Source organism: Phoca vitulina, unplaced genomic scaffold (genome assembly GCF_004348235.1).
Source record: "Phoca vitulina isolate PV1807 unplaced genomic scaffold, GSC_HSeal_1.0 scaffold40, whole genome shotgun sequence".
Classification (NCBI taxonomy): domain Eukaryota; kingdom Metazoa; phylum Chordata; class Mammalia; order Carnivora; family Phocidae; genus Phoca; species Phoca vitulina.
Window position 1 is genome coordinate 13,030,272 of NW_022589743.1, and position 288,358 is coordinate 13,318,629.

Sequence of the window (288,358 nt, forward strand, 5' to 3'; positions counted from 1 at the left end):
AAAGCTGTCATCATCAGGACAGTATGGTACTGGCACAAAAACAGACACAGAGATCAATGGAACAGAATAGAGAGCCCAGAAATGGACCCTCAACTCTATGGTCAACTAATCTTCGACAAAGCAGGAAAGAATGTCCAATGGAAAAAAGTCACTCACTTCAACAAATGGTGTTGGGAAAATTGATCTGCTGATCATAGACTGAGATGTATCTGCATGTTGTTTCTCCATTAATGATTACAGGATCATAAACTAGAGTTGGAAGAGATCTTAAAAAATCACTTAGTTCACATCCCCTTTCTCCTCTCATTCACCCCTCAAAACAGTCTTTGATTTCTCTTCATTCTTCCCCTGTGAAATGATCATCCAGGGAGATTAAATTGTTAAACCACTCTCAGTCTTAATTTCCCCACAGTTATAAAATAGAGACTATTACCTACCTCAGAGAATTAAATCAGATAATAGATATAAAATACTAGTGCCTAGCAACTGTTCAATAAATGTTCTTATTAAATATCTGCTTAAAAATGACAATTTACAATTTGTAAGTCTCTTGACTGTGAAATCAATTTTAGTGTGTAGTGACCAGCAATTAAAAAAAATTTTTTTTAGGCGCGCCTGGGTGGCTCAGTTGGTTAAGCATCTGCCTTGGGCTCAGGTCATGATCCCAGGGTCCTGGGATCTAGATGATGATCCCAGGGTCCTGGGATCTAGCCCTGTGTTGGGCTCCCTGCTCAGCCCTGTGTTGGGGAGTCTGCTTCTCCCTCTCCCTCTGCCTCTCCCTCTGCTCATGCTCTCTCAGTCACTCTCTCTCAGATAAATAAAATCTTAAAAAGAAATAGAACATGTAACATGTAGTATGTGTATTATTTCATAAAAATTTTGTTCCATTTAAATGTGGGTATAGGGGTGCCTCAGTTGGTGAAGCATGCAACTCTTGACCTCGGGATTGTGAGTTCAGACCCCATGTTGGGTGTAGAGATTACTTAAGAAAATAAAATCTTGGGGCACCTGGGTGGCTCAGGTCATGATCCGGGGGGTCCTGGGATCGAGCCCCACATCGGGCTCCCTGTTTGGCAGGAAGCCTGCTTCTCCTGCTTGGGTTCCCTCTCTCGCTGTGTCTCTCTCTGTCAAATAAATAAATAAAATCTTAAAAAAAATAAAATCTTTAAAAAAATGTGGTTATATATGTACATGTGTGTCCTGGGTCACAATGTGAAATGTATTACTGCAGGTCAGGTGGAAAAAAGTTTGAGAAACACTGCAACACACATTATTAATTCTTTTCTTCCTTTGCTGATTCATTTTTAATGTTGAAAGCAGACTTTATTAGGAGATTATCACTCTATGCAAGCCTTGGAAACTATATAGTATGAAGTTGCAGCTCTGTAAAATATTTTTGCTTCCAGCTTGTAGCACAATAGCTGGTAAAGAGAAGGTGCTAAATGCACACTGATTGTACCAGGAATTAGAAATAGTATGAAAATATATAGAGATTAGTAGTTCTTAATCTTTTCTGGATGCTTAGACTCCCTTTGAGAGGTTGTTGAAAGTTTTGGACCCTCTTTCCAGAAGTGCCAAGCACTCACAATTTTGCAGATTCTAGGCAATTCCTGAAACTCCATCCATCACCACTTTCTAAGGATCTATGGACCCTAAGTTTTTGGTTTTTGTTTTTAAATTGAAGTAAAGTTGACATATAATGTTACATTAGTTTCAGGTGTACAATATAGTGATTGGACAACTCTAAGTTATGCTATATGCTCACAAGTGTAGGTACCATCTATTACAATACCACTGACTATAATTTCTATGTTGTGAGGGTGTTACTCATCCCATAGCCTGTACCTTCCACTCCCCCCTCACCCATTTTTCCCATCCCCTAACCCTTGACCATAAAGTACAGAACCCTGAAAGTAAGATGTTTAACTCCCGACCTTGAGGGTGTGAGGTCAAGAGCGGAAGTAAGCTCAGGAAAAGATTAGATTTTAAATTCACCTACAAATCCTAGGATTCTAGAACTTTGCTGCTAGGAGGGCAGAGCCCAGAGATGGAGAGAAGAGTACTGTCTGATTCCGTTAGTGTTCCGGTCAAAGAATAGTGGAAACAACTTTAACATTTCTTCCACACACGTTACTTCATTCAAGTGCCACAAAAATCCTGTGACGATGAAACTGTAGCTCGGAGAGGCTTAAGGACTTAACCAAAAAGGACACAGGTAGTAAGTACCCTTCGGAGAAACCCCATTCTAAACCTCCGGCTCGAGGGTGGGGTAGTTAGGCGGGGCCACTGCGCGGAGGAAGGGGTGGGGCCGCGCACGCGCACCGTCGCATCAACGCCGCCGTCTCTGGGTTTCCTTTCGCAGCCAGCCGTCCTCTCAGTTCAGTACGGTGGCCGACGGGAGCCAGACGCTGGGGATGAATGAAGGTGCTGGGTGCAGGTTGAAACAGCCCCCTCCGCTTTCCCCTCCCTTCAGCGCGGGTTCTTCCTTTGTGCTTGTGCGGTGTCCCCATACAGTCTATCGCACTGCCAACCCCATTGGTCCCGGCGTCTAGGTTTTCGGTGCCTGGGACGACTCAAGGCACAGCTAGGGTTGGCGAATCGGGATTTTTCGCGTAGGCCCAACTTCGGATCGCGCTCTAGATTTCTACCGCGTCCCGCCTCTAGGGCGCGGAATCCGTGCTACACGGGTCCCGGGAGGTTGGAGGGCGAATCTTAAGGTATGAAGCTTCCGCCTCTCAGGCTTTAGCGCGTTTCCCGGTGCACGTCGGTCACTGGCCTTACGTTCCTCTGCCAGGGACTGGTTGGTTCTCGTTAGGCTGAGGGCGAAATCTGTGCCTCCGCTCCCTCAGCCTGCCCCTCTGTTAAAAGGCCAGCGCCTCTTGCTTAAAAAACAAAGTAACGTTTCTGCCCACGACTCTGTTAACCCACGATTTTGCTAGTCTGTGGGTTTTTGAGGGGATGGCTTTGCCACCTACTCCCTGCCTTTTTTTTTGGAGGGGGGGTGGCTTCTGATTACTAGTGAAGACAGAAATGCCCAAGTGGAACTCATCTTTCTCCCATAGCTAATTGCACCTCCACAGCTGTTTTTCTTTTCCCCCAAGCAACACAAGGGACATTAGGATAGTGTTATGGCCTCCAGAACGTTGATTCTGGCATTGCTTTTGGTTAGTGAGGAGATTTCGCTTCCATTGACTCGTGGAGGGTGCGAAAGAGAAGCCTAACAGTTCTTTACATTTGTTGAGTAGGCATAAAAAACTAAAGAGGTGCGGAAGAGGAACATTCTTTACTACTCATTTTTATTTGCATTGTGGTGCTCAGATGACTGATGCAGTGGAGAAAGTCTTAGACTGAGATTAAGCAGATGGGGATTCAGCGTTGGATTTTGCCACTAGCTGGTCATCACTATATACCTCTTATTTAATCTCTCTGAGCTTCATATTTCTTTGCAAAATAAGTATTAGAATAGAAGATCCCTAGGGCTGGAGGAGATATTAATGTACTCCGTTTTCTTTCTCAATTTTTAGGTGGGAGTAAAAACATAGGGAGCCTTTAATTGTGCCAGAAACCTAGCTAGCATAGGGGCCTATTAAAGATAGACCACATTTCTCTGGGTTTTTAAAAAGAGGGGCATTCATACATGTAGGAATTATACCTGCTTTCTTTTTTTTTATCATTAGGATCAACAGTGATAATGGCTGAGTGTACAAGTCTTCAGTTTGTCAGCCCTTTTGCTTTTGAGGCAATGCAGAAGGTGGATGTTGTTCGGTTAGCATCTTTAAGTGATCCGGAATTAAGACTTCTCCTGCCCTGCTTGGTGCGGATGGCGCTCTGTGCTCCTGCTGACCAGAGCCAGAGCTGGGCTCAGGATAAAAAACTGATCCTTCGTCTTCTCTCTGGAGTGGAAGCTGTCAATTCCATTGTTGCGTTGTTGTCTGTGGACTTTCATGCTTTAGAACAGGATGCCAGCAAAGAACAGCAGCTTAGGTAATGTTGTGTTATATAATATGTGGATTGGGATTTACTTAGATTTATCAAAGAACAGGGAATCAAATATTTCTTTGGAGCTTTTAGGACTTTTTATTGGATGCACTCTCCCAGAAAAGATTGAGAATCTAAACTTTGGAGAGCATTTTACCTAGTTCTTTTCTATTTATAGTTAAAATTCTAGGATCTTTTGAGTTCTATATTCTAAAATGTGTAGAGAGAAGTTTGGCTACATATACTGTTGCATTCATGCTAAACTGATTAGATGAATTATTCTCAGTGGGAAGCGGGTAGGGTAAATTCCCCTAGAATAGAAGTATTTATTGGAATCACCCGGCAGGCTTTTTGAGCTTACATTGATTTCCCAAAAATCTGGGCAGTTGTTTGGTTCTTCCCTACCCATTGTGAATCCCAATAGCGAGCCATTGTTGTTCATCAAAGTAGGTGTTAACTATTAGTTGGAGTCTTTATATAGGTTGTGAATCCCTGAAATAGGCAAACTAAATAGTATTTCAGAAGTATTACATTCATGAAATGTATGAAAAGAATTCACACATTCTTTTGTAGATTATTTCAACAAAAGATAATTTTATGTTATTTCTGTGTCAGTGTTCTCATGATTGTTGTTTTACACATTTGTACTTTCTTAGGCATAAACTTGGAGGAGGCAGTGGAGAGAGCATCCTGGTATCACAGCTTCAGCATGGATTGACGTTGGAGTTTGAACACAGTGATTCGCCTCGTCGATTGCGTCTTGTGCTTAGTGAACTGCTGGCAATTATGAACAAGGTGCATTTATTTTAATCACACATCAGAATATGCATGATTTGATGTCTACACATAGAAAGTAGAAATAGAGGGGACGCCTGGGTGGCTCAGTCGGTTAAGCACTTGCCTTCGCCTCAGGTCATGATCCCAGGGAGCTGGGATCGAGTTCTGCATGGGACTCCTTACTCAGCGGGGAGCCTGCTTCTCTCTCTGCCTGCCACTCCCCCTGCTTGTCCTCTCTCTCTCTGACAAATAAATAAATAAAATCTTAAGAAAAAAAAAAGAAACAGGCTAGAAGGCAGGCAAGTTGCATCCTCCTTTACACGTATTTCTATTTGTTTTGAAAGTGTTTTCTGTGAAAGGCTTAAAAGGCTATTAAATGCCTACCTTTCTTTCTCTACTATTTTCTCTCATTTATACCTATTCTGCATTTTCTACTGTAGAGATTTTTTTTCTGCATGGACTCCATACAATGGCTTTTTGATATATAGAAGGGTACATAGCTCAAGACTTCTACAAATTACCAAATTTGATAATATCTTTATAGGGTATGATTTCCTTCATAAAATATTATAAAACATAACTGAAAAATGTATGTGATTCCTTTAGACACTGAATGAGCATTCATTATCTCACATAATCAGTGAATAGGGAATATCAAAGCTGAATTGGATGTAGGATCATTGGCTAGGCTTACTCACTATATGACTGAATTGCAGCTATACACTATTGAAAGCTATTCAACTTTGAATGTCAGCAAAATGATAGATTATGTAGTTCATGGACCTTTGGGTAATTATGATTAATTGAAACTCTGAATTTTAAATTTGTGCATGTCAGGGTTCTACTATAAAAATAATTAAGCTGGATCTTCATATTAAGATGGCTTATATATTAAGCCCAGAGTTTCAGAGGCAAAAATTATTTACTGTTAGAATTTCAAGGTCAGTTACTTTATAATAAATAAAGTTTAGTTTTATAAACTGTGGACCGAACAACTCTAAATTCTGTTTCCAAGGAAAATACTGGTGGTGGTTGGGGGGTGCAGTTAGTGCAGTCTTTAAGATATATTAGAAATCTTTATTTTTAAAAATTTATTTATTTATTTATTTATTTTAAAGATTTTATATTTTTATTTGACAGAGAGAGAGACAGCGAGAGAGGGAACACAAGCAGGGGTAGTGGGAGAGGGAGACGCAGGCTTCCTGCTGAGCAGGGAGCCCGATGCAGGGCATGATCCGAGCTGAAGGCAGTCGCTTAACCGACTGAGCCACCCAGTCGCCCCTATTTATTTGTTTTTTTAATTCAAATATATATGTTACATATCTTTTAAAAAATGTTTTTGTATTACAAACAGTTATTTCTTTCTACTCTTTTCTACTGTACTGATAGCCTTAATTTCAATCAATATTTTTCCTACACCTTTTTCTTAATATCTAACTTGATGGATCTTGTAAAATAAGTGACCTTTCTCCCCTGGGAGGTTTCCAGTATTTCAGCTCAGAACTCTTCAAATGGGAAGTGTGATGAAGCTACTGTAGGAAATTTTTTAAAAAGTTAGTAGCTACTTCTGTTGATATACATGTTTATTTTTTGTTTTTCCTACAGTTCATTTGCAATTGAACATAATTTATATCTGTTATACTGCTTTAAGTTTACCATTTCTTGACTTTTTTTGAGCTATAATTTAAAAAAAATTTTTTTAAAAGATTTTAATTTCTTTATTTGAGAGAGAGAGAGATAGAGAGAGTACAAACAAAGGGGGGGAGCAGGGAGAGGGAGAAGCAGACTCCTCGCTGAGCAGGGAGCCTGATGTGGGACTTGATCCCAGGACCCTGAGATTATGACCTGAGCCGAAGACAGACGCTTAACCGACTGAGCCACCCAGGTATCCCGAGCTATAACTTTTGTAGGTAGCATTCCTGGTTCATTTGTTTGGTTTGTCTTATTTTTAATTCCAGATGTCTCCAAATATTTATATAGAAATAAATTATTGAGACCTGAATAATAATTAATGTGAATGTGATTAAAGCGGCTCATATTTGTCAAATACTGCATATTCTGCTGCAGTATATTAATAACATATTTAGAAACATGGTCTGTAAGCTCAATAAATAATTATAAAAATAGTAAGGGATTTAGTACATTATCTGAAATTAATAGAGTTCATCATTTCTTTTTTCTTTTTCTTTTTTTCTTTTTTAAGGTGTCTGAGTCCAGTGGAGAATTTTTTTTTAAGTCATCTGAGCTGTTTGAGAGTCCAGTGTATTTGGAGGAAGCTGCAGATGTACTTTGTATTTTACAAGCAGGTACTGTAATGACTGCTAAGGTACATTACGTTCATAATTTCTTGTTAAATGGTACCGTGTAACTTCTTAACTTGGAAATTGTGTTATTTTATGTAAATATTTTATATATTTTATAAAAATGCACCTTAAAATGTTAAGACAAAAGTGGCTAGTAGTAGGACAATGATTAAGTGAATTATATTATTTCCATAGTATGGCATGTTAAATAGCCATTAACATAGTGTGTTTGAAGGAATTTAATGATCTTTTGGAAAATGGTCGTAATCTGTAAGTGAAAAAAACAAAGGGTAAAATGATAAGTAGAATATAATCCCAATTTTGTTTAAAGTTAAGACAAAACCTGTGGGGGGATTGAAATATTTCAAATTATTAACTTTGAATGATTGGATTAGAAAGATAGAGGACATAAAAATGCAAAGATTTTCATGAAAATCCCTCTTGCCCACACTGCCCAGTGTCGCAGTGGCAGTGATGCGTGTTGTGCTTTCCAGTGCAGTGGCCCCCAGCCACATGTGCTTACAGATTACTCGAAATATGGCTAGTGGGACTATTTTTTTTAAATTTAATTTGAATTAATTTAAAGATTTTATTTTTTAAATTTTATTTATTTATTTTTAAAGATTTTATTTATTTATTCATGAGAGACAGAGAGAGAGAGAAGCAGAGGGAGAAGCAGGCTCCCTGCCCAGTGGGAAGCCTGCTTCTCCCTCCCTCTCCCACTCCCCCTGCTTGTGTTCCCTCTCTCGCTGTCTCTCTCTCTCTGTCAAATAAATTAAAAAAAAAAATCTTTAAGTGATCTCTCCACCCAGGGTGGGGCTTGAATTTGAATTTACAACCCTTAAGACCAGGAGTTGCATGCTCCATCCACTGTGCCAACCAGGCACCCCAATTAGTTTAAATAGCCTCATGTGGCTGGTGGCTATCCTACTGGACAATTCAGCTCTAGACCATTAATTGGTTTTAAATGACATCTGTGAAATGTCAAAAATGCTTATGTATAATACAATGAACTATCACCCCTTAATAGTAACACTGACTTTGTTTTCTTGTAGAGCTCCCTTCCCTGCTTCCTATAGTGGATGTAGCTGAAGCCTTGCTACATGTTAGAAATGGTGCCTGGTTCTTATGTCTGTTGGTGGCCAATGTTCCTGATAGTTTTAATGAAGGTAAATATTATTTTAAAATAGGATATTGAAGAGATTTTTTTGGGCAAATACAGGACCTGCTTTTTGAGCTAAGAAGAAATATTTATGTGCTTTCATTTGAGATTTTATCTTTGGAAAGTTTATTAGCGAGTATTCATTGTAGAAACGTTGAGAAGATTTCAAAATTGTTTTGAGATTACAAATTTACGGTGAGTGTGCAAGAAAATTTTTTTGTCACTAGACACCATTGCTATAATAGGACAGTAAAAATACTAAAGAACTAGAAGCTATAATCCTATGCTCATGGAGCAAAGGGAAGAAGACATATATCTGTGAAACATCCAGAGTGCAGTGCAAGATAACATGTAATCAGAAATAGCAGCAATCAAACCCTTTGTGTTTTAGCCTTATTGCTGTCAGTTTGCAGAAAAGTTGAAATTGAGAAAAATCAACTGAAATTTCACCTCTATTTCAAACTCCTACTGATTGGAGATTGTTGTTTGGGTCTGTGTGATACAAAAATAAAAACATTTTTGAGCAAGGTTGTGAATTGGGAGCCAAAGAGGAAAAAAATACTGGATGTGGCAGTCATAATTTCTCGTTTTGTCACTCATTTTTTGGGTAATCATCAAGATACTTATCATCTATAAAATGAGATATTAATAATAACATCTCCCTTACATTTCTAAGAGATTTATTGAATATCACAAGATATATAAAAGTCTTTTGTAAAAACTGTGCTAGTGCTGATTTTCTGTCTATGTGTTCTGTCAGTTACTGAGAGAGGAGTGCTGATGTCTCCAAACAGTTTCCTCCAAACAAAATCTCCTTTCATTTTGTCAGTTTTTGCTTCATTAATTTTGAAGCTGTGTTTGGGTCCATGTACATTTAGGATTGTTATATCTTTATGATGAGTTGAGCCTTTTTCTTTTTCATTATGATATGTCCTTCTTTATCCCTGGTAATATACCTTCTTTTGAAGTCTGCTTTATTAATACAGCTGTAGCAGCTTACAATTGGTGTTTGCATGGTATATATCCATCTTTTTGAAAAGTCTGTATCTTTTAGGTGGGTTTCTTGTAGACAAGTATAGTTGAATCTTGTTTTTTTAAAAAAATTTAGTTATGGTCTCTGCTTTTTAACTGGAGAGTTTAGGCCATTTACATAGACCATTTAATGTGATTATTGTGGTGGTTGGATTTAAGTGTATCATATTGCTATTTGTTTTCTGTTTGTTTCCTTTTCCTTTCTTCATTTGGATTGAAATTTTTAGGATTCCATTTTATCTCCACTATTGTCATATTAGCTATACGTCTTTGCTTAATTTTTTTCTTTTCATTTTTATTTCTTCATTTGTTGTTGTCAGGTTTAAAGTCTGCATCTTTGGGGCACCTGGGTGGCTCAGTCAGTTAAGTGTCCGACCTTTTTTTTTTTTTTAAGATTATTTATTTGAGAGAGAGAGTGTGAGTGGGGAGAGGAACAGAGGGAGAGGGACAAGCAGACTCTGAGCTGAGTGTGGAGCCCAAGGTGGGGCTTGATCCCACAACCCTGAGATCATGCCTGAGCTGAAATCAAGAGCCGGTCACTCAATTGACTGAGCCACCCAGGTGCCCCAAGCAACCGACTCTTGACCTCAGTTCAGGTCTTGATCTCAGGGTCATGAGTTTAAGCCTTGTGTTAAGCTCCATGCTGGATATGGAGCCTACTTAAGAAAAAATAAATAAACAAAAAAAAAATAAAGTATGCATCTTTAATTTATGGCAGTCTACTTTCAATGATTTTCTACCTCTTTACATATAATATAATATACTTCTATTTCCTCCTCCTGTCCTTTATGCTACTGTTGTCATAGATTTTTACTTCAACATGTGTTACAAAACTCAGAATACATTGTTACTACTTTTGCTTTAAACGGTTAATTATATATATATATATATATATATATGTATAAAATTTTATTTTAGAGTGAGAGTGTGAGTGAGGGGAAAAGGGCAGAGGGAGAGGGAGAGAGAGAATCCTAAGCAGCCTCAGCGCTCAACGAGGAACCTGACATGGGGCTCAGTGTCATGACCCTGAGATCATGAACTGAGCCAAAATCAGGTCTGACGCTTCATAGACTGAGCCACCCAAGTGCCCCACTTCATTCCTTTTTGTAGCTCCACATTTCCATCTGGTATAATTTCCCTTTAACATGTCTTGCAGTTCAGGTTTGTTGGCAACAGATTTTTCCAGCTTTTAAAATTTTATTTATTTTTATTTTTTAAAAGATTTTATTTTTAAGTAATCTCTACACCCAATGAGGGGCTCGAACCTAACCTGGAAATTGAGAGTCACATGCTTTACTGATTGAGCCAGCCAGGTGCTGCTTTCCAGTTTTTTTTTAATCTGAAAACAAAACAAAACAAACAAACCTGATTTTGTCTTCATTCTTCAAAGATATTTTTCACTGGGTATAAAATTTTAGGTTGACATTTTCTTTAAGCTCTTTAAAGATGTCATTCTGTTGTCTGCGGTGGTTTTGATTTCTGTTCCTTTGTGTATAATGTTTGTTTTTTTCTCTGGCTGCTTTTATTTACTTTTTCTTTCTGGCTACTTTTAAGATTTTCTCTTTTCCACTGATTTTCAGAAATTTGATTATGATGGGTCTCGATATGATTTTCTTTGTATTTATCCTGCTTGAGCTTCTGTGATTATAGTTTTCATCAAATTTGAAAAAAAATTTCTTCAAGTATATTTTTGTCTTCCATTTTCTTTTTCTTTGAGAATGTAATTATATTTGACTACTTGATATTGCCCCACAGGTCACTGTTCATTTTTTAAGTCTCTTTTCATTCTGTGCTTTATTTTAACCAGTTTCTATTGCTGTGCTTTCAAATTCCCTGATCATTTTCTTCTATAGTGTCTATTCCACATAAATGATTAATTCAAAGGTGAAGAAATTGTTTCTAACATCTTACTTGAAAGCTTAAAGTAATAGTGGCTATTAAATGTTCAGTTTGCAGGGGTCTGATAAAAAATGGAGAACGACAAGATGAAGAAAGTCTTGGAGGAAGGCGCAGGACAGATGCACTACGCTTCTTATGTAAAATGAATCCTTCTCAGGCCCTCAAAGTTCGAGGGATGGTGGTAGGAGATCTTATTATTTTTATGAGACAAAAGCCTTTGTATTATGATCAGAAACTTTCCCAAGGTGGTTTTAGAATCTTGCAGCAATTTGGAATTATAATTATATACTGGATATATTATTACTGTCCTTTCTGGGTTTTTATGTTTTGGGATATGTCTTCTTCTAAACTTTAGAAGCTTTAAAGCATCTAAACACTGAAGTGTCTTGGCCCTTTTCCTTATGATTCTCAGTTCAGTTTGTTTTCTTTGCTGTGTTAGGTGGAAGAATGTCACTTGCCAGGGCTTGGAGTGGCTTTGACGTTGGATCATACTAAAAATGAAGCTACTGAAGATGGAGTGAGTGACTTGGTTTGTTTTGTTAGCGGTTTGCTTCTTGGAACAAATGCGAAAGTCCGGACTTGGTTTGGAACTTTTATCCGAAATGGACAGCAGGTGAGGGTTTAAAGATCTTATAGGCTAAGAATCAGGATATTTTGGCAACTAGTAAAACACAAAGAAACACTTCTAGAATGATGTCATTAGACCAGTTGTTCTCAATATTTTAGTCTCAGGAACTCCTGACTTTTTAAATCCTGGGGGTTACTAAAGAGCTTTTGTTTATATGCTTTTATCTGTTGATATTTGACATATTAGAAAAGAAAACTGAGGGCGCCTGGGTGGCTCAGTCATTAGGCATCTGCCTTCAGCTCGGGTCATGGTCCCAGGGTCCTGGGATCAAGCCCCACATGGGGCTCCCTGCTTGGCGGGAAGCCTGCTTCTCCCTCTCCCACTCCCCCTGCTTGTGTTCCCTCTCTCACTGTGTCTCTGTCAAATAAATAAATAAAAATCTTAAAAAAAAAAAAAAGAATATTGAAAACTTTGAAATATTTACTTAATTCATTTACTTTTATTTTTTTATTTTTAAAGATTTTATTTATTTATTTGAAAGAGAGAGAGAATGAGAAGGAGCAGGGAGGAGGGAGAGGGAGAAGCAGACTCTCTGCTGAGCAGGGAGCCCGATGTGGGGCTCGACCCCAGGACTCCGGGATCATGACCTGAGCCAAAGGCAGACACTTAACCAACTGAACCACCCAGGCACCTCTACTTAATTCATTTAAAAATAATAATAACTGTATTAAATATGAACATATTTTTAATGAAAAATAACCATATTTTCCAAAAATTTAGTGAGAAGAGTAGTATTGTTTTACATTCTTGCAAATCTCTTTAATGTCTGGCTTAATAGAACCTTTGGAAAGCTATATTGTACGCTTGTGAGAAAATGAGAATAGAAGTGGCCAATAATGTTTAAGGAAATGTTTTTGACCTCTGGACCCTCTGAAAGAGTTTTGGGAATCTCTAGGGTTCTGGGTTAGATTTGTCATCAAAATAAGTTATTATAGTCTGTAATTTTAATATATATTTTTTATTGTGGTAAAATACACATGACATGAAATTTACTGTTTTAATCCTTTTTAGTGTATAGTTCAGTGGCATTCACAGTATTTTGCAACCATCATCACTGTTCATTTTCAGAACTTTTTCATCATCTCAAACAGAAACTCTGTATCCATTAAATAATAATTCTGCATTCCTCCTTCCTTCCAGGCCCTGGTAACTTTTTTCTACTTTCTATCTCTATGAATTTGACTGTTCTAGGTACCTCATATAAGTGGAATCACACAGTATTTCTCTTTTTGAGTTTGACTTGTTTTAGTTATCATAATGTTTTCATTTTTTTTTTTTTAAGTTTTATTTATTTATTTGACAGAGAGAGACACAGTGAGAAAGGGAACACAAGCAGGGGAGTGGGAGAGGGAGAAGCATGCTTCCCTGCAGAGCAGGGAGCCCCATGCGGGGCTCGATCCCAGGACCCTGGGATCATGACCTGAGCTGAGGGCAGACGCTTAACCGACTGAGCCACCCAGGCACCCTATCATAATGTTTTCAAAGTCCATGCATGTTGTAGCATATATCAGAATTTCTTTCTTTTTCAAGGCTGAATATTATTCCATTGTATGTATATACAAATACTATTTGTTTATTCATCTATTGATGAATATGTATTACATTTTGCAACAGTTTTTAAGTTATAAAATATTTTACTTTTTCAAAGAACATTTCGTGGTGGAGCACCTGGGTGGCTCAGTCAGTTAAGCATCTGCCTTTGGCTCAGGTCATGATCTCAGGGTCCTAGGATCGAGCCCCGCATTGGACTCCCAGCTTAGCAGGGTGTCCGCTTCTCCGTCTTCCTCTGTCCCTCTGTCTCTCTCTCAAAATAAATAAAATCTTTAAAAAAAAAAAAAAGAACATTTCATGGTAACTCTGTAAGTAGAGTTCGTATGAAGGACTCTGTGCAGAATGATTTTTATCTTGTTGAAATCAGTGAATTAGACAGTACTGCCTGGTCCTCCAGTCATTTTTTATTCTACTGGCTCACCATACTTTTCTATATCCAAATTCTACTTTATTTCTAGCCCATTTGAGAACTAATTTTTTTTTTTTTGAGAACTAATTTAAGCTTTGCTTTTTAAGGGAACTGAACATTTATTGTATGCTTTGTATATGTCAGGCACTGTGTTAAGCACTTTGGTATGTTCATCTTGTTTGTATTGTCCTTTGTGTGAGTAAATTTCTCTTATTTATACCTAATGCTATTAAAAATGCAGACATCATATTTTACTTAGAAACATTCTAAAAATGACTAGTGTTTGCCTGGTTTTTTACAGTTTAGAACTGCTTTCATACGTATTTTTTTTGTTCATTCATCTGTATAAAACATACTGAGTGCTTGCTATATGTAAGGCACAGTGGTAGACCCTGCCAGGTAATAGATGACCGGACGTGATCCTTGCCTGAAGAACTGTGAGGGTGATGGATAGATTTGTGAACTAATTACAACACCCTTGGGAGTTAAATATTATTAATAAAATACTCACTTCCTTGTCATTAAGGAAAGTGGGGTTCAGAGAGGTAACGTACATAATCAATGGCTAAGTTATTGTTTAAACCCAAGATGTTCTGTCTCCAAAATCTGAGCACTTTCTACTGTATCAGAGATGACTCCTTTAGTCATTATGTATTTGAAAGTTTAATGTTTAACCATTTAAATGATAGTTCACAGTTCAAATTGTCATTAATTTAGTGTTTTCTGGCCAGCCAATCCAGATTAAGGTGAGTAGAGTATTCTTCAAAGGAATCAGTGAATTTTGAGTTTGCTCATTTAGTTAAAATGAGATTCTGCAGTTCTGACAGCCTCTTCAAATGGGTCAGTTTTAAATGTTTAACGGGGGAGTTTCGTTTGAGCATCCTTAAGTGCTCCATGCTTCCTTCCTTTTGTGGTCCATATTTTTTACAGAGAAAAAGAGAGACCAGTAGTTCTGTCCTTTGGCAAATGAGAAGGCAGCTTCTTCTGGAGTTGATGGGCATTCTTCCCACAGTAAGAAGTACCCGCATTGTGGAGGAAGCTGATGTGGAGATGGAGCCCAATGTGTCTGTGTATTCGGGGCTGAAAGAAGAGCATGTTGTGAAAGCCAGTGCACTCTTACGTCTGTACTGTGCTTTGATGGGGATCGCTGGACTCAAGTATTCAATAATTTGATATTTTACCTTTTTATCATTTTACTTTCTTGTTTCTAATCCCAAGAAAGTGAGCCAAAGGCCTTTTATTCTGAGGATTTGGGTTTTCTGTTGGGCTTAGGCAGTGGGCTGGCCTATATTAAGAATAAAGTCCTAAGGCAGAAACGTTCCCAGGTGGGATGTATCCATCTATTTTTGTCAGATTGTAAATAGAATTATGTGAATATGGGAGGGGCCAGAGCAGTTTAAGAAAACCTGTGACTTTACCACAGCTTGACATGACTAGAGTGAATGATCTGTGAGTGATACTTTATTGAGCCCATGCAGCTAGTTGAAGTAAATCTCTTCTGTTTCCTTTCACAACTGAGATCACAGATTATTTAAAATTGATATGTAGTGATTATTAAGCACAGGGTTTCTTACGGAGTCACTGCACTACATCCTTTTGAATAATGTCCTCAACCGTTATACATACGGTCCTCACTTTGCATGTCTCTGAATTTCACTAACCTCAGCTTAGCCTTGGCTTAGTTAAATAACACTCTTCCCTCAACAGCTAATGTATCAGTTACCATGATACATTGACCAAATGATTGTATGAAATACAAATTTTGCCCAGAGCTCTTCAAGCCACAAGACACTCTGTGAATAGCAGATGCACCTCATTTCTTTTAAAGTTGTTGGGGACCAGTCACTGCGAATCTATTACTCAGTTGGTGAACAGACAGGAAAGTGCAGAGTTGTACTGTTGCCTTGTCTCAGTGATAGACCCATGTGTCACTTGACAAAAATAATTGAAAGAAGGAATTGGCCAAGAAAGATGAATGTGTAGCAAAGAAATGAAGGTGGGAAGACTGGAAGTGGCGTTTGAACCAAACATAAATGGAATAGCTGATCATGACAATGTCGCAGCTGCCATTTGAGAAACCCTAGATATGTAGCAGAAGAACTTAGTGAAGGTGCCCTTGTCAACATGATTGAGGAAAGTCATTGTGGAAAAAAGGATGAAGTCCCAGAGGAGGTGATTCTGGCAAAAATCTTCACATTAAAGGAACTCGTAGATATTTCATGACTGAACATAACAAAGGATAAAATGTTGGAATTAGATCTGAACTTAGAAAGGGAGATGACAGTTCATCAAGGTGTAAGAAAGAGGTTCACTCCACATTATAAGATATACAATGAGAACAAAGCAAGGGCTTTTCAAACTATTCTTGATAAGTTTTTTTTTTACAAAGAAAACACTTTAATTCCCAGTGTTTGTAATATTTTCAACTATAGAGCACTATATAAATATTTGCTTTTTTAAAGAAGAAGATAGCAGGAGGGGAAGAATGAAGGGGGGAAATTGGAGGGGGAGACGAACCATGAGAGACGATGGACTCTGAAAAACAAACTGAGGGTTCTAGAGGGGAGGGGGCTGGGAGGATGGGTTAGCCTGGTGATGGGTATTAAAGAGGGCACGTTCTGCATGGAGCACTGGGTGTTATGCACAAACAATGAATCATGGAACACTACATCAAAAATTAATGATGTAATGTATGGTGATTAACATAACAATAAAAAATTAAAAAAAAGAAACTAGTAAAAAAAATGCTTGCTTTTTTTTTCACTTCCCTATGCATTATGACTGACAAAAGCTTTTGACGTTTTGGCAAATTTTAAAGGTCATGAACATTTAACTTTCCCCATTGGTTATTTCAATCAAGATGCATAGTTTCAGCTTGCATGGTTATTTTTATGGTCCCACACTACTGTGCCAAGTGAGGATTGTGTGTATTTGTGTCTGAGGAAAAACCGTTGTTGTAAGCTCAACAGTTCTGCTTTTAATGATTTAAGATGTTAAAGATTTTATAAATAGGAAGGTATCATTATAAAGCTCAGAATTTATATCTGAAAAGTTAAACTCTTGGGAAGTTCCTTTTTCTCCCTTCCTCTCTCAACTAACAAAAGTAAAGCCTAATAATATATCCCTTTTTTAGACCAACTGAGGAAGAAGCTGAGCAATTGCTGCAGTTGATGACAAGCCGCCCTCCTGCTACACCAGCTGGAGTTCGCTTCGTTTCGCTTTCCTTTTGTATGCTGCTGGCCTTTTCTACACTTGTCAGGTACCTTCCTATATAGGTTGCTCTGTTTTCTGAAGGTCTGCTTTTGTTTATTTATTGAAATGCACGTATAGCATTAATTGGGAGCTTACTAGAAAAATTGGTCTAGGAATGGAAGGTGGTATTATCTTTTTCTTTTTTTAACAACATCTATACTAACTTTTTTTTTTTTTTAAAGATTTTATTTATTTATTTGACAGAGAGAGAGATAGCGAGAGCAGGAACACAAGCAGGGGGAGTGGGAGAGGGAGAAGCAGGCCTCCCGCCGAGGAGGGAGCCCGATGGGGGACTCCATCCCAGGGCCCTGGGATCATGACCTGAGCCGAAGGCAGACGCTTAACGACTGAGCCACCCAGGCACCTGGTGGTGTTATCTTTTAGTAAATGGTCTCAGTAGCATCTGCTGTATGCCAGTTGAAGGAGTCATTCTAGTTCTTCAAGATTTGGTAATGCAAATAGCAGTCCCTATTCCCTTCCGTCCTGTTTCCCTTCCCTCAAGGGACTTCTTTCAACTTTCTTCAGTTCTTTTAGCTGATTCTTTTGGTTTTTATTTCCACATCTTTAAATAACATGTTCGTATTTGCTATATTTTTGATTTTTCAATTTTAGGAGTAATCGTTGATTTCCTACAATGAAAGATGAGGAATTAGTTGTCTCCTTCTTGTCTTCCCCCCAGAGTATCTACATATCCTTCCCATCTTCCCATTGTCCCAGTACGGTTATATTGCAAGTTTGCTTTGACAAATATATAATTGTTCATATTGTCTCTACTGGGGGCTCAGCCACATAGTAGATGATAACTTTTCTTCTGCAAAACTTGTTTTTAGTCTTAATAATTATCCTGTGTTTTGTTTGTTTGTTTTTCATTTGCTCTTTGTTCTATGTACTTATGTTAATGCAACTTCAAGCTCTGCCAATCTGAACCTCCTCTCAAGATATTCAGGCTCCTTATTCTTTTTTTTTTAAGGTTTTTTTTATTTATTTGACAGAGAGAGACAAAGCGAGAGAGGGAACACAAGCAGTGGGAGTGGGAGAGGGAGAAGCAGGGTTCCCGCCGATCAGGGAGCCCGATGCGGGGCTGGATCCCAGGACCCTGGGATCATGACCTGAGCCGAAGGCAGATGCTTAACGACTGAGCCACCCAGGCACCCCCAGACTCTTTATTCTGTCAATTTCATTTTCTTAAGGAAGTCTCTCCTGATTCTCTGAACTAGTTATGTCTGCATCTGGTATACAGCTCTCATCCTGGAATTGCTCTTCACTATTATTTTCAGGACTTGCTTCATGTCTCCTTTGTTGGATCTCCTGCTTCCTGCCTCTCATATATATATATATATTTTTTAAGATTTTATTTTTATTTATTTATTTAATTGAGAGAGAGTGAGAGTAAGAGAGCACAAGCAGGGAGAGCAGCAGAGGGAGAGGGAGAATGGGACTCAATCCCAGAACCCTGGGACCATGACCTGAGCCAAGGGCAGATGCTAAACCAGCTGAGCCACCGGGGTGCCCCAGGATTTTATTTTTTAAAGTAATCTGTACACCCAACGTGGGGCTTGAACCTACAATCCCAAGATCAAGAGTTGCATGCTCTACTGACTGAGCTGGCCAGGCACCCCAACATATTTCCTTTTTTAATTGCTTTCTCATGTTGCTTTTTTAGCATGAGTATGTGGGAGGTCAACTTTTTTGAGACTGGCTGTTTCTGAAAATGTCTTTATTCTGCTTTGGCACTTGATTGAGTTTCATAGGGTTTAGAATTGGAAGTTGAAAATAATTTCCTTTGAGAATTTTGAAAGTCTTGCTGCATTGTCTTCTGACTTCCAGTGTTGCTGTTGAGAAGTCTGATGACATTCTGATTCTTGGTTTTTTGTGTAGCCTGTTTTTTTTTGTGGTTTTTTTTTTAATATGGAGACATGTAGGATTAGCATTTTGTCCCTTGGGTTTTGAAATTTTTGGATGATATGCCTGCTTTTATCTATTGTCCTAGGTATTTAGTAAACCGTTTCAACCTGGGAACTCATGTCCTTCAGTTCTAGGAAATTTTCTTAAACTCATTTGTTGGTTATGTTCCACATGGGTTTTTTATCTTTCCGAAACCATCTCTTATTTGGATATTGGACTTTCTGAAATGATTATCTTATTTTCTTACCCTTTCCTGTTTTCCTTATCTTTGTCTTGGTCTGCTTTTTAAGAAACAGCTTAGTTGAGAGACCATTTACATACCATAAAATTTGCCCATTTTAAAATGTACAATTCAATAGTTTTAAGTGGATTTACAAAGTTGTACAACCATTACCACAATCTGATTTTAGAACATTTTTATCACTGAAAAGATACTGCTCATTCTACCTTCGAGGATTTGTTTTCAACTTCTAATCCTCTGTCACTCCTGATATCTAAGAGCTCTTTTTTGTTTTCTGGTTATTTCTTCTGTACGGTAGCTGTTGGTTCAAGGTGGCATGATTTTTCTGATATTAATCATGATGACTGAAGAAGCTTTATTAGTTGGTTTTCTCTAAGTTTTTTTTTTTCCTGCTTTTTTTGGTCCCTATTTTTCAAGTTAGAAACTTTTTTTCAGGGCTTTGATCATTCTTGATTGTTTATATTTAAGAGTAGGAGGGGTGCCTTGGTGGCTCAGGCAGTTGAGTGTCTTGATTTCGGCTCAGGTCATGATCTCAGGGTTGTGAGATCCAGCCTCACATCGGGCTCTGCACTCAGCAGGGAGTCAGCTTGAGATTCTTTCCCCCTGCCCCACCCCCCCTTTCCTGTGTGCTTTCTCTCTCTCTCTCTCTCTCTCTCAAATAAATAAATAAATCTTAAAAAAAAAGAGTAAGGAACTAAAAAGCAGAATGAATCTTTTAATGCATAGGTGGCTCTTTCAGAAACTCTTGGGCTTATCAGATTCTTAGAGAAGACTTTTGTCTTGCCTGGAGAGTAAAGACCTGAGAAGAAACCCATAAGCAAAGTTAAAAGTGAGGGTTAAGGCCTAGGAGATCTAAACCAGCAGTATAATCATTCACTTAATTCTACTTTTAGAATGGTGTCCCAGATATCCCTGGTTGATCCTCAGTTCAGAGACTTCCTCTTTCAGCATCTCCAGAGCACAAATCTCCAGTATTCTCTCTGCTGGGGGATGGGGATTCATCTAATTGTGTCGAATGGAGGAGGTGATCTGGAGATCTACTACCTATATAGACTGTTGATCTTTTTAATTTAGTCTGTTTTCACTCTCCCTCCCAGAAATGCCTGGAGCTGTCAGTTCCTGAGCTCTTTGGGGATTCTGTGGTATAAAGTGGATTGGCTTTTCCCTCATGTTAGTTTAGTATTCTGCTTTCTTGAGTCTGCTGAGTTAGTTACCACTCTTCAAAATGTGCTCTCGCTTCCAGTAGTTTGTGTTGTCGTCCCTCAGTATCATCTTATGCATTTATGCCTTTTAGGAAAATCCCTTTAATGTAGTTTGGAGTTTTAGGAGGGTGTGAAATTAGGTAATAGAATCAAGTGCTTTCCTTTCTCTTTACCTGAAGTAATTGCTAAACATTATCTCTAATCTTTATTACTTCTAGAAGGTGGGTATTTCTATCTGTATTTTTGGATAGGAGAGTTAAAGTTTAGAAGGATCATTTAAATTTCTTGTTTGAGATCACATTACCAGTAATTAATAGAGTTAGGATTCCTCCTGAGCTCTGCCATGCTCTAAAGGCTGTTATCTTTCTACTATGTAATGCTGTCTTTTATTAGTGGAATGGTTTAGCTATAGTTGAGAATGACCGTTTAAATTTTCTTAGCATGGGATAGCAGGCTTTTCAGTTGCTTTTTGTTTTACCCATTTACACTGCGATGAAGTGGAAGAAAATCAAAATTATTTTCACAAGTCAAAGTTGACTTGTACCTTTTAATGTAAGTCTAGGAATTCCCTTTAAAAACATTGTTGGTATGTTTTTATAATCATTTTTTATGTCTCATGAACCCATAGCTCTTTTTTCTTTTTCTTTGAATAGTGATCACTTATTTCTCTATAATTTTGAGTTCTGCTCAAAATGTTTCTGTAAGGGGCTCCTTGGTGGCTCAGTTGTTAAGCATCTGCCTTCGGCTCAGGTCATGATCCCAGGGTCCTGGGATCAAGCCCCGCATCGGGCTCCCCGCTCGGGGGGAAGCCTACTTCTCCCTCTCCCACTCCCCCTACTTGGGTTCCCCCTCCCACTGTGTCTCTCTCTGTCAAATAAATTAAAAAAAAAAAAAAAATCTTAAAAAAAAGTTTCTGTAAATTAAATTTTATTTTCCTTGGGCGCCTGGGTGGCTCAGATGGTTAAGCCTCTGCCTTTGGCTCAGGTCATGATCCCAGGGTCCTGGGATCAAGTCCCACATCCGGCTCCTTTCTCAGCAGAGAGCCTGCTTCTCCCTCTCCCTCTGCAACTCCCCCTGCTCATGCTCTCTCTTTCTCTCTCTCTCTGTATCTCTCTGTCTCAAATGATTAAATAAAAAAAAACTTAAAAAAATTAAAAAAAAATTTTATTTTCCTTGGAACTGCTCTACTACTCAGTTTGTGACTTCTTTTTTTAAAAATTTTTTAAAAGATTTTATTTATTTATTTGACAGAGAGAGACACAGCGAGAGAGGGAACATGAGCAGGGGGAGTGGGAGAGGGAGAAGCAGGCTTCCCGCTGAGCAGGGAGCCCGATGCGGGGCTGGATCCCAGGATCCTGGGGTCATGACCTGAGCCGAAGGCAGATGCTTAATGACTGAGCCACCTAGGCGCCCCAGTTTGTGACTTCTTGATGACTGCTTTAACTCTAGATTTTTTCCATATGAAATATTAACTGTTAATACAGTTCTTCTACCATTTTAATTCCAGAAGGTCTTTGCTTTTCTAAAAAATGAGAGGAATTTCACTCTCTCCAACTTGCAAATGCAGTAATTAAGTCTTTGAGAGGGTTTGACTGTTCACATTCATAAAGAAAAGCAAAAGGCCCTTATTCTTCATCTCTGGAACTACTTCATATTTCAATGACAGTTAATGGCCACTTCAACAAGCAATTAATTTGAATTGATATTTCAAAATAGGAAGGAAAAAATAATTTCTGCTAAAAATAATTCCAGAATGTTTTCTCATTCTTATGGTAGTATATCTGGTTTAAGCCAGTGACTTTCTTGTATGTTTTATATAGTACACCTGAACAGGAGCAGCTAATGGTAGTGTGGCTAAGTTGGATGATAAAAGAAGAAGCTTATTTTGAAAGGTAAGATGACTTAATTTGTTGCAGTTAGTGTTTCTTATCCTCTCTTTGGAAATTCATATTTTCTTTTTTGTTTCAACAGTACTTCTGGTGTCTCTGCTTCTTTTGGGGAGATGTTGTTATTGGTCGCTATGTACTTTCATAGCAACCAACTTAGTGCTATCATTGACTTGGTCTGTTCCACTCTGGGGATGAAGGTAATTTTCTTTTATTTTCTTTCTAAGGAAGGTAGTTCTAAGCTGGGTGTTTTTTTTGTAGTGTACAGTATGTTTTGTTTCCATTTTGAAGTAATTTTAGTTTAATAGTTTAAAATTTTATCAGGAGCTCTTAGAAAAAATATATATTATGAAAACATTTATTTACAAGAATAAAAGATGTTCAATATAGAAAGTTGGGAAAACCCAAAATATAGAAAGCTTGGATAACACAAAAGAAAGGAAGAATATTATTTCATTGTTCATTGTTCAAGATATCAAGTATACTACTGTTAACATTCTTCTGTCTGTTCTTTCTTTACACTGATATATATATTTTGTATATATTTAAAGAACATAACTAATACATGATGACATTTCCTCAATAAATGTTCTTTAAAGATTTTTATTTATTTGAGAAAGAGAGCAAGAGAGAGAGAGCACGAGCAGGGTGAGGGGCAGAGGGAGAAGCAGACTCAGCACTGAGCAGGGAGTCTGATTAAATGTTCTAATACAATATAATTCTCATTGATTGTATCGTAGTCCATCTTATGCACCAATCATGACTTTCTTAATGGATCCTGCCTTATTTGCTATGTAAATTTTCTAGTTTTTGAATGGTGCTTTTAGATGGTTATCCTTATTTACGTAAATATATACAGAGGCACTCACATATGTTTATCTTTTTTTTTTTTTTTTTAAGTAATCTCTACACCCAACGTAGGCCTTGAACTCAGGACCCCGAGATCAAGAGTTGCATGCTCTACCAACTGAGCCAGGCAGGCGCTTCCTTTAAACAGTTTTTGGATTAGCTCCTTAGGAAAAAGTTCTAGAAGGCAGTTACTAAGTAAAAAAAAATATAATGATGTTAAGGTGTTTAATGAGTATTGCCACATTACCTTTAAGCAAGATTATACTAGTTTAACTGTTCTCATCAGTGAATGAGAGTGCCAATTAACTGGACTCTCACCATCACTGGGCATTACCGTTCTTTTTAATCTTTACAATTTTGATTCATGAAAGATGATCTCACTTATTTTGCATTTCATCCATTACTAATGAAACTGTAGTTTTAATTATTATTCTTTTTTAGTTATAGTTTATAGTGGGTTTTTTTTTTTTGGTAGTTTTAAAAATCAGTTTTGGCTGTTTTTTTTTTTTTAAGATTATTTATTTATTTATTTGAGAGAGAGAGAGAGCATGAGCAGGGGGAGGAGCAGAGGGAGAGGGAGAAGTAGAGTCCCCGCTGAGCAGGGAGCCCATTGCGGGGCTTGATCCCAGAACACCGAGATCGTGACTTGAGCCAAAGGCAGACGCTTAACCGACTGAGCCATCCAGGCACCCCTTGGCTGGTTCATTTCTTTTGTGAAGAGGCTTATCAATGTCCTAATTTTCCTATAGGGATTTTTATTGATTTATTTTTCCTCTCACTGATTCAAAGGGGCTCTTCATATATAAGTGATATGCCATTATGTCTTATATATCATATTTCATTGATTTCAAGACACACATTTTATCCAATATTGAAATGGGGCTTTATTTTATAGTTGACTTGTAATGTAATATGGTTGTATTCCCTCCCCCCGATTTTTTTTCTTGAAAAGTTACTATTTTTTTTTTTTTAAGATTTTATTTATTTATTTGAGAGAGAGCACGAGCGAGAGAGCATAAACAGGGGGAGCAGCAGACTTCCCACTGAGCAGGGAGCCTGATGTTGGGCTCGATCTCAGGACCCTGACTGAGATCATGACCTGAGCTGAAGGCAGCCGCTTAACCAACTGAGCCACCCAGGCGCCCCTTGAAATGTTACTATTAAATCAGCATATATTATAGTCCTTAGTGTCTTTAAAAGTGAGAAGTAGGGGCGCCTGGGTGGCTCAGTCGTTAAGTGTCTGCCTTCAGCTCAGGTCATGATCCCAGGGTCCTGGGATCGAGCCCCGCATCGGGCTCCCTGCTCAGCAGGAAGCCTGCTTCTCCCTCTCTCACTCCCCCTGCTTGTGTTCCCTCTCTCCCTGTGTCTCTCTGTCAAATAAATAAATCTTTAAAAAAAAAAAAAAGTGAAGTATACAAATGTTGCAGTTGATTCCTCTCAGTCTTTTTGGCCATGTGGAAATTATTTTTGTGTGTATGTATTTAGAATTTCCTTTATGGTTCCTACTTTGCTGTTACACTTAGAAATGTTTATCTTAAAAAAAAAGGGGCACCTGGCTGGCTCAGTTGGTAGAGCATATGACTCTGGATCTCAGGGTGGTGAGTTTGAGCCCCATGTTGGACGTAGAAATTACTTTTTTTTTTTTTTAAGATTTTATTTATTTATTTGACAGAGAGAGACACAGTGAGAGAGGGAACACAAGCAGGGGGAGTGGGAGAGAGAGAAGCAGGCTTCCCGCGGAGCAGGGAGCCCGATGCGGGACTGGATCCCAGGACCCTGGGATCATGACCTGAGCCGAAGGCAGACGCTTAATGACTGAGTCACCCAGGCACCCCTAGAGATTACTTTAAAAAAAAAAATTTTTTTTTTAAATGAAAAAAATGTTTTTCTTTAGGTTTAAAGAAACAGTTACCTATATTTTCTTCCAATGTTTTTGTGGATTCGTGTTTCACATTTAAATCTTTTTTTTTTTTTGAAGATTTTTTTATTTATTTGACAGAGAGAGACACAGAGAGAGAGGGAACACAAGCAGGGGGAGTGGGAGAGGGAGAAGCAGGCTTCCTGCTGAGCAGGGAGCCCGATGTGGGGCTCGATCCCAGGACCCTAGGATCATGACCTGAGCCGAAGGCAGGCGCCTAACGACTGAGCCACCCAGGCGCCCACATTTAAATCTTCAGTATGCTTAGAGTTCATTTTGGATATAGTATCATGTGTGCAGGTATATATATATATCTGTATGTATATATTTATTTATTCCCCAGAAAGGTAGCTCTTTCACCTTCATTTATTGAATAATCCACTTCTTCCCACTGACTTGAAAGGCTGATAGTAATATTTACTAAGTACTTTCGTATGTTGGTTCAGTGTCTGAGGAAAAACACACTTTAATGTTGGGTTTGAGGAGCTACTTTTGAAATAGAGTATTTGAACGTTAATGTTACATATCACAGTCCTGTTAGATAATACATTTATCAGAGAAAAATGTGCTTCATATGTTTTTACATGCTGTTAGAATTTTTTTGGTTGTTTTAGATTGTAATTAAGCCAAGCTCCTTGAGCAGGATGAAGACTATCTTCACACAGGAAATTTTTACTGAGCAGGTACTTCTTTTCACTTTATTCTTAGGTATTTCTTTAATTTTCTTTTACAACATTCTTTAGGGGAAAACTTTTATATCTCAGTTTAAGAGAATACTATGGTCTTTTTCTATTCCTTTTTAGTTTCCAGTGATGGTTTATTTAATCTTTATTTTTTATTAAATATTATTTTATTTTAAAGATTTTATTTACTTATCTGAGGGAGAGAGAGAGTGCCCAAGCAGAAGGAGAGGGACAAGGAGACTCCCCGCAGAGCAGGAAGCCTGATGTGGGGGGCCGATCCCAGGACTCTGAGATCATGACCTGAGCCCAAGGCAGACGTTTAACTGACTGAGCCACCCAGGCACCCCAGTTTATTTAATTTTCAAAATTTCTGTAAAGAATAATCCCATGTACTTACTACATACAAAAGCATGTTTTAAATTTATATATTTTGGAGATGTTAAGTAAATGCTTAAGAATATGGTCTTCAGTACTGATGGTAGGGATCTCACATGGGATAATCATTTGGGTTTGTCAGGAGAAAAATAAAATAGAGACCTGTTTAAACTTTTAGGCTGTAACATTCATTTCTAACTAAATTATAAGCTAGAGTCTAAATTCTTTATTCTTTAAAAAAATTTTTTTAAGTAGGCTGGGCATGGAGCCTAACCGGGGGCTTGAACTCATGACCCTGAGATCAAGACCTGAGCTGAGATCAAGAGTTGGATGCTTAACCGACTGAGCCACCTAGGCACCCCTAAATTCTGTATTCTTGTATTTACGTGTTCTTATTTGGTCTCAGCACTTTTGTCCATGGGTAAACCTAAGGATATTTTATTTTTTCAGCCAAAGAGACAATTCTGAAATTTAAGGTTAATTCCCAGATTAATTTGTCAATTTAAACTTAAGATTAAAAAAACAAATATTTCTGAAAAAATGAGATATTTGAAAATGCTCATGGATGCATAATTGTTGCTTCTTTTAGGATAATATTCTCATCCCTATACCAACCTCTCCTTTCTCCCCTCAATATACATACACTCCCGCAAAACAGACACAAATAGTACTTAGGAGACTCGTAAGTTATTTTTTATGTTTTTATTTGAACTCACTGGACAACTTTGGGGAGGGTCTTTGAAAACCATTAGAAGTCTATGCATGACACAATGAGAATAACAATAAAAATCCCTGTTTATGTGATCATTTCTATCACACCTGGAGAATTTATGTCATATAAAGATTTGATACTTTATAATTCACATATGTTTTTCAAACATGTTTTTCAATTTTTTTCCCCCTCACAAAAACCCTTTGAGGCAGGTAAGACTGTATTGTCCCATTTTATAAATGTGAAAATAAGCCCAGAAGATAAAGTGACTTATCTAAAATCACTGAGTCCAGATTTTATGATTCCAAATTTTATATTTTTTTTACCTTACTACATTACTGTCAACATATCTATGTTTAAAAAACAAATTTAAAAAATTAGAGTGTTTTACAAATCCCTAAATGTATGCTGCCTTATCATCTAGAAAAAATTAAATCATGTAATAATTAGTTTTTCTCATTCATTCCTAAGGACTACATTTGTATTAAGTATTGACACTACCTGCTCATCCTCTTTCTTTCAGAATAATTTTATATTTGGTTCTATCATATGTATTCATACTATTTTTCCCTTTCAGGTTGTCACAGCTCATGCTGTTCGGGTCCCTGTCACCAGCAACCTGAGTGCCAACATTACTGGATTTTTGCCTATTCATTGTATTTACCAGCTTCTCAGGAGTCGTTCCTTTACCAAGCACAAAGTGTCAATAAAAGTATGATCTTACATTTATATTTCAAGCTACAACCCAAGTTTATGTTTTGTTTTTTTTTTTTTTCTAGTTCTGTTTCAGTTTATAGGCTTCTACTATGGATTTTGTGTATGAAATATGTCTAATTACTAATCATTGATATATAGTAACTAGGACTATAATTAATTTCAGATTTTTTTAAACAATATAACTCTTAAGTTATTGACAAAATATACAGTATTACTAATCCATTTAAAATTCCAATAATATCATGTGGCTATTTCATTAAAACTTGGTAAGAAATTGCCATTTTTTATACTTTGGTTTTGTTCACCAAACTGAGAAAAGTTGCTTGTCAGCCATGACCAGTATTTGTACTTTTGTCACAAGGACAGCTAACACTTATATACATATTTTGACATATTTTCCCTTAGTTATAGTTGGCTATATCAAACAGTTAAAAGGCCTTCTAAAGAGAAAGATAAGTCCCAGAAGGTAAAGAAATCTGAGCCTTTTCTAGAGGCTCTTCTATTTATAAAGAACAATGAACAATATATGCATTGATATATCACCTTTAACTATCCTTGTTTTCATGATTTAGTGAAGTTATTTTCCAGGTAGATTGTATCTTCTACTTCTTTATATTTTTAGTAAGTGAAATAGATAAGAGTTAAGAGTCTGAATGCACACCCAATGTATCCACATGTCCTCTATCCATGTATAGTTAAGTGATGGTCTCCCATAAGAGGTTGCTAAGGCCACTTTCTTAATCTATCTGAGGATTTGCTGTGAAGAACTGTCCCTCTCCCTCAATTCCTATGTGCTGTGGGGTCTTCTACAACACAGATGGTGCTCTAAATAGAGATACAGTAGGGACTTAAAATATTTTTCCTACTCCTTAAAAACTAATAGATTAAAAACCCAAAGTCCAAATTCAAAACCCAAATTGATCATTACAGATTTATCTTCCACTGGACAATAGTCTTGATTAGAATATAAAAGTAATTCATATTTTTAGATCAAAGACAGTAGTGAAACAGGGTGATATATTTGTAGCGGCTAGAAGTTAATAGTTTCACTGATTCATAAATTATGTAAATTTTATGTTTTTACTAAATTTCACTTTTTCTTATTGCCATAATTGATTTAGTGCCTATAACTGTCTTTTTTAGGACTGGATTTATAGACAGCTGTGTGAGACCTCTACTCCACTTCATCCTCAATTACTTCCTCTGATTGATGTGTACATAAATTCCATACTTACTCCTGCATCTAAATCTAATCCAGAAGCCACAAATCAGCCAGTCACAGAACAGGAGATCCTCAGTATTTTCCAAGGAGTCATTGGGGTAAAATAGTAGTTCCTGTACATTTATTAGCTGATTTTTCTTTTATTCTTCTGACTTGTTCCATATTTTTTCTTTGATTATTAGAGGACTTCTAGGTGGTTCTGAATCTGAAATGGGATTACATTTCTTCAGATCACTTATGAAATTTACAAGTATGGTATTAGTTCCAAGTAGTTTGTTGAAGAGGCACTTTCTGAGGAATTCTTTAAAAGAGCTCCATTTTAAAATCTAAAGAGTGCCCCGGAGAGTGTGTGCTTAACAAAGGACTATGTGACATTTCAACACGGTCAGCAGAGGTTTGTTTAGCTTCTTGAGAATCTAAGATATACTTAGATTCAAATGGGAAATTTGAAGAAAATCTTTTTTTCTCCACCTTTTAAGAAAAAAAATGGTTGTATTTTTCACAAATGTATTCAAATGTACGCTATTTTTTTTAGGAGTTATTTTCTTCATTCCAGGTAATACTTGAGACTCCTGTAAACCTTTTTCAGAAGCAGCCTGATGGAATTGCTGTTAAGGAACAGCTGAAGTCTTTTTTTTAATCATAAGGACTGTTAAGCATGTTGCCTTTGATCTCCCATGCCATCTCAAATTTAAACTTCAAGTTGTCTCTTTGAGTTTAATGCAAACATGGCAGTGTTTCTCCCATTTTGTCTGAGCTTGGGAACAGAACAGTAACACTGAGTAGTCTATTTTAAATGCATTTACTATCAAGAAAGCACTCATGAAATTTAACAGTATTTTAAAGTATTTATAATATTACTTCCAGGGTGATAACATCCGCCTTAATCAACGGTTCAGTATCACAGCACAGCTTTTGGTGCTTTATTATATACTGTCTTATGAGGAAGCTCTCCTAGCAAACACAAAGACTTTAGGTAAGTTATACATATACATAGGGAAGCATTTCTAGTGATAGTTCATTTTATTTGTTTACATTTTGTTACTTTCCAAGCTGTCATGTGAGAAAATAAGGTCAGATATTCTAACAAGCTCCAGTATCATTCTGTAGTCTTTGTAGTATAGGCATTGTATACTCTGATGTGTAAATACATATATGTATGGGCACATAACCACCCCTTGAGGCTCAGCCCTTTTCTTAGCAGGCTAAATTAATAACTGAATTGTCTGTATTTTAATAATTTTAGGGACCTTACTAAGTGCTGATAAATTAAGAGATAAACCTGAAGGAAGTATAACTGAAAATTTTTTTGCTTGATTTCATTCTTTGCCCTGCCTCCCTTCCATTAGGTGAAGAATAACAATCTAGTCAAAAACAGTAGAAAAAAATAACAGAAGAGTTTCATTTTGACATTAAAATTATCATTGAACTGGGCTTTCATACATAGCTACTTTCTATAATATCAGAAGGTCATGGGGCGCCTGGGTGGCTCAGTCGTTAAGCGTCTGCCTTCGGCTCAGGTCATGATCCCAGGGTCCTGCTCAGCAGGGGCTCCCTGCTCGGCAGGAAGCCTGCTTCTCCCTCTCCCACTCCCCTGCTTGTGTTCCCTCTCTCACTGTGTCTCTGTCAAATAAATAAAATCTTTTAAAAATAATAAAAATAAAATGTAATATCAGAAGATCAGATTTAACATAGAAGATATCAGTATAAAGCAGTGTGTTTTTCTATATTTGAAAAAGAAAATTCACTTGTCTTTTAGGCTTGCTAAATGTATGCAGTTCCGTATTTGAACAAAAAATGTCATTAGAAAGCTGTAGGCACTGAGTATGTAACGCAGGAAAAATTCTTGTAAGGGTTGTTATTTTGCCACAGCTGAGTTATTTTACTTCTTGAAAGCTATAAATCAAAGTTACTTTTCAGTGTTTGGCAGATCAGTTTCTTTTATTTATCTGAAGTATTATGTTTTAAATACACTGTGAATTTCTCAGCTGCTTTCTTTTCTGACTGTAATTGTTAGAGTTATACAGATGATATCTCATAACTATAATTATAGTCTTTGTCGTATTAGCCAAAAGATGGGCTAATAATAAGCATTAGATAATAGTCTCTCACTTTTATCCACATGTAATGAATTCTGTTAAAGAATATGACACTTGCAATTTAATAGATAGTGGAAGAATAAATTACAAGGAGGTGTTCTGGGGAAGAATTCAGACCATTAATACTGTAGCAGGGACCAAGATACACCCTTATTTTTTACATACATGAATATCTAGCAAAATTTGTTTTTTAACACAGGAAAGTACAGAGAGTAGTATAGCCAACCCTTGTGTATATACCATGAGGAAATAACAAGTACTCAGAATTTTTTAGGACTGGAAGAATCTTTAAAGATTATGTTTTCCAGTCCCCAGTGACATGCTTAGTTCAACCCAGTGTTCCTGGTTGCTGCTGTTCTTTTTATTTTTTTAAGATTTTATTTATTTATTTGAGAGAGCGAGAGAGAGAGCGCATGAGCAGGTGGAGGGGCAGAGGCAGAGGGAGAAGCAGACTCCCCGCTGAGCAGGGAGCCTGCTGTGGGGACTTGATCCCAGGACCCTGAGGCCATGACCTGAGCTGAAGGCAGACCCTTAACTGACTGAGCCACCTGGGTGCCCCTCCTGTGAAGCTGCTGTTCTTTATGTAACAGTCTGATGGATCTCAGTGGGAAAGTTGAAGATTTTAGGTTAGGAGTACAACTCAGCCTAGATCGAATCTTGGGAAAAGAACTGGGGTGTTAGAGGAAGTAGTTAGTAGGTTTTTATAAGATTCTAGGTGAAAGGAGGTGGTGGTTTGCACTGGTAGCAGGGTAAATGCATTTTGAAGGTAGAGTTGAGAGGTTTTGCTAATGGATTCATGAGGTTTGAGAGGCATGAGCCAAGGTTGATGTGGAGGCTTTTGGCCTGAGCCTAAAGGACAGAATGGCTGTCAACTAAAATAGAAGAGCCTGGGGAAGGAGCAGACTTGTGGGGGATCAGGAGCTCAGTTTTGGACATGTTCAGTTTGAAATGTCTGAAAGACTTACAAGTGGCAATGTTAAGGAGACAGTTATATATATATATACACTGGTCTGGAATTCAGGGGAGATACCTGGACTGAAACTTTGATATTCTTTAGTATATATATATATATATATATATATATATATATATATATATTTAAAATAACAACGTTAAATAGGATCACCAAGGACAGGCGTTTGGGAGAATCAGTAGAAAATGATGTTTGGATGCCAAGGGAAGAAGAATGTTTCAGAGGATACAATGATCACCTATGTCAAATGATGTTGCTAGATGAGTTAACGTTAGGACTGAGGCTTAGCTGATGACTGCATATTGCTTGCTGGAGGTCATTTGACCTTTACAGTTTTACTAGTAAAGTGGTAGGAGAAAGCCCGATTGTAGTGAATTGAAAAGAAAATTAGAGGAGATATACTGAAGACAATGAGTAGAGACAGCTCTTTGGAGGAGTTGTAAAGAAAGGAAAGCAATGAATCTGGTAATCTGAGAGGAAAATGAGGTCAGGAGAGGACTTTTTTTTAAGTGAAATAGCTGAGAGAATATGTGTTGTTGGGAGTAATTTACTGGAGAGGTAAGGTTGATAATGCTTAGGGGAGAATCCCTGAACTGATGTCCTTGGGAGACAATGGGATGTAGAAGACAAATGGAGAGATTGGCCTTTCCCTGGAGAATTTTTTCCCCTTGTTGAGGAGACCTTTTCCTAGTGTAGTTTCTCATCCCCAAGGAGAATAAATGACTGCAGAATATGTCACAACATGAGAGAACTTTGCTCTTTCACAGTCAAAAAAGGTGATTATTCTGCCTCACATTTATTCTTACATGTGAAATTGTGTTGTAGTTTCGGTACATTGTTAACTATTCTGTGGTTTTGGCCTTAGAATAAAAATTATTAGCAGCCACCAGGTAGCTGTAGAAGCTCACATATGGAATTCTGAAATTTGAGTTAGAGCCAAGTATTAGAATGTCATAGTCATTTTAAAAAAAATGTGTGTGTGTGTATACATATATGTATTTTCATATGCATGTATGTTTTTGGTTTAAAAATACTTATATTTATTTATATTTATATTATGTCAATTTTAGTTAAATATTATATTGATCCAAAAGAATATAAGAAATAGAGTACTATAATAAATTCTAGTGTACTAATACCCAATTAAAACGTGAGCATTACCATTATATTTCCAGTGTTTAGACTTAAAAAGTGTTGCCTGTTTATTACATCTGAAGACTTTATTATTAGGTATAACAGTTTATTTTTAGATAGTTTTGAAGATAAAGACAGTAGTAATTAATATTGAACATAAGAGTAAACTATTTATCTGTTCCTAAAGGAGCCAATGGATTCTAAATGCAATCTCATTCTGAAATAGCTAAAAGTACTACTTGCTTAACTCTTTCCCTCAAGCTTAACTTCATTTAAAAACAGAGTTTGGCCTTTTTTTCCTGCTTTTGTCTGTTACATGTAAAATTTCCTAAATTTCCTTCTTGGTCACCTGTAGATGACACATCCCATGGTACTTGGGAAACTCTAATGTTCTCTGGCTTTAAATTCTTTGAACTTGATATTTTTCTTTGCACTTGATAGTTAATTATTTTCTTTCCAGAAGAAAGTTAACTCCATCTGCCTCTTCCAAAATGCAGTAACTTTTAAGCAAACAGTGACCAATATTATTTTTTGGCAGCTTCAAGTTTCAGAGCTTTAAAATAAAGTTTTGATGAAAAGCGATTCTAATAGTTATATGACCATATTTTAGAGTAGCAGTATAAGAATTTTAAAAACTTATTTCATTATTTACCTAATTATATCTTGCTTAATCCAAAGGAACTGATTTTTAAGATAAAAACATGTATTAGAAGGTGTGTTTACTGGAAAAATATCTAGGAAATGAGAAAAGTAAAAATATCAAAGTATAAACCACCCATAATTCTACTGCTAATCACCATTAGAATTTTGCTAGAAAACCCTTCAATCTTTGAACAGATAATAGCTTTTACAAAGTCAGAATCATAATACCTTTTTTTAAGATTTTATTTTTATTTTTTAAAAAGATTTATTTAATTATTTTAGAGATCGAGAGTGTGTGCGCTACCGGGGGAAGGGGCAGAGGGAGAGAATCTTCAAACAGACTCCCCACTGAGCGCTAGCCTGACACAGGGCTCGATCTTGTGACCAATGAGATCATGACCTAAGTGGAAACTAGGAGTCAGATGCTCAACGGAGTGAGTCACCCAGGTGCCCCAAGATTTTATTTTTAAGTAATCTCTACACCCAATGTGGGGTTCGAATTCACAACCCCGAGTTCAGGAGTCACCTGTTCTACCTACTGATCAAGCCAGGCTCCCCTAGAATACATGTTTTTAATCTACCCTTTCTCCTTAATAACACATTTTAAACATTTTAAACATTTGCCTATTATAGTAAATTTTTTTTTTTTTTAAAGATTTTATTTATTTATTTGACAGAGACACAGTGAGAGAGGGAACGCAAGCAGGGGGAGTGGGAGAGGGAGAAGCAGGCTTCCCGCTGAGCAGGGAGCCCGATGTGGGGCTCGATCCCAGGACCCTGGGATCATGACCTGAGCCGAAGGCAGACGCTTAACGACTGAGCCACCCAGGCGCCCCCTATTATAGTAAATTTTTAAAGATATCTCTAAATAGCTGTATAATATTTCTTTATAAATATGTCTACTTAACGTATTATGTCCTTATTGTTGGACATTTAAATTATTTCCAAATTTTCCTGTTATAAACAGTGGAGGAATGAATATCCTTAGAGCGAACTTTGTATATAGGTATGATTATTTCTGTCCTTAGGAGAGATTCCTGGATATAGAAATACTAAGTCTAAGATTTTGAAAAATTACAAGATTTAAAAAATGAATTGCTGCCGTATTGCTTTCCAGATAGGTTTTACCATTATAGACTCCCACATTTGTATAAGATGTGAGTGCCTTTTTATAATATTGAGTGTTACCATTTGTTTATGTTGTTTTTTAATTATAGAATTTTATGGGGAGGAAAATCTTCCAAAGCAAGGTACTAATGTTAATATAACTCATCACCTATATATTATTTTAGAACATTATTATTTTATTTTTAAAATTTAAGCATGCCTTTAATTTTGGTGTAAAGTATGGAGTACAGATCCAATTTTATTTTTTTATAATTGGTTATTTGTCAACATCACATAGTGAATAATCTATTATTTTCCTATTATTTTGGAAGGTTGCTTTGATGTATATTGAAGTTTTACTACAAACCTGTATCTGATTTTGGATTTTCTTTAAGTCAGACATTTCCAGTGCCTTCATCATAACCGATCTTATTCAGTATTTCTGTCTATTCTCATATATTTAATCTTTCATATGAACTTTATAATTTTGTCAAATTTCAAAGAAGATTATCAAATTTGGATTTTGATCAGAATTATGTTAAACTTAAAGATTTGGAGACAATTTAATCTTTATAATATTAAATCTTCCCATCTAGATAAATGAAATAATTTTTTAAAATTATTAAAATGTAAGATTTGGGGCATCTAGGTGGTGCAGTTGGTTGAACGTCTGGCTCTTGGTTTTAGCACTGGTCATGATCTCAGTAAATATTTTTTTTTGGCAATTATTGAGATGATTTTGTTTGGTCTATTTATATAATTAGTTATATAATTAATATCTTTATATTCCTGGAATGGGTCCTACTTGCTGAGCAGAGCCCCCTAGGGGACTCAGTCCCACGACCCTGAGATCATGACCCGAGCTGAAGCCAAGAGTCAGATGCTTAACCAACTGAGCCACCCAGGCACCCCTGCCTTTTCATTTTGTTGATGGTTTTCTTTCCAGTGCAGAAGCTTTTTAGTTTGATGTAGTCTCACTTGTTTATTTTTGCTTTTGTTTCTGGTGTCAGATTAAAAAAAAAAATCACTGCCAAGACCTAGTCAAGGAGTTACCATCTATGTTTTCTTTTAATAGTCATATGGTTTTAGGTCTTGTGTTCAAGTCTTTAATCCATTTTGAGTTAATCATTGTGTGTTGTGTTAGATAGTGGTTGAGTTTCATTCTTTTGCATGTGGCTGTCGAGTTTTTTCAACACTGTTGAAACTTTTTCAACACTGTCCTTTTACTCATTATATATTCTTGGCTCCTTTGTTGTGGGTCAGTCGACCATGCATGGGTTTATTTCTGGGCTTTCTCCTTTGTTCCATTGATGTGTCTGTTTTTATGTCAATACCATACTGTTTTAATCACTATAGCTTTGTATTATAGTTTGAAATCAGGGACCATAATGCCTCTAGCTTTGTTTTTCTTTCTCATGGTTGCTTTGGAGTCTTTTGTAGTTTCATACAAATTTTAGTATTATTTGTTCTAGTTCTGTGATAAATGCCATTGGATTTTTGATAGGGATTGCATTGAATCTGTAGATTGCTTTGGGTGGTATGGGCATTTTAACAATATTGATTCTAACAGTCCATGAACATGAAATATTATTTGTTTGTGTCCTCTTCAATTTCTTTCATTAATGTCTTATAGTTTTCAATATTCTGGTCTTTCACTTCCTTTGTTTAATTTATTCTTAGGTATTTTATTTTTGATGTAATTATAAATGGGATTGTTTTCTTAATTTCTCTTTCTCATAGTTTATAATTAGTATATATAAATGCAACAGGTTTTTGTGTATTGATTTTATATCCTGCATTTTTACTGAATTCGTTTATTCTAACAGTTTTTTGATGGAGTCTTTAGGGTTTTCTACATATGTCATCTGTAGAGAGTGACACTTTTACTTCTTCCTTTCCAATTTGGATGCCTTTTATTTCTTTTTCTTTCCTAATTACTCTAAGACTATTTCCCTCAGTAGTAAGTGTTGGAACCAGGATTTGACTATCATCGGAACCTATTTTGTTTAACTGCCTTCTGAAACATGTTCTTACGGAATTCATACAAAATTGGTGTGGAAAACTAGTATGCTAATTTATTAATTTTCAAGAGGGGGTTATGTTTAGTCAAAAGGTATATGGTCTGTGGGGCGCCTGGGTGGCTGTGTCATTTAATTCCCTGCCTTCGGCTCAGGTTATGATCCCAGGGTCCTGGGATCGAGCCCCATGTCAGGCTCCCTGCTTAGCAGAGAGTCTGCTTCTCCCCCTCCCTCTGCTCCTTCCCCCTGCTTGTGCTTGACTCTCACTCTCTCTCAAATAAATAAATCTTTAAAAAAAAGGTATATGGTCTGTATAGGCAATGATTCTCAACCTTTATTTATTTATTTATTTTAGTTTTATTTATTAGAGAGAGAGAGAGTGGGGGGAGGGGCAGAGGGAGAGGGAAAAGCAGACTCCTTGCTGAGCAGGGAGCCTGCCATGGGGCTCCATCCCAGGACCCTGAGATCATGACCTGAGCCGAAGGCAGATGCTTAACCGACTGAGCCACCCAGGCACCCCAATTCTCAACCTTTATTTTAACACTTACACTTATGTACTTCTTGTCTTCAACCAAAGAAAAAAAAATTGAGTTTCATTTTGTGGTTTGTATTTGAAGAAGAATAAGTATATTGCATATGCTTTTTCAAACTATGAACATCCTTTTTGAAATTCTCATATAGTCCTATGGTATACAAATAAAATACCTTGGAGTGAGATGAGGGTGCAACGCATATAGAATATGATGGAGGTGAGGGACTCCTAGGTGGCTCAGTTGGTTAAGCTTCTGCCTTTGTCTCAGGTCATGATTCCGGGGTCCTGGAAAAGAGTCCTGCATCGGGCTCCCTGCTCAGCGGAGAGCCTGCTTCTCCCTCTGCCTGTCGCTCCCCCTGCTTGTGCGCTCTCTCTCTCTCTGACAAATAAATAAAATCTTAAAGAAAAGAATATGATGGAGATGAGACAGAGAGAGATAGTGTTGATTGGCATCTACCTTTACTCTGTAGGATATAAGAATCCACTGAAGGTTTTTGAACATGAGGTTTTTTTTATTTTTAAGTAATCTCTACAGCCAATGTGGGGCTCAGACTCCTGAGATCAAGAGTTGCATGCTCCACCAACTGAGCCAGCCAGGCGCCCATAAGATGGACTTGTCTTTTTAAAAAAGGAATTGTTTGCTGGCTGAAGATGGAAGTTGTGAGAGAAGGGAGTCAAATTCATATTGCCCAACTTCCTTTAAAAAGAGTCACTACTATAACATATAATTAAATTAAGACTGTTGGAGTCATGAAGCTTTAAGCCATATGGTCATGACTGAATTTAGTCTTCTAATTAGATTTGGGAGAGTCTTGACTTACTTATCAGGGGTTTTGTTTCATTTTGTTTTGTTTGTTTTTGTGTTTTAGTATAGGGCACGTCTGCAGATGGCTTCTCTCACGATTTTTCTCCTCACTAGTTTCAATTTGGGGGCATTTTCCAGATCCTGCCTTTAGATATGTTCTTGCTCTTCCTGTGTATCCACTATTTCTTCATTTTTTTGTGAAGTATATTCACAGGTTAAATGAATTAAAAGTCACCTAATGTTGTTTTTGTTCCATTTAGGTTGAAGGTTAAGATTTCTGTTGTTCATTACCCTGTTCTTATCTTACACTTTGTATCTTTGACAGCCGCCATGCAAAGAAAGCCCAAGTCCTATTCGTCATCTTTAATGGATCAGATTCCTATCAAATTCCTTATTCGACAGGCTCAAGGGCTGCAGCAGGAGTTGGGAGGTATTTGTTTTCCTTGTTTTTTACTGCTAACGTTTATTGTTAAAAAATAACCTTACTGTTTATAGTGTTATGAAGTGTAATATGTGCTCAGTGGTTAAAAAAAAAAAAAATCAAACCATTCATTCAGGATTGAAATTCCTCTTTACCCCCCTCACTATCTTACTACTTGCATTCCTCCTTCCCCAAAACCCAGTTTTATTTTGGTATGGAATTTTAGACTTTTTTTCTATTAAGTTGAACCATATGAAATTGCAGGTATTCAACTTTTTTGGACCCACAAAAATATAGTTTCATATGGTTGAAGCTAATAGATACACACATGAGTAAAAAATTGTTTTTTTAAACTATGAATGGCATTATACCCTATCTCTTCTGAGACTTGTTTTTTCCTCTTCGAGTCTTAGAAATCTTTTTATGCCAGTACATGTAGATCTACCTTATTGCTTTTTTTTTTTTTTTAAAGATTTTATTTATTTGACAGAGACACAGCGAGAGAGGGAACATAAGCAGGGGGAGTGGGAGAGGGAGAAGCAGGCCTCCCGCAGAGCAGGGAGCCCGATGTGGGGCTCGATCCCAGGACCCCGGGATCACGACCCGAGCCGAAGGCAGACGCTCAACGACTGAGCCACCCAGGCGCCCCTACCTTATTGCTTTTAATTCCTCCACAATATTCCTTAGCATGGAATTACTATGTTTTTTACTGTAAAATTGTCAAATAGATATATAGTAATATTTTTTGAAATTCAATTTTTTTTTCTTAATTTGACAGCTCTTTTTATAATGTTTGAGTATGGGTTTTTTGTTTGTTTCTATGAAGTTTTCTTTTTCTTTTTCTTTCTTTCTTACGGTTGATTTCAAGCAGGAACAAAGATGACCTTCTTTGGTCACCTTTAACCGGATGTATGCATTTATTTACTTATATCTTTGCATAAACACGTTATATTTGGCAACGTTTGGCAACTAACATTTTATTGAAGAGATTATGAAATGTAGATTAGTTTTCACTATGGTAAGCAGTCATTTTGTGACTGTTTTGAGATAGTCTTAACTATACATGTAGTTGTGCATTTAGATATTTAAATGTTTAATACTACTTTTGATTGTTGCATTTTTTCAAACAGAAATATTAATTTTAATCAGTTTCTATGACAAAGGAAGCAGATACTCTCCCTACTGGGACTAAGTGGTATGATTTGATCTAAGTTGCATAATAAAGAGATTATTGGATGAAAAGTACTTTTATGACAACTAATACTGTTACTACTACTCTTACAACTCTGACGAGGATGGTAATATAGTAACAACAATATTTATTAGGTATTTATGTGCTAAACACTTAGCATAGTGGTACTTCATGTATCTAAGTAGACATTTTTTACAGAACCATTTATCATTAAAAATAATAGTCATGAATAGTCAAACTGTGCTAAAAGCAAAAGGTTAGAAAGAATACTTTGATTTAGTAAAAGGAAGTTTCCCATTCCTTTTGAGCTTCCTTAACTCTTCTTGAAGGAAGACAAATGCATTGTCTTGTAGGTAACATCCATACTTGCTTTGGTTGGCTGACATACTTAGCTGTGTGACTCTGGGAACTTTAATAAATGCCTTTCAGTCTGTTTCCTTGCAATAGAATGGAGACAATATTGCTTACCTTGAAGGGACGTTAGGGAGAAATGAAAAAATGTACATAGAGTGCCTGAGATCTTTTAGGCACTCAAGGTGGCAACTTTGATTTTACCCGTATGTAGCAGTGATTCTGAACTGGGTTGGAAGGGAACACGTGTTCTTTTGTAGAAGCCTATCAGAATTTCTGAGTAAGGCCTTTCTCAGACCATATATGATCTCCCTCAAATGGACATTCTTTTCTCCTTTTTTTCTTTCCTCCCCAGTCAACTCTTGAACTACTGCTATGTAAAACAACGTTTCCTGATTGGAGACTTTTATGTTGGGATAGGGTGGAAGAAAGCTTGAGAACTTCTTGTAAAACTAGTAGTTTCCATCTATTTGTGTATCAAATCATTTGGAGATCTTTATTTAAGCAGATTCTCTGGCTGAATTACCAAACAGAAATCCTCAAAGGGTAGTATGCATGCATAAGATGCACACATTCCTTTGGTTTGCTGTAAATGAAAGGGACAAGGGAGAGGGGAAGTGAGGAGAGAAGATTTTGGTATTTAAGAATGAAGAATCCACTTGACTTCTTGTAAATTTTCAAGGGCTGCATTCTGCTTTACTACGTCTCCTTGCAACTAATTACCCACATTTATGCATTGTGGATGATTGGATCTGTGAAGAAGAAATCACAGGAACTGATGCCCTGTTAAGGCGAATGCTACTGACTAATAATGCCAAAAACCACTCTCCTAAACAACTCCAAGAAGGTACAGTAAATTGGATACTCCTTTTACCCCTTTAGTAGTACAAAGAGATGTTAGGCTCATTGAAATCTTAAAAACGTGCAGAATTTTCCTGGGTATGTAACAATGTTTGGTCAATATATTGAAATCTTAAAATCATGCGGAATTTTCCTGGGTATATAACAGTGTTTGGTCAATATATTTTAAGTAATTTTCTTTGAGTTTAAGGAGTTTTAACCTTTTTTAAAAAAATTATTTGAGAGAGAAAGCGCATGTGTCGGGGGAGGAGCAGAGGGAGAGGGACAAGCAGACTATGCACTGAGGCAGGGGAAGGGAGCCCTACTCAGGGCTTGATCTCACGACCCTGAGATTGTGACCTGAGTGGAAATCAGGAGTTGGACACTTAACTGACTGAGCCACCCAGGTGCCCAGGAGTTTTAACCTTTTCTTTCTGACTTGCTTGTGTCTGTTTTATCATAGTTTCTGTGTTATATGGTCATGTGGTTTTAGGAAGGTCCTAAACTGATGAGAAATAAATGCTATGGAGTAGAGCAATGTACTTGCGCTAATGGATAAAGTTCAAGCACTGTCAATAGAAATATGATACGAGCCACACATAAAATTTTAAACTTTTTATAGCCACATTAAAAAAGTAAAAAACAGGGGCACCTGGGTGGCTCAGATGGTTGGGCATCTGCCTTCGGCTCAGGTCATGATCTCCAGGTCCTGGGATCGAGTCCCACGTCCAGCTCCCAGCTCAGTGGGGAGTCTGCTTTTCCCTCTCCCTCTGTCTCTGCCTCTCCCCCTGCTTGTACTCTTCTCTGTCTTATCTCTCTCAAATAAATAAATAAATCTTTAAAAAAAATTATAAAAAAAAGTAAAACACAGGCAAAAATAGTTTTAATAATTATTTTATTTAACCCAATGTATCAATATATTATCATTTCATCATGTAATTAATATAAAAAATATTAATGAGATATTTTATTGTTTTTCCACAGAAAGTCTTTGCAATCTGGTATATATTTTATCCTCACAGCACATCTCAGTTTGCACTAGCTACATTTCTTAAGTGTTCAGTAGCCAGATGTGGTTAGTGACTATTCTATTGAAAATCACAGTTCTAGAAATTTTTTACTAACAGCAGTCTGCTGGATACTTACATCCTATAAAGGGGGCCACCCAGACAGAAAATATCAAGAAGTTTGAATCTTATTGAATGTTACTACTAAAAGCACTACTTGGGTATATTTTCATGTTTCAGTCAATTTTTAAAATTAGTCTGAATCACCAAGGAAATGACATTTGTCTTTGGGTCACTAATGTGTTTTTTAAAATGGGATTTTTATAACTTTTATCTCTATGATTATTCTTATCTTTATGATATAAGTATACTTAACATGACTTTTTCTTAGGCCCTTATTTTAAGTGTGGCCAAAACTTGTGGCCAGGATTGAAAGTTTTACTCTTTTTCAGCAACAGTGTTTCCTTGATTTGTGTGGTATGTAGTCTGATAGGAAAGTATTACCAAATATTATTTGGTAAGTTGTATAGAATTTAGATCATGACTGCTAAGTTTTCCTTTTAGCATTTTCAGCCGTCCCAGTAAGTCACACACAAGTGATGCAGATTCTAGAACACTTGACTCTACTCTCTGCCAGTGAACTTATACCTTATGCGGAAGTATTAACATCCAATATGAACCAGCTATTGAATTCAGGGGTTCCACGGCGAATTCTTCAAACTGTCAATAAACTGTGGATGGTTCTTAATACTGTGATGCCTAGAAGGTAATTTCAGTGTATTGTTTCATGTAATAAATAAGCATATAGCAGTGATTGTATACAATAACCTAAACTTAAATGTTGAAAAAAATTGTTGATTATCTGACAATGTAAGTCCATTCTGAAGACCACTAATTAAAGAGCTGTTATAACTTTAAGGAAAAGAATAAACTTTATTTTAAGAAGCAGAGAAATCTTAAAAGTATTTCCAACTTGAGAAAGTTCTTTAAAAATGAATTCTCGCATATAGTCATTTGTGTCTAATTGTGACTTAGATCACCACGTGTCTTGCAATCCTTGCTGTGGCTTCTAATTTTGCTGCACATTAAAATCACCTGGAGAGCTTTTAGAACTCCTGATCTGCAAGTTGTAACCCATGCTAATTAAATCAGAATGTCTGTTGGTGGGAGTTAGCCATTAGTGTTTTTTTCTTTTTTTTTTTTTTTAAGGATTTCCTGAGTGATTCTAGCACACATAAAATTTAGAGAACACTGGGTTAATTATCTTGCCTTTAGGAAGATGAGTCTCTCCTGTTCCCATATATTGCATCAAAAACACCTGTTCTAAATAGGTGATGGGATTAAGGAGTATACTTGTGATGAGCACAGGGAGTTGTATGTAAGGGGTGATTCACTAAATTGTACACCTGAAACTAATATTACACAGTATGTTAACTAACTGGAATTTAAATAAAAACAACAAAAAAAACCCCTTTAAATAGAAAAACAAACAAAAAACACCTAGTCTGCTCTAAAAAAACCCAGAATACTGGGCTGGACTTAACTGAGATTTTGATTCAATAAGTCTGGGAATATTTATGCTTTTTATTTTTATTTAAAAAAATTTTTTTAAAGATTTTATTTATTTATTTGAGAGAGACAGAGAGAGCTGCACAAGGCGGGGAGGGGGAAAGGGGCAGAGGGAGAGGGAGAAGCAGACTTCCTGCTGAGCAGGGAGCCTGATGTGAGGCTCAATCCCAGGACCCTGGGATTATGACCTGAGCCGAAGACAGACCCTTAACCGACTGAGCCACCCAGGCATTCCATATTTATGCTTTTTAAATTTAATTTTTACTTATATCAAATAAATAAATGCACATAACTTAAGAACTTAAATAGTATATTCCTTTCCATTTTAAGATTGTTGCTCCCCAGAGACAGCTGTTTTCAGCTCTTTAACCTTTTTATTCTGGCATTTATATCCCCCCATCTATCTCAATAACATACCTATAATTACTATGATTTCCTGACTTTCCAATTTAGAAATTATCTGTGACTTTGCACTATACAAGATGAAGTGTTAGCCCTCTTACCTGTTTTCCTCCCTCGTGAGTCCCTCTTCCCCCAACACACACTTTCCCTTCCTCCCTTTCTCCCAACAGAGTAATACCAAAATTTTTGGTCAAAGCAGTATTCAGTGTGCCTATTATTATGACTACAACAGTGCTGTTTTTATAGTTGACACATGCAGTATCCTTTGATTACAATTTCTTTCTTATACAACTGCCTTCCTTCATACCTCACACACGAACCCTGAGTTCATACTTCCCTCTTCCATTTACTTTGGTGTTTTTTTTTTTTTTTTGTTCTGTTTTTGTGTTCATTTTGTATCAATAACTAATTCATCCCTAAACTCTGTTATTGAGGGGACATTTATGTTATAACACATCAGGTAATGTATCAGTAACGTTTTTTTCTTGGAAACATTCCTTTCATAGCTTTCCATCCTCATGTTTTAATTTGCGACATGCACAGTAGCCATCCTGGAATTGGTTTTGTCTCTCTTCTTTGTTGAATTCCATGTTTTTCTCTGTCTTGGTGTAGTTCCTCATTTTAGTGAGTGGAACTCACACTTAAGTTGCTTCCTGAGAAAGGGTGTTAAGGGAACTTACTTATTTGTCATTCTACTGAATGAATTGAGCTTCCCTTGTTGCTATTAATTAATCCAATGATATATTACTTCCCACTCCTTGGTATGTGACCATTGTTTTTTCTTTCTTAAATTGTAGGGTTTTTTCCTTTCACTGTTTTCTGGAATTTCATGATGATGTATTTTGGTGTGTTTTTTTTTTTATTCATAGTGTTGGGTGCTTGGCCTTTTTTTGGTCTGGGCACCAATGCCTTCAGTTCTGAGGACATTTTCTTATGTTTTTTTTTCCTTCAGTGATCTCTTTCCCTTTGTTTTCTGTAATTTTTTGTAATTTAGCTTTTAAACCTCTTATTTAAAAACCCCTGATTTTCCAGTTTTTTCTCTTCTTTTTAAATTTGTCTTTTGAATATACTTTGAGTATTCTTCAATGTTATCTTCTGATCTTTCTTTTGAATTTAAAAGTTTATTTTCTTAATCTCTACGAGTTCTTTCTTAACTGAATATTTTTAGTTTTCTTTTTTCTTTTTTTTAAATTTTATTTTATTTTATTTATTTATTTGAGAGAGAGAGAGAGCACAGAGGGAGAGTGAGAGGGAGAAGCAGATTCCCTGCTGGGCAGAGAGTCTGACGTGGGGCTCGATCCCAGGATCCTGAGATCATGACCTGAGCTGAAGGCAGATGCTGAACCGACGGAGCCACCCAGGCGCCCCATCTTTTTTTTTTTTTTTTTAAGTAGGCTCCATGCCAGCATGGAGCCCAACATGGGGCTTGAACTCATGACTCTGAGATCAAGAGTCAGACACTTAACTGACTGAGCTACCCAAGTCCCTTACCTGTATATTTTTAAATGCCTCCTGTGCTTGTTTCATATGTACAATATTCTGTCCTTTAAGGATATTAATTATAGGCTTTAAAAAGTTTCTCATCCCTACATTCTCTGTTTCTTTAAAGTTTCTTCCTATTTGCATATTTTAATCTTTTTCAAACTAGATGCTTTCCTTAAATGTCTGATGACTCTTGGCTGACCACTCATATTTAAAGAGTGGGCAAGCTCTGTGTGCAAGGTGGGGCTGATGGATTCCTGGGCTTCACTGTAAGAGGTCAGGTACCCTTACTGTTGGCATATCCCTTAGTAATTCTGATGTGCAGTCAGGTTAGTAATCACTTTTAGAGTTTATTGATGTCTAATCTCAAAGTGGCTTCTCACATTGGAGATTTTATGATGATAACAGATCCATGGCTTATTTATGGGGCCAGATACAGTTTCAAAGTGCTAAGGTTTTAATTCATACTTTTATTTTATATGCCATGATTATTCCATTACAACTGTGAGGATTTTTGAAACTGCTTTGTGTTTACGGTTTTATCTTCATTTGTTTTAGAGACATCATAATAAGTTAGATTTCTATAATTCTTAATTTCTCCAAGTTCATTCACACCTGTTTTTTTAATTTTTTCCTGAATATATCCTTCTGAGTTAGGACTGGATGGCTCCAGGTTTCAACTATAATATAGCTGTTTTTGAACATGTGATTATTTTCTTGTCAGGCTGTGGGTAATGACAGTTAATGCACTTCAGCCTTCAATAAAGTTTGTACGACAACAAAAGTATACTCAGAATGACCTGATGATAGATCCTCTCATTGTCCTAAGATGTGATCAGAGGGTACACAGGTATGTGTCATTTGAGTTTCATTTTTATTCTGGAGTTATACTTTGGAGAGTCAAAAGAAATGGAAGAAATTCAGTTTAAACATCTGTCTTAGTGTTCTTGCAGGTAATTGGCAGTGTGTGCTCTGAGGTTTTTTGTTTTTGTTTTGTCTACATCCAAGAACTATTCAGTTTAATATTTAATATGTGATTAGTAAAATCTAGCCTTGTTGCTAGCATTTTTTAAAAAGGCTTTTAAAAATTAGCTTATTATGAACCATTACATGCACTAAAACTGTGATCTTTTCCGCATCCTCAGTTGTGATATTAGCTTCATTGATTCCACATTTGTCTGTAATTCCTTGCCAATTGCTGAACTTAATCAATTGCTTTGAAGTGGCTTCACCTCAAGAGGCTGATTTAATTAATTCACATCATTAATATTTGAATTTCCTATTGCTGTGCTAAGTAATACCAATGATACATAGGTTAAAGTGATTATCACCTATATGGAGAAATAAGGCAAATACATGAAAAGTTAAATAATATGGTCACATGCAGATGAATGGTTTAGTAAGTGGATGCTATTAAAGGTTCAGGAAAGATGTAGAGGAAGTGGGGACCTGAGTAGTTTTTAAAGGATAGAAATGGGGTTTGGATGAACAGACACTATAATGATGGGGGTAAGGGGTTAAGGAAGGCATTGTGGGGGAAAAGGAACAGTGTGAGCAAAAGTATAGAAGCACAAATGAAAAAGGCTTGGAATGGAGGGATAATTTGTTGAGAGGAGCACACTTTAGAATTGGAATCTCAAGTTAGGGATCAGACTATGGAGGGCCTTGAATGTTAGGCTAAAGAGGTCATTTAGGTGGTAACTTAAGAGAAGCTTTGCATTAGATGGCTTAGGGGAGAAAGAAATTGGAATTAAAGAAGACTTAACTAGGATACACACTCTATGAATGTAGTCATCTGTCCTCAACCCAAGGGATGACATTCATGAAGTGACAAAATTTGCAGAATCAGCTATGTGTGGTTTGGTGAGATCAACGTCTCAGGAAATAGGAGTCAGGAGAATGAACAGTTTAAATGACATTAAGTATCTAATAAAAGAAAAATAGCATTAAATAACACTTCCAGAAAAGAGCAACTTCTAAAACAATTTATCAGTGTTAAAAATCCGTTTAAGTAAGTAACCTTCCACCTGAATTGCCTCCAGTTATTCAGGAAGTTGTTAAATTTTGCTATCATAATGTATATGTTTTCGTAGCCTGGATTTTCTCTTAACTTGCAAACTTTTCCCCACAGTAGTAGATATTCTGATATTAATTGGCTGCATATTATTCCACATAGATATGCTGTGCTTAACCCAATCCCTATTGTTGGACATTTTGTTTATTTCTGTTTTTTTGTTATTATCAGTAGTACTGTGGTGACTATTCTATGTACTATTTCCTTAGAGCAGATTCTTTTTTTTTTTTTTAATATTTTATTATTTTTAAAGTTTATTTATTGAAGTAATCTCTACACCCAATGTGGGGCTCGAACTCAGGACCCTGAAATCAAAAGTTGCATGCTCTTCCAGCTGAGCCAGCCAGGTGCCCCAGAGCAGATTCTTAAAAATGGAATTATGGGGGTAAAAGTAACATGCTCATTTTTAAGACTTTTGATTCATATTTTTCATATTCATATTTTGATTCATATTCATTTTTTCATTCTGCCATCTAGAAAGGCTGAACCAGTTTACATTCCCAAAGCAGTGTTTGATATTGTACTTCAGTACTTTATATAATATTTTCCAATTTGATAAGTGAAAATTTGATTCTCAGTTTAATTTGTATTTTAGATTGAATATTAATATGCTTATTGGCTATTGATATCTCTTTTTTGTATTTTAGTTTAGTTTTCTATTGAAGTGCTTATCTTTTTTGATTTGGAAAGAGTTCTTCATAAAGGATATTAGCTCTTTATATTACAGTTTTTTCCTTTGTTCTATTTTGCCTTTTAATTTTGTTAATTTTTTAAAATTTAGATTTTTTTACCAAGTGATCATCCACATGATTTTTAAAAATATCAAACAATATAAGAAGATATACACATATATAATGTTTAGGATTTGCTTTGATGGTGATGGGAAACCCATTGATGGTGATGGGAAAGTGGATGGGGGTGTAGGGGAAATGACTGGCCATGTGTCGATAACTGTTGAAGGTAGGTGATAATTTCTTGGAGATACAATATTGTATTTCCTTTGTTACGTATGTATTAAAGTTTTCATTATATACATTAGTAAGTGAACAAACAAGAAGATCAACAGTAAGAAAAAGGTGTACAGTGAAAAGTCTTGTTGTTCTCTCTCATATCTATCATGTTGCTATGGCTAAAGCAAAATTGCTCTTTGACCTCTTGACCAATCCCAGTTCCATCCCCAGAGGAAACTTTGTTGTCGTACTAGTGTGTATGTAGCTTTACTTTCTATGTATTTACAAATTTATAAGTAGAAATACTTTTTCTTTCAGTGGTTTAAAAAAACATAAGTAGTATTATATTGTAGGCATTATTATTATTTTTTTTTTTAAGATTTTATTTATTTGTTTGACAGAGAGAGACACAGCGAGAGAGGGAACACAAGCAGGGGGAGTGGGAGAGGAAGAAGCAGGCTTCCTGCTGAGCAGGGAGCCCGATGTGGGGCTCGATCCCAGGACCCTGGGATCATGATCTGAGCCGAAGGCAGACGCTTAACGACTGAGCCACCCAGGCGCCCCTATTTTGTTCTTTTTTAAAAAAACTTACTGTTGTTCATATGTTTTCCATATTGATATGCATAATTCTAACTCATTTTTTTTAACTGGTGCATAGTAACCCATATGTAAATTACTAGGCTTGTCATCCAGAGACTGATTCAGAATTTTGGAGTGGAGCTTGAGATTTTTGGAAACATTGCCAGTTTTTTAATACTGACACATTTTTTTTCACTATAAATATATAGATGTTTATCGTAGAAAATATGGACATTTCAGAAAAACCATTGATGAACATTTAAGCTGTTTCCATCGTTACATGGTTATAAACACAGCTATACTGCCTGTTTATGCATGCATGCTAGTTCCTTCTGTGATAGATTGAGACGTGGCATTATCAGGTTATTCTAAGGGCTTGGCTTTTTTTTTAAAGATTTTATTTATTTATTAGAGAGCGTGGGCGTGCACACACACGCAGAAGTTGAGGGAGGGGCAGAGGGAGAAACAGACTCCCCACTGAGCGCAGAGTGCAGTGGGGGCTGGATCCCAGGACTCCGAGAGCGTGACTTGAGTCAAAGGCAGATGCTTAAATGACTGAGCCACCCAGTTGCCCCAGGGCTTGGCTTTTTAAATATTAGTGGTTGCTAATTTACCATTTTTTTCCTTTTTGTATTTAATTCTTGTATTTGTTCTTATCTCATTTAATCTGTAACAATCTTTGAGCTATGAATAACTACTCTTTTTATAGATGAGGAAACTGAGGCTCAGTAAATAACTTATCCCAGGTCAAGTGGATGAAGCACTTTTGGAATAGCAAGTTGTCTTGCTCCAAAGAAGAAACAGGAGTAGAAAGAATAAATATTCTGTTCTAGTCTCCTTCATCTTATCAATAATAGATTATTTCTCTTCTTAGGACAGCTGCTTTGCAGGTTCCTATTTAAGAGACTTCCTGGTAGTGCCATTTTTTTGCAAAAACATCTTTTCTCTAGGGCATTCATTATATTTGGTTTTAGCTGATAAGATGAAATAGATAATATTTAATATATATTCAATATTCAATATAATCTTGAAAAACAGAGGATAAGACAAATATTAAACTTTTATTTTTAGAATAAATATTTTAGTGGAAGAGTGTTACTACTCTTAGGTTTTTCAGGTACTGTTCAGGACTGATTGATCATATTCTGACTAATTTATAAATATATATTCTTTCTCATGTATTTTTCTTCTTTCTGTGTTAGATGCCCCCCACTGATGGATATTACTCTACACATGTTGAATGGGTATCTTCTTGCATCCAAAGCCTACCTTAGTGCTCATCTGAAGGAAACGGCAGAGCAAGATAGGCCTTCCCAGAATAATACAATAGGTTTAGTTGGGCAAACTGATGGCCCAGAAGTTACCAGAGAAGAATTGAAAAATGCATTACTGGCTGCTCAGGTAATAAAATTTAGTCAAGAAATGCATGGGTTTCACTGTTAATATAATTAGTTAAATAGATGGCATATGATAGCCCTTTATGTACAACGGTGACATATTGTGCATCTTTCATTACAGAATGTATGATAATGCTGTTTCCTTTGCTTCTGAAGATCAGATGGACTATATTACTTAAATTAGGAATAATCTTCATGATATTAGTTTAATAGCCATTTAAATGAGATTTATATTTTAACAAAATATAAAACTTTTGTTTTTTAAAATCAAATGGTGGAAACAAACAGAACAAGAAGTGTACATAATAAGATGTCAGGTAGTGGTAAATAGTATGACAACATAAAGTGTTCAGTTTTATATTTAGAAAAGTTTTATAACAATGTAGAATTTTACTGAGGCCTTTAGTAATTTTTGAATAAGGCAGGAGATGTGAGATGATTAAATGTTAAGCAATTTGAGGTCTTCAAAGTAGAAATGTTTTCTTAATTTGAAATATACCTTCTGAAATATTTTCATTGGCAATAAGGGGAATTAGAGTAATTATATATAGCCACAATCCCTTATCTATGATACAGAGATCAAAAATTATGAAAACTGAAGCATTTTTTTGGTAATTCAGTTGGCAGAAAGACCTGACCTGATGTGATCTCATTTGTGACAAAACTTGACCTGAACTGATACGAAGCTATTTATGGCCTTATCCCACTTATTGTGAATGTTGTTTTGCTGCAGAAATGTGAATATGTTTGACTGCACTGTGTGCTACCCTAGTCTCTGCTGGAGATATTATATAATATTACATGAAAAAATAATTCTGAGTTCTAAATAAGTCTGGCCCTGAGAATTTCAGAAAAGGCATTGAGGATCATAATAGCTACCATTTATATAATGCTTACTATATGCCGAATGCTATTGTAAGTTCTTTATATATATTAACTCATTTATTCTTTATAGCCAACCTATGAGGTAGGGAGTATTATCATCTGTTTTTACAGATTAAGAAAATGAGACTTAGGGAGGTAAGTCACTTGCTCAAGGCTACACATTAATAAGTGGCAGAGCTAGTATTCAAGCCTGGGTAGCCTGGCGCCAGAGTCTACAAACAAAAACAACAAATCAACAACCCCAAACCAAAAACCCTTTGACCCAAGAATGATAATTATAAAATAAAGCTAACCTTACTTTATAATCAAATTCATCAAACAATTAGATGAAGTAATTGTTTTCTTCTATTCCAGGCAGTGGCTGTCTTCCAGAGATACATGTCATATATTCATTTTTTTGTTACCTTTTCCTGCTAGATAAGAGTGATTATAGCTCTCCTTTAAATGTAGGAGCTGCTACATTTAAAGATGGATCACCCCTCAGGAAATTACTGTTCTATGAAATGACACTCAAGCTTGTAGACTGAGCAACAATGAGTTGTACAGGTGGAATAGATGGTAAGGCAGAATTTTTCTTTGCAAAACCAGGGCTATAAAGAGCCCATCTTCAAATTAAAAGGGAAAAAAAGCTTTAGGAAGTGACGTTTAGGCATTAATTATTAACCACCATTTTCAGAGGAATTAATTAATTGGTGAGAAAAAAAAGCCAGGTGAGAAAAAGAGGGGAATACAGGATAGGATCTTGGGAGATGTAGGAAAGAAAGAAGAGATTCTGGTAGAAGTCATTTTTTTGCTTAGGCCCTGTTTAGGATGTCACTGAATCAGAATACTCTTCTAGTACATGATTTTAAACTGGATCTGCTTTAGTGATACGTGACTACCCTGAAATTATGCAATATATTTGTTTGCATGTTAATTTTTATATGGAGAAGGTATGTAGTTTTCTTCAGAGACTTAAAAGTTTTCATGACCCTAAACAAGGTGAGAACCACTGCCCTATAGATTGCTCACATTTGCTCTTAAAGGTACCTCCTTTTTTAAATTTAAGAAACAGTTATTTTACCACTTTTGTTCATGTGAGAACAAAATTAGATTTGGTTTTCAAACAAAATTCTCAGAAACTTCTTAAATTTACTGTTTTATTTGCTTGTAGGATAGTGCAGCTGTCCAGATTCTCTTGGAGATTTGCTTACCTACTGAAGAAGAGAAAGCAAAGGGTGTCAATCCAGACAGCTTGCTAAGGAATGTTCAAAGTGTTATTACTACCAGTGCTTCAAATAAGGGAATGGAGGAAGGAGAAGACAATTTGCTCTGTAACCTTCGAGAAGTTCAGTGCCTTATCTGTTGTCTGTTGCACCAGATGTACATTGCTGATCCTAACATTGCTAAACTTGTTCACTTTCAGGTGTGTTTTCAAAGAACAATGCTTATATGGTTGACCTTGATTTTTGAGGGGGGGAGTGCTTTGATTACTATATTAATGGGGATCAGTTAGCAATCAGAGATCACACAAATGATCATGGTCCTTTGCAATATGGCCCCAAATCCAGAGTTTTTAGATTTTATTTCACACTAATAGATTCAGATAATTTACTTTTATTCTGGTGCACCATAAAGGTGAAACGCCAGGAAACATGTAGGGCACTGTAACCTTCTGAGCAACTTTTACATGAAGGAAGAAAATCTCGGGGCACCTGGGTGGCTCAGTCGTTAAGCATCTGCCTTTCGGCTCAGGTCATGATCCCAGGGTTCTGGGATCGAGCCCCACATTGGGCTCTCTGCTCGGCGGGAAGCCTGCTTCTCCTTCTCCCACTCCCCCTGCTTGTATTCCCTCTCTCGCTGTCTCTCTCTCTGTCAAATAAATAAATAAAATCTTTAAAAAAAAAAAAAAAAGAAGGGGAAGAAAATCTCCCTGTGTATTTTTGTCTGTATTTGACTCATAGTTTTTTTTCTCTTTCCCCCTTTCTTGTTGAGATAGGGTTATCCATGTGAGCTTTTACCTCTGACCGTCGCAGGTATTCCGTCTATGCACATCTGTCTGGATTTCATACCTGAGCTTATTGCACAGCCAGAACTTGAAAAACAGGTAATGAGCATTTTGGGGGTTTAGGAAAATTTTAATCTCCCTCCAGTCTTGCTAGTTATCAAATATTTTTAAAAATTTAATACTTGAGGATTCAGAAACATGTAACATTTTGATTTTGTATTGCAGATATTTGCTATCCAGTTGCTTTCTCATTTGTGTATCCAGTATGCATTACCAAAGTCACTCAGTGTGGCTCGCTTAGCTGTGAATGTCATGGGAACTTTGCTAACAGGTGTGTAGCCAACCAACATCAGTAACAAAAACTTCTAACATAAAGTAGTACATATTTTTACTGAATTTAGGAGTATGATGTTTCTGTGTCACTAATAGTTTAATTTACACCATTTTTTCAATTATTCTTTTGAAAATTTTTTTATTACAAATGTGATTTATAGTGTAGAGATGAATAGGTAGGCAAATTATATCTTTCATTTTGTGACTAATTATATATAGATTTAAGTAAATATAATAAGCTTTCCAGGGGGGCTTGGATGGCTCAGTTGGTTAAGCATCCGACTCTTGACTTTGGCTCAGGTCAAGATATCATGGTTGTGGGATTGAGCCCCACATTGGGCTCTGTGCTCAGTGCAGAGTCTGCTCCGGATTCTCTCCCCCCCTGCCCCTTCCCCTGCTCGCACACGTGCATGCTTGCTCTCTCTCTAAATAAATAAATAAATAAAATTTTAAGAGAAAAAAAAAAGCTTTCCATATTTTACAAATGAAAATCAGATCTGCTTTCTAAATGTCATTAGGTCAGTAGAAGGCAAATTAAATTTATTACAAAGGCTTAGAGTTCCAGGAAGATATAATCATGCTGTGTAAATAAGAGATAAATATATTAGTTGTTTCCTCAAGTTCTAAAACATACCCTAATGTTTTTTTTTTTTTTTAAAGATTTTATTTATTTATTTGAGACAGAATGAGAGAGAGAGAGAGCACATGAGAGGGGGGAGGGTCAGAGGGAGAAGCAGGCTCCCTGCCGAGCAGGGAGCCCGATGCGGGACTCGATCCAGGGACTCCAGGATCATGACCTGAGCCGAAGGCAGTCGCTTAACCAACTGAGCCACCCAGGCGCCCTGAAACATACCCTAATGTTTTAATCGCTGTCTGGTTTATAGAGTAAAATAGTATGAAAAACTACTCTAAAAGATACGAAGTATAATTCATTCTTTTAAAGTTATGACTTACTAATTTCATATTCTTTCTTTGTGCTCCCATAATGCTTTGCTCATTTTTCTTTTCATCGTATTCACATCTTGTTATTATTTTTAGTGGTTAAGAGCTTTAACTGCCTGAGCTCAATCCCAACTCTACTACTAACTGGCTGTGTAGCCTTGAACAAGTTTCTTTCTTTCTTTCTTTCTTTTTTTTTTTAAAGATTTTATTTATTCATTTGAGAGAGAGAGAGAGAATGAGCGGGGCGGTGGAGAGAGAAAGGGAGAAACAGACTCCCCGCTGAGCAGGGAGCCCGATGCGCGACTCGATCCCAGGACCCTGGGATCATGTCCTGAACCAAAGGCAGACGCTTAACTGACTGAGCCACCCAGGTGCCCCCTTGAACAAGTTTCTTAATCTATGGTTTATTTAACAGTTTTTCTCCTGTATAAAAGAGGTGTCATAATAATACTTTCCTCATTTATAAAACTGTGAGAATTAATTAAATTAAATAATGCATGTAATACACTTATCACAGTGCTTCAGAATAAGCATTTATAGGTTGGATGATGGCTGACTATTAGATTGTAAACTCCTTGAAGGATATATCAGACAACTTAGTAATCTCAGCACAGAGCATGGTGCTTAGTATGTTTAATAGGCCATGTACGTTGAATTTATAGCTGTAAAGTAAAAAATTGTTTAACTTCTTTCCAACAGTTTTAACACAGGCTAAGCGGTATGCTTTTTTCATGCCAACTCTGCCGAGTTTGGTCTCTTTCTGTCGAGCGTTTCCTCCACTGTATGAGGATATTATGTCTTTGCTGATCCAGATCGGGCAAGTCTGTGCCTCTGATGTTGCTACTCAGACAAGAGACATCGATCCAATTATCACACGTAAGTAGGAACTGATTTTCAAAGTTGCTTTAATATCTCAAACATAAAGGCCAAACTCCTTTCCAGATTCCTTGCCTTAATTTATTTTTTTTCCTTACGTTTTTAGGTCTTCAACAAATAAAAGAGAAACCAAGTGGATGGTCTGGTATCTGTAAAGATCCATCTTATAAAAATGGATCTGGGGACACTGGAAGTACGGATCCTGATGTACAGCTCTGTCATTGTATTGAAAGCACAATAATTGAAATAATAAACATGAGTGTTAGTGGAATTTAAAAAAAAAAGTAAAATAAAAAAGTGAAGCTGTTTGCTGCATATACTCGATACGAATCTGCATCTTAAAACAACTCTAAACTGAATGGGAACAGTAACATCTTGGAATCATTAAACGATTCAGTTCAACATGAATAGAATTTAGAACTCTCTTTAAGAATTATGCTTGCTTGTATTTGATTGATAGTTCTTTGAATCTACTTTGCTGGTATGTTTATACTATAGCAGCGGAGCTTTTTTTTTCCCTATTGGGAGCACATTTAAGAAACTCATTACTAGAAAGTGAATTTGGCCTTGTATTTAGTTTTTGCAATGAAGAAACAGTGCCATGCTTTTAATTTCTTATAAAGATGAGTCTGTCGGTAGCCCTAGTGTTTAATGTCAGCTAGTAACAGTGTGACAATGAAGCAATGATGAGAGGGAGAAAAAGGGAAGGGAGAATTCAGGAAAAATTAAGAGTTTAAATACCCAATAGAAATCGCTAAAACTTGCAATGCAAGTAATAGTAATGCAAGATGGAATTCTGCTTCTCAAGAAATAGTATTGAGAAGGCAAGTAGCTTTTTGTAAATGATTTCCATGGAATTACAGGTGAGAATTTTAAGATTTTACATATTTGCTTCAATTTTTACTAATATGGAGACATGTTTAAAGAGATACTTGAATAATTTGGAATTTTAAGATATTAATTTAGAAGTGTTTACAGAAACATCTTTGTGCAGAGGAGAACCTGAAAGGAGATCTCATTTAGTTTTTTTTTTTTAAGATTTATTTTTATAATGTTTTACTGACTTACCTAATGGTCAGTGGAGGGAAATACATTGGTATCTAATTAAAGTTTAGAGCAGTGAAACACACCAGATTAAAGAGCCCTTGCTGTGCCATCAGGATTATAATTCACGTCATAATTTTAGAAGATCTCTGAGTAAGAAAATATATACAGTGTTTGGACCTCAGGAAAAATTAAAAAGCATAACATACCATGTTGCTGAAGGATTTTGCAGTCCTCTGTTAGTAACTTCCACTGATTAGGTAGATGCATTCAGGTAAACCATAGTCCTTATTTTTTCCTCTCAATTAAGTATCTAACATAGAAGTTACTTCTCCTTGCTTTCTGAGATATACCTGAATGACACACTCTTCCCAACCCCTTCAGTTCCTTGCCTTGAAACAGACCACTTGTAAAAGAAATTAGGTAGGCTAATAAGGAAGTGTGGTTTTTAAGAAAAGGAATTTTTCAATCTTCTCACTAGCATATAGGCACATGTCATTTTCCTCCTTTGTAAAATGGGATTACTACTGGCCCTACCTCATAAGGGTATTATATAAGAACTAATTTGTAGCTGTTTCAAATCATGAAGTACACAGTATCCTAGATGATAGAATATTTATAACTTTTATTAGATGCTTAATGTTCAATTAAGTAATTTTGATCCAAAAAGTAAAAACATCCACTTAAAAAATACCGTTAAGAATTTTCATATTTTTAAACAAGGCAGTTTTATAAGTCTTTTAAGATTAAATACAACTGCTCCTGTTTTGTTTTGTTTAGTTTTTAAACTGAGGCTTTGGAATATTTTGAGTGAGTAGGTAACCTCTAGGAAATCAGAAAAGGTTGAAATATGTTTTCTAATTACATGCGGTGCACATTCCTGGATCACTTTTCAAAGACTGGTCAAAACCTGCTGTGTTAAAATAACATACGCTGTTTTTCATGAGATTTGTTGATGATGTAAATAAAATGTGTAAATATATTAGTAAATGTTAATATTCATGTATTTTAAGTTAAGATTACAAGATTTGTCACAATGTGATTTTTTTTATTCAAGTGAAAACAGATGTGTGCAGCTATTTTGAATATTGGTTTATAAACATTCATATTCTTTATTCAAATGAACTTGTAGTTTTTTGTGTTTCATTTCACTGCTACTAACTTGAAAGGGACATTTCTAAGGACTGGTATCCAGGACTGGCTCCAGATTCTGTGTCCCTTTCTGTTATGCCACATACATCAAATGGCAATACAAGGTTAGAGTCAGTTGAGAGCCTTAGGAATTTAGGAGAGGAAAATCAGAATAGCTACCCTGGAGCAGTTACTTAAAAGATTAGATATTAAAAAAATTTATAAATGCAGAGTAACAATTTGAAGGTATTTTTGAGGACTTATTTTTATAAATTATCCTTCACTGTCTAAAAAATAAGTTACATTTTTAGTACTTTCTCTTCATCTTTGCTTGTGCACACATATTGTCACATAATGGAATTTATAGTACCAAGTTGGAGTCTTCTTTTTTCATTTAATTTTATATGAAATTGTTTTTTGCAAGTTGCTTTATTTTTATAATTATGGTTTATAGTAATTTATTTTTATAATTTTATTGGCTTCATGATGACTGAATTGATATAACCATCTCCCCTGTTACTATACTGGGAAGTTTTTTTTTTTTTCCAATATTAGGCACCGTTATAAATTGAGGTATTACTACTTTTTCTTTCTTTTAGATTACTTATTTAGGATAAATTTTTGAGTCCGAGATGAGTAAAGGGCAGAATTTATTTTCATGACTATGTTTTGTCATTTGGGGACAATGTAGTAAAATGAAAGTGAGGCAAACAAATCAGTTCCCCTCCTGCTGCACCCTCTTGCCGCAAACCTCTCTCCCAAACCAGTTTCTCGAATCTGAGAAAATGTCTCAGGACCCTAGTATTTTAGCCAAGTTTAGGTTATACGGAACTCTTTAAAAATGACAATTCAGAGAGATCACGATTAACCTAGTTTTGAGGAAATTTAAGTGTACTTCTTGGCAAAGAAGAATAAACCGGTCTCGGGAGGGACAGAGGTGGCTGAGCCTTAATAGAGGTAGAAGTCATCTGGTGCTGGAAGACCTCGCGAGCGTTTGTCTGGTTTAATTTGGTATCTGGGAAAGACTTAAATATTACGAGGTCCTGTAGACGGTTGTCATCGAACCTTTTCTCCTGGTTTGGCTCAGTCTGGCAATTCCCGCCTCAATCTTTTCGATAGCCCGGCTACTTGTAAGTTCGAATTTGAATTGAGTGGTACTGATGAATGCTCGGAGAACTCTGTTGGTCTACAGACTTTACGAATAGAGACTTCGAATTTCCAAGAAATCTATGCACGGGTTAAATAACCGGTTGCAAAAAGCCAAACGGAGAGAACTCTTTCCCTTTAAATCCGTAAGATTTGGACGAGTTGTTCCCTCTTCTGCTATTCGCCTTCCGGTGCCGCCAAGTACCTTGGGTCCATTCTTATTACGAAGGCTTCCATTGGGTGCCAGAGTGCTCGTCTCCTAGCCTTGCGCCAGAATTGGTTGCTTGATATCTAGTCCTGGCAGGTGATTGGCTGTCTGAGCTCGTCCGGCGATTGGATGCCGGGAGTCGAAGGGGTGGGAGGCGGGAATTTGTCCGGGAGAGCGTTGTTGAGAGGACTGATGAGAACTGGAGGAGGAAGGCTGAGCACCCCCGACCCTGCGACCAGGCCCGGGTAGTAGCAGCCCGCTGAGGAAGAGAGAGAGGCCTGTGACCCTCTTTGCCAGAGCTCCACTGTATTTGCTTGCGGATATCTGTTTCCTTTTCTCCTGTGATTCGGAGCCCAGTCCGCGGTGCTTCAGTTTTCTTCAGGACAGGCAAGTCTGTCTCCCCGGGGGAGAGCGCGAAGCCTGCGGGAAGAGTGCTTTCTGCTTTCGCCCAAACTCCCCGCTGGCCCCTCGGTGTGGACTGGATCGCTAGGGACTCTGGGATCTCCACGGGCTGAGGGAGGAAGGAAGTGTGAGGACGAAAACCTGGGGAGAAGGGAACCTGTTCTCCGCCCCCGGGAGCGGAGGCCTGTTAATATAGCCGGGGGCCTCGCGCTAACTCTTGGCAGCTGTGGGCGACGGCGGGAGGCAGATAATCCTGCTGTGTTTTTGTTTTTGTTTGCTTTATTCCATTGTATGGGGGAAGCTACCCCATTTTGAGATGCCTGTTGCCACAACTGGGGCTGGGGTTGGATTGACTTCCAGGTTATATCCGAGTAACTAGGCCAGCGTTGAGTTGTTGGTTCAGATTAAAGGGTTGGATTCCACCAAATCTCATTCTCAGAGCTTCACAGAATCACAAAATATTAGAACTGGAAAATACGTTAGAATAGTGTTTCTTTTGGAACACACAGGCTATGGTTAAGGTTCTTACTGGCTTTCTAATCAGTTGCATTGCTATTTCAACCATCCCTCCATCCCCAGATTGAGTTTACTATTTTTTCTCACTTTTGCAAAGTGATACCAGTGTATATCATTTACCCCCTCTCTTTTCAGTTATTTCTTTAGTGTATATTTCTGGGAATGAGAAATCTATGGACTCTCTTTTCAGAAGAATGCAGTCATGCACAGAAACTTCCACATGCAATAACAAGAGATCACAGTTGCTGAATTATATCTATGTATCTTAGGTTCAGAAAAGGTGGTTTAGAAGGGTGGGGGGATTAAAGTAGATCACTTCTGTTTTAGATACTGGAGTTTTGCGCACATTTCTGTACAGAGGGAGAAGCAGGCTCCCAGCTGAGCAAGGAGCCAGATATGGGGCTCCATCCCTGAGCCCTGGGATCATGGCCTGAGCTGAAGGCAGAATCTTAACCAACTGAGCCACCCAGGTGCCCCTCTACTTTATTGTTTTTTAAAGATTTTATTTATTAGACAGAGAGAACTAGCGTGGGGAGAGGCAGAGGGACAAGCAGACTCCCTGCTGAACGGGGAGCCCCTGTGGGGCTTGATCCCAGGACCCTGAGATCTTGACCTGTGGAGAAGTGAGAAGTTTTTTTTTTTTTAAGATTTCATTTATTTATTTGACAGAGAGAGACACAGCGAGAGAGGGAACACAAGCAGGGGGAGAGGGAGAAGCAGGCTTCCCGCCGAGCAGGGAGCCCGATGCGGGCTCGATCCCAGGACCCTGGGATCATGACCTGAGCGGAAAGCAGACGCCTAACGACTGAGCCACCCAGGCGCCCCCCCCCCCCACTGATTTTTAAGTAAGAATTATTGGGCACCTACTTAGTGCCAAGGCATTTTCTCCCTCATAACAGTTTTTAAGTTAGGGGTTATTACAGATAAGGATCTTAGTTTAGAGAAGTGAAGAGACATGATCAAGGTAACGTATATGAGTTGTTTTCAGAACCTGGTCTAGAGTTTATACTAACTCCTAGTCCACAGCTTTGGCACAGCAGGAATACAAATCCACATTTGTCAGATTCCAAGACATGCTGTCAACCACTGTGATTTATAAGACTAGGAAATTCTTTTACTTTCCCATTTGTTTTGCTTAAACACTTGTTCCAATTTTTATTTCCAGACATCTGTCCTAGTGTTGGATATCTGGTTTTCTTTGGTATTGTTTCAATATTGATTTTCATTTCTGTTGCAGTTAGGAATCTGAAGTAAATAGTAAAGCATTATGTCTTCAGTTTGGTCTGAATATACAATTGGTGGGGTGAAGATTACCTTTCCTTATAAAGCTTACCCATCACAGCTTGCTATGATGAATTCTGTAAGTATTTTTCAATAGTTATTTTAAGTCTTTATTAAGATACAGGTGCTTATAATTCATGAGACTACATTCATTTTTCCAGATAGTAAATGGATTGAAAATATTTGCCGGGTTCATTGAAGAACATCTAAACTTGGAAAAATAATACTGATCACTGCTAAACTGTATCTGTCCATTGTTATAATGGAGACAAAGGAGAACATTCTGAAAAATGTTCTCATCTCAGTTGGAACTTCTATTTACTTTGCAGAATTAGTGCTTTCTACAAAATATTTGCTATACATTACACAGAACAGTATATTTCTCACCATAATTTTTTTGAGATAGTTGTCATATAGAAAATTAATATACAAACTTAAGTAAACCAACTTTCCAACTTTGTTAAATCTGATTATTTTACCATATTTACTTTATATCTTGTTTGTGAGCAACAGTATTTATTTCACATGTTTTAAATGTTGCATAATGATATGATACTATACCTACCTGCTGAAGTTGACTTTTTTTTGCTTAACATTTTTAAGAGGCCTGTTGATTGTTAATCCATTTTACTTGCTATATAGTATTCCATTATCTGAATGTACCAGAATTTTTTTGTCCATTTTCTTTTGATAGACTTTTAAGTTGTTTACATTCTTTAGCAATTATAAACAATGCTGCTATGAACTTTCTTATACAGGCTTCCTTGTGTTCATGTGTGAAAAGTTTGGAGTATATACATAGGACTGGACTTGTTAGAGTTGGGGATCTTCAACTTTCCTAGGAATTGTTAATTTCTGTACTGAGTGGTTTTAACAGTTTACACTCCAATGAGCAGCAGTATCCTCCATTAAGTTTTCATCAAAGATATTGATGTGCTATATTCTAGTTTTACAGAAATGATTAAGGCATAAATTACTTTTTTTCATTTCTTTTTTGCTTGATATGCTTTGAAGGCCATAATAATTTTAGGGAGAGGTATAAAGGAATAAAGTTTAGGTTTTCTCCCTTCTGCTATTGCTGTGCTCCTGGAAGTGCAACCTTACTTCTCATTGTATTTGTACTTCTGATGGAGAGAGACCCTAATGAAGTAAATTGTTTATTGATATTTTTATTGTTTTTGTGTCCGTAGATTGTCAGAGGATTAAATAGTAAGCAACATTGTTTGTTGGAGAGCCCTACAGGAAGTGGGAAAAGCTTAGCCTTACTTTGTTCTGCTTTAGCATGGCAACAGTCTCTTAGTGGTAAGTAGTTGGTTGATACCTTCAGGTTCCTTAGTGGGACCAGAAAAAAATATTTTAATAAAGTACTTTTTATCCAAAATGACTCAACCATGTTCTAGCTAGCTAATTTAAGTACAGATTCTCTTTTAAGGTATTTCTTTATAAGTTGTATATCTTCCTTTTTTATTTTATATTATTTTATTTTATTTATTTATTTGAGAAAGAGCGAGTGAGCAAGGGAGCAGGGAGAAGAGCAGAGGGAGAGGGAGAAGCACAGGCTACCCGCTTGAACAGGGAGCCTGATGTGGGGCTTGATCTCAGGACCCTGAGATCATGACCTGAGCAGAAGGCAGATGCTTAACCAACGGAGTCATCCAGTTGCCCCAAGTTACAGAGCAAAATATGTTGTTAATTCTAAAACAGTTTTGAACATAATATAGTCCTTTATTTGATGATTCAGAATCTAATAAGAATCTTGGATGCTTAGTTATTATGAAAATGATTATGATATTTTGTATGTAAAAGATGTAAGAGATGGGCCTGTCATGATGCTATAACATACACAAATAATTGCTTTGAATAAATCCTTTAATGTATTTCCTTATCTGTCCCTTCTTTATAACATCAGACCATAGAATATATAAGGAAAATATTCTAATTGATTTTTCTACTTGTTTGGATGCCAGATAAGCAAAAGTTTATTATAATATTGTTTTCATAAATACATATTATTTTCTATTACTTTTACTTTATTTGCTAACAAAGGCCTAGTAACATTCACTTTTATGAAAGACTAGCTAACATACCTAATAAATCTGAAATACAGTATTGGATATATTTTAGTTACATAATTAGATGGATTTGACCTAAAGTATTAGGAGAATTTAAAGTTAACCATGAGTGTATGTAGGTATGTACATATGTATTTTTATGTGTGTGTGTGTGTATATATATGTTTTTTAAAAGGAAATGTGCTCCTGATAAGACTATTAAAGAGTAAATATTTTATAACTTTTGTTGTTCATTTTGAGTGTTAATGATGTTACTCTTTGGGGAAAAGTGAGATAATCTGTTAATAATTTAAAATTTTAATGGGAGACTGAAAAATAGAATTAGTAGTATTTATGTAGTACAGATGGGAAAATAATGTCAATACTGTTCATAGAAAATAGATTAATTATTCACCTTTTTTTAGTATCTGTGAACTGTGTATTTATACATGTAGGCCATTGCTTCTTGGCCTTTTGGCTAAGATCAAGGGTAGTATACATGTAGGCACACAATGTAGACCTCCGTTAAAGTTATGTATTCTATTTAAGTATTAAAAATTACCTGTTTTATTTGAATATTGGCCTTAAAATATATTTTGATACGTGTATCAGAATTGATACATCATGAAACATGTTTCTGTTTGAAATAGATACATAAAGTGGGAATGATTTAACCCTTATATATTTACATTATTTAATGTATTGAGCTTTGTTTCTTCAGGGAAATAGTAGTAATTAAGAATATACTTTAGGTCTTTATTTTAATCTTCCCTGCTTGATATTTTAATAAATCTCAATATAAATGAATACCCAAGTGGTTAACATTATTATTCTTTGACTATTACCAGATTTTTACAAATTATGTAAATTGATGATAACTTCTCTCTAAGTGTTTCTGGTGTAAGTGTTTCTCTCTTGTAATTTGTTGCGGGAGATAGGGTGACCGACTTGCTTATATCTGCCAGGTACTTTTCCAGTTTAGCACTGAAAATCTTGTATCTTAGGAAACCTCCCAATCTCGTGCAAACTGGGTGGTCGCTCACCGTAGTTACAGAGGAAGATTAATGTTTTTTAAAGAGAAATATTACAACTTGGGTTCTTTCATTTTTTTTAGGGAAGCCAGTGGATGAAAGCTTAAATAAAAAAGCTGAAGTACCATCATCATGTTGTTGTGTATGCCATTCAAAGAATTTTACAAACATTGACTTGAACCAAGGAACTTCACATCATTTCAACGGTCCAAGTACACCACCTTCTGAAAGAAATGACACTTCATCAACTTGTCAAGGTAGTTTATATTTAGCCTGGCTCTGTTGGTATCTGTAGTAGCCTTAATTATTGCTGTTGTGAGACTTAAATTTGTTTAGCATAATTGACTATTTATCTCCACCTAATTTCTCTGGAATTATTTTTAGATAACACATAGGTTAGTCAGATATCCTTGGACTGTTTTATTGGCTTGACTTTTAATTTATTCAGACATTTTGCTAGCTTAAATCATTTTTTGAAGAAGGCAATGCACAATAAATGATATTTAGAAATTGATCTTATTTGTAGGCAGTATTGTTAATTATGTGTTAGAATTTTTGGGGTTCCTGAATGGCTTAATCAGTTGGGCATCCAACTCTTGGTTTCCACTCAGGTGGTGATCTCGGGGTTGTGGGATTGAGCCCCTGGTTGGGCTCTGCACTAGGTGGGGGGACTGCTACCTGGGGAGACTGCTCGGAATTCGCTCTTTCCTCTCCCTCTGCTCCTCCCTCCATTTGCGTGCACCCGTGCCTCCCTCTGTCTCTCTCAAATAAATAAATAAAATCTTAAAAAAAAATTACATGTTAGAATTTTAAAAAACACACTGATTTGTTTTTTTTTTTTTAAAGATTTTATTTATTTATTTGACAGAGAGAGACACAGTGAGAAAGGGAACACAGCAGGGGGAGTGGGAGAAGCAGGCTTCCCGCCGAGCAAGGAGTCCGATGCAGGGGCTCGATCCCAGGACCCTGGGATCATGACCTGAGCGGAAGGCAGACGCTTAACGACTGAGCCACCCAGGCACCCCTAAAAAAACACTGATTTGTAAGACAAAATGCAATTAGCCTCATTTATTCATCCTTATGAGTTTGCCTGAACTTCTGAGGACAGTATATCTTATATGAGGCTTTTTTTTTTTAACATACATTAGTTTTTTTAATTGAAGTATAGTTGGCATACTATAATACATACATTAGTTTCAGGTGTACAACATAGTGATTCAACAAGTCTAGGTGTTATTCTGTGCTCACCACAAGTATGTCTACCATCCGTCACCTTATGCTATTACAGTGCCATTGACTGTATTCCCTATGCTGTACCTTTTATCCCTGTGACTTATTTATTCTGTAACTGGAAGCATGTATCTTCCATTTCTTTCTGGCAACCATCACTTTGTTCTCTGTATTTATGGGTCTATTTCTGCTTTTTGTTTGTTTATTCATTTGTTTTTTAGATTCCACATATAAGTGAAATCATATTGTATTTGTCTTTCTCTGACTTACTTCACTTAGCATAATACCCTCTAGGTCCATCCATGTTGTCACAAATGCCAATATTTCATCCTTTTTTATGGCTGAGTAGAGAATCAGGTATGTTTTAAATATGATCCTGAAACAGTTCTTACTAGATTTTTTAAAGAGAAGTATACAAAGAATATCACAAGATTATTAATTTTTAAAAATATTTCTTTGGCTTTGAGTATATGGAAAGGATTAACAACCATTATTTACCTAAGCCAAAAACTGAGGAGACATCCTATACACTTTGTTCTTCCTTATTTCTCCTCTATCTCCACTGATACCTCCTTAGTCCAAAGTGCCATCTCTTGGTTAGAGCATGTAATAACTTCTTTTCCTGCTTTTACTCATGCCATCCTTTAATCACTGGCAGGAAGAAAAGAGGTTGCCATGATTGACTTAAGTCTAAAGAGTATCCACGTCTTTTTTTTTTTTTTTTTTTTTTTTAGATTTTATTTATTTATTTGGTGGAGGGAGAGAGACAGAGGGAAGAGCAGAGGGAGAGGGAGAAAATCTCAAGCAGACTCCTGATAAGCACGGAGTCCCATGTGGGGCTCCATCTCATGACCCTGAGATCACGACCTGAGACGAAATCAAGAGTCAGGCACTTAACCAACTGAGCCACCCTGGTGCCCCTAAATAGTATCCACTTCTAAAACGAAGGATGGAGTTATCTTCCTCTAAAACACATGACCATGTGTGGAGGAGGGTAGCTGCTTGAACTAAAGTATGATTCTGTTAGGAATGAGGAAGAGGTGGTTGAATACATGCTGGAGAGGTGACCAATAGTGTTGCCTATACTGTTTTGACCCTTAGCCCTTTTGGCTTTCCGTTCCTTAAGAGGATCATGCTTTCGCCTGCCTCAGAGCCTTTGTTTATGTTAGTGTTTCTTCTGAGGAAAGTCCCATCTTCCATTTGTTATCCTGCATTTCCTTTAGGTCTCAGCTTAAATGTCATTTCCTTGAAGGAGCCATACTGACCTTTCTGTCAGACTAGATTTGGTTTCCCTGTTATATTCTGTCCTCTCACTGTGCCTCTCCTTCATAGCACTTGTCACAGTTGGCATTATCCATATGCCTGTGTACATCATTTATCAAGCTCTGCTTCCTGTAGCAGACTGTATACTCCTTGAGGTCCGGGACCGTGTCAGTTTGCTTATCATTGTATTTTTATTTTTTTTAAAGCATTTTTTTTTAAGATTTTATTTATTCATTTGAGACACAGAGATACAGAGAGAGAGAGCATGAGGAGGGGGAGAGGCAGAGGCAGAGGGAGAAGCAGGCTCCCTGCTGAGCCAGGAGCCCGATGTGGGGCTCGATCCCAGGACCCTGGGATCATGACCTGAGCCGAAGGCAGACATTTAACCATCTGGGCCACCCAGGCGCCCCTTATCATTGTATTTTTAGTACTTAGCAGAGTGCCTGGCATATGGTGGGTGCTAGATAAATATATGTTGTATGAATGAATGGAATTGACTTTGAGATAATTAAAGGAATTCTGGTTTATGTTTATATACAACCTGTTTTTTTTTAAGATTTTATTTATTTATTTGAAAGAGAGAGAGAGCACAAGCAGGGGGAGCAGCAGAGGAAGAGGGAGAAGCAGGCTCACCACCAAACAGGGACCCCAGCTGGGGGCCTGATCCCAGGACCCTGGGATCATGACCTGAGCCAAAGGCAGACGCTTAACTGACTAAGCCACCCAGGTGCCCCTACAACCTGTATTTTTTTTAAAACAGCCTTATTGAAATATACTTGATGTAACTATATATATAAATGGTACACTTTGATAAGTTTTGACATAGGTGTATCTCCATTAAAGTATCAGGATAGTGAACATGTCCATCACTTTCAAAAGTTTTCTCTTGCCCCTTTGTTATCTCCCTCCTTCCCAAGCCTCCATGACTCACTCTTTCCAAACAACCACTGATTTGCTTGTAGATTAGTTTGCATTTTTTTTAGAGTTTATTTACATGGAATCGTAGTTTGTACACTTATTTGTCTAGCTTCTTTCACTTAACATAATTCTTTTGTTGTGTTTGTTGTGAAACATAATTCTTTTGAAATTTATCCATGTTGCATGTATCGACAGTTTGCAGTTTGTTAATATTTATTGTTGAGTAATATTCTATCGTATGGATATACTACAAATTGTTTATCCAGTCACCTACTGATGTATATTTGAATTGTTTCTAGTTTTAAGCTATTACATATAAAGCTACTGTGAAAATCTCTGTATAAGTCTTTGTGATGGACATGTGCTTTCATTTTTTTAGAGTAAATACTAAAAATAACTGGATCACTTATGTTTAACTTTGTAAGAAACTTCCAAACTGTTTCCCAAAGTGGTTTTACCATTTTACATTCCCACCAACGGTGGTTGGGAGTTCCCATTTCTTTACATCCTTGTCAGTACTTTGTATGGTCAGTCTTTTTTACCATTCTGATAGGTATGTAGTGGTATCTCATTGTGGTTTTAATATGCATTTCCCTAGTCACTTACGACAGTTGAGCATCTTTTCATGTGCTTATTAGCCATCTGTATCTTTGATGAAATGTCTGTTCAAATCTTCTGCTTGTTTTTTGTTTTTTTTTCTTGCTGTTAAGTTTTGAGAGTTCTTTATATATTTTGAGTACAAATTTTTTTTTTATCAAATATGATTTTAGCTTTTACTTTTAGCTTGAGATCTATTTCTAGTTAATTTTGTAGATCGTGTGAGGTATAGATCCAAGTTCATTTATTTTGCATATGGATATTTAATTGTTTGGCACCATTTATTGAAAAAGCTATTTTATCCACTGCTTTGCCTTTGTGCCTTTGTAAAAAATCAGTTGTCAATATATATGCAACCTGCATTTTAATGTGACTGTGAGTTAAAGTTGTTTAGAATAGTCTCTTGAAGAATCAGATGGAATCAGGGTTATATTTTGATACTCTGTATTTTTAAGTAAGTTCTTTAATACGATATAACCTAATTACAGAAAAGTTCAGGGATTGTAAGTGTATAAGCTTGATGAATTTTCACAAAGTAAACAGTCATGTAACTACCACCTAGATAAAAAACATGGGACATAACCTCTACCGTAGAGGCCCTCCCTAATTGCTATCCTCCCTTCTGTCACCATTGATGATTTTTACCTCCAAAGAAATGGAATTACATGTGTACTCTTGCACATTGTGCTGCCTGTCTGCTTTTGCTTAACATTGTATTTTTGAGATTCATTGGTATTGTTGCATATAGTACTAGTTTTTGTATATTATTTTTACCGTTTATTAATCTGCTCTACAGCTGTTAGGCATTTGAGTGGTTTTTATTTTTGGTTATTAATGCTATTATCAACATTTTTTTGGGGGGATTATAGAGATTTTATTTTTTTTATTTATTTTTAAAATTTATTATTATGTTATATTAATCACCATACATTACATCATTAGTTTTTGATGTAGTGTTCCATGATTCATTGTTTGCGTATAACACCCAGTGCTCCATGCAGAACGTGCCCTCTTTAATACCCATCACCAGGCTAACCCATCCTCCCACCCCCCTCCCCTCTAGAACCCTCAGTTTGTTTCTCAGAGTTCATAGTCTCTCAGAGTCCATAGTCTCCCCCTCCGATTTCCCCCCCTTCATTCTTCCCCTCCTGCTATCTTCCTTTTTTTTTTTTTAACATATAATGTATTTGTTTCAGAGGTACAGGTCTGTGATTCAACAGTCTTACATTATCAACATTCTTGTTCATTCTAGTGCAAATGGATATTTTTTACTAGATATATACGTAGAAATGGAATTGCTGGTCATAGTGTGTGCTTATGTTCAGCTATAATAGATATTGCTAACATTTTCCAAAGTGGTTGAACCAATTTATTTACCCTTCTGCCCTACATCTAGCAGTATTTGGAAGTTACATTGTTCAATATTCCTGTTAACACTTAATATTTCCAGTTGTTTAAAATTTTAGCTGTTCTGGTGCATCTGTGGTGTTCTCCTGAATTTTTAATTTTTTTTTTTTTAAAGATTTTATTTATTTGAGAGAGAGAGAGAATGAGAGAGAGAGCATGAGAGGGGGGAGGGTCAGAGGGAGAAGCAGACTCCCCGGTGAGCAGGGAGCCCGATGCGGGACTCGATCCCGGGACTCCAGGATCGTGACCTGACCGAAGGCAGTCGCTTAACCAACTGAGCCACCCAGGAGCCCTCTCCTGAATTTTAATTGGTATTTCTCTGGTGACTGAGGTTGAGCATCTTTTTATATGTTTATTGGTTATTTGCATATCCCCTTTAGTGAATTGCCTATTTAAGTTGTTTGTCCATTTTTCTATTGGGTTGTTTCTTAACTAATTTCTAGGAGGTTTTTTTTTTTTAATATTCTAGATAGATCTTGTTTCTTTATATGTTATATTTTAAAGACTTTGATAAACTTCCTACAAACTCCCCTGCTATAAATATAAAGAACAAGAAGATAAGCCTTTTTTTATATGCATATAATGTGATTTTTAAAAAATGAGTTGGGGTTAATCTAATTTTGGCACATGGCAATTCAGTTTTTCTAAAACTAAATTATTGTTTTGGGTGGATATTTCCTACCCTTTAGTGGGCCCATACAAATTTGCCCCTTGATTTATTTGGAGCAGAGTTTCTCAACAAAGGCACTATTATATTTTGAATGGGATAATTCTTTGTTATGGGGGCTGTCCTATGCATTGTGGGATGTTTAGCAGCATCTCCTAGGTCTCAACCCACTAGATGCCAGTAGTATTCCTGTCTTTTTTGACAACTAGAAATGTCTATGCCCAATGTCCCCTGGGTTGGGACTTGGGGTATTAAAAGTGCCCCAGTTGAGAACCAAGATCTAGATTCATTTTGTGGGTATTTTACCAGTTTGACAAAAAAATCACAGAGCTCAAAATTATATGTCTTTTCTAAAATATATATGGAAACGCAAAGGACTAAGACATTCTTCAAGAACCAGGTCAAGGTGAGAGGACTTTATCTATGAGATATCCTGATTTTTTATATATAAAGCTATAGTAATTAGAACATTTTAATATTAGCACAGTGTTAGACCAGTGGAAAACAATAGAGAACCCAAATTCAGTTCCACATCTGTCTAGAAACTTGATTATTTATAGAAGTAATGTCTAGGGGTGCCCGGGTGGCTCAGTTGGGTAAGTGTCTGCATTGGGCTCCATGCTGGTGTGGAGCCTACTTTAAAAAAAAAAAAAAAAGGCATGTTTACAGAGCAGAGGACTAAGTAGGGACTTTTTTTTTTTATAAGCGGTACTTAGATATCCTTATGAAAAAATTTAAATTGGAGTCCTACTTTATGCCATACACAAAAATTCATTCCAGGCAGATTAAAGATTGAGGTATGAAAGGCCTTTTGTGGTTCCATACAAATTTTAGGATTGTTTGTTCTAGTTCTGTGAAAAATGCTGTTGGTATTTTGATAGGGATTGCATTAAATCTGTAGATTGCTTTCAGTAGTTTAGGCATTTTTAACAATCTTTGTTCTTCCAGCCCATGAGCATGGAATGTATTTGCATTTCTTTGAGTCGCCTAGAATTTCTTTCATCAGTGTTTTATAGTTTTCAGAGTACAGGTCTTTCACCTCTTTGGTTAAGTTTATTCCCAGGTATTTTATTGTTTTTGGTGCAGTTGTAAATGGGATCATTTTCTTAAGTTCTCTTTTTGCTGCTTCATTATAAGTGTATAGGAATGCAACAGATTTCTGTACATTGATATTGTATCCTGAAAATTTACCAAATTCATTTATCAGCTCTAGTAGTTTTTTGGGGGAGTGTTTAGGGTTTTCTGTATATAGTATTATGTCATCTACAAATAGGGAAAGTTTTACTTCTTCCTTACCAATTTGGATGCCTTTTATTTCTTTAGGTTGTCTAATCACTGTGACTAGGTCTTCCAGTACTATATTGATTAAAGTGATGAGAGTGGACATCCTTGTCTTGTTCCTGACCTTAGGCTCTCAGTTTTTCACCATTAAATATGATGTTCGTTGTGGGTTTTTCATATAAGGCCTTTATTATGTTGAGATATGGTCCCTTAGACCTGCATTGCAGAGGGTTTTTATCATGAATGGATGTTGTACTTTGTCAAATGCTTTTTTTGCATCTATTGAAATGATCATATGGCTTTTATCCTTTCTCTTATTGATGTGACATATGACTTTGATTGTTTTGCTTCAATAACCAAAGCAATCTTGAAAAAGAAAAACAAAACTAGAGGTACCACAATTCCACAGTTCAAATTACAGTGTAAAGCAGTAGTAATTAAAATAGTATGATACTGGCCAAAAATAGACCCACAGATCCACATATCAAGAAAACCCAGAAATAAACCCACAATTACATGGTCAATTAGTCTTTGACAAAGGAAGAAGGAGTATACAATGGAAAAGAGAGTCTCCTAAAAAAATGGTGTTGGGAAAACTGGACAGCCACATGCCAAAGAATGAAACTGGACCACTTTCTTTCACCATACATAAAAATAAACTCAAAATGGATCAAAGACCTAAATGTAAGACCTGAAACCATAAAAATCCTTGAAGAAAGGACAGGCAGTAATCTCTGACATTGGCTATAGCAACATTTTTCTAGATATGTCTCCTAAGGCAAGGGAAATAAAAGCAAAAACAAATTACTGGGACTACATCAAAATAAAAAGCTTCTGTGCAGCAAAGAAAGCAAGCAACACAACTAAAAGGCAACCTCCTGAATGGGAAAAGATATTTGCAAATGAAATATCTGAAAACGTTAGTATCCAAAATGTGTAAAGAACTGATACAACTCAATACCCAAAAAAATAATTCAATTAAAAAATGGATAGAAGACATGAGCAGATATTTCTCCGAAGAAGACATATAGATGGCCAACACACGTGAAAAGATGGTCAGCATCACTCATCATCAAGGAACTGCAAATCAAAACTACATGAGATACTACCTCATACCTGTTAGAATGGCTAAAATCAAAAACACAAGAAAACAAGTGTTGGTAAGGATGTGGAGATAAAGAAACCCTCTTGCACTGTTGGTGGGAATGCAAATTGGTGTAGCCACTGTAGAAAACAGTATGGAGGTTCCTCAAAAAATTAAACATAGGACTACCCTGGGGCACCTGGGTGACTCAGTCAGTTATGTGTTTGAGTTCAGCTCAGGTCATAATCTCGGGGTCCTGGGATCGAGCCCTGCATTGGGCTCCCTGCTCAGTGGGGGCTGCTTGTCCCTCTCCCTCTGCCCCTTCACCCCTGCTTATACTCTCTTTCTGTCTGTCAAATAAATAAAATCTTTAAAAACAAAGGAAGAAAAAAAACAGAACTACCCTACAATCTAGGAATTGCACTACTGGGTATTTACCCCCCAAAATACAAAAACACTAAATCAAAGGGATACATGGACTCTTATATTTATTGCAGCATTAATTGAATAGCCAAACTATGACTTTGTATCCATTGATAGCAGCCCAAGTATCCATTGATAGATGAATGGATAAGAAGATGTGGTATATATATATACAACGGAATATTATTCAGTCATAAAAAGAATGAAATCTTGTCATTTCCAACAACATAGAACTAGAAAGTATAATGTTAGGCCAGTCAGAGAAAGACAAATACCATATGATTTCACTCATGTATGGGATTTAAGAAACAAAACAAATGAGCCAAGGAAAAAAAAGCAGAGACAAACCAAGAAACAGACTCTTAAATATAGAGAACAAATTGATGGTTACCAGAGGCGAAGTGAGTGGGGGGTGGGGGATTTATAGGATGGGGATAAAAGAGTACACTTATGAAGATGAAAAAAAAATGATGAAAAAAAGAAAGTCATCCGGAAGGATTCATTCTGAAAGATAAGTAGTGATTAGTTCAGAGAGGAAGAATTAGAAATGAGCAAGTGGGGGAGGGAGGGAGGGAAGTGGATGGCATTTTACTATTTCTTTTTTTTTTTTTAAAGATTTTATTTATTTCACAGAGAGAGACATAGCGAGAGAGGGAACACAAGCAGGGGGAGTGGGAGAGGGAGAAGCAGGCTTCCTGCTGAGCAGGGAGCCCAATGTGGGGCTCGAACCCAGGACCCTGGGATCATGACCTGAGCCGAAGGCAGACACTTAACGACTGAGCCACCCAGGCGCCCCGGCATTTTACTATTTCTTATTTATACTTCTAATTTGCTTAAATCTTTTACAGTGAGCTTATATTAGTTGGTAACTTTTTAAAACTTCAAGCTATTGGGGGCACCTGTCTGGCTCAGTGGGTAGAGCATGGAACTCTTGGTCTCAGGGTTGTGAGTTCAAGCCCCATGTTGGGCATAGAGCTTACTTTAAAAAAAAAAAGTTAAAAAGGGGCATCTGTCTGGGTTAGTCAGTAGAGCATGTGATTCTTGATCTCTGGGTTGTGAGTTCTGGCCCTCTGTTTGGTGTAGAGATTACTTAAAAATAAAATCTTAAAAAAACAAAAAGGTTTTGGATTATGTCGGAAACAGGTTTGGAATCAATTCCATTGTTTACCTTGGGCACTTACTCCATCTTTCTATGTACTGTAAAATAATAATTGCTACTTCATGGGATGGTAGAAGGAGCTGATCTATGTAAAACTTTTAGCCCACTGCCTGATACTAATAAAATTGAATTGTATAGGTCAAAAAAAAAGAAAAAAAAAAAAACCTAAGTATGAAAGACAAGACCATTAAGATTTTAGAATATAGTGATATTTGTTTATTTATATATTTATTTAGAGCACTCAAGAGTGTGAGTGGTGGGTGGGGGGGGTGCAGAGTAGAGAGAGAATCTTTTTTTTTTTTTTTAAGATTTTATTTATTTGAGAGAGAGAGAGCATGAGTGGGTGAGGGGCAGAAGGAGAGGGAGAAGCAGACTCCTTGCTGAGCAGGGAGCTGGATGTGGGGCTCTGTTACAGGACCCTGGCACCATGACCTAAGCTGAAGACCGATGCTTAACTGACTGAGCCACCCAGGCACCCCTGAGAGAGAATCTTATGCAGGCTCCATGCCCAGCACAGAGCCTGATGCAGGTCTTGATCCCCATGACCCTGAGATCATGACCTGAGCTGAAATCAAGAGTCAGTCGCCCAACTGACTGAGTCACCCAGGTGCCCCTAGAATACAGTGGTATTTAAACTATGTTCCTAAGAGTCATAGGAAAAAAATATGGCCTGTTGGGGGGGGGGGGGCAATGAGTCAGGGAAGTTCTAGTTCCTTTATTCTACTTTGGAAATTTTAGGCGATATTTCTTTAAGATATATAGTCCTCTCGGAAAAAACTTGAAAATCAATGCTGTGTGGCATAGATTTACGTGTGTTTTTACAGACTCAAACTTGGCTTTTGAAAATAGTATTGGACCTGCTTTCAGGGCTTTCTTCTCTAATAGTCTGTAAATTTATTAAGGCCAGAGGCTGTTTCTTTTTTACTGTTTTCCATGATGTCTGGAATTGTATGGACTCAGTAAAAGCTTGTTAAATGAATTCAAGCCCTGGGAGTGGAGGGAATGTATAGAGAAGAGCTGAGAGGAAGGAAGGTACTTTTAAGAGCACTCACATTTAGGGAAAAGGAGAAACCAATGTATAGGAACAGTTAAGAAAAGTGTTACAGAAATTAAGGAAAAAGGAAATGTGTGTGTTGTATTTCAAGAAGACAGTGTTATGTTTGGCTGTATCCCTAGAAGTTATGCTGATGGATTTTGGAGTCAGACAGCAGGAGTCACTCATATCCATGCTCTGCCTCTTACTAGCTATATGATATTGGGCATATTAACTTGACTTCTTAAAAACCTAGTGTTCACATTTATTATGTGGGTTAATATTAGGTGATTAAGAGGTCATTGATGACCTTCAGGTTAGTGGGATTAAAGGACAGATTATAGGAGCTTGATTCTGCTGTATTTTGAAGCCTAAAGAACATATAGAAGCTTAGTGGGGAAGAACATTGAGACACTGTAAAGAAAGATTTTTATATAAATGAAATACATTTTCTTGTGAGACCCTTACAGTTATATTTTTTAAACCACATTATTGGGAGTCGTTTACAAAAACATAAACCTATTAAATCAGAATTGGACTTTCCTATTGAAAGCATATTTCTCAAAATGTTATATCTTTTTTAAGTAAACTCAGTGGTAAAGAAATGCTTTTAAATATGTTGAGCTTTTCATGTTTTAAAGTATGTTTTGAAATTTTGAGAAGTCTTAACATCTTGATTCTAATTTTTCCTAGAAAAATTGCCTAAGTATAAGTTTTTTATGCTAATTTTTTATGACTTCTTATATAAGACTCTCCTGAAAAAACTACGCTGGCTGCAAAGCTATCTGCCAAGAAACAGGCTTCCATAAAAAGAGATGAAAATGATGATTTTCAAGTAGAGAAGAAAAGAATTCGACCCTTAGAAACCACACAGCAGGTAAACAGTTTATTGGCAGTGAAATAATACCGTTATCGCTGTACACGGGAGTTAAGTATCAATCAAGTTTTCAGTGGCACTTGTACAGTTTAATTGGGTTATATCATAGAAATTAAATGGTAAATTATTGTAAGTTCATTTTGAATAGTTATTCATTACAAAGGAGTTTGTTATTATAGTAGATTACTCATAATAACATGTCTTTAAAGTGAAACAGCATGGTGCTTTTCTATATATGAAGAATTTGATGGTAAAATATTTATTTAAGGCATATATTGGTAATACAGATACTTTGTACTTTTTAAGTCCTCTGTTGTTTTTACCTAATGATGGCATTTTCTTTTGGCCAAAATATCTTTGATATGAATATTTTTGTTATTGATAGTTTTAGCATAATGACAAGGTTTATTCTTATTTATTGAGTTTTAATATCAATACATGATAAAATGTATCTTTTTTTTTTTTTAAGATTTTATTTATTCACTTGATAGCGAGAGAGGGAATACAAGCAGGGGGAGTAGGAAAGGAAGAAGCAGGCTTCCCACCGAGCAGGGAGCCCGATGCAGGGCTCAATCCCAGGACTCTGGGATCATGACCTGAGCTAAATGCAGACGATTAACGACTGAGCCACCCAGGCGCCTTGATAAAATGTTTATTTCTAAAAATTACTGAAAGACCTGAATTACTAAATATTTTATATGAAATGTGTTTTTCATACATGAATACAATGTTTTTGGTTTTTTTTTTAAGATTTTATTTATTATTTGACAGAGACACAGTGAGAGAGGGAACACAAGCAGGGGGGAGTGGGAGAGGGAGAAGCAGGCTTCTCACCGAGCAGGGGGCCCGATATGGGACTTGACCCCAGGACCCTGGGACCATGACCTGAGCTGAAGGCAGATGCTTAATGACTGAGCCACCCAGGCGCCCATGAATACAATGTTTTGTCATAGAGTTCATGGCAGTGAGGTAGGGAGATAGGCTGGGACTTTGATAGACTTAGTTACAAATAAAGAGATTATTATAATTAATTAGCATGGCCTTTGTAGATAATTATATATTTCTAATTGAATATACTCAAAATGTTTGTGTTCTTCTGTAGTTTATCTATTCTACTTATGATCTTTATTAACTTCCATAGTTAAACCTTGATTTTAGAAATAGAATGAACTAGTTTATTTTTGGAAAAGTAGTGATTACAAATGAAGTATGAATCTGTATAGATTTTCTTCTTCAAAATGTGTACATAGAGTTGGATGTTGTGTGATAGGGCTCAACAAATAACATTTATTCTCTGACTTAATTGACTCTCATTTCTTTTTTGGTAGGAATGGGATTATCAATAGAAATGCTTTTTTTTTTCCACTTCATAATTTAAGTAAATAGGTTTTTGGCAAGTAGGTAGGAAAAGGCATAGACAGTTTGGAAAGAAAACTTAGTGGTATTTATAGAAGAAATTTAGTCAAGTACAATTTGAATTATCAAATATCTAGTAAGTAATAATAATACTAATAGTCAAATAATTTATTTTATCATGTAGGAAATCATAACTCTTTACATTTAAAATTTTTATTCTGAGTTTTTAAAAATTATTTTTTAAAGATTTATTTAGTTGAGAAAGAGATAGAGTTTGGGGGTGGGGAAGGGTAAAGAGGGAGAGAGAGAATCCCAAGCAGGCCAGCGTGGAGCCCCACACAGGGCTCTATCCCACAACCCCGAGATCATGACCCAAGCCAAAACCAAGAGTTGGACACTCAACCGAATGAGCCCCCACCAGCCGCCCCTGAGTTTTTGTAATTTAGAATGAAGTTTTATTTTTATTTACTTTTACTTTCCAATTAGGTATGTAATTGAACTTTGCTATAATACTACACTTGATATCCGTATGGTAGGACTATTTATGGGAAGATTATTTTACAATACTATAGTTTTGACACATGACTAATTAAAGCTATTTTGGTTAGGATTTGAGAGATATAAGGTGCTCATTTGTGGGGCGCCTCGGTGGCTCAGTCGTTAAGCGACTGCCTTCGGCTCAGGTCTTGGTCCCAGGGTCCTGGGATCGAGCCCTGCATCAGGCTCTCTGCTCAGCGGGAAGCCTGCTTCTCCCTCTCCCACGCCCCCTGCTTGTGTTCCCTCTCTCACTGTGTCTTTCTCTGTCAAATAAATAAAATCTTAAAAAAAAAAAAAAAAAAAGGTGCTCATTTGTATTTTTAAAAATTGTTTGATTATTGCCAATTAGAAAAAGTCATCTTTTTTTTAATGCTGAAAACATACCGAAAACTATTTTGACTTTCAAGAATAACTGGCCTGCTCAGACTTTTGTTTACATTAAACTTCATTTTGGTTCTGTGTTTACAGATTAGAAAGCGTCATTGTTTTGAAAAGGAGGCACATCATTTGGATGCAAAAGTTGCTTCAGGAAAGACCACAAAACTCAACTCTCCATTAGGAAAGATAAACTCCTTTTCTCCACAAAATGTATGTATTTATGCCATTGTTCAGTTTAAAGAAGGAAAATGTGGAATTTGCTAAACTCATTAAAAAAAAAATGAATAGTATAATGCAAAGAATAGTAGAAAACAATTCAGAAGTCCTCTAAGTGCTATCACATCTCTGCTACTAATATGTGAGATGGGAAATGCTATTTTCTTTGAGCTCCAGTTTCCTCATTTATAAAATGAAAGAATTGGGCTAGAAAGAAATCTGAAATGTTTTTTCCTCTTGTACATTCTAATGTTGTGGACTCTACTTTCCTACAGTTCTTTTCAGTGTCCTTAGAGCAAATAGTTTTCAAGGAGTAGTCCAGGGAGCTCTAGAGATTACTGGTATTTTTTTCTCAGGCAAGTGTGTGTGCTCAAAAGTATTTATAGTAATAATAAGATGTTATTTGCCTTTTTAAAAACTGTCTTGACATTTTCACTGATGGTGCAAAAGCAACAATGGGTAAAATTGTCAGTGCCTTAGCACAATCAAGATAGTGGTACCGACCTGTTTTAATAGTGGTTTTCTTCACCATCATTAATGCACAGTTAAAAAAAGCCAGTTTCACTTAAGAATGTCCTTGATGAAGTAGTAAAAATTACTAATTTTATTAAATCTCAGCCCTTAAGCTGTTTTAACATTCTGTGTGAAGGAGTGAGTAGTACTCAAAATGTTTTGCATATACGAATAGGATGATTGTCTTGAGGAAAAACACTTGTAAGATAGTTTGGATTGTTAGCTGAACTAGCCACTTTTTTTCATGGAACATCATTTTTACTTGAAAGAATGACTGACAGATGAACTATGGTAATTCTTAAAGATAAAGTAAGCCTGATAAAATTTGAGTGAAAATCAGAATTTTGAAAAACTGTATATGCCACTGTGAGCTTGGCAGTTTTATGATACTTACAGACTTTCCTGACGATAGTGGTGGTGATATTATAGAATGTGACTTTTTTGATATTATATAATGAAATGTGTTAACATTTATAAGATCTGTAAAATCAGGGAACCAAATATTTTCTGAATGGCCTGTACATGATATTATAAGATAATGCCTGGAAAAGATCCATCCCAAGTGCCAGATAGACGAGTGGATTTTTTTTCTTTTGCCCTATCCCTCCATCCCCAGGCATCCTTAGACTTTTTTTTTCAGTCACTATAGATTAGTTTTCATTTCCATAGTTTTATATAAATGGAATCATGCCTGGTTTTTTTAAATTAAATTTCAGATGTGAATTTTAATTGCTGGGTGTTGAATGTTGTTGTATTTCTTTTTTTTTTTAAGATTTTATTTATTTATTTGAGAGGGAGAGTGAGAGAGGTAGTGAGAGCATGAGCTGGGGGAGGAGCAGAGGGAGAGGGAGAAGCAGACTCCCCGCTGAGCACGCAGCCTGATGCAAGGCTTGATCCCAAGACCCTGGAATCATGACCTGAGCCTAAGGCAGACTTAACCGACTGAGCCACCTAGGCACCCTGGATGTTATTATATTTCTATAAATACTCGAGTTTTGTTCTGAGATGCCGTTAACTTACTTGGAATCAACTTGATCTTTTTGGGTCTGCTTTTAGAATTTGTTAGATGGGACCTGAGCAGAATTTAGTTGTAGGTTATTTTAATAGAGGCTAACTCCTTCTGAGTCCTCTACCTAATGCTCTATGAATTGTTAGGTTTTCCAGTCTGGCTGGTGGGAACAGGCACTATTCCATGCCCTGTATGAGTGTCTTATCATCTCAGGTGGTTCTTTACATTATCTTGGATTGTTAACTCACATATGTTGATCAATACTCAGCTAGATATTTGAGAGGTCCCTCTACAGATCTATGAAATTCATTCTTTGTACAGCTCTTTCTACTTTCATATTCTTCCCTGTGACCTTTAGTCTTCTCCGACTTCCTGGACTGAAGAGCAATGTCTCTTCAGCTCAGGTTTGCTGGGCTATATCTGCGTCCCCCTTCCCCATGGCACAACCTAGAAACTCTCTTAAGACAGTAAGCCTAGGCAATCATAGGGCCTATCTCATTTATATCCTATCTTTCAGGGATCACTCTTACCTGATATCCTATATCTTAAAAACTATTGCTTCATATATTCTGTCTATACTTTTTCACAAGAATCTTTTTTTTTTTTTTAATTTTTTATTTATTTATTTGAGAGAGAGAATGAGAGACAGAGAGCATGAGAGGGAGGAGGGTCAGAGGGAGAAGCAGACTCCCTGCTGAGCAGGGAGCCCGATGCCGGGCTCGATCCTGGGACTCCAGGAGAGTGACCTGAGCCGAAGGCAGTGGCTTAACCAACTGAGCCACCCAGGCGCCCCTATTCTGTCTATACTTTTGAGTTTTTCAGGTGGGAGATGAACAAACTCATTGACTATGGGGACAATTGTTTATCTGTACAGTCATAATACCTTTATAAAATTACTGTTTTCTTTTGCCCTTTCTGCTCCTCCTCCCTCTTTTTTTTTTTTTTTTGATAAACTTCTGCTAATTCTTCAGAAAACCTTCCTTGACATCCCCAATTTTGAGTTAGATTCCCATCTGGAATGTTCCTTCTACTAGAATTTTAACACTTACCCTTATTATCTTCTCTGCAAGGCTCTTAAGTTCCATTAAGGAGACACCAGGTTCTCTAGTATATTGAGACCTCCTTGAAGGCTGTGACTGTTTTACTCAGCTTTATGTTCCAGGCACCTAGCATTGGGCTAGGAGCCTAGTAAAGGCTGAGTGAATGAAAACTATATTCCCTGCCCTCAAAGAGTCTTCCTTTAAATTCTTAAAAATGCTAAATGGGGGAAAAGTTGTTGGTTATCTTCACAGAAGGCATATAGTTGGAGAAGTCATTTTAGGAGCTTTTAATATTAAATTGTCATATATATGCTATATGTTTGCCTCTGCCAGTGTTTTCTCCCTCATTTTCCTTAGCAGTGCCTTATTTTAATAGCCCTTAGTATTTGAATTTATCTACCTTTTTATTATCTATCTGCTCTGTTAGAATAGAATGTCAGTCTTTTTCACATGTATCTCTAGTACCTAGAACAGCATATAGTGTATATTAGTTGCCCAATAAATATTTGTTAGTAGAATCTTCTTGAATTCTTACAATGACATAGGCAGGTCATATCGTTGTTCCCATTTTACAGATAAGGATACTGTGAGAAGTAAGTAATTTGCTTAAGGTCACAAAGCTGGCAAATATCAGAGCTAAATCCTACCTAAGTAGTATGATGCTCTGGCAAATGCTCTAATCACTTTATTGTACATTATCTCTAAAATGCCTCTCAGAAATCCTGGAGTCATCTAAGCAGGATTCTCATACCAACATAAAGGAAAGAAATACTATGTAGAAGCCTCCAGAATAAAGAAATCAAGCATAGGATAAGCTGTGATTAATAATAGCTAAAATAAGAGAAGTAGATTTTTGTTTTTAAATAAGTGGAACCCAGATAAATTTTATTTATTTATTTATTTATTTATTTATTTATTTATTTAGAGCGTGTGCATGTAAGCCAGTGGGTGGGGGGAGAGGCAGGGGGAGAGGGAGAGAGAGAAACCTAAGCAGGCTTCACCTGGGGCTTGATCTCATGACCGTGAGATTATGACCTGAGCCAAAATCAAGAGTCAGATGCTGAACTGACTGAGCCACCCAGGCGCCCCTAGAGAAGTGGATTTTTAAATTTTGTTTTGTTCTTATTGGTTAAGAGAATGAACTTGAATCAGAATGCCTGGGTTTTAATCACAGCTCTGCTCTTTACTACCTGTGTAACCTCGATGAAGTTTTTAAACTATTGCTACTTCAAGTTTCCCCATTTGTTAAATGGGGATAGTAATAGTACCTATCTCACAGGGCTGTTATGAGGATTAAGCAGGTTAATATTTATAAAGTGATTAGAGTATATCTGGCATATTTTAGGGCCTATTAAGTGGTAAGTGGTAGTAGAAGTAGCAGCAGTAGTGATAGGAGTAACAGCAAATGGTTACGTTTGTGTGCTAATAAAGATATTATATTAATATTGATTAATATTACATATATGTAGTTATCTTTAAATGCTGCTAAAATGTATTCTATAGTATTGATACTAATTTTGAGGAATTAGGTTTACAATTAAGTAAATTCTTTTAATATCTGTTAAGGATGTCTATGGCTGAACCTGTTTAGAGTCTAGACCACTTGTAAGCAGAGTTCCTTGCTAGGTACCTTAATTTTAAGCCAAGTGCTTTGATTGATTTCTCCTTTTGGTTATGTACTATGTTAATCATTTATTATGGTCTTCTTATTGGTTAGGTATAATTGTATTTATACCTGTATATCCATATCTTTATATCAGTTATATTTTTAAACCAGAATTTATAAGTTTTGTTTCCTTGGCTATAGGTGGTATAACTATATTGCTGTAGAAATGCAGTATTTGTCATAGGTGGGTGATTTATTATTTATAATATTAAAGGTATTGGTTTCTGATCATTTCCTCATAAGTTTGAAGATTGTTAAACTAAATTTCTCAATTCTAGTAACTCAAATGATAACATTTCACTAGTGTGACATAGAGCTTTTATTTATAAAAAGATGTAAGTGGTATATGCCATATTAATTCAACATATATAGAGTACATTTATCATCACCAAAGTATTTTTGCAATGACAGAAAAACCATATGGTTGAGCTCTAATATTTGTTCTTTTTTTTTTTTTTTTTTGTAGTCTGTAGTCAAAAACATGAATATATAAAGTACTTTTAGGTACTTTCTGAATGGTTAGGGAAAAACTTACAAATAGGTAAAGTGATGTGTATTTTCAATGTTATTTTTTTCTTCCATACCAAATTAGAATAAGCAGTTAAAATAGAAACATGATCAGTACAAAATAGAAAATTGTAGTTAATATTTTCATATTTTAGTAAATTGTTGGTAAATTTTAGTAAATTGTTAAGAAAACCTATAGATTTGTGTGTGTGTGTTTTAAAGATTTTATTTATTTATTTAAAGATTTAATTTATTTATTTGTCAGAGAGAGCGCGCACACACAAAAGCAGGGGGAGTGGCAGGCAGAGGGAGAAGCAGATTCTCTGCTGAGCGGGGAGACCGACGTGGGACTTGATCCCAGAACCTTGGAATCATGACCTGAGCTGAAGGCAGACGCTTAACGACGAAGCCGCCCAGGCATCCCAGATTTTATTTATTTATTTTAGAGAGAGAGCATGCTTGTGAGAGCAGGGGGAGGGGCAGAGGGAGATGGGGAGAGAGAATCCCAAGCAGACTCTAAGCTGAGCATGGAGCCTGATACGGGACTGTATCTTACGATCCTGAGATCATGACTGGAGTCGAAACCGAGAGTCAGACGTTTAACTGACTGAGCCATCTAGGTGCCCCAGTGTAAATTTGTGTGTTTTGACTGTCATCTTAATTTTAAAAGTGGATAGTGGCATTTTTAGTGTAAATCTCGTGGACATTTAGCACTAGATAATACCTCTAGTTTTTAAAAGAACCAGGACTGATCATTTCCATGGATATAAGAAAGAATAATGGGGATATGAGTAGAGGTAATTTATTTAAAGAAAGGAATCTTTGAGTATAGAAGTATTTTTTCCCCACTAGAAACTCACTTTGCTACTGGTATAACATTTTTCTTCTCTCTTTTTTTTTTTCTTTTGAATAGAGGTGTAATTGACATTTTCAAGTGTATAACATAATGATTTGATATTTGTATACATTTTGAAATGATCACCTTTTATAGTTACAGAGCTTTTTTTTCTTGTGGTGAGAACTTTCAAGATTTACTCCCTTAGCAACTTTCAAATATAAAATATAGTGTTAACTGTGGTCTCCATGCTGTGAATTACATCTTCATGACTTACTTATTTTATAACTGGAAGTTTGTGCCTTTCACTCCCTTCACCCATTTCTCCCACCCCACCCCCCTGCCTCAGGCAGCCACCAGTCTGTTCTCTATGAGCTTTTTTGTGTGTATGGTTTTGTTTTTTTAGATTTTACGTATAAGCAAGATCATGCCATATTTATCATTCTCTGTCAGACTTACTAACAGCATAATGTCCTTGAAGTCTATCTATACATGTTGTTGCAAATGGCAAGATTTCATTCTTACTTATGGCTGAATAATATTCCGTTGTGTATATATACATTTTCTTTGTCTATTCATCCATTGATGGACACTTAGATTGTTTCCATATCTCAGCTATTGTTATTTTATTTCATTTATTTGAGAGAGAGAGAGAGAGAGTGAACACGAGCAGGGGGAGTGGCAGAGGGACAAGGAGACTCCCTGCTGAGCACAGAGCCTGATGCAAGGCTCCATCCCAGGACCTGGGATCATAACCTAAGCTTTTTCTTTTTTTTTTTTTTTTTAAAGATCCTATTTATTTGACAGAGAGAACACAAGCAGGGGGTGCAGCAAGCAGAGGGAGAGGGAGAAACAGGCTCCCCGCTGAGCAGGGAGCCCGATGCAGGGCTTGATCCCAGAACCCTGGGATTATGACCTGAGCCAAAGGTAGTCACTTAACCGACTGAGCCCCCCAGCCACCCCTGTATTTTGGTTCTTATAAGATGATAGAGGGAAGACAGAATTTCTTTTTGGAAGAATAGTTATTTGGATTAATAAATTAATGGTTTAGTTCTCTTATCCCTACAAAAATACAAATGTTGCAATCTTTATACATTTAAAATCCATAGTTGTATTATTTCTTCTGAAAAACTTTCCTTCATAAAGGAAATGATAAATTAGTGTAATGATTTCTCTTTTCCTCTAAATTCAACATTACACTTTTTAGGTTTTTCTTTATAATTTTCTTAGTTTTCATTAAAATAATTTAGTTTCCAGCCTGTCAGTTGGAGAATCAGATAGTTGTCTTTTTACCATCCTATCATCTCGAGTGTTCTTGCTGTCTCTTCAAGTCAGAAAATTTTGTCAATACCTCCTCCTACCTAATTACCTTGCATCGTGCATGCTATTCTCTTTCTTTACATTTTAGATTCTCCTTTTCACTGATAATTCAAATGTCAAAGATCTAGTAAGGCATTAGTCTCCATGTCAAAATATAGTTAAGAGAAACATTGTTTTTTAATAGTGTTACCATTCTGATTTTACTTTGTTCCTCCATGCATAATCATTTTCTCTAGAATTTATTTCCATTCTTTTCACTCTTTAGTAAATCTTCAGAACAGTTGAGGTATTGTTACAGACTCATTCTTATGCTTATACCTCATTTTTATTTGTTCATTAGATAAGTGCTAACATTGACTATATACTTTTATAAAAGTAGTTCTATTTTTTGATTTAGTACAGCGGGAGCATTCATTACTTTTGCCTAGTGTGTAGAAGAGATGTGGGTCCAGTAGAGTGCGCTATTGACCTTCGATAAAGTGTTGATGTTGGGCAAACCTTGGGGTTTTTCTCCCTTTTCTTCCTCTTACATGCCCCTGTCTTTCTTTCTTTTCTTTGTCTTTCCTTCTCTCTCTTCCCCTTTCTTCCTCTCCCTCCCATCAATATTTAAGATGTTCTCTAGGATTTCAAGAGAAAATGATGAGTTTTCTCTGAAATTATTTTAGAAGTCATTTTCTCATAGTTTAATTTACTTTCATTTAATATTACTGCTTGTATAGTGATATGATGCTTACTATGTGCCAGAAACTCTTCTAAACATTCTAGAAACATTAATTCATCTGGTAGATACAGGTTCTTATGAGTTAACACCTATTCCAAGTTCTTTTAACTTTTCTGTGGATTTGACAGTTTTCCAAATAAAATGAAAGAATTTAACTCAATCCTATTACAGCCCTTTGAGAAAGGTATTAATATTTTCCCCAATGATATATGTGGAAATTGAGGCACAAGAATTTAAGTGGCTTGTTCATGTGACAAAACTGATAAGTAGAGGCTAGTTTAAAACCCAGGCAGTCTGGCTCTAGAATTGATTCTCTCAACCACCTCACTATTCTGCCTGTGAATAAACTCTTCCAGATGACCTTGGATGAAAGTTCTTTTTTGTACTGTTACAGGCCATATTATATTCAGTACCATATAGATAATTAAGATTCGTTCCTCTTTTAGCCTTTCTCTCAACACCCTGTTCTTTTCTTTACAATGCTTACCAAAGTTTATAATTATATATTTATTTGTAGGTTTAACTCTTGTTTGCCTCCTTGTCAGGCTGTCCATAAGGACAAGTGTTATGTCTCTCTTGTTGCCTTTTTTTTTTTTTAAGATTTTATTTATTTATTTGACAGAGAGATAGAGAGCACAAGTAGGCAGAGCGGCAGGCAGAGGGAGAGGGAGAAGCAGGCTCTCCGCTGAGCAGGGAGCCCGATGCGGGGCTTGATCTCAGGATCCCGGGATCATGACCTGAGCCACCCAGGGGCTCCTCTTGTTGCCTTTTTAATAACCAGCATCTGGCACAGGACCTGCACATAGTAGGTACCGACATATTTGTTTAATAAATGAATGAGAAAATGGCCAAAGTTGAGAAAATGCAGGATTTACTATTGTAGCTTACAACTTTTACTCAGATCCTTATACTAAAGGAGGTGTAACAGTACTGTTAAATAGAGGAGACTTAAAGCAGGTTTGAAATTTTTTTTCTTTTGCAGTACATTTTGGAAGTAGTTTTTTATTTGGTGGCACACAGAAATAAAATACCAAACAATGATTTCAGGGGGTAAGAGATAAATTGATGCTTAATATAAACAAAAGATTAGAAACAGCTTTTGATTTCTGTAGCCGCTATAGGAATAGGTTGTTAAATAATTTTACCAACTAATTGAAGTATAATTTATTCAAGGCAGCAAAATTTTTGAAGCCTGTTACATGCCAGACACTTAAAAACAATAACCTGTATTTCTTAAAGGGTTAATGATATGATGATAGCTTTTTAGAATATATACTTGTGCCAGGCAATTTATATGTTCTCTTATTTAATCCTTGTATCAGCACTGTGAAGAAAATTGAGTAGACTTTAGACTCATTTTACAAGTAAGAAAATTGAAGCCCAAAGATACTAGATTATTTGACTATGATCATACTACAAGTAAATAGTGGAACCACGATTTGAGCCTAGCTCTAAAATTGAGTGCATATAGATTCATGGATTATAAATGGGGAGAAAGGAGAGAAAGGAATGGCTGGGAAACTTTTTTTTTCTCTTGTTGGCTGGTGAGGAAAAAACCAAATGACTATGCTAGAGAAAATAGATTTTATTATTCAGTATGTCTGGCATTAAATAACTACTTTTATTTTATTTATTTTATTTTACTTATTTTTTTAATATCTACTTTTAAACAGTTAATGTGTAGTTGGGGAAAGATTAAATTATCTTAAACATTTTGTGTATTTTGTCTACTAAAGAGTTTTAAACTAAAATTTAAAAATTATGAGTAATACACATTGTTTGAAAAACCTTTAATAGTGTAAAAATGTACAGAGTAAAAATTAAAATATTCTCCCTTAAAACATTATTCCCATCCCCCTTTCTGCTTCCCAGAAGTAAACAAGATGAACACCTCCATGAGAATATTTCTGGATCCTTTTGTAGAAATTTGCAACAGATATTTTTCATAGTTCAGTATAGTTAAAAAAAATTTTTTTAAACATTTAACCCTTTTATTTAAAGGATTTATTTTAGTATATGTATGAGTTCAGGTTCTGATTGTATGCCTTTCCAAGTAGATAATCAGTTGTCCCAGTGTCAAAAAATAATTTTTCCTGATTTGAAGTTTTGCTCTTTTCATACACTAAATTGTTATATATATTTGGATTGGTTCCTAGACCGTTTATCTTTTTAAATTTTTATTATTTTCAAAGTATATATGTATATAGGCAGAGTCAGAGAATTCTACATGGCTTTGAACAAACATCAGTAGACCTTTGCCCTAGTTCCATTCTCCAATTCCTATTATCTGAAGTCAATAATTTTTAATCATTTTACTTACTTATTTTGGTATTTATTTATTCAGGAGTAACGTATACATATTGCTTTGCTCTTGAATTTTTGGTTTTATTTTTTTATTTTTAGTTTTTTAGATTTTATTTATTTGACAGAGAGAGACAGAGCGAGAACACAAGAAGGGGGAGTAGGAGAGGGAGAAGCAGGCTTCCCGCTGAGCAGGGGGCGCCTGATGCGGGGCTCGATCCCAGGACCCTGGGATCATGACCTGAGCCAGAGGCAGATGCTTAACTGACCGAGCCACCCAGGCATCCATTGAATTTTTGGTTTTAGATACCTTCTCTTGCCTTCCTAGTATCCTTTCTAATTGTCCCATTACTTCTCTGCCTTAAACATCACAACATTTGGTGTTTACATTATTGTAATTATATAAATATCATTAAAAACAGAGCTAAATATTCTATCATTATGTTCTTTCCTCAAACAAGGTTTTATTCGTTTTAGTTTTCTTTCTTTCTTTCTTTTTTTTTTTAGATTTTCTTTATTTATTTAAGAGAGAGAGAGAGCACGCATGTGAGTGGGGGAAGGGGCAGAAGGAGAGAGAATATCTTAAGTGGACTCCATGCTGAGTGAAGAGCCTGCCTTGGGGCTCAATCTCAGGACACTGGGATCATGACCTGAGCCAAAGTCAGTAGTCTTACACTCAACCAAATGAGCCATCTGGGCACCCCTGTTTAGTTTTCTGTATAACTGTAACTATCCTCAAACTTTGATAGAATGTGGAATCTTTCAGCTCATTCAAATGCATCAGGTCAAGAATGTCCATATTTTTAGACTCTCAGTATTTCACTAAAATAATGAAAAATACTTTTTGATATTGAATTATGTTATGTGTTTTTTAATGACGTTGAGTTTTTTTTTTTTTTTTAGAGATCTAGAGTATGCACAAGTGGGGGGAGGGGGAGAGGGAGAATCCCAAGCAGACTCCACACCCAGCGCAGAGCCTCATGTGGGGCTTGATCCCATAACCCCAAGATCATGACCTCAGCCGAAATCAAGAGTTGGATGTTCAACCGGCTGAGCCACCTAGGCGCCCTTGACATTGAATTTTTTTGGATACAAAGGCATTATCTGTCTCTTAGTGAAAATTTGGAAAGCACCAAAATGTGTACTTAAGTTATTAATATTAATCTTTAATTCAACTATTTTCCTTAGTATCAACCCTGATATTTTGCTTGCTATCTGTTCTTAACACACACACACACACACACACACACACACACACACACACACACTTACCCATTACTGTGTAACAAACCAACCATTTATTTAGCTTACTATTCTGGGGATCAGCAATTTAGGCTGGGCTCAGCTGGGCATTTCTTCTGCTGATCTCAGCTGGGCCACTCATGCGTCTATGGTCAGCTGTAGGTCAACAAAGCAGCTGTGTTTCAGGGGCTTGGTTGGCAATTGGCTGGGACTGGTGGGTATTTCTCATCATCTAATCCTAGCATATATATATATATAGTGACTGAGGGTTCAAGTAGCAACAAGAGAGCAGATCCCAATGTGCAAATACCTTTGAGCCTCTGATTGTGTCACATTTGCTAATGTCTTAGTCACCAAAGCAAGTCACATGGCCAAACCCAGATTCAAGTGTTAAAGGTCACTTTTTGGAGGAAGACCTACAAAATGACCTTGCAAAGGGGCTTACGTATAGAGATGGGAAGAATTTGTGGCCATATTTGTTATATCACATATATGTATAAAACACACATATAATATGTATTATGCATATCCTGCATTTTTAATTTTTGTTAAAAATTTGGATTATAGTGTATATAGCTTTTACTTTTCACCTAATATATAGTGGTCATAGAAAAGGCTTTTAAAAATCCAAATCATAACTGGTCTATTTTGATACATACTTTTTTTTTTTTAAAGAATTTATTTATTTATTTGACAGAGAGAGATATAGAAAGAGCGGGAACACAAGCAGGGGGAGTGGGAGAGAAAGAAGCAGGCTCACTGCTGAGCAGGGAGCCCGATGTGGGGCTCGATCCCAGGACCCTGGGATCATGACCTGAGCCGAAGACAGACACTTAATGACTGAGTCACCCAGGCCCCCCGATACATACTTTTTGATGCAACATTTTTTTCTATGCCAGGAATTGGCAAACTATAACTCATGGGCTGAATATGACCTGCTGCTTGTTTTTATAAATTTGGGGGAATGTAGTTTACATTCATTTACATATTGTCTGTGGCTGCTTTTTTGGTACAGCGTTAGAGTTGAGTAGTTGGACAGCAATCATATGGCTCATAAAACCTAAAATACCTACTCTCTGACCCTTCAAAGATAGTTTACTAACCCTTGTCCTATGCTATTTTAATCTTGGTAAGTGAGGCCAGAAGTTAGCGGAATTAGTGTGAATTTCTTGCTTTATCTGCAAATTTACCTACGGACAGGATGGTAGAATCGATTAGTAATTTCTTGAATGAGTTTCATTCAGCTCCAATAATTATGATTTTTTTGAACATTTATAGAAAACATTAAAACATAGTGACCTCTATAGTGGAAATACAACGAAAAGTCTCAAAAATTTCCAATCTTTTTTATCATGTTGAGTGAACTTGGTGCATGTTATAGAAAGATTGACAGTTATTTTTCTTGATATGTATAAATACTTAATGAAATATCTATACCAGTCCAGCCTACATGTGTATGTGTTTATTGACAATAGAATCTACGGTTGCCATACAGAAATTTTTCACTCGTGGATAGTGGGTATAGAAAGATTACTTTAGAACACTGCTTTGTTAATTGACATATTTTCTGGCCAGTAGATTTACTTATTTGTTTGTTTATTTTAGATTTTTAAGATTTGACATAGCCACAATATTATCCAAAAATTAGAAGTACAATACAAATAGATCTTTTTTTCCCTGGAACCATTTGCGAGTAAGTTGATGACCCTCATACTCCATCACTCTGGAATACTTATGTCTCTATTTTCTATAAGCAAAGACATTCTTCTATATAACTACAATAAAACCATAAAAATCAGGAAATTAAAACTAATTCATTTCTATTATCTAATACTCAGAACCAGGGCAAATTTTGTCAGTTATCTCAATAAAGCTTTTGTCGCAGGAGGATCCAGTTCAGAATCATGCATTGCATTTAGTTGTCATTTTGCTGTCTTCAGTCTGGAACAGTTCCTTAGTCTTTCCTTTACTTTCATGACCTTGATACTTCAGAAGATTACAGCCTTTGTAGAATGTCTGCCAATTTTGGGTTTTATCATAATTAGATTAAGGTTATATATCTTTGGCAGGAATGTCACAGAAGCAGTGCTTCCCATTCTATCATTCTACCCATTGCATTCTGTGAGGTGGCAAATAGTTTCATTTTGTTTCATTAGTGGTGATTACTTTGATAATTTGAATAATGTGATGACGTAGGCATCACTGTAAAGTTATTTTTTTCCTTTTATAATTAAAGAGGACTTTGTGGAGAGGAACTCTGAAACTTTATAAATAGCATGTCCTCACTAAACGTTCATTATTCGTATTATATCTTTATGGACTCATGATTTCCCATTTTATTCAGTGGGTGATAATCCATTATATGATTTGTTTACATATTCAAGTGGGAGTTTATTTAAGTTGCTTGTGTATTTCTGACACATACCCATTATTCTTGGAGCATTTCCTTACTTTCTGGCACAAGATGTTCCAGGCTTCTATTATCTTTTCTCTGCCCCTGTCCTGGATTCAGCCATTTTTCCAGAGAGCCCTGGTTCCTTTTGGCAAATAATATTTAGAAGCTAAGTTCTGGGTGTTAGTTTTGTTCATTGCTGTTGGGATTGCTGTTCCAGGCCCTTTCAGCCGATAGAGCTAGGAATTACATGTGTGTGTGTATGTGTGTGCAAATACACACTCATATGTATTTATATTTTTTTCTATCTGTATGTTGAAAATTACATATTCCTATCAATACATCTAATTCCATTTCAACACCAGAGGATTCATTCTAAGTTTCTCCCTTTTCATATTTTTAACTGAAAAACCTTGTTCCCGTTTTTCAAAAAGTTAAAAATGGAATTACCATATGTTCCAACAGTTTCATTTCTTGGTATATATCCAGCAGATACTGAAACATATACTTGTACACCAATATTCATAGCAGCATTATTCATAATAGCCAAATAGTAGAAACAACTTAGGTGTCCTTTGAGAGATGAATGGATAAACAAATGTGGTATATGCATACTATGGAATATTTAGCCTTAAAAAGGAAGGAAATTCTGACATGTGCTGCCACATAGATGAACCCTGAAGAGATTATGCTAAGAGAAACAAGCCAGACACAAAAGAACAAATCTTGTATGATTCCACTTTGAATTTTATTTTCCAGTTAACGTGTTTTTATTATAGAAATAGAGTTCATTTTTGTGTATTGACCATGTAACCTGCAACTTTGCTAAATGACTTTTTGGTTCTCCTTGATGTTGGAAATTTTGTGGGACTTTGTAAGTACACAGAATCGTACATTTATATTCTCTGGTAAATATTTTACTTCTTTTATAATGTTTGGCTCTTAATATATTTTCTTGCCTTACTGCAGTGGCTAGGATATATAGTACAAAGTTGAATTGGAGTATTGAGGGTGGATATCCTTGCCTCGTTCATATCTTGGAGCGAAAGCATTCATTCACTCTTTCACCATTAAATAGGACATTTGTCATCGATGTTTTATAAACGTCTTTTATCAGGTTAAGAAAGTTTTTTTCTATGGGCGCCTGGGTGGCTCAGTTGTTAAGCGTCTGCCTTCGGCTCAGGTCATGATCCCAGGGTCCTGGGATTGAGCCCTGCATTGGGCTCCCTGCTCGGTGGGAAGCCTGTTTCTCCCTCTCCCACTCCTCCTGCTTGTGTACCCTCTCTCGCTGTGTCTCTCTCTCTGTCAAATAAATAAAAAAATCTTTTATTTTAGAGAGCCAGGGAGAGAAGAGGAGTGGGGGTTGGGGGGAGGGGCAGAGGGAGAAGGAGAGAGAGAATCCTAAGCAGGCTCCACACTGAGCATGGAGCCTGAAGCAGAACTTGATCCCAAGACCCTGAGATCATGACCTGAGCTGAAATCAAGAGTCGGACACTTAACTGACTGAGCCACCCAGGCGCCCCTACACATTTAATTCTTAAAATAAATACTCAGATTTTCTCTTTCTTCTTGAATTGGTAATTAGTATTTTTCAAGAAATTTGTCCATTTCATTCAAGTTTTTAAATTTATTGGCATACTGCTCAAAATATTATCTTTAAAAAATGTTTGCAGGATCTGTAGTGATATGCCTCTTCTTTTCTGATATTCATAATTTGTTTTTCTCTTTTATGATCAACGTAGGCAGACATTATAAGTTTTATTATCTCTAAAAAACAACTTTGTCTTTTCCATTTTCTCTAATGTTTTTCCATTTTCTACTAGGTTGATTTCTGCTTTTATCTTTATTTCCTTTGTTTTATTTTGGATTTAGTTTGCCCTTTTTCTAATTTCTTGATGTTTAAGCTTAGATAATTGATTTTGGACCTTTTTTTTTTCCCTTCTAAGGCAGCCATTGAAAGTTATACATTTCCCTCTAAGCACTACTTTATCTGTATCACACAGATTTTGATGTTAGGTTACTTTTTTTTTTTTAGATTTTATTTATTTATTTGACAGAGAGACAGCAAGAGGGGGAACCCAAGCAGGGGGAGTGGGAGAGGGAAAAGCAGGCTTCCCGCTGAGCAGGGAGCCAGATGTGGGGCTCGATCCCAGGACCCTGAGATCATGACCTGAGCCGAAGGCAGTCGCTTAGCCAACTGAGCCACCCAGGTGCCCCAGGTTACTATTTTTTTTTCTAATTTTCCTTGTGATTTCTTCTCTGACCCAAGATTCATTTACAAGTCTAAATAAACATACTAAGTAGGTGTTTTTTCCACAGACATTTTTCTCTTACTGATTTCTAATTTAATTTTGTGAGTTTAGAGAACATATTCTATATGTTTTTAGTTTTAACGATCTATTGGTAAATGCTCTGAGTTCTTGGTGAGAATATGTATTCATTTATAGACTACTGCTCACTTATTGTAGTCGTCTATAAATGTCAGGTCAGTCTGGCTGATTATGTTTATGTCTTCTGTATTATTGATTTTTTGGGTCTATTTATAAATTAGAGAAGAGTGCTGAAGGCCTTATAATTGTGTATTTGCTGCTGCTTTCAATTCTATCAATTTTTATGTCTTAGATTTTAAGTTTTGTTATTAGTGGTGTATACATTTAAGATTATGTCTTCCTGGGGCGCCTTGGGTGGCTCAGTTGGTTAAGCGACTGCCTTCGGCTCAGGTCATGATCCTAGAATCCCTGAATCGAGTTCCGCATCAGGCTCCCTGCTTTGCAGGGAGTCTGCTTCTCCCTCTGACCCTCCACCCTCTCCTGTGCTCTCTCTCTCAAATAAATAAATAAAAATCTTAAAAAAAAAAAAAAAAAGATTATGTCTTCCTGATGAGTTAACCCATCTGTCATTAGGAAAGTCTGTTCTGAAATCTACTTTGTTTAATATTAATATAGCCACTCTAGCTTTTTTTTTTTTTTTTTTAAAGATTTTATTTATTTGACAGAGAGAGAGAGAGCGAGAGCAGGAACACAAGCCAGGGGAGTGGGAGAGGGAGAAGCAGGCTTCCTGCCAAGCAGGGAGCTCAGTGTGGGGCTTGATCCCAGGATCCTGGGATCATGACCTGAGCCGAAGGCAGATGCTTAACGACTGAGCCACCCAGGCGCCCTGCCACTCTAGCTTTTTATGCATAAGTATTTTTTCATCCTTCTATTTTTAACCCATGTGTGTCTTTACATTTAAAATGGATTTCTTATACATAGTTGAATCTTCCTTTTTTTCCCCAATTTGACAACCTCTGCCTTTTAATTGGAATGTTTACATGATTTACATTTAATGTAATTATCAGTATGGTTGCTGTATGTTTTCTCTTTGCCCCATCTGTTTTTTATTCTCCTTTTCTTTCTTTTCTGCTTTCTTTTTAACTAATTGAACATGTTTTAGGATTCCATCTTTTCTCCACCATTGCTTTCTTAACTATATCTGTTTTGGTGTTACTCTCAGGTTTATAATTTACATCTTAAATTTATCAATGTACTTTAAAATTTTTATTTCACATATGATGTATAAGAACCTTCTACCACTATACTTTCATTTCCACCCTCATCTTTTGTGCAACTTTTGTTATATATTTTACTTGAACCACACAGTATTTTATTACTTTTTTCAAATCATCAGTTATATTTTTTAAATATTTATTTATTAATTTGAGAGAGAGAGAGAGAGCATAAGCAGGAGGGGCAGAGGGAGAGGGAGAGAGAATCTCAAGCAGACTCCACACTGAGCACAGAGCCTGACATGGGGCTTGATTTCGCAACTCTGCGATCACAACCTGAGCTAAAACCAAGAGACGATGTTTAACTGACTGTGCTACCCAGGCACCCCCAGTTATATTTTTTAAATTTTAGTATTTTTATTGAGATTTTATTTTTGTAGGGCAGTTTAAGGATCACAGCAAAATTGAAGAGAAAGTACAGAGATTTCCCATATATGCCCTGCCCCTGCCAACATGCATGGCCACCCCATTATCAACATCCCCCACCAGAATGGTGCATTTATTACAGTTAATGAAACTACATCAGCACATCCTAATCACCTAAAGTCCATAGTTTATTTACAGTTCACTCTTGGTGTTGTATATTAAGTGGGTTTGGACAAGTGTATTCACACATGTATCCGTCATTATGAGGTCATACTGAGTATTTTTACAATCTTTTGTGGTCCACCTATTCATCACTTCCTATCTTCCTTGAAAACTCCTGGCAACCTCTGATCTTTTTCCTGTCTCCATAGTTTGACCTTTCCTAGAATGTTATATATAGTTGGAGTCATATAGTATGTAGCCTTTGGTTTGGCTTCTTCTTAGTAATATGCTTTTAAGGTTCCTCTTTTTTTTCATGGCTTGAAAGCTCAGTTCTTTTTAGTGCTGAATGATATTCCATTGTCTGGATGTACCACAGTTTGCTTATTCATTCACCTGCTGAAGGATATCTTGGTTGCTTCCAAGTTTTGTATGAATAAAGTGGCTATAAACATCTTTGTGCAGGTTTTGTGTGGACATGTTTTCAGCTCTTCCAGGTAAATACCAGGGAGTATGATGGCTGGATCTTATGGTAAGAGTATGTTTAGCTTTGTAAGAAATTGCCAAATTGTCTTCCATTGTGGCTATACCATTTTGTATTTCACCGGCAATAAATGAGAGTACCTGTTGCTCCACATTCTCATCAGCATTTGGTATTGGCAGTGTTCTGGATTTGGCCATTCTAATTATGTGTGTAGTGGTATCTCATTTTAATTTGCATTTCCCTGATATATGATGTCAAGCATATCTTCATATGCTTATTTTCCATCTGTATATTTTCTTTGGTGAAGTGTCTAATGAGGTCTAAAGGGTTAGGGGCACCTGGGTGACTCAGTCGGTTAAGCATCTGCCTTCTGTCTCAGGTTATAATCTTGGGGTCCTGGGATTTAGCCGCTCATCAGGCTCCCTGCTCAATGAGGAGTCTGCTTCTCCCTCTCCCTCTCCCACTGCCCCTCCCTTCTGCTTGTGCTCTCTCTCTCTCTCAAATAAATAAATAAAATCTTTAAAAAAAAATAAAAGGTTAAAAAAACTCATTTTTAATTGGGTTGTTTGCCTTTTTCTTAAGTTTTAAGAGTTCTTTGTATATTTTGACTAATAGTTGTTTATCAGATGTATCTTTTGCAAATATTTCTCCTAGTCCAGCTTATCAGTTATTTCTTTAATGGATTGTGCTGTTGGTGTTGTATCTAAAGCCTTACCCAAGAGATTGACAGAGGGGATCATAAAACTATATGTTGTGTACAAGAAGCTCAACTTTAAATATAAAGATACATATAGACTAAGGGTAAATGGATAGAGGAAAATATGCCATGCTAATAACTAATCAAAAGTAAGCAGGAGTAGCTATATTAGTATCAGACAAAGGAGACTTTAAAGAAAGGAAAGTTATCAGAGATAAAGAAGGGCATTGCATAGTGATAAAGCGGCCAGTTCTCCAAGAAGAAATAATAACATCAAACTATATGAGGCAAAAACTAATAGAATTGGAAGGAGAAATAGTGAATAATAATATAGTTGGAGACCATTCTCTTTGGTAGTCTCTCTGCTCAGTATTTATTTTCTTTTATGTGTATTTTTAAAAAATCTTTTTGTAAAAATGGTATTTATTCATTATAAACATTTCAAGAAACACCAGAGAGTATAAAGAAGCAAGGGAAAAAAAATCAGACTGCCATTATCATAGTCTAGTTGTTAATTAATAATATTTCTTCTGTTGCTGTCTTTTCTTTTCTTTTAAAGATTTTATTTATTTGACAGAGAGAGACACAGTGAGAGAGGGAACACAAGCAGGGGGAGTGGGAGAGGGAGAAGCAAGCTTCCCGCTGAGCAGGGAGCCTGATGCGGGGCTCGATCCCAGGGCCCTGAGATCATGACCTGAGCCGAAGGCAGATGCTTAATGACTGAGCCACCCAGGCGCCCCTGTCTTGTCTTTTTTTTATAATTTACTATTTTAAATGTTTACAGGGGAAGACATTTCATTCATCAAATTTTTTTCAGCTTTGTCAACTTTTTATTGATTATGGCTTCTGCCACTTAGTTCCTTTTTTTAGGCTATTGATTTTTTTTTTTTAATTTTTTTATTGTTATGTTAATCCCCATACATTACATCATTAGTTTTAGATATAGTGTTCCATGATTCATTGTTTGTGCATAACACCCAGTGCTCCATGCAGAACGTGCCCTCCTCAATACCCATCACCAGGCTAACCCATCCTCCCACCCCCCTCCCCTCTAGAACCCTCAGTTTGTTTTTCAGAGTCCATTGTCTCTCATGGTTCTTCTCCCCCTCCGATTTCCCCCCCTTCATAGGCTATTGATTTCTAACATATTCAGTATTTCTAGATGATGTTTCGCCAGTCATAATTTTGTCAAATAATTGGTTCTTTTCTTAATTTTTAGTCAATAGTAAGTTTTATCTTGTGCTGTTTTAGCCAGTGTGAGATTTTTTGTTGTTGTTGATTATTTCTACTAGTAATGATCATTAAGTCTTCATTCTCTGTTAAGAATGAAATGGTGATGTCAGTATATCCAACTTTATACGTAGTTTCAACATTATAGGGAGGAGGTGTGTCTGTAGTGCCAGAAGAAGACAATTTGGTATTTCAGTTTTTTAATTTACGTTTTATTTATCTATCCTTGAGACGTATATATGCTTATGGTATAAAATTGAAGAAGAACAAAAGGGTGTATATTTAAAAAGTCTCCCACACCCGATTTCTCAGCCATTTTGTTTCCCACCCCAGAGGCAATTGTTACTGTTTTTTTATGAATCCTACCAGAATACTAAAATCAAATATATATATGTATAAAATATATATTTTAGTATTCTAAAAGTATATATATTATATTTATGTAGTGTGTGTATATATATATATTATAAAGGTAAATTACACCTAATACTCATGCACACATGTATACATGTTAACCACTCTTGCAAATAAGTTATGAGTGAGGTTGAGTATCTTTTCAAATACCAAATTATTCCTTTTGTCAGTTAGGTTTTTCGTCTTTTTCTTACTATTTTACAGGGTTCTTCAATATTAAATTAGATCTTTGTGTTTTGAATTGCAAAGATCTTTTTTTTCTTTAGTAGTTATTGGTCTTTTGACTTTTTTATAATGATTTTTATCATGCAGGAAATTTTTATTTTATGTAGTTGAATTTATCAGTCTTTTATGGTCTTTGGGTTCTGGTCACACTTAGAAAGACCTTTCTCACTCAGGTGATTTAAACATTTTTCAAAAAAATATTGTTATATTTAAATCTGAAGTTTATTCTGGTGAATAGTATGAGATATGAACACAACTTTTTCTTTCCCTTGGATTGCTACCCAGTTATTCCAACATCATTTATTGATAGTTCTTTTCCCTACTAATTTGAAATGTAACTTTTATGACTTTATGATGTTCTAGATTCCTAATGTATCTGGTTCTGCTTCTGGACTTTATTTTCTTTTCCATCCCTCCACACTGTTTTGATTATTGTACTCATTAATATTTTATGTGTCTAGTTCCTCCTTATTACCTGTTTATCTATTCTTGTTTATATTTACAGATGTATTTTGGAATTAGACTGTCTAGCTAAAAATAAATTCTTGGTATATTTTATAGATTATTTGGAAGAGAGTTGTGTTCTTTATGATGTTGTCTTTCTATTTAAGACCATGCTCTGTATCCATTTGCTTTGTTGGTTTTTTTTTTTTTAATTTCCTTCAATAGTGTTTAAGGTTTTCTTAACTTTTTTTTTCAGGTTTAATGAGGTGTAATTGATAAATAAAATTCTAAGATAAAGTATACATCTTGATGATTTGATAAACATACAGGTTGTGAAAGGATTTGCCCCATCTAATTAATACATCCTGTTACTACTTCAATATATTTTTAAGTTGATTCCTGGGGACTTTATGTTTTATTTCTATATAATTGGGATTTTGTTCTTCAATTACATTTTCTAATTTGTTATGGTTTTATATGAAGATTACTGATTTCTTTCTTTTTACTGAACTACATTTACTATGTTTTTTTACCAAGCCACATCAATGAATTCTTTTATTTTAATAGTTGCAATAAATTTTCTCAGGTTTTCCAACTATATAATCATATTTTCTGTAAATAGTGATCATTTTATCTCCTTTGCAATTTTATATAATATTTCCAATGTTAAGTGTAATAGTAGTAACAGAAGAATCATATTTATTGTCCAGAATAGGACACTTTTGGGAATCAAGGTGGTGGGGGGCATTATTAATAATGAAGCTGAAACAACAGATAAAAACTGAGATTGTCCCAGGTACATTGGGAAGTAATGGTCATCATTGTCTTCTTTGAGACATTAATGGGAATGCTTCTAGGGTTTCTTCATTAAACATGAAAGTGGGTTTTAAAAAGTATATGTAAGTCATATCTGTAAATATATAAATATGTTAAATTATACAAGTTATATATTTATATGTAAATTATAGATTTAATTATATTTTAATTTTACATATAATTTTTGTCATAGTTGAGAAGAATCATTTTATTCAGCATTTTCATCAAGAATGAATATTAAGGGTCACCTGGGTGGCTCAGTGGGTTGGGTGGCTGCCTTCAGCTCAGGTCATGATCCCAGGGTCCTGGGATCGAGCCCTGCATCGGGCTCCCTGCTCAGCGGAGAGCCTGCTTCTCCCTCTCCCTCTGCCTGCCTCTCTGCCTACTTGTACTCTCTCTATCTCTCTGTCAAATAAATAAATAAAATCTTAAAAAAAAAAAGAATAAATATTAAACTATGGATACGAATATGATTTTTCACATTTTATTTTTTAATATGTTAACTACATTAATAGATCCTAACACTGAATTATCCTTTTGTTCTTGGCTTTTTGGTGTTTTGTGTGTGTGTGTGTGTGTGTGTGTGTGTGTGTGTGTGTGTATACACGTATAAGAATCCTATTTCCTATTACATTTAGAATTCATTGTTAACAATATTCATGTATCAGTGATCTTGATCTCTTCATATTTTTGGTTAGAAAAAGTTTATCCAGATTTGCTTTAGGATCAATGTTGTACTTGTTTTATAAAAAGGAATTTGTAGGGGCACTTGGGTGGCTCAGTCAGTTAAATGTCTGCCTTCGGCTCAGGTCATGATTCCAGGGTCCTGGGATTGAGCCCCGTGTCAGGCTCCCTGCTCAGCCTGGAGCCTGCTTCTCCCTCTCCCACTCCCCCTGCTCATGCTCTCTGTTGCTATCTCTCTCTCTCTCTCTCTCTCTCAAATAAATAAATAAAATCTTAAAAAAAGAAAAAGAATTTGTAAATTTTCCTTACTTTAAAAATATTAAGGAAATTTCATACACAAAGCAGAGAACCATATAATGAACCTCCTTGTGCACATTACTCAGCTTTTATAATTATTAATATTTTGCCATTTACCTCCCCTATTTGTTTTATTTACCCTTTGCCTTTTTTTTTTTTTTTTTTTTTTGAGAGGGATGAGAAGAGGAAAGAGTGAGGAACTGGAACTTTTTTTTTTAAAGTTTTATTTTTAAGTAATCTCTACATCTAACATGGGGCTTGAACTCACAACCCCAAGATCAAAAGTTGCATGCTCCACCAACTGAGCCAGCCAGGGGCCCCAAAAGGGGCTGCTTTTATTTTTTTTAAAAATTATTTATTTATTTATTTTTTTTTTTTTTTTTAAATTTTTTAAATTTAATTTTTAAAAATTTTATTATGTTACGTTAATCGCCATACATTACATCATTACTTTTTGATGTAGTGTTCCATGATTCATTGTTTGCGTATAACACCCAGTGCTCCATTCAATACGTCCCTCTTTAATACCCATCGCCAGGCTAACCCATCCCCCTACCCCCTTCCCCTCTAGAATCCTCAGTTTGTTTCTGAGTCCATAGTCTCTCATGGTTCGTCTCCCCCTCCAATTTCCCCCCCTTCATTTTTCCCTCCTGCTATCTTCTTTTTTTTTCTAAACATATAATGTATTATTTGTTTCAGAGGTACAGGTCTGTGATTCAACAGTCTTAAACAATTCACAGCGCTCACCATAGCACATGCCCTCCCCAATGTCTATCACCCAGCCACCCCATCCCTCCCACCCCCCACCACTCCAGCAACATTATTTTTAAAAATAATCTCTATACCCAATTTGGGGCTGAGGGACTGGAATATTTTAAAGCAACTATTAGACTTTACATATATTTACCCATGCATAATTTAGCATTTATTTCTAACAGCTATTGACTTTTAAAAATATAGCAATGACATTTTAAAGGTAATATTACTATGGTTTAGAAAATTAACAGTAATTGTTTGTCTAATACCCAGTCTGTTAACAGTTGTTTTTGATAGTTTAAAAAATGTTTTAGAATTGGCTTTTTAAAAATCAGATTCTAAACAAGGAAGTTGCATGACATTTCTTTTAAGACAGATGCCATTTATTTGTTGAAAAAAACTGCATCATTTGTCTTGTAGGATTTTTTATATTCAGGATTTGTTTGAATTTATCTTCATGGTATCGTTTAAGATAGTGCTTTATCCCCAGATTTCTAGTAATGGTAGTTAGATTTAGAGGTTGAATTAGATTCAGGTTTGATTTTGCCCTTGTATTTTGTTTTTCAAGACTAACACAAAGTGATATATGCTTACTGTTGCATCCTTCAGGAGACAAATAGTGTCCAATTATTTCTCTCTTTTTTAAAAGATTATTTATTTATTTAGGGAGAGAGAGAGTGCGCGAGTGTGTGTGTAGGAGGAGGGGCAGAAGAAGAGGGAGAGAGAGAGAATTCTCAAGGATACTCCCCACTTAATGCAGAGCCCGAAGTGGGGCTTGATCTCAGGACCCTGAGATCATGACCTGAGCCGAAACCAAGAGTCACTCACTTAACTGACTGAGTTACCCAGGCATCCCCAATTATCTTTCTTTATAATAATGGATCAGGATCATGTTTGCATGTCACTTAATATTCTTCTGCATCACTTTTAATGACTACATTGCATTTTGTGGAGTGGCTGTTCTATAATTTATGTTTATAGTCTGTGGTTGGATATTTAGGTGAGAGTCATTGTCTTTCACTATGCTAGTTATTTAGTGGGTTTTATTATATTGAAGACTCAGAGACTTCTTCAACTTAGGGAAAGTCTCATGTTATTACTTTGATCATTTCAACCGTCAATCAAGGATAATTTCTTTTGAGGGGCGCCTGGGTGGCTCAGTCGTTAAGCATCTGCCTTCGGCTCAGGTCATGATCCCGGGGTCCTGGGATCGAGCCCCACATCGGGCTCCCTGCTTGGTGGGAGGCCTGCTTCTCCCTCTCCCACTCCCCTGCTTGTGTTCCCTCTCTCTCTATCAAATAATAAATAAATAAAATCTTTAAAAAAAATAAAAAGAATGATTTCTTTTGAAGAAGTAGAAGCCCATTCAAAATAAGGTCAAGCAAGAAATACAGTTGCCCTTATTGGAACTCAAAAGTTTTTAGGTTCTCTTCGGGGCCTCAAGTTTGTCTTCTCTGCCTCTCTGCAGAATTCTCTCATTTTTTTTCTCTGTCATATGAATTAACCATGACATCTCAGAATGGAAACCTTGAAGTCTTATGAAATGTTCTTGTCTACTCTCTATAGTTAATCTAAATGCCCCAAATACAAGTTCTTGGAAAATGAATCTTACCGGTCTTGCTATGCATGGGAGTATTTTGGGTGTGGTCATGTGTTATTAGGTCCACCTTTTTAGCAGGGGCTATAGATGATAAACTCTTTTAAGAATATAGGGTTGGCTGGGCGCCTGGGTGGCTCAGTCGTTAAGCGTCTACCTTCAGCTCAGGTCATGATCCCAGGGCCCTGGGATCGAGTCCCACATCAGGCTCCCTGCTTGGCGGGAGGCCTGCTTCTCCCTCTCCCACTCCCGCTGCTTGTGTTCCTGCTCTCATTATCTCTGTCTCTGTCAAATAAATAAATAAAATCTTAAAAAAAAAAAGAATATAGGGTTGGGGCACCTGGGTGGCTCAGTTGATTAGGTGTCTGACTCCTAAGTGTCTGACTCTTGATTTCGGCTGGGGTTGTGAGATGTAGCCCCTTTCAGCTGTGCACTCAGTGCAGTCTGCCTGTCCCTCTCCCTCCCCCTGCTTGCCCTCTCTCTCTTTCAAATAAATAAATAAAATCTAAAAAAAGAAAAAAAAGAATATGGGGTTGGACACATGTCTAAAGAGGTGCCTAGCACAACATCTTTATCATGTATACTAAATTCTTACATATATAAAAATACCATTCTTCAGCATAATACCCTCCAGTTCCATCCATGTCGTTGCAAATGGCAAGATCTCATTCCTTTTGATGGCTGCATAATATTCCATTGTGTATATATACCACATCTTCTTTATCCATTCATCTGTCGATGGACATCTTGGCTCTTTCCACAGAGAAAGACATGTATCATATGACCTCACTGATATGAGGAATTCTTAATCTCAGGAAACAAACTGAGGGTTGCTGGAGTGGGGGGTGGGGTGGGAGGGATGGGGTGACTGGGTGATAGACACTGGGGAGGGTATGTGCTCTGGTAAGCGCTGTGAATTGTGCAAGACTGTTGAATCTCAGATCTGTACCTCTGAAACAAATAATGCAATATATGTTAAGAAAGAAAAAAAGAAGAAGAAGAATGTAGCAGGAGGGGAAGAATGAAGGGGGGGAAATCAGAGGGGGAGAAGAACCATGAGAGACGATGGACTCTGAAAAACAAACTGAGGGGTCTAGAGGGGAGGGGGTTGGGAGGATGGGTTAGCCTGGTGATGGGTATTGAGGAGGGCACGTTCTGCATGGAGCACTGGGTGTTATGCACAATGAATCATGGAACACTATATCTAAAACTAATGATGTAATGTATGGGGATTAACATAACAATAAAAAAATAATGCAATATATATTAAGGAAAAAAAAAAAGAAGAAGAAGATAGCAGGAGGGGAAGAATGAAGGGGGGGAAATTGGAGGGGGAGAAGAACCATAAGAGACTATGGACTCTGAAAAACAAACTGAGGGTTCTAGAGGGGAGGGGGTGGGAGGATGGGTTAGCCTTAGCCTGGTGATGGGTATTGAGGAGGGCACGTTCTGCATGGAGCACTGGGTGTTATGCACAAACAATGAATCATGGAACACTACATCTAAAACTAATGATGTAATGTATGGGGATTAACATAACAATAAAAAAATAAAAAAAAATACCATTCTTGCCTATCTTCCTTTCCAAATACTTTTTGGTTATTCTCACTAGTTTATTTTTCAGATTAAATTTAGAACCTGTTGTAGTATTTTAAATCTACATTGATATGGTAGCTGCTAGCCACATGTAACTATTTAAATTAATAAAAATGTAGTTCCTTAGTTGCACTAAGCACATTTCAAGTACTCACTAGCCCCATGTAGTAGTTAGTGGCAAGTGTACTGAATAGTGCAGATACAAAGCGTTCTATCATCACAGAAAATTCTATCGGGTACTGCTGCTTTAGAGGCTTGTACGTTGATAATAAGTTATCCTTTTTTTAATGCTCATGAAGGAGTCAAAAATCTCTATTTTGTGTAGGTTTTGCTTGTAACATTTTGGTCAATTATATAGGAGAAGGTGATGTCACAGGATAGCTTTGTTTTCTCATTTTAAAAAGTTCATTGAAGGAAGTTTGAAAAATACGTAAGTGTGCAGTTGGGTTAATTTTCACCAACCAAATAATACATCTTTTTACCACATTTCCTTTATTCCTGGGTTCTATTTGATTCATGTCTGATTATTTGGATTTCATAATCATGTAGTTTTGTTCAAGAAGAGCAGATAAGTATTTTTCTAATATCACATCAAGAGGTACATTGATGCCAGTTTGTCTGACCACTGTATCATTTGACCATTTGGTTAAACTGGTGTCCATGATAAAGGCACATTTTTCTTTTGCTGTTAATAAGTAATCTGTGGGGTGATATTTGGAGGATGTATGAATATCTTGTTCCCCAACAACTTTACACTCAATGATTTTAGCATCCATTTAGGTAGCTTTCAGGAATCAGTAATTACATTGAGAGTTGCAAAATGGTGATTTTAAAAATTCTGTTTACATACAATTTTTAGCTGATATTCTGTAAGGAAGAGCTTTCCCTTTTCCCCTCATACTCTTTGATTTATTTTTTCTTTTCTTTTTTTTGTTATAAACACCCCAGGTATGTCTCATGAAGTTGGCCAGTGTGACTTACTATACTTTGAGACTTGTTGCTATAGGCACTTCTGTGTAAAGTGCTGTTAAACCAAGAGAATTTTTGCTTTATAGGTTTGGTCATTTTTAACATGTGTTTATTCTTAAAATGAGAATTTTTATAGAATATAATTGTTATAAATTTAGGTAAAAAGTTTTACTGCTTTGGATCTTTTTTGATTAATTCTACTGAAACATAAACTTTTCAGAAACTGGGGCAACTGTGTTAAGGAATTCCCATTTACACCAGGCAAGAAAGTAAACAGTAAGTGGAGAGTAGGGTAACAAACACTTACGGTATCAAAAAACAACCGTGAAAAGGATCTGTCTTAATGTGCTAGCCCATTGCAGTTTAACATATTGCTTACAACCTTCACAATAGAATTTGAGTGACTTCAGTTACACATTCCAGGAGACTGGCAGTCTGTTACAATCAGAGTCTGAACTTTAGAGCAGGCTAATTTACAGCGATGGGATGAAGAAAGTTGTGGATTTGTATTACACACTCTCACCTGACACTGTATCTGATCCCTTACCTGCTGATTGACATCTTGAATGAGCTCTTTGAAGCAAGTTCCAGCTTAATTAAAACGTTTGCTTGGTTAGCAGTGATCTGTGAAAGCCTGTGATAAATATTGAATCAGGTTCACCTGCTGGTTGCTGTGAGTGGATAAACAGCTGCTTTGTGCAGTTTAATCATGAAACTGGCAGTAGAGTACTACTGTTTGAATTTTTTAAAAAGAACAGTTGAGAAGGTATAGTTATGTCACTTTTGCTATCTTACTAGAGTGTGTGCTTATGTGAGATTTTACACAACAGGCATTCAGTACCTGTTTGGATGGCTTAGACAACAGCAGTTGGTTGATAAAGATTAACAATAAACCCTCTTTTTTGTGTCTCAAAGATCATAGTATAATTCTACCTTCATTGGTTTTTTACCACTAGCTTTTTATGTGCATGGCATTCTGAAATTAAAAAGGGTAATATTTTGCTTTTTTGCCAAATTAAATGGTAGATGAAAATGAGCCTGTTAAACAATCTTTGTTTTGAGGTTTAAGTTTATGAATTCCAACTTTTCCACAAAGTTATCATGTATTTATAACAACTTGAGGAACTCTTTTAGATTTTATTTTTTTATCTGTAAAATGGAGTTAAAAATAAACAATGGCAATAAACTAGGTGTTTTAGAATTATGTTAATATTAGGTAATTAACAAACAAAAGATAAATGAATTTACAAGCAGTGGAGGAACCTTTGTAATATTGTCTTCTTTGGACTCTGAACTTGTTTATTCCTCTACAGAACAAATGTGTCTGGCCAAGTTGGTTGTAAAGAAAATGCTGTTTCCATTTGATTTTCATTATAAAATCAGACATAAATTCTGGAAGAAAGCCCTCACCCAGTAAGTCACAGTCCAGTCTTCTTGAGCACCTGAGGAAAGTTTGGACTTACTTTCTGGAAATGCACACAAAATTGTGTCTGTAGTTTCTGGGTGATCTCAAACCCTCTCTTCTGTAACAGTTCATCGACCCTAAATTAAGAACATATTTCCTAATAAATTAGGTTGAAACATTTTGGTCAAGAGGTATTAAGATGAAAGCTATCTGCTTTCATAAGCAGCTGAGGAAGAACCAGAATAGACTGTATTTGTTATGCTAGGTTTCTTTTGAAGTACTTTTTAGCATTTTTCAGATATATTGTCCACTACAATCATTAGCTCCAAAGATTATCTACTACAGTGGGGGTTCCTAATTCTGTACCTAAAGTTTTATAGTTTTATTCCTATCATCAGTTTGTTTGGAATTTTATGGGGAGAATAAAATTTTATTTAAGTTACACTCGTTCTGCTCAACATTGTTTTTTTGATGTTTATGTTGATGCATGCAACTCTGGTTTTTATTTTTTTCATTATGGGTAGTATTCTATTGATTGAGAAAAAACCCCACAATTTATTTATCCATTCTTTTTTTGATACATTTAGCTTGTTTTCCTCACTATTAAAACAATGCTGCAAAGAATATCCCTATTGTATCTGTCTTAATGTGCAAGAGTTTCTTTATAATGTATACTTTACAGAGTCATGCTGGGTCAGAATGTCTATGTATCTTTGATTCACTAGATCAACAGTTTCCTCTACAAAGTGGATGTGCCACTTTCTACTTGGGTCAGCAGTGTGTGAGAGTTGCTTCATATCTTCTCTAACACCCTATCTGATGGATGGGAAACAGAATTGAATTATGATTTTAATTTGCATTTTCCTACTTAGTAATGAGGTTGAGCATTAAATTATATGCTCGTTTCTCATGTTTATAATAATAAACATTTTTATTTTGAAGTAATGTTTATATAATAAACATTTCTGATGTTTATTGGCCTTTCAGCTTTTCTCTTCTGTGATTTTCTTGTTCTGGGCCATCTATTGGATTTGTCTTTTAAAATTGATTTGTTGGAATTCTTCATATGTTACAGATACTGGTCTTTGGTTATATGCTATCTTCACTTAGTCTGTGCTGCTGCCTTTTTCCCTTTTTTTTTTTTCTTTTTTAAATGAAGGGGAGTGCCATTTTAAATAGACATTTTACATCTTAACAAGATTGTGTTTTCAGTCATTGTGTTTTTGGTGTATTGTTTAAGAAATCCTTCCCCACATTGGGATCATAAACATATTTTCCTATACAGGGCCAGAGACCTTAATTTATCACAAAACATAAAATATTTACTTTCTGGCCCTTTACAGAAAAAGTTTGTTGATGTGTGCTTTAACAGTCTCTTAATTGAGAGTTTTGCGGTTTCTTTTTCTTGAGGAACATAATGTAAATCTTGTTAGAAAATATTTGATTTAAATATCAACTAATAATAAGTTAAAATAGTTTTTTTGAACTAAATTTTATACCTTATCTTTAGGAATATTTTGTAATTGCATTCAGTAAATAATGCACTTAGAGTACTAACTTTAAACAGTTCTGTAATTCATGAGTGAAACTGGTATTGATAAGCTCCAAAAACTGCTTTGTAGTACAAGAGTGAAGCATTGTCAATGAGATAAGGTGACACTTGTCATTATCTTCTGCTTGGCTTGATCTATTAGAAATTCTAATATTTCTTGAATGAATGAATGAGATAGAACATATAAAGTGTTTAGCACAGGGACAGTCTTAATAAATGATCACTATAATTAACAGTGACTATATCAGGATATATGTTTGTTGCTCACAACTATAAAGTGGCCCAGATATTAGCATAACAAGATGATTTTTCTTTTTGGCCTTGAAAATAACAGATTGCCCTGCACTTTTTCTTTTAAAAGCTAACCTTTTTATTTTGAAGTAACTTTTTGATATGTGAAGAACTTCAAATTAGGACATCAATTATGCATCTGTTGGATAAATACAGTGCTGTACATGTACAGTACTTGGCTTGGGGACATAAGTCACAGTCTTTCAATTAAAAAAAATTTAAGTTATAGTCATATGCAAAACACCATGTTTCTGAATGAGTTATATAAAGAAATGTAAGACATAGTTTCTGTCCTCAAGGAATTTGCAGTGTGGTTGAAAGACAATACATGCACATGTGGAAAGTTTTAGAAAAGTATGTAATTATTTCATGGACCTAGTTTTCCCTTTATTTCCTACAAATTAACTTCTTTTGGTCTTTTTTCCTCTTTACTTTTTTATATACTTATTTTTCACATAAATATACCCTTTTATGTCTGTGTTTATAATTCAATTCAGAGCCTCCTTTTAGAAGGTTACCTGATTTTTGACTTAGCAAAGTAACTTCTCTGACAATACAACAATATCCTTTGTTATTTTCCATTTTTAAATGTGTTTAGTCACCATGCTCATTTTTATTTTTCAACTATTTAGGCATAGTAATTTTTTTAATGTATTTTTTTAAGATTTTATTTATTTGAGAGAGTGAGCGAGTGAGTGAGAAAGAGAGAGAGCGCATGTGGGGTGAGGGGCACAGGGAGAAGCAGACTCCCTGCTGAGCAGGGAGCCTGATGGCAGGGCTCGATGCAGGGCTCGATTTCCGGACTCCAGGATCATGACCCGACCAGAAGGCAGACTCTTAACCGACTGAGCCATCCAGGCACCCCTAGGCATAGAAATTTTTATGTTGTTTTTGTGGGGAAAGGTTGGAGAAAACTATGAAACTTTAGACCTTGACATTGTATCTTATTCTACTTGAACTTACAACTTTCTGAAAGGAATAGTGACAAGGACTCAGAATTTGGTCTTTCTTTCAAGATCAAATCTTATAATCTTTCTTCCTTCTTTCAAAAATTTAGATATATATTTCTGTATCATAGGACAAGAGGGAGAATAGATAGAAATTGTTAGACATGAAGAGAATTTTCTAAAATCCTTGGTTGCTGACCTTCTAAGAACAGTTTGACTATTGTAGATGTGAAATGTATTTTAAACAATTGACTCCTACATATGGAAAGAATATAGTGTCACGCCCACATGCATCTCTTGTGTTTCTCCTTATGTATGTAGGCTCCATGCCCAACGTGGAGCTTGAACTCATGACCCTGAGATCGAGTCGCATGCTCCACTGATTGAACCAGCTAGGTGCCCTTATAGTTTTTGTTTGTTTGTTTGGTTTGTTTTTTCTCTTTAAATGATAATGGAATTTTGGTGTTATTTGGGTTGGTTTGGTGTTACTTCTTGTCTTTTGTTGAAGTAAAAGGACTCTAGACAGTTTCTATAGGAGAAGCAGCCATCTCTTAAAGGGCTTGGCTCTGCCACTCAGTGTAGCCACTTTCAGGTCTTAGAGATTACAGGTTTTGGGGAGCCTATATGTTTTATCTTTCTTGACATTCAGATACGTTGGATGAAAGTGAATACTTTTTAATTTATTCTCCATTTCCTCATGCAGTCTCTGTAAATTCAAAGGTCAAAATCAAAAGGAAAATATCCCTTTGAAAGACAAACCTGATAGCTTGTTAGCAGGAGAAATACTTAATGGAAGGTACAACATTATTTTATTTTGTTCATTTATTGTTTCAAGACGGCTAGGTCAAAGTGTTTTCAGAGAGAGGCCATAAAGTGTTAGCCTATTAATTGGATTGGAGGATATTATGACTTCCTGCCATGACTGTTTTTAGTGTTCTTTCTCTAGTTTTCTTACAGAATTGGAAGTAGGTGATTTTGGTACAAATAATTCTCTTTTGTTGCTAAATAAATGTCTTTTTGAAGCCTCTGTTTTCCTGCCACATTCAGTTTTTTTCTATATTTAATATGATTGTACCAAATCCATTAAATGGAAACTTCAATAGAAGATCACTTCTGAAGAAATAATTCTTCTTTAATATTGCAAAGGAAAAAGAATCAGCTTTCTTTCTTAATTTCCATCTTCTATAATACTTGCTCAGCCACCTACTGAAAAACCATATTCTTGAGTCAGCCTCAAATTCATAGATGATATAATTACTTCAGACCACTATAAAACATAACAAAAATATGTTTAATATAAAATTACCTATAGTTTATAATTCTATCAGTTATGGAGTGAAAAACAGATTTAAGGTACCTAAATAAAGCTGCTCTAATGGGAAAAGTTTTCTTTCTTTTTTTTTTAAAGATTTTATTTTATTTATTTATTTGAGAGAGAGAGAGAGACTGAGAGAGAGAGCACAAGAGGGGGTAGGGTCAGAGGGAGAAGCAGACTCCCTGCCGAGCAAGGAGCCTGATGTGGGACTTGATCCAGGGACTCCAGGATCATGACCTGAGCCGAAGGCAGTCACTTAACCAACTGAGCCACCCAGGCGCCTGGGAAAAGTTTTCTGAAACTAGTTCTCAATCTTTTATTTTTGTTAGTTACAGCTACTATCATAACATTTTAAGATAGGGAGATCCTTTTTTAAAATTATTAATGCCAAATTCATCCCTTTTAAAAAGTAAAAAGTTTTAATACAAAACAGCAAGTTATAAAACTATATAATAGCATCCCTTTTTATTTGAAAAAATATGGGAGATATATATGTATAAAGGTCTTTAAGTTATATATTAAATTATTTGTCATAGGTGGTTGACTTATTTTTATTTCAATATTGTTTGGACTTTTGGTTAGAAAAAAGTGGAATTAAAAGGTGTAGGTGATAAAGCTTTAACTGAAATTGATGTTGAAAGTGTTTCATCAAAAAGGAGGTTTTCTAAACCTTGAGAGAAGACCACTTTATTGGATTACTTTTATGCTTGGATATAATATAGCCATAAGGTATATAGCATTTCAGTATTCAATTTAATATTCAGTATTTAATTTATTGTATCAAAGGAAGAGAAATAGTATAATGAGTGAAAAGATTAAAGGTACAGAAAAGTAAACTAATTCTGCTACCTAGAGTTATCTTAATTCATTTACCAGGTTAATTAATTAATGTGATCATTGCAAAGGCCAAAACAGAATTCAGTCAGAAATACCATGATATAATTTGCATTCCATTTTCTGTGTGACCATAAATTCTTAGATATTGCAACATATGTAACATAAACCAAATGTCAGCTGTTTCCGCCTCACTGTTGACAAGAGCCCCATTCATAACTCTTCTTTTTATCCTTTCAGTGAATAAGTAATTATTCAATATAGAAGGCAGGATATTTGGAACTGGCTATTTAATGTGGCAGCACTCTGTAATGAAATCTGCTGCTACTGGCAACCTGAGAGGGGAATGTAACAATTCCAGCATGGCTGTAACTTTATCTGCTTTGACTGACTGTTTATTTGGCACATCAGTGAACCTTTTATCCCAGTGAGTGACAGCTCCAGAAGGGTCACATTTACATCCATTCTATCATGTATTGTAATATTTAATGGAGGACAAGGTTGAGCGAGACTGGGAGTAATTTGAACTTGCTTTTCCACTGAGTTGAGGCTAAAAGACAGCTTGATCCCCAGTATTGTGGTGTAACGTGCTATGACTTAGCATTTGTTTATGAAGGCTATTCTTACTGATTATAATTAAAAAAAAAAAAAACTTCAGTTAAAAGGTGTATTTGTTCTATTGAACAAATTCTCTTAAGCTACTGTGCTATTTAGCTTTTTTTCCCCATCAGTGACCACTTCTATAAACTAACGATTTCACGGGATTTCTCTTAAATGAGGCTGCATTTTGTCTCATTTGTATAGTAATTGAGGTTGAGGAGGGAATAGTTATTAAGAACTCATGGTTCTAATATATAGCAATGAACTTTTTATTTTATTTTTGAGTTTGGAAACAGAAGAGAAAAATCAGGTAAATAACAGACTATATTCCTGCTGTTCCATATGTTGCGTTTAGGAGACATTTATCTAATTATTTTAATTGTGGAAATGAATTATGAGTAAAATTGTCCAGAAAAAGCTATCCTGAAAAATTTTACTGATGGATTTGAATTCCATGACAGGTAATCGAATTTCAGATGTATTTGTTCCACACAAGCAACCTGCCTCATTATTAAATATTAATAATTTGCATTCATTTGCATCCCTTTGCTAGAGAATAGTTTTCTTGTTTTTAATGCTATTTTAGATTCAACTTGATATTTCTATTTTTTTGGTAAGCTATATTTAAAATGCTCTTTAAAGTGTTGGTATAGAATATTTGAATGGGCTACACTGTGAACAAAAATAGCACTATCAACTCTAAACTGTAGTATTACGAGTTCACTTGAAGCCTAAGCAAAAATGAAAATTGTCCTCCATTTTGTCTTATTTTTATAATTAGAATTAAAACCTCTTAAAACATTTAGAATTTGAGAGTCGGAATGATATGTTAGAAAACCATGCAAATATGGAAACATTGTAACTTTTAAGAGTGCAAGAAAAGCAATTTGAAATGGAATTTGTATTTTTTTTTTAATGGCAAGTTTTAGATGATGTAATATCTTGACATTTCTCTTTATTTGACAGTTGTGATTTATTACTTATAGATTCTGATTCTGTGAGGGGTTTAATAACATTTTTTGTGGTAACCAGGCATAAGTTGTCTTTTCTTTCCTTTGTTACAGCCCCCTGGTCACTGTTCCAGGTGTTGTTGTTCTACTAAACAAGGAAGCAGTCAAGATTCCTCAAATACCACTAAGAAGGATCATGGGGGGAAATCCAAGATACCCAAAATATATTTTGGGACACGCACACACAAACAGATAGCTCAAATTACTAGAGAGCTCCGGAGGACAGCGTACTCAGGGGTCCCAATGACTATTCTTTCCAGCAGGGATCATACTTGTGTCCATCCTGAAGTAGTAGGTAGCTTCAACAGAAAAGAAAAGTGCATGGAATTGCTGGATGGAAAAAACGTAAGTAAAGTTATTTTGTTTTAGAGAAAAAAATAAGGCTGAAAGATTCAATTTACTCAATTTTTTACATGTTCATTTTCTGTTTCATATGTGTATTTCCAGTGATAATCAAATAACTTATGAAAACCAAATGAATTGCTAGTATTGCTATTTTTTTTTTTTAAGATTTTATTTATTTATTTGACATAGAGAGAGACAGTGAGAGAGGGAACACAAGCAGGGGGAGTGGGAGAGGGAGAAGCAGGCTTCCCGTGGAGCAGGGAGCCCGATGCGGGGCTCGATCCCAGGACCCTGGGATCATGACCTGAGACAAAGGCAGACGCTTAACCACTGAGCCACCCAGGTGCCCCTAGTATTGCTATTTTTTGAAAAATAATTTTACCATAAGAAAATCTTTCTTCAAGTTTAAAATGATAGGTTTTGGTTCTAAAGCTTGGGGATATTTAATTCCTTGAAATTAATTTCCTAGTACCTCTTTGAAATCCCGCTACCAAAAATAGTCAAATATGGATGATGTCATAGGAGGAGATAAAAGTATTTAAATAATTTAGCCTAATTCGATCTAATTAATATATTTTATATATTTTAAAACTTCATGAGAAGATAGTTTATTTAGGCTCTCTCTTTGAGTAAATTTTTAAATGCTTTTTAATTGAATGAGAAATATAATGATTATCCTATCTTGTAATTCTGATAAGTACAAACTTCTCTTTCAAAAAAAGTTATATTAAATTATTAACTTTAAAGATATGTCGTTGGTGGTTTTGAAGTTTTCCAGGGAAATCTTGAATAATATGAATTTGGTCAAGGTGGAATTGAGAAGTCTTCTTTAGTAAAAACATAATAATTTTTTTGGCGGTATTAGTTTGGTAGTCTGTGTACAGTTTAATAACTCGTTTAGTCTGAAACTGAAGTTACAAGTCTGGAATATACTCAGAAATTATTCATGAACCATAAATTGATAGTCTATGAAATGACCAATGGTAAATTAATATATTTTGAAAGTTGTTCTATCTTTCACTAGTATTTTGTCGAACAGAGTTGGTTCTACACAAAAGGCTATGAGCCATAGACCCTAGAGTTTCATTTAATTGATATATCACCTTCTACCATGTAATGTGAATATATTATTTTATATTATGCATTTCTTTCTCATTGGTTATAAATAATTGAAGATACCTGCTTTTGGTTGCCTGGACCTAATTCTGCCTCAGAATGCTTAGCTCATAGCCATACATGAACATTCTTTTTCTTGTTCTCAAGTCCTTAGGGTAATTTGGTATTGTAATGATGGCCAATTACAAAGTCACTATAGGTGTCTATGTTTACTGTGGCTGAATTACCAAAGCGAAATGATAAATAGATAACTGACAGTTTGAGTGAAAAAGAGTTTAAAAGTGTGATAACACTTCAATTGACAGACTCCCCTCAGGGTTGTGTTACACAGCTAAAATGGATGAGCCATTCTAGTTTTGCTATCAGCCTGCACAGGAGTGTCATTCTAAGTGCCCTTAAAGTCTAAACTTTCCGATTTTTTGGCTTGATCCAAAGGCACATGTGTTTTTGTTCACTGTTTCTTTTACGATAGTACTCCTATACTGGAAAAGCAATGCACTTATCTGCTAAAAGTTAATTTTTGTTTCAAATAAGAAAAACTAATCTTAACTAGCCCTAGAAATAATTCTAAAAAATTATTTTAGATATGGAAGAATGTGTTTTTTGTGAAGATGAGATTTAACAGTTAATAATCATGTTCTCATTTTAATGTTGGGTCACATTTTAGAGATGTATCCATATGTACATATGTATAGAAGAAGTGTAAATGAAATACATCAAAATGTTACTAGTACATTCTTTCTGTGATAGAATTATAGATAATTTAGTGGGATTTTTGGTACTCCGTTGTATCTTCCAGATATTTTATAGTGAACACTCTTCTATTTTTTTCCCCTAAGACATACCTTTCTCCCTTTCTCCTTTCTTCCTTTCGTTTTACTTCTTTATATTTGATTAAGTAATACTGTCTCATGGCTCAAACTGAAAATGTACAGAAGTGTTTATAGAGCAAAATCTCTCTCACTCCTGTCCCCAAGTCACTTAGTTATCTTTGAAAGCAACCAGTGATACCATTGTTCTTGTGTATCCTTCAAGAAATATTTTTGCCTAATATCACTTTAATCAGAACAATGGCACAGCAAACATAATTCAAAACATTTTTTTCAGGTTAATTTAGAGTATCTAGAGCTATACTGAGTCAACTAATAGAGTTTCTTTAAAATGGTTGTGATTATGGTTATGGTATAATTTCTCTCCTGTAAAATCTTTGCCTTGTGGTTTTAATGATGTTCTGAAAATTCTGAGATAAACTTGTTTTATTCCTTTGTTGATTCACATTTCAGTAACGCATGTTTGTTTTTAGGGCAAATCCTGCTATTTTTATCATGGTGTACATAAAATTAGTGATCAACACACATTACAGACTCTTCAAGGAATGTGCAAAGCCTGGGATATAGAAGAACTTGTCAGCTTGGGGAAGAAACTAAAGGCATGTCCATATTACACAGCACGAGAACTAATAGAAGATGCTCACATAATATTTTGTCCTTACAACTATCTTCTAGATGCACAAATAAGGGAAAGTGTGAGTAACTATGTGAAAATTAGAACTTTTCTCCTACTTATTGGAATGTAAATGATCAATGTGAAAGCTTTTAGATGTTTTACTTTTTACTTTATTTTTTGCTTTATATTTAATTTATGTAAATGTATAAGATTAGAGTACTGAAAACATATACTGAGGTGTATTAAAAACTGAATTTTAGATCTTATCACCTTAATGTCCAAGGTAATTAATACTTTTAAGGACCTAGTACTGAGTGGGATTTTGATGGGGTTTTTTCAGCCTATAATAATGACATTTTGGGCTTGACGATTCTTTGTTGTGGTGATTTATCTTGTGTACTGTAGGATGCTGAGCAGCATCTCTGGTTTTATCCACTAGACACCAGTAGCACCCTTAACAGCTGTCACAATCAAAAATGTCTCCAGACATTGCCAAATATAACCTGGGGGTGCAAAATTACCCCCAGTTGAGACCTAGTAATAAGTATCACTCCTTCTACTTATGAATGGTCAGAATTATTTTAAAACATTCATCTGAAGAATCTATAGTTTGAAGAACTCTGTGGGGAGAATATGTATACTATGTAAATTATGCTTTGTGAGCTTTTGAGAAAGGAAGTTTGGATATAGCATTTGTGTTTATTTGCATGGTTCGTCTTAAAACCATCCAGTTGTTACAGCATAAGAGAAAAAGTGAATAACTTGGGGGAGCCTGGGTGGCTCATTCGGTTAGTCGTCCGACTCTTGATCTCCGCTCAGGTCTTGATCTCAGGGTTATGACTTTGGGCTCCATTTTGGGCTCCCCACTGGGTGTGGAGCTTACTTAAAAAAAAAAAAAGCGAGTAACTTGGTATATTCACCTGTTATTCCTCTCTTTAGATCTTACTGCACAACTCTCATTAGCTTTCTATTTAATCTTAAAATTAATAGGCATTATTATGTTTACTCTTTCTACTGTCCTACCTCTTATTTGGTTGCCTCTTAGCAAGGCCCCTTTCATTTGAGCCACTGTACATATTAATGCCAGGTCAGTCTTCCTAACATTATTTTTATTACAGCTTTCTTCTGCTTCAAAATCTATTGCACTCTTGGCTCATGGGATAAAATCCATATTTCTTCTTTATTTTATTTAATTTTTAAAATTTTTTAAAATTTAAATTCAATTAATTAACATAGTGTATTATTAATTTCAGAGGTAGGGTTCAGCGAATCACCGGTCTTATATAAAACCCAGTGCTCATTACATCACATGCTATCCTTAATGTGCTATCCTTAATGTCCATCACCCAGTTACCCCATCCGTCCCACTCCCCTCCCCTCCAGCAACCCTGTTTGTTTCCTATGACTGAGTCTCTTATGGTTTGTCACCCTCTCTGACTTCGTCTTCTTTTATTCTTCCCTCCCTTCCCACATGATCCTCTGTTCGGTCTCTTAAATTCCACATATGAGTGAGATCATATGATAATTGTCTTTTTCTGATTGGCTTATTTTGCTTAGTATAATACTCTCTAGTTCCATCCATGTCATTGCAAATGGCAAGATTTCATTTTTTTTTGATGGCTGAGTAGTATTCCATTGTGTATATATATACCACATCTTCTTTATCAATTCATCTGTCGATTAAAGTCCATGTCTCTTAAGCTTACTCTCAAGATGCTCAATAGTCTGGCTTGAATCTACCTTTTTGGACATCTCTGCTACAAACTCCCAACTTGGACCCTTCAAGAATTACAGTCCCCTGAGGATATCTTGTTCTTAACTGTATCTCTGCTTCTGATGATGCCTATATTGAAATGCCCCGACTCCCTTTGCTATCCAAATCCAAATTCTACTCACCTTTTATTTATTTATTTTGGGGGGAGGGCAGAGGGAGAGAGAGAGAGAATCTTAAGCAGGCTCCATGCCCTGTGGGGAGCCTGACGTGGGGCTTGATCTCACAACCCTGGGATCATGATCTGAGCTGAAATGAAGAGTTGGACGCTTAACTAAGCCACCCAGGCAACCCTCTATTCATCTTTTAAACCCCAATATATTTCGTATTCTTCCATGGTTCTTTTTCAGTCATTGTCAACTCTCTGTATATTTTTTCCTCAGAATAACTCACTGGCAGTTGCTTTGTAACATTACTTTGTATAAGCCAGGACTCTTTCAGTTGCAAGTGACAGAAACCCAGCTTCAGTAGAGCTTAAGAAAAAATACTTGGCTGACTTCAGTGTGATGGCTTTATTCTCAGGCAGTTTCTTTCCAGTGGGAACAAAGATAACCACAAGCAGCCACCTAACCTGGAAAAAAGAACATAATCTTATATTCAGCACCCAAATTTCTCTGATTGGCCTACCTTGAATCTCATCTCCATTCTTGAACCTGTGACCACAGAGGGATGGAATACTTTAACTGACAAGCCTGGGTTCTGAGTCTATGGTGTGAGAGTGGTGATGTCCCTTAATTAACAGATGAACAGCTGCGAAAGAACAGTTCTCAAAATGAAGGGTTGTAGGAACAACTAAAACGAAACAGATACATGCTGTATTTATATTAGTATTTTGAGAGTCTTTTGAATCTTGTATAATTATTTTAGTTTTAAAGTTTTTTTTTTTAACTCCTCTTTTAAAATTATGTTGGAGATTGCATAGTGAGATTTTTATACCCTTTTGTGTGGCCAGCTGTACCTTAATCCAGACTCCGTTAACTCATTTTGGTTGATAGATTCACAAAGTATTTTGAGAGTGAAAAATGGGAAACTATAATGTTGATATTTGTTAGCCTTAGTGCTTTAAAAGTTTTAGACCTAGAATCAGTTACTTAGATAATTATCCTTGCCATGTTGGCCTATAGTGTGAAGTTTTAAATGCAATATCTTGCCTACTGCTGTTAAGTCCATTTTACCGAATGTTTCACAGGAAAATTCTTTTGTCTTATAGATGGATATCAATCTAAAAGAACAGATTATCATTTTAGATGAAGCTCATAACATTGAAGACTGTGCTCGGGAGTCAGCAAGTTACAGTGTAACAGAAGTTCAGCTTCGGTTTGCTCGAGATGAACTAGATAGTATGGTCAATAATAATATAAGGAAGAAAGACCATGAACCTCTGCGAGCTGTGTGCTATAGCCTAATTAAGTAAGAACGTTTGTCTAACAGTGTCATTTGTGCTGCCTTTGTATTAAAAACATGTTTTTTTATGCCATAGTATTTTAATTAGTAAACTTTGATCAGGCAACTTAGGAAATGGATTATTCCTTGCCTGTTAAACTTTTAGAAATAGGCCAGTCCAAACTTTTGTCTTGTTCAAAAGAATATAATAAATAATTGATTTTTAAATTGGTAATTATGAATCTTATTTCTCATTTAACAGAATAATTTAACAGCCCATGTATGATGTGTATAGGACATTGGGCTGAACATAAACTAAAGATGATTTTAAGTAACATATTTTAAAATTTTAGATTATGGCTTTAACTTATTGCTTTATCTTTCAGTTTGAGTAGGATTCTGGTTTGATGAGTTTTAATCAAGATTTCACTACTTTAGTAGATTTAGTAATAGTTTTATTAAAGTTTACGTTGAATTCCTTTTTATTAGACATTAGGTTGTTGATCTAGAATCTCTTTATCTTAGATCTTGACCCTATATCCTATTCCATTTACTGCAGCAGTTTTGTTTCCTTCATAGTATAAAGTTTTTTTTGAATGTTATATAGTCACATGTTTGAACATAAAAGATATACAAATTTATGTTGTAAAAACTCCTTTCCACCCCATTCCCCATCTGCTTAGCCCCTCCTCCTGAATAAGTTTATCCTTCAGTGCATATTTATGAGCAATTCAGTGCATATATGAGCCAATATAGATACTTTCCCCTATTCCTCCTTTTTTACCCAAATGATGGCATACTATACTTTCATTTTTTTTGTCTTCTCCTTTTTTTTTTTTAAGATTTATTTTAGAGAGAGTGTGTATGCATGTGAGGGGTAAGGGCAGAAGGAGAGGGGGAGAGAGAATCTCTAGCAGACTCCCTGCTGAGCGCAGAACCTGACAATACAAGACTTGATCTCACAACCCTGAGATTATGACCTGAGTCAAAATCAAGAGTCAGACACTTAACTGACTGAGCCACCCAGGTGCCCCATTGTCATCTCTATTTTAAGCATAAAAATATGTTAGTTTTAAAGCCATTTTATTGAGGTATGATTGACATACACAAAGCTGTGAATATTTAATGTATAAAACTTGATGAGTTTGTGGCTAAGTATACATCCATGAAACTATCATCACAATCTATGCCATAAACATCACCTCTGAAAGTTTCCTTCTGCCCTCTATATTATTTTTTTATAAGAACACTTAATGTAAGATCTACCCTCTTTGCAAATTTTTAAGTATACTCTACAATATTGTTAATTATTGGCACTATACTTTTACCTACATTTTCCTGTATCTTGCCTTTTTTCACTTAATATATTTTGGAGATGTTTCCATATCAAGATTTAGAAAGCTTTCTCAGTTTTAAAAAATAGTTGCCTAGAATTCTGTTACATGGATGTACAATAATTTAACTAGCTTCTAATTAATAGGTATTGAGGTTTACAATCTTTTGCTGTTACATTGCTGTAATGAATAACTTTGAACATAAATTATTTCATATGTACGGGAGTATATAGGAAAATTCCTAGAAATGGGATTGTTTGATCTACCTGTAATTCTGACAAGTATTTCTAAAATTTACACAATAAGTGAGCAGGTGGAGGACTAATTTATACTCTTGTGAGCAATGTATGAGAGAATGAACGTTGTTTTTTTCTAGTCTGATGGGTGAAAAGTGGTATTCCAGTGCAGTTTTTACTTACATTTCTCTTAATATGATTGGTATTAAGCATTTTTTTAAAAGATTTATTTATTTTAGAGAGAGAGCGGGGTGGGCGGGGGGAGAGGCAGAAGGAGAGGGAGACAGAGTCCCAGGCAGACTCCGCACTGAGCGTGGAATCCAATGTGGGGCTCAGTCTCACAACCCTGAGATCACGACCTGAGCTGAAACCAAAGAGTAGGACACTTAACTGATTGGGCCACCCAAGTGCCCCAATATTAAGTATTTTAAAAGGCCACTTATATTTCCTTTTCTGTCAACTGTCTGTTGACATCTCTGTTGTTTTTTTGGTTTTGTTATGGTTCTTATTGATTTGTAGAAGCTCTTTGCAAATTAACCCTTTGCCTGTCTGTGATAAAAGTTGCAAATACATTTTCCCCTATTTTGCCATGTGCTTGTGTCTTTCGTTGTGGTATTTTTGTCATGTAGCAGTTTGTCATTTTTATTTCACAGCATAATTTGTTGAAAGAGTTGTCTATAGTTGCTAATTCTATTTTCTCACTTCTCAGTCTTTCCTCACTGATGTCAGTTGTGTTGTCTGCAGAATTCTACTAAAACTGTTCTTATCAAGGTCACCAATGATCCATATGTTGCCAAATCCAAAGGTTAATTTTCTGTTATCTTACTCAGCCTCTCAGCATGTTGTTTGGGTATTGTGGACTCCCACCTCTATGAAAAATGTTTTTGGCTTAACTTCTGTGAAATAATGGAAAATATATACACATTGCTCTCTGTCCCTGGTTCCTGGCACAGAGTTCCTAAAACCTTTGTAATTTCCTAAGTGATAAGAGCACTAAGAGCATGTTTGACTCCAGTTCCTGACAGAACTCCTAAATCCTTTGGGATTTCCTGGGTGCTAGGGCTGTCTTTTGTTCTAATGCAGTGGTGCTTAGTGGGCTCCTGGATGGGGGTGGTCACTAGAAAGACTAAACCATGATTAGAAGCTTAGAACTTTCAGGGGCGCCTGGGTGGCTCAGTCGTTAAGTGTCTGCCTTAGGCTCAGGTCATGATCCCGGGGTCCTGGGATCGAGCCCCACATTGGGCTCCCTGCTCCACGGGAAGCCTGCTTCTCACTCTCCCACTCCCCCTGCTTGTGTTCTCTCTCTCGCTGTCTCTCTCTGTCAAATAAATAAATAAATTCTTTAAAAAAAAAAAAGCTTAGAACTTTCAGCCCCCTGTTCCCTCTGGAAAGGGGAGAGGGAGTGGAGATTGAGTTGATAATAGATCATGCCTATGTGATGAAGCCAGGATTCAGAGAGCTTCCAGATTAGTGAACATATTTATGTGCTTGGAGCATCCCACCTTTCCAGGGGCAGAAGCTCCTGTGCTCAGACCCTTCCAGACCTCTCCCCATTTATCTCTTCATCTGGCTATTTATCTCTATCCTTTATTATATAATAAATTGGTAAACATAGGTGTTTCCTGGAGTTCTGTGCGTTGTTCTAGTAAATGATCACACCTGAGGAGAGGTCATGGAAACCTCTGATTTATAATTGCTTGGTCAGAAGCACAGATGACATTTTGGACTTAAATGCTGGCATCTGAGGTGAAGAGGTGGGGAGGGCAGTCTGGTGATAACTGAATGCTTAGCCTGTGGGGTTTATGCTAACTCCAGTTAGTGTCAGAATTGAATTGAATCATAGGACACCCAGCTAGTGTCTTGGAGAATTGCTTAGTGCAAGGAAAAAAGAATCCCACATACATTTAGTGACCAAATGTGTCAGAAGTGAACTAGTGAGACAAGAGGAGACATATAGGAGTACTTTTTCCTAGATAGCCTCTATGAGACCTGATTTTCCTCTTCCTCATAGTTCATTCTTTCTCAGTTTCTTTTGATAGTTCTTATTCTGTTTGATGTCTAAATGTTGAAGTGCCTCGGGACTTGGTCCTGGGACCTCATTTCTTCTCTATCTCTGTACTTTGCCTAAATTATGTAACCGAGTACCATAGTAGTACTAGTAAGGCCTGAATCTGTGTCTAGCCCAATCAATAATAAATCTAGATTCTAGTCTGTCTCTGGAATGCTATTTTCATATATCCAACTGTACTTTATTTATGTCTGTTTGGAATTTAATTTTCAACTTTACAAAACAAACTCCTTCCCTTTCCCTACCTACTCCCCCCAAATGCCCTGTCTTCCTTATCTAAGCAAACAGTACCAGCCAGTTCCTCAAATCAGAAATCTATTATCCTTGATTACTGCCTCACAGTGCCACCTGTATAGTATATCCCAAATCCTTTAATCTCATATCTATTATCCCAGAATCATCTCTCAACTAGAATTCTGTAACAGCCTCCAGCAGGTCTCTGCTTTCATTCTTGCCTTCTCCTATAATCCATTCTGGCTTAGAAACTGGAATCATCTTTTAACACTTAAAATAAATTTTCTCTCTCTTTTTAAGATTGTATTTATTTAGAGAGAGAGTGCACTAGTTGGGGAAAGGGTAGAGGGAGAGGAAGAGCGAGAATCTCAAACAGACTCTGTAAGCGCAGAGCCAGACCCCAGGGGTTGATCTCATGACCCTGAGGTCATGACCTGAGCTGAAATCAAGAGTCAAACGCTCAACGGACTTAGCCACCCAGGCGCCCCAGATTGTCTCTCTCTTATTTAAAATACTCCATTTAAGGGGTTCCTGGGTGGCTCAGTCAGTTAAGCATCTGACTCGACTTGGGCTCAGGTCATGATCTCAGGGTCATGGGATTGAGCCCCACATCAGGCTCTATGCTGGGTGTGGAGTCTGCTCAAGATTCTCTCTCCCTCTCCCTATGGTCCTCCCCACCCCCCTGCTCACAGGCTCACGTTCTCTTAATCAGTCCTCCATTTAAAACCTTCCCCTTTGCATTTTGAGTAGAATCCAGATTCCTTACCTTGGCTCAACATGATCTGATTCCTGCTTATCACTCTAACATTGTTCTAACATTGTTCATAATGTTATTCCTTATTGCCCATTGTGTTGCAACGACAGTGGCTTTCTTTCAGGTCTTTAAATAAGCAAAATTTGTTTACCACTTCAGAATCTTTGCACTAACTGTTGTTTCTGCTTGGAATTTTTTTTTTTTTTTCTGATCCTTTCATGACGGGGTACTTTTTGCATTCAATTGTTAGAATAAATGTCACCTCACAGAGAACTTCCTTGACATTCAAATTAAAATAGCAAGTAGACTACATTAAGCTAATTTATTTTCATTATATGACTTTTCATTACCTGATATTTTCTTGTTTCATTTATGTGTTTCTAAGTTTATTTTTCCCTTTAGTAGAATGTAATTTCCATGAGAATAAGGATCTTGCCTATTTTACTTATTGCTGTATTTCTAGTACCAAGTCCCAGTCCAGTGTCTGACATAATATAGGCATTTAAGTACTTACTGAATGTAAAAATGTGTATGTATACATAAAAATGAATATATTTTCTAGTAACTCTTTTTTGTCTTAATATGTAACACCTTAATTTCTTTATTAGATTGTTTTATATTTCCTTTATGCACATTTGGGATCAGCTCCTATACCTGGTTCTCAGTTGGAAAGATAAAGTAAAGCAGTGTGAATCTAAAAAAACACAACTGGGAAATCACATGCATGTTTCTCTTTTCTGAATAAAAGCTTACTTTTTAGCTATATAAGTGTTTATTATGTAATATGAAATGTGCATGCATTTTAAAAGATGTCTTAATTCACATTTGTATCCTAAGAGCTTCAAGGAATATGATCAATGTATCACAGTTCTCTTTGTTTTGTTGAAATAGTGCATGTAAGGATGATACTGGTTGATGGAATTGTTTTATTTTAGTTGGTTAGAAGCAAACTCTGAACATCTTATGGAAAGGGATTATGAATCATCCTGTAAAATATGGAGTGGAAGTGAAATGCTCTTAAATTTACACAAAATGGGCATCACCACTGCTACTTTTCCCATTTTGCAGGTAAGATTTTTTTTCTACCTGTGACATTTATTTAGTGAATTAGAGATGGTTTAACAGTGAATAAATTAATCCAGACTTAAAAAACGGCAATTTAATTATTTTAAAATTTTATTATCTAAGTTTGTAATCTTTAACTAATGGTGTAAATTATGGATTAAAAAAGTAGCATTATCTAGTTTGAAAGAAATATGGCTTAAAGGAATGAATTGTTTTGTTCAAATCTAAAAGAAGTAAATATTTTTAGGTTGTAAAATTATTTTGTTGGTTATAAAATTAAAAATTTGGAAGATAAAAAGATAAGTTCATTTTTTGTTCTCCTTAACTTAGAGGTTATAAACCTGGGTGGATAGAAATCATGAGTGGGCTGGAGGTTACTATGAATCTCATGAAATTGTATGTAAAATTTTATGAGTATGTACTTTTGTACCTTTTTCTGGATAGAGGCTTTCTGACTTATATTGTGAAAGGTTTTTTTTTTTCCTTCCTCCAGATGAATGTTTTTCTTTTCTTTTATTATTATTTTTTATTTAAATTCAATTAGCCAACATATAGTACATCATTAGTTTCAGATGTAGTGTTCAGTGATTCATCAGTTGCGTATAACACCTAGTGCTTATTACATCACATGCCCTCCTTAATGCCCATCACCCAGTTACCCCATCCCCCCACCCACCTCCCCTTCTGCAACCTTCATTTTGTTCCTCAGAGTCAAGAGTCTCTCATGGTTTGTCTCCCTCTCTGATTTCTTCCTATTCAGTTTTCCCTCCCTTCCCCTGATCCTCTTTGCTATTTCTTATATTTTACATATGAGTGAAACCGTATGATAATTGTCTTTTTCTGATTGACTTATTTCACTTAGCATAATACCCTCCAGTTCCATCCACATCGATGTAAATGGTAAGTATTCATTCTTTTTGATGGCTGAGTAATATTCCATAAGCCACATCTTCTTTATCCATTCATCTGTTGAAGGACATCTCAGCTCCTTCCACAATTTGGCTATTGTGGACATTGCTGCTATGAACACTGGGGCAGGTGTCCCTTCATTTCACCACATCTGTATCTTTGGGGTAAATACCCAGTAGTGTAATTGCTGAGTTATAGGGTAGCTCTATTTTTAACTTCTTGTGGAACCTCCAAACTGTTTTCCAGAGTGGCTATCCCAACTTGCATTCCCACCAGCAGTGTAAGAAGGGTTCCCCTTTCTCCATATCCTCGCCAACATTTGTTGTTTCTTGTCTTGTTAATTTTAGCCATTCTAACTGGTGTAAGTGGTTTCTCATTGTGGTATTGGTTTGTATTTCCCAGATGACAAGTGATGTGGAGCATTTTTTCATGTGTCTGTTGGCATTTGTACATCTTTGAAGAAATGTCTGTTCATGGCTTCTACCCATTTCTTGACTGGATTATTTGTTTTTTTGGGTGTTGAGTTTGATAAGTTCTTTATAGATCTTGGATACCAGTCCTTTCTCTGATATGTCATTTGCAAATATCTTCTCCCATTCCATAGGTTGCCTTTTAGTTTTGTTGACTGTTTCCTTTGCTGTGCAGAAGCTTTTTATCTTGATGAGGTCCCAATAGTTCATTTTTGATTTTGTTTCCCTTGCCTTTAGAGACGTGTCTTGCAAGAAGTTGCTGTGGCTGAGGTTGAAGAGGTTGCTGCCTGTGTTCTCCTCTAGGATTTTGATGGATTCCTGTCTCACATTTAGGTCTTTTGTCCATTTTGAGTTTATCTTGGTGTATGGTGTAAGAGAATGGTCCAGTTTCATTCTTCTGCATGTGTCTGTCCAGTTTTCCCAGCATCATTTATTGAAGAGACTGTTCTTTTTCCATTGGACATTCTTTCCTTCTTTGTCGAAGATTAGTTGACCATAGAGTTGAGGGTCCATTTCTGGGCTCTCTGTTCTGTTCCATTGATCTATGTGTCTGTTTTTATGCCAGTACCATGTCTTGATCACAGTTTGTAATGTAGCTTGAAATCAGGCATTGTGATGCCCCCAGCTTTGGTTTTCTTTTTCAACATTTTCTGGTGATTCAGGGTCTTTTCTGATTCCATACAAATTGTGGGATTATTTGTTTCAGCTCTGTGGAAAACGTCGATGGTATTTTGATAGGGATTACATTGAATGTGTAGATTGCTCTGGGAGGCATAGACATTTTAACAACATTTATTCTTATAATCTATGAGCATGGAATGTTTTTCCATCTCTTTGTGTCTTCCTCAATTTCTTTCATAAGTGTTCTGTAGTTTTTAGAGTACAGATCCTTTACGTCTTCGGTTAGGTTTATTCCTAGGTATCTTATAGTTTTTGGTGCAATTGTAAATGGGATCTACTCCTTAATTTCTCTTTATTCAGTCACATTGTTAGTGTATAGAAATGCAACTGATTTCTGTGCATTGATTTTGTATCCTGCCATATTGCTGAATTACTGTATGAGTTCTAGCAATTTTGGGGTGGAATCTTTTGGGTTTTTCACATAAAGTATCATGTTATCTGCGAAGAGTGAGAGTTTGACTTCTTCTTTGCCAATTTGAATGCCTTTTATTTCTTTTTGTTGTCTGATTGCTGAGGCTAGGACTTCTAGTACTGTGTTGAACAACAGTGGTGATAGTGAACATCCCTGCCGTGTTCCTGACCTTAGGGGGAAAGCTCTCAGTTTTTCCCCATTGAGAATGATATTCGCTGTGGGCTTTTCATAGATGGCTTTTATGATAGTGAGGTATGTTCCCTTTATCCCTACATTGTGAAGAGTTTTAATCAAGAAAAGATGCTATATTTTGTCAAATGCTTTTTCTGCATCAATTGAGAGGATCATATGGTTCTTCTCTTTTCTTTTATTAATGTGATCTATCACGTTGATTTATTTGCGAATGTTGAACCACCTTTGCAATCCAGGAATAAAACCCACTTGGTCGTGGTGAATAATCCTTTTAATGTACTGTTGGATCCTATTGGCTAGTATCTTGGTGAGTATTTGGCATCCATGTTCATCAAGGATATTGGTCTGTAATTCTCCTTTTTGATGGGGTCTTTGGTTTGGGGATCAAGGTAATGCTAGCCTCATAGAATGAGTTTGGAAGTTTTCCTTCCATTTCTATTTTTTGAAAGAGCTTCATCAGAATAGGTATTATTTCTCTTTTAAATGTTTAATAGCATTCCCTGGGAAACCATCTGGCCCTGCACTCTTGTTTTTTGGGAGGTTTTTGATTACTGTTTCAGTTTCCTTACTGGTTATTGGTCTGTTCAGATTTTCTGTTTCTTCCTGTTTCAATTTTGGTAGTTTATAAGTTTCCAGGAATGCATCCATTTCTTCCAGATTGCCTAATTTGTTGGCATATAGTTGCTCATAACATGTTCTTAAAATTGTCTGTATTTCCTTTGTGTTGGTCGTGATCTCTCCCCTTTCATTCATGACTTTATTAATTTGGGTCTTTTCTCTTTTCTTTTGGATAAGTCTGGCTAGTGGATTATCGATCTTATTAATTCTTTCAAAGAACCAGCTTCTAGTTTTCGTTGATCTCTTCTGCTCTTTTGGTTTCTGTTTCATTGATTTCTGCTCTAATCTCTATTATTTCTCTTCGCCTGCTGGGTTTAGGCTTTACTTGTTTTTCTTTCTCCAGCTCGTTTAGGTGTAAGGTTAGCTTGTATATTTGAGATTTTTCTAATTCTTTGAGAGAGGCTTGTATTGCAGTGTACTTCCCTCTGAGGACTGCCTTTGCTATATCCCAAAGGTTTTGAACAGATGTGTTTTCATTCTCATTAGTTCCATGAATTTTTAAAATTCTTCCTAAATTTCCTGGTTGACCCATTCATTCTTTAGTAGGATGCTCTTTAGCCTCCATGTATTTGAGTTCTTTCCGACTTTCCTCTTGTGATTGAGTTCTAGTTTCAAAGCATTGTGGTCTGAAAATAGGCAGGGAATCATCCCAGTCTTTTGGTACCGGTTGAGACCTGATTTGTGACCTAGGATGTGATCTATTCTGGAGAATGTTCCATGGGCGCTAGAGAAGAATGTGTATTCCATTGCTTTGGGATGGAATGTTCTGAATATATCCGTGAAGTCCATTTGGTCCAGTGTGTCATTTAAAGTCTTTATTTCCTTGTTGATCTTTTGCTTAGATGATCTGTCCATTTCACTGAGGGGGGTGTTAAAGTCCCCCGCTATTATTGTATTGTTGTCAATGTGTTTCTTTGCTTTTGTTATTAATTGCCTTATATAATTGGCTGCTCTCATGTTAGGGGCATAAATACTTACAATTGTTAGATCTCCTTGTTGGATAGACCCCTTAAGTAGGATATAGTGTCCTTCCTCATCTCTTATTACAGTCTTTGGTTTAAAATCTAATTTGTCTGATATAAGGATTGCCACCCCAGCTTTCTTTTGGTGTCCATTAGCATGGTAAATGGTTTTCCACCCCCTCACTTTCAGTCCGGGGGTGTCTTTGGGTCTAAAATGAGTCTCTTGCAGACAGTGTATCGATGGATCTTGTTTTTTAATCCAATCTGATAGCCTGTGTCTTTTGATTGGGGCATTTAGTCCATTCACATTCAGGGTAATTATTGAAAGATAGGAATTTAGTGCCATCGTATTGCCTGTAAGGTGACTGTTACTGTATATTGTCTGTGTTCCTTTCTGGTCTGTGTTGCTTTTAGGCTCTCTCTTTGCTTAGAGGACCCCTTTCAATATTTCTTGTAGGGCTGGTTTCGTGTTTGCAAATTCCTTTAGTTTTTGTTTGTCCTGGAAGCTTTTTATCTCTCCTTCTATTTTCAATGACAGCCTAGCTGGATATAGTATTCTTGGCTGCATATTTTTCTCGTTTAGTGCTCTGAATACATCATGCCAGTCGTTTCTGGCCTGCCAGGTCTCTGTGGATAGGTCTGTTGCCAATCTAATGTATCTACCATTGTAGGTTATATATCTCTTCTCCCGAGCCTCTTTCAGGATTTTCTCTTTGTCTCTGAGACTTGTAAGTTTTACTATTAGATGTTGGGGTGTTGACCTATTTTTATTGATTTTGAGAGGGGTTCTCTGTGCCTCCTGGATTTTGATGCCTGTTTCTTTCCCCAAATTAGGGAAGTTCTCTGCTATAATTTGCTCCAATATACCTTCTGCTCCTCTCTCTCTTTCTTCTTCTTCTGGGATCCCAATTATTCTAATGTTGTTTTGTCTTATCGTATCGCTTATCTCTCGAATTCTGCCCTCGTGATCCAGTAGTTGTTTATCTCTCTTTTTCTCAGCTTCTTTATTTTCCATCATTTGGTCTTCTATATCACTGATTCTCTCTTCTGCCTCATTTATCCTAGCAGTTAGCACCCCCATTTTTGATTGCACCTCATTAATAGCCTTTTTGATTTCGACTTGGTTAGATTTTAGTTCTTTTACTTCTCCAGAAAGGGTTTCTCTAATAACTTCCATGCTTTTTTCAAGCCCAGCTAGTATCTTTAAAGTCATGATTCTGAACTCTAGATCCGACATTGTACTAATGTCCATATTGAGTAGGTCCCTGGCAGTCGGTACTACCTCTTGTTCTTTTTGTTGAGGTGATTTTTTCCATCTTGTCATTTTGTCCAGAGGAGAATAGATGAATGAGAGAACAAAATGCTAACAGGATAACAATGTCCCCAGAAAATGTACTCTAAACAAATCAGAAAAGACCTGAAGCTGGGGGAAAAGAAAGGGAAAGAAAGAAAAAAGGAAAAAAAAAAAAAAGAAAAAGAAAAAGATAAAAACAAACAGAAACAGAACAAAACAAAAAAAACCAGAATATGATCAAATATGATCAGGCTGGTGCATAGATCAGTGCCACACACTAGATTTTGGGTGTATTTTGGTCTGTTAGAAGAAAGTGCCTCCCAAAATTTTAAAGAAAGAAAAACTTATATATGTACAAAAATAAGGGTTGATATGATGAAGGGATGGAATATGACTGTAAAGATGAAAATTATAAAAAATTTTATAAAAGGGATTGATAAGAAGTTGTTTGAAAAAAGAAAGGATTTTTAAAAAAAAGAAAAAAGAGAATGTGATCAGGCAGGAGAGTAGAACAAAGCCATACACTGGAGATTTAGGGTATATTTTGATCTGTTAGAAGAAACTGTATCTCAAAATTTTAAAGAGAGAACAACTTATATATATATGCCAAAAATAAGGGTAACTACTATGAAGGGATAGAATATGACTCTAAAAATGAAAAATAAAAATGTTTTTAAAAAAGGGATTGATAAGATGTTGGTTGAAAAAGGGAAAAAGAAAAATTCAAAAAAAAAAAAAAAAAGACGGTTAAAAAAAAAATTAACTTTGAAAGACTAAAGAATCATGGGAAAAAAAGCCATGGATTCTATGTGCAGTATTCCCCTAGCGCTGGAGTTCTGCCGTTCTCATTGATCGGTATACTTGGTCTTGGCTGGCTGTTCTTACTGATCTTCTGGGGGAGGGGCCTGTTGCCATGGTTCCCAAATGTCTTTGCTGGAGGTGGAATTGTCCCACCCTTGCCGGTCCGGGCTAAGTAATCTGCTCGGGTTTGCTCTCGGGAGCTTTTGTTCCCTGCAAGCCTTCGGTACAGCTTTGGAGGTCGAGAGTGAAAATGGCGCCCTCCCAATCTCCACCCCAGAGGAGCCGAGAACTCGGGCTCCGCTCCTCAGTGAGCCCCCAGAGAAAAGCAGTCAATCACTCCTGTCTCCCCGGTCTCCGGCCGCACTCCGTGCTCACCCGGCCTGTGACCGAGCGTTTCTATCTCTGGCACCCGACCCCCTGTGGAGTCTCCAAACCCAGCAGATCTCTGGTGCGCTCCCGTGCCGCTCCTCCCGGGGGAGGAAGGTGAGTCTCCCCGGATCTGCCGCTTGTTGGGTCCCCACTGGAGGAGCAGTGGCCCGACTGTGCTGCGGATCACAGTTTATGGCAACCCCGATCTGAGAGCCCGCGCCTCGTCTCTGTCTCTGCAGCCGGCTTCCCCGCTCCGATACCTGGGAGCTCTGCCGCACTCAGGCATCCCCGGTCTTTCTGTGACCCTGAGGGTCCTGAGACCACACTGTCCCACGAGGGTTCCACCCCCCGCTTAGCCACTGGAGTGATGTCCCTCAGCGGAGCCGACTTCTAAAAGTTCCGAGTTTGTGCTCCGCGGCTCTATCATTTGCCAGAAGCGGCCGTCGGAGGCCCCCTCCCCCACCGTCTATCCTCCCAAATATCGCCTCGGATTCACTTCTCCGCACGTCCTACCTTCCAGAAAGTGGTCGCCTTTCTGTTCAGAGAGTTGTTGCTATTCTTTTCTTCGATCTCCTGTTGAGTTTGTAGGTGTTCAGAATGGTTTGATCCCTATCCAGCTGAATGCCTGAGACCAGACGAAATCCAGGTCTCCTACTCCTCCACCATCTTGCTCCGCCCTCCCCTCATGATTTTTTATGGCTTGATGGCTTATTTCTTTTTACTGCTAAACAATATTCATTGTATGTATGCACACCATTTCTTTATCCTTTCACCTACTGTAGGACATACTGGTGGCTTCCATGTTTGGGCAGTTCTGAATAAATTTGTTATAAACATTTGTGTGCATATTTTTGTGTGGTTGTGCTTTCTTCTTATTTGGGTAAATACTTAGTACAATTACTGTATTGTATGGTAAGACTGTTTTTAGCTGTGCAAGAAACTGCTGTCTTCCAAAGTGGCTGTGCTGTTTTACATTCCCATCATCAGTGAATGAAGGTTCCTGTTATTATCCATCCTTGCCAACATTTGGAATTGTCAGGGTTTTGAATACCAGCCATTCTAATAGATATGTAGTAGTATCTTATTATTGTTTTAATTTACAATTCCCTGATGACATTGATGTGGAACATCTTTTCACAAGTTCTTTTGCCATCTATATATCTTATTTGTGAGATGTCTCTTCAAATCTTTTGCCTACTCTTCAGTTGGGTTCTTTGTCTTCCTGTTGTTGAGTTTTAAGTGTTCTCTGTATATTTGGCATACAAGTCCTTCATCAGATACGTGTTTGCAGATATATTCTTCCAGTCTGTGGCTTTTCTTTTCATTCTGTTAACAGTGTCTTTTATGGAACATAAGTTTTTAGTTTTGACAAAGTTCAGCTTACCAATTTTTTCTTCGATGGACCACTTTAGGTATTGTGTCTAAAAACTCACCACGAAACCTGAAGTCACTTAGATTTTCTTCTGTCTTTTCTTCTAAAAGTTTTAGAGTTTTCATTTTACATTTAGGTCTGTGGTCCATTTTTAGTTAATTTTTGTGAAAGATAGAAGGTCTGTATCCAGATTCATTTCTTTGCATGTAGATGTCCAATTATTCTATCACCATTTGTTGAAAAGACCGCCCTTCTCCATTGGATTGTCTTTGCTCCTTTGTTAAAGATAGTTGACTATATCCTTGTGGGTCCATTTTTAGGCTCTTTGTTCTTTTCCATTGATTGATTTTCCTGTTCCTTTACTAATACCACGCTATCTTGATTACTGTAGATTTATAGTAAGTCTTGAAGTCGGGTAGTATCAGTTCTCTGACTTTTTTCTGTATTGTGTTGATTATTCTGGTTTGTTTCTTTCCAAATTAACTTTAGACTCAGTTAGTCAATATCCACAAAGTAACTTTCTGGAATTTTGATTGAGATGGCATTAAATCTATAGATCAAACTAGGAAGAACTAACAACAACAAGAAGAATTTCTCAACAATATTGAATCTTCCTATCTATGAACAGAGAGTATCTCTCCATTTGTTTGGATCTTTGATTTCTTTTATCAGAGTTTTGTAATTTTCCTCATATGGACTTAAAGAGGTTTTTGAACCAAAACAGGAACTATGGCTACCATGATCACCACTAGCATTCTGGGCATATGAATATTGAAAATGTATTTTAATCAGATTATACTTATAATTTTTGCCCTGCATTTTTTAAAATGCAATGTAGTAATGTAAGTATTGTCCATATTATGACATCTTTCCATGATTTTTTACATAAACTTTACATTTTAAAGGTGAGCTGTATACTTACGACTAGTGCATTATATATATTATAATTTAATAAAAATGTACAAATAAATATATGTCAAAGGAAAAAACTTAGAAAATACGAAAGGCACAAAGGAAAAAGAAAACTCATCAACTTAAAGATGATCATTATTAACTTTTGGATTTATATCCACGTATTTTATTTTATGCATATATTTACCTGACATAGATTTCTGATATGCTGCATATTTCTTTGCAGCCTCTTTTCATTTAATGTTATGTTATGAGCACTGTTTTTTTTTTTTTTTAAGATTTATTTATTTCAGAGAGAGCGCATGTGCGAGCAGTGGGGAGGGAGAGAGTGAGGGAGAGAATTTCAGGCCTACTCCCCACGGATCATGGAGCCTGTCAGGGGCTTGGTCACAGGACCTGAGATCAAGAGTGGGGTGCTTAAATGACTAAACCACCCCGGTGCCCCTACAAGTACTATTTTAATAGATTCTTTCACATGATTTTTATTCTTTTAAATATTTATTTATTAGAGAGAATGGGGGCTTGGGGGGGGGAGAGAGCAGAGGGAGAAAGAATCTTAAGCAGATTCTGCACTGAGCGTGGAGCCCATGCAGGACTCCCAAATCACGACCCTGAGATCACAACCTGAGCCAAAACCAAGAATTGGAGCCTTAACAGGCCGAGCCACCCAGATGCCCCTTTCACATGCTTTTTAATTGCAGTGTAGCATTTTTGTGAGTACACATATTCTAAATTACTTGATTAATCTTGGCATTTGAAATGTAGGTTGTTGCCAGCTTTCCCAGAATAAGAAACAATTCTGTTATGAACATCCTTGAAAATATATCTTTGTATATTTCGCTATTTCCTTTATATATTCTAAATACTAATTCTTTGTTGCTTATTGCATTGCATGTATATTCTTGTGTCTTGTGGTTTATTTATGGAGTATTTTTCTGAAAGTTTATTTTAGTGAATTCAAATTTATTAGTGTTTTTTCTTTTATGAATTGTATTTGAGTTTAAGCAGTCTTTCCTTATCTTGTGCTACATTTTCTAAAAGTGTTATTTTTTCTTGATAAAATCAGCTGAAGATTCATTTTTGTTTACGTTGTGAGATTGGGAATCCATTTTATTTCCTGCATGGATCATCTTCTCAGCATCATTTACTAAATAGTTCATTTCTTTCTGATTTGTAATGACACTCCTGCCACATACCTGATTTTCATTTATTTTTGAATTTCTGGACTTTGTTCTGTGACCTAAACTCATATTTGTTAATTACTCTAGCATGAGAAAAATGCTGATACATGGTAGTGCATATTTCCTCACTTTGTTCTTTTCCTTTGGGATGATCTTGGCTGAATTTTAGAATTAGCTTGTAAATTTCCATGAAAAATTCTGTTGGAATTTTGGTTGGAATTTCACTGAATTTAGGAAGAATTGATGTATTTATAATACGGGAGTTTTCCCATTCACAAACAACATGTATAAAGTTCTTCATTTATTATATCCTATATCTGTCAATAAAATTTTATGATTTTATTTTTAAAAGTCTTAGGTGTTTTGGATAGATTTATTCCTAAGTTAAAGTTTCTGTTTCTTTTTCAAATGGTACCTTTAAAAAATTGCATTTTCTAGTTGTTATTGCTGTATAAAAACGGTAGTGGATTTTTATTTATCTTGTAACCAACCACTTTGCTGAACTATCTTATAGGTTTGTCTATGGATTCTTAAATTTTCTGTGTAATTATACTGTTTATAAGTAATGACTATTTTCTTTCTTTCCAACTCCATCACATTCTATTTATTTCTTTGTTGGCTTAAACTTCCAGTGCATTGTTTATCACAGGCAGTGAAATAGACATCCTGGTCTTATTGCTACTTAAAAGAGACTATATTACTAGTCTTGCATCATTTAGTAATGTCTGTTGTTTTAAAATTCTTTATTTTTTTAATTAACAGCTTGATTGAAATATAATTCACATGCCATAAAATTTACCCTCTTATAGTATACAATTCAGTAGTTTTTAGTATAGTCACAGAATTATGCAACTGTCACTGCTATCTGACTTCAGAACATTTATTAAAACTTACGAGCCACATGAAAACAAATGAGCCAGTTAGTATACATTTGTATTTAGCATGTATTGTTTCCTTGAGTCATTTAAAATTTTTTGCTTGTCATACAGTCATATTATTCTCATCATTGGAATACTACCTGGAAGTAATTCAGGCATTTAGGTGGCATATCAACCCTTGTAAGCTCTTTGGAAAAACCATTTGGTGCATTTTTATTTAGTCCTTTTGTTTGTTTGTTTTTAAAAGTAAGCTCCATGCCCAACATAGGGCTTGAACTCACAACCTTGAGATCAAAGGTTGCAAGCTGTACCAACTGAGCCAGCCAGGCGTGCCTAGTTCATTACTTTTGAAGGGCACTAAATAATACCCTGATTGCCTGAAGAAGTAATGAACCTCCTAAATGTATAACTTACTGTTAAAGTGTCTTTGACTCTGAAGAGAATTTGGGAATATATGGGAATTTGTCTATCTATCTGTCTATCTGTCTGTCTATCTATCATTTTTAACAAGTGATAATTTATTAAAAAGGTTGATTTAAGCATAAACACTAGGAAAAAGTAAATAAAAAGTAAATGTCACAAAAGAAAGGAAATACAGTATACTATATATAGGTTAGCTATAACAATGTATATATAATCACAATTTTGTTAAAAATATTGACTTAGTAAAAATTATGATATAACTATTGTGAGAATGGGTAAGTAAAATGTATGTTTGGTGGTTTAAGAGCCTTAAAGATGTACTTTTGTGTAGGGTGCTAGGGACTATGTGGGAATTTAAAACATAGTTAGCACTTGTATATTAATAGTGTTTGCCTAAAATTTCAGTGTATATTTCATTTGGGTTTTATAATTTTAAGAAGTTTGTTTTCCTCTTCTTCCCATTTCCTGCAATGTACTTAATAATGGTAATTTCTTATAGGGACATTTTTCTGCTGTCCTTCAAAAAGAAGAAAAAGCCTTACCAATGCATGGTAAAGAGGAGGCAAGATTAGTACCGATTATTAGTGCTTCAACTCAAATAATGCTCAAAGGACTTTTTATGGTGTTTGACTATCTTTTTAGGCAAAATAGCAGGTTAGTAAATATATATGATTTGTATTTTCCCTCTTAAAAATATTAGTTTTATTGGGTGCTACCATGTGTTTAAGTTGTGCAAGTACCTAGGCTCGTTGTAAAGAAGTGGTATAAATATTGTTCTTACTTGTTGGTACAGACTTAGATCTATTGGAATTAGTCTTTATTAATGAAAATGAGTATTAAAATAAAAAAAGTAGATATATTTTAAATACATTTTCTTAATGCAGCATTAAATTTGTATAAATTTATTTTTATAATTTATATTGTATAATTTATACAATGTATTATATATTATAATTATACATTAAACTGTATATGACTGAACTTAAACATTTAGGTTTTAAGGACAGTTTTAGATATGTTTCTTCCAGTGTCAGAAAGTCTCTTATTGCATAAAGCCTCTATTTAGTGAAACGTGGAAAATGAGAAACAGTTAACTCCCCTCACTCAATCCCTTATTAAATTATAGTACTATCTGGTTCCAATTTTTTTATGGTAAAACATACATACATAACATAAAATTTACTCTTTTAACCATTTTAAGTGTACATTTTAGTAGCATTAAGTATATTCACATCACTACTATCCATTCCCAGAACTTTTTCAGGACTTCTATACCCATGAAACAATAGTTCCCATTTCCCTCTTCTCATAACCTTTGGTAACCTCTTTTCTTTCATCTCCATGGATTTGCCCCTTTTAGGTTATCTCCTATAAAGTGGAATCTTATAATATTTGTTCTTTTGCATCTGGCTTATTTAACTTAGTACATTGTTTTCAAGGTTCATCCATGTGGTAACATATATCAGAATACCATTCTGTTTTATGGCTGAATATTATCAGATTCCATCATATGTATATACCATAGTTTGTTTATCCTTTGTTATGTTGATGGCCATTTGGATTATTTTCACCTTTTGTCTATTGTGAATAATGCTACAGTGAACATTGATAGACAAGTATTTGTTTGAGGGGCGCCTGGGTGGCTCAGTTGTTAAGTGTCTGCCTTCGGCTCAGGTCATGATCCCAGGGTCCTGGGATCGAGCCCCGCATCGGGCTCCCTCTTCGGCGGGAAGCCTGCTCTCCCTCTCCCACTCCCGCTGCTTGTGTTCCCTCTCTCGCTGTGGCTCTCTCTGTCAAATAAATAAAATCCTTTAAAAAACAAACAAACAAAAAAACCACAAGTATCTGTTTGAGTCCCTGCTTTCAATTCCTCCAGGTAAATACCTGGAGTGTGGAATTTCAGGGTCATATGGTAATTCTGTATTTAACTTTTTGAGGAATCAACATACTATTTTCCCATTTTAAATTCCCATAGTTATGCACAACATTTCTAGTCGCTCAACATCCTTGCCAGTACTTGTTTCTCACTTTTGGGATAATAGCCATCCTAATGGGTATAAAGTGGTATTTGCTTATAGTTTTTATTTACTCCACCCTCCACTAATGGCTAGTGATGTTGAGCATCTTTTCATGTTCTTATTGTCCATTTGCATGTCTTCATTGGAGTAATGTCTATTCACATCCTATGCCCATTTTTGAATTGGGTTATTTTTTGTTGTTGTTGAGTTGTAAAAGTTACCTATATATTCTGCATATTAATCCTATATCAGATATATGTTTTACACATATACCCCATTCTGTGGGTTGTCTTCTCACTCTCTGATAGTGTCCTTGGATGCACAAAAGTTTTTTAATTTTGATGAAGTCCAGTTTATTTTTTCTTTTGTTGCTTGTGCCTTTGGTATATACAAGAAATATGGCCAAATCTGGTATCATTAAGATTTTCCCCTATGTTTTCCTCTAAATGTTTTATAGTTTATAGCTCTCAGTACTTTTATAAAATTCTCTCCAAGGATTATAGGGTCCCTGACTTGAACTTTGAGATCTGATCTCTCTAGGTGTGAAATTAACAGTCAATATTATTGTGAGGACATGGTGGAGAATACCATATTTTATTCTCTTTAAGCTGAAGTGTGCATAGCCTTTTTTTTGTGTGTGTGCATAGCCTCTTATTGAAAGAAATTATAAGTTGGATGGGATCACAGAGATCAATACCTTCATTAAAAGTTAATGAAGACTGAAACCCATATTTTAAAGGAACTTAAAATTTATAATTAGTTTTCTAAACTTTTAAAACTTTCAGTAAAAATTCTTTCCATTTTCTCATGTAATAAAAAAGTATAATGCACTGTTTAGCTTCTTTAAGGAAAACTGTTATCTATTTTGTGACTGATAATGTAACACAGAGTGCAAAGAGCTCTAGACTAGGAGTTAGGAGACCTGGATTTTAATTCTGGTTTTGCCATGATTAATATATTGTTCGAACATAGGGATGGGAAATGGTAAGGGATGGATATTTAGATAATATCTAACCTCTGTAAGAAGAAGTTGATTGTAAGATTTAATGGCTCATTTTCTATCAGAATTACTGAATTTAATTAGCGGTGGGGGTTGTTGGTGGGGAAGATGGTATCTTTGAGTGAGAAGATACCAGGACTCTCGATTTAGTTTTAGTTTAATCAGTTTTTATATTGTATGTAGCTGGGATATTATGTGTTTCATAAAGTTTTGCCATTTAATTGCCATTTTATTTTCATCCAGATTTGCCGATGATTATAAAGTTGCTATTCAACAGACTTATTCTTGGATAAATCAGATTGATACTTCAGATAAAAATGGATTCTTTGCTCTGGCAAAAAATAAGAAACGTTCAAGACAGAAAATTGCAGTTCATGTGCTAAACTTTTGGTGCTTAAATCCAGCTGTGGTAAGCCTGTCATGTTGTAAATGAAAATTCTGTCATCTTGCTCAATACCAACAATTAAATATGTTTTACTCTTGTAAAGATGTATCTAATATTGTTTCCTTTTAGGCCTTTTCAGATATTAATGGCAAAGTTTGGACAATTGTTTTGACATCTGGGACATTATCACCAATGAAATCCTTCTCATCAGAACTTGGTGTTACATTCACTATCCAACTGGAGGCTAATCATGTCATTAATAACTCACAGGTTAGTATGTTTTTTTGAAGGCTCTCAGTCTTTTTACCTCAATATAATTTTATATGAAGAAAATTAGAAGGTACCTGAAATACTAACAGATCCTGATAGGAAATTCAACATTTTAGCTTTAGAATAAAAGAAAAATCTGTCAGCTGTTTGGCAGTGTCAACAAAAGGAAATACTGATAAATAGCATTCCTTCAGCTCATTGAGTAAAAATACACACTTTAGATGCAAAGTTTATATTGCAGTTTCTTCATTTAAGTATGTTTTAGGTTTTTAAAAATGAGAATTAAAAACAAAACAAAAATTTAATGTCTTTACCATAGTTCCTATTGCATAATTATTTGTTCATTTGTTTCTCTTTTCCAACAGACAGTGCTATATCCTTATTCTTCTTTTTATGTCCCCATTCTTCCAGTGCACCTGGATTAATACTGGGCATTAGTTAATTAGCAAGGGTTCAGCATGTGTTTGAATATCTGAAATGAATTAAAAGTACTCTCATGGGCGCCTGGATGGCTCAGTTGGTTAAGTGACTGCCTTCGGCTCAGGTCATGATCCTGGAGTCCCGGGATCAAGTCCTGCATCGGGCTCCCTGCTCAGAGGGAAGCCTGCTTTTCTCTCTGCTGCTCCCCTTGCTTGTGTGTACATGCTCTCTCTCTCTCTATCTCTCTGACAAATAAATAAAATCTTTAAAAAAATTAAAAATAAAAAAATAAAAGTACTCTCATGAGTCCTATAACTTAAGTTTTTAATGTTTTATAATAATACCATATAAATGTTATTTAATTTCCTAGGAACATTTGAATTGTCATTTGTCAATCTACCTTCTGCTTCTTTTTTTTTTTTTTTTTTAAAGATTTTTATTTATTCATTTATTTGAGAGAGAGAGAGAAAGAGAGCACATGAGAGGGGGGAGGGTCAGAGGGAGAAGCAGACTCCCTGCCGAGCAGGGAGCCCGATGCGGGACTCGATCCAGGGACTCCAGGATCATGACCTGAGCCGAAGGCAGTCGCTTAACCAACTGAGCCACCCAGGCGCCCCCTTCTGCTTCTTTTTATGAAGTAATTTAAAGTGGCTAGCTGCATACTTAACATCACCTGTGCACCTAACACAATTCTAGTTCTTTATAAAGCTGTTGTTTTCTTTTTCTTTTTTTAAAGATTTTATTTATTTATTTGAGAGAGAGCATGAATGGGGGAAGGGGCAGAGGGAGAGGGAGAGGGACAAGCTGACTCCCTGCTGAGCACAGAGCCTGATTCCAGGACCCTGAGATCATGACCTGAGCTGAAGTCAGATGCTCAACTGACTGGGCCACCCAGGCACCCCATAAAGCTGTTGTTTTCAACCAAGGTGTATGTGTAGGGACATTTTTAGTTTTCACAATTACTTGGGAGGAACTACTGATATTTAGTAGGTGGGGGCCTTGAATGTTAAGCTCCTATATAACTAAGAATTGTGCTTTCTATAGTGCCAGAGTGCTCCTGTTTAGAGACATTGCTATAAACAATAGTGAAGGAAAAATATATGTTCCACATTTTTAAAAAGTTTTTATTTAAATTCCATTTAGTTAACATGCAGTGTAATATTTGTTTCAGGTGTACAATTTAATGATTCAGGACTTAATAGAATACCTGGTGCTCACCACAAGTGCACTCTATGTTCTATAGTTTTAAGTTGCCTTTTTTAGAGGTTCAAATAAATATGGGAAGTTATTAATTTAACATATATTTTCTCATAAGAATGTTGTTATAGTCTCTATATTCTCAGTCTAGTACACAAAAGCCCATTTAACCTGTAATGCCAATGGATTATAATAGTAAAAATGCTGATTGTTCAGTTGAATTCTATTATAATATTTGCCCCCAACTTTAAAAATTTATTTTTTATTGTGAAGTGTTTTGTTATCTTTTTAACATCTGTGAGCTCTGTAGTCGTGTTCTTATCCCTACCTGATATTGTCAATTTGTATTTTCTGGTTTTGTGTTTTTTTTTTATCAGTGTCGGTTTGAGTTTATTGCTTTTATTAATCTTTTTAAAGAGTAAACTCTTGGCTTTTTTGAGTTTTTCTGTTATAAAAAAATATTTTTATTTTATTTTTTTTTAGAGAGGGAACGGGGAGGAGCAGAGGGAAAGGAAGAGAGAGAATCCCAAGCAGGCTTCCACACACCAGTGCGGTACCCGATGTGGGGCTTGCCTTGGGGATTCTTTCCCTCTCTCTCTGCCTCTCTGCCCCCACCTTTCTTAAATAAATAATCGTTTAAAAAAAGAACAAGTACATAATCCTACATAACTACAATACCATAATCATACCCAAGAAATGTAATATTGGTACAATAGTGTCAATATTTATATTTCTCCAGTTATTTCCAAAATGTCTTTATCCTGTTTATTTTTATTCTTTTTTTTTTTTTTTTAAAGATTTTATTTATTTATTTGACAGAGATAGAGACAGCGAGAGAGGGAACACAAGCAGGGGGAGTGGGAGAGGGAGAAGCAGGCTTCCCCGCAGAGCAGGGAGCCTGATGCGGGGCTCGATCCCAGGACCCTGGGATTATGACCTGAGCCGAAGGCAGACGCTTAACGACTGAGCCACCCAGGCGCCCCTGTTTATTTTTATTCTTGATCCAAGATCCAATCAAGTATTACATGTTACACTTGACTTTCATATTTCTAGTCTTAAAACTTTTTTTTGACTTATTTTTTTGTCTTTGTTTATCTTTCATGACATTTTTATAGAATTCAAGTCAGCAGTTATCTTGAGGAATGTCTTAGAATCTGGATTTTATATGATTGTTTCTTCTTGATAGATTCGGGTTAAACAGTTTGGTAACATTACTATATAGGTGATATTGTTACTTTCCATTGCCTCATGTCAGGAAACACTTAATATCAGTTTGTCTTATTACTAGTTAATCATTTAGTTAAAAGTTGGTTAAATTGGTGTCCATCAGATGTCATCTTGGAAAATGTACCTCAATCTCATATATCATTTGAAAATATAGGGCTATTACATTTTTCAACAATCTGAAGTCTTTATTGTCTTTAGATTACTAATAAAGTTTTTTCTTTCTCTTAGTCAAATTAAGTATACTAAAGCTAGGTCTGTATGAATGTAGAGCAATTGCAAATAACTAAAATTTGGTGGGTCTGATATTTTAGGACTATAGATCTTTGACCATCAGTGAATTTGTAAATTTGTTAAGTATATTCATATTGAATATACTTAGCTGTTGTCATAGTTGAGTCTCAGAGGCTTATCTACAGCAGATTGTATAAGCCTTCATCTCTAAGAGTTTGGAATCATTTCTGATTTACTCATTTCATTTGTTCACATCCCACAGAATTTTACTACATGTTTAATTTTGCAAAGCTATTGGTCTGCTTAAATTTCTATAAATTAGATTTATATATAATTAATTAATGATAATAGAAAAACACCACCAATTTAAAAATAAATTTCCTCTAAACTTGTTGCTTGATCTTCTTTTGACATACATATAATTAAGGTTCTCAACTAAATGCTAATTTGCCTGCGTAGTTTAGGCATGACTCTAATATGACATATTTATATTCTAGGTTTGGGTGGGCACCATTGGGTCAGGCCCCAAGGGTCGGAATCTCTGTGCTACCTTCCAGCACACAGAAACATTTGAGTTCCAGGATGAAGTGGGCGAACTTTTGTTATCTGTGTGTCAGACTGTGAGCCAAGGAATTTTGTGTTTCTTGCCATCTTACAAGGTAAGACAATATTTATTGTTTCTTTTGCCTTTAAAAAATCACATGGGATTACCGGGATAAGCTTCCAGAGTTCAGAAGCGACAGAGGAATTACAGTTTTCTAAACATCATATATAATTTTACTTATTTATTGATTAAGATATTGATTGTTCAATCACTGTTTTACTTGAAACTGTAAGAGATTAAAAGTCTTCAAGCAATGTTAGTTATATAAGAACTGTTAATGTGTACATTATTTTTATTCTTAGGGACAGCTTGATTTTTTCATAGTTGAAGGAAAACATTCTTCACTTTCATAAATTATACTTTTGAATGTTTCATTAATCTGAATCTAAAGTCAGACTTCCTTTGTTACTCATCTTTTTTACTTCATGTATTTGGCTAGATATTTTTCTTGCTTTTAAAGTCTTTCTGATTTTTAATAATATTTTCTTGTGTAAAATTGAGTTATATAGTGTATTTTAGTCCTAATATTCAAAGCATTAAAACCACATATAATTCCTGAGAGTAAAATCATACTTTATCAAAACCCAAGCTAAATTCCAATGTAGAGAAGTGGTATTCCCTTTTCTTTTCGCATAGGAAATTATATATGTAGCATAAATAAGTAATATATTTGAATGGCAATACTGATAACTTTTGGCTCTCCTACTGTCTTTTCATTTATATACATACTGCTGTGTATGAATGTGTCCTCCAAAATTTCATATGTTGAAATCCTAACCCCTAAAGATGGTGCTATTAGGAGTGGGGCCTTTGGGAGATGCTTATTAAGTCATGAGGTCAGAATTCTTATGAATAGGATTAATGTTTATAAAAGAGGACCTGAGAGAAGCCTTGCCTCTTCCACCATGTGAGGACGTAGAGAAAAGGTGCCAGCTATGAACCAGGAAGAGGGCCCTCATCAAATGTGACCACACTGGTGCCTTGATCTTGGATTTTCCAGCCTCCAGGACTGTATGTGATAAATTTCTTATGTTTAAAAGCTATCCAACTCGAGGTATTTTGATATAGCAGCCCGACAGGGACGAAGACATACTTTGTTAGCAGAGACAGTATATTAGTCTTCCTATAGATAAATTGGAAGAATTGCTTTCAGAAGAAATTTAATCAGATAAGTTTTTTTTTTTTTTCACAAGAACATCTGAAAATAAAATGGACCTAAACATCTTAAAAATTCTTTATAGAAAGCAATATTTATCCCAGAATGTGTACATTTACACCAAACAGCTATGTTAAGGAAAACTAATAATTAAGCTTGGAACTAAAGAAAAGCAAAATCTCAGTCACAATCCCAGAAAGTGAGCCAGCAATGTCCAGTTGAGTAAATGAAAAATTTCATATTTTGCTAAGCTTCAAAGACATGGTAAGAATGATTCTTTATATGCTAGGAAGCAATTTGGTATGTATTTTTTTGTTTCTGTTTTTTGTGTATATAGAGGAAAACCAAATCTAATATAAAGTTATTAAAATTGACAGTAATATAATTGCCATTGAAAAAGCTACAGTGAAAAAACAGACTGTTGAATAATGAACCATATTTTTTGGTACCAGTTTTCTCAAATAGTAAAATTTTCGTTAGCCGGTCTCAGTAGTTTAAAAATATGTTCTAATTCTTAATAAATTTAGGTGAAATATATCACTTGGTAGAAGAAAAGTAACTAAATGTAGAAGTAATATTACCTCCTAAATTTAATTTTTGGAATAGATTTAGCACAGTATTAATTTTATAGTTACTGAAACTGATGATTAATTATTGGGTGACTACGGAGACTAACATTTAAGTATACTTTTTAGCAGATTTATAAATTGGCTTAACAAATGGACTATTTTTCTTCTTCCTTTTCAACTAAAAAAGAATGGGAAGATACAGAAAATAATCTTTCAAAAGTATTTTGTTTCAGTTTTAGTTTATTTCTTTTATTAAGAGTGGGATTGATAGTTCTCTGGGGTTTTGCTTATTTCTTATTTTCTAATTTATTGTCTTTATACTGTATTTATCTTCTTTATTGATTTGTATGGACTTTGAATAGATCACGTGGATATTAATTCTCTATAAAACATATCAAAAAATTACCCAGTTTTTCATTTTTGAATTATTATAATTTTTTAAGCTTTAAAAATTTAATTTATCAATTCTTATACATAATTAAATAATAAAAAATGATTATAATGACAAACAGCAGTCCCCTGTCTCATTTCTCATTTTTCAGTTCTGTACCTCAGAGGCTTCTCAAACCTTTGACCTATTCCTCTGATATTTATTGTTATTTCTTTTTTAAAAATTGTGGTGAAACATGCATAACATAAAATTTATCATTTTAACCATATATTCACAATTTATGCAACCATAAACACTGTCCGTTTCTACAACTTTTGCATCATCCCGAACAGGAAATCTCTAAGTATGAAATAGTAACTCCCCAGATCCGCTCCCTGGTAATCTCTATTCTACTTTCTGTCTGTAAGAATTTGTCTGTCCTAGGTACCTCATGTAAATGGAATCATACAATATTTGTCCCAATATTTGTTATCAGAATTTTATTTTTTTTGCATGTGGATACCCAATTTTCCCAGCATCATTTGTTGAAAAGATTCTCTTTTCTTCATGGAATGGTCTTGGTACCCTTGTTGAAAACCCATTAACCACATATGCAAGGACTTATGTGTGGACTTTCTATTGTTTCCTTAGTCTATAAATCTATCCTTATGCCATTACTGTTGCAGTTACTTTAACTTTGCAGTAAGTTTTAAAATCAGGAAGTGTAGGTCCTCTAATTTTGTTCTTTTTCAAGATTGTTTTGGCTATTTGGAGTTCCTCAGGATTCCTAATGCATTTTAGGATGGATTTTTTTCTTTTTCTGCAAAAGAATGCTGTTGGGATTTTCATAGGGATTGCATTGAATCTGTTCTGGTAGTATTACTAATAATATTAATTCTTCCAACCTATGAACATGGGATGTCTTTCCATTTATTTATGTCTTTTTTAATTGTTTTCAGCAATGTTTAGTAGTTTCAGGGTACAACTCTTTAACCTTCTTGTTTAAATTTATTTCTAAGTATTTTTTTAATGCTGTTGCAAATGGATTGTTTTCTTAACTTCCTTTTCCAGTTGTTCATTGCTGCTGTATGGAAAGGGAACTGATTTTTCTGTATTGATTTTGTATCCTGAAACTTTTCTGAATTTATTTGCTTTATATTTGGTGGGGGTGCGGGGTGGGAAATCTTTCACTTTCTATTTAAAAAAGATCATGTCATCTGCAAACAGAGATCATTTTAGTTCTTCCTTCCAATTTGGATGTCTTTTATTTCCTTTTTTTGCCTGATTATTCTGGCTAAGAACTTAAACTACTATGTTGAATAGAAGTGGTACAAACTGGCATCCCTGACTTGTTCCATTGAGTGTGATATTAGCTGTGGGTTTTCCATATATTGCTTTATAATGTTGAAGAAGTTTCTTTTTATTTCTAGTTTATCGACTGTTTTTTGTCATTGATGCTTTTTCTGTATCAATTTAGAATAATCATGTGTTTTTTGGTCCTTCATTCTATTAATGCTGTGTATTACATTGATTGATTTTCTTTTTTTAAAGATTTTATTTATTTATCTGACAGAGAGCTATAGCGAGAGAGGGAACACAAGCAGGGGGAGTGGGAGAAGGAGAAGCAGGCCTCCCGCGGAGGAGGGAGCCCGATGTGGGGCTCGATCCCAGGACCCTGGAATCATGACCTGAGCGGAAGGCAGACGCTTAACGACTGAGCCACCCAGCTGCCCCACATTGATTGATTTTCATATGATGAACCACTCTTTAATTTTGGGAATAAATCCCACTTGGTCATGGTTTATAATCCTTTTAGTATATTGCTGAATTTGGTTTGCTTATATTTGTTGAAGATTCTTGCATGAATATTTGTAAGAGATATTTGTCTGTAGTTTCTTTTGCTTCTGTCTTTGTCTTTGCTCTCAGGATAATACTAGGCTCATAGAATAAGTTAGTAAATATTCTGTACTCTTCAGTTTTTTGGAAGAGTTTGAGTAGGATTGGTGTTAATTCATCTTTAAGTGATTTGTAATATTCACCAGTGAAGCCACTGGATTCAGGGATTTTCTTTGTTGGAAGGGTTTTGATTACTGATTCAGTCTCCTTACTAGTTTTAAGTCTATTCAGATTTTCTATTTCTTAATGATTCAGTATTTGTAGATTGTGTGTTCTTCAAATTTGCCCATTTTATCTAGGTTATCCAGTTCGGTGGCATACAGTTGTTTATAATATTCTTTTGTAATCCTCATTTCTGTAAAATTGGTAGTGATGTCCCCTCTTTTGTGGTTTTAGTAATTTGAGTCTTTTTTTTCCCCCAAAGTCAATCTAGCTAAATGTTTGTAAATTTTATTGATCTTTTCAAAGAACCAACTTTTGATTTACTGATTTTCTCTACTGTTTTCTATTCTCTATTTAATTTATCTCTCCTATAATCTTTATTATTTCCTTCCTTCTGCTAGTTTTGGATTTAGTATGCTCTTATTTTTCTGGTTCCTGAATGCATAAAATTAGATTACTAATTTGAGATCTTTTTATAAGTGTGTCATTAAAGCTATAAATTTCCCTCTTAGCACTGCTTTCTTTGCATCCTGTAAGTTTTGGTATGTTGTGTTTTCATTTTCATATTTCTCAAGGTATTTTCTAATTTCTCTTGTGATTTCTTCTTTGACCTATAGGTTGTTTAAAATATGTTGTTGTTTAATTTCCTTATATTTGTGAGTTTTCTAGTTTTCCTTCTTTTATTGATAGAAATTCTAGTTTTATTCTATTGTGACCAGAAAAGATATTATGTATGATTACAGTCTTTTTAAATTTATTAAGACTTGTGTTGTGGACTGACATGGTCTCTCTGGGAAATTGTTCCATGTCCATTTTGGAAAAATGTGTATTGTCTGTTGTGATTGAAATTTTATACATGCCTCTTAGGTCCAACAGGCTTATAGTGTTGTTACAGTTCTCTATTTCCTTTCTTATCTCTATCCAACTTCTATTCATTATTGAAAGTGGGTAACTGATATCTCCAACTATTGTATAGTTGTCTTTTCTCCCTTCAATTCTGCCATTGTTTGCTTAAAAGATTTTGGGACTCCGATTTTGGTGCATGTGTTTACAGTTGTTATATGTTTTTCATGAAATGACCTTTTTATCATCAATATATAGTATCCTTTGGCCCTTGTAACAGTTTTTGACTTAAAGTCTATTCTGTCTGATATTAGTTATGGCATCCTACCTCTCTTTTGGTTACCATTTGTGTGGAATAGCTTTTCCATCCTTTCACTTTCAGCCTTCATGTCTTTAGATCTAAAGTGAATCTCTTGTAGTCAATATATAGTTGAACCATCTTTTAAAATCCATTTTGCCATTTGTTATTTGTTTTCTGTATGTTTTACAAAACTTCTATGTTCCTCATTTTCTCCATCACCACCCTCTTTTTTGTTTAGTTGATTTCTTATAGTTATACATTTTGCTTTCTTGTTTTGTGTATATTTTATAGATACTTTTCTTTGTGCTTACAATGTGGATTACCTATTAGCATCCTAAAGTTATAACTATCTGATTTGAATTGTTATCAACTTAACTTCATTTATGTACAAAAACTTCACATTTAAACAGCTCCATCTCTCCTTTGTGTTATTGATGTCACAGAGTACTCCTTTATACATGTGTGTCCAACAACAAAGATTTATAATAAATTTTTATGCATTTACCTTTTAAATCCTGTAGAAAATTAAAAAGAGAGTCACAAACCAAAATTACAAAAATAGTGGCTTTATCTTTTTTCATGTTTTTACCTTTACTAGAGATCTTTATATCATTATACCATTTTAAGTTACTGTTTTAGATCCATTCATTTCAAAAGGCCTAATAAACTCTTTCAGCTTTTGTTTATTTGGATATGTCATAACTTCTCCCTCATTTTTGAAGGACAGTTTTGCCAGCTATAGAATTCCTGGCTGATAGTTTTTTCTTTAGCAGAGGCCACTGCTTTCTGGCCTCTCATAAGAGTTTTCTGATGAGAACTGAGCTTATGATCTTATTGAGAATCCTTTGATGAGATGAGTTGCTTCTCTCTTGCATCTGTTTATTCATTTATTTATTTATTTTGCTCTTCATCTTTTGACAGTTTAATTACAAAGTATCTTTATATAGGTCACTTTGGATTTATTCTGATTGAACTCGTTAGGTTTCATGGATTTGTAGATTCATTTCTTCCATTACATTTGGGAAAATTTCAGCCATTATTTCTTGAAATATTTGAATTGAGAGATAAGGGAAATACAAAACATCACAATTTATATAGTAGAGCTAAAGTTATACTTAGAGGGAAATTCATAGCTTTTAATGCTTATTAGAAAAAAGAGAAAGGTCTTAAAATCATAATCTGAATTTCTGAGGAAAATAAACACAAACTAAATAGAGGAAAGGAAATAATGAAGAACAAAAATCTATAAAATAGAAAACCAAGAAATAATAGAAATAAATCAATGAAACCAAGAGCTGTACTCATTATTAAAATGTTTTAATAAAGTTAATAAAACCTAGCAAAACTGGTCAAGATAAAAAAAGAAGGGAAATTACCAATATTAGGAATTAAGTGGGAATATCATTACAGATTTTGTTGAATTAAAAAGATAATAAAGGGATATTTTCAACTTTATGCCAAGCAGTTAAACAACTTACATGAAATGGATAGATTCCTTAAAAGACTCAGATTACCAAAATTGACTCAACAAGAATTAGATAATTCAAATAACATACCTGTTGAACAAATTGAAGTAGTAATTAAAAACTTTTGACAAAGAAAATTGTAGGCTCAGATGTCTTTATTGGTTAATTCTATCAAGAAAAATTACCAATACTACCCAAACTCAGAAAATAGAGGAAGAGGGAGCACTTCCCATGTCATCAGGCAAACATATCTCTGATACCAAAGCCAAATAAAAGGATATTACAAGAAAGTAAAACTATGGACCAACACAGGCCTAAGTAATTGGTATATATAATCCCTTAGTATAAAAAGTATCATATATCATGACCAAGTGAGATTCATCCTGGGAAGCTAATAATAGTTCAGTCTTCAAAAATCCACCAGTATAATTCAGTTCATGAATAGAATAAGTTAGAAAAATCACATGTTCATCTAAAGTTATAGATAAAGCATTTTACAAAATTTAATGCCAATTCATAATATAACCTTCAGGTAAATAAAGAACCATCTGATAAAGGGGAATCTGTAAAAAACTTATAGCTAACATCCTGCTTAATGTTCTAAGACTGACTGAATGCTTTTTTGCTCACTTTCAGGAACAAGGCACAGATGTCTGTTTTCTATTCTATTAAACATTGTACTGTATCTAGTACAGTAAGACAAAAACAGGAAATAAAATTACAAAGACTTCAAAAGAATAAGTAAAACTGGTTTTGCTCAGACATCGTGATTATGTACTTATAAAACACTAAGGAATCAAAAAAACTAGTAAAATTAATAACTGAATGCAGCAGATTCTCAGTCTAGAGAAAGTCAATGCAGGTGCCCCTCATCTCGGGTTTGAACTGCACAGGTCCACTTACATGTCAGTTTTTTTTTAAAATAAATACAGTGCAGTTCTATAAATGTATTTTCTCTTCTTTACGATTTTCTCTTTTAAAATTTTTTAAAAGATTTATTTATTTGTTTTAGACAGACTGTGCACAAACGGGAGGGGCAGAGGGAGAGAGAATTCCAAGCAGACCGGAGCCCAATGTGGGGCTCAATCTCATGATCCTGAGCTGAAACCAAGAGTCGGACACTCAACCAACTGCGCCACCCAGGCGCCCCTCTTCCTTATTATTATTTTTTTGAAGATTTTATTTATTTGTCAGAGAAAGAGAGAGAGAGAGAGCACAAGCAGGGGAAGTGGTAGGCAGAGGGAGAAGCAGGCTCCACACTGAGCAAAAAGCCAGATGTGGGACTTGATCCCAGGTCCCCAGGATCATGACCTGAGCTGAAGGCAGACGCTTAACTGACTGAGCCACCCAGGCATCCCCCTTATGATTTTCTTAATAATATTTTCTTTTCTCTAGCTTGCTTTATACAGTAAATAGTACATTTAACATACAAAATATGTATTAATCGACTATTTTTTGGTAAGTCTTCTGGTCAACAGCAGGCTAATAGTAGTTAAGTTTTGGGGGAGTCCGAAGTTATATGTGGCTTTTTGACTGGGCAAGGGTGTTGGTGCCCTTGACCCCTGTGTTGTTCAAGGGTTAACTGTATACATAAACAGATTGTATGTTTATAATAGTAACGAACTATTGGAAAATAAAATTTAAAACAATATCAGTTCAAATAACACTAAAAATTATGAAATTATGTGCACTAAAAAGTACATAACATTGCTGAGAGAAATTAAAGCCTGTATATATAAAATCTGTATCAATAGATACTATGTTCATGAGTTGGAAGTCTCAGCATTGGTGAAGTATCTATTATCCTGAAATTCATTTGTACATTCAAGTCAATCTTAGTGAAAATTTCAATAAGCCTTTTTTTAAAGACACTGATATGATTCTGTAATTCATATAAAAGTGCAAATAACTTAGAATATTTAAAAACTTAGAAAAATAAGTAAAAACAAAATTAGAAGTCTTAAGTAACTGGTTTCAAGATTTCCTGTAAAGCTACAGAAATATTGGGCGTAGGGATAGACATATATTATCAGCAGAACAGAGTAGAGTCCAGAAGTAGATTCACATGTATATTTATGGTCAGTTGGCTTTTGACAAAGTTGCCAAGGTAATTTATTGGACAAGTGGAAGTCTTTTCAGGAAATGGAACACTTGTATATCCATATGAGATAAAATGAATGCTGACACCTCATAACCTTATCTAAAAATTAACTCAAAATTGATCACATACCAAAACATAAAAACTAAAATCACCTCTTTAAGGACCTTATCTTTAAATATAGTCACATTCTGAGATACTGGGGATTAGGGCTTCAACATATAAATTTTGAGTGAGAAAAACTCAGTCCATAATGGCACAAAGGAACTTTTTGGGAAAATGTAAATGTTTCATATTTTGATGATGGTGGGAGTTTCTTGGGTATGTGCATTTCTTAAAACTCATTGAACTGTTTACTTGAAATGAATGTATTTTGTTATATGTAAATTATAGTCAATAAAATTGCTGTTTTAAACAGCAAAACAAAAAAATAGTTTTCGTTGAAAATTATATTAAAATACGTTTATCTGGAAAGGATAATATAAAATCTTCCCACATGGAAACATGGGTTGTCTTTATTATATAATGTTTTGGTATCCTTCAGGAAAATTAAGTGGTTAAACCAAGAATAAAACAGTGCCCTTAATACTTCCCCTTTAACCAACGTGCATAAACAGATATATTCTGCCTTTCATTAGGTCAACTGGTATGGCAATATAAATAGCTCCATGACACCCAGTGAGTAGCTTTTGAAATGAAAATCTGTATGTTCCAATATAGTTCAAATTCTTTTTTTTTTTTGCCTTTTTTTTTTGAAGATTTTATTAGAGACAGCAAGCATGAGCAGGGGGAGGGACAGAGGGAGAGGGCGAGGGAGAAGCAGACTCTCCACTGAGCAGGGAGCCTGACTTGGGCTTGATCCCAGAGACTATGACCTGACACTTAACCAGCTGAGCCATCCAGGCACCCCTCAAATTTAGTTTTTAAATGAATGTTTAGAATTGTTGTTTATACAAGTTGACATGTCATGAATTTTTAGGTAATTAATCTTATGTGTTAGTTTACATTTCCTGCAAGCTTCTACTACTTCACCTTAGTGAAGTCTAGAATATTTAATAATGTAAGTAAAGCGGCAGGCAAAAATTCAGCTAAAGCAAATTATCAGCCAGAAGAAAAAATAAAAGGGGGGAAAGATGTTTAAAGATTCAAAAATGGCAAACCAAATAATGAAATTTTGTTTTTAATTAATGAATAATATGTATATTGATGACAACTTTAAGATCAGGATGCTATTTTTTTTTAAAGATTTTATTTATTTATTTGACAGAGAGAGCCATAGTGAGAGAGGGAACACAAGCAGGGGGAGTGGGAGAGGGAGAAGCAGGCTTCCCGCGGAGCAGGGAGCCCGATGCGGGGTTCGATCCCAGGACCCTGGGATCATGACCTGAGCCAAAGGCAGATGCTTAATGACTGAGCCACCCAGGTGCCCCAAGATCAGGATGCTATTAACATCTAATATTAGATGCTATTTCTTAATTATGACATAATAGGCACAATTGATAAAATATTGTGTTACAGACCTATAATTCACAATTTAAAAACATATTTATTTATAATAACATTGTAAACAGTTTCCATAGAAAGATCTGTAACTATTATGATGAAACAACTAAGTTTATAGGCATTATCACTTTTCTCTTCATTGGCTACTTAGTCTTTGATAAGACACCAGGCACCAGGCCTTTATACATCTTAATGTAGACAGATTGGCGACATAAACACTAATGGTTTTTATCTTAATCTTATTTAAAAGCATCTTCTATTTCTAACTAATTTTTACTTTCTGATACTATGTGATACCCAGTGAGTATCAATCCTGATACTCATTTTCAGAAGTTATTTTTGCTGGCATTGCTATTAACTTTTACCAGAAATACTCTTGTTAGTGTATATTTATTCACTTTGTCTTTTAACAATAAAAGATATTAAAAAATGACAGTTGTATGGGGCGCCTGGGTGGCTCAGTTGTTAAGCGTCTGCCTTCGGCTCAGGTCATAATCCCAGGGTCCTGGGATCGAGCCCCGCATCAGGCTCCCTGCTCCGCGGGAAGCCTGCTTCTCCCTCTCCCACTCCCCCTGCTTGTGTTCCCTCTCTCGCTGTCTCTTTCTGTGTCAAATAAATAAATAAAATCTTTAAAAAAAAAATAAAAATGACAGTTGTAACATGGTTTCATAGTAAAAGTATATTTTCTAAATAAATGAAAATTTAAGTAAAATTTAAAAAGCATTGGTTTTAGGGCGCCTGGGTGGCTCAGTTGGTTAAGCGACTGCCTTCGGCTCAGGTCATGATCCTGGAGTCCCTGGATCGAGTCCCGCATCGGGCTCCCTGCTCGGCAGGGAGTCTGCTTCTCCCTCTGACCCTCCCCCCTCTCCTGTGCTTTCTCTCTCTCATTCTCTCTCTCTCAAATAAATAAATAAATAATCTTTAAAAAAAAAAAAGGCATTGGTTTTATTATAATAAAGATTACATACTTAAATGTTACGTTGGAATAGTTTTTATATCATATAATTATGCTATATGGATCTAAAAAGATACACAATATGTGGGTTACAGGGTTTTTTTTTTTTCTATGTAGAATGTATCATAATAAAAATTCATTCATCATGAAGCATATGAACTTAAAGACGAGATGTTTTCAAAATTTGAGAGCAATTCTTCACAATTAAAAAAAGTATGTTTAAAAAAGAAGGTTCTGAAGAATCAATATTCTAGCACAGAGGAGAAAAGTTTTCTTTATTCATAATTTTCAGCTAATTCTTATTACAATTACTCTAGTTACCAATTGATTCCTATTATAATTTTTCAAAATCTTGAATTTTTGAAAATTCGTAAGCCTAATTATTTTTTCTTTCTTTAACATGTTTTTTCTTAATATGAAGTTGGTCTCCTTCCTTTTTGTTTTTATAAAAAACTTTTTTTCAAGATATAATTAACATACCATATAATTCACCCTTTTAAAATATAGAATTCAGTAGTTTTGAGCATTTTTACAAAGTTGTACAGCCATCACCGCTAATGGTCTAATTCCAGAACATTTTCTTCACTTCAAAAAGAAACCTCTTATCCAGTAGTAGTCAATTCCCATTCTTACTTCCCCTTACCCCCTAGTAACCACCACTCTTTGTGTTTCTGTGGATTTGCCTTTCCTGGACATTCATATAAATGGAATCATATAATATGTGGCCTTTTGTGTGTGGCTCCTTCACTTAGCCTGTTTTCAAGGTTTATCTGTATCGTAGGATGAATCAATACTTTATTCCTTTTTATGATTAAATAATATTCCTTTTACTTTCAATATTTGTATCTCTGAACTTAAAGTGTATCTTTTTTTAGACAGCATATAGTTGAGTCATTTTTTAAAAACCCATTTTTTATTTCATTTACATTTAGTGTAATTATTGATAAGGTAGTTTTTATGTCTGCCACTTTGGTATTTGTTTTCTGTACGTCATCTTTTTCCCCCCTTCTTTTCCTCCATTACTGCCATTTAAATTTTTCTATTATGCCATTTTAATTCCCTTGGTGTTTCTTTTATTATATATTTTTTAGTTATTTTCTTAATGGTTGTCCTGGGAATTATAATAGCCATCTTAATTTATAACAATATAATTTGAATTGATAATTAATTTCAATAGTATATAAAAATTTTGATGCTAGATAGCTGTTTTATGTCCCGCTTTCCTTGTGCTTTTATTGTCATTGACATAAATATACATGTATGCCTATTAACACAGATTTATAATTACTGCATTTGTAGTTGTTTTTTAAATCAAATAGATAAAAAGTGTTACAAACAAAAATACATTTATACTGTCTCTTATACTTATGTTACTTAAGTTACTTTTATTAGTACCCTTTAATTCTTCATGTGGTTTTGAGTTATTGTCTAGTGTCCTTAAAAACTCATTCTTAGGGTCTGAGATTACAGCTCTCTCAGTTGTAATCCACTGTCATTATCCTGGAGCCCTGCCGATATGATGGTAAGGTATGGGGAAAGGGGAAGCATCCTCTAATTCTATGATTAAGTCTCAGTCTTTTAGTGTACTGTGTCCTTGGGCTGTGACTTTCACATATGTTTCCCAGCTCTTTATTCATCTCCTTAGACAGGAAATCTAGAGGGAGCTGGAGTTCAGGTAATGTTCCTTCCCCACACAGTTCAGAACCCTTACTGGGAGACTGGCCTTTGTTTTGGGGAATGCTTTGTTTATATTTCAAAATGGTTACTTTTCTCCTCCCCCTGTCAGAAAGCAGAAGGGATTTTTTTGCTCTTTACTGTGAGAACCTGGTGGGGTTCCTAAAGGTAATATATCCAGAAATGTGGGGGACCCCTAAGACTGCAGCCCTAGGAGTTTCTCACTTTTGCACTAGTATACACTGTGCCTCCAGCAATTCATCAAAATGATCATACCAGTTTATGGTTGTAGTGGCTTCTGCTGTAAGTAAGCAGATGTAGACTATGATTCTCCGTATTCACCTGTCTCTCCAGATTTTAGGGTAGCAATTTGCCTTTTGATCTCAATTCTCTATGTGTCCAAGAAAAGTGACTGATTTTCAGTTTGTTCCACTTTTATCTTGGTGTAAGGTGGGTATGATGACTCCCAAGTTCTTTACATGTTGGAGCTGAATGTGGAAGTTGTAACTTTATCTTTAAAAATGTACTTCAACTGTGTTTTACAATGTAGGTGTAATTTACTTAAAATATCAAACTAACACATTATAATCTTTTGTCAGTATTATTGTCAACTGTTGCACAGTACAATAACTGGAGTTACTAAATGTATCATATCATCTATTTTTCATTTTGAATGGGCTTGACATTGGACATGCAGAAGATGTGAGAGCTTACTTTAGAATTTATTTCAGGGGGATATTTGGGACCAAGATTGAAATATAGATAGAAGGGTTTTATTTTCTATTGTTGCATTGTAAATGCCACAAACTCAGCACCTTAAAACAACATACATTTATTATTTCAGTGGGTGAGGAGTCTGGGCATACCTTAGGTTTTTTTCCTCAGGATTTCACAGGGTTTTTCCCCAGGATCTCACAGGCCTATCAGGGGTCACTTGGTGCTGCAGTCTCCTTGGAGGCCTAATTAGGGAAAGATTAGCTTCCCAGTGCCCTCAGTTCATTGACAGATTTTATCTCCTTGTGGTTGTGAGACTGAGGCACCCAGTTTCTTATTGGCTTTTGGCTAGAGATGGCTCTTAACTCTTAGAGGCTGCCCTGAGGTCTAGCCATGTGGTTCTCTCAACCACATGTCAGCTTCTTCAAATCCAAAAAGTGTGTCTCTTTTCAGAATGGGGGTAATCTGTCTTTTAAGGATTTTACCTGATCAAATCTACCCAGGATAATCTCCCTTTTGTTTAACTCAGAACCAGTTGAGGTGGATTTTAATCACATCTGCAAAGTCCTTCCACCTTTGCAGCATAATATAACCTAATCATGAGAGTGAAACCTTATTATTTACATTTACCCCACTCACAGTCAAGGGGAGAAGTTTATACAGGGTGTGTACAGAGGACAGAAATCTTGGGAGCTTTCTTAGACTTCTTCCTACAGTGGTAAATCATCAGGGTAAGAAAAGGGTTAAGAAGAACAATTTGGATCAGGATTTGCTTCTTTGGCATATGCAGAGAAGATTGACTAAAGTGAAATGAGATTTGTGAAATGCAGTCAGGTAGCAAAGGCATCATGACTGGCACACAGTAAGTTCTCCATAGATGCTTGTTCAGTGAACACACAGATGGATGGGTATTAATTCTCCTTGGTTCAAGTCTTTCTTATTGTGTCTAATATCAGAGATATTTTAGAACTACAAGCTAACATCCCTGTGATTTGTACCATAGATCAATACATTCTAATCCCTGCATATTAACATTATTTCTATATTGAGAAGGAACTTTTAATATTTTTAATTAATTTTTTTAAAATACCAAAATTATTTACATTGAAAAACTTGCTCATATTACATTTAAGATCTTTCTGGGAAATCTAGTAACTTTATTCACATTTATTTTTATTGATCCATTGAGGAAATAATTACTGAATGTGTACTTCATGCAAAGGACTGTGCTAAGCCCTATTGAAGATTCAAAAATGAACAAGATCTCTTCCTCTCTAATCCCTTCAAGATGATTTCAGTTTCGGTAGTGGTATAAAATATGTTGTGTACAGATCTCTATGGTAGTTGACAAAGTCTTTAATCATTAGGAAGATAAAAGTGATATGGAGTTAAGAGTAGGAAGAGACCACATTTGATTGAATGAATTAGTGACGCTTCTTAGAGGAGATGCTATTTCAGTGGGTGTTAAAAAAAAGGTGGGTAGATTTGCAGTGGTAGATATGGGAGTGGGGATGAGATTTTAGACTGAGGGGATAGCATTAGCAAAGTCAGAAAAAAATAGTAGTTTTATGTTTTTAAATTTCTTTTTAGAAAATATTTGTATAATCATGATTTCAGCTTACCTGTGTGAAAGAATTTAATGGAAAGACTGCACACACAGGAAGTTACAAGTTTTCACAGAAGAAACATAGGATAGAAGTCTAAAGTTCTCAAACAACACATTTCAGTGGTAGTTTTTCCCAGTATGTCTGGATGATTAGGATGAGTGATTTACTCAAAACTTTACTCTTTCACTGGGAGAAATAAAACGAATTTCCTTTTGTTATAAACTGCAGGATGGATGAAAGTGAAGTTGTCATTCTACATCTTTTCCCCTGCATTTCTTTCAGTCTTCTCAAGTTACTAAAAATTGTAATAGTTTTGTGAAGAGTATCATTCCTCCAATAAGATAAATTTTATTTTTAACTATTGTCATTTAACTAGTAGCACCACTGCTTTAGGACTTCATGAGAGATCATTTTTATGGGTAAAAGACTTTCTAAACTTTTTTTTATGAATAGAAAAGTTTCCATTAAGTCATTTGGAAAAGAGATACTCTGGTGCAAAAGTAGCAACTTGAATCTTTTTATTCATTTCAGTCTGGTTTTCTTTTATATCTTTATGAGTAAAATGCATGAACCATTTTCCCTGAGGGAACATTTTTGCATTGACTACTGATTGTCAGATAAGGAATAAAATGCAAGTGTTTCTGTTCAGTCTCTAGTTATAATTTTTATAAGTATTACTTAAATTTGTATGTTGAGAGAAATTTACAATGCTGATAGTTTGATATTTTTTCTCATTTTTAAGCTATGTTGCATTTAATTTGAAGGAGAAACCAAATTGTCCCATTTAAAATTTTTTTTTTTCTTATTTAGACACTTGAAGTTTTTGTAGATTATGGGTTTGCCTTATTTTAAGTAATCAACTGAGCCTTTTTAAGGAACATTTCTTCCACAGTGTTAAGTAGAAGGAATCTTCATGGTGTTGAGGCCTTTAGGATTGTGAGAGGTTACGTGTAGTCCTTAAGAATTTCTCTTTTGGGGGTGCCTGGGTGGCTCAGTTGGTTAAGCATCTGCCTTCGGCTCAGGTCATGATCCCAGGGTCCTGGCTTCGAGTTCCTCATCAGGCTCCCTGCTCAGTGGGGAGTTGCTTCTCCCTCTCCCTTGCTTATTTTCTCTCTCTCTCTCAAAAATAAAATCTTTAAAAGAAAAGAATTTCTCTTTTTAATTAAACAATATTCCTTCGTTTGTTCATACCTTCATCGATTTTTTATTTAACAAACCTTTATTAGGCAAATACTATATTCTGAGTAGATGACTCAAATTACTTGGCCAAGGTCATATGTTTAATTAATGAAAGCACTTGCCCTAGGACTCTTGATTTTCTGGCCCAGTGCTATCTTCATAATAGCATTCTAGAGTTTGATATATGAAATAAAGCTGATCTGATAAACATTAATTTGATCTATTTTTATTTAGAATAATATGCAGGTTTATATGAATACATATTGGTATGTCAGTATTTATATTTGCTTTTCACATTTAGTTTTGCTTGTGAGGTAAACTGTTATCCTTGGAAAGTAGACAAAGAGCTACTCTGAAGGGGTATGCTGAAAAGTGTCTTTAATGAGTGAGTGATCAAATATTCTGAAAAAAGAAGAGATCATTTGGAAAGTAGCTACTTAAATAACCAGGTTTTTTGCTTTGTTTGTGTGTGTGTGTATGTGTATGCATGCATATAATCATTCATGCCATTTGTCTATAAATAATATGTGTACATTTGTGCCATGTCTGGCTTCAATAGACCTTTATAAAAATATATTGATTATAATTTTTTAAGTGAAAAATCTAGGGAAAGTAAGAGTAAGGAAGTTAAGTTTAATTAGAGTCAAGGATGGCCAGATAACCTAGGTCGAAGAGGCAAGGGTCAAGCAATAAATCTAGAAGCTGCATTCATTCTAACTGCTTGTGCATCCCCCACTCTCTAACCTTGGTTCTAAACTATATTTTCCATGGATAAAAGCATAGATATAGAAAGCACTTTTGGGGAAATGATGGCAAATTGGTTAAGTTTAATTCATGATTAATTTACTATACATGTCCATATTAAGTGATTTTTTTGCATTTGATATGGGCTAGAAAAACTTGGAGGCTGCAGGCATTTGTCTTGGTTATAATCTTTAATATCCATCTACAGGTAATCTTCATAATAGTAACCATTGGATTTTTCTTTTTGGCTGACAGTTTCAGATTGGTAGCTTTTGAATTTAGATGATTTGGGTGTTGACAGGTAGGAAATTACCTTGATGCAATGGTAGCCCCCAAATACTGCCTATGAGGCAGGCTGTCCCAGGGGGAATGGGACAGAGAAGCTGACAGACCACATTAAAATGCTTAAATCACATAGTTTATTAAACAAATTTAAAACCACAGTTAGAAGCAAGGGGAAAGAGTTGAGGGTTAGTTAATACATTTAGGATAAAGTACAAGTGGATGGAAGGACTACATTACCTAAATCCTGGGTTATACAGTGTTCATATGTCTTGACTTTCTCTCTCTGCTATTTCAGCTTTCCTTACAGATGGTATGGTTACAAAGACTAGAGATGAGGTTTGAGCAAGGTGCCACAATAATGGAAAGCACTCAAAGCTAATGCTCACGCTTATTTATTAGAGAAAAGTAGGGGTGAGTGCACTTGGCCATAGCTGTAGTCCACCAATTAGCCTGCTGAGCAACTCTGTATTTTATTTACCTTTCTTGGGCAGAAGATATGTGCGGCCAGGATGGGTGTCAACAGTGGATGGCTGAATTAAGAGTTCTTGAATATTGACTGTTTCATATGACTCAGATATATTTAGTATATTTGGAATATTTAGTATCTAATTGATCCATCCATCCCTTTCCATCTGTGTTCACACACATATGCTATGCTTATCTGTTTAATGTGTTTTACAGGTTTCCAGCTTCTATCTATGGCTTAAACATCTTGTGAATTTCACCCATCCCTTTGGTTTCTTGCCTTTTGTATTAGAATTGAATATTCTCAAGTAATGAAACAAATGCAAACTACAGATGTGAATTCTCTCGGTCTCTTGACTTCAATTTTAAGGTGCCAGATACTCAAGGGTTACCACATTTTAAAACTCTTTCAAAAGACATGGCACTTTCTACAGGACATGGTGAATGAATGGTTAGAATTCATACCAGTGCATTGGTATTTACCTTGGAACAAATGACTATTTCTGAGTTTTTTGAAATACAATTTGCCTCACTTGCCTGGCTTAGATAACATTAGCTTAAAGGTGGTATAACTAGAATGTCATGGTATCATGACAGATTTTGAAGTGAAAAATATCCAAAAAAAGATGGAACAGATAGCAGCTCAATGTAGAAAAGTCTGTAGGTCATGTAATCTTTTTTTTTCTTTTTAATAGATTTTATTTTTTTTAAAGCAGTTCACAGCAAAACTGAGTGGAGAGTGCAGAGAGCTCCTATTCCCACACATGCATAGCCTCCAGTGTTATTAACATCCCTCAGCAGAGTGGTACATTTATCATACTTGATGAATGTATATTGACACATAATTATGCAAAGTTCATAGTGTACGTTAGTGTCTTCTTGGTATTATACATTCTATGAGTTTTTATAAATATATAATGATATGTATTTACCATTATAATATGCATAGTAGTTTCATTGCCCTAAAAATCCTCTGTGTTCCACCTATTCATTCCTCCCTCTCCAATCCTTAGCAACCATTGATTTCTTTATCTTCATAATTTTACCTTTTCCAGACTGTCCTATAGTTGGAATCATATAATATGTAGCCTGTTTCACTTACTAATAGGCATTTAAGTTTCCTCCATGTCTTATCATGCCTTGCCAGCTCATTTCTTTTTGGCATTTAATACTATTCATTGTCTGGATGTACCAGTTTATCCAGTTACCTACTGAAGGACATCTTGGTTGCTTCCATGTTTTTGGCAATTATAAAGAAAGCTGCTGTAAACATCGGTATGCAGGTTTTTGTGTGGACATAAGTTTTCAATTCATTTGGGTAAATACCAAGGAGTACAATTGCTAGATTATATTTACTTTTGTAAGAAACTGCCAGATTATCTTTCAAAGTGGCTGTACCATTTCCTGTTCATACCATATCCTTGTCAGCATTTGGTGTTGTCAGTGTTTTGGATTTTGGCCATTCTTATAGGAGTTTAGTGGTATCTTGTTTTGATTCGCAGTTCCCTGATGTCATAAGATGTGAAGTGTCTTTTCATATGCTCATTGGCCATCTGTATATTTTCTTTGGCGAAATGAGCGTTCCAGTCTTTGGCCCATTTTTTAATTGGGTTGTTTTCTTATTGTTGAATTCTGGTAGTTCTTTGTATGTTTTGGATAATAGTCCTTTATCAGATGTGTCTTTTGCAAATATTTTCTCCCGGTTTGTGGCTGTCTTCCCGTTCATTTATTGAATGTTACAATATTTCCACTGTCACTGTGTTAGTTTGATCCTCATCTCTAAACTCAATTATTGTTAAGTGGTCTTTCTCCCTTCAGTCTTTCATTCATCAGTTTTTCTCCACACTAATCATGTTACTCTCTTGTTTAACCCTCAATATACCAAGAAAAGTAGTTATAGCTTTTTAATTTTTTAATTATTATTACTATTTTTTTGGTTTAAAAAGGGTGGGAGCAAAGAGAGCTTTAGTATAACTATATTTAATATAATTCACTGTATGTACTGTGTCCATTATAGTTTATATACAGCATGAACAAGGTCAACTTCATATATTTATCTTTTTTTTTCTTCTGCAGATTGCACACAAGGGAAGGAGGCTTCTTGGTTTTATAGGCCACTTTTCTGGATATGCTCTCCTTTGATGTTTTATATATATATTTTAAGTCATTGTAGGAATAATTTATAGAAGAATAAAGGAATAGTTAAAAATTATTAGGGACTTTAACAAGAGTATAGATATAACAAAATCTCTGTTTCAAGTAAATTTTGGTTACAAATATAATGTCATATGTGTTTTCAGCAACAATGGGATGGGAAGGGATGGTCATTGTTGTTGTCACAAAATATTGTGTGATTAAGTCCTTCCTGCCGAGTAATTAACTTGGTGAGAATACCATGATTCCTTCTTGTCCTCGGATATATGTTGATCACACATTAATTCTTGAATTTAAGAACTTTTATCTAGGATATTGTTATCTGAAGAGTCATAGAGATTTTACTTACACCATCTAATTTCATCATTGTCATTAGAGTTGGGGTGCTGCTCTCTGTCTCTTCATTCATTTTCTGCTCATCTAGTAATTATGAAACATCTTCCTTTGTTAATTTCCTTCTTTTTTGCCATTTTGGGCAGAAAATGAAAAATTTTTGGTTTTCAACACTGTTCAATGAAAGCTAAAAACAACTACAAATACTCAATTTTCTTTTATACTCTCTGAAAAGATGATGCAATACTTTGAGCAACACAGTAAGAAGAATGACAGTTTATTTTATTATTGCATCATCCTACATGATACTGTCATTATTCTATTTTTTTATTTTAGTTGTTTTTTAACATTACTAGGAATAATTGATGAGTAATAATGGGTAGTGATGGGATAATTTGCAGGATAATGAAATAGCTTAATGTTTCAAGATGTAGGAAAAATCATATCAGTAAGATCCCATAATATATCTTAGAATTATAAAAGAGTTCAGTTAACCCATATAGTAATTGCCAGATACAGTTATTTTTTTTTATTTTTATTTTTTAGAAACCTTTGCTCTATTTATTTGTAGGGTTATAGTAATCACTAAGTATATGTCAGCTTTTTTTCTTTATTAGAATTTTTCTTTTTTTTTTTATTTTATTATGTTATGTTAATCACCATACATTACATCATTAGTTTTTGATGTAGTGTTCCATGATTCATTGTTTTTTAAGTAAATTTTCTTTTGGTAGTCCTCTAAGAAAAAATAGTGATGAAATTGATTATTTGAAATTTATTATCTTACAAATAGTTAGAAATGTTCAGAAATGAAAAATGGGCCCATTGGACCATAATAGTATACCAAGGCTTAAAAAACCTTTAGTAATTCCCTATTTTCTGAAAGATAAAGCCTAAAATCCTTTGCATTACCTAGAAGCCTTGGCTATTTTTCAGCCTTGCTCCTCCACTCCCCCATCCTATATATACCTTTTTTTGGGTTACGTTGTATTATTAGAAGTGCCTTCAGCTGCCATGCATTTTCATACCTACCTATATGTGGTAGGCAGAATTCTAAAATAGTCCCATTAAGATTCCTGGCTCCTAATGTGCATACTCCTCCCGTTTATTCAATGAAATACTAATCTAGGTACTGGTGTGAAGAGATTTGCATATGAAATCAGTAGACCTTAAGATAGGGAGATTATCTAGATGGCCCTTATCTAATCATACAAGCCTTCTAAAAACAGTTTTCTGCAACTGGTTGCGGACAAGGAAGTCAGAGAGACCTGATCTAGCCTGGAAGAAAGCAGACACGCATGTTGTAAACTGATTGGCGGGAGGGGTGGGGCATATGGCAAAGTATGGCCTCTAGCTGCTGAGAGACATCCTGGCCCATAACTAGCAGGAAAATGGGAACAGTAGTCTTATAGCCTGTAGGAAATGAATTCTGCTAACAACTAGTGACCTTGGAAGAAAACCCAAGTTTCAGATGAGAACTGCAGGCCTGGTGGACACCTTAGTTTTAACCTAGTGAGACCCTAAGCAAGAATCTGGTTGTACTGTGATTTGTACTGTGCTTGGACTTCTTCTTCTTCTTCTTTTTTTTTTTTTTAAAGATTTTATTTATTTGAGAGAGAGAGAGTGAGAGAGAGAGCACACCAGCAGGGGAAGAGGGAGGGGAGAAGCAGACTCCCCACTGAGCAGGGAGCCTGATGCGGGACTCAATCTCAGGACCCTTGGATCATGACCTGAGCTGAAGGCAGACGCTTAACTGAATGATCCACCTAGGCATCCCACTGGACTTCTGATTTACAGAAACTGAGATAATAAATGATGGTGTTTTTGGGGCACCTGGGTGGCTCAGTCGTTAAGCGTCTGCCTTCGGCTCAGGTCATGATCCCAGAGTCCTGGGATCGAGCCCCGCATCGGGCTCCCCGCTCAGTGGGAAGCCTGCTTCTCCCTCTCCCACTCCCCCTGCTTGTGTTCCCTCTCTCACTGTGTCTCTCTCTGTCAAATAAATAAATAAAATCTTAAAAAAAAAAAAAAAAAAGATGGTGTTTTTATGCTACAACATGAATGAAACTGGAACACATTATGCCAAGTAAAGTAAGGCAATCACAAAAAGACAAATACTGTATGATTCCCTTTATATGAAGTACCTAGAGTAGTCAAATTTATAGAGACAGAAAGTAGAAGCATAGTTGCCAGGGGCTGGGGGAGGAAGGGGAAGTGGGGAATGAGGAGTTGTTTAAGGGGTATAGTTTCAGTTTTGCAGGGTAAGTAGAATTTTGGAGATTGGTTGTACAATAATGTGAATGTACTTAACACTACTGAACGATACACTTAAAAATGGTTAAGATGGTAAATTTTATGTACATTTTACCACAATTTAAAGAATTATTTTAAAAAGTGGGTATTGTTTTAAGTCACTAAGTTTGTGAGTAATTTGTTATGCAGCAGTTGTGTTCATAGTTTTGTGCCTGTTTGAAATCCACTCTCTGGCTTTTTTATTATCCAGAGACGTTATGCTCTATATCCACCTCAAAGGTTTACTCTATTAAACCATCCTTAACCCTCAGGCAAAGTTAGTTACTCTTTCCTCTGCTTTGCCACATATACGTATAATAGCACTTACCACATGATATTTTAAGCACTAGAGGAGGGGGGGTTCTCCACTAGATTGTGAGGTAGTGTTTTTTTCCAGAGCATTTCATCTTCAGATTTTACAGCAACAGGTTTACAGCAGATTCAGGTTGGCAGTACCTGAAAGGACTTAGTAGTGGTTGCTTCTTAACTCACTTTTTTCTCTCAGCCTAGATTCTACCAAGATTCTAGTAGTACAAGTGCACTGACCACATTATCGTTTACTTTAATTATTAGCCTTTTAACAGAGGGATAGTCGTATTTCTCCCCGTCTAACCCACCCCCCCACCAGCCTTTTTAGCCTGAAGTTAATCTTGTCAGGTAAGGAGTGAAACATATAGATAAATATATTTATTCATTCTGATTTCAGCCAACACTAAGTCAATACTTCCTGACTCTAAAGTAGCAAAACTGGTCAAATATAAACATTTTAACCATGTGGTTATTTCAGACACTGATGAACCAACCATGTAGATCAGTCAACAGAAATTCAGAATTCATGTTTTAGAGCATTAGTAATTTGTTCCATAAATAAATAAATATTGTTTTCTTTTCAAGATATTTATATTTTTGGTTTTCTCATATTTTACATTTGAATACAGCAAGAATTAAGGATATGCCCATTTTTACTATAATTTTCAAGAGTTGTAAAAAACATTACCACTTTATTTTTCTTTTTTATTACTATTTAAAAGGAACTGTACTTTATTCCTAACATGTGCCACCTATAGATAGACACATATCAACTGACTAAAAGAAAATAAATATTTAACATCAGTACCTCATGAAATGAATAGTGAAGAATCATCTTCAGATGGAAAATATGACAGGTTTTACCTATGAAATAAATTATGTGAAAAAGATTACAAAAGATGGTAGTCTGTTTAGGCAAGCCTATTAAAAGCATTAAGACTTGAGTACTGGCTATTAAAGTGAGTAAATGGCAATATTATAAAGTTAAACACATGCCAAAAAACATTTTCCAGAGAACCAGGATTGTAACAATACCATTAATGAGGGCAAAGAGGTCTTAATGCAATTTTCACTTTCTAAAGTTTCAAAAAGAGACTTTGAGTTAGAGCATTATTAATGTACTGAACATCTGGAACTGTGTAAAAGCTATAGACCTTGAGCAAATGCAGAATTTCCCCACTAGGTTGCATTCTAACTTACTGCCTCCCTAGTGAGATACGGTTTTAAGAAGTTTGAAAAAGTAAAATAACAATATCCAGATAAAGCATAAATATTCCAAAGTGTCTTTTAATTTGTGAGATCTGACCAAAAAAAAGTATCTGAGGTTACCAAGTCCAAGTGATGTTAACTTCAATTAATAGATTAAATCATCTATATATTATTATATATGAGCTAGTTTCTGTGTATGTGGATAGTATTTGCTCTTTATGAGCTAAGTAAACTATTTTATAACAGGTTTACCTCACATTTTTCATGTACGTAAGTCTTAAAACTTGAGAGATGGCTCTATGTTAATGTACTTTCCTCTAAGGTATTTTGATTTTTAGGTGCCTAGTTGGGATACTTAAGAGAATTTAAAAAACGACTGAGTTATGTGTGTCTTTAATTATCTGTATGATTTCTCTGGCAAGGGGGGGTAGTAATTAAGATGTACAAATATGTAATTTGAGTGTCACCTGCAGTGAGAAAGGAAAAGCTGTATATCTGAATATTCTGTTAATCTAAAACTGAAAATTTGCTATAGACCATTTTCACCAAAATAATCAGTATGTTTCTGCTATAGAGCTATAGTCCAAATTTGCATAGCCACAGTATAATCTTTAACAGAAGGCTTTTAAGATACTTTTTTAAAACTTCCACTGAAGAGATTAAAATAAACACATTGTGTTCTGTGAAAATGTTGTCTCACAGTTACCAAATTCTCCCTTTTTCATAGTGTTCCTTGTACTTCCTTATCTGATTGAAATCTGCATATAACTAGAGGATATGTCATTTCTTCATTAACTCTTTCATGTTATGGCTGTTTTCTCTGTAGTAACTCAGGTTTGGTATCCTATTTACTCTTCAGTGCTCTTTCTAAACCTTTACCTCTCCATTTTTCCTGAAGGAGGGATGGGAAGGGAAGAAGGAGGGGAAGGGGGTTGGGCGAGAGAAAGAGAGAGAAAAAAAACTCACCAACAGAAGTTCTAGTCTCTGAGCTCATGTCTTTTAATTGATATGTGTCATCCTTTCCCCTTCATCTTTATTGACATCTTACAAATCACTTGAATACTCTTTTATTAAGGACTTTTGGTACCAATTGTACAAAAAATTTTCCCCCCTTCTTACTCTCCTCTCTGACCTTCCATTATTTTGGCCCTTCCTTTTTCATTCATTTATTAAATTCATTCAACAAATTATTTATTGAGTACTTGCTATGTGTCAGGTACTATTCTAGGTACTGGACAGTCAGCAGTGAGCAAAACAAAAAATCTTTGTCCTGGGGTGCCTGGGTAGCTCAGTTGGTTAAGTGTCTGCCTTTGGCTCAGGTCACAATCTCAGGGTCCTGGGCAGCAGGAAGTCTGCTTCTCACTCTCTCCCTCTGCCCCTCCCTCATGCTCATGTGCACTCTCTCTCTCTCAAATAAATAAAATCTTAAAAAAAAAAATCATTGTTCTTACAGAGGTTATATTCCAGGGATATGAGACAGAAAGAAAATAAACCAGACACATAGAAAGATAGTAGTATATTAGATGGTGTCATGGACTGGATGTTTGGGTCAATCCCCTCCAACTCCCACCCCCCAAATTCATATATTGAAGCCCTACCCTCCTGTATTTGGAGATAGGGTCTCTAAGGAAGTAATTAAGGTTAAATGAGGTCATAAGGGTGGGGCCCTGACCCAATAGTATTAGTGTTCTTATAAGAAGAGATACCAGAAATCTTGCTGTCTTCTGTGCAATGTGAGCACTGAGGAAGAGTGATGTGCTGACTCATTGAGAAGATGTCTGCCTGCGAGCCTAGAAGAGAGCCTCACCAGGAACTGTGTCAGGCAGCACCTTGATCTTGAACCTCCCAGCAACCAGAACTGAGAAATCAATTTCTCTTTTTTTTCCAATATTTTATTTATTTATTTAACAGAGAGAGAGAACATAAGCAGGGGGAGCAGGAGAGGGAGAGGGAAAAGCAGGCTCCCCACTGAGCAGGGAGCCCGACATTGGGCTCGATCCCAGGACCCTGAGATTATGACCTGAGCTGAAGGCAAACGCTTAACTGACTGAGCCACCCAGGCGCCCGAGAAATAAATTTCTGTTTAAGCCACCCTGTCTGTAGTATTTTTTTCTAGCTTTATTGAGATATTGTTGACATAACATGTAAATGTGATTTGATTCTACATATCTATTGCAGAATGATTATGTGGTATTTTCTTATAGTAGCCTGAGTGGACCAGTACGGATAATGGTAAGTGCTATGTAGAAAAATAATGCAAAGAGGGGCGCCTGGGTGGCTCAGTTGGTTAAGCGACTGCCTTCGGCTCAGGTCATGATCCTGGAGTCCCTGGATCGAGTCCCGCATCGGGCTCCCTGCTCGGCAGGGAGTCTGCTTCTCCCTCTGACCCTCCCCCCTCTCATGTACTCGCTCTCTCTCATTCTCTCTCTCAAAAAAAAAAAAAAAAAATCAAAAAAAAAAAAAAAAAAAGAAAAATAATGCAAAGAAGCGGGAGATGAGACTCCTAGGGGAGTGGGGGGAAATGGTTTAGAATTTTATTTTATTTTATTTATTTATTTTTAAGATTTTATTTGCTTATTTGATAGAGAGGTAGTGAGAGAGGGAACACAAGCAGGGGGAGTGTGAGAGGGAGAAACAGCCTTTCTGCTGAGCAGGGAGCCCGATGTGGGGCTCGATCCCAGGACCCTGGGATCATGACCTGAGCTGAAGGCAGACGCTTAACAACTGAGCCACCCAGGCGCCCCTGGTTTAGAATTTTAATTGGATGGTTCTGCATGGCCTGTCAGAGGTGACATCGAGTGAAGGCCTAAAAGGAGAGGAAGCAAACCATTGTGATCTGGGGGAAGAATGTTTAGACAGAGGGAACCTTGAGGTAGAGAACCCAGAAGGCTACTGTGGTTGAAGCAGAGTTGGGGTGAGGTGAGAGGAATAGTAGGATGAGGTTAGAGAAGTAGCTGCAGTAAAATCATGCCACAGTAAGGATTTAGGTTTTATTCTAAATGCAAATTCTTTCTCTACTCTAAAGCCATTGGAATAGGCTTTAGACTTAATTTTTAAAGGATTATACTGGCTGCTGTATAGAAAATGGCCTGTAGACAGCATAGGAAGAAGCAAGGTGGCTGTGTAGGAGTGTACTGTAATAACATATGAGGGATAGTGGCTTGGACCACTGTGGTAGCAGTGTTTGCAGTCTAGATATGATTGAAAGTAGTGCCAGCAGGATTTGCTGATGAATTGGATGTGCAGTATGATAGGGAGGGAGTAAGGTTTTCTTGCTGGGCTGTTTTCTTTATCTGCACTGTACTGCTAGTTAATCACATCTGTGTTCACTCTTCTAGTTACATCTGTTGTCTTGGTTTCCCAATTTCGCATTCAATTCAGTTTTCCTCTAAGTACCACACTCCAAAGAAAAAACTTCTTGTGTGCCTCCTCTCAGAAATTTGCCACAATATACCTTTACTTCTGACACCAGATGTGTGGTTGTCCTATAGTTTAACTTAATACTGACACTGTCTGCCTAGAGATAGAGCATCAGATCCCACAGGTTAAAGGTTCAGTCCCACAAGATTGCCCCCATTCTGACACCAGTCTCAGGTCCAGATTGTTTACCTGTGTTTCTGAATGACTGGCTGTAAATTGGAGGTACCCACCACCCCCTCGTCAGGTTTGATTAATTTGCTAGAGTGGTTCACAGAACTCAGAGAAACATTTACTTAGGTTTACCAGTTTATTATAAAGGATACAGATGAATAGACAGATGAAAAGGTATATGAGGTGAGATCTAGAAAGGTCCGAAGCACAGGAGTGTCTGTTCGCATGGAACTGGGGTATACCACCCTGCAGCATGTGGATGCACTCACCAGCCTAGAATCTCTCTGAACTCTATCCCTTTGCGTTTTTATGCAGGCTTTATTAATATAGGCATGGTTGATTAAAAGATTCACTACTGGCAATTGATTCAACTTCTAGCCCCTTCCTGGAGGTTGGGTGTGTAGGCTGAAAGTACCAACCCTCTAATCACATGGTTGGTTCCCCTCGCAACCAGCCACCATCCTTAGGTTACCTGGGGGCTGTTCAAAAGTCACCTAATTAATATATACTCAGGTGTGGTTGAAGAGACTTGTTATGAATAAATAATTTTCACTTTTACAGCTCTGGAGCTATTTCAGGAACTGGAACAAAAGATGACCCTATAGTTCTTATTACTCAGGAAATTCCAAGGATTTCAGGAGCTCTGTGCCAGGAACAGGGATAAAGACCAAATGTATGTTTCTTATAAATCTTATAAATCACAACATCACACATACCATATCAATATGAGTATCTCAAAGGCAACAAACTTGTGATCTTTCCTCCCAATCTTGGTGCTTTTCCAGTGTTGCCATTATGAGTGAATGGTACCACAATCTGTATTTGGACTAATCATGTAATCGGGGTTATCTATGAACCTTTCTCCCTTCCCTGTCATATCTAATCTTATATTTCATTTAAAATTTTAAATATTCATTTTAAATCTTAAATATTTTTATTTTTATTCATTTTAAATTTTATTTATTTGAAAATTTAAATATTTTTATGATTTGCTCACTTTTCTTTTCTCTACAGTGTAATTTTCAAAAAGGTGAAATCATGCCTTAATGTAAATATAAAGTGAAAACCGATTGAGTTTATTCAATTTATTTTGATTAATGAAGGAATGAGTATGATGTTAGGCTGATTCAGAGAGCATTTAAGGAGCTATAAACGTATAGGCCATTTAATAAAGAATACTGCAGTTGATTTCAGTAAAGTGCATTTCCCTGTATAATCCTTGGCTGGGCCTTTGCCTTCACATGAAGTGTATAAAACTAATGTGCGCATCTTAAGTAATAAAATTGACATTGACATATCCACCACCAACTTAAGAAAGAGAACATTACTCTTACATTAGAAGAACCCACATACTCCTTCACAATCATATTCTTCCATCTTAAGAGATAATAGTTTTGCATTTTTAAATAGCATATATATGTGTATAAATATGCTTAAATAATATAGTTTTTGAACTTCATATGAATGAAATCATTTGTTATCTGTCTGATTTGTTTTTTATTATTTATTTTAGAGAGAGAGAGTGTGTATGTATGTGAGCAGGGGGAGGTGGTGAAGGGGAGAGGGAGAGAGAGAATCTCAAGCAGACTGCCTGTTAAGTGTGGAGCTGGATGTGGGGCTCAGTCTCACTACCCTGAGATCATGACCTGAGACAAAATCAAGAGTCAGACACTTAACCGACTGAGCCACCCAAGCAGCCCAGTAATTTGCTTTTTTAAACTCAACATCTATAGATTTATGTTCATCCTTGTTGACACGTGTTACAATTTATTCATTTACACTACTGTATAGTATTTGTTTTTGTGCGTGTGTGGGTTTATTTTTTTCAATTTTTAAAAGGGTAGTAAAAAACATAACATAAAATTTGCTGTTTAACCATTTTTAAAGTATACAATTCCATGTCATTAAGTACATATTACAGTATCGTACAGCTGTTACTACTATTTCCAAAATGTTTTCACCCCAAATCTAGAAATTCTGTATCTGTTAAACTATAACTCTTCATTTTCTTTTCTCCCCAGGCCCTGGCAAATCCTACTTACTTTCTCTATGAATTTGTCTATTCTGGGTATCTCATAAAAATGGAATCATAGGGGTGCCTGGGTGGCTCAGTTGGTTAACCATCTGCCTTCGGCTCAGGTCATGATCCCAGGGTCCTGGGATTGAGCTCCACATCAGGCTCCCTGCTCAGCAGGGGAGTCTGCTTCTCCCTCTGCCTCTGCCCCTTCCCCCTGCTCATGCTCTCTGTGTCTCTCTCTCTCTCTCTCAAATAAATAAAATCTTAAAAAAAAAAAAAGGAATCATTTGTCCTTTTGCATTTGCCTTATTTCACTTTCCATGTTTTCAAGGTTTATCTACATTGTAACATGTATCACAATTTCATTCCTTTTTATGACTGAATATTCCATTGCATATATATACTACTTTGTTCATCCATTCATCTATTGATGGGTGTTTGGGTTGTTTCCACCTTACAACTATTGTGAATAATGCTTCTATGAACATTGATGTACAACTGTCCATTTGAGTTTTTGCCTTCACTTCTTTTGGTGATATACTCAGGAGTGGAATTGCTGAATCATATGGTAATTTTATGTTTATAAGCTTTTTGAGGAACTGCCAAATTTTTCCACAGAGGTTGTATCACTTTACATTCCCACCAGTAATGTACAAAGATAACAGTTTCTCTGCAGCCTTGCCAACACCTATTTTCTGAGGTGTGTGTTTGTTTTATAGTAGCCATCCTAATGGATGTGAGGTAGTGTCTCATTGTAGTTCTGATTTGCATTTCCCTAATGATTAGTGAAGTTGCGCATCTTTTCATGGGCTTATTCGTCCTTTGTGTATTTTCTTTGGAGAAATGTCTATTCAAGTTCTTTGCCCACTTTTGAATTGGATTGTTTTAGAGTTGTAGGAGTTCTTTATATTGTCTGGATATTAATCTCATGAAATAAATGAATTGCAAATGTTTTCTCCTATTTGTGGATTACCTTTTCACTTTCTTGATGGTATCCTTTGATGCACGAAAGTTTTAAATTTAGAGAAGTTCAGTTCCTCTCCTGTTTTTCTTTTGTTACCTATGGTTTTGATGTCATATCTAAGAAATCATTGTTAAATCCAGTATCGGAAGATTTTGCCCTATGTTTTCATGTAATAGTTTTATAGTTTTAGGTCTTACATTTAGGTTTTTGGTAATTTTCAGTTACTTAAATGGTGTAGGCAAGTCCTAACTTCATTTTTTTGTATGTAGATATCCAGTTTTCCCATCATCATTTGTTGAGAAGACTGTCCATTCCCCTTTGAATGGTCTTAGTATCCTGATTGGAAATGAGTTGACAATGGTCTTAGTATCCTGATTGGAAAAAAAAAAAAAATCAATGCAAGGGCTTATTTCTGGGCTCTCTTTTCTATTCTATTGGTTTATATATCTGTCCTTAGGCCAGTATCACACTGTTTGATTGCTGTTGCTTTGTATTTAGTTTTGAAATTAGGAAATGTGAGTCCTCCATTGTTCTTTCCCCCCAACCCACCCAAGATTGTTTGGCTATCCAAGGCTCCTTCTGATTCCATATGAATTTTAGGATGGGTTTTTCTATTTCTGGAAAAAAAAAAGTAGTTAGGATTTTGGTAGGTATTGCACTGAATATAAATCATTTTGGGGGTAGTATTGTCATGTTAACAATATTAAGTCTTCCAATCCATGAACATGGCATGTTTTTTCATATATTTATGTTTCTTTAATTTCAGCAGTGTTTTGTAGTTTTCGGTATACAAGTCTTTCACCCTTTGGTTAAATTTATCCCTAAGTGTTTTATTCTTTTTGATGCTATTATGTATGTGTTGCTGAAGTGAGCACTCTTTCTGATACTATTGTGAATGGAATTATTTTCATCATTTCCTTTTATGGTTGTTTATTGCTAGTGTATAGAAATGAAACCAAATTTTGCATTTATATTGTGCAACTTTGCTCATTTCATTTATTAGCTGTAACAGGCCTTTTTTGGAGGAGGGAGTTGATGTGTATTCTTTCGGGTTTTCTAGATATAAGACCATGTTATCTGTGAACAAAGATAGTTTTACTTCTTTTTTTCCAATTTGAATACCTTTTCTTTCTTTTTCTTGCCTAATTGCTCTGTTTAATTGAAGTGGCAAAGTTGGACATCCTTATCTTGTTTCTGTTTTTAGGGGGAAAGCTTTGTGTTGTTCACCACTGAGTATCATGTTAGGTGTGAGCATTTCATAAAAGACCTTTAATATGCTTAGGAAATTTTCTTCCTTTCCTAGTTTGAGTGTTTTTATCACGAAAAGGTGTTAAATTTTGTCAAATGCTTTTCTGCCTCAATTGAGAAGATCATGTACCTTTTGTTCCTCCATTCTATTAGTGTAGTGAATTATATTGATTGATTTTTATGTGTTAAACAACTTGTGTTCCAGGGGTAAATCCCAATTGATCATGATATATAATACTTTTATCTTATTCTATTTTATTTTTTAAGAATTTTTTAAGTTTCTGTTAGAGAGAGAAAATGAGACAGAAAGCAAGAGCGGGGAGAGGGAAAAGCAGACTTCCCACTGAGTAGGGAGCTCGATCCCAGGACCCAGAGATCATGACCTGAGCTGAAGGCAGACACTTAACCTAATGAGCCACCGAGGTGCCTCTATAATACTTTTAGTATGTTGCTGAATTTTATTTGCTAGTATTTGTTGAGGATTTTTGCATCAATATTTATAAGGGATATTTGTCTGTAGCTGTCTTTGCTTGTGATATCTTTGTCTACCTTTGGTATCAAAGTAATGCTAGCCTCTAGAATGAGTTAGGAAGTGTTCTTTCCTCTTCACTTTTTTGGGAGAGTGAGGAGAATTGATATTCCTTTTTTTTATATATTAATTCTTCTTTAAATGGTGGAATTCACCAGTAAAGATGTCTGATCCAGAGCTTTTTTTTTGTTGGAGGTTTTTGATTATTGATTCAATCTCCTTACTTATTATAGGTTTATTTAGATTTTATTCATGGTTCAGTTTTTGTAGATTATGTGTTTTTAAACATTTATTCATTACATCCAGATTATCCAATTTGGTGGTATACAATTGTTCATAGTATTGTCTTATAATCCTTTTTATTTCCAGAGTTGGTAGTTATGTCTCCACTTTCTTTTGTGGTTTTAATCATTCATTGAGTCTTCATTTTTCCCTTAGTCAGTCTATCAAAGATTTGTCAATTTTATTGATCTTCAAAGAACTAACTTTCATTTCTCTATATTTTCTATTCTCTATTTTGTGTGTTTTTGCTCTATTCTTTATTTTTTCTTTCCTTCTGCTAGTTTTTGGTTTAATTTGCTATTTTCCAGTTTCTTAAGACGTACAGTTAAGATTAATTTGAGGGCGCCCGGGTGGCTCAGTCGTTAAGCGTCTGCCTTCAGCTCAGGTCATGATCCCAAGGTCCCGGGACTGAGTCCTGCACTGGCCTCCCTGCTCCTCGGGAAACCTGCTTCTCCCTCTCCCACTCCCCCTGCTTGTGTTCCCTCTCTTGCTGTGTCTCTCTCTGTCAAATAAATAAATAAAATCTTTAAAAAAAAAAAGATTAATTTGAGCTATTTTTAATGTATGCATTTATAGCTATAAATATCTTTTGTAGCACTGTTGCTATATCATAAGTTTTGATATGTTTGTATTTTTGTTTTCATGAGTCTGAAGATATTTTCTAATTTCCTTTGTGATTTCTAGTTTGATCTAGTGGTTGTTTAAGAGTGAATTATTCAGTGTCCACGTATGTGTGTATTTTTCAATTTCCTTCAGTTACTGATTTCTAGTTTCATTCCATGGTTGTCAGAAAAACTACTCAATCCTTTTAAAATTTATTATGACTTGTATTGTGGTCAGTCTATGGTCTATTCTAGAGGATGTTCCTTGTGTACTTGAGAAGAACGTGTTTTGTACTTTGTTGGGTTGAGTGTTCCATATATATCTGTTAGGTCAATTTGTTTATGGTGTTTTTCTTTTTCTTTTTTTTTAAGATTGATTTATTTTAGAGAGAGAGAATGTGCAGTGGGGAGGGGCAGAGGGAGAGGGAGAGCAAGAATCCCAAGCAGACTCCCCGCTGAGCACAGAACCCAATGTGGGGCTCAATCTCTCAAGGCTGAGATTGTGACCTGAGCCGAATTCAGGACTCAGATGTTTAACCTACTGAGCCACTCAGGCACCCGATAGTGTTTTTCAAATCATCTTTTTCTTTATTGAACTTCTGTATGGTTGTTTTGTTCATTATTGAAATTGGGGTATTGAAGTCTCTTACTGTTATTGTAGAACTGTTTATTTCTCTATTTTGTCCATTTTTGTTTCATATGTTTTGGGGCTCTCTTCTTAGATATTTATATGTTTATAATCACATCTTCATGAGTTAACACTTTTTTCAGTATATAATATCTTTGTCTCTTTAACAGTTATTCACTGAAAATTCATTTTTTATGGTTTTGTGTTGTTGTCTGCACCTTTATTTCAACTTGAAGGACTTCTCTTTAACATTTCTTATAAGGCAGGTCTAGTGGCAATGAACTCCCTCAGTTTTGCTTATTTTAGGGAAGTCTTTAGCTCACCTTCATTTTTTACTGAATATAGTGTTCTTGGTTGGTAGTTTTCTTTTCTTTCAGCACTTCATATATAGCATTCTACTGGCCTGCAAGATTTCTGCTGAGAAATTCACTCATCGTTTTATGGGGGTTCTTGCTTTGCTTTTGCTGCTTTCAAAATTCTTTTTGTCTTTGACTCTTGACACATTTATTTATAATGTGTATCAGTGTGACCTCCTTTGATTTCATCCTATTTGGTGTCTGTTGGCTTCTTAAAGCTGGGTGTCTGTTCTCCACCTCCACCTCTGATTTGGGAAGTTTTTGGCTATTCTTTATTTATTTTTTAAATTTTTAAAAAAGATTTTATTTATTTACTTGAAAGAGAGAAAGAGCACAAGCAGGGGGAGCAGCAGAAGGAGAGGGAGAAGCAGGCTTCTCGCTGAGCAGGGAGCCCGATGCGGGCGGGGCTTGATCCCAGGACCCTGGGTCATGACCTGAGCTGAAAGCAGACACTTAACCAACTGAGCCATCCAGGCGCCTGTTGGCTATTCTTTAAATAAACTTTGTGCCCCCTTCCCACTTTTTTCTCCTTCTGGGAGCCCCATATGTGTATCCTTATCTGCTTGATGGTGTCCTATAAATACGCTAGGCCTTATTCACTCTTTTTCATTCTTTTTCCTTTTTACTTCTCTGGATAATTTTTAATAACCTGTCTTCAAGTTCATGGATTCTTTATTTTGGTTAAGTCTGCTACTGAATCTCTTAAAGTGAATTTTTCAGTTCAGTTATTATTCAGCTCCAAAATTTCTGTTTGGTTCTCTTTTATATTTTCTCTCTCTTTTAAAATTCTCATTTTGCTTATGTTCATTTTCCTGAGCTTGTGGAATCTTTATGATGGTTATTTTGAATTCTTTGTCAGGTAATTCATATACCTCCATTTCTTTATAGTTGATTCTTGGGAGTTTATTTTGTTCCTTTTTATCTACCCATATTGAAAAAAAAAACAGTCTTTTATGGACTGGCTTTGTAGCTACAGATTCTGGGGACCTCCAAAACCTTTCCTGTGGATGTGTCTTCTCTAGACTCCTATGTGTAAATTCCTAATTAGAGGGATTTTCCAATTATTTTTTTTTTTTAAAGAGCTCGTAGTCACTTGATCCCTCTGGTTTTTGTCTGTGGTACTGCAGGTTCTCTGGAGTGCTATGAACCATCTAGCTCTCTTTTGTTTTCAGCAGCTCCCAGGCCTTTAGAGTATGTCAGGTCCCATCAACTCTCTGAGTCAGGCAAGACAGAAACCAGTCCCTCAGTCAGTGCCAAGCTGAATTTTGTTGTCCACTCTTCTCCCCATCCAGGGTAGAGACCACCAAGCTATATTGGTTTGTCTGCTATACCGCTAGTCCTCTGGAGTGGTACCAAGCTACCTAGCTGTCTTTTGTTCTCAGTGGCCCCCTGGCATCTAGGGTATGCCGGGTCTTGTCAGTGCTCTGAGACAGGTGACACAGAAACCACCAGTCCTTCAGGCAGCTTCCTGAAAAAGTGCAACATTGGATACACAGTCCAACAGTTTCCTTTCCCTGCAGAAATTGGGAGTTGGGGATTTTCTCCCCCTAATTAAGACCTGAGCCAGGGGGAAAGACTACGGTGAGTGAATGCATTCTAGTCTTAACTTTAGCCTTTGTGCTCAGTAGCCCCCATCTCAGCACCATTTCCTGTCAGTGCTTAGATTTAGGCAAGACAGAAACCAGTCTCCTAGGTACGTCCCCAAATAGTCTGTAGATTGGACGTATATTTCAGTCTTCTCTTTCCCTCCTCAGGGAAAAGCCAGGGGTTGGAAATTTTCCCTGAGTCACACACCATGCTGAGCTGGGGAGAGGGACTAAGGCAAGTGGTGCCACGACTTTTCCTGCCTTCTATGCAGCTGGTTTCATACTCATCTAGGGACAGGAGCCTCTTAACTGTTTTCCAGATTTCTCACAAAAGTAATTGCTCCATGTATTGTTGGTGAATCAGTGTTTCCATGAGGGAAAGAAGGGTTTGTTGATGCACACTTACTGAATTTTTTAAGTGGAGATGTGAGTGGATGATGTGGTAAAATTAGTGTTTCGAAAATATTCTCTGGCTGAAATGTAAAGATGTAAGAGTGATAGATGAGAAACAGGGAATCCAATTAGGAGATTATTGGAGTAGTTTTTCAAGAGATTTTAATAGCTTGGACTGGGGTGGTGGCTTTGGATATGGAAAGACAGTTGGAAAACAAAAATTAAGAGGGTTGGTAATAGATTGTACATGGGCAATGAGGGGGAGAGGGAATTGTTAAGGATGACTCAGTGTTCTTTTTTTTTTTTTTTTTTTTAAAGATTTTATTTATTTATTTGAGACAGAGAGAATGAGAGAGAGAGAGCACATGAGAGGGGGGAGGGTCAGAGGGAGAAGCAGGCTCCTTGCTGAGCAGGGAGCCCGATGCGGGACTCGATCCAGGGCCTCCAGGATCATGACCTGAGCCGAAGGCAGTCGCTTAACCAACTGAGCCACCCAGGCGCCCGGATGACTCAGTGTTCTAGCAAAGGCAACTCAGTGAATGGTGATATCCTTTATTGAAATAACGAACACTAGAATGTTATAAATTTGGTCTCATATGAGACATTTCAGGTGCCTTTAGATATCTAACTGGTGAATTTGACTAGGCTTACGAATATAGCACATAAAGGAGCAAACTGGGCTGTAGATACAAATTTTGGAGTTTTCAGGCCATATTTATTCTGCATCTTTAGGAATGTAATGTTCTCTCATTAGAATATAAGTGCCATGAAGGCAGCTGTCTTTTCTATGATGTTCCCTGCTTTATCCTTAGATTTTTTGATGTTTCTGGCACATTGTATGAGCTAAATATGTTTATTGTTGTTTTACTATCTCCACCCTCCATCCCCACTGCCCTGATATTACTAAAAACATTCAAAAGAAATATATCCTGTTCCATTTTCACAATCATTATGTAATATTTCATACTTACATAAGAGCACATGTAATATATATGTGAGTTATGAAGTATTAATATTAATAAACTAATAAAATGAAAACATCAAAACTGTCACTTAAGAACCAAATATTACTTTTAAAGCTACGTGGGTGGTGTTAATCATTGTCCTAAAGTCATTCATTTTTTAAAAAATTTACCATATGCCTACATATTCCCTAATACATAGATATTCCTAACATTGTTACTTGATTTTGCTTTTTTTTGAGTTTTTTAAAATGCCATGATATTGTATATCATTTTTTATCATTTGCTTTTTTTCAATAATCCATGGTAGAAGTTATTTTTATTGCTTATCATAATCCATTATATGAATATGAGACAATTGACATATTACCTTTAGTGAATATTTTTGGTTGTTTCTAGTCTTTTTATGTTCTGCTGTTTAAATAATGCTGCTATTGACATTTTTGTAGAAATTGAGATGCTGATTTAAAAGTTGTTTTTTTTTTTTTAAAGATTTTATTTATTTATCCGACAGAGAGAAACACAGCGAGAGCAGGATCACAAGCAGGGGGAGAAGGAGAGGGAGAAGCAGGCTTCCCACTGAGCAGGGAGCCCAACGCGGGGCTCAATCCCAGGATCCTGGGATCATCATGACCTGAGCCGAAGGCAGACGCCTAACGACTGAGCCACCCAGGTGCCCCGCTGATTTAAAATTTATACAGAAAAGAGGGATGCCTGGGTGGCTCAGTTGGTTAAGCAGCTGCCTTCAGCTCAGGTCATGATCTCAAGAGGGTCCTGGGATCAAGTCCCGCATCGGGCTCCTTGCTCAGCAGGGAGCCTGCTTCTCCCTTTGCCTGCCGCTCCCCCTGCTTGTGCTCTCTCTCTCTCTCTCGCTCTGACAAATAAATAAAGTCTTTTAAAAAAATAAAATTTATACAGAAAAAACCTAGCATGGCCAAAATGTTTTTAAGTAATTCTTTTCCATTTTATTTCCCTCTTGAACCTAGAAGTTGTTCCCAAAAAAATGGAAAATATTTTTCCTATTTCTGTGTAAATCTTTTTTGTTCTGGTATAGAAGGCCTTTCTGTTAATATTCATTTCCAATGAATCTGTATGATTCCAAACTTAAAAAATTTATTGATATGTTTTTATGTATATTTTTCCATATTTGAAAAGAATCATTATTTTCCATTCAACACCAAGTTCCCTACATATTAGAGCAAGGTTGATGATTTTTTTTTTTGAGAGAGAGAGCGAGCGAGCAGCAGAGGGGCAGATGGAGAGGGAGAGAGAAAATCTTGAGCTTCATCCCACAACCCTGAGATCATGACCTGAGCTGAAGTCACACACTTAACTGACTGAGCCACCCAGGTGCCCCTAGAGCAAGGTTGATGAACTTAGAAACGTCAATCTTCTTTATCCTTACTAATTTTGTCCAACTTATCTATAGATAGCTAAGAGAGGTACATCGAAATCCTCTGTAGTATTTAGGGAATTGATCAGTTTATCTTTGTATTTCTTGTCAGCTTTTCTTTTATATATTTTGAAACTATGTTTTATGCACAAAGATTCATGACTGTTACATCTTTTTAGTGGATGTACTTTTTAAGTATATGGAATATCTGTTTCTTATAAAACTTTTTGCTTTGAAGTCTATTTTTTATGACTGTGATATACCTGATTGCTTTTGGTATATGCCTTGCATTTCTTTTTTTATAAGTTCATTTTCAAGATTTCTGTGTGGTTTATAAGTGTCTCTATTGAACAACAACATATACATGATTATTTCTTTTTCTCTCCCCACCTCTTGCCTCCCTCCCTACCTCTCTTCCTTTTTATTCAAACAATCTGAGTGTCTCAATTTTAATAAATGAGTTAAATTCATTTGTATTTGCTTTAATTCTGGGCATATTTTGACTTATTTTCTACCACCTTATTTTGGGCTTTCTTTTACCTCTTTTCCCCTTTTGTTTGTCTTATTCAATTGATACGTGTTTTTGTCCTTTTTCCCTGTAGTGATTTGGTAGTTCTGTATCCCATTTATCATTTTCTCAATATAACATCTTTATTGTGATATAATTTGCATACAGCTCACTCATTTAAAGTGCAAATTCATTGGTTTTTATTTGATTCACAAAGTTCTGCAACTTTACTTGAACATTTTCATCACTCCATACCCATTAGAATCACTCCCCATCTTCCCCCTAACTTTCTCCCTTCCCCAGCCCTAGGCAACTTCTAATTTACTTTATGTCTGTATGCATTAGCCTAATCTGGAACTTACATATAAATGAAATTATACAATACGTGGTCTTTTGTGTCTGACTTCTTTTACTTGGTATAGTTGACCCTTAAAAAATGCACTAATCCCCTATGCAGTCAAAAGTGTGTGTGTGTAACTTTTGGCTCCCCCAAAACTTAACTACTAACAGCCTCCTGTTGACCAGAAGCCTTATTGATAACATAAACAGTTGATTAACATGTATTTCGTATGTTATATGTATTATATACTGCATTCTTAACAATAAGCTAGAGAAAATCATAAGGAGAAAATACATACATGGTTCTGTACTGTATTGAAAAAAGTCTGTTTATAAGTGGACCCACACAGTTAAAACCTGTGTTGCTCAAGGGTCAACTGTATATTGTTTTTGGGTTCATCCATGTTATAGCATGTATCAGTACTTGATTTTTATGACCAAATAATATTCCACTGCACAAATATACCATGTTTTACTTATCCATCAGTCAATTGAAAGATATTTGGATTGTTTCTACTTAGGGATATTATGAATAAGGCTGCTATGAACATTTATGTACAAGTTTTTGTATAGACATGTTTTCATTTCTCTTGGGTATTATGAGTGTAATTGCTGGGTCAAATGGTAGCTCTGTTTTTAACCTTTTAAAGAACTGTCTGACTTCTTTCCAAAGCACCTGCACCATTTTATATTTTCACTGCAGTATATGAGAGTTCCAATTCTCCGTATTCTTACCAACACTTATTAAAAATAGATAAAACTGAAGAGCCAATTTTTTTCTTTTTTTCTAATTTCTGACTAAGAGCTCTCCTAGTTATGATCAATTATTTGTCTCTTATCTGCCTCAGCACTTGGGTGGCTCAGTTGTTAAGCAACAACTCGATTTCAATTCAGGTCTTGTTCTCAGGTCGTGAGTTCAAGCCCCGTGTTGGGCTCCACGCTGGCATGTAGCCAATAAATGAATGACTGAATGAATGCTGGGCATGGAGCCTACTTATAAATGAATGAATGGTATGGTATGGCAATTTGGAAAGGCTGATAGGTGTCAAAGTGCATAAAATTTTTCTGGAGAAAATAGTTTAATACCTTCTTAGCTATGATTGGATAATTAAAATAATTCTTCCTTTTCAGTTAAAACAAATTTGAATGGTTTCTATTTAGGTAAAAAATTTTGTCCTAGTTATAAAATTTGCATTAACAATTAAGTTTTTCAGCTCTAAGGCAAACCTAGAAAAAAATACCCTGTCTTTTAGTGTCCCACCTTTATCCTTTTTGTTCTCTCCTGTTCTCTGAATTATAATCTTGTATGTAAATATTATATACTAGCCATTCAGTTTTTTTTTTTAAGATTTTATTTATCTATTTGTCAGAGAGAGAGCACAAGCAGGGGAAGCAGCAGGCAGAGGGAGAAGCAGGCTCCCCGCTGAGCAAGGAGCCCAAAGCGGGACTCGATCCCAAGACCCTGGGATCATGACCTGAGCCAAAGGCAACTGCTTAACCAAGCCACCCAAGCATCCCAACAATTCAGTTTTAAAAATTTAATAGAATTAAAGAGTTTTAGAGCTTAAAGTTCCTTCAGATATATCAACAAACTTTAACAGCCTTATTTTGCAGATTATTTTTTTTAATTTCTATTTTTTTGTTTTAATCTTTTTTATTCAGTAAACATCATATACTTATTGAGTACAAATAGACATAAATTAGTACATTTGAATTCATTAGGGTTTATTGTGATTCTAATCACAATAATTATTGATCTTGGCTCATTTTTTTGGTTGTTGTTGCAGATAATTTTTTAAAGACCTATTAATATATGACAGTTTGTTTTGTATTTGCCGTAAGAGTTGCCTGAAGTGATTGATATAATGCATATTCTACTTTTTAATTGTAATAGTCATGATTTATTTACAAATCTGTGGCTGTTTTCATTGTCCATAAGTTTTTGAAGTTCTTAGAATTTAAAAAGTCAGTAGATAGACTGACTGAATTCTTTTCTATATAATGAGAATTTCTTTGAGGGTAAGTGTATGTTGAACCAATTTCTTTGTTATTTCTCAAACTTGCCTTCTTAAATAGATTTTATGGAATATATTTTAGAATGACCAACTTAATGCTCTTCCTCAAGTAAAGTGAGAGGTATCCATCCAGATTTTTTTAAAAGATTTTATTTATTTATTTGAGAGAGAATGAGAGAGAGTATTAAGGGGGGGAGGGTCAGAGAGAGAAGCAGGCTTCCCACTGAGCAGGGAGCCTGATGCGGGACTCGATCCTGGGACTCCAGGATCATGACCTGAGCTGAAAGCAGTTGCTTAACCAACTGAGCCACCCAGGTGCCCCAAGATTTTAAATATTAAAAACATATTGTACTGGCAATTGATATTTCAAGATCAAGGAATCAAAGATGAAATGCTGTCTGTTTTCAGATGACAGAAAACAGTATATCATTGGATTAAATTGCATTAAGTATCAACAATTGTGCAAATTCATGACACATTTTACCTGGTTTTACATCCTTAGGATATTTATGTCTTCTTCTAAACTGCTTATTCAGTAGAAAAATATAAAGAGATTAATATACTATTCTGAACATTGTCAACTTTATAATAGTCCTATCTTATCTCTGAATACTTGTTAGAAGGTTTTCATACTTCCTAGCACTGATGAGAGACTGTTTTTCAAAAAGCAAATTTTAATAGCCAACCCTTGAGGCACTCAAAGTAAAAAAGACTTTAGATTAATGATGGCCCTACTTTTTTTTTTTTAACCTAATAACATGGTGTTACAGAGAATTTTTCTTTTTATTAATCAGGGTACCTTGATCACTGTATAATACACAATGAGGTATTTTACCAATTAGTGATTTTCTTAGTGTGTTCCAGCTGCTGTAACAAAATACCACAGACTTTGTAGTTTATAAACAACAAAAATTTGTTTCTCACAGTGCTGGAGGCTGGAAGTCCCAAGATCAGGTTGGATGATAGCCCTCTTCCTGGTTGGTAGGCAGGGTCTTCTGTCTGTGTCTCATATGGTGGAAGGAGCAAGGTGGCTCTGTCGGATCCCTTTTATAAGAGCACTCATCTCATTCTTGAAAGCTCCATGCTCATGACCGAATCACCTCCCAAAGGGCCCATTTCATAATACCATCATCTTTGGGGATTAGGAGTTCAACATATGAGTTTTGAGGGAGCACAAACATTTACACCATAGCCGTGATAAAAATTTTATCTTATGATCTTAATTAAGTTTATTTCTAAAAAAGGTAAGGGTGATGGGCCACCTGGGTGGCTCAGTCCGTTAAGTGTGGGACTCTTGATTTCTGCTCAGGTCACGATCTCAGGGTCCTGGGATCAGCCCCTGTCGGGCTCTGAGCTCAGCAGGGAGTCTCCTCTTCCTCTCTCTCTGCCCTTCCCCCACCCACCTGTGTGCATTCTCTCTTTCAAATAAATAAAATCTTTATAAAAAAATCAGATAAGGTTGAAATTCTGAGGAAATAAACCATCTTATAAAAATTAGTTTCTGTTCTCTAGAGAATTTGGGGTAACGTCCTGTTGCTTGCCTACATTTTAATAACTGGTCCACATTGCATAGAGCTCTGCATGGAATGAGTGGGTAAAACAGGTCAATTTAAATCATAATAATCTCTAGTACTGGCTTTTGTCCTTTTATTTCAGTTCTTATGTTTATTGTCAACTTCTTTCTTTGCATTTACTATTTGATTTTCTAGTTCTTGAAAAACGCTTCATTCAATTTCATGTTTTTAAAATAAATACATCTTAAACTATAAGGAGCTATATAACTATTGCCTTTACTGAATCCCCTACTTTGCATTGTGGGTGCTTTTCTTACCATTCATATCTAAAGATTTCATGAATTCTGTGTTTTTTCTCTTTTAGCTATATGTTCTTTGTTTTTTCTAGTTTTATTGAGATGTAATTGACATGAAACCCATGTGTTCTTTAAGAATATAATCTTCAGTGTGGAGTTTGTTTGCTGGGTTTTTTTTTACCCCACTAACTTTGTATTGTTTTTTAATCTAAAGTTACATTGTTGTTAGGATATGTGGTTAATCTGATATTCTTTGAAATTTGTTGAAAATCCTTTTATAATCCAGCACATGGTTATTTTTGTAAATGTTCTCTTGTGCTTGTATGTTTTCTACTTGTTAGCTACCTGAGTCTCTGTTTATATATGTATTTGATTCAGTTTTATCAGTGATGATCAAATTTTTAAATGGCTTAGCTGCCTATAGACTAGGTAAAATGATCTTAAAGAATCTTCAATAAAGAATCTTTAGTTGGGGCGCCCGGGTGGCTCAGTCAGTTAAGTGTCCGACTCTTGATCTCAGCTCAGGTCTTGATCTCAGGGTTATGAGTTCAAGCCCTGCATTGGGCTCCGCTTTATATATATATATAAAGAATCTTTAAGTGAGGATATTAAGAAATTTCACTTTAGGTTTAAGGAGACAACTTAAAATTTATCAACTTTGACAGAAGTCACTTTTTTCTGCTTTTAAAACCCCAAGATAGCGATCACAGAAGTCGTTGCAGCCCCAGTGGCAGCTGTAGTGTTAGCAGTACTGGAAACGCTAACAGCAGCGGCGGTTCATTTTTATGGAGCTCTTACTACCTGCCAGGCATCTTGCAGAGCTATCTAAATCGGTCAATGAATTTAACCCAATAACGACTCTGTGACATATTCTTGTTTTTCTCCACTTGATCTTAGCCAAAAGGCCGAGAAGCAATCTTGTTTTTCTCATTTTATAGATGAGAAAAGTAAAATGCAGAAAGGTTAATTTGCTTGCTTTAGTCACATTGTCGTCACATTCTCTTTCAACAAACCAAGGTAAGTTTGGTTCATTTGGACACATAACAAGTTCATTTTTTTCTTTCTCCTTTTCAGTTATTAGAAAAGTTAAAAGAACGTTGGCTCTACACTGGTTTATGGCATAATCTAGAGTTGGTGAAGACAGTCATCGCAGAACCTCAGGGAGGAGAAAAAACTGATTTTGATGAATTACTGCAGGTGTACTATGATGCAATCAAGTACAAAGGAGAGAAAGGTAAATGAAAATTATTTGATGGTCAATGAAAAAATTTTTATCATAAAGTAAGAAGTTGGTGCTGTCAGAATTTTGTTTATGTTATCTTTTTAAATGAATTGCACTTAAGAGAAAAATTATACTTTATGATCTGGATGTAAAGAAAATAAGTTGAAGAAATTCTTTTATTTGGAGCTGTTCTCCTATGAATAGTTTCATTTGGAGATGCCATTTCAACTTTAACAAACAGCATATATTCAGGTAAGGAAGATATTTAGTAAAGTCTTCCTTATACTACCTAAAATGTTTTGTGAAAGAGGGTGGATGGAGTATGCACAAATATCTTCCTTACTAGCCAGATGAACCCTACATTTTGATGCAAATAATGTACTTTATGCTTACATACTATTACATAAGGTAAATTTGAGTTTTCAAAACACAGCTAAAGTCTCAGGTTATCTGGGAGATACACAGTTTGTAAATTGGTTTGGTACCACAGAAATGTAATTTTGTGTCTCTTTTAAAACTTTATCTTGCCATAGTTTTTTATTCTGATTCTTTTAAATTTGCTATGATTACTTAATTAGATCTTTTCAAAATGACAGCAGTAAGCAGTTTCAGGGAATTTTGGGTGTGCTTCTTAAAATCCTTATTTTTTGTTGTTTAAGATGGAGCCCTCTTGGTAGCAGTTTGTCGTGGTAAAGTGAGTGAGGGTCTGGATTTCTCAGATGACAATGCCCGTGCTGTCATAACAATAGGGATTCCTTTTCCAAACGTGAAAGATCTACAGGTAGGCCATCAAAGCCTTAAGTTTTGTTTATCACAGAAGTTGTTGATTTTAAGTTTTTATTTAAATTCCAGTTAGTTAACATACAGTGTAATATTAGTTTCAGGTGCCGAAGTTCTTGATCATTATGTAAAGTTAATCGTATGGTTTTTTGTTTGTTTGTTCGTTTGTTTGTTTTTTGGTATCCTTAGATACTTTAATGCTTTGGTGACTCAGAATGAATGAGAAAGTTTTGGTAGACATCGATTTATTTTATTTTTAACTTATATTGTCTTTTGCTCAATAAGAGTGATTTTCGGTGGTGCCTGGGTGGCTCAGTCGTTAAGCGTCTGCCTTCAGCTCAGGTCATGATCCCAGGGTCCTGGGATTGAGCCCCGCATCGGGCTCCCTGCTCAGCGGGAGGCCTGCTTCTCCCTCTGCTGCTCCCCTTGCTTGTATTCCCTCTCTCCCTGCCTCTCTCTCTGTCAAATAAATAAATAAAATCTTTAAAAAAATAAGAGTGATTTTCAAAGTGATCCAAGACCAGGAGTATCAGTATCACCTGGGAACTTGATAGAAATATACATTTAACGGGCTCCATCCAGACCAACTGAATCAGGAACTATGGAGGTGGAACCCAGCAATTTGTGTTTTATCAAGCTCTTAGCCGTAGACTTACAAAGGTCCCCCAGAGAATTCTAGAATTCTAGAACTCTTTCTCTATTTCCCTTCTCTCAATACCATACCCTGCCCTGCTGATTTCAGTGATTTTAGCTGCTCCAAAATCTGATCTCTTGCACCTCAGCTCAGCGGGACCACCATACTTCAGTGTTCTAGATATAGTTGTCGGGAAATTATATGTAGGAAAAGAGCTGAGAATCATGGAGTTCATCTAATGGATTTCCCTTATCTCTGAGATTATGGTTTTATGCTGCCTGATATCTACTCCCTGAAAGTAGTTGCTTTATCTACTTAGTGCAGTTTTACATTTACTTACAGTGGGAGGGATATTCCCAAACCAGTTATTCTATGTTGGCCAAAAACAGGAGTTTTGCTTCATTATCACTGATTATTTACTAAACATTATATTTGAAAAATTATCTGTAGCAATAATTTTAAACCTAAGGTGATGTTATTTTTCATCAGGAAGGATTTTCTTTTCCTTCCTACTGGAATTTGAAGGTGCCAGCAATCTGAGACCAAGACTTTGGGTTTTCTGGCCATTTAGCTGACTAGTTAGATCCTTCCTCCTAGGATACAACATGTTAGGGTCTCATACCAAAGCAAGAATTCTTTCCCTAGGCAGTTATTTATTGTTAATACTTTAGTAGACACTGTGAATTATGTAATATTAACAGTAATAAGTAATATTTCTCTGGTTAGCTCCTACTCTTCCCTAAGCTCTAGATATCTTAAAAATTTCTGAAAGTCCTCAGGAGGTATCTAATCCTTCCAGCCTGCACTAACTTTGGTGGCTTCCACTAGCTTTCTTCAGCCACTAGGGCTCCCATTGAGAGTGCTGATGACCATACCCAGGGCTCCTATTCTAAAATGGTTAATACTGCCTCTCACTACAGCTACTGATGAAATAGTTGACATCTACTCAAGAAAACTGTTATGTTCACTATCAGCAGCTTTTGTTGCCACATTCCACTGAAGCTGAGGGCTGCTGATGAAACAGTTATTGGTAGTATTACTGTCTCTCTTTGATGTCTTATCATTTTACCATGGTCCTATATCATTGCATTAATGCTCCTTTGTTAGAGTGGAGAGAATCCCTTTTCCCTCTTTGTACCACACATTCTCCCAATGTCTTAAATATATATTTTTTCCCTAGAACTAGCTCTTTCAATTTATGTTTATATCTTCTCTTTTTCTTGGGCCTATATATGAGTCCTTGAGGACCACAGAAGATGATAACTTTTTGGCTAATACTATGTTGTACTAAATATTATACTCACAAAATAGCAAGGCCTGAAAAGATTCATTCACATAAAACTCATACTAGTGATTACATCTGAGAAGAGAAAGGAATGATATTGGGGGTGGTTATCAAATGGGACTTTAACTTTTTCTATAATATTTGTTGTTTTAGTAGAAAACAAATTTTAAGAAAATGTGGTGAGAATAAAGATATTTGTTATGTCATTCTTCAAAAAAATTTAAATTTAAATAAAATGTTACTTGTGAAGAAAAAAATTACATTTACCTTCTACTTTCTCTACCCTCACTCCCAGCAACTGTGATTATGGGCATTGTTATTGCACTAGTGTTGAGTTCTTAATGCTCTCTTTCCTCAGAATTAGTTCTTCTTAGGCACCTTCTCATTTTGTCATACAAAAAAGGCAGCTGATGACCTTCTCTGACATTCCTCAGTAATGGTCTTGCTTGTCACAGTTCAGCTTATCTGGATTGCAATGGCTATAGTTACATAAAATAGCAAAACAACAGAAGCTTCAATGAGATCTAGGTGCAGAGGAGGAGGGTGGTTCTAAAGAAGTTTCCCTAGTGGTTCATGAAAGGGGCAAGTAGAATAGACCCAAGAGTAGTCCAAACTGCAGGGACAAGGGATAGATAAAGAGGAAAATTCTTTACAGGCAATATCAGATGTAAGGGAAGTGTATTTCTTGTTACCTTATGTCTAGATCAACACTTCCTGTGTAACAATTGTAAAATATAGTGGATTAAAACAACATTTATTAGGACTCACACATCAATTGATGGGGAGTAGTAGCTGGGGTTGGCTGAGCAGCTCTGCTGATTTCTGCTGGGCTCAGTCACCCTGCTATGGTTTCACCAATGTAGGTTTGGCCCAACTGGGTCAGCTCTGCTCTACATGTATCTCATCCTTTGTATACCAGCAGACTAGCCAGAACATGTTACCATGTTTTATACTTTGGCAGAGATGTAAGAGGGCAGGCTTGATTGAGCAAGCACTTTTCAAAGACCTACTTATATCATATCTACTAACCTATTGGCCAAAGCATGTCACGTGCCTAAGCCCAAAGTCAGGAGCAATAGGAGAGGTGTGGGTTTCAACCACACATGGCAAAGGGCTTAGAGTCAAGACTCCAAAAAGGAGTTTTGGCTTTTTTCATAATTAAAGGATATTTGTAAGGCATCCATTCAAAAGACTGATGTTCATAAGCTTTTAAGAGTATAGGTATGTAATTTTTATAATAATCAGGAAATGATTATTCTATCATTTGGAAATGACCAGAATATAGCCATCAATACCTGAAATACCTGAATACCTGAAATAAATCAGAGCACTATTATGGCTGATTTCTTAAAATTCATAAATGATCCAATAAGTTATTGAAATTATTTATTTGGGATAAAAAAATACAAATCAAATTTATAAATATACTAAATTTATTTATGTATTAATTTAATTTATAATTATAAATTAAGATATAAAAGAAATAAAAAGTTTGATAATGAAGTCCACTTTATTTTTTTGTTTTTGCCTGTGCTTTTGGTGTCATATTTAGGAAACTATTGCCAAATCCAGGCCTTGCAGATTTGCCCATTTTCTTCAAAGAGTTTCATAGTTTGAGCTCTTAAGTTTAGATATTTGGTTCCATTTTGAGTAAATTTTGGTGTATGATATAAAATAAGGGTCCATCTTTCTTATATCTGAAATGAGTCTCTGTTCACACCATATAGTTAGAGCATGTTTTTTTAATTCATTCAGCCAAATTCTGCCTTATAGTTGGAGAGTTTAATCTATTTACCAAGTAGTTACTGATAAGGAGGAACTTAGTTCTATTTAGCTGTTTTCTGTGCTTTTTGTTCCTCAGTTGCTTCAGTATTACTTTTTTGTATTTTTTCATTGAGTACTATTTTGATCCCCTTCTTTTGTGTACATTTTTTGGTTATTTTCTTAATGTTACCCTGGGGATTACAAGTAACATCCTTAATCTCTGTCCTTCCCTTTTTATATTGTTACTGTCTGGATTGCATTTTTATACATTGTATGCCCATTAACATAATTTATAATTATTGTTTTATACATTTGCCTTTAAATCATGTAGGAAAAAAATAATTACAAACTAAAAGTATAATAATACTGGCTTTTATATTTACCTACATAGTCCTCTTTATCAGTGTCCTTTATTTCTTCCTAAAGCATATACTATACTGCCTTCATTATATTTTAGTGCTTATAAATATGTTCCATAATATGTTAGATGGTGTACGTCAAGGATTAGGATAGTTTCTTTGTGTCTCTATAATTAAAATAATGCCTTGGAATATAGTAGGTGTTCAATAAATGTTGATCTTTTAAAAAATAAAAATAAATGTTGATTTAATTAATGACTAAATATAAACCTATTACTTAATATTGCCATATTCTTGTTTTCTGTAAAATGAGATGATGTTAATACTCAGTCTATTATACAGAAATAAGTAGAAGTTATTTATATTGAAAACCTTAAATATTCTAGCTTTTGGAAATGAAAAAATCTATTTCTACATGGTTTTCTCTGTTGTTTCATTTGAATTCATATTTTAAGGTTAAGATCAGTGTCCAAGTTAGGAAAGTGATTTGAGTGGGGAAAAAGAGCAATGGCATTAATTTTATGATACTAAAAGTTTTTTTCTTAAATTTGAGACACAGATTATGGAAGTAAAAATTAAAATACAGTTTAAAATACTAACTTAAGACTCTTGTAGTCTCAACTGCAGAGTTTGGCTTTTAGAGAAGCAGGAAAATGTATGTTAGAGCCAAAAATATGACTTCTTTGGCTGTGACCAGGATTTCCTCTTCCCACCTTGGGGACTAGAAAGTAGAGGTAGGAAAATTTCATTTTGGAGCCAAGTGTGACTTGTTTAGTTCAAGTCATAATTTATTGTGCATACCTCAGGGACCTGAAAATAAAGAAACCCACTATGAAATGTTGATAATGGGCCACTCTGAAGGGCAAGCATTAAGCTAACATTCCCGGTGAGGATTTTTTTCACTTCCACCTTTCCCAGATGCTTCTGATCATTCTATAAGGACATACTTAATCGTGTAATAGTTAAAAAGAAAACTTTCTGTGCACTAAACCATAGTATTTGAGGGGGAGGAAAGTGAACCAAGGCCTTTATATGATTAGATGTTGGTGAAAAAGTGTAACTAAAAGAAAAGTTGTTTTCTTTTAATGCATTTAAGTCACAGTATAACAAGGCTACCATTTAATGGATGTCTAAAGCAAATCCTTTGGCCAATTAGTATGATCTACAAACTACAAAAGCCTTCAACTTTATAATTCAGGCATCTACATCTCAGATTGGTGGTCATAATTTGTGAGACATTATAAGGTATAATATTTAGATTTTAAAATTGCATCTTATTTCTGTTCCCTAGTATAGCTTGGTAATATATAGAAGTATTTTCTTTTCATGGGTATTGTGCCTTTACTCCTGTGAAAAAATCATAAAAATGGCAAATGGCTAAAAATTTTTGTACTTTAAAGATGTTCAGATAGTATGTTAGATTTTTATAATTGGTTTCATAAAATTTGATGGTAATATTCATAACAAGTGCTCTTACAGTGATTAAAATAACTTAAGATAATAAATTTTATATTTTGTATTTTTTTCTTTATTGATGTAGTATGTTGAGTTACTAAAATAGATTTTTTTTTTTTTAAATATTTTATTTATTTATTTGACAGAGAGAGAGAGAGAGAGAGGCAGCTAGAGAGGGAACACAAGCAGGGGGAGTGGGAGAGGGAGAAGCAGGCTCCTGGCCGAGCAGGGAGCCCGATGTGGGGCTCGATCCCAGGACCCTGGGATCATGACCTGAGCCGAAGGCAGACGCTTAACGACTGAGCCACCCAGGCGCCCCACTAAAATAGATTTTATTTGGAAACTTTAAAATTCAGAGGGTGATCTGATTAGTTATCTTAGTATTGACATACAATAACTATTATTTTTGTTTGTTTAGGAAACTTCTCTTAGCTTTGAAGGTACTGAATTATTTGAGTATATTTAATCAATTTTGGAAAATTACATTCATGATTGAAAAATACAAGCATGTTAAATTATGTTATTGACTTTATAACAGACATATATAAATTTATAGCCTTCTCATGCATTCTTGATATTTTATAAATTTCAGAAAAGGGCTCTTATCTTTGCTTACCCCAGAAGATAACAGCATTAATAAGACAGAGTGCACATTAAACCACATTCAACCAGTGTTTTCAAGTGTCAAAATATTATTAGATGATGGCCATATATGAATTCTTAAATCTGGCATTTCTTTTTAAGGAGAATGATGTTGATTCTTCATTATTCTTGTTGCTTTGACAGCAGTGTGTGTATATTCATCAGTAGATAAATGAAGGCAGGAATGCAAGGGGCTATAGTATATCAAGACGAACTTGATTTCAGAAACAGAAACCATTCTTAATAATTTTAAGTAGACTTATATATTCCTTTTGTATCACTTTCATAATTGTGTTGATGATCTTAAGTGTTGTAGCATTCATTCATTCATATAATATGCTTTTACTAAGAGCCTAATTTGTACTAAATATAGTAGGTACAAAAATGAACACGATGCTATCTCTACACTATTGAAGTCTATAATTTAGTAAAGGACCTGAATGTGTAACAGAATGTTTTGGTGGGATTGAATCTGGGTATTCAGATGCTTAGAGAAAGTGAAATTGAGCAACACTTTTCACCTCTCATCCAGATATCCATTTACTTTGATTTGCCTAAAATAGATGAAGGAGGCAGAGAGATGAGATTTGAATCTTGTCTACACCGAGATTGAGACATACAAACATTTGATAAAGTGGATTGGCCTCGTCAAAGGCCAGATTACAAGACTATTCAGATCATTAAGACTTCAGGATAATGAAACAACCATTTTTTGAGTATCTGCCTTGAGTACCAAGTACTTTAATAGACTGGTGACACAGTGATCCACTACACAGATTATAGTCCCTGTCTCATGGAACTTACAGTCTAGCAAGGAAGAGTGACGTTAAAGTAATAAACAGTTGATTACAGTTATGATAAAGGCTGTAAGAAAAAGTCACAAGAACTATGAGAATGTAGAACAAATAGGATCGTGACCTAGCCTTTGGGGGTAAAGAAAGACTTCGTGAGGAAGTGCTATTTAAGCTGACATGAGAAAGAAGGCTGGGAGTTATATAGGTGAGCGAATGGTTAAGAATATTCTCAGAAGAGAGAATAGACTATGCTAAGGCCCTAAAGTTGTGAAAGAAGATAAGCAGTTTCCAGGAATTGAAAGAAGCTGAGGTAGTGAGTGAGTTGGGGAGAATGGCATGTGAATAGAGGCTGGGAGAGGTATTAAGGAGCCAAATCATTTAGGACTCTGTATGCCATTTTAAGGATTTGAGACTGTTCTAAGCCAAGGGAAATTCTAAGCTATCCTATGGGAAACCAGATCCGGGAATAGAGCCTGAGGTCAGAATGTGGTGGAATTCTAGTTATAGTGTAGCATCTGATACGGAAACCCACCTGGATCTAGCCCCGATAATAACATGTGGTTACCCCAGGGAAATGGCTGTGTATATAAACTTAAAGGGCTGTAATACTAAACTCCCAACATTTAGGAGTCCAGCAGCTTGCTGTCGGAATTTTTGGAAACACTTAGGCCAAAGCACAGATAAGGAAGAAAATCCATGTCACCTCTAAAGGTCTAGAATGGGTTTATCCTCAGTTAAACATTTTTTTCCTCCTCAGAACACTTTTTTTTAAAAGATAGTTTGGCCAAAAGTATTATTAAAGTAGGTTGTAAGTATATCTTGAAATAACAAAATTAAAATCTAGTTTAAATCTAATTATGCCATCTAGGTTGACAATTTGTAATTTGCCTTGAACAGTGAAAACTGAGATAACCAAACCCTTGCTCCCACCCTTCCTGAGAAACAAACATAAAAACACAAAAATAAATGGCTGAGGTATTTTTAATTCTTAAATTTAAAAAAAAATTCCCATATTTCTTAAAGGAATGTTTTGGGATCAGGGGAGGAAACATTTAAAAATCACAAAATTTTAAGCAAGTTTCATTAGCCTTTTTCCTTCTTTTTCTCCCAGTAGTCATGTCATTCTCTTTCCATAGAGAAAAAAGCCATGCCTGAATATGGCTACAAATAAAACCTTTGGATATTTAATAAAACAAAAACTTTTGGTTTATGAAAATTTTTTAAATTATTTTCTTGTGTTCATCTTGTTTTTGGCAAGAACAAGAACTTTATTGACCTTTGTATTTTACTTTTGTTCTCATAGCAGATTCAAGGCTTTAAAAGTGAAATTATCACCATGGGGACTCATAAGGTTGATTGCCATATTACTTCTGTTGGCCCAGAGCATAATCAGCAACACTATCTCAAGGGAAATGGTGGAATTGATTTTTAACTTCTCTGAAAATAACTTTGTGTTTTTCTTCAGAGTAGAATTTTTTTTTTAAGGTTTTATTTATTTATTTGACAGAGAAAGACATAGCGAGAGAGGGAACACAAGCAGGGGGAGTGGGAGAGGGAGAAGCAGGCTCCCCGCTGAGCAGGGAACCCGATGCAGGGCTCGATCCCAGGACCCTGGGACCATGACCTGAGCCAAAGGCAGACGCCTAATGACTGAGCCACCCAAGCACCCCAAGAGTAGAATTTTTTTATAGTGAATATTAGCCTATTTATATTTACTTAGTCAAATCCCCTTAAAGCCTACAAGGTACAGATACATAGGTAGGCCTAGGTGAGTTTGTTACTTGATATTTTCTCCAACTGTAAAGCCTTAAGGTCTCAGATAACATAAACTATAGTAGACAGCACTGTTTATTTAGTGTGTTTACATGTCAGTCTTTCCTCTTTCCTATTTTTTACTGAGACTAAAGGTTTGGTAATTTGGAAATAAGTTCAGTTTATTTTTTCTAACTGTGGGACAAAATAATATGCCAGTGTATTTTCCTCATAGTATATTTTCCTATTGCATCAAAATTACCAGATTTGTAGATTAAAATTCCTTAAAGCGGGTTTTCTCAAGCTTGGCACTAATGACATTTTGGGCAGTTTAATTCTTTGTTGTGAGCAATGTTCTGTGCATTGTAGGATGTTTGGCAGCATCTCTGGCCTTTACCTATAGATGCCAGTAGCAAACCCTTCTCTCCCCACTAGTTGTGACAACCAGAAATATCTCCAGACATTGCCAAAATCTTTTGGTAGGCAAAAATCAATCTCAGTTGAGCATCACTACTTTATATGGTAAGACATAAAAGTAAGTGTATGTCATGAATTAAAATGAGCAATCTGCATTTATTTTTTAATTATTTCTTATCAAGTTGAAAAAAGTCCAATAAAGCATTTCCAAAGGTCTAATTTATACAAAGTACAGTACATAGTTTCTTGTATTAACTCTTTCTTGGATTCTGCCCCACTCCCAGCCCCTGCTTCTGAGAGGCTGTGACTTTCACTTCTTTTAGCCATTTTATATGGTATTTTAGCCATTTTATATGGTATTTACTGCCATATTTATTTTTATTTAATCAATTTTAAACCTGTTTACTTCCTATATGAGATAAAGATTTTAGTTCACTACACTTTCCCCTTCTTTTTCCTCCTAAATGTAGTTATATCACATTTTAAAAATTAAATCCATAATCAATATTCAAATCATAATCGGGGTGCCTGGGTGGCTCAGTTAAGTGTCTGCCTTTGGCTCAGGTCATGATCCCAGAGTCCTGGGATTGAGCCCCTCATCTGGCTCCCTGCTCAGTGGGGAGCCTGCTTCTCTATCTCCTCCCAGCTCGCACTCTCCGTCACTATCTCTGTCTCTCTCTCTCAAATAAATAAATAAAATCTTTAAAAAAAAATTCAGATCATGACTATGAAAATATTGTTCACTGTGGTCAAATGATTTCCTTCCTTTCTTGAACTTTTTATCTTCCTGTTAATAATGCCCTCTGCCCTTTTTCCTTTTTAAAAGGTCTTTTTTTAAAAAAAGATTTTATTTATTTATTAGAGAGAGAGAGCATGAGCGGGGAGAGGGGCAGAAGGAGAGGGAGAAGCAGACTCCCTGCTGAGCTGGGAGCCCTATATGGGGCTCTATTCCAGGACCTCAGGATTACAACCTCAGCCGAAGGCAGACGCTTAACCGACTGAGCTACCCAGGTACCCCTCCTTTTAAAAATATCTTTAAATTAATCTTCTGTCACCCTTCAATGAATCTGTACAGCACCTCTCAATACAATTTTCCTATCACACCTGTCAGATAGTAGGTCAGTCCTTTTTTTACCCCTGAAGACATCACTTCTCGAGCCTTCTGATCTCCTACTTCAATCAGGACCAAGTTGTTCTTTAGCCCACTTAACTGCCAAAATCCTGAGATTTCTCCCTTTGCTGTCATCCTAGGAATTTGATTTGCCTGTCTTCTATGTTGGATCCCAAGTTTCCTGGGTCTCAAATCTTCCTCTTGTTTGTTTCTTGTTTACTGTTTCATCTTCATAGTACACATCCTCCAGCAGTTTACCTATACATTCATTTCCGGAACTTTTTTGGACTCCTGCGGGCCTAACTGGCTTACTTCCCATCAGTAGCTCTGTGGGTACTTTGGTTTGAACTTTCACCTCTCTGCTTAATCATACACCATTTGTCCATCTGCTTTTCACATTCATGTATTGGGTTTTGAGGTTGCAGATTTCTTAGTTTAATTGAAGATAAAGACTGTGTTTTTCTTATTTGTCTTTTAACTTTGGGGCAGTTTTTGAGAGGCAAAGAAAGAGGAAATGTCTTTCTTTTTTCCTTTCTGAAACTAGAAGTCTTCATTCTAAGATAAAGTATGAGATTTTAAAATGCTATGATCCCATATACCTTATTCCCACACTCACACATTCACATTTGAGAAGCTCTAAATCAAATATTCCTAACAATAATATTGTAAAGATAGAAAGTAATAGTTTTTTTTAAGTTAAGCATATACTTAATGTTTGAAAGATAAGTTTGGACATAATAAAATCTAGATGGAGAAAGTATCAGAATTCATTTGTTGGGCTATGGAGGTAATAAAAAAGTTTTAAGTATTTTTCAGTACTTATGTAATCTTTTTGTTACGTGGACACTTTCTCTTGACCATGTTTGTTTTTAAATGTCACAGTGTTTAATCAAGTGAAATTTGAGTCTGAGCCTCCTCTTAACTGTGATTACCTTCTACTTTCGATGCCTACCCTTGCCACCAAACTTTTATGCATCACTCCCACACCCACCCCAGGGCCAAAGTGCTTAGTGTTGCATTTTCTAACACCCACAAGCCACTTGCATGAGAGATCTTGCCCTTCTTCCAGAGTTATGTAGGAGTAGGTACAGGTCTCTGTCACTTGCTGAATGCAGCTACTCATTCCCCTTAAAAAAGTCTCTTGATATTAGCTCATTCCTTTAAGAGCCTGGGGTTCCATTTATAGCCCCACATTGCTTTCTTATGTATGATAGTATTTCATTTTGTTGACTGTTATTGCTAGAAGTGTTTATTCATAGTTATTTGGCTCTCCTATGTGACTTTAACAAGGGAAGCTCTAGATTATAAGATATGCGAATGAGATAATATTCAGACTAATAAAGGACCAGTCATGCACTCATTCTGTAGATTACACCACTAACATATTTTATATAGTTCAGATACAGCTAATGGGTTGCATAGTGATAAAAAATATTATGAAGTATATTAAAAAGTGCTTATTTATCAGAAAATTTAAGATCAGTTGCAGAAATTATTTATCAAAAATTACGTTTCAAAACTGAATACTGTTCTCTTTGTCCTGCCAATGTACATATTTTCATTGATATTTGATGAAGAAGTAGCCACTTCACAAACTGAAGAAACTTATTTTATGTTACCTAAAACAATGTGCCTATACATTGAATAGAATCAGTAAAGCGCCTTCATAGGGAGTTGATCCAGCTGTTAAAACACTGATTTGAGGTGACCAGCCTAAGAGATGGCCCATATTGTCTGTCAGTCCTGTGGCTTTCATAAACGTGCAGCAATATAGTACGACAAAATTTAAAGCCTACCCAAACCTACATTGGATTTTAGAAATATAGGATAAAGAATGACTCCAGCCCACTTACCTCCAATATATGATGCTTTTCTGTTTTGTGCTAATTGTCATTTATTTCTTCAACCAACTCTGTGAGGTAAGGTGAGAATTATTTTCTTCCATTTACAAAGGAGGAAACTAAGAAAGGAAACTAAATTGAGGGAGTACTGGTGACTTGCCCAAGGTCAAACAACTAGTTAGTGTCAAAGCCTTGAATCCAGGCTGTATACTTTTACCTCCTTCCCTCAAAACATACTATAGCATGAAAAAATATATACATATATATCTATATATAACTTTTTCTGGAGATGATAATTTAAGCATTTTCAGGTTTACCTAGACAATATTTTGTTATGGCTAGCCTAACTAAATTGCCACAAAGCTTATTATTCTTTTAAAAAAATAACTTTGCCCTTTATAGAATAAGGATATTCATTTTAAGGTATCTAGCATGTCTTAAAGTATTAACTGTCTTTTTTTTTTTTCTTTTAATAGAAAAATATTAATTTCTGCTTTTTTTCTGGGCTCATTTTCTTATCTTGACAAATTATTTTCTTAAAAAACTCCAAAGATCTAATGCTCCATACTGACAGAATGTTTTTGCATTATTACCTAAAGCATTTATTTAGGATTTTTTTTTTTTTAAGATTTTATTTATTTAAGAGAGAGACAGTGTATGGGGGAGGGGCAGAAGGAGAGGGAGAAGCAGACTCCCCACTGAGCAGAGGGCCAATGTGGGGCTCCATCCCAGGGTCCTGGGATAATGACCTGAGCTGAAGGTGGACGCTTAACCAACTGAATCACCCGGGCACCCCCAGGATTATTTAAATGTTGCTGAGTTACCAATAAACTATTCTGGATAGTAGCTAAATTATTATAACCAATTAAGGTAAAATATGTTGAATATATCGAGAATAAGAGATGCCTGGTTTGAGGAGAATGTATTTTTTTTCTTATATTTGAAATTTCTAGGCTATTTTTTTTAGCAATGACAATTTATAACAGAGTTTAATACAGATTTTCTCTGTAGAAAGTATGTTATCCAAAGCAGCCTTAAAGCATATGTGAGATAAGTTATGTTACTGTTACTATGTCTTGATTCTTACTTCTTGGTAGATTATTTTGGTCAGTCCTAATATAACAAGAAAAGTAAGTAACAGTTGAAAACCATCTCTCGTGTGTGTGTGTGTGTGTTTTGTTTTTTAAAATCTAAAAGGGAGTGTGGCTTCCTAAGTCTTGGCAGAAACCCATTTTTCCCCATTTAAGAAAATACATATACTATATTTGGTTAACTTGGTGTTTAGAAATCTTGAAAATATGCCAGATGAAATAAAACCAGCTATATTCCTTTTATCTGGCTAAATTATTTTACATACAAGATCTTACGCTGAGTTTAGAACTCTAGCCATTGGAATTTATATTGTGATACCCTGATAAAAGTGTGTATACTGTGATGAAATAGAGCAGCAAATGTCTCTAATGCACAGTCTCTGTCTTCCAGATTTGGCTTGCTATAAATGTTTATGTATTAGGCCCTGTACCTTGGCGAAAGATAAAACTATTCTCCTTGAGTGTTTGCTAGACTAATGTGCTTATTTTTCTGAAGCAAAGTTTTAAAATATTTTTAATTATTAAGTTTAGCTGATTATATGTTCTCAGTCTTGTTTCGAGGCTTGAACTTCTGTTGTAAAGCTTACATATGGGGGAAAAATATATTCTGCCTATATTGATTGCTTTTAGAAAGGCATTTATTACTAAAATCATAATGCATATTTATATGAGTTGGGATAAATTCCCCTGTCTTTCATATGAGGCAGTAAAGTGAGGAGATACATTTATGGTTCCACTTGGTATTTATCACACCACTTATTTCTTATCAGACGCTACTTATAAAAGGCTACTCTTGTACAGAGCTACTTATGGCCAACACTGTTGGGTTTGACTAAGTTGAAAAAATTAATGTTCAAAATTGTGACTTAAATTTCTTGTTGACATATACAGTATAATCCTTTTGGTTATTTTAATATATACTGTGCCCATCAGTAGTGTACTACCTATACTGTCTCCAATAAAACTGAGTCATTGAAGGACTTAAGGAACTTACTGTTTGATCTCAAGTATATTATAATGTAATAGTAAGATCAGAATCCAAAACCATATAACTTCTGCTTGAAAGCTGTATGGGTGTTTTTACATAATTCTGTAAGTACCACTTCAGTCTTGATGTATCTGTCTTTGGTATTCAGGATCTCATCTTTGCTTATGTCAGGTTAGCTTTTGATGCAGAGATATTTTTAGTTGTCTAGAAACTACTATATTAAGAGTGTTTTTTTCATTTTGTGTGAACTTGAACTCATTATGGAAAAAAAATGTTTTGTGAATCAATGTAGCATCTGAACCAATGGGTTGCAAACTCAAGCCACTAAAAGAGTTAAGATTATTTAAATGAGTGAACTAGTTGAGGGTTGGCAAATAGCTCAAATTATTTTAAGCGACAGTAAGGGGGTCACAAAAAACACAACTTTGGGCCCTCAGTTTGCAGCCTTTGATAAAATAGTTTGATTTCTCTCTGCTGTTCACACATCCCTCCAAAATTACACATACACTAATTTATTGGGGGTGGGGACCAAGTGGTTTGAACTCCTTCTAGAGTATACAATTAAATATAGCTTTCTATTTTGGGAAAGCCTTGTAAAATGTATTTGAAAAGTAATGTTAACTGGTCTACAAGATCATTTTTCCAAATCACACTTGAGCTTAGTTTATGGTGTTTACTTTCCGTCAAAACTCAGAAAAAACATTCACAGTTAACTTCCATAATATAAAATGTCTGTCTCATTAGGCATTAAAAAAGGATTGGTCAACAGGTATAATGTTGTTAGACTGTATTGCTAATGTGAATGTGGACGTGACCTCCCAAATAGATCAGAGACTAATCTCTTTGACAGTTACAAGATGGTAGAGCTTGCCTTAGGCCTTTTGCTGCTGCACATTGAAACTATTTGTTTGGAAAGCATGCCTGAGGGATGAGAATGTGTTTATAAGGATGAGCAGGTAAAAGTAAAAGGTTGTCTTTTGACATTTCAACTAATCCCTTCCAGCCTTTGGTTTACTTAACATTTAGGCTATTTGCTGGCAGGAGAAACTGGCTTTTTCACATATGCTTTATGTCATTTTAAGTTGGGCATTGATTTTCGTGACTGATAATCCCTAAGTGTATGATGAAATAGATTCTGATGTCATTAAAATGAGGTATACTAGGTTCCTACTTTTTCTAAACCCTTAGTTTTGCTTTCCCTAATTAAATGTGTTCCCCCAAGACAATTTTTATTTTTTATTAATTTTTAAAAGTCTTTCTTTATATAATAAAAAATATTTTAATGTTAACTGGCATATATATTTACTTTCAGAAGTTTTTTGTTTTTTCTTTTCATCTAAAATACTTTACCTAGGTAAAATACTGGCTCTATTTTAAAGGCCATTTGCATTGTAAAAAGTATTTGAAAACTTATAAGAAATTGAATTCATGTTGTCATACATAAAAATTAGTTTGTTTTAATGAAAACTAAAAGACCAACGAGAGATAATTTTGTTTATTTAATCTAATAGTTGCTACATTATCTCTATTTTGTTTATAACTAATACATCCTAGAACAACTGTTACCATAGGCAGAGTGATCATTATAAAGTATTTGTCTGGAACAGGGTGTAGGAAAATTTGAAAACCCTTAAGCTATTATGTCTGACAAAGGATAAATGCTACAATTTGATGGGGGTTAGAGGGTATAGAATATAGGATATATTCTATAGAATACAGAGGGGAATATGGAGGGTATAGAATATAGAAAAATTACTTAGTTACATTTTGAGAGATAGGTAGGAAATGTATATTTTTCCCAGTTGGATAGAATTTTTAAAGCATATTCTCTTTTAATCTCTACATATTATAATATACTTTATTTCCAAATTATTAGAAATTTTTACATGCTATTATCTATTTCCTGTGATGCCATATTATTTATTATAATGTATTTAAAACATAGCCTATAACACTTAAAGGAAAGTTTATTTCCTTTGTATTCTAGTTATAAAGTTAATACAGAAATTTGACAGATTATTTTTAGGGGATATAAAATACAATTTATTTCCTACCAATTTGAAAGCTACTTGTCAGGAGTGTACCCTTCTGATTTCTCATCTAACACATGTCCTTCTATTTAAAAAGGTTCATAGTATAATAGACTGTATTGAAGAGACTTTGTTTTCCCTTGTGTAGTTTTAAAACTTCTTAAAACTAATTTGTTAATTTATCTTGAAAGTCCAGAATTTTTCCAAGAAAGTAACTCTTTATATCTTTGATTAGGCATATACTACAAAAAATATACTATATACATGCCCAAGAATAATACATAGGAGATCTTTAAAAGTTGACTAAGTGAAAAAAGCAATTCCTACTCTTTCACATTAGATAACTAGTTGCTAGGTATTGTAGTCAATTTCTATGAGCTTCCAATACTAGCAGATTGTTATAGGTGATTAAATTGTTGTTGTATTTGAGAACCATTTTAAATTTTATTTTAATTAGATTTTCTTACTCATTCCATTTCTAATTAGGAAAAGTAAGCCACAACAGAATTGACTTACCTCAGATCATTCATAGGAGCTATACTGTAGTGTTTTGACTCTAGAGTTTTCACTCATGACCCCCAGATCAAGAGTTGGATGCTCTACCAACCAAGCCAGCCAGGTGCCACAGAAATTATCATGAATTAAGCCAAGTTTATCTTCTTCCTTAAACATACTTCTTTTCTTGTCTTCTCTCGGTGGATTACTAGATTGCTTCTCTCTGGTGGTTGGAAGCTTTGTGGAGTCATTTTTGACTTTTCTTTCTTTAGTAAGCCCTACATCTACTTTGTCACTAAAGTTCTGTAGCTCCACAATGTGTTAAAAACCTGGGCCTCTTTTCCATTCCCTTTACCTTTCCAGGTAAAGCCCTCATTACTTTTGCACCAAATTCATATCATGTCTTCATGTCTCAATTCTTCTTACTTCTATACACTGTAATCAAAGTAAATACTTTAAAACTTATATTTACTTGATGGCTATTTGTACTCATATTATTTTCTGTTCCTTATAAGCTCTTGCTAGGCAGAACATATTTTTAACTCATCTTTTTTTTTTTAAGATTTATTTTTTTATTTGAGAGAGAGTGCATGCAAGCATGAGGAGGGGAGGGGCAGAGGGAAAGGGAGAGAGAGAATCTCAAGCAGACTCCCCACTGAGTGTGGAGCCCAACACGGCACTCAGTCTCACTTCCCTGAGATCATGACCTGAGCCAAAATCAAGAATCAGGCACTTACCTGACTGAGCCATCCAGGCATCCCTAACTCATCTTTGTATTTCTACTGCCTATCACAGATGCTTTGTACTAAGTGAAACTGTAAATATTAGTCTAAATTCGGTGTTTCTTTCTTTAAGCTACCAAAAATTTCTTCCTCCCATTATATCAATTTTTCTACTTTAAGTGTTCTATTTTTGATGTTTCTACAGCATTCTTTCTTATTTAGGTTCTTTTTTTTTTTTTAGCTTTATTGAGACATAATTAACTCCATAGCATTCTTGAGAACTGCCTAAAACATAACCCCTTTGGGGTGCCTGGGTGGCTCAGTTGGTTGCGTGTCCAACTCTTGATTTCCATGCCCAGCGCAGAATCTGTTTAAGATTCTCTCTCTCCCTCTCCCTTTGTCCCTCCCCTGCCTCTTTCTTTCTCTCTCTCTCAAAAAAACAAAACAAAACAACAACAAAAAAAACCCCGCAACTCTTTTCATTCAATTAGTGTCTAAAAATATAAAATCGTAATGCATAATTTCCTTTTACTCAGAACTTGAATCTTTTTAGAGGAGAGCTTTTACAGGAAAAAAACTCATTATCTTATATATTTAAATAGGTCAGTCTGAATTGTGTATACCATACACTCTGACCTTGTATAAAAGTAGTCCACTCTCAGGATGATGTAATTTTAACAATTTTTATGAAGACCAGATGAAGGCTGGGTATGTGGTAACCTTTGGTGTGACATAGCTTTTAATAGAATATAGTTTTATGTCCTATAATTAATTCTGAGTCTCTTTGAAAAGGGACTATCAAGTTCAATTGACTAGATAGCAGAATTTATTGTGCTTTCTTTTCCAGCAAAGAAGATTAACACAGTTTCTGTGTGTTAGTACTGTGTGTTAGTACCTAGATAGGAAAATGAATGTAGATTCAGTCACTCGGAAACATAAGAGATTCTTGATATCTTATAATAGTGGAGCCTTTGAGGCAGTAAATATTGTCTCAAATGCATTAGTACTGTTTTAGCTCTGAATTTTAAATTGGTTTAGATCATCACTGAGTGCTTTCATATGCTTGGATTCTTTTACACCTATATTTTTGGTGTGCATGAAGTTATTTTGCTCTAGTTGATGTTTTTCATTGCTTCTGTGGATCTGTCTTAAGACTTACTAGTTCTTCTATCTTCTCCAAAATGCTGTTAAACCCATCCAATGGATTTTTATTTCAGTTAACTGTATTTTTCAGGTGTAGAATTTCCATTTGGGTCTTTTTTATAGTTTCCGCTTCCCTACTGAGATTCCCTAAAGTTCATTCATTAAACTGTATGTTTCTAAGTTATTTCAATATATCCATAATAGCTACAATAAAGTCTTTGCTAATTCCAACAGCTGGGGCCTTGCTAGATTGGTTTCTGTTGACTGTCTTTTTTTTTTCTTTGATTATGGATCACACTTTTTAGTAATTTTTATTGTACACTAGACATTGTAGATGGTACATTATAGAGATTCTGGACTCCATTATTCTCTGAAAAATATTGATTTTTGTTTTTTGTAGGTAGTTCAGTTAGTAGCTGATCATCTTGAACTTGTATGAGCATGATTTGACAGTTTTCTAGGGGAGATATTGGAAAAGCTCAAAAGTACATAATCTTTAAACTCTGTCTCTCCTGTGGTTCTTGTCAGAGTTTTGGTTTAAGTCTTTTGGGGGTTCGTTTAGAATTGGCATTGCTCTAAATTGTGGTCCTATTTAAAAACTTGATACCTGGTTCTGTGTGTGTGTGTGTGTGTGTGTGTGTGTTTTACTTGATTTTTACTTACAAAATATATTTTGGTTAAATTTCCATGACAAAATGTATAAATATTTCTTTTAATCCAATATTTATCTCAGAATAAATGTAATATAACATAATTAATCCACTTGATAGGTTATTTGTTTTCAATGCAGAGATGCAGTGAATATCCTTGTATATATTATTCTATTTGTACTTGTAGGAAAATATAAACACTTTTGGTAAATATTTGTCAATATTCTTCAGATAAAAGCAATGGGATTATTAAATTTGCATTTCTTCATTTACTAGTAAAGTTAAGCATCTTTTCGTGTGGGTTACCAGCCAGTTATCATTCATCTAGTTCTGTAAAAGATGGCTTTTGGATTTTGATGGGGATTGCATTGAATCTGTAGATCACTTTGGGTAGTAAGGACATCTTAACAATGTTAATTATTTCAATGCATAAGCATAGGATCTTTCCACTTATTTGTGTTTCTTCAATTTCTTTCATCAGTGTCTTACAGTTTTCAGTGTAAAGATCTTTCATGTCCTTGGCTTAATTTATCCCAAAGTATTTTATTCTTTTTGATGCTATTGTAAATGGGACTTTTTTCCGAATTTCTTTTTTTGGATAGTTTGTTGTTAGTGTATGGAAATACAACTGATTTTTGTATATTGGTTTTATATCCTCCAACTTTACTAAGTTTGCTTATTAGTGCTGACAGTTTTTTGGTAGAGTCTATAGGGTTTTCTACATGTAAGATCATGTCATATGCAAACAAAGATAGTTTTACTTCTTCCTTTCTGGTTTGGATGCCTTTTATTTCTTGCCTAATTGTTCTGGCTAGGACTTTCATTACTTTGTTGAATAGAAGTGGTTAGAGTGGGAACCTTTGTCTTGTTCCTGATACTAGAAGAAAAGTTTTCAACTCTTCACTACTGAGTATGATATTAGCTGTGGGCTTGTTATATATGGCCTTTATTATGTTGAGATACATTCCTTTTATATTTGATTCCTTTTATATTTGATCATGAAAGGATGTTGAATTTTCTCAGATGCTTTTTCTGCTTCTTCCGTTCATGTGGTGTATCACATTTGTTGATTTGTGTATAGTTAAACCAGTCTTGCATTCCAGGGATAAATCCCACTTGATCATGTGTCTAATTCTTTTAATGTGCTATTGAATTCAGTTGCTGATATTTTGTTGAGGATTTTTGCAATAATGTTTATCATATAGGGGCATAGGCCTGTAATTTTCTCTTCTTGTAGCATCCTTATCTGGCTTTGGTATGTGAGTAGTGCTGGCCTCTTAAAATGATTTTGGAAGTTTTCCCTTCTCTTCAATATTTTGGAAGCATTTGAGAAGGAACATTGTTAATTCTATCTTAAATGCTCGATAGAATTCATCAATGAAGCCATCTGGCCCTGGGATTGTTTTTGTTCAGAGATTTTTGATTACTGTTTCATTTTTCTTGTTACAGATCTGTTCAGATTTTTTATCTATTCATGATTTAATCTTGTAGGTTGTATATTTATAGGAATTTATCCATTTCTTCTAGGTTATCTAATTTTTTGGCATATAATTATTCACAGTGGTCTCTTATGATCCTTTGTATTTCTGTAGTATCACTTGTAATGTACTCTTTCATTTATAATTTGTTGACCCTTCCTTTTGCTTAGTTGGCAAAAAGTTTATCAGTTTTATGTTTTAAAAAAACCAACTCTTAGTTTTTTAACGATTTTTTTCTCTTGTTTTCTAAGCCTTAATTTTATTTCTGCTCTCATCTTAGTTTCCGTCCTTAAGCTAACTTTGAGATTGTTTGTTCTTTTTCTAGTTTCTTAAAATGGAAAGTTAGATTGTTTATCTGAAATCTTTGTTTTTTTCTCACTGTAGATGTTTATCACTATAAACTTTTCTCCTAGAACTGCTTTTGCTGCATCTGATATTTTTGGTTTGTTGTATTTCCATTTTCATTTGTATCAAGATACTTTTTGAGTTCTCTTATTTCTTCTTTGATCCATTGATTGTTCAGTTGTGTTATTTATTTCCACATATTTGTGAATGTTCCAGTTTTCCTCATGTTATTGATTTCTAATTTCACACCATTGTTGTTGGAAAAGATACATTATATGATTTCAATCTTCTTAAATTTCTTAAGACATGTTTTGTGGTCAACATATAATCTATCCTGGAGAATATTCCATGTGTACTTGAGAAGAATGTGTATTCTGCTGCTGTAGATATAAACCCAGATCATAACAATATTATATTAAATATGAATGGTCTAAACATCCCAATTAAAAAGCAGAGATTATCAGTCTGAAAAACATTAAAAAATGAACCTTTGATGTATGTTTCAACATGAACGAATTCCTGGGGCACCTGGGTGGCTCAGTCGTTAAGCGTCTGCCTTCGGCTCAGGTCATGATCCCAGGGTCCTCGGATCCAGCCCCGCATCGGGCTCACTGCTCCGGGGGAAGCCTGCTTCTCCCTCTCCCACTCCCCCTGCTTGTGTTCCCTCTCTCGCTGTGTCTCTCTCTATCAAATAAATAAATAAAATCTTAAAAAAAAAAAATGAACGAATTCCAAAATCATTATGCTAAATGAAAAAGACAAATGATTACATACTGTGTAATAACATTTATAAGAAATCCTAGAAAAGGCAAAACAGAAAGCAGATCATTGGTTGACGAAGTCAGCAATGAAGGAGAGAGACTGAAAAGGAATAGTAAGGAGATTTAGGGGGTGCTGAAAATATTCTATATTAAGGTTATGGTGGTGGTTGCATGACAATACATTTGTCAAGATTTCTCTATGTATACATTGAAAATTTGTGAATTTTATTCTATATAAACTATTTCTTAATAAAACTTTTGATTTAATCAAACAGCTAATTAATGAGTTGCATGGAGGAATTCAGGGAAAGTAAAGATGAATAGGCATTTTTTTTAAATTTTAATTTAGTTTTTAAAGATTTTATTTGTCAGAGAGAGAGAGCACAATCGGCGGGGCGGGTGGTGGCGGAGAGAGAAGCAGGCTCCACACTGAGCAGGAAGCCCGATGCGGGACTTGATCCCAGGACCCTGGGATCATGACCTGAGTTGAAGGCAGATGCTTAACTGACTGAACCACCCAGGCATCCCTGAATAGACATGTTTTAAAGGAATTGAATAAAATTCAATACTGATATACTGAAAAACAAAATCTCTCTACCTTAATAAAATGTTCAGAATGTTAAAACTTAATATGATTTTTAAAATGAGCCTTAATTTATCTACTATATTTTTAATATTTCTTAAATTATTAGGTTGAACTAAAGCGACAATACAATGATCAGCACTCAAAATTGAGAGGTCTTTTACCTGGTCGTCAGTGGTATGATATTCAAGCATATAGGGCCTTAAACCAGGCCCTAGGTAGGTAAGTGAAATTTAATGTAATGTTACTGTATATTATCTGTGGCCAGGGCTATAGAAAAGATAGTCTTGCTACTTCTTAGGATAAATTTGATAGCATTTTCGTTTATTAGAACCTTAGGAACTGATATATTTTTAATGATAGATGTCACAAGTGAAAGCTGAAAAGAATAAATGAAACTCTAAAACCTCAAAATTTGCTAAAGTTTAAGAAGATTTATGATTGATCAAACAATGAATGTCACACAGAAGAGGTACTCAGTTATGTTTAGAGAAGTTCACCACCAAACAGTAAAAATTTTATCTTGTGAACATCAGAACCTAGATGATGATTTTATGGGTATAAAGCAAACCATTCAAGAAGAGTTAAAAGAAACCATGCTTTTGGGGGCACCTGGGTAGCTCAATTCGTTGAACATCTGACTCTTGGTATCAGCTCAGGTCATGAGCTCAGGGTTGTGAGATCAAGCCCCACTTCAGGCTTCAAGCTCAGCCGGGAGTCAGTTTGAGATTCTCTCTCACCCTTGTCTTTCCCCCTGTGTGCACTCTCTCTCTCTCTCTCTCACTCTCAAATAAATAAATCTTTGAAAAAATAAAATTAAAAAAAATTTTTTTAAAGCTAAAGAATTAATGCCAACTAACAATAACATTTAATTATAATACTTCTTTTCCTAAGGATTCTGGTCCATTAAGATTTGTGCTTTGTGGAGCTAGTTATTAAGCACCATTTTATAACATAATTTTCATGTTGTAGAACATAGCATTTAATTTATAAACACTTTAATCCTTAGACTTTTAATAACCTAATATTTTATATTCTCTATTCATGAAATTGTAACTAGTTAAAACCATGTGATAATTTTTTCTTGTGGAAGCTGTAAGGCACTCATATAATCAAAATAAAAGAACACAGGTTAAGAATAAAATCATGAAAACATGACCATTTGACATATTTTCTGTTCAGCCAAAAGACCCACACCTAACTGTAATCTGACCTAACCAAATCCAGAATTTAAATTTTTCTCATCTTGTTCACTCACATTAGCCTATTTACACATAAGCATATTAGATTGCATTTGAGTTCAGATTTACAGAGAGCTAATGACAGGACTACAACAGCTGGACTTAAGTCCCAGAACACATCACCCACTCCCTACCCCATCATTTAAAAATTATATTCTGCAGGTGTTTCCCTTCAAATTGAATGATTCGGTTCTACGGTTAATCTACTGATATGGTTAAGCTGCTGCCCTTCTCTGCCTAGAAATTTCATTGGTACTTGGCATCATGTTGCACTATAAATTGTTCTTGAAGCATTTCATCTGCTTACTTGGTGTCTCCCTGTTGTTGACCTGTTTTGTGTTCTTGTATTTGTATTTTAATATTCAGCAAATAGTTTCTAGGGGAGCCTGAATATTATTTAAAATTCTTGACTCTTAGTCACTATACTTAATTTCAGGACAGTAAATATTCTTACCTCAGTTCCTATTTTTCCCTTTTAATATAGGCAATGTATTGAATTTTAAGAAATCGTTTGAAGCAAAAATATATTTATATCCTACTTTGTCATTTATAAACATTTTCTACATATATTAAACAGGTTGTAAGAGATGAAATTACTTGTCTAATATCACATAATTACTAAATGGGCCTTCATATCTTGGCCCCACCTACTTTTAAAACCTCAGGACCTGCTTTTTCATCCTTAGACCCTACCTTTATCCTCTAAAGCTCTCACTGTTAAACATAAAACATCTTATTATTAAACATACCATATCCTTTCACTACTCTCTGCTTTGGCATAACAAGCTATCGGACAATTCATTTGGCAAGTTTACCAATCAAAACCTAGTTGAAGGTCATGTCCTTCATGAAGATTTCTTTTTACTTTTCCAACTAGTTATTTACACCTTAGGAAACCCATAGTAGTTTATACATTATCTCTATTACACATATATCTCATTGTATTCTAATAACCTATTTATATATCTGTCTCCTCCCCTAAACATGTATTTTACATTCTCAGCAAACAACTATGCCTCAGCTTGGGGCATAGATGCTCAATAAATACTTGTTGAATTCATGAAAAATGGTGGGTTTGGTCCTTTCTCCACTATACCATGTTGGCCAGAGAACGTCTGGAGCTTCAAAACATACTTTTCTAGAATTTCATAAAAAGACATGTGTTTGTAACATTGATATATAATACTATAGTTTTCATATTTTATTATTAATTAAAAAATTGATAGCCCAACTGTCATTGTATTGATTTTCAGGGAAACAGTATCAACAAGCAGCAACTTTTTATTACAAAGAAATACTCATTTAAAAATCAAGTGAATGTTTTACATCACTTGATAAAACTCATAATGTGTATTGATTGACATAAAGGTACTTATAATCAGGCACTCTTCTTATAAGGGATAAGTCTAGAAGGTCTAAAGTAAGCAGAAACAAATTGAGTTTAAAAAAAAAAATCTTTTTTTTTAAGCCCACATGGGACTGTTAGAGTATTTGAAGTAATATAAGTCCATGAAATGTAATAACAGCCTTCGGGAATGTACCAGATGGTTTTGTGACCAGGTTACAACTGCACTATGAGTTTCCTAACGGGTCTGCTTTACTGAAAGTATAATCTTTGTCTCAAGTGGGCATAATTCATTTGAACAAGGCAGAATGAAAACAATGGAAAAAAGAAAAGGTGAAATTCTTTTCTCTGAACTGTTTTGGTAACTTAAATGCCTTTCTACCTTAGAACACTTTAAAATAAACCAAAATGGAATAAAAAATAGAGTGGCACCCCAACTTTCCATTAATTTTCAACACTGGTCTATAATATTGGCAATATCCATCTTCCTGTCCTGCCTAATTTTGTGGTCCGATGCCTCAGAACCTAGAATTACTTTAAAATAATATTTTTAAAAAGTCATATAAAATTTAGATTGTTTTAAATCTCTGGAAAAATCAAACATTTATATTAATCTTCACCCCTCTCAAAATTCCACAAAACTAAAGGAATAAAAATGATAAAAATGCCAAAACTACAAAGTTAAAAAGAGTGGGAGAGGGAACGCTACCAGATGAGATGTCAGCAAATTTTGAACACTGAAGACCAGATGAATGATTGAGTGACCTAGCAGGCAAAAGAAAGCTGTTGTGAAAGTCAACAAGATTCTTCAGATTCAGTCATGGAAAAACTTGGGATGTGGGGGCACTCTAAAGTATCATTTAAAGTAGGATTAATCACAAAATAATTGATTGCAAGTTACTGTAAGTAGACAGCCCCCTTCCCCACTCAAATTTACTCTCTGGAGAGATTGTATTAGAGAGTTTATATATTCTTCAACTCTAGGTATAGCTAAGGATGTATTAAAGATGGGGGTTAAGAAAAGTCTGTTTATGGAATGTGAGAACTCTATCCCCCTTTTCTTCTCAGCTCTGCATAGGCTTATAGTCAATCTTATATCTCCAAGGCAGGAAAGTACAGTATTCCTATCTAGAGATACTAATTACCTCATGAGTAAAGACCTACAGATAGTGGCAAAGTGGTCCTGTTCCTCCCAAAGTACCTTACTCTGGCACAGCTTCCCAGTATGTAAGCCATACCCATGTCGGCAGAGCTACCAATCAACATTTTCATATTGCACTCTTATGTAAGTGCAAAGAGTCATCACCAGATAATCAAAAAAAGTCTGTAACATGAAAAATACAGACCAAAACAATATCAAAACTATACCAACAAAACAAAAACAGGGTGGAAGAACTTGTAGAAAACAGAAACAGTGCATTAAAACAGAGGTTGGCTGTTCTTTTTGGTCAGGTCTCTGTACAATAGAACAAACTCTTTCTGTAAAGAAGTGGACAATACATATTTTAGGTTTTTGGGGCCATGTCCAGTTCTGCACCCATATTCTTTATTTTTTCTTTAACCCTCTGAAAATGTGAATATCATTCCTGCCTTGCAGGCTGTACAAAAACAAAATATGGACCAGATTTCCTGTGTGGGCTTAGTTAGCCAACCCCTTATCCATAGAGGGTAAAATATTTCCTCCATGAAATAAGAACAGATTTATTTTAAGAAAAGTTTCCAGGCATTAACATGATAGCAAACTTTAAATGCAGAATTAGGCTCAGAAGATAAAATGGAAATTTCCTAGGTCAAAATAACAAAGAGAGAAAATTTAAAGATCAGTATGCAAGAGGCAATTTCTGATAAAAAGGAGATATGTAGGAAGAGACCAGAGAAAATACAGAAGAAGAAAATATGGAAGAACTTAAACCTATCAAAGAAATAATTCAAGAAAAATGCTCAGAATTGAAGAGCATAATTTCCTGATTAAGGGGGCCCACCCAAGCACCAGTAAAGGGAGAAAAGCTACAAAGTACCTCACTGTGCAGTTTCAAAGTACCTGAGATAAAGAAAAAGTCCTAGAACATTCCAGAGAGAAGAAAACAGGTCTCATACAAAAGACATGAAATCACAATTGAGAGACTCCTTAAAAATCAACATTAGAAGATAGAAGACAGTTTTAAATTATCTTCAAATTTTTGAGGGGAATTTTGACTTGCAATTGAAGTTTATACAACTCAAACGATCAATAAGCTATGAGATAGAATAAAGCCTTCAATATGCAAAGGACCTAAAACATTAGGGACACCTGGGTGGCTCAGTTGGTTAAGCATCTGCCTTCGGCTGAGGTCATGATCCCAGGGTCCTGGGATCGAGTCCCGTTTCAGGCTCCTTGCTCAGCAGGGAACCTGCCTCTCCCTCTGCCTGCCACTCCCCCTGTTCATGCTCACTCTCTCTCCCTCCCTCTTTCTCTCTGATAAATAAATAAATAAGTCTTTAAAAAAAAAAAAAAAAGGACCTAAAACATTAGCTTTAAATTACCACTTTCTCAGGATGCTACTGGAAGATATGCTTCATCAAATAAGAGAAAATTCAGACAGAGGAATATCAAAGTTGCAGGCAACTGGAGTTCCAACCCAGAATAGAGGAAAAGAGAATTCTCAAATTAGGAAGGGAAGCTCTGGGATGACAGCTGTGCAGCAGTCCCATAATAGTTAGTCTAGATTGATTTCTGAAGGTGGATTTTGACCATACTTAGAAGAACTTTTACAGCTGTGGCAAAGTTTGGGAATTAATGATAGAATACATAGAAAAGCAAAAAAGGAGAGAGACAGTTGTTAACTCTAGGGCAGAACAAAAAATCTTGTATGAGAAAGAAAATGTAATCATAGTGTACAGTGGTTATCCACTGAATATTGATTACATAAGAATTGTGGTATAACTATCAGGAAAATGAAGAGGTGATGGAGTATCAGTGGTATAAGAGAAGAAACATCTTATATAGGAAGAATCCATACATAATGTCTAAAGGTTAAAAATCAAGAAGTAGTAGTAGTTCTAAAAGTTATTTAGAACATGGAGGTAAATGAGTAGAACTATAATAAATTTAAGGGAATTGTTTCTGAGGATTGGGAATTGGAGATAAGGTATACATAGGTAAAAGAATTCTGTTTTTTTTTTAAATTATAACTACTGTATTACTGTTTGATTTTTAAACTGTGCTTGTGTATTTATTTATTTTATTTATTTTTTTTTTTTTAAAGATTTTATTTATTTATTTGACAGAGACACAGTGAGAGAGGGAACACAAGCAGGGGGAGTGGGAGAAAGAGAAGCAGGCTTCCCGCGGGGCAGGGAGCCCGATGTGGGGCTCGATCCCAGGACCCTGGGATCATGACCTGAGCCGAAGGCAGACGCTTAACGACTGAGCCACCCAGGCGCCCCTGTGCTTGTGTATTTAAAAATTAAAATTTACAAAGTTAAAATTAACTTTTAAAAAATAGGAGGTTTCAACTCTAGATAAGATGGAGTAAGCATACTACTGTCTTAAAAACCTAGACAGAATGCATGGAACAGCTATTTGAGTACTGTGAAAAGTAAATAGTGGCAGACAGATTTGGGAAGAAGACTAGAATTCAAAGTACAAGTGAACTTTCTGGAGTAACTTTATTAATATCAGACAAAGTAGAGTTCAGAGAAAGAGTATTAGTGGAGTATTAAAAATGAAAATTATAAAATGATGAAAGGGTCAATTTACCAATAAGATACAACAATCCTTAATGTGTATGCACCTAAAAACAGAGCTTCAAAATATATGATGCAATAACAAATCTGAATAGAGAAATAGATAAGTCCACAAGTATAGTTGAAAATTTCATTTCCTCTCTCATTAATAGATAGAAGGAGTAGACAGAAAACCAGTAAAGATTTAGAAGACTTGAACAATGTTATTAACCAGCTAGATTGAATTGACATAGAGCACTCCATGCAACAATGTTAGAATAAACATTTTTCCAAGTGCATAAGGAACATTTATCAATATAGACCATATCCTGGATGATAAACTGTACATTTTTTAAAAGAATTGAAATCCTAATGTGTTCTCTGACCAAAATGTAATTAAACAATTAAGTTAGAAATCAGTAATATTTGACAGAAAAAAAAATACTTGGAAATTAAAAACATATTTTTTATGGTAAATGTCTAGTAATTTTAATTTTTAAAATTTTTATTTTTATTTTTATTTTTTTTAAAGATTTTATTTATTTATTTTTGACAGAGAGAGAGAGACAGCGAGAGAGGGAACACAAGCAGGGGGGAATGGAAGAGGGAGAAGCAGGCTTCCCGCCGAGCAGAGAGCCCGATGCGGGGCTCGATCCCAGGACCCTGGGATCATGACCTGGGCCGAAGGCAGACGCTTAACGACTGAGCCACCCAGGCGCCCCTAATTTTTTAAATTTTTTAAATTTAAATTATAATTAGTTGACCTACAGTTCAATATTGGCTTCAGGAGTAGAGTTTAGAGGTTCATCATTTACATATAACACCCAGTGCTCATCATAACAAGTGCCCTCCTTAATACCCATCATCCATCTGTCCCATCCCCCACCCTCCTCCCTCCATCAACCCTCAGTTTGTTCTGTACAGTTAAGAGTCTCTCATGATTTGTTTCCTCCTCTCTCTGTTTCCCCCTCCCATATATTCATTCATTTTCTTAAATTCCACATATGAGTAAAATCATATTAAAACCCTACTTCTAGTGGCACCTGGGTGGCATAGTCAGTTGGGCATCTGACTCTTGGTTTCAGCTCAGGTTATGATCTCAGGGTCATCGGATCGAGCCCTGTGTCCAACTACACACTCAGTGCAGAGTCTGCTTAAGACTCTTTCTCCCTCTTCCTATGCCCCTCCCCCCTCTCTAAAATTAATAAATAAATCTTTTTTAAAAAACTATACTTCTAAATAATCCATAGATAAAGCAGAAAGTCTTAGGAAAATTAGAAGATATTTTGAGCTAATCAAAAATGAAAATGTATCTAAATATGTGAGCTGCATCTATAGCAGTGCCCAGTGGGAAATTTCTATCATTAAATGCTTATTTTCAAAAAGAAGAAAGGTCTCAAATCAATAAGCTTCTACCTTAAGGTAGGAAAAGAAAAGCAAAATAAATATAAAGCAAACAAAAAAGGAAATAATAAAGATAAGAGTATAAATCAATGAATTTGAAAACGAAATCAGTGAAACTAAGAATTAAAAAATTGATTTTATTTTTTTAGATTTATTTATTTGAGAGAGAGAGCAAGCACAAGTGGGAGGGGCTGAAGGAGAAAGAGAGAGAATCTCAAGCAGACTCCCTGCTGAGTGTGGAGCCCAACACAGGGCTTGATCTCAGGTCCCTGAGATCATGACCTGAGCTGAAACCAAGACCCTAGATGCTCAACTGACTGCACCATCCAGGTGCCCCTAAAAAATTGAGTTTAAAAAGATAAATAGAATTGGTAAATCTCTAGGTAACTGACAAAGAAAAAAGGGAAGCCACAAATTATCAATCTCTGGAATAAAAGAAGTCATATTACTATATACCCTGCAGATGTTAAAAAGATAATATGGAAAAAACTATACTATATGCATATATTCAACAACTTAGGTAAAATAGACTAATTCCCTCAAACCCACAAAGTACCAAACTCACTGAAGATGAAAAAGATAACCTGAATAGTCAATCCTCTGTCTAGTAAAGAAAATTTGTAGTTTGAAAAAAATCACCTAGATGGGTTCACTGGCAAATATTACCAAACATTTAAAGAAGAAATAGCAGGGTGCCTGGGTGGCTCAGTTGTTAAAGAGTCTGCCTTCAGCTCAGGTCATGATTCCAGGGTCCTGGGATTGAGCCCCACATTGGGCTCCCTGCTCGGCGGGAAACCTGCTTCTCCCTCTCCCACTACCCCTGCTTGTGTTCCTGCTCTCATTATCTCTTTCTCTGTCAAATAAATAAATAAAATCTTTAAAAAAAAAAATAAGAAATAGCACCAATTCCATTTGATCTCTTCTAGAAAATTGTTATATTTTACCCACCTAGGTGGCTCAGTTGGTTAAGCATCTGCCTTTGGCTCAGGTCATGATCTCAGGGTCCTGGGATCGAGCCCCCCATTGGGCTCCCTGCTAAGTGGGGAGTCTGTTTCTCCCTCTTCCTCTGCCCCCCATTCTCTCTCTCCCTCTCTGTCTCTCAAATAAATAAATAAAATCTTAAAAATAGATGATAAAACCCTTCCCAATTCATTTTATGAGGCTAGCACTATCCTACTAAAACTAAATGAAGACAATATAAAAACAAGAAAGAAAACTACAGACTAATATCTGTCAAAAACATAGGTGAAAATAATCTTAAAGTATTAACAAATTGGTGAGATGCACAAAAATGACAGTAAAGACCTCTGAAAATTCTCTAACAAAGGAATGAGAAAACAGGCTAAATAATTAGAATCAACTTTTTCAGAACTGTAAATTAACCAGTTTACAACATTCCAGGAAATATTTATTCATGAAAATTGCTGAATCTCATTAAGAACAGTGAGCGTTGTGGGATTTTCATTTGCCCAATTCCCATTCCCTCTCTTCAAGTTCACAGTTTTAAATCATGGTGAAAGCCAGTAATCTGCCAGCCACCCAAACGGCTGGAACTTACTCCTTGAGAATTGTCATTATGGAACCTGTCTGGTGATTTCCTGGAAGACCCTATTCACAAGGCTATCTTTACATGACCTGACTAGGAGCTCACCCAGGCAAGTAATGTTTAATTTCACAACATCCTGAGATGATGACTAAATTTGGGCCAAATAATAAGCTAACTAAATAGCTTACTGGGAAAAGCTGGGAAATGAGATATACATAGGGGGCTTTAAAAGTTCTGACATATTCCTAGGACTTTAGTGGGCCGTGCCTGTATGTACAATGGTGCATATAACCAGGGATGTGCACATGCTCAGGAAAGACCTGAGAAGCCCCTAAGTTCTCACCTGTGGTTGACCTTGAGGCTCTATTGAAGCAGGAAGAGAAGACTATGGCAGAGTTGTTTGTTACCTGCCTGGCTGAGGATCGAAAGCATGTTGAAAAACATGTGGAAAGCCTCTTGGCAAATTAGACATATATTGGTTACAGATGTTTAAGGAGATCTTTGCCTAGTCATTAACTGGCTACTAAGCTGATCTAGCAATGGTCACACATGACAGAAAACAGACTTTAAGAGTATTATCTTTAGAAAGTCACACCAGCAACAACAAAAATCCTTGAGCAGAGGGAAGAATTTGAATTGTACAGTTGCCACATTGTATTGTTTAAAATGTACTTTTTTCGACAAAAATTATGACATCAAAGAAAGAAGAATGGATGTCCCATACACATGGGAAAATGCAATCAATAGAAAGTGTCCCTAAGGTAGTCCAGACATTGTAGTTAGTGTATAAAGTTATTTTAAATATAGCCAAAGAACTAAGGAAAATATGTCTAAAGAACTATAGGAAACTATGAAAATGATATCTCACCAAATAGAAATTTTTAAAAGAAGATAGAATCAATAATAAGAATTTTTTAAAAGAACTTAATGGAAATTCCAGATTTGAAAATTCCAATAACTGAAATGAAAAATTCATTAGAGTGACTCAACAGCAGTTTTGAGCAGGAAGAAGAATCAGTTCACTTAAAGGTAACTCAACTGAGATTATCCAGTCTGAGGAATAGAAAGGAAAAGAATGAAGCTAATGAACATAGCTTCAGGGACCTATAAGACCCCATCAAGCATACCAATGCTCACATAATGGGAGTCTTAGAAGGAGAGATGAGAGAGAAAGGAACAGAAAGATTAGTTGAAGAAATAAAGGCTGGAAACTTCCCAAATTTGATGAAAAACAATAATCTGCACATCTAAGAAAACCAGCAAATTCAAAGTAATTTAAAATCAAAGATATGTAGACATGTCATAATCAAACTGCTAAAAGACAAAGAGAATCTAGAAAACAGCAAGAGAAAAACAACTCCTCATAAGACATCCTCAATAATTTTAGCATATTTCTTACTGAAAACTATGGAGAGCAGAAGGCAATGAACTGACATATTTAAAGAAAAAGGCTGTCAACAAAGTCTATTATATCTAACAAAACTGTCCTTCAAAAATGAAGGAAAAAGTAAGACAGTCCCAAATAAACAAAAACTGAGAGAATTAATGTCTAGGAAACTTGTTATACTCCCAAATCAAAAAAAAAAAAAAGAGAGAGAGAAAAGAAAAGAAATACTACAGGTGATCCTTTTCGGGTTGAAATGAAAAAACACATATCCAAAGGCAGTCACATATCCATATAAAGAGATAAAGAGCATCTGAAAGGGATTTTCATAGAAATATAAAAAACAATATAAATGTATTTTATACTCTTTTTATCCTATTTGATTTTTAAAGCAACTGCATAAAGCAATCATTTTAAATACGTGGTGATAAGCATTGTCTTGGGGGTGCCCTAAACCACCACAGGTTCAGTAATTCACTAGGAGCAGGAATACATTCATCATATAGTTGTATGCACATATAGGATTTATTACATTGAAAGAATACAAAGCAAAATCAGCAAAGAGAATAGGCACATGAGCAAAGTCTAGGGGAAAGCAGGCAAAAGCTTCCAAGCCTCCTCTCTCAGTGGAGTCATATGGAACGCACTTAATTCCCCAGCAGTGATTGTGGTAACATGTTTGAGATATTGGCAGTTAGGGGAGCTCATAAAGACTCAGGACCCAGTGTTTTTATTTGGGGCTGTTCAGATAGACAGCCTCTGCCTAGCACTTCCCCAAAGTCCAACCTCTTAGAAACAAAGCAGGTGTTCAGCATTAATCATTGCACAAACATTTTAAACACAGGGAGCATCTTTTATAAGTCAATGATTGGAACCCTCCTGAAATCTAAGTTTCTAAACACCGAGTCTACCTTGTATGCAGGCCTCTTTGGGGATAAGCAGTTTGGCATGCTGGTACCTCTTTTCTGTACAGGCATACGATGTATAAAGAGGTAATTTATATTACAGTAATAACACAAAGATGAGGGGGGAACGAACAGAATTAATAGGAGCAACATTTTTGTATACTATTGAAATTAAGTTGGTATTAATCCACGTAAGATTGTTGTAAGTACAAGTGTTAATTAAGGCAGCCACAAAGAAAATAACTCAAAATAGTAAGAAATGACAAGAAATTAACATGATACATAAAAATACCTATTACGCACAGGGGGTGCCAGGGTGGCCCAGTCGGTTAAGCATCTGACTCTTGATTTTGGCTCAGGTCATGATCTCGGGGTCCTGGGGCGGAGCCCCACGTCAGGCTCCGCGCTCAGCGAGGATTCTGCTTGAGGATTCTCCCTCTCTCTCTGATAAATATTTATTTATTTATTTATTTTAGAGAGAGAGAGAGAGCACAAGCAGGAAGGGCTGCGAGAGGGGGAGAGAATCCCAAGCAGACTCTGCACTGAGGGCTCCATCCTACAACCCTGATTTTTTAAAAAAACATGACCCATCTATATGCTGCCTCTAAGAGAAATACTGTAGTTAAGCACGCGCGCGCGCACACACACACACACAGATTAAGGTACACAGATAGGAAAAGACTTACTACACAAACAGTAAACAAAAGCAAGCTGGTTGATTATACTGGTATCAGACAAAATAGACTTTAAGACAAAAATTGTTAATAGAGACAATAAATATTCCTTTTTTAAAAGATTTTATTTATTTGTCAGAGAGAGAGAGTGAACAGCAGGCAGAGGGAAAAAGCAGGCTCCCTGCTGAGCAAGGAGCCTGATGCAGGACTCGATCCCAGGACCCTGAGATCATGACCTGAGCCAAGGCAGACACTTCACTGACTGAGCCACCCAGCCATCCTGAGACAATAAATATTCTATAATAAATTTTCACTTCATCAAGAATATGTAACATTCATCTATGCAACACATACACATATATGCAACTAACAAAAGGACCCTAAATCGTATGTAGCAAAAACTGTCAGAAATAGACAATTCAACAGTTAATAGTTGGATACTTTGTTACCCTACTTTCAATAATAGAACAATTAGGAAGAAAATCAAAAAATGTGAATCTTGAACACTATAACCCAGTGGTTATAAACCTAACACATCTATTACACTCCACCCTCCTAAGGTGCATGTGGCATATTCTTCAGGATAGACTATATGTTAGTCTGCAAAATCAGTCTTCAAGAAATTTTAAATGGCTAAAATCATAGAAAGTATTTTTTCTGATCTCAGTGGAATGAAACTGGGAATCTATAACAGGAGAAAAAATGGGAAACTCATAAATATGTGGAAATTAAGGAACACATTCTTAACCAGTGGATCCAAGAAGAAATCATAAGAGAAACTAGAAAATACCTTGTGATGAGTGAAAATGAAAACACAGTGTACCAAAATTTTGAAGAGACAATGAAAGCATTGCTCATAGAGAAATTTATAGTTGTAAATGCCTATATATATATATATATATATATATATATATATATATATATATATTTTTTTTTTTTTTTTTTTTTTTTAAAAAAAATCTGAAATCAATAATCTAACCTCCTACCTTCAGGAATTAGAAAAAGAAGGGCAAGGGGCGCCTGGGTGGCTCAGTTGGTTAAGTGGCTGCCTTCGGCTCAGGTCATGATCCCAGGGTCCTGGGATCAAGTCCCACATTGGACTCCCTGCTCTATGGGGAACCTGCTTCTCCCTCTGCCACTCTCTGTCTGTCTCTCATGAATAAATAAAATAAAGTTTTAAAAAATTTTAAAAAGAAAGAAAAAGAAGGGCAAGCCAAGCACAAGGCAAGCAGATCAAAGTGATAACAGATACCTGAGTGGAAATAAAGGAGAGAGAATAGAAGATTCAGTAGAGGGGCACCTGGGTGGCTCAGATGGTTAAGCGTCTGCCTTCGGCTCAGGTCATGATCTCCAGGTCCTGATTTCCAGGTCCTGGATTGAGCCCCACATCAGGCTCCCAGCTCAGTGGGGAGTCTGGTTCTCCCTCTGCCTCTCCCCCTGGTTGTGCTCTCTCTCTCTCTCAAATGAATAAATAAAATCTTAAAAAAAAAAAAAAAGTTCAGTAGAAAAAAAATAAGGATAACAAAAGTTCTTTGAGAAGATAAAGAAAATTGACAACCTTTAACTAGACTGACCAAGAGGAAGTACAAAAAGGATTTAAATTACTAAAATTAGGAATGAAAGAAGGGATGTTGCTTCCAACCTTATAGAAATAAAAAGCATTATAAGAGAATGCCTTGAGCAATTGTTTGACAGCAAATTGCATAACTTAGGATGGACAAATTCATAGAAAAACACAAGCTACTGAAACTGACACAGCAAGAAAAAGATCTGAATAGATCTATAAAAGTAAAGAGATAGAAGAATTAGTAATCAGAAGATTTCCCACAAAGGAAAGCTCAGGACCAAATGCCTTCACTGATGAGTTCTAGCAAATATTTAAAGAATTAACACCAGTCCTTTACAAACATATGAAAAATAGAAGGGCAAACACGTATCATCGTATTCTATGAGGCCAGCATTGCCTGTTACCAAAACCAATCAAAGACATCACAAGAAAGGAAAATTACACAGCAATATCTCTTATGGGTATAGATGCAAAAATTCTCAACAGAAAAGTAGAAAACTGAATCCAGCAACTTACTAAAGGATTATACACAATGACCAAGTAGGATTTATCCTGGGATTGCAAGGTTGGTTCAACATCCAACCAATTTTGTTGGTCCAACTAAAATCAATCAATGTAATATGCCATATTAATAGAATAAAATACAAAAACCATGTGATCTCAAGAGGAGAAAAAAGCATTTGACAATACCCAACACATTTTCATGATAAAATAAGTTCAGTAAGTTACAAGAAACATTCAGTATACAAAAATCAATCACTTTGTGTACAGAGGGAATAAACAATCCAAAAATGAAATTAAGAAATCCATTTACATATTGTAATAGTGTTGTATGGTGACAAAAAGTAGCTACATTTGTCGTAAGCATAGTATAGCATATAGACTTGTTAAATCACTATGTTGTAAACCTGAAACTAATGTAAAATTGTGTATCAACTATATTTCAATAAAAATAAATTTAAAAATTTTCATTTGCAATAGCATCAAAAAGAATAAGTTACTTAGGAGTAACTTTAACAAAAGAAATGCAAGATTTGTACACTGAAAGCTACAAAATATTGTTGAAAGAAATTTTTAAATAAATGGAAGAATTTCATGGATTGGAAGACTTATTGTTAAGATAACATTTCCCCAAATTGATCTGCAGAGATTTACTGCAATCCCAAACTACCAGCTGGATTTCTTGCAGAAATTGAGAAGCTGATCCTAAAATTTACATGGAAATTGAAGGAAACTAAGAATAGTCACAAAAATCTTGAAAAAGAACAAAATTGGAGAACTGGCAGTTCTCAACCTCAAGCTTATTGCAGTGCTACAATAATCGAGACTGTGTTGTACTGGCATAATACAGACATATAGAACAAGGGGGTAGAATTGAAGGTCCAGAAACAAACTCCCATATTTACAGTGAGTTGATTTTTGACAAAAGTGCCAAGACAGAGGGAGAAGAAGATGGTGGAGGAGTAGGAGGACCCTAGGCTTGTCTCGTCTCATGAAGACAACTAGATAACTACCAAATCATCTTAAATACCCCAGAAATCAACCTGAGGACTGACAGAACAAACTCCACAACTAAAGGGAGAGAAGAGGCCACACTGAAGAAGGTATACTGTGCTTCTTGCTGTTCTCTGACTATGTCAGGTAAGCTCTTTCTCCAGGGTCCTTGCACTTGCATTTCTCTCTGCTAGAATATTTCCCTTCCATATATATACATAGCTCATCCCCTTACCTATGAAGAATCTGTATTCAAGTGATATTTTCTCAGTGCTCAATATCACCGTGTTTAAAATTTAGCACCCCCTACCAACATTCCCTATTCTCTTTCCCTTTTTATTTTTTTCCTTAATACTTAGTACCTTCTCATATACTATATAGTTTTCTTACTTCCTGCCATGGACTGAATTGTGCCCCTCTCAAATTCATATGTTAAAGCCCTAATCCCCAATGTAATGCTATTTGGAGATGAGGCCTTAGGAAGGTAATTAGGTTTAGATGAGGTTATGCAGTTGGGGCCCTCATGATGGGATTAGTGCCCTTATCAGAAGAGACACCAGAGAACTTGTCTCTCTCTTCCTCTCCCTCTTCTCACCCCCACCCACGTGAGGACACAGTGAGATGGCTAATATCTGCAAGCCAGGAGGAGAGCCTTACCAGGGAACTAAATCATTTCACACCTCTTTCTTGTACTTCCCAGCCTCAAGAAATGTGAGAAATAAATTCCTATTGTTTAAGCCTCCCCACCCCCAAAAATGTGCCAAGACAATTCAATAAGGAAAAAAATCTTTTTTAACAGATGGTGTTGGGATAACTGGATATCCACATGCGAAAGAATGAAGGTAGTCCCCTTCTTCACACCATATACAAAAGTTAATTCAAGATGGGTCAAAGACTAACGAGGTGTAAATCTTCTTGTCCTTGGATTAGGCAATAGTTTCTTAAATCTGACATCAATAGCACAACTAAAAAAATTAGATAAATTGGGCTTTGTCAAAGTTAAAACTTTTGTTCTTCAAAGAACACTACTAAAAAATGGAAAAGAATTTACACGGGAGAAAATATTTGCAAAAAGTGTGTCTGATAAGGGTGTAGTATCCAGAATATATAAAGAACTCTTATAATTCAACAATAAGAAGACAAATAATGCAATTTAAAAATGGACCAATAATTTGAATAAGCATTTCTCCAAAAGAGATCTACAAGTGGCACATGAAAAGATGCTCAATATCACTACTTAATAAGGAAATGCAAATTAAAACCACAGTGAAATGACACTTCACACTTCCTAGAGTACATATAATGAAAATGATGGATAATAAGTGTTGATGAGGGTATGGAGAAATAGGAAATCTCACACAAAGCTGGCAGAAATATATAATTGTGCAAGTGCTTGGGGAAAAAAGTGTGGCAGTTCCTCAAAAAGTTAAACATTGAATTCTGTACAACCCAGCAATACCACTCCTAATTGGATTCATATGAGAATTTGTACGCAAATGTTCATAGCAGCATTATTCACAATAGCCAAAAGGTGGAGACAACCCAAATGCCCATTAACTTATGAATGGATAAATACGATGGAATATTATTCAGCTGTAAAAAGGAATGAAGTACTGATACACAATGGAAGTAGCCTTGAAAGCATCATGCTAAGTAAAAGAAGCCGGACACAATATACCATATGTTGCATGATTCCAGTTACATGAAATTTCCAAAATAGGCAAATTAAAGAGACAGAAAATATATTCATGATTGCCAGAGAATAGGGGGAGTAATTGGATAATTGGGAGTGACTAGTGAACACTGGGTTTCTTTTTGGTAACATAAAAATGTGTGCTAGATAGTGGTGTAGGTTGCACAACTTTGTAAACGTACTAAAAATCACCAAATTGTACACTTAAAATTTTTTTTAATAATTTTTAAAGATTTATTTATTATTTTAGAGAGATTACATGGGGAGGAGGGGCAGAAGGAGAGGGAGGTCTCCAGGGAGAGAATCCCAAGCAGACTCCCCACTGAGCACAGAGCCTGTCGCAGGCCTCAGTCTCCCAACCCTGAGATCATGATCTGAGCTGAAATCAAGAGTCGGACACTTAACCAACTGAGCCACCCAGGCACCCCTTGAATAATTTTTAAAATTAAAAAATTTTTTAGCAAACCAAATCCAACAATCTATAAAAAGAATAATGTACCATAAGAACATATGGTTATCTTAGGAATGCAAGAGGGAGAAAGACTCTCAAGCAGATTCCACACTGAGGGTAGAGCCTGGTATGGGGCTCGATGTCATGACCCTGAGATCACTAACTGAGCCGAAACCAAGAGCCAGATGCTTAATCAACCACGCCACCCAGGCACCCTGTTGGCTTTTTTTTCAAAGTCATTTTTGTTTGATTTTTCTCCCTATTTTTTTTATAGGTGTATTCGACACAAAAATGATTGGGGAGCTCTTATTCTAGTGGATGATCGTTTCAGGAGTAATCCCAGTCGATATATATCTGGTAAGATTCTCAGCTGGGCTTAGAGTAAGAATTAATAACAATCTTTGGTATTTAATAACTGCTAGTTTTAAAGAAAAATTTTGGACAGAATTTGAATTATTAGATCAGACATGGAAAAATTCACATTGATGGGAAATCTAGCCTTTTAATGCTTATGTGTTTACAAAAAAATCTTTATAGAGGAGAATCTGGTTAGTTACTAACAAAGTATTAATCAATTAGGATCCTTCAGTAACATAGAATGTGGGATTTAATTAAGTAACAGAATAATAATTTATTTAGTATTGTCAGGGAATAGGCTGTTCACAGGAATAAATTTTCCAAGAAATAAGTTTACATTTAAGCACGTAAGAACATCTTTGGATGCTTAGGATTCTTCATTCTTTCATTCTGGATTATACTGAAGTTTGTTGATTGTTTAGAAATGCTTCAGCTGTTCTACAGTTCGTGTTAGAGCTAGTATTTTCTAAAAGAAAAAAACACAAACACCACTGTTGGCCTCAAGATGAAGTAGATGGTCATTTTTTCCCCACTCAGATGAACAAATACTATGTGCCTATAGTTTTTATTCAGCAGTCACACAGTCCCTTTAGAGTCAATACCAGGAATCCATCTGTTATTAAAGAACTGCTGGAAATACTTGCATCTTTATTATCTTTAAAGCTAAAAAGTTCATACCATACTATGATAAAGAGATACAAAATTTTAAGTTTCTTTCAGATTAGCCACCTGTGGGTATGGACTCTTTTTCTATTACAGAGCCTTATATTTGGTTTGGTATTAAAATGTATCCACCTGGATTAAAGCACTCTTTTCTGCCCTTTCCATGTAAAGGAAACCATTGAGCTTAGGTCCAGACATAACTAAAAGCAAAATGTTAAGTGCTTATGTTTAGTCAGCAGGTGGAGCTCAGATTCTTTGAGTTTTCAAAAGCAACCTGACGTTTTACACTGAAAAAGCTTTCTTTGATTACAGAAAGTTCCAAACATGAAAGAAGTGACTATAATACTAAAGTTTTTCAATTTTAGAAAGTTTCATGTTTAATCCGTATAATTATTTTCCCCAAGCAAACAAAAATAAAGAACTTTAAGGGAAATGCTTATTTAATATGTTCTTCTAGGGGCACCTGGCTGACTCAGTAGATAGAACATAGGACTCTTGATCTTGGGATTGTAAGTTTGAGCCCCACGTTGGGTGTAGAGATTACTTGAAAATAAAATCTTTAAAAAATTAAAAAATTAAAATGTTCTTCTTGTCAACTGTACTTCAACAAAAAAAATGCAAAAGCTGAAAACAAGTTTTTCTTATTTTAAAATCTTGAAGTTAAATTTTTACCTGATAGTTCAGATTTGGTGAGGGATTTTTTTAAGATTTTATTTTTAAGTAGTCTCTACACCCAACGTAGGGCTTGAATTTACAATCCCAAGACCAAGAGTCGCATGCTCCACCTACTGAGCCAGCCAGGCGCCCCTGAGAGATTTTTTAAATTAAGAATTTTTCATTATTTCTGTATGGGTTTTATTTTTTTCTGAAATTCATAGAAGTGTGAAGTCTTCTTATCTAGACAATAATAGCACAACATACAAATTCCTTTTGATGGCTAGTCTTTGTTTAAATTCAATTTGCATTAACTATAGAACACAATTCGATTTGCATTAAATATAGAAAAGCTCCATTAAAAAAACGTAATGTATTTGAAATGAATGTATTGCAACTTGAAGCCCTGTCTTATTTTTCTTTTAGCTTAAAATACCATAGTGACTTTTTAAACTACTTCAGAAGATGATGATAGTTTTAGTAACACCAGCAGAGTTTATTTTCTAAAAGTCCAAATATCTGATTTTGAATTTCATTCTGAAATGAAACAAAACACCTTATACTGTCAATATGGTTCAAGGTTATACAGTTTTCACATATCACAGGTCAAATCATATCCCTTACAACTTGATTATTTATATATTAAAAAATAATTATATAATAAATAGTCAAACAGGACATGATTTGTCCCTAATAACATTGTTATTCCTTTCATTCCTAGGATAGTTTAAGACATATTTGGAATTGAGGGAGAAAGGCAACAAAAAAACCTATGAGATTGGGAATCTTAAATTTATTTTCACGAAAGAAATCAAAATTAGAAAGTTGGAATGGAAGACTGTGTTGTTTACAACTTCTAGCTTCCCTAAAATTAAAATATAAGCAATATTTGTTGGGAATTATGATGAAATTAAATTTGCCTTATTTCCCCAGTTATTCTAAACTGACAAATAATACATTTCTCCCTTTCCACTCTACTCCCACTGCCTGTTTCCTCCCTCCAGTTGATAATCAGTGCATATAAAGAAAAATGTTACTGATGCATGAGCAGAGTGTACATGTGAAGATGTTTAGGCAGGAAAAATATTGAGAATCATTCTATATATCCTAAATTGATGTGGATTACTTCATTAGAAAAATTATCTAAGTGTATTCTTAATGCATAATAACTTCCTGGGGTTTACTTTTTTCCTTAGGACTTTCTAAATGGGTACGGCAGCAGATTCAGCACCATTCAACATTTGAAAGTGCACTGGAGTCCTTGGCTGAATTTTCCAAAAAACACCAGAAGGTCATTGATGCATCCAAAGAGGACAGAAAGTTTATACAGGACAGTGAGTCTACACTTGAAGTGACCCATTTGAAGGACAATAGTTTAACTTATTTATCAGAAGCGGCAAGTCATCTAGCACCAGAAAATCCTGGGAAAGGTGAAGCAAAAATGTGTGTCCAAGAACAACAGTGTCCTAAAATAACTAAAAGTCCATCTCTACCAAGAGGTATCATCTCTAGAAAGGAAAGAGGTTTGAGAAGTTTTGCCTATTTACATTTGATAGAGAAGTCTTTTGTTATATCTAGTGAAATGATATTTATTGTGCTATAGATTAATTTCCTTAAACATGTTGGTCTGAAATAGAAGGTGTTATCATAAAATAATGAAATAGTGTGGTGTATTGGAATGGGAACAGACTTTTGTCAAGAGACCTAAGCATATTTTCCAGTTTTCCACTTACCAGATTTGCCACCACCTAGCTTTGTGACCATGAGCAAGTCACATAACTTTTTTGAATCTTAATAGAAAAAGGAATCTCTGCATACCTATCCCTGAGGTTGGGCTCTAAAGATCTAATAAGATGATAAATATCATAGCATGGTAAAATACTGTACAAATGGTACATGTTTTTCTAAAGACTATATTAAAAATTGGTCTAATTTATAGATTCTTCTCTTACATGAATTTCTTAGTTTAGGGAAGTGAGAGTCATTTATTCTAAATGATAAAAAAAATAATTTTTAAAAATATATTAGAGGGGTGCCTGGGTGGCTCAGTTGGTTGAGCATCCGACTCTTGGTTTTGGCTCAGGTCGTGATCTCAAGATCATGAGATCAAGCCCTACGTAGGGCTCCATGCTCAGCAAGGAGTCTGCTTGAGATTCTTTCCCCTCCCTCTGCCCCTCCCCTCCACTTGTGTATGCACTCTCTCTCAAGTAAATAAATAAATAAATATTAAAAAATATATATATTAGAATATAATACTCTGTGTCAGGGATTGGCAAACTGTGGCTTATGGACCAAATTTGGCCATCTGTTTTTGTAAATCAAGTTTAATGGAACATAGTCACATCCATTCAGTTACATATGGTACACAACAGCAGAGTTTAGTCATAGTATGTTTTGCACTAGAACAGCATAATTGAGAACATACATACCTCAGAGATATTGCGAGTTTGGTTCCAGACCACCACAATAAAGCAAATATCACAATAAAGCAATTCAAATGAATTTTTTTGTTTCATAGTGCATATAAAAGTTATGTTTACATTATACTGTAGTCTCTTAAGTGTGCAATAACATTATGTCTTAAAAAATAACGTATATATCCTAATTTAAAAATACTTTATTGCTAAAAAGTACTAATCATCTGAGCTTTCAACAAATCAATCTTTTTGCTGGTGGAGGGTCATGCCTCATTGTTGATGGCTGCTAACTGATCAGGGTGGTGTTTGCTGAAGGCTGGGGTGGCTGCAGCAGTTTCTTAAAAAAAGACCACAGTGAAGTTTGCCACATCAATTGACTGTTCCTTTAACGAATGGTCTCTGTATAGCATACAATACTATTTTATTCAAAAGTAGAACTTCTTTCAAAATTGGAGTCAGTCCTCTCAAACCCTGCTACTTTATTAGCTAAGTTTATGTAATATTCTAAATTCTTTGTAGTCATTTCAACAATTTTCACAGCATCTACACTAGGAGTAGATTTCATCTCAAGAAACCACTTTCTTTGTTCATGCATAAAAAGCAGTTTCTCTTCCATTGAAGTTTTGTTATGAGATGGCGGAAATTCAATCACATTTTCAGGCTTCCCTTCTAATTCTAATTCTCTTGCTATTTCTACCACATCTCTACTGAAATCTTGAATCCCTCAAAGTCACCCATGAGGGTGACTTCCAAACTCCTCTTAATGTTAATATTTTGACCTCTTCCCATGAATCATGAATGTTCTTACTGGCATCTAGAATGGTGAATCCTCTCCAGAAGGTTTTCAGGGTTTTTTTGCCCAGATTCATCAAAGAAATCCTATCTATGGCAGCTGTTGCCTTACAAAAATGTATTTCTTTTTTTTTTTTTTTTAAAGATTTATTTATTTTAGAGAGACAGAGAACACGAGCAGGAGGAGCAGAGGGAGAGAGAGAATCCCAAGCAGACTCTGTGTTGAGCACAGAGCCCGAAGTGGTGCTTGATCTCATGACCCTGAGATCATGACCTAAGCTGAAACCAAGAGTCAGACACTTAACTGACTGTGCCACCTAGGTGCCCCCAAAAATGTATTTCTTAAATAATAAAACTTGAAAGTCAAAATTACTCTTTGATCTGTCTTGGTTTCAACATGTCTTCCTCACTAACCATATCATTCCTAACTTTTGATTTAAAGTGAGAGACAAAAATAAATAAAGTGAGAAACATGCGACTCTTCCTTTCGCTTGGACACTTAGAGGCCATTGTAGGATTATTAATTGGCCTAATTTTAATATTGTTGTGTCTCAGGAAATAGGGAGGCCTGAGGAAAGGGCAAGAGATGGGGGAACAGCTGGTCAGTGGAGCAGTCAGAACACACACATTTGTCTGTTAAGTTCACTATCTTACATGGGTGTGATTTACAGTGCCCCAAAACAATTACAGTGGTAACATCAAAGATCACTGATCACAGATGACCATAACAAATATAATAATAATGAAAATGTTTGAAAAACTGTGAGAATTACCAAAATGTGACACAGAGACATGAAGTGAGCAAATCCTTTTAGAAAAATGTTGCTTGTAGGCTTGCTTGATTCAGGGTTGCCACAAACTTTGAATCTGTAAAAAATGCAGTATTAACAAAGTACAATAAAAGGAGGTATGCCAATAGTTGCAACAGATACAATATGACCCACAAAGCCTAAAATCTTTACTGTCTGGCCAGTTATAGAGAAAGTTTGCCAAACCGTGGTCTATATCAATGGATATCATTTTAATTGTTTTAACTAATATATGATAATTTAATATATCAAGTATTAAATATTTACTTTGTAGTGTCTGGTGGCTTTTTAAAAAATAAATGTCATAGTGAATTCAAGGCCATTAGACTGGTAATTAGGAAACCTAAGTTCTAGTTTGGATCTGAGTACTAACCAGTTTTATAACTTTAAACAAATAATTTAGTCTTTGTGGTTGCCCGTTTCCTTTAGGGAATTAATCTAGGTCAATTTTTCCCAATACTTGGCTAGTGGATTTTCAAGGCAGATTTTTATAGTGTGTTTCCCCCATTACTCAGCCCTCTTCCTATTCCTTTTTACCCCTCCTTTTTTCATTCACTGCTGAGGTCCCTAGTGTGGAATTTGATAGTTTACCAGACAGCATTATAACTTGGGCTCAGAATCACTGGAGACCTAGGAATCCTTTCAGAGTGCACATTTTGTGCTTTATGTTCTAAGATGGAAGTCTTGCTACTATTAGTTGTGGGCTTTAAATTATGATCCTATGTGGTTATTTCAGTATTTTTAACAAAAATTACGTTAATGTAACAATTATTATATTAGTTAGCAGAAAATTAACACTCTTAAATTTTTGTATTCATAGATGATCCTGTATTATTGGAAGAGTCCGCCCAGGCAGTGAAAGCAGAGAAAATTGTGATTTCCAGGTCCACAAGCCCAACCTTCAACAAACAGACAAAGAGAGCTAGCTGGTCTAGCTTTAATTCTCTGGGACATTGTCTTACTGGTGAAATTCTGACTGCCGCACCTAAGTTCAGGTCACCAGAGGACTATACCTCTAGTGTCTCCACTTTCAAAACAGAAAAGGGATGTAAAACAGTTTTGCCACTCGTTGATAAATGTGAGTCCTCATCTCTGACGGTAAACGCATCATTTGGACCATGCCCTCAATCAGAAAGCACTATTTCTTCAATAAAGATTGATTCTAATCTTCTTAAAAAAAATGATTCCAAACAGCTGTTCTGCTGTGAAGAAGCCCTGGATCCGGACATTGAATTGTCTCTAGTTGGTGAAGAAGCTGAACTTTCCACTTCACATAGAGCTTCTGAAACAGAAGCAGAGGATGAATCTATCTATTTTTCACCTGAGCTTTATGATCCTATGGATACAAATGAAGAAAAGAATGATTTAGTTGAAAGTGATAGAGACAATAGATTGGCTAATCATTCAAATTGCATTTTAGTTGAAGATCTTTTTGAAATTAGAACTATGAAAGGAGTGGATTCAGTCCAAGAAATGAAAGCTGAGGATTGCACAGACACAAAGTTGAATAGACTCATGCATATTAAAGAAAGTAAAATCGATAACATTGGTAGTAATGTAATGTAAAAACAACTCATATAAACGAATTGGAACTGGGGAAAACTTGTGAAACAGATATAAAGAAGTTTAAACAGTCTCCTTCCAGAAACAAAGGTGTGTTCCCTGGTGTTAGGTAATAATACTTAACTGTAACACTATAAATATATGCTGTCATGCTTAATGACAATTTCTACATTGGATAAATGGTATAAGTTTTTTATTTTAAAAATATTTTTCACTTTAATTCTTTGGTATTAGAGTTTTTTAAAAGTCTTATGTTCAGAATGTAAGTTTTATTGTTTTTGAGTTTTGACAAAAGTGATTCATACAAAATATTTTCCTCTAACAAGTTTTCTTTACCTATAAACAATTTAAAATTAATCTGAAAGATATGTCTTTTCCTTTAAATTTCACATAAATATTTGTATTTTGTAGTCCTCTTCATCCATTTATTTTCATACTGATACATAAAAATGAATAGCAGTCTAATCCAGTCACACCTCAGTCATGTTTCACTATATATTTACCTCAAATCAGTATATTATTTTAGAAATCAAAGTTTTCTTAAAAAGTTTATTCCCATATTAAACTGCCTACTTATAAGCAATTAAGGATTCAGAAGAAAACTGTGTTTTTATTTGATATTGCTTTACATTTTTCTGTTTTTGATGAACCAAAATCAAGCACATTTTAAGCAAATTATGTAAAGTTACAAAATGCCAAATGAATGACTCCTAATTTTCAATTCTAATTATTTAGCTTCATCATCATTGTGGAAAGAAGTGACATGTTCTAGCATGAAGGCTATAATTATGAAACAGGATAGAAAACTTCATATATAAATTTTATAAGTAAACCCAAACATGTAACTGCAGCCGAAAAATGTTCTCTTATTGTTCACTAATTTTTCTGTAAATTTTGACTTTTTATATATTTGTGAATGAAGCTATACTTCTGATCAATAATGGTTATAAAAAATGCACTTCTCTGTCATCATTCCAAAAATATATTCACTCATCTTTTTCTAAGAAACATTGTTATTCAGTGGACATTTAGGCTTCGTGTGGGTGATTTGAATTGAAAAGTTATGAGTTGTCAAGTTGTGGATGTGGTTTATTATTTTCAAGTCAAAATTCCCAGCAGTCAAGTATTTTATATATTCATTTGGGTAAATGAATTATTATATATGTATATATTTGCTTTTATTTTGAGGGTGTTTAGATTGAATACAGCTTGTTTCTATAGCATTAGATAGTACAACTGTAAGCATAGTTCAAAGAAATTTGAATTGATAACTTACCAGTTAAAGAATTCATCTATAGATTAGGATATATTAGATTCCTAGTATTATATATTTTCTTTAGTTGATCAGTGAGTAATAAGTTACAAATACTAGAATAGAAGATAATTTCTAAATTGTTTTTGAAAGGGTGAAACCATTTATCCTTTCTGGTATAGTTCCTAATCCACAGATAAGGGTAGTGGGGTAGTAGAAAGAATACCAGGTGGAAGACAAGAGACTGTGCTCTAATCCTGGCTCTGCCACTAATTTGCTAAGTCACATTGGCAATCACCATGCCTTTTGAGAAAGTAGTTTCATCTCTTAAATGTGGAATTTAGTACTATAAAATCATGTAAATCCCTTTCAGCTTTAAAAATCCGTAGTTTAGGGGCGCCTGGGTGGCTCAGTCGTTGAGCGTCTGCCTTCGGCTCGGGTCGTGATCCCAGGGTCCTGGGATCGGGCCCCGCATCGGGCTCCCTGCTCCACGGGAAGCCTGCTTCTCCCTCTCCCACTCCCCCTGCTTGTGTTCCCTCTCTCGCTGTGTCTCTCTCTGTCAAATAAATAAATGAAATCTTAAAAAAAAAATAAAATAAAATAAAAAATAAAAATCCATAGTTTAAAGAAATATATGTTGATATGTTACTGAGTCAATTTTCATTTGCTTTTGTTCCAGAATGCTTAAAATAAAGTAAACCATTTTGTAGAAAAAGTGAAATGACACTTATCTACCTTTAAGGGATAACTATGAATATGCTGCTTAGTAACTTGAGAAGCAGGATATTTATTTTTAACAGTGCTTCAATGAAAACATTTTTTGACCCTTAAAATTGCCTTTAGAAGAATTGGTAAACTACATGAGAAAAATTAAGCACAATATTTTTTAGTCATACCTTGATGTATTATCCATATTAACCTCTAATTTATTCTCTCCAAAATCTAATTCTCTCTGAAGCTAAAAATTTCCATTAACTGAGAATTATGTAGAGATGTGACACTAGCATTTAGCGATTCCAAAAGGTATTTCAAAAATTTTGTGCAGTGATCTCACTATTGAAACAGGTATAGAGTCTCCAAAGATAGCAACTATGACCAAGATAATATTGCAAGAATATAAGTACCAGCCTTTATGGGGCACCTGGGTGGCTCAGTCAGTTAAGTGTCCAACTCTTGATTTCAGTTCAGGTCATGATTTCAGGGTCGTGGGATCAAGCCCCAGGTCGGGTTCAGCATGGAGTCTGTCCCTCTCTGCTCCTCTCTCTGCTTGCTCACACTCTCTCTCTAAAATAAATAAGTCAGTAGAATCTTTAAAAGATTTTTTAAAAAATTAAGTACTAAAAAATTAAGTACCAGCCTTGGGGCACCTGAGTGGTTCAGTTGGTTAAGTGTCTGACTCGATTTCGGCTCAGGTTGTGATCTCAGGGTCATGAGATCCAGCCCCACATCGGGCTCTGCGCTCAGCAAGGAGTCTGCTTGGGATTCTCTCCCTGTCCCTCTGCCCCTGCCCCCCTCCTTCTCTCTCTCTCTCAAATAAATAAATCAATCTTTAAAAAAATGATGAAGCATCAGTCTTTATAAGAGAGTAGGAGGTAGAACATTTTAATTAGTAATAATGTACTTTTAAAAGATGTTTTGGAGACTAAAACATGTGAAAGCATTTAAAGATTTTTATTTGAGAGAGTGAGAGCACATGAGTGCGGTGAGGGGCAGAGGGAAAGGGGGAAAGATCCTCAAGCAGACTCTGCACTGAGCGTGGATCCCAACTCCGGGCTCCTTCCCATGACCCAAAGTGAAATCAAGAGTCTGCTGCCCAATTGACTAAGCCACCCAGACGCCCCTAAAACATGAAGTTAAGAGTATTTTGCACATGGCAGACCCTCAAATATTAGCTAGTGAATCAATCATATATCTGAAGTATACACACCCTTGCTTTATGTGAAGATTTCCCTGATGATGATAGAAAGATAGATAGAGGGCGCCTGGGTGGCTTGGTTAAGCGACTGCCTTCGGCTCAGGTCATGATCTTGGGGTCCTGGGATTGAGTCCCATATCTGGCTCCCTGCTCTGCAGGAAGCCTGCTTCTCCCTCTTCCTCTGCCTGCCATTCCCCCTGCTTGTGTGCTCTCTCTCTGTCAAGTAAATAAATAAAATCTTAAAGAGATAGGGAGATAAACTGACAATAAAGAATTATTATATAATAGGAAGGAGAAATTATTTGGCTAGTTTATTTCTTAAGGCTTTGGAGATATATGTTAGAAATTGTTTATCAGGTAATTTGCCTTACCCATTCAATGGATATGAAATAATTATCTTATACCAAATTTATTTAAGGCCTGAAAGTATATAGAGCATACCGTCCAGGAACCAGGAAAACTTCCAGTTGGAGAAAGAGATTTATTGATGGAAGAAAGGTACAACATAAAGAGTAGATGTTTTATGACTTGACTTTTGAAATTTAGATAAGTCATTTAAAACTTTTTATAATGGTATTGGAAATTAATGACTTCTTACTATGCTGCTACTATGCACTTAATTATTAAATGGTTTTTAATTTGCTACTGTAAGTTCGCATGAGGCTTTGTTTTTATTCTTAAGATCTTTGTATTAATATTTTTAAAAATTTTTAATATTTTTCTACAGTGACTTTGTCATATTTTTCTGAAGTAAAATACATTCAAAACATTTAATTCTTTAGGATTGCTTATTAAGACTTCATGAAATCAAAGTCCCTCTTGTAAAATCACTTGAAAGACTGGTTATTGTAGTTATTTAATCTCTAAGTGATGGCATATTTTTGTGTTTGATTACAACACAATTATCCTTGCTCATACCTCAGATTTATCAGTGAGCTGCACAAGATTTTACTTTAACCTTTATGAATTCTTGGTAGTTTCTTATCTATTCCATAGACAAATGCAGTCAATCTTTTATAAATAGAAAGGCAGTATTAATACTGGACTTTTTCATAAAAAAAAATAAATTTAAGACCTCATCAGACAATGAATGTCTTACGCTAAAACCGTAACATGAAGTAGATGCGCAGCTATTAAATGTACAATAAAGAACATCACTTCAGGAAATGGAAATTTAGACAGATGACCTAGGCTTATGATTCTCTGGGCTTAAGCGATTTCCATGTCTACCCCCAAAAAAGAATTGTGTTTCTTAAGGTTTCATTTGATAGAACATTAGCTGCCCAGCTTCCTGTACTCTACAATGGAGCCTTGTTATAATATCCATGGGATCTGAGCCAGTGGATCACCTTATTGGTGAAACCACCTTATAATGAAGTGCTTTCAGTAACTAAACTCTTGGACAAGGTCCAAAACAACCCATCTTATACCAAATTCCACTTTGTAATAAACAAGCTTCAATGTATTGGAAGAAAAATAAAAGCTGCATGAAACTTACTATTCCCAGAAATCAACCTTTGAAAATCTAATGGTAAATACTGATTAAAAATATTTTCTTAACAAGGCATAATTAGGTAGTTACTTCAGTGCTTTTTTATAATAAATTTGTATTTTTTTTATCTTGGTCTTCCTTTTTCAAGCAATTTATATGACTTTGATGCTCATGGTTTTCCCCCAAATTCTGTCATTTTACATAAAATTATTTTATATCGATATTTATAAAACTCAATATTAAAATGTTTCATTTGGCTCTTTGCTATTATAAAGTACTAAATTGTACAAGTGGCATATCATTTATAAATCTAAACTGTTAGATGCCATCATCTCTTATTTATGATTCATGTATAGTTGGAAGATTTAAAGATATTAAATACTGATTGTTATTTTGAATCAAGTATAGTCTTGGTGTATTTTCCCTTTTTTTCAAACTGTTGTTATGGTATTTATATTTAAATATTAACATTCTTGGGCGCCTGGGTGTCTCAGTTGGTTAAGCGACTGCCTTCAGCTCAGGTCATGATCCCAGGGTCCTGGGATCGAGTCCCACATCGGGCTCCCTGCTCTGTGGGGAGCCTGCTTCTCCCTCTCCCACTCCCCCTGCTTATGTTCCCTCTCTCGCTATGTCTCTCTCTGTCAAATAAATAAATAAAATCTTTTAAAAAAAAATAAATAAATATTAACATTCTTTCAAACATTGATCTCTTTCATCTCTTGTAAAAGGACCAAAGTAACTTGCCTTGCCAGTCAGGACTTTATTGTATTGCATGTGGAGCTGAATTATTACCTAAAGCAGAAGGTAGGAAATATAAAAAAATCTTTGTGCTATCCTTCATATAGGTCTACCTAAAATTATAATAAGGTGGATTGATGTATTAATATTTCCATATTTCAGCCTTTAAATTTGATTGCAATATACATGAAGTTTGTTACTGGAAACGTTCCAATTCCACCTGCTGACTTACTTTGGGCAAGTTACTTAAGTTCTCTGAACTTCTGTATTTTTCATCTTAAAATGGAGATAAATAATAATTTCATAAGAAATAGATCAAACATTATGAGTGTCAAATGCAGTAGAGTGCATAAAAGCTTTTTTTTTTTTTTTTTAAATCAGGCAAGGAGAAAGATAACAGAATTTGGGGTCACAGGAATAAGCTTGAGTTTTGGCCCTGTTATTTACTGAGTGGTCTTTGTTGAACTTCAGCTTTATCTTCTGGGGGAAAAAGGTGAGCAATATCTACCCAAGAAAATTGTGAGAATTATGCGATATGTGAAAGTGCTTTATAAATTCTGAAGTAGGGCGCCTGAGTGGCTCAGTCGGTTAAGCATCTGCCTTCGGCTCAGGTCATGATCCCAGGGTCCTGGGACCAAGTCCCAGGGGCCCTCTGCTCAGCGGGGAGTCTGCTTCTCCTCTGCCTCTGCCCCACCCCCACCCCGCTTGTGCTCTCTCTCTCAAATAAATAAAATCTTAAATATATATATGTTTATATATATATTTATATATAAATTCTGAAGCACTGTTCAAATGTTAGTTGTTAGGAAACTGAAATAATACAGTATAATGGTCATCTCAGTATGCTGAAATTATACCTTCAAAAGGACTAATAAACCTGTTAGAATTTGATCCATATACTCAAAAGCACTTTGAGCTTCTTTCACACACAAAAAAAACTCAAAGTAGTTGTTCTTTTACTAGCAAGACATATATCATGAGTTTATTTTCCATTTTTCCATTTCATTTTTATATCTTAAAATGTGTGTACATTGCAAACAAAGAAAAAGTTATCAAAGGAACACTGAAATCCATAAATCCCATTGAGAACATTCTATGTAAGATCCATAGGGAAGGGATTTTTTTTATATATATACATGTTATTCACTGCTGTACTCCCAACATTAAATTTTTTATTAAATGTATGGAGCATTCTACTAATAATGTATTTATTTCTCTCAGGACTTTATCATATGATACTTGACTCTCATAAATGCTTATTTCATTTGACCGATTTCTAGACTCTAGTGACCTTTCTCTTTCTAAGTGTTCTAGTCTTATTTCTTTAACAGCATTAAATCCTTCATATCTTCTCTGTTCCTTCAGTTGTGGGCCAGAGATTGTCTTTACTCTTTTTTTTTTTTTTTTTGAAGGGTATACTTTTATCAACTTTACCTACAAGGAATGCTGGGCTTTTGTACATTCTGTTGCGATGTCCATAAACAGTATATTATTCTGACACAACTGGATTCTAAAATATTAATTGAATTTCATACTAACTAATTGATTAGCCAAAATATCAGCTATTTTGTAAGCCTTTCATTACCACCCTATGATAAAATTAATTATTCCCAATGTAATATTTATTGCATGATATTGCAAATAATTATGTAGAAGTGTGTCTCTCTCTGCCCAAGATTAAGGACAATTTCCCATATTACCTAGCATTTATTCATCCACTCACTCATCTACTATATTTTGAGAGTCTGCTTTGCATTTAGAGCTATTTTGTGCTCTAGGGATACCAAAGATGAGTGAGACAAGGATCTTATCCACCAGGAATTCATAGCCTAATTAACATACAAGCAAACACTTATGGTACAGTGTGGTAAGAGCTGTAATAGAGGCAAAGCACACAGCAGTGTTGAGTATACGCATACTGGTATGCATAATGCTTCTAGTCAGAGGATCTGTAAGTTAACAGCAGAATTTAACACAGGAAACACCATCTGACAGATTTTCTTTCATTTTTTAATGCAAAAGTGCTTACAATTTTGAAATATATTCTTGAAGAAATTCAGGATATGCTATTTTTCTTGATAATCCCATCTTCAGATCTCAGCCTCTCTACTCAGGATTATTGAGTGTTGATTTACCTAAAGGAAACAAAGCAAGAACATAGCAAGTAAATCTTCTGTAGTACTTTTATTGTATAGCATGTAGTCTGTCATAGAGTTTTCACAGCCATTAGCTCATTTGGTTCTCAAAATAGCCTGCCAAAGTCAGCAACACATTTAAAAATGAGGAAAATGAAACAATGAGACCACAATCAACATCATGATGTTCTTTCTACTGTTTTGTTACAGTTTTGTGCTTTCATATTGATTTTAGTATACCTTGATTTCCAAAAATCTCTTTATGAAAAGTATAGTCTTAGAATTCTGAAAGCAGGCTTCATTATCTTACTTTTTTTCTAAAGGAGTACTTTCCAGAATCATCTTAACATTTCTATAATATTAAACAAAAATACATTAACATCCATTAAGGAGTATAAGCTCTTTGAGGACAGAAACAGTCCTAGAGTATAGTATATACTGCTTGACATATAGGAGGCGCTTAGTAAGCATTTTTTGATGAGAGGAAGGAATCTTTTCAAAACCACCCAAAAACATTAACATTGCCTTAGGTAACATAGCTAACTAGTGATGCTAGAGTCAAAACTTGTACACGGGTGTCATAAGTTCTAATTCTAGACTCTTAACACCTTACCAACTTACCTGATACAGAAGCCTGTTTCTTGACTTCTACTCTTGTGATTTCACTTCCATTTCATCCACTCACTTCCATTGACTATACCATAAAACTTCCTTACTCATGTAACCTTGAATGAATATCCTTCTCTCTGATCTTCTGTCCTCCAGCTTTTACTCCATTCCTCCTTGTATACCTACTCCCTTGGTTTTCTCCCAGTTTATCAACCTCCTTCAGTCTTCGCTTCCTTCCTTCTAAGTTTGGACTTCATAGTCAGTCACTGGAACTACTCTCTTGCTGGTGTCCTGTACTCCTGTCCACCTTTGTCATTCTACTATCTTAGTCTTGCAAAATCACAAACCTAGTTTAATGTCATAGTCTATCTTTGCTATTTATACATCTGGGAAGTTGACTACTACTGAAAAATTTTGTATAGTAGTATGGATTGGTGCCACTACAGTATTATGGCTTCCAGTCTTAATTGGATTCCCAATACTGCTTTTCAGCTTATATATTTTCCCTGACTAGTTTTCCATTTCTCCCCTCACCCAGCAGCAACTGGACTAAACTTACAAGTTACTTCTTAGCCCAGTTCCCTTCCCAGTTGATATGCTTCCTCTGGATAATCTTCCTCTCAAACTGTATGCTGACGATTCCTGACCCATCATCTAGCTGCCTGCTCAACATCTTGGGTGCCCCTTAGTATTCCAAGCTCAATTTGTACAAAATAATTCTTTCCTGAAACCTGCTCTTCCCTGTTTTAGCTGGTGGCACCATCATTCATGTAGTTCTCCAAATCTTAACTATCAAGTCATCCAAGTTTTAGAGTTGAGCAATATTGCTCAACTTTCCATCTTTACTGTGATTGCATTAAGACCTTCATAATTTCTTTTCTAACCTAGTGTAACTAGTCATTTTGCCACCAGTCTTATTCCTAAGGTCCACTTTCCATTTTGTTGCCATTTAACCGATCAAAAATGCCAATCTGCCATTTCACTCACTTATTTAAAACCCTTCTATGTACAAGACCAAGTAAAAACTCCACATGAAAACATACCAGGTCTTTTGTGATCTGGTCTTTGCCAATGTTTCCAGCCTCATCTCCTGCCACCCTTTGCTGACATTGTACTTAAGAATAGTTTTAAAAACAGAGGCGCCTGGGTGGCTCAGTCGGTAAGCGTCTGCCTTCGGCTCAGGTCATGATCCCAGGGTCCTGGGATCAAGCCCCACATCGGGCTCCCTGCTCAGCGGGAAGCCTGCTTCTCCCTCTCCCACTCCCGCTGCTTGTGTTCCCTCTCTCACTGTCTCTCTCTGTCAAATAAATAAATAAAATCTTAAAAAAAAAAAACTTAAAAAAAAATAGTTTTAAAAACAGATCTGTTTCAGATCCATTGCCTTTGCTAATGCTCTTTCACTTGTGCAGAGTTCTCTCCCTCTTCTTTACCAGGCAAACTCATCCTGAGAAATTTAACTAAGGCATTATTCCTCTGAAAACACTGTGTCCTCCTAGCTGCATTAAATATACTTCATCTAACTTTCTTGGCCCCCCATTGCCTAACTTCAACATAGTATTTTCAACACTGTGTTAAGTTGTTTATTTTCACTTCTGTCTCTGTACCAGACTATATAGGCTTATACAATGTAAGACCTTGTTTGTCTTTGTAACTCTTGCATCTGGTACATGCTTTAAAACCACCCAATTTATGGCACTGTTCAGTTCCATAAGCTGAACTGAATCATGCTATTTTAAGACAGGCTACTTTTATTTAGGTGCTGCTTTGATTTGTTTATTATATTGTTTATTACTGTTTTAATATTTTAGAGCAGGCCAGAACTTTAGAAATCATATACTTCCCTTACATTAAACATGAGGTAACTGAGGTCCAGAGAGATTTAGTACCTAGACCTAGATCGTTGATAGCAACACACCACACTTTTTGTTTTTGATGTAGTTTAGAACAAATTAACTTGATTTAGCCTCTTTCTCAAGGCATTCTTAGAGAAAGGTATGATGTTAGATAACCAAAAACTAACAAATTAAGATACTAATTAAGAAGCCACTCAATCACATTCTTTGTGACTGCATATAACTATAGAGTTTATTATGAGAAGAAATATATGTTGGTGATAATATATTTTAAAGATAATATACTTGTTTTATTGTTACCACTATGTGTAATAATTCTCCATTGAGTTGTCTTCTGATTGACTAAACATATACACCACACCTTAATAAATTATAATAGCCAGCAGTATATTTTTAGGAAATTAATATACTTGTTAGTGTGATATGTCTTTCCTAAATCTTTTTCACCTTATTTTATTCTTAGGAATTTTTTAAAAAGCTTTCTCCAAGCTGATAAAAATCCAGAGAATCTTCCTGAACGTTAAATTACACATACAGCGCCTGGGTGGCTCAATTGTTTGAATGTCCGACTCTTGGTTTCAACTCAGCTCATGATCTCAGGGTCGTGGGATCAAGCCTGTGTCAGGCTCTGCAATCAGTGAGGAGTCTGCTTGGAGGTTCCCTCCCTCTGCCCTCCCCCACCGACTCTCTCTCTGTCTCTCTCTCTCTAAAATAAAATAAATCTTTAAAAAAATTGCACAAAATCCGTTTGCCATTGCTTTACTGAGAATGCAGATCAGAAGAAAATTTATGTCACTGGTGACAGTGCTGCCCTTAATCATTTAAAAGCCACATCAGTGGTTTATCAGACTTCAGTGAAGAATGTAGGTGAACTTAATTGGTACATTGCTTCCTTATCACTTTCTAAAGCCTTCAAATATAAATAAGACACCTTTTTCATTTTCACATAAATTCTGAAATGAAAAGCAATTTTTAAACTGCTTCTTAAATATGGTCCACTGTCTTAAGAATTGCAAAGGAAGAAAAAATAAAACAATCTCAAACTCTGCTCAAAACATAGGAAGTAAGAAATGTCACATTGGGGCAGATGGGCATTTTTGCTCTGTTTATGTCTGCTAATGAATTAAAAAAAAATATTCACAAGGTACACATAATCCAGATCTCAGGCTTTGGCAGGTTTGACCTGGGGAAATGATGGTTGCTTCCGTGAGTTACTAGAAGCAACCTACAGGATGTAGTAACTCATGGAAGCAACCTACAGGATAAAAGGGAATGGGTTCCACCATCCATTCCTAAAAAACAATGGGATGGGTGCTCACATACAAACAAGTGACTCATAAGCCTTTTTCCTTTGCGTTAGTATGTCTTAGGTTGCCTGCTAGCCTTTTTCAATTTCCCAGCCACTTTCAATGCTGCTCCCATAGAAGGGACTAGGTCACACATTATGATTTACTTCAGGCCCTGCACTCACCCAGAAATAATCTTAAACTCCACTTTCCCTAGAAACAGTATGGCCAAGGAGAAGCAGATTAGTTGTATTCCAAAACACTTACGTAAATAACCAAGCATCTATCATTTACCCACTTTCAGCATCAGTGGATTCATCTAAACTCTCTTTTCTACCCATTTAAAATCTGAGAGTAATAAGTTCTATGATAATATCCATTCATTCAATACTTAAGTATAAAAGATACAACTATAACTTGGGATTTTCCCTGCTTCTACCCCCTCAAAGGTGGACCGTTTATGACAAGTCTGAATGTTTACTTTGGTTACAAATGTCTGCAGAAACATATGGTCAGATCATATGGTTCTAATAATGTTCCCTTTAGTACTTTGCAGCTTTGACCAATTTCAATATTTTTTCTGGAATTGGAAATTCTTTCTTGTGGGAATGTACTCATTTATCAAAAAATGAATATGTGGTTGTTAAGAACTTCTTGGCTTAGAGCAATATGAAAGACTGTAAGAAGTTTTTTTGAGAACTACAACTTGTAGTTGTAGAGATTCATAGCCTTATTACACAAATTCTTCCAATTTCAACTGTGTACCCTTGAGCTTGAAGTAAAATGCTATGTTGTTAAATTTTTTTTTTTTTTTTTTTGAGCTACATCATCCAATGTCTTCTCATTCCGAGTTTCCACTCCTCTTTACAGTGATTTCCAGGCACAAATGTAATTCAATCCCAAAAGAGATTGGAGGAATGGAGTAAGGGAGGTTCTCTCTTGGTCTATTTTCTTCTTTGCCGTAACTAAAAACCTTTGTTGTGTAGTACCATTAATTCCTACAGAAGGTAGTGAGAGTTCATTCAACACCAGGAGGAGCTCTTCCTTCCTCCATGAAAACTTGGAAATTTACTTACTTTATACAACAGGCAGTCTAACATAGAGAAGATTGTCCTTGCTTATTTGAGATTTACTTGGTGAATTGGTTGGTGGATTGTTCAGCTAAAGAATATGGAGAAACTTTTTGTCCTGAAACCAGATGTGTAGCAGTGACCTATTACTATTATTATGAATATATTGTAAAAGGAACACTACTCACACAGATGTATTACAATGTGGAGGAAGCTTGAGCAAAATTACTTTGCTATTTCTAATTGCTGAAGAAATATTTGCATTTTAAAATTTTTCTTTTAAAATAGCCTTCTCTTAGACTATGAATCTTCATGTACTTTCGTTATAGCCTCTATTATGGGAAAAATTGCATTCTCATATATTTATATGATAATCAAATTTCTGTTTTAAAACTCACTGGTTTGAAAATTTTGACAGGTACTATTCCAAATTTAATTAATGTAGGCAGATTTTCTTATTGTAGAATATGGAGATTTGTTAATATTCTCAATTATACATAATTAGAAAACAAAGAAATATACTTTTCTCTTGAAAACAGTTTTGATTCTTAGGAAGGCACTAAGCCTAATGGACTGGAGCATGAGTTTGGAGTTAGGATATTTATTTATTTATTTATTTATTTATTTATTTATTTATTTATTTAAGAGAGAGAGAAGGGGGGCGCAGAAACAGAATCTCAAGCAGGATCCATGCCCAGCATGGAGCCCAACACAGGGCTTGACCTCACAACCCTGAGATCATGACCTGAGTGAAATCAAGAGTCGGCCCAACCAGCTAAGCCACCCAGGCACCCCAGGGTTAGGACATTTTAAATCCCCGCCTACTGCTTTCTAACTTTTACTTATATTTCCTGAAACTCAATTTTCTCATCCATAAAATGAGGACAATAATACTTACCTCATAGAGATGCTATGAGAATAAACTTAGCGAATTTACCTAACAAGCAATAGCAAATGTAAGCTAGTACTCTTTTTTTTTAAACTTATTTTTGTGACTCTTCTATGTTAAACTAAAGATTGTGAAAGTTAAGATTTTACTTTTTCCTTTAAATACGTTAAACTAATGGTTTTCAAAATCTTTATCCAGTCTTAACATCCACTCTACCTTCTATTAGATCTTTATAAGTGAAACTGAGATGTTGAATCTGGCGGTTCAGGGTTTTTGAAAGGCCTTTTTTTATTTTTTGTAGGCATGGAGACAGGTTTATCTTTAAATGCCGTCTGGAATATGAAAGAATGTTCTTTAACCAGCTACTTACAGTGTAGGAATTATATAACCAGTCTGTATTCCCATGTCCTTTAATTGGTGCTGAAAAAAGTGACCCTGGAAACATTGCTGAATCAAGGGTAAGTTTTTATACATTTGTTCTTGAAATTTAATATGGAGCTGCTTATGTATAACAATATTTCATATATTTGCATCATAACGTAAGTATTGCTATGTTGCAGATAAATATAATTAATAGGACCCATTCTCTCTTTTAATAAAAAAATACAAAATATGATATACTATTAAAGATGAACTATTTCTAGATATAGTACTTCAGTAAATTTGGCATTAAACCACAAGTATCAAAGCCAAACTAAAAAGCCATTTAGTATGGCAGCATAGAAAAATTAGACACCTTATACTTCCACGTTGCAGTGAAGTTACACTTTAAAAACTTGCATTGTTAAAGTAATTCTGTCTTATCTCTTTGTGTGTTTTTTAATCTGCTCACTTAAGCCTAATCAGGATTAAATATACTTGGAGACAAAGACATGACCCAAAGATTAGCCTTGTAAAGTAAGGATCGGATTTCCAACTTAATGTAAACTGCTAGTGTACATCCCTAAACCAAGCAGAATCAAAGTTATAATAGTAATGTAAACAATTTGGTTATAAATACAGTTCTATCAAAGGATAGAAGTACTTTCAGCACATATGTTCTATGAATAAAACTAGATATGTTCTTGAAGAACTATGAATTACATTACTTTAAAAAACATCAAATCCCAGGTAACTAAATGTAGTAAGATTTTTAAAAATGTTTTCTTAGTGTAATACAGTGTGGTGGGTAAGAATGTGAACTCTGCAATGAGACCAGTTGGATATCAAATTCTACATCTCTGCCTCTTTATTAGCTCCATGACCTAGAGCAAGTTACTTAACTTTTCTTTTACTTTTGTGCAAAACTAGGGAAATAGTAATACCTAAGCAATAGGGTTGTTATAAGGATTAAATGAGTTAATTCCTATAAAACCACTTAGAGTAGTGCCTAGCATGATGCAAGAACTCATGCAACAACAAACATAACGATAATTTTGCTATGTTATTATTATTTATATCAGTTTAAAAAGACTTTAGTCATTAGAAAGTACAAAATCACTCATTATCCAAACATTAAATAACATAGTTAGAGGTTAGACCATTTATCCATTTTAGTGTTTAAATTGTGTGATGATGGTGAGGCATATGAACAATTTAAACTATAATATTCCTGTTTTAGCATTATGAAATAGTATCATAGTCCCTTGGCAATAAGAAATGCTCTACTGCTGTGGATTTTATAAGGTGAGTTTCAATACACATTCAGAGGAAATGCCATTTATAAGCATACAGTTAATTGAATGCTCACAGGAAGAGCGTAGTTAAGTACTATTCCTTTGTGGGCTGGTGAATTATGCTTTACAATTAATACTTCTCTGTGGGAAAAAAATAGAGCTTGTCTTTCTTCCAAGGAAGGTGAAATTGGCAGTATGGGAACGTTGAAAAGTTCTGGCAGGGTTATATATTTTATTTTTGAAAATTTACTCTTCCCAATTGGAAATGTAATAAAGATTTTGCAACAAGATTTTGTTCCATTGTCTTGCTTGATAAGAAATTTAGACAGGATGATAAGCATAACCTTATTTTGGTTAGGGCCACTGGGAACTAACTTTCAAATATGACTTTTCTCCTTTTTGGTTATGCCCATATCATAGCCATCCACATCACACTCTTGTGTTAGTGAATTAGAAAATTATATCACTTATTATCATATATGTTAACTAAACATCACTATTACCTGTGTTACCGAGAGATACTTTGCTTTTTATTCTCTTGTTCAGTCTTAACCTAATAGTAGCACACTAGATATTTTTTTACTTGTTTTAATATAGTGAATCTTTTAAAATAAATATTGGAGATATTTGGGGATCTAAAATCTGAAATGATTGTACATGCAAATGTACTGTGTGCAAATGAAGGATTAGTTCTACTATTTCTGGTTTTACTGAAGGTGGTTGTTATAACTATTGTTGACAGTCTTATTGATGGAAATGAGATTAGCTCTAGAGATGTTAATATTTTTAACCCAGATACATCATATGTAACTTAATAGCTTGTGGAAGATTTATTTTTTATATTTTTATTACCACCCAGAGTAAACAAACTACATTTTCTCTGATTTATAGTTCTTAACATCTCCCTTTTCCCTTTTATCTTCAAAAAACCACTGAATAATATTAGTTTTTAAAATTTTCTGTAGATTTGTTTTTTCTTATTGTTTTATTTCTCTCATTTATGCCTATTTGTAACCCTTCTCTCTTCTCTCGTTTTTTTGCTATTTATACTAGATTAGAGTTTTCATACTAGTGTTCCCTAAATGACTGATTCAGTAAAAATCACATTACTCCATAAAAATATTTTGTTTTAGATGATATAACACTCTTACTTCAGTAGAAAAAGTAGTAGGAGGGGCGCCTGGGTGGCTCAGTCGCTAAGTGTCTGCCTTCAGCTCAGGTCATGATCCCAGGGTCCTGGGATCGAGCCCTCATCGGGCTCCCTGCTCCGTGGGAAGCCTGCTTCTCCCTTTCCCACTCCCCCTGCTTGTGTTCCCTCTCTCACTGTGTCTCTCTCTGTCAAGTAAATAAATAAAATCTTTTTAAAAAGTTGAAAGAAAAAGCCTATCAACCAAAAATTCTACATGCAACTAAACTTTCTGTCAGAAATGGAGTATTTGAAAATCAAAGTATTTTGAGTGTAAAAATTCCAAGGGCTTTACAAAAAAAAGTTCTAAAAATAATAAGTCAGTTCAGCAAGGACCTAAGATACAATATAAACCTATAAAACTCAAAATTTTTTCTATATACTACCAATAAACATGTGGACATCAAAGTTAAAAATACAGTTCTATTTATAATGGCTCAAAAAATTAAATACTTAAGTGTAACTCTAACAAAATATGCATTAGATTTGTATGCTGAAAACTATGCAGCACTGATGAAAGAAATCAAAGATCTAAAATAAACAGGGTGCGCCTGGGTGGCTTAGTCGGTTAAGTGTCCAACTCTTGGTTTTGGCTCAGTGATCTCAATGATCTCAATGTCTTAGGATTGAGCCCCACATCAGGCTCCGTGCTCGGCACAGAGTCTGCTGGAGATTCTCTCCCTCTCGCAGTGCCCCTCCCCCTGTTCATGCTCTCTCTTTCTAAAATAAATAAAATCTTTTTTTTTTTTATTTTTATTTTTTAAGATTTTATTTATTTATTTGACAGAGAGAGAGACAGAGAGAGAGGGAACACAAGCAGGGAGAGTGGAGAGGGAGAAGCAGGCTTTCTGCAGAGCAGGGAGCCTGATGCGGGGCTGGATCCCAGGATCCCGGGATCACGACCTGAGCCGAAGGCAGATGCTTAACAACTGAGCCACCCAGGCGCCCCTAAAATAAATAAAATCTTAAAAACATAAAATAAATAGAGAGGGGCGCATGGCTGGCTCAGTCGGTTGAGCGACCAACTCTTGATTTTGACTCAGGTCATGATCTCAGGGTTGTGGGATTGAGGTATGTCAGGCTCTGCACTCAGTGGGAAGTCTGCTTAAGATTCTCTCCCTCTCCCCTTCTCCCCACTCACTCTCTCTTAAATAAATAAATAAATCTTTAAAAAAAAATAAACAGAAATATGTTATGTGTTCATTCATTCTAAGACTTAAGATGTCAGTTTTCCTCCCCAAATTGATATACAGGTTTATTGTAATAACTGTCAAAATCCCAGCAAAGATTTTGTAGATATAGATAACATTATTCTAAAATTTATATGGAAAGGCCAAGGTACTAAGATAGCTAAAACAATTTTGAAAAGAAGAATAAAGTGGAAGGAATCAGTCTACTTGATTACAACACTTTTTATATACTTATTGTAATCAAGACTGTGTGGTTTTTTAGGAGGGATAGAGACATAGATTAATGGAACAGAATAGTGAACCCATAAATAGATCCTCACAAATAACCCCAGCTAAATTTTGACAAAGATGCAAAAGAAATTCAGTGGAGGACAGACTGATTTTTCAATAAGCAGTGCTAGACCAATTGGACATCCACAGGCAAAAATAAAATGAACCTCAACATAAAACCTCACATCTTACACAAAATTTAACTCAGAATTGATCAAGAATTTAAATGTAAAATGTAAAACTATTGAACTTTTAGAAAAAAATAATAGGAGAAAATCTTTGGAATAAGGTCTGGAAAAAGAGTTTTTAGACTTGGCCCCAAAAGCATGGCTCATAAAAAGGAAACATTGATAAATTAAACTTACTCAGAATTAAAAACTTTTGCTTCAAAAAAGATCTTCATAGGATGAAAATTCAAACTACAGAGTGGGAGAAAATATCTGAAATCACATTTCTGACAAAGGACTTCTATCTCAAAAATATAAAGAACTCTCAAAACTAAATAGTAAAAAGCAAGCAATCTAATTAGGGTATGGGCAGAAGACATGAAGAGACATTTTGCCAAGGAAGATATGCAAATGACAAAGAAGTACATGGGGTACGTGCACCCCGATGTTTATAGCAGCAATGTTCACAATAGCCAAACTATGGAAAGAGCCAAGATGTCCATCGACAGATGAATGGATAAAGAAGATGTGGAATATTATGCAACCATCAAAAGGAATGAAATCTTGCCATTTGCAATGACGTGGATGGAACTGGAGGGTATTATGCTGAGTGAAATAAGTCAATCAGAGAAAGACATGTATCATATGACCTCACTGATATGAGGAATTCTTAATCTCAGGAAACAAACTGAGGGTTGCTGGAGTGGTGGGGGGTGGGAGGGATGGGGTGGCTGGGTGATAGACATTGGGGAGGGTATGTGCTATGGTGAGTGCTGTGAATTGTGTAAGGCTGTTGAATCACAGACCTGTACCTCTGAAACAAATAATATATTATATGTTAAAATCAGTTCTAACAGTTTTTAGGTGGAGTCTTTAGGGTTTTTTAAATAGAAGATCATACCATCCATAAACAGAGACAATTTCATTATTCCTTTATGATTTGGATGTCTTTTATTTCTTTTTCTTGCCTAACTGTTCTGGCTAGGATTTCCAGTCCTATGCTGAATAATGGAGGTAATGATAGGTGAGTCTTGTTCCTGATCCTAGAGGAAAAGCTTTCAGCTTTTCACCATTGAGAATAATATTAGCTATGAGTTTGTCATATGCAGCCTTTATTATGTTGAGCTACATTCCTTCTATATCTAATTTATTAAGAGTTTTTATTGTAAACATGTTGAATTTTATCAAACACTTTTTCTGCATCTATTGAGATGATCATATAAATTTTTTCCTTCCTTCCATTAATGTGGTATATCACATTGATTGATTTGTGTATGTTGAACCATTCTTGCATCCCAGAGATAACTCCCACTTGATCATGTTGTATGATGTTTTTAATGTGCTGGTGAATTCAGTTTGCTAGTATCCTTTGGGGATTTCTATGTTCTTCAGATATATTGGTCTATAATTTTTTTTTTTTTTTTTTTTTTTTTGTAGTGTCCTTGTCTGGCTTTGTTATCAGGGTAATGCTGGCCTCATAAAATGAGTTTGGAAGTATTCTCTCCTCTTCAACTTTTTGGAAGAGTTTGAGAAGAATTGGTATTAATTCTTTAAATTTTATGTAGATTCCACTCATCAAGTTATCTAGACCAAGGCTTTTCTTTGTTTGGAGGTTTTTGATTATTACTTTAGTCTCCTTACTTATTATTGGCCTGTTCATATTTTCTCTTTATGATTCAGTCTTGGTAGATTGTATGTTTCTAGGATTTATCCATTTCTTCTAGGTTACCCAATTTTTTGGCATATAATTGTTTATAGTAGTCTTTTATGATCCTTCATATTTCTGTAGTATCAGTAGTGTTGTCCCCACTTTCATTTCTGATTTTACTTGAATCCTTTCTCCTTTTTCCTTAAGCTAGCTAAAGATTTGCCAATTTCATTTACCTTTTCAAAAAATCAACTGTTAGTTTCACTGGTCTTTTGTTCTTCTAGTCCCTATCTCATTTTTTTTCTGCTCTGATCCCTGTTATTTCCTTCCTTCTGCTAATTTTGAGCTTAGTTTGTTCTTCTTTTTCTAGTTCCTTGAGGTGTGAAATTAAGTTCTTTGGTTGAGATCGTTTTTCTTTTTTAATGTAGGTGTTTATTACTACAAATTTCCCTCTAATAAATGCTTTTACTGTGTTCCCAGTGTTTTGTTGTATTGTGTTTCTATTTTTGTTAGTCTCAATATAGTTTTTTTTTATTTCCCTTTTGATCTCTTCTTTGACTCATTGATTGTTCAGCAGTGTGGTCGATTTTCACATATTTGAATTTTCCAGTTTTTTTCCTGTTATTTATTTCTGGTTTCCTGTTGTTTGTGTCAGAAAAGATACTATGATTTCAATCTTCCCAAATTTATTAAGATTTGTTTTGTGACCTTACATATAATTTATCCTGGAGAATATCCTGTGCACTTGAGAAGAATGTATATATTGTTGCTGTTAGATGGATTATTCTGTTAGGTCCATTTGAAGTATAGTTTCAGTCCAATGTTTCCTTATCAATTTTCTATCTGGATGACCTATACTTTATTGAAAGTAGGGTACTAAAGTCTCCTACTATTATTGTATGTCTATTTCTGCACATCTGTTAATATTTATATATTTAGGTACTCTGATGTTGGGTGCATATATATTTACAACTGTTGTATCCTCTTGATGAATTCACCTTTTTATCTTTGTCTCTTGTGACAGTTTTTGGCTTAAGGTTTATTCTGTCTCATTTAAATATGGCTATATCTGATCTCTTTTTGTTTCCATTTGCATGGAATATCTTTTTCCATTCCTTAACTTTCAGCCTACATGTGTCTTTAAAGCTGAAGTGAATCTCATGTAGGTAGCATGTAGCTGCGTCTTGTTTTTTATCCTTTCAGTCATTCTGTGTCTTTTGTTTGGAGAATTTAATCCATTTACCTTTAAAGTAATTTTTGATAGGTAAGGCTTACTGTTGCCGTTTCATTAATTGTTTCCTGGCAGCTTTTATAGTTCCTTTTTTCTTCAATTGCTGTTTTTCTTTATGATTTGATGATTATCTTTAGTGGTATTCTTTGATTCCTTTCTTTTATGTTTTGTGTGTTTACTATAGACTTTTGCCTTGTGGTTTCTATGAGGCGTACCTAAAACATATTTTAGTCATCACAGTGTATTTTAAGGTTATAACAACTCAAAATCAATTGCAAAGAAAACTCTATACTTTTTCTACTCCCTAATATTTTGTTTTTAATGCCACGGTTTGTTTATTTTTATATTGTATATCCATTAACAAATTATTTTGGCTATAGTTATTTTTAATACTTTTGTCTTTTAACTTTTATACCAGAGTTGAAAGTGATTAACTCACCACCATTCTGGTATTAGAGTATTCTAAATTTGACTATATTAAGGCATACCTTATCATATTGCACTTTGCTGATATTGCATTTTTTATAACTTGAAGGTTTGTGGGAACCCTGTGTTAGGCAAGTCTATGAGCACTTTCCTTTCCAACAGCATTTTCTCACTTTGTATCTTTGTGTCACATTTTGGTAATTCTCATATTTCAAAACTTTTCATTATTATTATGTTTGTTATTTTGATCTGTGATCAGTGATTATAATTCACTGAAAGCTCAGATGATGGTTAACATTTTTTTCAATAAAGTTTTTTAGAATTAAGGTATGTACATTGCTTTTTTATATAATGCTATTACACACTTAATATACTACAGTATAGTATAAACATAACTTTTATATGAACTGGGAAACCAGAAAACTCATTTGGCTTATTTTATTGCAATATTCACTTTATGGTGGTGGTCTGGAACTGAACCCTTGATATCTCCAAGGTATATCTGTACCTCCCTTTATTTTTTTTCTAAAGATTTTATTTATTTATTTGAGAGAGAGGGAAAGTGCATGCAAGAGAGAGCATGAAAGGTGAGGAGGGGCAGAGGGTGAGGCAGAAGCAGACTCCCCACTGAGCCGGGGGCCTGACACAGGGCTTGATCCCAGGACCCATGAGATCATGACCTGAGCCAAAGGCAGACTCAACCAACTAAGCCACCCAGATGCCCCTTACCTTCCTTCACCAGTGAGTTCTATACTTTAATATGTGTTCATATTAGTAATTAACATCCTTTTGTTTCAACTTGGAGAATTCCATGTAGCATTTCTTGAGAGGTAGGTCTAATGGTGATGAACTTCCTCAGCTTTTGTTGGGAAAGTTTTAGCTCCTTCATTTCTAAGAGAGAGATTTGCCCAGCAAGTTATTCTTGGTTGGCAACTTTTTTATCTTTTAGCACTTTGAATATCCCACTCTCTCCTGGTCTGCAAGATTTCTGCTGAGAATTCTGCTTATAGTCTTATGGGGGTTCCCTGGTATATGATGAGTCACTTTTGTTTTGCTGCTTTAATAATTCTTTGTCTTTGATTTTTGGCAGTTTGATTATTATGTGCCTTGGTGATTTCCTCTTTGGTTTAAACCTGTTTGGGAATCTTTGACTCTAATGTACCTGGATGTCATATACCTCTCAAAATTTGGGAAGTTTTCAGCCATTATTTCTTTAAATAAGCATTCTGCCCCCCTTCTCTTCCTTCTGAGACTCTCATAACACATATATTAGTGTTTTTTTGATGGTGTCCTATAAATCTCATTGACTTTCTTCATTCATTTTCATTGGTTTTTCTCTCTCACTGGAATCTTTCAAATGATTCATCTTTGAATTCATAGATTCTTTCTTCTGCTGTTGACACTCTCTATTGCATCTTTAATTTCATTTTTTATATTTTTCAGCTCCAGAATTTCTCTCTCATTGGTTTTTATTATTTCTTTCTTTTTATTGAACTTCTCATTTTGTTCATGTATTATTTTCCTGCTTATGTTGTGTTGTCTGTGTTATCTTGTTGTTTGCTGATCTTCCTTAAACCAATTATTTTTATTTCTTTATCATGTAATTCATAGATCTCCCTTTCTTGGGGTAGGCTACTGAAAAATTGTGTCACGTTCCAGTGACACAGGGTTACCACTTTGGTGGTATCATGTTTCTTTGTTTTGTGTGTGTGTGTGTATGTGTGTTCCATGAAGTCTTGTGTTGCTGTATTCACATTTGAAGAAGTAATGACCTCCTTTAGTCTTTACTAACTGGCTTTGGGAAAGAAATACCTTCACTACTCAGCCTGGTTAGGGATTCTAAGGCTCTCTTCAACATTTTCTATGGCTGTGCCCATTTGACACCTCTTGGGGTGAATGGGAATTCTTAAGATTATATACCTTTTCTTGATTTCTGCAGAGCCAGCCAAATGCTGAGATTCTCCCATTTGTTTTTCCTAGGGTGGTACCCTGAAATATTAAGTTTGTGTGCCTTCTCCCAAACTCATAAAGTCAAGTTGGATGTCTGTGTGTGCTTGCAAGTTGTCGGCAGAGGCTTGCATGTATCCACAGGAAGATGCATGATGATACAGCCATGATGGGGGAGATGCATAGAGTGTTAAGGGAGTCCATGGGCCACTTGTGGGGGTGCTTTAGGTGAGGCATCCCAAGTGGCTTTCTTTTTTTTTTTTTAAACTATGTGATTAGGTATCTCTTTCTCCATCTCTTTTTTTTTTATTTATTTATTCATGAGAGACAGAGAGAGGCAGAGGGAGAAGCAGGTTCCCAAGGAGCAGGGAGCCCGATGCAGGACTCAATCCCAGGACCCTGAGATCATGACCTGAGCCGAAGGCAGACGCTTAATGACTGAGCCACCCAGGTGCCCCCCAAGTGGCTTTCTGATGGAGGGCACAAACATTTTGATAGGATCCACTGCCCTTTGTTGAATTCCAAGTACTGGTTACTGTGAGTCCTGCCTCTCTTCCCTGCCCTCAGCCTCTTCCAGTCATTCAGCTGTGCCTATCACCTCAGTATTCTGAGTAAGGTAAGGAAGAAACGACCTCTGAGCAGCATTCTGTATGACTAGGGAAGCAAGGCAGTCACTCACCATGCTCTCACTTTCCCCCATGGAACAAATTGCAGGCTGAGGGGGTCTTTCTTAGCCCTGAGCTATACCACCTTGAAGGAGGTGTGCTATGGTTAAAGTGAAGCTGTTCTTCTTACCATTTTCAATGCATCTATTATCAGATTTTTTTTTTCTGCAGTGGTGTGCTTGAACTTCTTCATTGGACTTCTAGCCTCCCACAAAGTTACTCTCATCCATGAGTGCTTGTCAAAATTCATGCTTCTGTGGGGAGATGATGGTATCTTACAGAAGTCATTCCTCCAAAATCCACCTTTTAATGAAATGTTTGGGTAGTATCTGAACTCAAGTTTTTTTACAGCACTGTGGAACAGAGCTGGTTTATAGAATAGTGTTGTCTAAATGGGTTTCTTTACTGAAGTGCCAAAAGAACTCATTATGAGATGACAAGTGGTACAATATTAAATTCAATGACATACCATCTATTTATAAAAGATAACAAACATTAGTTGATATAGACTAAATAAGACACTACTCCAACAAAGATAATTAATTGGCCAGTTGGCTTTCAACGCTAGAATTTTTATGTAAGTTATTCCTTGACTCTAAAATACTCCTTTCCATCCATTTTGACTATCTTGCTTTTCCAATTTAGGATTCATCTGCTCTGTAGAGCCTTCCCTTACCCTTGTAGCCACCTTTATCCCTCACTTTTCTGACAATGCTTCCTATTTTACACATTTAACCACTTAATTGTTTGTAACCTTTGATTTTCTGTTTAATTTGTGTAGGTTTTCTATTCCCCTTAAGATATATTCTTCAGAGATAGTAACTCTAGCATATATGGATAGATGGTTAGACAGATAGATACTTGATAAATTTTGTTTGAAATGAATTATATGTATATCCCTACAACATTTCTTTTCCCCTTTCATCTAAATTAACCATACCTCTGTTCATTCCTATTGTTCCTAGTGGACTATTTTTTTCTCACTTTTAAGATAATTTTTAAGTATAAATATCCTATTAAGTATAGATGGAAATGTGTATGTATTGTGTAGACAATGTATTCATATAATTTGAATTGGTCTTAATACTCAATATTGTAATTTTGTCAAAAGGTAAAGACTCCTCATATAACACTTAGCAGATAATCAGTTATTAACAGAGACTGATTTTTTACTGTTATTTTTTTTAAAGATTTTTATTTATTTATTTGAGAGAGAGAGAGAGCGAGCATACAGGAGCATGGGGGAGGAGCAAAGGAAGAGGGACAAGCAAACTCCATGCCGAGCATGGAGCCCAACGTGGGGCTCAATCCCACAACCCTGAGATCATGACCTGAGCTGAAATCAAGAGTCAGATGCTTAACTGACTGAGCCACCCAGGTGCCCACAGAGACTGATTTTTTAAATTTAATTTTCAGTGGGCTGGGCCCTTTATTCCCCTTATTTCAAAATGGAATTAATAAATTCTGCTCTAACTTACCTCATAGAGATATATGTATTTATATATGTATTTATTTCATATATATGTATGATCTATGTGTGTATTTCATAATGAAGTAATATCAGTGTGTTTTGAAGCCTGAGCTGTACATTTTCAGGCAAATATAGTATATGTGTTCAAGTTATAGATAATTCAGAAGTAGCTTATTTACCTATAGGAGAGAATTTCTTTTTTTTTAATCTTTTTTTAATTGATGTATAATAAATATATAGTGTTATATTAGTTTCAGGTGTACAATATAATGATTAAACAATTCTCTACATTACTCAATGCTCATCATAATAATCTCCTTTTTCTATTTCATCCATCTCTCCACCCAACTCCCATCTGGCAACAACAAGTTTGTTCTCTGTATTCAAGAGTCTGCTTTTTTGTTTGTCTCTTTTTTTCTTTGTTCATTTGTTTTGTTTCTTAAATTCCACATAGGAGTGAAATCATATGGCATTTGTCTCTTTCTGTCTGACTTATTTCACTTAGCATTATAAGTTCCATTCATGTTTTTGCAAATAGCAAGATCTCATTCTTTTTATGGCTCAATATTATTCCATTTTATGTATACCGCATCTTCTTTATCCATTTATCTATGGATGGGCACTTGTTTGCTTTTATATCTTGGCTATTGTAAATAATGCTACAAGGCAACCTACTAAGTGGAGGAAGATATTCGAAAATGATTCAATAAGGGGTTAATACCCAAAATATATAAAGAATTCATAGAACTCAACACCAAGAGACCAAAACAAAACAAAACAGATAATTTGACTTAAAAATGGCCAGAGGAGGGATGCCTGGGTGGCTCATTTGGTTAAGCATCTACTTTTGGCTCAGGTCATTATCCCAGGGTTCTGGGATCGAGTCCCGCATTGCGCTCCTTGCTGAGGGGGAAACCTGCTTCTCCCTCTACCTGCCGCTATCCCTGCTTGTGTGCGCTCACTCACTCTCTCCCTCTCTCACAAATAAATAAAATCTTTAAAAAAAATAGGCAGAGGATCTAAACAGAAATTTTTCTAAAGAAGACATACAAATGGCCTACAAACACATGAAAAGATGATCAGCAAATCAGAATCACAATATCACCTTACACCTGTCAGAATGGCAAAATAAAAAAGACAAGAAATAACAAGTGTTGGCAAGGTGTGGAGAAAAAGGAATCCTTGTGCACTGTTCATAGGAATACAAATTGGTGCAGCCACTGTGGAAAACAGTATGGAGTTTCCTTAAAAAATTTAAAATACAGTTGCCATATGATTCAGTAATTCCACTACTGGGTATCTACCCAGAGAAAACAAAAACACAACTCAAAACACTAACACTAACCCCTATGTTCATTGTAGCATTATTTATAATAGCCAAGATATGGGAGAAGTAGAGAATTTCTTTGCAAAGCACTGTTTTCTCAAATTTACTAAAGGCACTCTGATGGGAGTCAAATTAATATCTTTTCAGGCACTAAAATTCATGAGAAGCGAATAAGAAAAAGGAAAGAGCTTAATTATAAGTAGCATCTAACAATCTAAGCAACCATCATGCATTTGAATATGAATTACACTAGGCATAAACAAATTAATCAGAAATTTAGCAGAATGTAGAAATAAGGCAGTTAAGCTAAAAGATATGCCTTTTGCTTGATATTAAATTTAACTAAGTGTGATTGCCAATATTTGGCATTTCTTACCTACAAAAACATCAATTTCATATAGTTCAGCCTGATAGTGTTAAGGTATTGAATTATATGGCAAGATTCATATCAAAACCTGTTTTCTTGATAATCCAGTGAAGCAGAGGGGCAGGTTAAATGACTTGCCCAATAAGACAGTCAAGACTATATACTCAAGTTTTATTTGCTTTTTTCCTAGCTTAAATACTACATATCAACCCATTACATTATTTTCATTATTGGTGTATTGTTTTATTCTTTATATTAAATCATCTCAGAATTCAGTAGGCCTTAACTCTTGCTCTATATTTGTACCACTTAGTTAATACTTTGGGGGAAGAAGCATTAGAAAGAATACTGGCTGAGGAATTAAAAAAAAATCTGAGTACTAGTCTTAGATTTTCCACTGTTATTCCCTTAAAACCTTGATAAGAACAGCATGTGAAAGATTAATTCCTCTACCTAAGATTTCTGTGAATCTGGAGGGGTATTGGTATGTTTTCTTCTTTATCATAAGTCTAAGCTTATGCTTCTGTTGAATTTATTCATTTATGGATTATTTGCTCTTCCTCCACATGCTGTCCTTATCTCATATCATACTGGCTTAGATATAGAATTGGACCCTGTTCATAAATATTATTTTTTAAAAAAGGAGGAGGAAAAAGAGGAAGAAAAAAGAGAAGGAAGGAGAATAAAAAGAACAACAAAAAAAAGAACCACCTTATTTAAGGGATTTATGTAATAACAGGTTTAATGAAGATTTGGAGAGGGGGAGATTTAAATTGAAAGAATGTATACATCAAATTGTATACTCTTGGAGTGCCCAGGTGGCTCAGTGGGTTAAGTGTCTGACTCTTGATCTCAGCTCAGGCCTTGATCTCAGCGTGGTGAGTTCAAGCCCCACATTGGATTCCATGCTGGGTGTGGAACCTACTTTAAGAAAAAAATTGCATACTCTTTAAAGATACTTCAGGGACCCTAAAGTTTGCTGGCAATCCTTCTCCTTATCTCTTCTATTTATTCTTCTGTGCTATCCTTATCCCCCAATTCCTGCTCATTTCTAATGTAGAACAATTTAGCTATCTCTTGTTTTCTTGTCTTCAGCTACTTATGTTTTCAGAATCTCGTATTTTATTTCCCAGTGTCATACCAAAGTTTCCTTCTAATAAAAAAGAGTTGACTCCTCAATAGAAAAGAAATTTTTCTGTTTACAATAAAGATGATTTTTGTCACCCTGCTACAACAGGATGATTTTGGTTAAAAATTATACTTATACTCTCTAAAACCTAATTTTTTCATCAGAAAGTTGGAGATGTTCTACTTGATTTGCCTGTATCTCAAAGTAATAAGCATCAAATGGGTTATACGTATATGAAAGTGTCATATAAACTTATACACATTTAAGAACTTTCATGTAAGAGAGAGCGTGGTAAAAATAACACTAGATATCAGTTGGAAAGGATATGTGCTTATGTTGTGCATTACTTAATTTATTCCTCATAATAATATTGAATAGTCATTACTGCCAATTTTACATATGAAGAAACTGATACACAGAAATGCCAAGTAATTTGCAATGTCAGACAGTTTTAAGGTAGGAGAATCAGGATTTAAATCCAAGTTTAATTGCCTGCAAAACCTATGGATCTGTTTATTTGTTTGTTTTTCATTATATCTCACTTCCAGATCTGAGTTACTAGTGTGTGTACATTTAATTTATTAGAATTTCAGTGTTTTTTACTTGTAAGTCAGAAATAATACCTGTGCTGCCTACCTCACAAGGATTTTCAAGAATCAAATGAAGCATTTTGAAAATTTGAAGAACCATCAAAATTTAGTTGGTATTACTTTATTAAGAAGTGGATGCAAACAAAGTGAAAGTAGATAAACATACTTAAGTAAAGAATATTTGAATTCAAATGAAGATAATTGATATCACTTTGTTGGGGGCAAAAAATTTATGAGCTAAGTACTTCAGTCTTTGATTCAATAGAATGACTTTGCAGAATGGCAGTCAGATTTCCCTGACCATGGGATTATGCTTCTACATGTACATTCTGCATGTTTCTTTTATTAGAAGCAAAAGAAATCATAATTAAAAATTATCATGTAAGATTTAGTCAAGAATGTCAGTTCTAGCCAATGTTCTAGAGTTAGCACAGATTCAACTCAGTGTCCTAAATGATCTATATTAATGATCCTGAGTCTTTTATAAATATAAGAAATGTTAAGTGTAGTCTACTTACTAAATCAGGGAAGTATGATATACTACAAATACATAAAAATGTTTAAAGCACAAATTTTAGAAGGTCTTAAATACCAGCATTTATCTACTCAAGAATCATATTTTTTTGAGAGCTTACAACAAGGAAGTAAGATTTTGCTACACTTGGTTTCTTTTTTAAATCGTTTAAATTTTTGGCCTTTTAAGAAACTTAGAACTTTTCCAAATTTTGAGATGTATCTCTCTCATTATATAGGTACTGACAACTGAAACTAAAGGATTAAAATCACTGATATAACAAATATTTGCAAGTGTTAATGTTTAAAAATACACATTGTATAGTCCAAACAAAAATAGTATAATTTCAACCAAAATTCAAAATTCTAGCAAGACCTTTACATTTTACCTTTACAAAAATATTTATGATTCTTTATAATTTGTTTGAGATGTCTAAATAGATGAGTATTAAACAAATTTTGTAAACACGATGTACATGTGATTTGTCTTTGCTCATTATACTATGACTAAAAAGCTTCATAAGAGTGTGCATATATTTTTTATTAGCTAATGTATACATGGTTGTATTTTGGGTTACAATTTAACTTTGGCCATTATAAATTAATTTACAAATAAATCTCCTGTGAAGTTGATGAATTTTGCCATTTAACATTACCTTTTAAGTTTTGGTATAATACAATCATTAAGTTAGAAATCTCCTTTAGTTTTAGAAATTCGTCACGTGGTACTTAAAAGATCACATGCAGCGTGCAAGAGTGCTTTAAACAAGGGCTCCTCAGTGACTCGGTTGAGTGTCAGACTCTTGATTTCGGCCCAGGTCATGATCTCATGGTTGTGGGATCTCCATGCTCAGCACAGAGTCTGCTTGTCCCTCTCTGCCTCCTCTCCCTGCTTGCGCACTCTTTCCCTCTCTCTAAAATAAATAAATAAATAAAAATCTTTAAAAAAACACTGCTTTAAACAAATGTTTTTTGCATACTGTGATTTTGCAAGTTATTGTGTCTCTGCCTTCCTTCAAGACTATGTGGTCCTAAGCAAGGAATCAGGATTTATTTGTTTGTTTGTTTGTTTGTTTGTTTTTAAAGCCTGCAAGAGTAGCTGCAAAAATTAGGAATTAAAGATTAGATTGTTGCATATTCTAATAAAGATTGAAGTGGGATTGTGTTTTATGCAGATTATTCTGCCACTGGCACTTCTCAGGAGTATCAAAATATAAATCGCTTCTTTGTTATTGGCATATTATTTGGCTTTGCAGAACATGAATGAAAAACATCAACAGAAAAAAATCAAAGAATTGTTTTCAACATTGTACAATTTATATAAATTATATAATTAAGTTATTTGATTTCTCTGTAGTCAGTTATTTATTATTTATTTATTTATTTTATTATTTTTTTTAAAGAGGGAGAGAGAGGGGGTTTGGTGAGGGGCAGAGGGCGAGGGATAGAATCTTAAGCACACGGGGCTCAATCTCAGGACTGTGATATCATGATCTGAGCCAAAATCAAGAGTTTGATGCTTAACTGATGAGCCACCCAGGGTTAGTTTTTTAAATATCAAGGGCATTAAATAAGATTTTAGAATTTTTTAAGTTATAAATAGATTTATCCCAAGGATGTTGGTTACATAGTTTATTACATAAATGAATAGCTTTTAGCAATAGTTTTAATGATTTACTAGATGAAACTTAATTTGCTAACATATACTAGTATATTTAAAAACTTACAGCATAGGAAAGGAAACCATCATTGAAATAAAAAGGCAACCTCCCAAATGGAAGACAATACTTCCAATCATATATCTGATAATGGGTTAATATCCAAAATGTGTAAAGAACTCATACAACTCAATAGTGAAAAAGCAAAAAATCAATTAAAAAATGGGCAGGATGAGGCGCCTGGGTGGCTCAGTCGTTAAGCGTCTGCCTTTGGCTCAGATCATAATCCCAGGGTCCTGGGATCGAGCCCCACATCGGGGTCCCAGCTCAGTGGGAAGCCTGCTTCTCCCTCTCCCACTCCCCTGCTTGTGTTCCCTCTCTCGCTATCTTTTTCTCTGTCAAATAAATAAATAAATAAATAAAAATCTTAAAAAAAAATGGGCAGGAGATCTGAATAAACATTTTTCCAAAGATGACATGGGCCAATAGGTACACAAAAAGGTACTCAACATCACTAATAATCAGAGAAATGCAAATCAAAACCACAATGAGATATCTCCTCACACCTGTCAGAAAGCCAGAAATAACAAGTGTTGGTAAGGATGTAGAGAAAGGGGAATCTTTGTGAACTGTTGGCAGGAATGTAAGTTGGTGTACCACTATGGAAAAGAGTATGAAGTTTACTTAAAAAATTAAAAATAGAACTACCGTATGATCTAGCAATACTTCTGGATATTTATTTAAACAAAATGAAAACATTAACTTGAAAAGATTTATGAACCCCCATGTTCATTGCAGCACTATTTACAATAACCAAGACATGGAAGCAACCTAAGTGTCTAGTGATGGATGAATTGATAAAGAAAATACAAAGAAAATGTTTATATGTATGTGTACATACATACATACCCACATATATTTCAGCAATTAAAAAAAAGGAAATCTTCCTATTTCTGCTGGACCTTGAGAGCATTATGCCAAGTGAAATAAGTCAGAAGAAGACAAGTACTATATGATCTCATTTATATATGGAATCTGAAAAACTAAAAACTAAAAAAAAAACATGAACTTACGGACACAAGGAATAGATTGTCAGTTGCCAGAGGTGGGGAATGGGGTGGGTGTGTGTAAAATGGGTGAAGGTGGTCAAAGGTACAAACCTCCATTTATAAAATAAGTACAAAAGTGCCCTTTTAAAATAAGGGATGTAATGTACAGCATGGTGACTATAGTTAACAATACTGTATTGTATATTTTTAAGTGGCTAAGACATGAGATATTAAAAGTTCTCATCATGAGAAAAAAATTGTAACTGTGTGGTGATGGATGTTAACTAGACTTATTGTGGTGATCCTTTCACAATATATACAAATGTTGAATCATTATGTTGTACCCCTGGAATACCTAATATAATGTTATATGTCAATTATGTCTCAATAAAAAAGAAAAGCTTTAAATCAATAATCAAAGCTCCCATCTCAAGAAAAGCTAGAAAATGGGGAGCAAAATAAACCCAAAGCAAACATAAGGAAATAATAAACATAAGAGCAGAAATCCATGAAATTAAAAACAGAATAACAATAGAAAAAAGTCAGTGAAGCAAAAGGATCTTTGAAAAGATCAATAAAATTGACAAACATCTAAAAAGACTGACAAAGAGAAAAAGAGAGAAGACGCAATTTATCAATGCCAATAAGGAAACAGGGATATCACTACAGAGCCTGCAGAGGAAAATAAGAATACTACAAACAACTCTACACATAAATTTGATAAATGGACCATTTTTTTGAAAAGCAAAAGTTACTGCAACTCATCCAATAAGGAATAAAAATTCAAATAGCACTGTAACTATTAAGGAAAATGAGTTTATAATTTTAAAATTCCAGAAAAAGAAATGTACAGGTACAGATGATTTTGCTGGAGAATTTTACCAAAAATTTAAAGAAGAATTAACATCAAGTTAACACAGTCCCTTCAAGAAAATAGAAGAGGAGGGAACACTTCCATTTCATTTTATTACCCCAATACCCAAACCAGACAAAGTCAGTACAAAAAAAAAAAAAAAAGGAAGAAAGAAAAAGAAAAAGAAAACTACATACCAGTATATTTCATGCACATAAATGCAAAAATCCTTAACAAAATATTAGCAAGTCAAACCTAACACTTTATAAAAGAACTATACACCATGCCCAGGTATGCAAAGTTGGGTCAGCATCTGAAAATCAGTGTAATCCACCACATTAACTGTCTAAAGAAGAAAAAATCATACGATCATATTAATTGTTGCATAGAAAGCATTTGACAAAATACAATACCCATTCATGATTAAACGTTCTCAGTAAACTTCCTCAACTTCACAAAGAACATCTACAAAAACCCTACAGTTAATATCATATGTAATACTGAGAAACTGGATGCTTTCCCTGCTGAGATCAGGAGAAAGATAAGGATGTCCTCTCTTGCCACCCCCATTCAAGTTCATACTGGACATCCTGGCTATACCAACAATATAAAAAAAAAAGGAAATGTATGCAGATTGGAAAGGAAGAAATAAAACTACCTTTACTTAACTACATGGTTGTCTATGTAGAAAATCCCAAGAATTGAAAAAAATCCCCTGGAACTAATTGAGGATAGCAAAGTTGAAGGATTCAAAGTTAATATACAATGGTCAATTACTTTCCTATACCAGCAATGTACAATTAAAATTTGAAATTTAAAAAATACTATTTTCAGTAATACCAAAAAAATGAATTACTTAGGTATAAATCTAACAAAATATGTACAGAATCTATATGCAGAAAACTATAAAACTCTGATGAAAGAAATTTAAAAATATCTAAATTAATGAAAAGATATCTCATGTTCATGGTCAGAAAGACTCAATATTGTTAAGGTGTCAATTCTTCTCAAACCTAATCTATAGAGTCAGTGCAACTCCAGTCAATATCCCAACAAGCTACTTTGTAGATATCAACAAATTGATTCTAAAGTTTATATGGAAAATACAATATTTAAAATCACTTTATAAATGAAATACCTACATATTAGTCTAACAAAACATCTATAGGTCTTTTATGTTGAAAAGTACAAAATAATGATGAAAGAAAACAAAGAAGATCTAAATAAATGGTGAGACATATCATTGGAAGACTCACCATAGTAAAGATGTCAATTTTTCCCAAACTGATATATAGATTTAATGTGATTTTTATCAAAATCCCAGCAAAAAATTTTTGTAGATACAGACAGGTTTTTTCTAAAATTTATATGAAAATGTAATGGAACTGGAATAACTATAACAATCTTGACAAAGGAGAATAAGGTAGGGGAGGAGTCACTCTACCATATCTTAAACCTTGCTGTATAATTACAATATCAAGACAGGGGAGATAGGCATATAGATCAATGCAACAAAATAGAGAATCCAGAAATGGACCCACATAAATATGCTCAACTGATTTCTCACAAAGATGCAAAAGCAATTCAATGGAGGAAAGATAGCCTCTTCAACAAATGGTGCTGGAGCAATTAGCATCCATAGGCAAAAAAACAGACCTTGACCTAAACCTCACACATTATACAAAAATTAACTCAAAACGGATCATGAGCTTAAATGTAAAGTATATAATGTAAAGATATAAGTGTAAAATGTAAAGATATAAAATTTTTAGGAAACAACATAGAAAAGGATTTTGGATACAAAGCTAAATAAATAGTTCTTGATACTAGAAGCACAATCCATAGAGAAAAAGTTGATAAATTGTTTCTCTAAACTTGATTTCAATCAAAACTTAAAACTTTTGTCCTTTGAAAGCTCATATGAGGAGGTTGAAAAGATAAGCTACAGACTGAGAGATAATATTTGGAAATCAAATATTACAAAGGATTGATATAAAAAATATATAAAGTAGCCTCAAAACTCAACAGTAAAGGGGTGCCTGGGTAGCTCAGCCGATTAAAGTGATGGACTCTGGATTTCAGCTCAGGTCATGATCTCAGGGTAGTGAGATTGAGCCCTGTGTTGGGCTCTGTGCTGGGCATGGAGCCTGCTTAAGATTCCCTCTCTCCCTCTCCTTTTGCCCCCTCCCCCCTCTCTAAAACAAACAAAAACCTCAACAGTTAAAAAAAATAATAATAATCAGAAAATAAGAAAAATACATTGAAGAGACATATCACCAAAGAGGATATACAGATAAAAAATAAGCACATGAAAAAATGTTTATCACTAGCCATTAGGGAAATGAAATTAAGACCATGATGATAGGGCGCCTGGGTGGCTCAGTCGTTAAGCGTCTGCCTTTGGCTCAGGTCATGATCCCAGGGTCCTGGGATCGAGTCCCACATCAGGCTCCCTGCTCAGCGGGAAGCCTGCTTCTCCCTCTCCCACTCCCCCTGCTTGTGTTCCTGCTCTCGCTGTCTCTCTCTCTTCAAATAAATAAATAAAATCTTTAAAAAAAAAAAAAAAAAAAAGACCATGATAATATATCACATGTCTAACAAAATGACTAAAATAAAAAATAGTGACAATACCATATACTGGAAAGAATGCAGAGAAATGGATCCTACCATACATTGCTGGGGAGAATATAAAATGTTACAGCCACTCTGGCAAATATTTTGGCAATGTCTTAATAAACTAAATATACAAATGCACTCCTGGGCCCTCATCTCAGAGAAATAATAATATAGGCCCACACAAAAACCTATACATGATAGGTTCATGACAAATTTATTTGTAATTACCAAAACCTAGAAACCAAAATGTTCTGCAATAGGTGAATGGTTAAACCATGGTACTCCTCAGCAATAAAAAGAAGGCACTATTGATACATACACAATTTGAATACATAGTTCAGTGGCATATGCTGAGTGAAAAAAAAATCAAATTTCAAAGCTCACATACCATGTGATTCCATTTATATAACATTCTTTTTTTTCTTTTTCAAAATTTATTTTATTTTATTTTATTATGTTATGTTAGTCACCATACAGTACATCATTAGTTTTTGATGTAGTGTTCCATGATTCATTGTTTGCATATAACACCCAGTGTTCCACGCAATATGTGCCCTCCTTAATACCCATCACCAGGCTAACCCATCCCCCCACCCCCTTCCCCTCTAAAACTCTCAGTTTGTTTCCTGGAGTCCATAGTCTCTCATGGTTCATCTCCCCCTCTGATCCCCCCCCTTCATTTTTCCCTTCCTTCTCCTAATGTCCTCCATGCTATTCCTTATGTTCCACAAATAAGTGAAACCATATGATAATTGACTTTCTCTGCTTGACTTATTTCACTTAGCATAATCTTCTCCAGTTCCATCCATGTTGATGCAAAAGTTGGGTATTCATCCTTTCTGATGGCTGAATAATATTCCATTGTATATATGGACCACATCTTCTTTATCCATTTGTCTGTTGAAGGGCATCTTGGCTTCTTCCACAGTTTGGCTATTGTGGATATTGCCACTACGATCATTGGGGTGCATATGGCCCTTCTTTTCACTACATCTGTGTCTTTGTGGTAAATACCCACTAGTGCAATTGCTGAGTCATAGGGTAGCTCTATTTTTAATTTTTTGAGGAACCTCCACACTGTTTTCCAAAGTGGCTGTACCGACTTGCATTCCCACCAACAGTGTAAGAGGGTTCCCCTTTCTCCACAACCTCTCCAACATTTGTTGTTTCTTGCCTTGTCAGTTTTTGCCATTCTAAGTGGTGTAAGGTGGTATCTCAATGTGGTTTTGATTTGAATTTCCCTGATGGCTAATGATGATGAACATTTTTTCATGTGTCTGTTAGCCATTTGTATATCTTCTTTTGAGAAGTGTCTGTTCACGTCTTCTGCCCATTCTTTGACTTGATTATTTGTTTTTTGGGTGTTGAGTTTGAGAAGTTCGTTATAGATCTTGGATATGAGCCCTTTGTCTGTAGTGTCATTTGCAAATATCTTCTCCCATTCCGTGGGTTGCCTCTTTGTTTTGTTGACTGTTTCCTTTGCTGTGCAAAGCTTTTTATCTTGATTAAGTCCCAAAAGTTCATTTTTGCTTTTGTTTCCCTTGCCTTTGCGGACGTGTCTTGAAAGAAGTTGCTGTGGCCGATGTCGAAGAGGTTACTGCCTATGTTCTCCTCTAGGATTTTGATGGATTCCTGTCTCACATTGAGGTCTTTCAGACATTCTGAGTTTATCTTTGTATATTGGGGTAAGAGAATGGTCGAGTTTCATTCTTCTATATATATCTGTCCAATTTTCCCAGCACCATTTATTGAAGAGACTGTCTTTTTTCCATTGCATATTTTTTCCTGCTTTGTCGAAGATTATTTGAAATGACAAAATTGTAAAAATGGAAAACAATTAGGGATCTCCAGAAGTTAGAGATGGTGACAGAGAGGGAATTGGATGTGTCTTTAAAAAGGTATCATGAGGGAGATCTTTGCAGTGGTGGAATAGTTCTTTTAATTGTGGTGGTAGTTTTATGATTCTGTACATGCAATAAAATGACATAGAACTATACACACATTTTATACTAGTATCAATTTTCTGGTTTTGATATTGTACTATAAATATGTAAGATGTATGTCAGACTACTGCAATAAAGCAAATAGCACAATACAGTGAGTCAAATAAATTTTTTGACTTCTCAGTGCATATAAGTTTACACTATACCATAGTCTATTAAGTGTGCAGTAGCATTATGTCTAAAAAAGCAATGTATATACCTTAATTTAAAAATACTTTATTGTGGGGCACCTGGGTGGCTCAGTCATTAAGCATCTGCCTTTGGCTCAGGTCATCATCCCAGGGTCCTGGGATCAAGCCCCACATTGGGCTCCCTGCTCAGCGGGAGGCCTGCTTCTCCCTCTTCCACTTCCCATGCTTGTGTTCCTGCTCTTGCTCTCTCTCTCTGTCAAATAAATAAATAAAATCTTAAAAAAAAAAATAAAAATACTTTATTGCTAAAAAATGTTAACCATCATCTGGGCTTCCAGCAAGTCATAATCATTGATCACAGGTCACCATAACAAATATAATAGTAATGAAAAAGTTGGAAATATTGCAAGAATTATCAAAACGTGGCACAGAGACATGAACTGAGCAAATGCTATTGGAAAAATGGTGCTGATAGACTTACTCGATGTAGGGTTCCCACAAACCTTCAATTTGTAAAAAAACACATTATCTCTGAAGAGCAGTAAAGCAAAGCACAATAAAATGAGGTAAGCATGTAATACAATCCCTCCTATTAATAGACTAAAAAGAAAAATCACATGATCATATCAATAGATGCAGAAAAAGCATTTCACAAAAGCCAATACCTGTTTATAATAAAAACTCTCTAGACTAGGAAGAAAAGGAAATTTCTTCAACCTGATTAAGAATATTTTTAAAAACCAGGGTGCCTGGGTGGCTCAGTTGTTAAGCGTCTGCCTTTGGCTCAGGTCATGATCCCAGGATCCTGGGATTGAGCCCCGCATCAGGCTCCCTGCTAGGCAGAAGCCTGCTTCTCCCTCTCCCACTCCCCATGCTTGTGTTCCCTCTCTCGCTGTGTCTCTCTCTGTCAAATAAATAAATAAAATCTTTTTTTAAAAAAAGAATATTTTAAAAACCTTCAGCTAATATCCTACTTTATGGTGAGAAACTCAGAGGTTTCCCACTAAGATCAGGTACAAAGCAAGGATGTCCCCTCTCATCACTCCTTTTCAACACTGTACAGGAAATTCAAGCTAATGCAATAAGACAAGAAAAGGAAATAAAAGGTAGACAGAATGGGAAGGAATAAATAAATCTGTCTTTGTTCAGTGATGACATGATCATGTATGTAGAAAATCCAAAAAACCCACATCAACCAACCCCCCCCCCCAGGAACTAGTAAGTGATTATAGCAAGATTGCAGGATGTGAGATTAATACACAAAAGTCAGTTGCTTTCCTATATACCAGCAATGAACAATTGGAATTTGAAATTAAAAACACAAAACCACTTACATTAGTCGAAAGAACTGATGAAATACTTAGATGTAAAGCTAACAAAATAGGTACAAGATCTAGACGAGGAAAACTACAAAACTCTGATGAATGAAATCAGAGAAGAAGTAAATAAGTGGAGAGCTATTCCATGTTTATGGTCAGGAAGACTCAATATTATCAAGATGTCAGTTCTCCCCAACTTGATCTATAGATTCAATGCCGTCCCAATCAAAATCCCAGCAAGTTATTTTGTGGATGTCAACAAACTGGTTTGAAAGTTCATATGAAGAGGCAAAAGACCCAGAATAGCCAACACAACATTGAAAGAGAAGAACAATATTGGAGGACTGACACTACCCAAAGTGAAGACTTACTATAAAGCTGTAGTAATCAAGACAGTGTGGTATTGACAAAATTATAGCTAAATAGATTGATGGAACAGAATAAAGAGCCCAGAAAGAGACCCCCATAAATATAGTCAACTGATATTTGGCAAAGGAGCAAAAACAATATGATGGAGCAAAGATAGCCTCTTCAACAAAGGGTGCTGGAACATTTGGACATCCACATGCAAAAAAATGAATCTAGACTTAACACCTTTCATAAAAATTAACTTAGAAAGACTGCAGACCTAATGTAAAACACAAAAGTATAAAACTCGTGGACGATAACATGAGAAAACCTAGGTGACCTTGGCTAAGGTGATAACTTTTTAGATATAACACCAAAGGCATGATCCATGAAGGAAATAATTGATAAGCTAGACTTCATAAAAATTAAAAACTGCTCTGTGTGGGGCACCTGGGTGGCTTGGTTGGTTAAGTGTCCCACTCTTGATTTCAGTTCAGGTCATGATCTCAGGGTCATGAGATCAAACCCCGTGTCAGGCTCCCTGCTCAGAGGGGAGTCTACTTGAGATTTTTTCTCCCCCTCCCCCTCCTCCCCCCCCCCCCCCCCCCCCGCTCTCTCTCTCTCACTCTCCCTCTCAGATAATAAATAAATCTTTTTAAACTGCTCTGTGAAAGACAATGCCAAGAGAATGAGAAAACAGACCACAGCCTGGGAGAAAATATTTGCAAAATGTATATTCGATAAAGAACTGTTACCCAAAATATACAAAGAACTCTTAAAACTTAACAAGAAGAAAGTAAAAAACCCAATTAAAAAACAGGCCACAGACCTTAACAGACACATCACCACAGAAGATATACAGGTGGAAAATAAGCATATGAAAAGATGTTCCACCTCCTATGTCATCAGGAAATGTATATTAAAACAACAATGAGATACCATCACAGACCTATTAGAATGAACAAAATCTGTAACACTGACAACAGCAAACAAATGCTGACAAAGATGTGGAGGAACAGGAACTGATTCATTTCTTGTGGAATGCAAAATGGTACTGCCACTCTGGAAGACAGTTCGGCAGTTTTTTACAAAACTAAACATACTCTTTTAGTAACATAGTCATACTTAGTAACATACTCATACAATCCAGGAATTTCAGTGCTTGGTGTTTACTCAAAAGAGTTGAACACTTTTATTCACATGAAAACTTACACATAGGGGCGCCTGGGTGGCTCAGTTGTTAAGCGTCTGCCTTTGGCCAGGTCATGATTCCAGGTCCTGGGATCAAGCCCCGCATCGGGCTCCCTGCTCGGCGGGAAGCCTGCTTCTCCCTCTCCCACTCCCCCTGCTTGTATTCCCTCTCTCGCTGTGTCTCTCTCTGTCAAATAAATAAATACAATCTTTAAAAAACAAAAAAGAAAACTTACATATAGATGTTTATAGCAGCTTTATTCATAATTGCCAAAACTTGGTAGAAACATAGATGTCCTTCAGTATGTGAATTGATAAACAAACAAACAAACTTTGGTACATCCAGTGATGGAATATTATTCAGCACTAAAAAGAAATGAGCTATGAAGCCATGAAAAGATATTGAGAAGTCTTAAATACATATTACTAAGTGAAAGAAGCCAATCTGAAAAGGCTACATACTGTATGATTCCAAATATATGACATTCTATTAAAACTATGGAGACAGTAAAAAGATCAGTAGTTGCCAGAGGCTGGGGATGGGAGGGAGAGGATGAATGGGCAGAACACAGAATTTTTAGGGTAATGAATATATTCTATATGATACTATAGTGATGTAGACATGTCATTATGCATTTTTGCAACACCAAGAGTGAACCATAATGTCAACTATGGACTTTGGGTGACATTATAAGTTCATCAAATATAACAAATGTACCACTCTCTTGGGGGATGTTGATAATGAGGGAGGCTATATATGTGTGGGGTCAGGGGATATATAGGAAATCTCTGTACCTTCCTTGAAATTTTGCCATGAATCTAAAACTGCTCTTAAAAATACTCTTTAATAACAACTACAGCCAGCAATATACTTAATTTTGGTGAAAGATTAAATACTTTTCCCTAAAATCAGGAACAAAAGGGTATCTGCTCTCGCCACTTCCATTCAACATTGTGCTAAAGGCTCTAGTCAGTGCAATGGGGGGGGGGGAGTTACAATATAGATGTATACAATACAATCTATTACAATATAGATTGTAAAGAAAAAGTAAAACTTTTTATTCATAGACAACATGCAACCTATGCAGAAAATCATAAAAAATCTACAAAAAGCTACCAGAACTAAGAAGTGTTTTTAAGAAGGTCTCATGATTCAAAATCAAAGTACAAAAATAAATTACATTTTTATGTAGCAGTGTTTCTTTGTCTGCTGGTCATGAAATCTTTTAATATTTAGTTGTCTGTAAATGTTCTTCTTTCACATTCATTTTTTGTTTGTTTCACATTCATTTTTGAAGGATATTTTCACTGGGTATAGAATTCTAGGTTGGAGTTATTTTCTTTAACCACTTTGGAAATAATCTATTGTCTTCTGACGTTCATTATTTTCATTGAAATGTCAGATGTCCTTTTTTTCTCTACTTCTAAGATTTTCTTTTTGTCTTTGGTTTTCAACACTTTTATTATGATGCTCCTGGTATACTTTTCCTTTTATGTATTGCTCCTGGGATATTAGTACTTCTTGAATATGTGGTTTGATATCTTTTGTGAGTTTTAGAAAATTCTCAGGCAAATTCTCTTCAAATATTTCTTCTGTCCCACTCTCCTCCACTCCTCTTGGGCTCCAGGAAAGTCTCAGAACTTTTGTACCCAACTTATTACATGCTCACTGAAAGAAACTGACTTAAAGTGCCCTTATCTCTCTATGTTAATATTTTTAGACTATCATGTTATAATTTTGCTGCATATCAACAAAAATAATTTTTTACTTAAGATGAGTACTAAAGCTTCTGAATACCTTTCAAAAGAATAAGTATAATTTTTCTTTCTTTGATTTATGCCTTCTTGTGAATTAAATGGATGTTTTGGCTTTAAAAAAGAAACATCAGTCTCAAATACTGTTTTGATACTTACACTGTATTTTATAAGCATTAACTTCTATTCACCGACACTTATGGAAAAAGTCTATATCCTTCATTTATTACTACCAGCCAGGGATATATGATTGTGGATGCATATTTCTGTTTCAGCTTTTGTTTGAGCAGCTTCCAAAACATCATCCTATAGGTTTTTAGAATCCGTGCCAAGTTCAGCTCAGATTAAGTTTCTTTGTTAGAATTGCATTTTAAAGCATCTGGATCAGAAATCATATACTTCTGCTGCATAGCAAAAGAACATTTGGAAATCATCAGGGGCATCATAATAGAGGATGATAGTATTGTATGTTTTTTCTCAGAGTAGGTAAAGACTACAACAAAAGATAATTTTATTAAGAATTTAGAAAATGCTGTTTTGATATTGTTAAAACATCTTGAGCAGCTGATGGCTGGCTTCAAAAATAATATGATCCTACACATTATTATTCCTAAAGCCATCATAGAATATTTCCAGGTAAAAGTAGAGATTTCTGCTTTTTACCTGTTTTCAATGGTATACACACAGGCACACACACACATTAAGAAGGCATGCACTGTTAAAAATTTTTAGTTCAATATCATAATTTTATTTTTGTTTCTTCCCTGAATTTGAAACAGAGATCTAAATTATTCTTCATATCATTTTAACAAACAGCATCCATTTTGTTAGGTTTGGTTTAGATTTCATTAGATGACAATAATCAGTTTGCCCTCCTAAAGAGAAAGATCCATCATTTTTGCTTTAAAAAAAAAAAAAAAAGAAACACTAAACTCCAAGAGAAGTCTTCAGTTTCTAATATAGTACATTGTGTCATTTTCATAAATGGGAGTTTCAAAAAAGTCTCAGAACTTTTGCACATATGAAGTAAACTTAAATCTATGGTTTTTAGGCTCTCTAATGTTTCCAAAATGATTGATGGATTTTGGAGAGATCATTTGATTATCCCATACGTAGCCATGAGAGGGTACATTTAGGTTGCGGTTTGGAAATCTGAATGATTTAGTGGATAAGCTCCAGACTGTGGAACCAGAAGAAAAGAGTTCTTTTTCTGGTTGGGGTATGACCTTTGTCATGCTTCCCTCTGCTAATTTCAAATTTAGAAATAACTTTCTCTTCTATGTTCACTTCCAAAGATAGTTTGAAATCATCAAGGTACATCACAACCTAATTGTACTTTCTCATAGCTATATATGGGATTATCAAATGATCTCTCCAAATCTCATTAATCATGAAATTATGATTAGTATGACCATTTTGGTACCAATTAAAATATTGTAGTTCTTACTCTTGTGAATCATATAGCCTTCATATTGATAGCACTATTTTTCAAAATCTAGCCTAATATGTTTTGTTTTTTTTTCCTTCCTCTCATTAACCAAGGAAGATAGTAGAGGAAAGGTGGACACATTCTTTAGAGAGTAAGGAAATACACTTTTACTTCTTTATAGTCTACCTTATCTGCACCTTAAAGACATAGCTAAAATGTGATGTCTGAAATATATGTAGCAATGAAGTTTTTATTGATTGATATAAATATGGATGGCTTTGTTCAGCTGAATACTGCTGGTAGAAGTTACTGGCGTATGTAATACATTATCTTATTACACTCATTTTATGGAAGCTGATCCTGATGGGACAGTGGAAGGAGAACTTTCTCCAGCTTTCTGGAAAAGCAATTAATCCTACTGCTTATGTAGCAACCATGTCTTGGATTGCATTGGTGTACTGGCACCCTTTCTCCTTTTATTAAAACAAAAATGCAGCTGCTGACCAGAAGTGCAGCTCTACAAGTGGGGCTTTCATCGTATTGGTAAGAGATTCATATCCAGGGTTGACATCATTTCAGTTATGGCTTTTTCATTATTAAATTTTGGAATTTCAAGTTTGTTTATTAAAGATTTAAAGCTATAGGTTAAATCACCAAATTGAAATCCACTTATTTTTCTATACTATAAGTGGAAAAGGTGTGCTGGAAAATGTATTTTTCAGATTTTACCACCAGATGAATTATTTTAATTGTGAAATGCGTGGTATCATAAGGAAATTGATAATTTTTCCCTGAATCTTTAGCATTTCTATTTTATATGTAACTGTCCATATTCCTCAGTTTCTAGTAAGTAAATTTAACAAATGTTTTAGAGCTATTTACTATTAACTGTTGGTAAAAATGGTGGCCAGGACTTTTACTTAGCCCTTGTGGCAATTTTATTATGTACTTCATCTGTTTCTCATCAGTTTTGAAAATTGATAATTCTTTAAAACATGTTGCATTCACTAATGCTAACAAAGATTTTCAACTCTTAGTATAGTCTTGCAAATAAGGGCTCTCTTAATTTATAATCCAGTCTTTTTCAAGGCAGTTCATCTTTTACTGCTAAGCCAAAACTTAGCAGAATACTTTTATCTAGGGTTTAATGTAAATTTTATTTTAAATAGCAGAAGTAACATTGTATAGTTAACAGACACTTTTACAAAGACATTTATGAAACAGAAAGTTCCAACTGCAGTATATTTTATATTTTTAAATATCTAATGCTTTGGGTTTTTGATATGTTAGGTCTTGCTTTCCCATTAAATCAGTCTATTGGGTTTCAATTTTTACCTCTATGAAATCCATTTTAATAAAGACCATTCAATATATGTATGATGGCTTCTATTCTCATGCCCTGTGCATTGTGCATATATATTAATAGGTAATAGTTGTTTTTTAAAAATTGTTCTTATTGGGTGCCTGGGTGGCTCAGTTGGTTAAGTGTCTGCCTTTGGCTCGGGTCATGATCCCAGGGTGCTGGGATCCAATCCCACATTGGGCTCCCTGCTCAGCAGGGAGCCTGCTTCTCCTGCCTGCCACTCCACTTGCTTGTGCTCTCCCTGTCTCTCTCTCTGTCAAATAAATAAAATCTTAAAAAAATAATAAAATTGTTGTTATTTATTTGTTCTGTTATTTAAGATGAAAATAACACTTAGAACAAGCAACTGGAATAATGGCTGACACATCACTCTGACATATTTTCTTTAAAGACTCTTTAAATTGGTTACATATTGCAGGGGACAGGGCAGGAAAATCGAAAAGTTTACAGTTCTTAAGATAAAAGTGTTTGTTGCTGTGGTCCAACACCAATTCTCTGACACCAATTGGGTTTTCTACCATTCAATTCAATTCTGATACCAATTACCCAAGTTAGAGTCAGACTCCACAGGTTTAAGACAAAGTCCTTCACAAGACTGCCCCAACATTAGATGCCAATTGCATGTCTGGCCTACGACAAATTCAGTCAGGGCTTCCCACCACCTCTTCAGGTTTGATAATTCTAGAATGACTCACAGAATTCAGAAAAGTGATATATTTATAATTACCACTTTATTATAAAGGATACAAATGCATAGTCAGATGAAGATATATACAGAACAAGGTCTGGAAGCGTCCAGAGTACAGAGTTCTGTCTCTGTGGAATCACAGTGTGCCACTAGAATATCAATATGTTCACCAACCAGGAAGCTCCCCTGGACCTGTGTGTCCAGAGGGTTTCATTACGTAGGCATGATAAATCAAATCACAGGACACTGTGATTGATCTCTCTAGCCTACCTCCTTTCCCTGAAGGTTGGGCTGGCCCAAAGTTCCAACATTCTAATCATGTGGTTCATTTTCTGCTTAGTAGCCCTCATTCTGAAGCTATCTGGAGCCCTGTCTTGAGTCACCTCATTAGCATAATAAAGACACTCCTATCACTCAGGAAATCTTTTTGAAGCTCTGTGCCATGAATAAGGTCAGATATAGATTTAATTATATCACGATTGTCTATTATAATGGTTATAATTACAAATACTAGTTATGGGACAAAACATAAAGAGATATTTAGAAAGATAATTCTGATGTAGAGGTCATCAGTAAATTAATGGCAGGCATATTGGATATGTCTCTTGTGGGAGTTTCAGGTTTTTTAATTTCTACATCTACATTTAAGCTAGGTTTAAAGACTGGACCATTTTCTTACACCATACACAAAAATAAACTTAAAATGGATTAAAGACCTAAATATGAGGTATGAAACCCTAAAACCAGAAAACATAGGCAATAATTTATTTGACATTGGCTATAGCAACATTTTTCTAAATGTGTCTCCTCAGGCAAGAGAAACAAAAATAAACGTATGCACAGCAAAGGAAAACATCAACGAAACAAAAAGATGACCTACTGAATGGGAGAAGATATTCACAAATGATATATCTGATAAGGGGTTAATATCCAAAATATATGAAGAACTTAGACAACTCAACAGTGAAAAAAACAAATAACCCGATTAAAATGGGCAGAGAATCTGAACAGACATTTCTCCAAAGAAGACATACAGATGGCCAACAGACACATAAAAAGATGCTCAGCATCACTCATCATCAGGGAAAAGCAAATCAAAACCATAATGAGATACCACCTTACACCTGTCAGAATGACTAGAATAAAAAAAAAAAACAAGAAATAAGTGTTGGTAAGGATGTGGAGAAAAAGGAACCCTCGTACATTGTTGATAGGAATATAAATTGGTACAGCCCCTGTGGAAAACAGTATGGAGTTTCCTCAAAAAATTAAAAATAGGGCACCTGGGTGGCTCAGTTGGTTAAGCGACTGCCTTCGGCTCAGGTCATGATCCTGGAGTCCCTGGATCGAGTCCCGCATCGGGCTCCCTGCTCGGCAGGGAGTCTGCTTCTCCCTCTAACCCTCCCCCCTCTCATATGCTCTCTCTCTCTCATTCTCTCTCTCATAAATAAATAAAATCTTAAAAAAAAAAAATTAAAAATAGAAATACCATGTGATCCAGTAATTCAACTTCTGGGTATTTATCCAAAGAATACAAAACCATTAATTCAAAAAGATACATGCACCTCTATGTTTATTTCAGCATTATTTACAATAGCCAACATATGGAAGCAATCCAAGTGTCCATCCATAGACGAATGGATAAAGATGTGATATATATACAATGGAATATTACTCATACATAAAAAAAGAATGAGATCTTGCCATTTGTGACAATATGGATGAACCTAGAGGGTATTATGCTAAGTGAAATAAGTCAGACAGAGAAAGACAAATGCCACATGATTTCACTTGTATGTGGAATCTAAAAAAAATGGAAACGAATGAATAAACAAAAAGCAGAAACAGACCCATAAATACAGAGAATAAACTAATGATTGCCAGCAGGGTTGGGGGTGGTAGATGGGCTAAATAGATGAAGGGGAGTGGGAGATACAGGCTTCCAGTTGTGGAATGAATAAGTCATAGGAATAAAAGACATAGCATAGGGGATATGGTATATCAATGGAATTGTAACAGCATTGTCTGGTGACATATGGTAGCTCAACTTGTGGTGAGCATAGCATAACATATAGATTTGTCCAATCATTATGTTATATACCTAAAACTAATGTAACATTGTGTGTCAACTATACTTTGATTAAAAAAAGAAAAGAAATGAAAACATGATTTAAAAAATATGTCTAAAGATCCATAATAACTGGTTACTTATTTGATACAGAATCATGAAAATAATGTTCTAATTCCAGTTTTACATTTTAAAAAGGCTTAAACTTCATGAAGTAAATGCCAAACACCAGGGTACTTGAAATGTGCACTTTCTACCCATTGAAAACTGATTTTATTTATTATTAGCCAAGTTGTATTTATGATATCCATGTCATGGCAATTTGCTAACACAAAGATCAAGTTATTTTTTCAGCCACACATAGTGCCAGAAACTGAAATCTGAATGCTGACTTTCCATAGCCTGTGCTCCACATGCTTATCCATAATATAATTCAATTACTAAAACACAATTTTCTGTGAAGTATTTCATAATATGATAATGATTGCAGTGTATATATCACATTACCACATCTTATTTTTCCTCTTGTTAATATCACTTCCAATTGACACAATAGATTTCCTTATGAAAAATGAATGACAGTGTTCAAATCTTATAGAAATTGAGCAAGCATGCTCTTTTTATTTTTAGAAGGGTAGGAATTGAATTTAGGTTTTCTACTAAGTTCTAGGTCTCTGTATTGATTACTATACTAAATGCACCCCTTTCTTGTAAAATGATCATAAGTCACAGAAAAGATAGGAGAATTTATAATCTAGGCATAGTAGAGTATTGAAGTTAAGATTGCTAACACCACCATGAGAAAAAAATCAAGAATGATTTTTTAAATATATTCTTTTATCAGTAACGACCATCACTTTCTTCCAATGAAACTGGCAAATGCAGCAAAACACACAATTTTCAAGAAATTAATAAAATTAAATATTTTGAGTAGTAAATGTGACATTTGAGTGAAATTATTGCTGTATTGTGGGATGATGTAGACCAACCATTAGAAGAGAGAACCATTGATTTTAGTAGGAAAAATCAGTTTAAGTTAACAAAAAAAATCATCTTTATTTAGTTTTCTAGATTTCTTTTAAAGCAATAAGATAGGAACAAAGTATACTCATTATTTATATATAAAACCCTAATCAATAATTATGTAAAATAATAATGTATTTTATAGTATATAATTTTTGTAAGAATGTTATGTAGTTGATATTGTGTTTGTGTGTATATGTGTGTACCGGGATGTATATGTATATATTCTGGCAGTGGGAGGGAAAAGAAAAATGAAAGTATTCAGGAGTAATAAATAGAATGAAGGAAAAATGAAACTCAGAATAAGTCTTAAGTAGAAAAGGCAGCCAGACTTACCTAAAAGTATTGGACTTTGGGGGTAAAAAATACATATAGATTTTTTAAACAGATAAACATTGCTAGAATTTTACAATCAAGTATTTATTGAGTACATATTATATGCTTAAACTGTGCTAATGAAGGGAATGAAAGGGAAGTTTAAGACATGGTCCCTTTAAGACAGGGGGGACCATGTAAAATCCAATGGGAGTGACTAAATTCACATACAAAAGACAACTAGAGAAATAAATTATAGGTATTGGTGTGGAATGAGTTGGCTTCTCAAAGGAGGTAGAATTTGCAAGTTTTAAACAAAAAGCATTATATTCCTTTCTGAAGTTTTATACAATTATTCCTGAAATCAGGTCTTCTTTGTTTTCATTAAGAAATTGTAGCTTCTTTGCTAAAAAGTATGATTACCACAATTCCTTTTACATAAAAGCAGGTTTATTTTAATGTTATAACATAACCCTTTTATGTTTTTCTAGAATGTAGCCGCTAAAGATATAAAGCCATGTTTTTGCAACTCTTCCTGTTCCTGCTCCAAGAGCCAGTCATATAAAGTTAAGCTGATATTTTGATTCAAACCCTGATATTAGGCTGGAAGTTTTCCTTCCTCTTTTGCCCCTCCCCTTTGTACATTAGATAAAGAAAAAATATTAACAGAAAGTACCACAGAAACACAAATTATCAATGAAGATAAAATTATGAGAAACAACTTTTTCATGTTACTCCAATATTATTAAAATTATTTCAGAAAACATTATTAATTGATATGAAGACTTTAAACTAAAATTAATATCCACTTGGTGAATGTCATTTTTAGAATTGTATAGATCAAGATTGTTTTACAATAAGAGAAGTCATTTGTGGTCAGTGGGGTATAAAATGTGGCTTTAGATGCCAAAGTGTAATGAAATTAAATTTATGTCACTATTTTTGCCTTCTTTTCTATGGGCTAATCATGAATCTACTATGTCACTTGAGTTTGCTTAACAGCTCGTGTTGATGAAAAGATACTGGTCTTAATATATAGTAAGATTGGTTATAATAAACCTAGTACAATATGCTGAAAATTTTTATGAGTCAGTTCATAAGGCACATGTGAACCTGTCAAAAAAAAATCAATACCTTAGTGAAGGATAAAGTTGAGGGGAAGTGGCTAAGATCAGAATTTTTAGATTATTCTACCATTTGTTTTAAAATTTTTGAAAGTAGTTATTTTAGAATTATATGTGGATTACATTTGCATATTTTCAGCTAGCTATTTTGCCTCATTAGATTAGTAAACAAATCGGTGATACTTTACTGGGAAACTTTTCCCAATCTGGATGTTAAGAAAACTGGGTATGATGATATTAATTTGCTGTTAACCAATGTTATACAACATTGTTAAATGACAGTCCATCTGTCAAATTAACATCATGACATCCTACTTGTTATTTTAATATGTTATAACGATGAAATGTGTTTTTTAGATATGTTTTACATTTGTACTAAGTAATGGAAAGTACAATATATTATGTGCCTGTGCCCTGAGGAGAGATTTTAACAAAAATAATTGAAGGTAATAAATCTTAGCCCTTTTCCCTCTGTGTTGCCCCTACCCCAGTATACCTTTTATATTATTGTATCTCCAATACATAGCTAGCTTTCTAGATAGTGACAAAGGTTGAGCACTATTGTGTGTATTATAGAATAAAACTCACAATACCTGTCAAAAATTTACTTTGCCCTGAAATGTTGCTTTAATAAACACTCTCTATGATCACTTTTATGATGATTTGATCCGCTAGTGAATGATGTTGCTATTGAACATAAGACAAGTTTTTCAAATAATTAGGAACATCTACAAGCTAATAAATCTCTCCTACAGTTTTAATTTGATTGTATACTTGGTAGGTGTTTTTGCTTAAGAGAATGTATGGGTGGGGGGTGCATGATTTATAATGTGTTTGTATTTTTTGTTTAAATTGTCATGGGCAACAATGATAAAATGTGGTGTAGAGAAGTGATGCAATGCATATTTGATATATAATATTATCTTTAATCATGCCTTGATCTTGCCAATATTCCCTAATGTGATTTTTAAAAAAAATTTGAGATGGTTAATTTTGAGGCACAT

At 35.3% G+C, this 288,358-nt stretch overlaps 2 protein-coding genes across 5 annotated transcripts; both read left to right on the forward strand.

Annotated features, from left to right (window-relative positions):
• Positions 1-2,345: 2,345 nt before the first annotated feature.
• Positions 2,346-57,459, forward strand: INTS2 (integrator complex subunit 2). 4 transcript variants are annotated; one of them, XM_032428710.1, is made up of 25 exons: positions 2,346-2,424; positions 3,678-3,984; positions 4,635-4,773; positions 6,959-7,061; positions 8,114-8,227; positions 11,202-11,332; positions 11,591-11,764; positions 14,670-14,896; positions 16,873-16,998; positions 22,160-22,231; positions 22,311-22,425; positions 25,607-25,675; positions 27,340-27,474; positions 28,623-28,799; positions 29,569-29,677; positions 38,337-38,441; positions 40,658-40,822; positions 42,387-42,588; positions 46,000-46,125; positions 50,081-50,279; positions 52,314-52,565; positions 53,139-53,246; positions 53,373-53,478; positions 55,122-55,298; positions 55,405-57,459. In XM_032428710.1, exons 1-25 carry the CDS (start codon positions 2,415-2,417, stop codon positions 55,572-55,574), a joined length of 3,618 nt encoding a protein of 1,205 aa, XP_032284601.1. In that variant the 5' UTR covers positions 2,346-2,414; the 3' UTR covers positions 55,575-57,459. The 4 variants fall into 4 exon arrangements, with proteins under 4 accessions (XP_032284601.1, XP_032284600.1, XP_032284603.1 ...); XM_032428709.1 differs by having other exon boundaries at positions 2,351-2,437; XM_032428711.1 differs by having other exon boundaries at positions 2,398-2,717.
• A 3,541-nt stretch (positions 57,460-61,000) lies between these two features.
• On the forward strand, positions 61,001-237,572 carry BRIP1 (BRCA1 interacting protein C-terminal helicase 1). The gene is made up of 19 exons (XM_032428708.1): positions 61,001-61,105; positions 62,217-62,328; positions 64,192-64,365; positions 75,920-76,047; positions 78,409-78,528; positions 114,367-114,657; positions 117,077-117,298; positions 120,201-120,400; positions 125,935-126,067; positions 138,038-138,192; positions 140,800-140,965; positions 141,071-141,211; positions 144,784-144,945; positions 189,469-189,628; positions 190,276-190,397; positions 212,846-212,958; positions 230,420-230,502; positions 233,016-233,342; positions 236,658-237,572. Exons 1-19 carry the CDS (start codon positions 61,013-61,015, stop codon positions 237,401-237,403), a joined length of 3,648 nt encoding a protein of 1,215 aa, XP_032284599.1. The 5' UTR covers positions 61,001-61,012; the 3' UTR covers positions 237,404-237,572.
• Positions 237,573-288,358: the final 50,786 nt, after the last annotated feature.

Excerpts from the sequence above, each read along its gene's own strand:
- INTS2 (XM_032428709.1), top strand. Across the intron at positions 11,333-11,590 it reads TCAAAGTTCGAGGGATGGTG|GTGGAAGAATGTCACTTGCC; the intron begins GTAGGAGATCTT and ends TTGCTGTGTTAG. Across the intron at positions 22,426-25,606 it reads GTTCCACTCTGGGGATGAAG|ATTGTAATTAAGCCAAGCTC; the intron begins GTAATTTTCTTT and ends TGGTTGTTTTAG.
- BRIP1 (XM_032428708.1), top strand. The coding sequence starts at position 61,013 with ATGTCTTCAGTTTGGTCTGAATATACAATTGGTGGGGTGAAGATTACC. Across the intron at positions 114,658-117,076 it reads AATTGCTGGATGGAAAAAAC|GGCAAATCCTGCTATTTTTA; the intron begins GTAAGTAAAGTT and ends GTTTGTTTTTAG. Across the intron at positions 189,629-190,275 it reads CAAGTACAAAGGAGAGAAAG|ATGGAGCCCTCTTGGTAGCA; the intron begins GTAAATGAAAAT and ends TTGTTGTTTAAG.